Source organism: Pongo abelii, chromosome 6, assembly GCF_028885655.2.
Source record: "Pongo abelii isolate AG06213 chromosome 6, NHGRI_mPonAbe1-v2.0_pri, whole genome shotgun sequence".
Classification (NCBI taxonomy): Eukaryota; Metazoa; Chordata; class Mammalia; order Primates; family Hominidae; genus Pongo; species Pongo abelii.
This window is the reverse complement of record NC_071991.2, coordinates 8,537,806-8,826,163: the sequence shown is the minus strand read 5'-3', so window position 1 is coordinate 8,826,163 and position 288,358 is coordinate 8,537,806. Positions and strand designations below refer to the sequence as shown.

General features: G+C 45.7%; 3 protein-coding genes, 1 long non-coding RNA gene, 2 other non-coding genes and 1 pseudogene across 25 annotated transcripts in view; 4 read left to right on the top strand and 3 right to left on the bottom strand.

Moving 5' to 3' along the window:
- The window catches only part of SMURF1 (SMAD specific E3 ubiquitin protein ligase 1), a 116,471-nt gene extending 19,953 nt beyond the window's left edge, over positions 1-96,518 (top strand). For 2 of the 5 annotated variants that reach the window (XM_024250421.3, XM_063725642.1), the window contains exons 2-18: positions 62,443-62,481; positions 63,577-63,685; positions 66,387-66,520; positions 66,668-66,733; positions 69,080-69,155; positions 71,500-71,741; positions 72,512-72,596; positions 74,247-74,393; positions 76,091-76,289; positions 78,140-78,243; positions 81,737-81,851; positions 83,419-83,597; positions 85,437-85,574; positions 86,759-86,879; positions 88,226-88,427; positions 90,841-90,925; positions 93,266-96,518. In XM_024250421.3, the coding sequence (XP_024106189.1) occupies positions 62,443-62,481; positions 63,577-63,685; positions 66,387-66,520; positions 66,668-66,733; positions 69,080-69,155; positions 71,500-71,741; positions 72,512-72,596; positions 74,247-74,393; positions 76,091-76,289; positions 78,140-78,243; positions 81,737-81,851; positions 83,419-83,597; positions 85,437-85,574; positions 86,759-86,879; positions 88,226-88,427; positions 90,841-90,925; positions 93,266-93,365 (2,141 nt within the window). In that variant the 3' untranslated portion in view covers positions 93,366-96,518. Of the gene's footprint in view, positions 1-62,442; positions 62,482-63,576; positions 63,686-66,386; positions 66,521-66,667; positions 66,734-69,079; positions 69,156-71,499; positions 71,742-72,511; positions 72,597-72,961; positions 73,040-74,246; positions 74,394-76,090; positions 76,290-78,139; positions 78,244-81,736; positions 81,852-83,418; positions 83,598-85,436; positions 85,575-86,758; positions 86,880-88,225; positions 88,428-90,840; positions 90,926-93,265 lie in introns of all 5 variants that reach the window. The other 3 variants (XM_054560191.2, XM_054560192.2, XM_024250422.3) reach the window with 3 other exon arrangements.
- LOC134761672 (uncharacterized) lies at positions 78,122-93,177 on the bottom strand. The gene is made up of 2 exons (XR_010140644.1): positions 90,923-93,177; positions 78,122-78,402 (listed from the first exon to the last, which is right to left on the bottom strand). It is a non-coding gene; the product is annotated as an uncharacterized LOC134761672 (long non-coding RNA).
- Positions 96,519-110,772: 14,254 nt separating the features above from the next.
- On the bottom strand, positions 110,773-246,111 carry TRRAP (transformation/transcription domain associated protein). Of its 15 annotated transcripts, none has more exons than XM_054560183.2 (73): positions 245,980-246,111; positions 243,384-243,544; positions 242,604-242,653; positions 234,395-234,505; positions 232,343-232,447; positions 230,998-231,081; positions 229,104-229,160; positions 227,042-227,167; positions 225,403-225,480; positions 225,135-225,223; positions 224,182-224,278; positions 221,311-221,449; positions 218,567-218,645; positions 215,834-216,068; positions 214,372-214,735; positions 214,184-214,281; positions 213,521-213,715; positions 212,584-212,775; positions 208,916-209,081; positions 207,125-207,381; positions 202,664-202,864; positions 199,376-199,527; positions 197,279-197,478; positions 194,409-194,626; positions 193,786-193,983; positions 192,952-193,212; positions 191,220-191,381; positions 188,946-189,042; positions 187,340-187,461; positions 186,813-186,983; positions 181,588-181,656; positions 178,823-178,876; positions 178,673-178,693; positions 176,201-176,320; positions 175,850-175,969; positions 174,981-175,145; positions 174,721-174,902; positions 174,300-174,498; positions 173,551-173,679; positions 171,114-171,380; positions 169,034-169,240; positions 168,032-168,190; positions 167,803-167,937; positions 166,230-166,340; positions 164,829-164,975; positions 163,020-163,233; positions 162,077-162,202; positions 159,723-159,869; positions 158,603-158,802; positions 157,325-157,446; positions 156,789-157,002; positions 154,246-154,425; positions 152,681-152,827; positions 148,391-148,510; positions 147,885-148,172; positions 147,577-147,714; positions 146,331-146,443; positions 145,750-145,885; positions 142,706-142,897; positions 141,176-141,404; positions 140,317-140,582; positions 139,648-139,748; positions 135,712-135,913; positions 134,067-134,231; positions 132,457-132,547; positions 130,940-131,139; positions 129,852-130,113; positions 119,796-120,021; positions 118,868-119,085; positions 115,665-115,849; positions 112,758-112,961; positions 112,478-112,672; positions 110,773-111,942 (listed from the first exon to the last, which is right to left on the bottom strand). In XM_054560183.2, exons 2-73 carry the CDS (start codon positions 243,481-243,483, stop codon positions 111,658-111,660), a joined length of 11,655 nt encoding a protein of 3,884 aa, XP_054416158.1. In that variant the 5' UTR covers positions 243,484-243,544; positions 245,980-246,111; the 3' UTR covers positions 110,773-111,657. The 15 variants fall into 15 exon arrangements, with proteins under 15 accessions (XP_054416158.1, XP_054416163.1, XP_054416162.1 ...); XM_054560188.2 differs by having other exon boundaries at positions 130,940-131,085; XM_054560187.2 differs by having other exon boundaries at positions 141,209-141,404.
- LOC100455890 (E3 ubiquitin-protein ligase RNF14-like) lies at positions 124,308-125,817 on the top strand (annotated as a pseudogene).
- LOC112134505 (small nucleolar RNA U13) lies at positions 239,542-239,645 on the top strand. Its single transcript, XR_002915922.1, has one exon. It is a non-coding gene; the product is annotated as a small nucleolar RNA U13 (small nucleolar RNA).
- Positions 242,740-242,935, bottom strand: LOC129060762 (small nucleolar RNA ZL1). The gene has a single exon (XR_008527642.1). It is a non-coding gene; the product is annotated as a small nucleolar RNA ZL1 (small nucleolar RNA).
- Positions 246,112-254,288: 8,177 nt separating the features above from the next.
- On the top strand, positions 254,289-277,014 carry TMEM130 (transmembrane protein 130). 2 transcript variants are annotated; one of them, NM_001133084.1, is given in 8 exon segments: positions 254,289-254,553; positions 260,171-260,476; positions 263,220-263,379; positions 267,315-267,481; positions 268,174-268,258; positions 271,886-272,088; positions 274,831-274,943; positions 275,318-277,014. In NM_001133084.1, coding segments are annotated over 8 exon segments (1,272 nt in total). In that variant the 5' UTR covers positions 254,289-254,468; the 3' UTR covers positions 275,471-277,014.
- Positions 277,015-288,358: the final 11,344 nt, after the last annotated feature.

The following is a 288,358-nucleotide window of genomic DNA, read 5'->3' as shown; positions in this document are numbered from 1 at the left end:
TTGTCAATTATTGAAACTCTTTACTATTTGCCAGGCAGCAATGATGCCTGGCACTTTTCATGAGTTGTATTTCCTCCTCTTGCACTCAAGCACTTTTCATGAGTTGTATCTCCTCCTCTTGACAAACTCACAAGATAGGTCCTATTCTTGTCCCTATTTTTGAGACAGTGAAATGCAATGGAGTCAGCCAACCCAGTTCCACCACATACCAGTAGCCTTGGCCAAATCATGTGCTTCATCTTTAAGCCTTAGACAAGACCTACCCCATCAGGTTGTTGCAAGGAACAAGTGAAGTAACCTGGCACCCAGCTGTTGCCCCGCACATGTTAGGGGCTGACTTGCCTAAGGCTTCACTGAGAGTATTTTGCAAGTGCACTAAAGTTGAACTGCTTTGGGAAGATATTTGGCTTCTTACTTTGTAAGTTGGAGGAAAGATTGTTTCTAAATCTAGTTCTTTTCCTTTTTGTCTCCAGATTAAACTCTTACTGTCATTCAGTTAGGAGCTCTCATGTTTAGCCAACGTTCTCAGAAAGTGATCAGTTCAAGGGCTGTGGCATGGAGGGGAAATGATGCAAGCTTTATTATGATACAGATGAGTAACCATATAAAATGGAAAATCATATTTGTTCTCCCCACATTCCCATCCCCTCTTACCAACCTAATATTTATCTATCTGTCTATTTTGAAATATCTGAGGCAGGATCTCTCTCTGTCACCCAGGCTAGAGTGCAGCGGTGCAATCGTAGCTCACTGCAGCCTCAACCTCCTGGGCTCAAGCAGATCCTCCCACCTTGGCCTCCTGAGTAGCTAGGACTACAGGTGTGCACTACCATGCCCGGCTAATTATTTAATTTTCTGTAGAGACACGGTCTCACAATGTTGCCCAGGCTGGTCTCGAACTCCTGGTCTCTAGTGATCCTCAGCCTCCCGAAGTGCTGGAATTACAGGTGTAAGCCACCACTCCCTGGCCATAATATTTATTTTTTTATTGCCGTTTATAACTTGGCTTACACTGCTACTGGCTATTTACTAAAAATCAGAGCAAACTTTGCCTTCTTATTATGTATTGCATATATATTTTTGAAAGGTCACTCTGTGATTGCAGTTTTACTAAAAAAAAATAAATCAAAGTTTCAGTGACTTCTGGAAGTTTGGGAATTCTTGGTTTAGGCTAGCCCTGTCCTATGTTTCTATTTGGCTCTGTCCTCAGGCCTTGCCACCATTTTCTCTCGGTGAAAGAACTTGGCTTCACATTCTGTTCAGTTTCATGAACCTGCCTGTCACTTTGAGACAGCATTTGGGATTCTGCTTCATTAGCCTTTGAACTCATGAACCAAGTTGAGAGGGTTTGCTACTATAGACAATTGTCGGATCTTCGAGATATTTTGAACAGTTCCCAAGTACAACACCAGTGGTTGTCCAAAAGACACAGAGAAGTGATGTGAAATTATGATTATGTAAAAAAAAAAAAAAAAAAAAAGAAAGAAAAAAGCCCTGTGGTATGGCTGACGTCAGTGCTATGGAGTGAGCCTTTTAGTAGTGCGGTCAAGGACACTATTTTTTTTTTTTTTTTGAGAAGGAATCTCACTCCGTCACCCAGGCTGGAGTGCAATGGTGCCATCTTGGCTCACTGCAACATCTGCCTCCCAGGTTCAAGCGATTCTCCTGCCTCAGCCTCCCAAGTAGCTGGGATTACAGGCGCCCACCACCACACCTGGCTAATTTTGTATTTTTTAGTAGAGATGAGGTTTCACCATGTTGGCCAGGCTGGTCTTGAACTCCTGACCTCGGGTGATCCACCTGCTTTGGCCTCCCAAAGTGCTGAGATTACAGGTGTGAGCCACCGCGCCCAGCCTTTTTTTTTTTTTTTTTTCTTTTTTTTTTTTGAGACAGAGTCTCACTCTACTGTCCAGGTTGGAGTGCAGTGGCCCGATCTTGGCTCACTGCAACCTCTGCCTCCCGGGTTCAAGCGATTCTCCTGCCTCAGCCTCCTGAGTAGCTGGGATCATAGGCCACCATGCCCGGCTAATTTTGTATTTTTAGTAGAGACGGGGCTTCACCATGTTGCCCAGGCTGGTCTTGAACTCTTGACCTCAGATGATCCACCAGCCTCAGCCTCCCAAAGTGCTGGGATTACAGGCGTGAGCCACCTGCCCGGCCTAACATTTCAAAATGCTAAAAACAGGTTCTTGTAGTCTTTTCCTCGGGTCCAGCATCGTTTGTTGTTGACGATACCAAGCACCTACCAAGATGGCACAGTGAAGGTGATGCGCAGTGGAGACTCTGTTCCCCTCGCCGCTCCCTGGTTCCTGCAGAGAGTCCTGTTGGGAGCTCGTTGGAACAATGGTTTTCCCCTGGAGTTTGAGGAGCTTGTCTTGGGTGTGGTGCGTCCCTGCACCATGTGTGCGGTTTCCAGACTGCTATGATTTTCTCTCAGCAATGCGCCAAGAGGTTTTAGTGAAAATTTAAAAACCGCCAAATCGCCTATCAAACCGAGTTTGAAAAGAGACCTCTTGGGAAAGGACAAGCTAAGTATTCTAAGTGGTCTACGATCCAAAGCATTTCCTGGGCTGAGTGTTTATCAAAGCTGAGCTTTACTTCCAAACTAAGCTTGGGAAGGATCTGGGAGTGTTTCCCAGCTGACTGGGGGCGGGGAGAAGAGGAGGATGCGAGTCTTAAAGAACAGAGAAAATATCACTCTCTTTTCTTTTACACAGTTATCTGCTGAAATCTGTCTGTAGATATGGCTTGCAAACTAGGTGTTGTTTTGGAGGAGAGAGAGGATAGGTCTGCTAAGTGTTAATTTAGAAATTATATATAATATCTTAATTTTATTTTGGGAATGGAACATTGGGTAAGATTAGCTTTTAAATGGATCAGCTTTACTCTTCAAGGTTAGAAAAATGCATAGAAAATAGCATTATTTCCCTGTTAATTGTCATTAATCTCAACCCACACTAGTTTTTTTTTTTTTTTTTTTTTTTTGCTTTGACTCTTACCATCTCAGAATTCAAGGTCTAAATTGACATATTTGGGAAGAGTAGGGTGTTGGGGAAACAGAACTGGTAAGTAGATGGTTTTCCTCTGCCATCTGACTCAGTGTTAGAGAACTCTGTTGGAGACAGTGTTAATTTCAATATCTTGATGCCCGATTTTATCGTTACAGACATCCTGGTATACAGAATAGCTTATTTGCTCTCTTAATAGAAATCTTGTAAAGAAAATCCATCTTCCTTATTTCACTGTTTCTTTCCCTAAAAGTTTTTGTATACCACCCCTTTATCAAGAATTAAGATGTTGGGGGAAAAAAAGCAAATCTCTTTGGGCTAAATAATGCCAGCTTCACTTCCCTCAATGATGACACATTTATCTGTATTTTAAAGTTGTTTTTTTTTTTTTCCCCTTTCCCACTACACTGCTCTGCATGTGGGTTCCCTAGCTGAGAAGCTGCCATTGATGGTGAAAGACTTTAATCTAAATTTAGATTCTCTTCAGAGGTTTCGTGGAATGCTTCCTTAAATTAAGCCACAGACTGCAAAAGCTGCTGCTGAGTGGGGCTTCCAGGTTTGTTATTTTTTTTTCAGCTCTAGAAATAAAGAAGACAGGGCAGGAAGGACTGGCTCTCACTCCCGGCTTCTTTGGGAGATTCTGCCATTGTAGACAGAATCAGTAGCAGCTTCTGTCATGAATTTAAAACTCGGGAGAGAGGATTTGGTGGTAATCTGATGGAAGTGGAAAACAATCACGACTCTGAGGGAGTGTGGGTGAAACAAGTTGCTTTGTTTAGGTTGTGTTGCAGATTGTACGTAGTAATAGACAATGATAGGACATCTTTTTGTCTGATGCCTGTAAGTGTACCTGGAGACTTTGAAGCCATACTTGTTAGTTCATTCTTGCATTACTATAAAGAAATACCTGAGACTGAGTAATTTACAAAGAAAAGAGGTTTGATTGGCTCACGGTCCTGCAGGCTGTACACGAAGCATGGTGTTGGCATCTGCTCAGCTTCTGGGGAAGCCTCAGGAAGTTTCCAATCATAGTGGAAGACAAAGAGAGAGCAGGCATCACATGGTGAGGGAAGGTGTGCGGTGCCAGGCTCCTTAAACAACCAGATCTCATGTGAATTACCAGAGCAAGAACTCACTCATTACCATGGGGATGGCACCAACCCATTCGTGAGGGGTCCGCCCCCATGACCCAATATCTCCCAGTAGGCCCCCGCTCCAGCACTGGAGGTCACATTTCAATATGAGATTTGGAGAGGACACATATCCAAACCATATCACCATGAGTTAAACCAATACATCGAATTTTTAGGGACAGTTGGAAGATCTTCAGAGTCAAGACAAAAGAGTTGAAAATGGGGTGTTGGTCTATAACCATGGGTATTTTATACAATCTCTCTTTCTCCTTGAATCATAGAAATGGTGTTTGAAAGCTCCTTTCAATATAGAGAACCCCCTTACCTGTCAGTGCCCAAAGGCCCCCAAGTGGGGAGATCTGAAGTGGGAGGAGGAAGGTGCCCAGGTTTTCCTGTCCCTGGAGAGCCATGGGTCCTGAGGATTGGAGCTTATCATTGAGCAGGCTGTTGTCACATACACAGCCTTCCAGCTTCTATTATGACGAGTTGTACTGTTTATATAATCTTGTATTTGGGAAATGCCTAATTATATTTTTTAAAATTACTCCAATATCTGTCACTGTTAGATAAACACTTCTAGAATCTCATTCCCAGTGTTTTTTTTTCTCCCGGCATGGGTCAACAACCTTCCTGTGAGCATATTTTCATTATATAATGGCCCCTTTATTTACATATTTACTCTTTTTAAAAGGTTAATTTCTTTGTGGGGAGGGAAGGTGATACATACACAGTGTAACATTTAAACTGTACAAGATGGCTTATTTGGAAAGGAAATCTCTTCACGCCTGGCCTTTGCCTTCAAGTTCTTTTTCCCAGAGGCAATCCACTGGTAACAATTCCTTGTATATTTTAGCAAAGATACGCTAGATAAAAATACTTGTACATATATTCTTTCTCTACCTCCCCATCCCCCTTTAAGAAGAAGCATACTATACACTGTTCTTTACTTTGCTTTTTTCCTCAATGTATCTTGGAGATCAGGAATTCAAGACCAGGCTGGGCAAAATAGCGAGACCCCTTCTCTACCAAAAAAAAAAAAAAAAAAAAAAAAGAAAAATTGGCATGTTAGCTACTCAGGAGGCTGAGATGGGGCGATCGCTTGAGCCCAGGAGGTTGAGGCTGCAGTGAGCTGTCATTGCGTCACGTACTGCAGCCTGGGTGACAGGGCAAGACCCTGTCTAAAAATAACAATACAGAAATAAATAGGAACTATCTTAGAGATCCTCCCATATCAGTATAATATAGAGCTGTCTTTAAAAAAAAAAATTGAGGTAAAATTCATGCAACATAAAATTTACTGTGTATAATTAAGTGGCTCTTAGTACATTCCCAGTGTTGTACAACCATCACCACTATCTAACTCTAGAACATTTTCATCACCCCCAAAAGAAACCCAATACTCATTAAGCAGTCACTTTCCGTTCCCCCAGCCCTAGCCTTTGCAACTACTAATCCGCTTCTGTCCCTATGAATTTGCCTGTTCTAGATGTTTCATGAAAATGAAATCATATGTGTGTGGCCTTTCGTGTCGGTTTCTTTCACTTGGCATAACGTTTTCAAGGTTCAATCCTGTCGTAACTTGTATCAATACTTCACTCCTTTTTCTTGCTAAGTAATATTTGATTGCATGGATAGACCACATTCTTTTAATTGATTGACATTTGGATTGTTTCTGCTTTTTGGCTATTGGGAATCATGCTGCTATGAACATTTGTGGGCAAGTTTTTGTGTGAACATATGCATATGTTTTTATTCTTGGATATGTACCTAAGAATGGAAATGCTGGGTCATATGGAATTCTGTATTTAAATTTTGAGGGACTGCCAAACCGTTTTCCACAGCCACTGCATCATTTTACCATCCCATCAGTGGTGTTCAAGGGTTTCAGTTTCTCCACATCCTAGTTTACACTTGTTATTTTCCATCATCGTTTTGTTTTTTGCTGTTTAGTTATTATTACAGGCATCCTAAAGGTAGGAAGTAGTATCTTATTATGGTTTTGATTTGCATTTCCCTAATGACTAATGAGGATGAGGGTATTTTCACGTGCTTATTGACCACTTATATATCTTCCTTAGAGAAATGTCCACTATTTATCCATTATTTGTATATCTTCCTTAGAGAAATGTTCAATAATTTTTTTATTTTTAGTAGAGACAGATATCAGCATGTTGGTCAGGCTGGTCTTGAACTCCTGACCTCAGGTGGTCTGCCCGCCTTGGCCTCCCAAAGTGCTGGGATTACAGGTGTGAGCCACCATGCCCAGCCTATGTATTCTTGATATTAGACTCATCAGATATATGATTTCCAAATATTTTCTCCCATTTTATGGATTATCTTTTTACTTTCTTAATAGTGTTCTTTGCTGCACAAAAGTTTTAAATGATGGAGTTCTTTATTTTTAAATTTTGTTGTGGCCAGGCGCAGTGGCTCATGCCTGTAATCCCAGCACTCTGGGAGGCCGAGGTGGGTGGATCACCTGAGGTCAGGAGTTTGAGACCAGCCTGGCCAACATGGTGAAACCCCATCTCTACTAAAAATACAAAAAAATTAGCCGAGTGTGGTGGTGGGTGCCTGTAATTCCAGCTACTCTGGAGGCTGAGACAGGAGAATCACTTGAACCCAGGAGGCGGAGGTTGCAGTGAGCTGAGATCGTGCCGTCGTACTGAAGCCTGGGTGACAGAGTGAGACTCTGTCTCAAGAAAAAAAAAAAAAAAAAAAAAAGCATTGTTTGTGCTTTTGGTATCATATTGAAGAAATCATTACCTAATCCAAAGTCATAACTAATTTACCTCTATGTTTTATTCTAAGAGTTTTAATATTTTAGCTCTTACATTTAGATCTTTGTTCTATTCTGAATTAATCTTTATATATAGTGTGACATAGGGGGGTCCAGATTTATCCTTTTGCTAGTAGATATCCAGTTGTTCCTGCACCATTTGTTGAAAAGACTGTTGAAAAAGACTTTTCCCCCATTGAATGGTATTGGCACCCTCTTGGAAAAAAAAAATTGACTTTAAATATATGGCTTTATTTCTGGACTCTCAATTGTATCCTGTTGCTCTATAATGTCTCTCCTTATGCCAGTACCACACTGTTTTGATTACTATTGCTTTGTAGTAAGTTTTAAAATAGGAAGTATGAGTCCCTCAGCTTTATTCTTTTTCCAGATCATTTTTGCTATTTGGGCTCCCTTGTAGTTTTATATGAATTTTAGGATGAGCGTATCCATTTCTATAAAAATGGCACTTGGGGCTTTGATAGAAATTGCTTTGAATCTGTAGGTTAATTTTGGGAATACTGTCATCTAATATTATGTCTTCATATTATTAAGTCTGTGAACACAGGATGTCTTTCTGTTTAAGTCTTCAGTTTCTTTCAATAATGTAATTTTCAGTGTATGAGTCTTGTATTTTTTTGGTTAAGTTTATTTCTAAGTATTTTACTCTTTTTGATGCTAATGTAAATGGAATTCTCTTCTGAATTTCATTTTTGGATTGTCATTGCTGGTATATTGAAATACAGCTGATTTTAGTATGTTGATCTTGTATTTTGCAGTTCTGCAGAGCTTATTCATTAGCACTAACAGCTTTTGTGTGGATTCTTTAGGGTTTTCTATATATAAGATTATGTCATTTTTCAATAGAGATAGTTCTACTTCTTCCATTTCAATCCAGATACCTTATTTGTCAAGTGCAGTCTACTCTTGTTCCTGTTATTAGTGGGGAAGCCATTTGGTCTTTCACCAGTAAATATGATGTTAAGCTGTGGGTTTTTCATATATGTCCTTTATCTAGTTGAGGGAGTTTCTATTCCAAGGATGTTGAATATTTTTATCATGAATGTTGGAATCTGTCAAAAAAATTTTCTGCATCAATTTGGATGATTTTGTGGTTTTCCCCCTTTATCCTGTTAACATGGCATATTACACTGATTGATTTCGTATGTTGAACCCTTGCATTCCTGGGATAAATCCCTCGATCATGGTGTAGAATCCTTTTAATATGCGCTATGTTAAATTTGTGCATATTTCACTGAGGATTATTTGCATCTGTACTCATAAAGGATATTGGTCTGTAACATCTTTGTCTGACTTTGGTATCTGGGTGATACTGCCCTCACAGAATGAGTTAGGAAATGCTTCCTCTACTTTTATTTTTGGAAGAATTTATGAAGGGGTTTTGTTAATTAAAAAAAAATGTTTATGGTAAAGCTCACCAGTGAAGCCACCTGGTCTTAGAGTTTTTCTTTTTGGAAGCTCTTTTGGTTATTGAATTCATCTGTTTGTTATAGGTCTATTCATTTTTCTCTTTCTTCTTGAGTCTTTAAAAAATTTTTAATTTTTGTGTCGAGTCAGTTTTTGTAGTATGCATATTTCTAAGAATTTGTCCATTTCATCTAGGTTACCTAATTTGTTGGCATACAATTGTTCATAGTATTTTTTTTAAGTTGAGTAGTAATGTCCCTAGTTTCTCTTTCTCTCTCTCTCTCTTTCTTTCAAGACAGGGTCTCACTCTGTCAGTAGTATGATCTCGGCTCACTGCAGCTTTAGCCACCCAGGCTCAAGTGATCCCTGCACCTCAGCCTCCCAAGTAGCTGGGATTACAGGTGTGTGCCACCATACCCAGCTAATTTTTGTCTTTTTCGTAGAGACAGGGTTTCACTATGTTGTCAGGCTAGTCTCAAAAATCCTGGGTTCAGTTGATCCACTCGCTTCAGCCTCACAAAGTGCTGGGATTACAGGCATGAGCCACTGCGCTGGCCCATGTCCCCACTTTCATTTTTTTATTTCTAGCGATTGAAATCTTCTCTCCTTTTTCCTTGGTCAGTCTATCTAAAGATTTGTCAGTTTTATTGATCTTTTCAAAGAACCAACTTTTGATTTTCTTAATTCTCTGTATTGCTGTTTTATTCTCTATTTCACTTATCTGTGCTCTAATCTTTAATATTTCCTTTCTTCTGCTTGCTTTGGGTTGAATTTGCTGTTCTTTTTCTAATTCCTTGAGATGGAAGTTTAGGTATTGATTTCAGGTCTTCCTATTTCAATATACGCATTTATAGCTATGAATTTTGTTGTCTTCACTGCTTTTGTTGTATGCCACACATTTTGATATGTTGTATTTTCATTCTCATTCTTCTCAAAGTATTTTCTAATTTCTCTTGTCATTTTTTTCTTGACCTATTGATAAACATTGTATAATTTCACATTTTTGTGAATTCCAAATTTCCTTCTGTTATTGATTTCTAATTTTATTCCAGTATGGATGCAGAAGATACTGTGTATGACTTCATTCTTTTAAAATTTATTAAGACTTGTTTTGTGGCCTGATATGTATCCTAAAGAATGTTCCACATGTGTTTGAGAAGAATACGTTTTCTGCTACTGTTGGGTAAACTGTCCTGTATATGTCTGTTAGGTATAGTTGCTTTGTAGTATTTTTTAAGTCTTCTGTTTTCTTGTTGATCTTCTGTTTAGTTGTTCTGTTGTTATAGAAAATGGAGTATTGCTGTCTCCAACAATTATTGTAGAGCTATTTCTCCCTCAATTTTGTTAGTTTTTTTCCTCATATATTTGGGGATCTATTGTTAGTTCATATATGCTTATAACTGTTACATCTTCTTGATGGTTTGACTCTTTTATCATTATATAAGGTTTTTCTTTGTCCCTTATAACAATTTTTGTCTTAAAGTCTATTTTATCTGATATTAATATAACCACTGCAGTTGGTTACTATTTGCATGGGTTATCCTTTTCTATCCTTCTATTTTCAACCTATTTGTGTAATTGGATCTAAAAATAATCTCTTGTTTATGTTAAGTAAATATTTTCTAGTGTATTATTTTAATTCCCTTTAGTACAAATTTAAATAGTATTTTCTTAGTGGTTGCCCTGTGGTTTACAATTAACATCTTAATTTATAACAATCCAGTTTAACTTAATACCAATTTAGTTTCAATGGTATATAAAAACTTTGCTCTTATATGGTTATATCCACCACTTTATCTTGTTATTGTCACAGATTATATCTTTATACATTATGTGCTCATCAGTGTGTATTTGTAATAATTTTTATGCAGCCATCTGTTAAATCATATTTTAAAAAGAAGAGTTACAAGCCAAAAATAACATTACTATTCATTTTTAAAATTTACCTATATATTTTCCTTTTTTTTTTTTTTGAGATGGAGTCTCACTCTGTCACCCAGGCTGGAGTGCAGTGGCGCGATCTGGGCTCACTGCAAGCTCTGCCTCCCGGGTTCACACCATTCTCCTGCCTCAGCCTCCTAAGTAGCTGGGACCACAGGCCCCGCCACCACGCCCAGCTACTTTTTTGTATTTTTAGTAGTGACGGTTTCACCGTGTTAGCCAGGATGGTCTTGATCTCCTGACCTCGTGATCTGCCCGCCTCGGCCTCCCAAAGTGCTGGGATTACAGATGTGAGACACCGTGCCCTATCGTCTAATGTTCTTTTGTTTCAGCTTGAAAGACTCCCCTCAGCGTTTCTTGTAGAGCAGGTTTACTATCTACAAACTTTCTTGGTTTTTAGCTTTGTAATGTCTTCATTTCTCCTTTGTATTTGAAGGATAGTTCTGGCACATATAGAATTTTTGGTTGACAATGTTTTTCTTTTAGTAATTTGAATATATAATTCCATTGCCTTTGGCTCTATGGTTTCTGATGCGATGTCAGATGTGACTTTTATTGAGGATCCCTTCTACATGATTAGTTGTTTCTTGCTGTTTTCAGGATTCTCTCTTTGTCTTTGTCATATAACAATTTGATTATAATGTGTTCCTGTGTGGATCCCTTTGAGTTTATCTTACTTAAAAGTTTGTTTAGCTTCTTGAATGTGTAGATTCATGTTTTTCATCAAGTTTGGGACACTTGCAGTCATTATTTTAAAAAATAATTTTCCTGCTCCTTTGTCTTCTCTCATTCTGGGATTCCCATTATGCTTATGTTATGCCAGATGGTATTCCACAGACTTCTTAGACTCTCTATTTTAAAAAAAGTTATTTTTTATTTTTTATTTTTTATTTTTTATTTCTGTTCATCAAGCCAGAAAACCTCAAGTTACCTATTCTCAGGTATATCTATTCTCATGACCTCGTTTTCTACCCATTCAAATCTGCTGTTGAGCCTCTCTTGTGAATTTTTAATTTACATTATTGTACTTTTCAAATCCAGAATTTTTATTTGATTGCTTTTTTATAATTTTTGTCACTTTGTTGATATTCTGTATTTGTTCAGACACTGTTCTCATGGTTTCCATTAGTTCTTTAGACCTGGCTTTTGTTTTTGTTTTTAGCTCTTCAAGCCTATTTAGGACCATTGATTTAAATAGTCTTTGTCTAGTAAGTCCACTGACTAGGCTTCCTGAGGGGCAATTTCTGTTAATTTCTTTTTTCTGTGTACAGGCCATAGTTTTTTGTTTATGTCTTGTAATTTTTTTGTTCCAAACTGGATTTTTTGTATATTATAATGTGGTAACTCAGGAAATGAGATGCTCCCCCTTCCTGTGTATTGTTGCTTCTTGTTATAGCTATGCTTTGTTCATTTAGGACTTTTCTGAACTAATTTTGTGAAGTCTGTATCCTTTGTCATGTGTGGCCACAGAGGCCTCTCTTCCACTAGCTTAGTGGTCAGCTAATGAATCACTAGAGATTTATTTACACGTCTGGAATGACAACAACAACAGAAACCTCTCAGTCTTTGCGAATGGGCTGGGTGTATGTTGTGAGGCACCTTCAAGGTGCAGCCAGGCATTTTACAACTCTGCCTTAGTTTTTACTTCCTGCTTGCAAAGATCCTGAAAGTCAGCCAGAGGTAGGAGCTTAGGGCCCTCTTAGGTCTTTTTTCAGCATGCACCCAGTTGTGGCATGCATGTGACTTTCTTGATTCACAAAAATATGTAGGAGCTCTTCAAATGAAGCCCATATTCCCCAAAGTATCTCATTCCTTAGCCTTTCCTCCCAAGTGTTTACATTAGTCCATTGTTTGTCCCTTGCCCCAGGTAATAGCAATGAGTACATTAAATGTTTTCAACAAATGCATACCCCTACACCCCACCTCTCCTCCCCTGTAGACCTCCACCACTCCCACACTTCTACTTGATATCTACCTTAGCCCTGGGAGAGTTCTGAGTTAGGCAAAAGACAGGCATACCCTTTGAGCCAGTTCTTCAGGGAGCCACTAGACAGGTCGAATCAATCAACCACAATTCTTTAAGAATAAGATATGTTCTGCTCCCTGTGGTACTAGGTACCTGTACTGGAATGTTAACTGTTGCCTTCAAGGCTGCTGCTGAACTGGGGAGCGGATGGGACCAGGGTAAATTAAAATTCCATGACTCTCTCTTAGCTGTTTATTTTGTATGAGGTGTTCCCTTGCTTGTAGTAAGCTTTTGATTATTTCCCAGTGTTCTGAAACAGTTGATTCTGACAGTTTTTGCCAGTTATTGATTGTTTTTAATAGAGTGACAGACTTGGTGTTCTCTCCTGTCTTAGTCCGTTGTCTGGTGCTATAACAAATACCACAGACTGGGTAGTTTATAAAGAAAAGAAATTTATTTAAAATTAATTTAAATTTAAATTTGCTAAATAGCTCTTCATAGAGATTATTTTAATTTATATGCCCTACCAGCAATGTCTGAGAGTGGCTGTTTCTCTATACCGTCATCAACACTACTTAGTATCAAATTTGTTGATCTTCACAAATTGATAGATACATGCCGTCTCTTTTTGGTTTATTGGCTTTTCTCTTATGATTTTGGATAAACATCTTTTTAGGTGTCATTCGTATTTGTTTTTCCACTGAACTGCCTTTTTGTATCATTGACCTTTATTCCATTATTCTTGGCCTTTAAAATTTATTTATTAGTTATTACACTACCTCTTGACTAGGGTAATATATTGAACTGGTTCAAAAATCAAAGTGCTATAAAAAGGAGTACTCAATAAGTCCTGCACCTGCAGTTGGTAGCTATTTTATTAGTTTCTTGTTGATCCTTCCATGGTTCTCAACGTGCAAATACAAGCAAATGCTAAAGTACTTGTTAACTCCCTTTTTACACAAAAGGCGGCACCCTGTGTCTACCACTTGCGTATTGTTTTTGTCACGTACTATTTTCCTGGGGACCTCTCTCATCCATTTTCATGGCTGTGTATTTACCAGAATTTACTCAATCAGTCCTGTGTTGCTGGATCACTTGGGCTTTTTCCAGGCCTTTGTTCCTTAGTGATGTGCTAAGTAGCCCCATGCATGTCATTTCTTTACATGTGCCAGTTGGTCTATGGATGACATTCCCAGAGTAAGATTGCTGAGTTAAACGGCACATGCATTTAAACAGATATGATAGATGTGGCTGGACTTCCCTACGTAGGTGTTGTAACATTTTGCATTTGTTCTAGTCTGTTTCTGCATCATCTTTTCAATAGATTATCAAACTTGGATTTTTGCCAGCCTGATAGGTGAGAGATGGCATCTTATTGTAGGTTTAATCTGCATCTCTCTTGAGTGAGGTTGAGGGTCCTTTCATATATTCACGGGCTGTTTATTTCCTGTGAGCTAGCTCTTGATATCTAGTTCCCTGATTCTTCCCCAAGAAAAATTCCATAAATATTTTCACAGGATTGCATTAAATTCCTAGATTAATTAATTTGGAAAGAACTGATTTTATGTTGCATCTTTTTATCCAAGAACTTGTTATGTTTTTCCATTTGTTCAACCCTTCATATATAAAACTTTCTTCATATGGTTTTATTTCTAAAGTTTATTTCTAGGAATTTTATCTTTTTTCACTATTGCTTTAAATGAGATCTTTATCACATCTGTGAACTAAGATTGGCTGTAGATACAAAGGTTGTTGTTTTCAGTATTCTAATTGTGTTCACGGTTATCTCACTGAATTATTCTTATTCCTTATAATAGTTTTTCAGTATATTTTCCTGATAAATAATTATATCCTTGAACGATGTTTCAGGAGCTCATTTTTTATTTCTAGCTCTTTTTCTTATTCTGTTGCGTCATTAATGCATCCCAACACTATTCTACAGTACAAAGGAGTCTGTGCACTATGTACTATGTGTTGGTGGTTCGAGGGATGTCTTTGTTTGCTCTTGGCTTTGATGGAAATGTGTCTTAATGTTTCTCCATGAAGCGACATATTAGCTTTTGAATTGAAATATGTATATTTTATCATGTGGAGAAAATATTTATATCTTTTTCTTGTATTAAGTTTAAAAAAATCATACTTGGATGTCGAATTTTATCAAATGCTTTTTCATTACCTTTGGTGACTCACTCAGAGTCCAGTCAGAAAAACAAACTACTGCAGGCATTTCAGATGGAAGAGATTGAATATGGGGATTGGGTTACATATGAGTTCAAAGGCTGACAAAACACGAAGGAAATGGGGTACTAGGATAGTGCAGACACTATCACTTCCAGGGCTGGGGAAAAATAAGAGATGGTGTTACCACAGCTTTGGAGCTTGGTGCAGGGCTCCTGTGGGGCTGGTCTCCAGGCCTCCGAGAGAGGCACTGCAGAACTGCTATACAGATGTTTGAGGGTGTGGGTGCAGCTCAGTGAGTGTTTGAACTCCTAGGGAGGGTTTGTGACCTGGTGGGTGCCAAGTCAACTGAGAGGGCTCCCATCTGGTCAGTGTTTGGAGAGCCAGCCGGTGAGGGAGTGAACACAGTATAGCCTGAGGACAACCTAGGGCTAAGCCCTGCGGCTTGCCGGTGTCTGTGAGGGGGTGTGGCGAGGCTGGCACTAAGAGTGACAACGGAAGGTGGGGGCTGGAACCACCATCTGCTGCTGCTGGTAGCATACTGACAGAAATAGGAAACTAGGAAGTAATTCCCTTTTTCTCTCCTGTCATCTTCCATCCTCTCTCTAGGAGTTCCTGTTGGCAGAAGTTAACAGGGAGTCAGCCAACAGGGGGTCTGGAAAACCTAGGTGAGTTGGTGAAACCCTAGCCCCAGCGTTGTAGAGAGAGTATAGCAGAGTAGGCTTGGAGAGGAAAGAACATGGGAAAATAACTGCACATCAGGAATCATGCTATTCCCTTAACATGTCACTTCTGGGTGTGCAGAATGACTTTCAACATGATGCATTAGCTTAATATCATATTAGGAAAACTCAACCTCTTCCAGATTTCAGGTCACACCACAAATTTGTTACTCTTGTCAATACTGAATTCCATTCTGTTATGCTCAGAAGATTACTAAGAGCCTTCTTACTAAACTTCTTCCTTGATTTAAAGTGTGCATATTACTTTAGGCTCGCAGCTGTGTCTCTAGTGACGGAATTGAAGAAATGGCTCTGGAAAATGCTCTGCATCTAATGGGCAATGCTGCTGTGTCCTTTTATTTTTTTCTTTTTTCTTTCTTTCTTTTTTTTTTTTTTTTTTTGAGACAGAGTCTCTCCCTGTTGCCCAGGCTGGACTGCAGTGGTGTGATCTCGGCTCACTGCAACCTTCACTTCCCGGGTTCAAGCGATTCTCCTGCCTCAGCCTCCCCAGTAGCTGGGATTACAGGCATGCACCACCACGCTCAGCTAATGTTTTTGTATTTTTAGTAGAGACGGGGTTTCACCATATTTGTCAGGCTGAGCTTGAACCCCTGACCTCAGGTGATCTGCCCGCCTCGGCCTCCCAGAGTGCTGGGATTACAAGCGTGAGCCACCGTGCCTGGCTGAGAATCGCTTGAACCCAGGTGGCGGAGGTTGCAGTGAGCCAAGATCACGCCACTGCACTCCAGCCTGGGCGACAGAGCGAGACTCCATCTCAAAAAAAAAAAAAAAAAAAAAAAAAAATTGCAAGCCTTTAGCGCAAGGGCGTAACAGGGAATGCCTGGTATGGACCAGTTGTTAAGGTTCTGCACAGCAACAATGGCCAAGTGTTCTTTAGGCTGTGAGTAGGTTGTGAATTTCATTACAGTGTGATGAGGTTTGTTCTGTTCGTGGTTTTTGCATACTTTCAAGGGATTTTCTTAAATTTGTGAGTTAGTTCAGAGATGTCTGTTATGAATGAGATTTTAAGAAGAATGACTTTTGAAAGGGTTCTCACATAGGCAAATTAGGTCAGCAACTTCACTTTCCATGCTTTTCACACTTTTGGGATACTTGTCACCTAGTTTCTGGGTCAGGTGTGTATATATGCCAATAGGCTGGCTGTTTAGGTAAACAATAAGATGTCTCCATACGCTGGTGTTGTTACTAATACTCAAAAGATCCATCACGTGTGAGGTTTCATTAAGGGCAACTTCTTTTCTCCGGGAATGTCACTTAATACCACTCTGGGACTGGCTCCGAGAAGGCTGGGAGGAGCTTAATATTTCTTGCTTCCTGTAACTGTATGCTGTTTGGTGCAGGGTAACCCTGCAAATGGTACAGAAAGATCGTTTGCAGTGAGAATGGCTGGAGGTTGATGCTCAACTTTCTCTGTGTTCAAGAATGGTTGCTTCCCATTTGTCAGTTGTGTTAGGTCCGAGGGATTTCTAGGAGCTCCTCATGAGTCTGGATCTTAAGGAATCAATGAAGCCCAATCAGAAATATCTTAATGTCAGTGTCTTTTTTGTTTGTTTGCTTTTGGTGACAATTAAAAAAATTTTATTATCTTTTAAAATTTTTGTGTGTACATAGTAGGTGTATATATTTATGAGGTACTTGAGATGTTTTGATACAGGCAGGCAATGTGAAATAAGCACATTGTGGAAAATTGGAGTATCCATCCCCTGAAGCCTTTATCCTTTGAGTTACAAATAATCCACTTATATTCTTTAAGTTATTTTGAAATATACAAAGTTTTCCAGAAAAGAATGCTTTCTATAAGAGGCTCCCCATGGTGAGGGTCCTTTGCAGTGGCAGAAGAATTAATGAGGGTAGATTTCAATTTCACACCCTTGCTACAGAGGTGATGGGAACTCTCTATGTCTGCTATACAGGTGCTGAGGGCAGTGAGTCATCTTTGTTCAATCTTGTTCCTTCTGGTGACACATGAATGTACTTTTACCAAAAACATCACAGAATCTACGATGCGTTATTTCCATTTGGTTAATAATTATAATTACCTTTGGATTTCTTCCTACATCTTTCCACACTACTTGGGGAAAATGCAAAAGGAATATTTCATCTTCACCATAGTAGTGCCTGTGATTAATGCAGTCATCAGCTGGTAACGAAACAAGCAAAGAGCTGCTTAGCTTTGATTCAATCCTTAAATCACTTGGGAAAAACCAACTGAAGGGGAAAAAAAGAGGTTGGAGAAGGCACTGGAATTCTCTTTTCTGTTTTTTCAAGAGACAAGGTCTCACTATATTGCCCAGGCTGGATTTGAACTCCCAGGCTCAAGCGATCCTGCCTCTGCCTCCTGAGCGGTTGGGATTACAGGCATACACCACTGCTCCTGGCAACAATGGAATTGTTAAAGACAGAGGCTGGCCACCTGTCTGACTTGCTTGCAGTTAGCACCCACGCTGCTTATGAAAGTACTAGCGAGTTTCAGGCCTTTTCCTTGTGGTTCATGTGACCTTGTGTTCCCAGTATTTACCAAATATTTTAAATAGTTTCCCAAAAAATTTCCTCCTTCATTTCGCACAGTGTGCACATTCAGACCATAAAAAGACCTACTGGAATAAATGCTGACGTTTCACAAACCACAGTGTATCTTAATGATAGGTTTTTAGATATGGGTTTACAGGGGGGCTTATAGTAGTTTCACGATAGGGTGAATTTTTCTCAATCTTTGGTATTTTCCAGTTTGCCTCCTTGGGATTGCATTTTGGCAGAGAAGTCTTTAACACCCCAATGTTCTTAACTTCAGTAGTTGTTAATTGAACAACTACTTTTGGCAATAACCTTTTTCTATACCATAGAGGATATCAAATAAAAAGGGAGAACTGACCAGATGTAGTCCCTGCTTTGTAGAATTTTACATTGGGAAGGGAAGGATGGAAAGGTGAAGATAATCACAGAAGTATGGAGAGAGGCAGATTGATTGCAGCTGGAGGGATTTGAGGAAGGTTTGTGTAGGATGTGGCATTTGAACTTGGCCTGGCATGATTGGTTGGAAATAGGCAAAGGGATGACGGATTGGGAGGGCATTTTAAGTAATGTAAATAGATTGAGCAAAGACTTGGAAGTAGAATAGCACTTGGCAAAATTTGTTGGGAGAAAGGGAATGATAGTCACTCTGTGGACTGGAATTGTAGTCTTAGTGGGATAGGCAATATAGAGGGTCTTCATCCAACTGTGTGGTAAATATCCTCTGGCCATTTAGGCCCCATCTGTGACACACACAGCCAAAATTTAATATATGATTAGAATGCAAAAATCTGTCATTATAAGACAAAAATCAAGAAACAGTGTATATGGTGGTAAAGAACACAGATTTGAAGCTAGATTGCCTGGGTTCAAATCTTTAATAGCTGTGTTATCTTGGGCAAAGCTACTCGGTCTCTCTGATGCCTCAGTTTTCTCACCTATAACACGGGATAAGACTAGTCCCTATGATAGATTAATTGCAAGAATTAGATTAGATGATTAACATGAAGAGGTTTACAACAGTACCTGGCATATAGTATAGAGTAGTGTGTAATTGTTAGTAATTAGTAGCAGTGGTTGTTGTTTTAGTATTTGTATTTGAGTATAATGTGTAATTTATTTATTTTTTCCTTCGAGAAAGATTAGATTAGCCTTTCTGTAGCTTATGTATTCTATATAATTTTGCATTAGTGAAAGTATAGCATCTCAAGCTCATAAGCTCATGAAGACTCTCATGGTGGAATTTTCGTTGTGATAAAAATGTCTTTCTTTCAGAGAGAATTTGTGCTTTGCATCGTAGCTGTCTAGTTTCACTGGGTGCTTCTTGGGATGTGGCAGATTGTGAAGGTTAGTTGGTTGTGTACCTTATTCACGTGCGTGTGCATGTGTACACCTGTGTGTGTATCACAGGTTCTCATTGAGTCCATTTTGAAATTAATGGGATATATATAGAAGAGAATGATTATCTTTTCTATCAGGAAGGTGTTTTGGTTACAGGCAACAGAAACTGACTTTGGCTCATTTAGGCTTAAGAAAATTAATTGGAAGGCTGCTAGGAGCGCCTAGAAGAGCCAGCGGCTGGGCACCAAACTTGGGAAAAAGCAAGAAGCGAGGTACCTTGGGTGACCAGGAAACCAGCATCCTGGTCATAGGCAAACAGCCTGGTCTGCGTGAAGCCCCTATTGCTGTCATTGCCACTGTAATGTGGGATCCCCAGCTTCCAATCATTCCTACTCTCCTCATATAACTGCTTGTTGTATAATATCGAAAAATTGGAAGCAGTTTAAATGCCTAGCAGTAGGGATCTTAATACATTATGGAACACCCATGTAGCAGAATAATTGCAGCCCTTAAACATTTTATGTAAGAATATCTAATGACATGGAAACCATTCACACATTCTATTAAGTGAAAGTGGCAGGTAGCAAAACCGTATGGTCAGGATAATTACATTAAAAATCCGATGAAGTAGGTATTACTACTATTCCTATTTTACAGATGATGCATGGAGATTTTGACTCTTTTGCCCAAGATCACGTGGGCTAGTAAGTGGAAGAGGGGGGTTTCAACCTGGGAGTGAGGCTCCAGAACCAGGCACTTAGCCATTTCACTGTCCTTTCCCTGATAAAGACAGAAAGGCTATAGAGGAAAAAGTAGTAATAGCAGTTATAGCTGGGTAGTGAGATCATGTATACTTTTATTATTATTTATTTATTCTGATTTCTATGAGCATATGTTACCTCTATAGTGACCAAAATTATTCTTAAGTTATTGTAAAAATATAACGTTTTAGAATACTTTTCTTCCAGTTGAAAAGTTATGTGTCCCGGTGGGGCATGATGGTTCATGCCCATAATCCCAGCACTTTGGGAGGCCGAGGCAGGCGGATCACTTGAGGTCAGGAGTTCTAGACCAGCCTGGCCAACATTGTGAAACTAAAAATACAAAAATTACCCAGGCGTGGTGACGCACGCATGTAATCCCTTGGGAGGCTGAGGCACGAGAATTGCTTGAACCTGGGAGGCAGAGGCTGCAGTGAGCCGAGATCGCACCACTGCATTCTAGCCTGGGTGACAGACTGAGACTCCATCTCCAAAAAAAAAAAAAAAAAAGAGTTGTGGTCCAGAGATATCCATCACAAATTTCTTTTCATATATGACAAGAAAATTTCAAAAATTGTCTCCATCAATATATGAATTTTCTCTTTGAAATTTTGTGTCCTACTGTGTGTGTTTATTGTAGACAGGACAAGCAATTTCCGTCATTGAAACCAGAAAACATCTTTGGAATTTTAAACTCCGTGTTGCTGTATTTTGGGGATTACATAAAAGCATTGATAAAATAGGTTGTGCTTTAAATGGAAGTTTTAAATCTGTGAAGCTTTTTAAGATTGTGTTTGTCACGTCTTGGCACACATTTCTTGTTTGTAGAGTCTGGTTATGAAAAGACTCTGGTTTCCATATGTATATTTAAAATACTCTGAGTCATGGATTCAAATGAGTAATTGACATAATATGTCCATCAGATTCCTGCTTTGTCATACCGTCATATAAGGGGAGTACATTTATTTTAGTAATTGTAATAGCAAACATATTTAATTAGCAAAATGGTATTCATTTTAAATACCTTTCCCCAGTGTCTTTTATAACTTTCCAGAAATCGCTTTATTGGAATGAAAATGTGTTTGATTTCACAGGAGGCTTAGGAAAAGGGCCACATGTGTATGAACACAGGCGTATGTATACGGTGCTGGGAGTGGTGTACATAGGTGTTTAGAGATTAGAAGCTCCATGTCTCCATTTCTTCCCCCTTTTTGCTAAGTCTCAACTCAGAATCTGAAACCACATTGATTGTAAGATGTACAATTACATGTGCCACCAAAAATGAAAAAAATGTGATTGTAACTGGGTGTGGTGGCTCATACCTGTAATCCCAGTACTTTGGGAGGCTGAGGTGGGTGGATCGCTTGACTCAGAAGTTTGAGACCAGCCTGGGCAACACAGTGAGACCCTATTTCACCTAAAGATACAAAAATAAGCCAGGCATGATGGCACGCACCTGTGGTCTCAGCTACTTGGGAGGCCGAGGTGGAAGGATCGCTTGAGCCCAGGAGACGCACTGCTGTACTCCAGCCTGGGCGACAGAGTGAGACCTTGTCTCAAAAAGAAAAAACCAAAAAAACCAAAAAAATGCAGTTGTAAGATTTACAATTACATGCACCACCAAAAGAGAAAAAATGCTATGAATTAAATAATGTTGATGCTTTCTGATTATCTATAACCTTTACTTATAACATTGAAAGAGCCACTTATTTAAGTATAGATTTTTTGCATGTGTTATTCTTGTATATACATAATTTAAAAGTATAAGAAAAATAGATTAAGGAATTCTTAACATTTCTTCACCGTCAGTGTCCATCTCTTCTGAATTATCCGTTTGACACAGAATCAACAATATTTGTATTTTCACATAATGAGTAATCAAAGTGTTGACAAGGCAGCTTTTCTGGAAGAGGGCTCTGTAAGTTTTTTTAAACAGCTATATTAAGATAGAATTCACATACCATATAATTTGCCCCTTTAAAGTGTAAATATCCGTGGTTTTGGGTATATTCAGTTATTCATTTTGTAAATTTGGTAAAATATACATTATAAAATTTGCCATTTTAACCATTTTAACTATTGAGTGGATAAGTTGTCTTTCAAAACTCTTTAGAGACATAGGATATTAATATGTACAAAGAACAACAAAATATTGAAATAATTTCATCATAATGTTAGGGAGATTTTAGAATGTATAAAAATATAAAAATTCCATGTAATAGGATCCTATTTTACCTATCTTTTATATATAGTGCAAATTTAAGTGGAATCAAAATGTGTAATCCTAGTATGCCCATATAAAAGGGAAGCCAATATACAATGCCTTGTCTTTGAAAATTTCAAATGTGCATCATAATATCACATTAAAAGTCTTTGAACGTGCCTAGACATGGAAATGCAAAATAAGAAAAATTAAATTATCCCTATTTTTGTATGTATCTTTTCTTTTTTTTTTTTTTGAGACGCAGTGGTGCTCTGTCGCCCAGGCTGGCGTGCAATGGCACAATCTTGGCTCACTGCAACCTCCGCCTCCCTGTTCAAGTGATTCTCCTGCCTCAGCCTTCCCAATAGCTTGTAGGCGCACACCACCACGCCTGGCTAATTTTTGCGTTTTCAGTAGAGATGAGGTTTCACTACAGTGGCCAGGCTGGTTTCCAACTCCTGACCTCAGGTGATCTGCCCGCCTCGGCCTCCTGAAGTGCTGGGATTACAGGCGTGAGCCACCATGCCCGGCCGTTTGTATCATTTTTTTCCCTTTAGGGTGAGATTAAAAAGTCTAGACCTTTAGATGTGGAATTCCCACCTCCATTTACAAAAAGTGATTACACATTGGGCAATAAGTTAAATCTATTTATTGTGTTTCAGTGTGAAATTTAATTGTGCATGTCTCTGGTAGAGTATTTTTTTGCTGTTTAAATCTCTGCTCCAAATACGAGCCAGGAACACTGTAGCTCAGTTTTAAAATTAGTAGAAACTGCATGTTACGTGAATGGAACATTCTTTTTTTTTGTTGTTCTTTTTGAGACAGGGCCTTGTTCTGTCACCCATGCTGGAGTGCAGTGGTGCAATCATAGCTCACTGCAGCCTCGATCTCCTGGGCTCAAGGGATCCTCCCACCTCAGCCTCCTGAGTAGCTGGGACTACAGGCGTACACCACTGCACCCAGCTAATTTCTGTATTTTTTTTGTAGAGATGGGATTTTGCCATGTTGCCCAGGCCGGGGATGGGACATTCCTTTCACTATTCCCTACCCCCCATATTTCTTCAAAACTTAATATAGCTTTGTTCCTTATCAAGAACCAAGTTCATTGGTAGCCTCCCAGAAAACTGGATTCAGTTCTAAAATGAAGAGATGGCTGGAAAACTTATCGAATGCATTTAAAAATTGGTCACCTTTTCCTCCATTTAAGAAAAGTCTCAAAATCACTTCATTATGTATAGTGTTCTTTTCTCCACCTTGCTTATCTCTGAAACACTCTTTCTTGGCTTTGGATTTAAAATTTGGTAAGAATTATTGTATCTCTCTTTGACTCTGAATATTCTTGTTGCTTCGTAAGATGTATATGTCTAAATTTCATCTCTTCACTTTACATCATGAAATTTTCCTTCTCTAGTCTTCTGTTTTAAGTCTCAGTTTGGTTATTGATAGAATGTTTCTAGTATTAACTTACAAGCTATGACTATGAGTTGATAACTGTTGTTTTAACAAAGATACAAAATTTATTCAAATAAATCTGCTTTAGTCTCCTGGGAAAGCTGGATATATATTTCTGTGATGTTGGGCTGAGAATTCTGAACTGCATTTTTATTTTGGTTTTTTATTTTTGTTTATTTTTCAAGATGGAGTTTCGCTCTGTTGCCCAGGCTGGAATGAAGTGGCACGATCTTGGCTCACTGCAACCTCTGTCCCCAGGTTAAAGCGATTCTCCTGCCTCAGCCTTCCGAGTAGCTGGGATTATAGGCGCCCGCCACCATGCCCAGCTAATTTTTGTATTTTTAATAGAGACGGGGTTTCACCATGTTGGCCAGGCTGGTCTCTAATTCCTGACCTCAGGAAATCCACCCTGCTCGGCCTCCAAAGTACTAGCATTACAGGTGTGAGCCACCGGGCAGGGCCGGAATGGCGTTTTTAAATTGAAATTAACTGCTGGATGCGTTCTTACTTTCTTACTAGGTAGAGTACAACATCTTTCCCTTTGCTTAGTTTATATTATTAAAAGTATATATTTGGCATTCTGGGGTCAGAGCATTTTGCTTTGCAGTTTTTTTTTTTTTTTAACTTTTCCCACTAAAGGTTTTAAGATTACTGTAAATGTGATAAGATGAACACACACAAAAAACCTGTGAGAACCAGGATTCTCCAGGGATTTGACTGTATATTTGGAATGCTGTGAAAGGCACTGGTGGCTGTCCTAGTTCGTTTAGAGTTGCTGTATCAGAATACCTGAAACTGGATAGTTTATAAAGTAAAGAGGTTTACTTAGCGCATGATTCTGGGGGTTGGAAAGTTCAGGACTGAGCATTTGCATCTGGGGAGGGCCTTAGACTGTTTTAACTCATGTTGGAAAACAGAAGTGGAAATGATGTGTGCAAGGAAACCACATGGCAAGAGAGAGAAACCAAGGAAGCTAGACTCTTCTAAACAACCCACTCTCTTGGGAACTAATCCATTCCGTGAGAGTGAGAACTCACCCCCGTGGGAAGGCATTAATCTATTCATGAGAGATCCACCCCCACGACCCAGACACCTCCCAGTAGGCCCATAGGCCCCACCTCCCACCGCTGCCAAATTTCAACATGAGTTTTGGTGGGGACAGACCAAACCACAGCAGTGGTCCTGCCAGCGTGTACATGATAATGGCATTTCCCCCCCTATCCTGGGAAAGGAATTACTGCACAGACCTTAGAAAGCAGATAAACCACTCTATAAGAAATTAGGTATTTTCTTCTTAGAATCAATTCAGTTCAGTGTTACTGTTCTCTTTTTTGTGTTAGGCCCTGTGTTAGATACTGTGGAGTGACAGCAAAGCAATATAAAACCTCCCTCGACTATTGAAACAGCCACCAAAGAGGTCAACTTCCTGCCTCCTGCCTCTCTCCATTCCTTCTCATTTTCTACTCCAGTGCCAGAGTTTATAGCTTTCCAAAAAAAAAAAAAAAAAAAAAAATTAGTAATGTTTGGCTCCTCATTGCCTCCAGGGCAAAGTCCAAATTCCTTAACATTACATAGAAGACCTTTTCTCATCGGGCTCTAGTCTCCTCTTGTTCCTGAACCAAACCTTCCATGTATACACATTTCCCTGAATGCATTCTGCCTCTCAAACATGTCTTTACACATGTTCTTTCTGTAGAATGATCTACTCCCTAGTTACTCCTTCTTGTCTTCCCATCACAGTGTCTTCATAACCCTATTCACATTATTTATTTCCTTGTCTTTGCTGCTGCCAAAGATGAAAGGAGGGATCTCAATCATTTCCATTCCAGGGCCTGGCACAAAGCACTTATTAAATGTTGTTTTCAGTGAATGATGCAGAGTAACCTCCTTAAAGGATCTTATAATTTAATGAGGAGGGAAGATGATCAGAGGGCCGAAAGTCACTAACATGTGGCTGAATGGAAATCGTGTATTATTCAGCTAAATTCTGCAGTTTACCTTGACCAAACATAGAACAAATATAAATGTGTCCAGTTTTAGTTGCCCCATAGCTTAGTGTTTGGTGACATTTCTCAGTGCACTGTAGTGCTATTTTGTATGCTGCTGTTCTTTGTCAATGAAGCTCCAAGCAGAGGGCTTGTGAATACGGAGCTGATGTTTGTTGCAATGGGGAAGAAATATGAGTCAATTAGTGATGAAAATGAGAAAATGCACTGTTCGACATCATAGGCATGATCTTGTCAAATTGAAAAAAGTTCGCTTTACACTGTGAGACCATTCTGTCTTTTGTTATTATATACATACCTCTCTCTCTTTGATTAGAGTCATTTTTTTTCCCCTTCCAGCCAGTTAACATGTTCATAAACAGAGGTCCTTCTAACTCAGTGACCTTTTGTAATGCCCATAGGAAAATGCTCATTTTGGGGTTAAAATCTTATAGTCTCCCCTGCTTCCATCTCAGTTTCTTTACCTTACCAGAAAATTAGGTAATTATCTGTTAGATTTAAAATGTGAGGATCAGATTTAACTCCTGAAATAAGGAGAAGGATGTAGATGATTTTGTTTATTCTTATACCAAATTTAGCTGTATTGTATAATTACTTTATAATATTTTACTAATTGTGATTTTTTTTCTCCGTTTTGTGTGTTTTCAATAAAAGCAGTTCTTGATGTTGACAATGAAAATTTTGCTGGTGGCTAACTTGGGTTTTGTCTGTTGAAAAAGATCTTCATTTTTCTCTTGATTCTTAAAAGCTATTTTTGCTGGGTAGAGAATTCTAGGTTAGCAGTTATTTTCTTGAAGATATTTCTGTCTTCAAATCTTCACTGTGGCGTTTCAGAAGTTGGTCGCTAGTACTTGGAAAGTAATCTTTCCTTTTTCTGTGGCTGCATTCAATATTTTTATCTTTGTAATTCACTTTCTGCAGTTTTACTGTGAAGTAACCAGGTGTGTATTTATCCTGTTTGGGCTTTTTGAAGCCTATTACTGTCTTTGAAGCCATTCATTACTGTCTTTGTTTTGTGTTGCTATAACAGAATACCACAGGCTGGGTAACTTAGAAATAAAAGAAGTTTATTTCTTACAGTACTTGAGGCTGGGTAGTCCAATATCAGGGTGCTAGCATCTGGCAAGGGCCTTCTTGTGGTGTCATTCCATAGTGAAAGATGCGAAGGGCAAGAGAACATGTGTGTGAGAGAGTGAGCAAGAGATTGAACTCACAGCCTCAAGCCCTTTTTTAATGTCGTCAATCCATTCATGCGAATAGAGCCTTCATGACCTAAATATCTCCCATTAGGTCCACCTCCCAGCACAGTTGCATTGAAGATGAAGTTTCCAACATTTACTCTTTGGGGCGCACATTCAAGCCATTGCAATCACTTGTTGAAAATTCGGAGCCGTGATCTCTTTCACTGTTGTTTTTGCCTCATTCCCTCTCTCCCCTCTTTTTGGTACTCCGTGAAGCTCTAGTTAGAGTTTATGATTGCAATGGTTCATTTTGCTTTCCTTTTAAAATTTCTTAAGGTAGAAGCTTAGATGCCTGATTTGCGACTTTTTTCTTTTCTAATAAAAACATTTAATCCTATAAATTTCATTCTAAGTTTAGCTGAATCTCACAAACTTTTTTTTTTTTCATTTTCTTTCAGTTCAAAATATTCTCTAATTTCCTTTGAGACCTTCCCTGTCACTCATGGATTATTTAGAAGCGTGATGTCTACTATCCAAGTGTTTGAAGATTTTCCTGTTATTTTTTCATATTGCTTTCTAGTTTAATTCCATTATGGTCAGGAACATACATCGTATGACTCTAGTCCCTTTCAGTTTGCTAAGATTTCTATTATAAATGTTCCATTTTGTACTTGAAAAGAATATGTATACTGTTGTGGTTGAATGGAGTATTCTATAAATGTCAATTTGATCCCGTTAGTTAATGGTGTTCAGTTCTTCTATATATATCCTTGCTGACTCTGTCTACTAGCTCTGTCAATTGCTGATTAGAGTTTTTATGTCTCCAGCTGTAATTTTAGATTTGCCTATCTCTTTCAATTCTGTCAGTTTTTGCTTTATGTATTTTGATGCTCTATTGTTAGGTACAAACACATATAGGATTGTTATATCATCTTGGTCAATTGACCCTTTTATTATTATGTACTGTCCTTCTTTATCTCCCACATTTTTCTTTCTCTGAAGTTGAATATTAATATAGCCATTCAGGCTTTCTTATGATTAGTGTTTGCATGGTGTATCTTTTCCTCTCATGTGAGTTGCAATTTCGCTGGTTCTTTATATGCTGAGTAATTTTGGATTTTATCCTTGACATTTTGGTTATTATGTTCTGAGACTCTGTGTCTTGTGTAAATACTGTGGAGCATATTGACGCATTTGTTTAGCAGGCATTGACCTAGTTGAGCTCAGGGCATGTGTTCTGTTCTAACTAGCCTTTTGCGGGTTGTGGTTTCAATGTCACCTCTGTTTTCAAAACCTTTGCAGTGCTATTTGTTACCTGTCTATATTTTACCAGGTGGCCACCTGGAGCCTAGTTGGTGGTTTTACCCCATGATTTAGGCGTCCTGGTCATTTGTAGGTGAAAGTTGTTCACAGTAGACCAAGGTTTGAGATTTTCTTGGTTACTCAGCTGAGGTGAAGCTGGGCTGCTGTCAGAACTTGTACCCTCAAGGTGCTGCCCCTTTGAAGCTTAGCCGACACTGATAGGTAATGCCCCAGGACCCCATTCTTGGAGGTTAAAGGACTCCAGCCCTCATCCTCCAGACCCTAAAAGGACTCCTTTCAGCAAATGTGACCCTAGGGCCAAAGCAGCTGGACATCTGGGTTTTCTCCAGGCTCAGGCACTGATCTCAGGCTTCTAGCCTTCAGAACTGTGAGACGATACATTTCTGTTGTTTAAGCCACTGAGCAGATGGTACTTTGTTATGGCAGCCCTAGCAAACTAATGCTAAGCGCACAATTCTCATCTCCCCCAGGCCCCCATGGCTAAGTTGAGATCTTTAAGAAAACATATTCTTTTAGGTCCTTAAATTTAACTTTGAGTACCTAGTCCATTGCCTGTACATAGGAAGTAGGCACTTGATAAATACTCACTGGTGTTTCTGCTATGATGGAAAATTTATGTCCCTGAAAAACCATACATTCTGTACAACAATACACTAAAAATAATAAGTGTTTTGTGGGAAAGGTAAAATTATAGCTGGTTTCTCAAAAATCATTGCAACTTGGTAACTACTAGCAAAAACCATAATTGCTACCTTAAGAGATTATCTGGACCACCCAAGCAGGCATCTCAGTGTGGCTGGATGTTGCTAAAATGGATACTAAAATATACAAAAAACAGGCCGCCTGCGGTGGCTCACGCCTGTAATCCCAGCACTTTAGGAGGCCGAGGCGGGTGGATCACCTGAGGTCAGGAGTTTGAGACCAGCCTGGCCAACATGTTGAAACCCCGTCTCTACTAAAAATACAAAAATTAGCCGGACATGGTGGCACATGCCTGTAATCACAGCTACTTGGGAGGCTGAGGCAGGAGAATCTCTTGAACCTGGGAGGCGGAGGTTGCAGTGAGCCGAGATCGCGCCATTGCACTCCAGCCTGGGTGACAGAGACTCCATCTCAAAAGTAAAATAAAATAAAATAAAATAAAAACAGCAACATGGAAAACTGGCAATGCTTGAATTAGTACATGGGCGGTGGGTGTTGAGACAATGCACATAGAAGTGGAACTCTGAGCCCTGGGCCTCCTGTGATAGTGGCCATTGATGGAGCCAGTGCAGGTAGCCAAACTGAGGGAGCCTCTGGCTGGCTGTGGGTGCGCTGTCTGGGGAGTGGGACCCAGCTGTAGGCTCTTTGACAGCGTGGCATAAAATAATTTTTTGCATGAAACTTTTAGTCATGAAACTGCAAAACTGCTTGGGACTTGGGTGCCATTTCTAAAGGGCTCTGACAATTTGGCAATGATTTAATGTCATTATAGGGTGGTTGCTTTGTTCTTAAAATACAGCTTCTTGCTAAGGCCAAGTTAGGTGACGGTTTTTTTTTTTTTTTTCCTTTTCTTGCCTAAGATTTTCATTTCACTCCCTCCACTTTTTTGCTTAGGAAACTCTCAAAGGAATCAGTGTGACTTCCATGTTATAAGATGTCACTGCCACTTACCAATCAAATATGAGCTCATCTGTGTTACAGAAGCAGAACAGAACAGATGGTATTTGAATTAAGTTGAATTCCCTTTTGTACTCCTTATATTCATTTGTTAGTCTCCTGGGCTTATGATAAATTCAAGTGACTTCAGATGTATTGAGTTAGCCAGAGCTGTATATTTAAAATTACCTGTGGAGTTATTTAAAAATTAAGTTGATATATATTGCCCTAAACTTGTTCAAAATTTGAATTAATTCATTGAAACATTCAAAAATTGAGTGTTTTCAATTAATAGAGACATTCTCTTTGTGATATAGAAAGCTATTCCTTGTTCTTGTTGATTTTCTTTCTTATAAAAGAGGTTGTTTATAAATTTTTAGTGTGATCCTAATTGTATTTCTAATATTTTTGGTTTGGTTCCCTAAAATAGTTAAGGTCACTTTTAGGTAACAATTAGCGGACTTTAATTTTGACCATATATAGATACACACACATCTCACACACACACACAAATACAGTTTCAAATAATTTCTTTTAATTGATTTCAGTCTTGTTAATCTTGTGCGTAAATTTCAACTGCGCTATTAATGACACCTACAATTGACTTTCATTATTTGTTAGTTTTGAAAATTCAAATTAATATATTACAACATAGAAAGTCTATCAAATCTTGAACATGTAGATTGTAAAGCTTTTTGTTTTAGCAAATTTACTTATGATCAATTTATAATTGAATTGGCTTCTAATCTCATATATAGTTTTTTAAAATTGAAATTATATATATATATAGAAAAGTGCATATATAGAGTGCCATACTTTGTCATAGGTTAAGTTTTCTAAATAAGGAAAGTATCTTAAAGAGAAACTCTTTATACAAGGAGGAAAGTAGTCATAAACTATTCTTAGTTTGGCATAAAATGATTTTTTTTTTTGCATGGAAATTATAGGCATAAAACTGCAAAAATTGCTTAGGACTTGGGTGCATTTCTATAGGACTCTGGCAATTTGGCAATAATGTAATGTCATTATAGAGTGGTTGCTTTGCTGCATTTTATTGACTTTTTAGTGATAAATTCCAGGAGAATCTTTATTTTCCAGGATAAAACTCAATGTGGTGGTAATCCTTTCGATTTTCTCACCTCCTTTCTGTAGCTAGAGCTGAAAGCAGAGTAGGAGAGTGGCTTTGAAAAGGAAGGAAAATAAATTTGACAATGATCAAAAATGCCAGGCCGAAGGCAGCTTTTAATGTGATTAACCAGTTTGTAATTCATTTTTGGGAAACATTTCCAGAATATAACAATTTCAGAGAACACAAAACCTTCTTATAATTCTGGAAGTGGGAAGGAGAGAGGAACAGTGTGTGTTTTTGTGTGTGGCTTGCATTCTCTCCTCTGTTTTTGGAACAGCGTGAGATTATTGCAATGTTACATTTCCTCCCTCTGCGCCCTCCTACCCCATCAACGTGTCTCATGGGTGGTGTGATATAGGCTATGGGAGTGAAGACCGCTGGTGTTAGTCTGTGTATAGTTCCTGGGGTGTGGCGAGTACCAGCTCTGACAGCGGAAGAGAACTATACTGTTGATTCCCATTATTCTCAGTAGGTGTGTTCTATAAAATTGCTGCGAACACCAAATTAGCGAATCCTGAACCATCGTTCCCAGAGGAATAGGGGGTTAGGGTCCTGTGATCCTCAAGTTGCAACATTCTCTTCGACTGATTAATATGTAACCTTGTTTTATATGTGCTTGTGTTTAAAGATACCTTACTCACTATATATCCTGGATTCATTAACATTGAACTCATGGCGAACAGCACTGCCACTCGTGCCTGAACAAAATTTCCCTAATCCATGCATTTTCTTTGCAAGGCACACTGGATAGCACTTCACCACTCTGCTTGGGGACCATTCTAAACAGCACAGTCACCAACACAAAGCACAGACATGTGAAAAACACGGCACTAAATAGACCATGAAAAGACCATTTGTTGACAGTACAAGGCTGAAACAAGAAGGCACATCGTTGCCTGGTTTGACCTCAGCTGGGAATATGCACGTTCGATGACTCAATTTTTTTTGTTGTTGCTGTTGCTCTGCAAACATCTGTGAATGACCAGGGAAGTGCCACGAGTATTGATTTTGGGGGTTACAAATACATTTTAGCAAGTAGGTGAATTCACAAATACAGAATCCAGAAATAATGAGAATCAGCCATACTTGAGAGACTGGAATTGGAGTCTGTCTCAATTTCCATATTTATAAAATGGGTATAAATATGACACACACTAGAAGTTTGTGAATATCAATATGGAAAGGTTAAATGAGTAAAGTTTTCATTGCATTGCCAGACATTTGAGTCCTCGATAGGTGATAGTGGTGTTAGTAGTAATTATTAAGACAAGTTAAAAATAATAGCAGCTATCTTTATTCGGTACCTATACCATTGCTCGCAATAACCCTGAAAAGTAGGAAGTATTATCTGTATGGCACAGATGAGAACATTAAGGACCAGAGAGGTTGAGTAATTTGGCTCATCCATCACCCGTCTGGGAAATAGCCAAACTGGACTTTGAACCCAGGACTTGATGACTTCAAAATCCACATCTTTTGGTCTGGTGCAGTGAACAAAGATTATTTCTGGCTTCAGGTCCCAGATGATGAAGTTGGGATTGATATTAGGCTGGTGCAAAAGTAATTGCACCTAATACATCCAGGTGAGGGCAGAAAGTAGTTAGGGCAAGAGGAAAGTCATGTGGGGAAGGTTAGACTTGCTGCCCAGAGCTGGAGACATTAGGGCAGAGTAATCCAACTGGCTAATCTCGGGATGAAAAGACGTTTAAAAAAAAAGTTATAAGACTAGGGTAGAAGCCAGAGGGGGCTAGAATGAGAATAAAGGCTTTAGCTAGGAACCATCTGGAAAGAGGGTCTGGGTAAGGAGCATTTTGTATGTGAGGGAGGTGGTGAATTTGAGGCTCCTTGGTTTCAGATACTCCCGTCCACCATCTTTCTAGCTGTCCAGACCTTCCCTTTTCCCCTCCTAATTGTTGTGTAGAGATATTCTGAGCTAAGGCAGAGCAGTCTTGTGAATACCCAAAGCCTGAGAGAGACATGGAAGTTTCCTATCATTTTTCTATTTGTTATTCTGCAAATATTTGTTGGTAGACTACAACATAGCAATTTCAGAGGAATGCTTCATGGTGTTCTTGTGGAATGATTATTTCTTACATCTGGTTCAGGTTTCACGGGTATGCATTGCTTGAATTTTACCAAATTGTGTGTGTGTGTTTCAGATCTGCGTAAATAAATAAGTAGTCAAAAGTAAGGATAGCGTTTTTGGGAATATATTTTTCTTGCTTTTGTGGGTCCCCAAGAAGTTAGTCCACTGATTTTATGTATATATGCACTCACTACTACTGTACATCTGGAGTAGAGGCTGGCAAGCTTCTGAAATGCTCAGATAGGAAATATTTTATGCTTTGTGGGCCATGTGGCCTCTATTACAACTACTCAACTCTGCTGTTGTTGTAGCCATGGATACTGAGTAAACTGATTAGCGTGGCTGTGTTCCAATAAAACTTTATTTACAAACACAGGCAGTAGCTTGCCAACCCCCTAACTAGAGCATAGCTGTCACTTTGAGACCTGAGTAACTTCTTTGTAGGGTTACACCCTTGCAAGAATTCTGCCCGCAGCATTTCCGAGTTTGCATTATAACCTTGTGGGCAGGGCAGTCAAAGTAATGTTATATAGGAAAGTTACCATCTCCTAGGAATTTTGTTTTAAGAAAAAGGTTCTAATACTAAAGTATGACATTTGTTGAATATTTTTTATTGGCAGTAGGAAAGGAAAATTGAAATTACATACAGGAACTCCAAAAGCTTGCTCGTGCTCATTTTTCTTCTATTACAGATTGAACATTCAATGATAAATGTGGGTGGGGGGATTTAATATTTCAGAACAGAAGGCAGAGATTAATTTTATTTTGCCCCCTAAAATGTAATACATTTTCTCTCTCTTCTTGTCCCCCTGCCCTGCCCTTTCCCACTCCTCCTCTCTGTCCCTTTGCTGGGATAGGGAAATTGACTGTAAGGGGATGTGGGTCTATGTGGGAGGGAGAGACAAGAGGGTCTCAGCAAAATGCCACCTTCCAACCCTGCTATCACTGTAAGCAGTAGGGAAGGGAAGGGGTAGGTTTATAGCTCCCAACCCATGATCAGCTAGTTCCACCTCCCTGATTGTTTGATCATGGTCAATGTGTAGAGGACCCATTTCTGAAGAGCTTTGTTTAAAACAGCCCCTTCTCTAAACACCTTAAAGTTTTGCACCCAGCGCCCCGGATCACCTGCTGGAGGCCACAGAGGACAGACGCTAGTTGCAGTGTTTGTGAGCCGCCTTTGCTGAACAGTAGTGCGCGGTTATCCACCTGTTTCTCACCATCCCTTTCCACCTGTTTCTCACCATCCCTTTCCAATCTGACTTTTACTCATTCATGGCCATGGAGATATGTTTGCCAGTCTTTGTCAATTCATCAGCTTTTTTCCAGGAAGTCCTTTTCTTTTAAATGCTATCAGATGAAGGCTGCCCTTGCTTTAAGCATTTCTGATTATTCTTATTAAAATGAAGAATGAGCCCCTTCCTTCTCTCCTACCCCACACTCCTTGGAGGTTTAAGTGAGCAGAAAATGGTAGTACGAAAAAAGATCCATGTAGGTGGGTTTGCAGAAAAGTTAATCCAAGATAAGTAACAGATTGAAAACGTAGGCTTCTGACTATGCTACTGCAAACCGAGTTAAGTGGATCGATTAGAGTTTACTTTCCAATATAATTTTGATGAATAGTGTAACATTGTGAAAGGCTTTTTGAAGACAAAACCACTAACCCATTGTATTTTTTTGTTTTGTTTTGTTTTGTTTTAAGAGACAGGGTCTCGCCCTGTTGCCCAGGCTGGAGGGCAATGGTATGATCATGGCTCACTGCAGCCTGGAACTCCTGGGCTCCAAGTGATTCTCCCACCTCAGCCTCCTGAGTAGCTGGGATTACAGGCGCACACCACCACACCCAGCTAATTTTTGTATTTTTTTTTTTTTTGTAGAGATGAGGTTTCACCATGTTTCCCAGGCTGATCTCGAACTCCTGGGCCCAAACGATCCTCCTGCCTCGGCCTCCCAAAGTGCTGGGATTACAGGTGTGAGCCACTGTATTTTAAAATACAGTTTTTAAAATAAAAACACTGTATTTTAAAGATTCAATTAGTATTTGTGTTTAGATCCATGCTAAGGCTTGCAAACAATTGACACACGGACCCTGGGATATACAGTGTCCTGTCTGATTGATTGATTGATTGATGGATTGATTGATTTCTTTTTTTTTTTTTTTTTTTTTGACAGTCTCACTAGGTCGCCAGGCTGGAGTGCAGTGGCGTTATCTTGGCTCACTGCAACCTCCGCCTCCCAGGTTCAAGCGATTCTCCTGCCTCAGCCTCCTGAGTAGCTGGGATTACAGATGCACACCACCACGCCTGGCTAATTTTTGTATTTTTGGTAGAGGTGGGGTTTCACCATGTTGGCCAGGATGGTCTCAATCTCTTGACCTTGTGATCTGCCCACCTCAGCCTCCCATAGTGCTAGGATTACAGGCGTGAGCCACTGCACCCAGCCTTTGTGTGTGTGTGTGTTTTTAGTAGAGATAGGGTTTCACCATGTTGGCCAGGCTGATCTCAAACTCCTGACCTCAGGTGATCCACCCACCTCAGCCTCCCAAAGTGCTGGGATTACAGGCATGAGCCTGATTTACAGGCACTGATTTCTGACAATACATCCTTACTATATATCCAAAACTTACCTGTCCTTTGAAACCCAGCCTGTCTCACCTCTACAAAAACAAACAAACAACCTTCCTAACCATTCCTACAATACTATTCTATTTCTCTGAATTCTTAAAATCTGCTTGAACAGCCCATTTTGACATTTGATTCTCTGTGTCAGTGTTTATTGTCTTAGATTAACCCCGTGCATGGATACTACTTTTAGTGAGTTTGAAATCTGTTTGGAGAGCTATATAAGTACCAATGGAAAAAAAAAAAAGGAGTAGGTAACTCTACAGGACAGTAAAGGACAGATTGAAGAAGGGGGACGGGGGACTTGAACTAGGCCTGGAAGCACAGGGGTAAAGGAGGTGGAGCATGTTGGTTGCCAGGGGACCCTGAGCAAAGGACCACTTAAAAAAATGCACGAGGGGAAAGGTCATCAGTGACGTCAGTAGTTCAATCCAAGGGGAGTTTGTACTCTTTTTAATTTTTTTTTTTTTTTTTTTTTTTGAGACAGTCTTGCTCTGTTGCCCAGGCTGGAGTGCAGTGGCGCGATCTCAGCTCACTGCAACCTCCACCTACCAAGTTCAAGCGATTCTCCTGCCTCAGCCTCCCGAGTAGCTGGGATTACAGGTGCCTGCCACCATGCTTGGCTAATTTTTTGTATTTTTAGTTGAGATGGGGTTTTGCTATGTTGGCCAGGCTGGTCTCGAACTCCTGACCTCAGGTGATCCACCCGCCTCGGCCTCCCAAAGTGCTGGGATTACAGATGTGAGCCACTGCTCCCGGCCAAATACTTTTTTTTTAAAGAAATTTTCATTTAGTAAATGATGTTGAGTTCAGAGGTTTATGTGTAGGAGAGTTATACAATGAAAATGTTTTATTCATTTATCCAACAAATAATTATTTCATGATTAAAATGAATTAGAGAAAAGAGATGCCAGAGCCTATTGTAATCATCCAGACATGAGAGAAGAGTTGCCTGGACTTGAGCAGTGGCAGCGGGGCTGGAAAGAATGGACCTAAAAGATAGCACAAAAGATGGATTGATAGTGCTGGAGGAGTCATTTAATGTGCGCGGCAAAAGCAATCAGCCTTGCACTATCGTCGCTTTTCTTGCTGATGCATTTTTGTCTATCTAGCTAAACTCTCTAAACTCTTATACCCAGACACTACCTTTTATACTCCTTTTACAATAGGTGCCATTGTCGTTTTATTCTTGTTTAAATAATTTATTTAAAATGTATTGTTCCGCACAGCATGGTATTTTAAACACCAACTTAACATCCTCTGCTAAGATAATGCTAAGACTTATAAGAAGCAAATGCCACTTCTGTAAGTCTTCAAATTACTCTTGTGTTTAATTTTTTTTTTTTAAAGACAGGATCTTGCTCTGTTGCCCAGGCTGGAGAGCAGTGGTGCACTCATAGCTTATTGAAGCTTTGACCTCCTGGGCTCAAACAATCCTCCCACCTCAGCCTCCCAAGTAGCTGGGACCATAGGCATATGGCACCATGCCTGGCTAATTTTTTTTAAAAGGAAAAAATTTTTTTCTGTAGATATGGGGTCTTGCTATGTTGCCCAGGCTGGTCTCAAACTCCTGCGCTCAAGTGATTCTTCCATCTTGACCTCCCAAAGCGTTGGGATTATAGGCATGAGCCACTGCACCCAGTACATTTAATTTTTGTTGAGATGAAATCGTAATACCATAAACTTAACCCTTCAAAGTGCATAATTTGGTATTTTCCGTATACTCACAGAATTGTACACCATCACCCTCTAATTTCAGACTAGTTTCATCACCTGAAAAAGAAACCCCACATATTTCAGCAGTCACTCCCTATTCCCCTTATTCTCAGTCCTTGGCAACCACTGATCTACTTTCTTTATATATAGATTTGCCTGTTCTGGACATTTCCGATAAATGGAATTGTGCATATGTGGTCCTTTGTATGTGACTTCTTTAATTTAGCACATTATGTTCCAGTTGCAGTTATGTTGGAGTATGGATCAATACTTCATTCCTTTTCATGGCTGAATAATACTCCATTGTGTGGATTTGCCGTGGTTTGTTTATCCATTCATCAGATGATGGACGTTTGGGTTGTTTCTGCATTTTTGCTATTGTGAATAATGCTGCTATAAGCATTCACGTATAAGATTTTGTGTGGCCATATGTTGTCACTTTTCTTTGGTATTTTATATAGGGGTGGAATTGCTGGATTGTATGGTAACTCCATGTTCAACATTTTGAACAACTGCCAACCTGTTTTCCAAAGTGGCGGCACCATTTTACATTGCCACCATCAATGTAGGAGTGTTCCAGTTTCTCCATATCCTTGCCCCTCTGTATTTATCCTATTTTTTTTTTTAAATTTTACCTATCTTAGGTGGGAAGTGATATTTAATTTTTTTTTTTTTTTTTTGAGACAGAGTCACTCTGTTGCCCAGACAATGGTATGATCTTGGCTCAGTGCAACCTCCGTCTCCCAGGTTGAAGTGATTCTCCCACCTCAGCCTCCCGAATAGCTGGGATTACAGGTGTGCACCACTCTGCCGGGCTCATTTTTGTATTTTTAGTAGAGATGGAGTTTCACCATGTTGGCCAGGCTGGTCTCGAACTCCTAACCTCAGGTGATCCACCCACCTCGGCCTCCCAAAGTGCTGGGAATACAGGTGTGAACCACCATGCCTGGCTGTGGAAAGTGATATTTCATAGTAGTCTTGATTTGCATCTACCTGATGGCTAATGATGTTGAACATCTTTTATGAGCTTTATTGACCATTTGTTTATCTTCTTGGGAGAAATGTCTGGTCAGATACTTTGCCTATATTTTAATTGGCTTATTTTGTCTTTTTATTGCTGATTTGTAAGAATTGTAAGTGAAAGAAGTCAATCTGAAAAGGATATATACTATATGATTCCAACTATGTGACATTCTGGAAAAGGCAAAAGTGTAGAGACAGTTAAAAGATGAGAAGTTGCCAAGGGGAGGGGGAGAATAATGGGTAGAGTACAGAGGATTTTTTAGGGCAGTGAAACTATTCCGTATGATACTATAAGGGTGGCTACATGTCATTCTACATTTGTCAAAACCTGTAGAATGTACTGCACCACGAGTGAACCCTAATGTAAACTATGGACTCTGTATGATGATGTGTTCACATAGGTTCATTGATTATAATAAATGCAGTGCTCTGGTATAAGATATTGATAGTGGGTGTATTAATCTGTTCTTGCACTGCTCTAAAGAAATACCTGAGACTGGGTGATTCATAAAGAAGAGAGGTTTAATTGGCTCATGGTTCCACAGGCTGTACAGGAAGCACGACGGCTTCTGAGGAGGTCCCTCCCAGGAGACTTTCTTTTTCTTTTCTTTTCTTTTCTTTTTTTTTTTTGAGATGGAGTTTCCCTCTTGTCGCCCAGCCTGGAGTACAATGGTGCGATCTCGACTCATTGCACTCTCCACCTCCTGGGTTCAAGTGATTCTCCTGCCCTAGCCTCCTGAGTAGCTGGGATTACAGGCACCCACCACCACGCCCAGCTAATTTTTTTGTATTTTTAGTAGAGACGGGGTTTCGCCATGTTGGCCAGGCTGGTCTCAAACTCCTGACATCAGGTGATCCACCTGCCTCGGCCTCCCAAAGTGCTGGGATTACAGGCGCGAGCCACCGTGCCCGGCCACCAGGAAACTTTCAGTCATGGTGGAAGGTGAAGGAGAAGCAGGCACGTCTTACATGGCCAGAGCAGGGGGAAGAGAGAGAACGAGGAGGATGCTAGTTGCTACACACTTTGAAACAACCAGATCTTCTGAGAACTCACTATATAGTACCAAAGGGGGTGGTGTTAAACCATTCATGAGAACCCCACCCCCATGATCGAATCACCTCTCACCAGGCCCACTTCCAACACTGGGAATTACAATTCGACATGAGATTTGCGGGAGGACCCAGATCCAAACCATATCAGTAAGGGTAGCTGTGCATTTGGTCGGGGAGGGAGTATATAGGATTTCTGTGTACCTTTTGCTCGATTTTGTTGTACTAAAGCTGCTCTAAAAAATAAAGTCAGCTGGGTGCGGTGGCTCACACCTGTAATCCCAGCACTTTGGGAGGCGGAGGTGGGCGGATCACGAGGCCAAAAGATCGAGACCATCCTGGCCATATATTCACGGGCTATTGATGTTTATTTTCTGTGAGCTAGTTCTTGATACCTAGTTCCCTGCTTCTTCCCCAAGAAAAATTCTGTAAATATTTTAACAGGATTGCATTAAATTTCTAGATTAATTTGGAAAGAACTGATGTTTATATTGCATCTTTTTATCCAAGAACTTGTTATGTTTTTCCATTTGTTCATCTGTCGGGCGGATCACGAGGTCAAGAGTTGGAGGTTGCAGTGAGCTGAGATTGCGCCACTGCACTCCAGCCTGGCGACACAGCGAGACTCCACCTCAAAAATAAATAAATAACAATCAATAAATAAAAAGTCTACTTAAAGAAATAATTCAAGGTAATATAGATTTATGTGTCAAAGGCAGGAAGTACTTAAGCAGTGTAGAGAAAGGAGAATCATTGTTGGCCCTAGAGATTCGAAAGGAGATAAGATTTGAGCAGTAACCTGAAGAATGACTAGGATTTCAGTCACTGGACAGTGGTTCAACGTGTGCAGCCTTGGACAAGTAATCTGTTAGACTGATAGTTTCTTCACACAGTTTGTGGAGGAAATACAGGAGATAATGTAGGGGAAGTGCTTAACACAGAGTCAGGCATACAATAGCAAGTGGCGCTCGTCAGCAAATATGGATCAAGTGCCTACTATGTGCTGTGCACTCCTGTTGAGCCCACATTCTAGCTGAAATACTGGCTGGATGTTATCGAAAGGAGGGCAACCAACATGCAACACAAAGACCCAGAGGTAAACGTTTCTATATCCTGGTCTGTGAACCATTAAACAAACCATATTTGAATGATAAGGTTGCTAAAGTACATCAAGAGAAACTGCATTTTGTGGGGGTTTGAACTCCAAAGAATGCAGTTTGTAGGCAGTGGAGATCTTTGAAAAATCAAGATGGATTTTAATAATGTATTAAGAATAAATTGGATTTGAATCAACATAGGAAACAGGATTTTAGTTAGAGACTATTTCAGTAATTTTGAAATCATTGCCCAAGATTGTAGTTGGTTTGTTTATAATGGGTAGGTTATTTATTTGTGAATCCCAAATGTACTCTATCAACATTCCATTGAATAATTTACAAAAGCAAACAGCAGGGGTTTATGTTTTCTCTTCTCCTAGTTTAATATTGTGGCAGTCATATCATACTTTGTTTTAGACTAATTTAACAGGAGTTAATGCTTCCAAGTAAATCATTATTATCTAAACAGTGACTTTTTGACATTGGCCTGAGGATGTGGAACTTTTTTCCTACTGAGGTAAATGAAACAGAGTACAAAATGCTAAGAGTTTGTTTTATCTAGTTAAGAAGGTTCTCTCTTTCGTTTGGTAACATTTTTATTGAGATAGCTCACATACTATAAAAGTCACCATTTTAAATGTACCATTCTGTGGTTTTTAGTGTAGTCAGAGTTGTGCAACCATCACTACAATCAATTATAGAACATTTTCTTTACTCCCAAAAGAAACCATGTATCCCTTAGCTGTTATGCCCAGGTCCCCTTATTTCCTGTCCCTGCTCCACCATCCTATGCAAACCCTAATCTACTGAAAATAAAAAGATTTAAAAAATCTATTTTAAAATAGTGTAAAAAAGCATTAATAGGAGTAAATTCAACGAAAGAAGTATAAGACCTGTACACTAAAAACTCTAAAATATCGTGGAAAGAAATGAAAGAGGACCTAACTAAATGGAAAGACAGCCATGTTCATGGATTGAAGGACTTGCTCTTGACAAGATGGGAGTCCTCCCTAACCAGATCTGCAGATGTAGCACTGTACCTATTAACATCCCAGGAGGCGTTTTCTTGTTGTTTTTTGTTTTGCAGAATTTGACAAGCTGATTAAAATTTATATGGAAATGTAAGAGATCTAGAATAGCTCAAACAGTCCTGAAAAAACAAGAACAAAGTTGGAGACTAGCACTTCTCAATTTCAAAACTTACTACAAAGCTAAAGTAATTACGACAGAATGGTACTGACAATAGCATAGATATAGAGGTCAATAGAATAGACTTCAGAATCCAGAAATAAGTCCTCATATTTATGGTCAGTTGATTTTCAACAGTGATGACAAGATAATTTGACAGGGGAAATAATAGTCTTTTCAACAAATGGTCCTGGAATAAGTGGATATACACATGTAAAAGAATGAAATTGGGCTCCTACCTCAAGAACTCGTAGGAGAAAACAGGAATAAATCTTCAATATTTTGGTCTAGACATGGAATCTTAGATATGACAAACAAAGCACAGGCAACAAAAGGAAAACAGATTAATTGGATTTCATCAAAATTCAAAGCTTCTGTGCTTCAAAGGACTCTTGAAGAAAAAGAAAACTCACAGCATGGGAGAAAATGTTTGCAAATTATGTTTGAAAAGGGTCTTGTCTCTAGAATATATAAAGAACCCTTACAACTCCACAACGAAAAACAAATAACTCAGTTTAATACATGGGTAAAGGATCTGAACAGACATTTCTCTGAAGAAGGCTACCAACATGGCCAATAACCACTTGAAAATATGCTCAGCATCAAAGTCATCAGAGACATGCCAATCAAAACCATGGTGAGATACCCCGTAGACTCACTAGATGGCTAAAATTAAAAAATGAGATCAGGCCAGGTGTGGTGGCTCATGCCTGTAATCCCAGCACTTTGGGAGGCCAAGGCAGGAGGATCACCTGAGGTTAGGAGTTCGAGACCAGCCTGGCCAACATGGCAAAACCCCATCTCTACTAAAAATACAAAAATTAGCTGCGTGTGGTGGCAGTCGCCTATAATCCCAGCTACTCGGGAGGCTGAGGCAGGAGAATCGCTTAAACCTGGGAGGCAGAGATCACGGTGAGCCTAGATTGCACCACTGCACTCCAGCCTGGGCGACAGAGCAAGACTCTGTCTCCAAAAAGAACAAAAACAGAAGTGAGATCATAATAAGCGGTAGCTAGAATGTGGTGAAATTGGAACTTTTATGTATTGCTGTTGGGAATGTAAAATTGTGCAGCTACTTTGGAAAACACTTTGACAGTTCCCCAGAATGTTGGACATAGAGGTCCTGTCTGATGCGGCAGTTCTATCTCCAGGCAGAATCCTCAAGAGAATTAAATATATGTCTACACAAACCCTTGTTACATGAATGTTCATTAGTGACATCCCTGCTTCAGCCTCTCAAGGAGCTGAAACTAACAGATGTGTGTCACCATGCCCAGCTAACTTAAAACAGTATTTTTGGTAGAGATGGAATCTTGCTATGTTGCCTGGGCTGGTCTCAAACTCTTGGCTTCAAGCGATCTTCCTGCCTCGGTCTCCCAAACTGTTGCGATTATAGACGTGAACCACTGTACCTGACCCAAGATTTATTTTTAATTAAGAAGCAATGTATAAATGCATTCTCTTTGTGGAAAGACAAAAATGCTAGGCTAAAGGCCTCCTCGTCCTCCTCTTCCAAGCCTGGTATCCTCCCTGCGCCATCCCTCTCCACTCCCGGACCCTTGCCCTAGGTAACTATGATTTAATTTTTGCCCATGTTCATTGTGAGTTGGGGGTCAGGGGGAGCTGTTTTCCACCCAGTCATTCAGATATCGAGGCTGATAGGAGTTCGGTGGCTTCGGGCTTCACTGAGGCTTGGAGATCTCTTACCTGCTCTTCTGTACTGTGGTCCAGAAGTGACACACAGCACTTTTGCTAGAAGCACTCCAGTCACGTGATCCCTTGCAGGGAGCTGGTAAATGCAGACTTCTGTTTTCCTGGAAGGAAAGGAAAAGGAGATGTTGGGAGCATTGGAGGAATCTACCATCGCCTGTAATTTTGCTTGCTTTTGTTGTAGTTTCCTGGTTTCAGTGTCGGTCTCATCAACTCAGTTGGGGTGGCTTCTTTTATTATTTATTATTATTTTGTTAGAAGGTGGGAACAGTTTTTATAAGGTGAGAATTATCTGTACCTTGAAATCTTGATAGAGTTTTCCTGTAAAACTAGCTAGGTTTGGCCGGGCGCAGTGGCTCATACCTGTAATCCCAGCAGTTTGGGAGGCCAAGGTGGGCTGATCACCTGAGGTTGGGAGTTCAAGACCAGCCTGACCAACATGGAGAAACCCCATCTCTACTAAAAATACAAAGTTAGCCGGGCGTAGTGGCGCATGCTTGTAATCCCAGCTACTCGGGAGGCCGAGGCAGGGGAATCACTTGAACCTGAGAGGCAGAGGTTGCAGTGAGCCGAGATCGTGCCACTGCACTCCAGCCTCCGCAACAAGAGCGAAACTCCGTCTCAAAAACAAAACAAAGCAAAACAAAAAACTTATCTAGGTTTAGTGCCTTGTTTCTTTGGGTAGATTTTCGATTACTGTTTCGACTTACAGCCATTGGTCAGGGTTTCACTACTCTTTGGCCATATTTGGGCAATTTATATGTTCTTAGAAAATGTTTCATTCTAGCTATTGGTTTAAAATTGGGCCTCTGTGGTGCACTGTTATGATTTATAAAATTGTTCCTTGTGGTTTTATTTTCTCCTTTTGTCTTTATTTGGGGGTATCTGTGCCTTTTTTCTTTTTCTTGAGCTTACTTAAAAGGTTCGTTCTTTTATTTTTTTTAAACTAATCTTTTAAAAGAACCGGCTTCTGGTTTGACTGACAGTTGTTTCCCCTTTCATTAACCTGCACTATTATCTTTATTAATTCCTTCTTTCTGCTTTATTTATTCATCCTTGAGTTGAAAGTGTAGGTTATTCATTTTCAGTCTTTCTGGGTTTCTAGTGAATGAATAAGTCTGCATTTTAATATAGAGTATTTTTTATTTTCATTTGATTCAAATAGTTTCTCATTTCTACTTTGACTTTCTCTTTAATCCAAGAGTTATTTAAAACTGTTTTAAAATTTCCAGATGTGTGGATTTATTTAGGACGTATATTTAGTGCGGATTTTTTTTTGGGGTTACATTTAGTGAATGAATGCAGACTGTTTATCAATTTGGGAGATTTGTTAAAGTCTCTTTTGTAGCTTAGTATGTAGTCAGCTTTTCTAAATTCCATGTGTGTTTGAAACGAGTATGTAGTCTCTGTTTTACGAGGAAACACTTTTATTGAGTTAATTTCTTTCTTTCATGAGGTGACTTCCTGTAAATGTTGGATGGTTCTTGGTTCTGTGTTCATTCTTGCAGCTGGGATTTCCTGCTTCTCTGTCGAGCTGTGGGGAGGAGCTGGGGATGAGCTGCAGGAGGGACTCTTATGCTGTGCACTGGACATGCTGTGTTCTTCAGTCACCTGCCAGCCTGCCCAGAACATGGCCCTGTGTCCCAGAGCCAGGCTTCCATACTCTGTCTTGCAGATGGAGAACGAGCCTGGCCCCAGGTCATTACCTCCACTCGGGGGTGGGCATGGCCAAGCAATGAGGAGCCCAAGTGCAGCTGCTGTGGCAGCTCACATGCCCTGCTCGAGGCATCACTCTAGTGGCCTCTTCTGGGCTTCAGCTTCCCGGTTTCCCACCTGGGCATCCTCCAAGGGTTGGTCCTGCCTCCTGTAGTGGCAGTTGCCTGAGTGTGGCTGTGTCATCTGTAAATAGCGAAGATTTCCCTGTGCTCCTTTGCTTTCCATCTTTTAGGGCAGTGATCCCCAGCCTTTTTTGGCACCAGGGACCAGTTTCATGGAAGACAGTTTTTCCATGGACAGGGGTGGGGGAGATGGTTTTGGGATGATTTAAGCGCATTCCATTTATAGTGCACTTTATTTCTATTATTATTACATTGCAATGTATAATGAAATAATTCTACAACTCACCATGCAGAGTCAGTGGGAGCCCTGAGCTTGTTTTCCCGCAACTAGACAGTCCCATCTGGGGGCGATGGGAGACAGTGACAGATCATCAGGCATTAGATTCTCATAAGAGGGTGCAACCTAGACCCCTCACATGTGCAGTTCACAATAGGGTTCATGCTCCTATGAGAATCAAATGCTGCATGGCTGATGTGAGAGGAGGCAGAGCTAAGGCAGTAATGCCAGTTGATCAGGAGTGGCTGTAAACACAGATTAAGCTTCGCTTGCTTGCTGGTTGCTCAACTCCTGCTGTGTAGCCTGGGGGATGAGGAGGAGGGTGCAGGGGAGGGGGGGTTGAGGACCCCTGTTTTGAGGATTCCTTTTGTGAGCAGAGCTGTGTATATGTTTATCTTAAATATCTATTCTGTCATTCCTATTGGTATAGCAAGGAAGAGGCAGTCCACAGCATGTGTTCAGTCTGTCGGTCTCAAAACCTAATTATCTGTCAATTTTATTCAAGTTGGAAGCGTGAAATTAAGCTCTCAATTTGGTGCCACTTTTTTTTTTTTCGCCTGGGCTGGAGTGCACTGGCATGATCTCAGCTCATTGCGACCTCTGCCTCCCAGGTTCAAGTGATTCTCCTGCCTCAGCCTCCTGGGTAGCTGGGATTATAGGCACCCACCACCACGCCCGGCTAATTTTTTTGTATTTCTAGTAGAGGCGCGGTTTCACCATGTTTGGCCAGGCTGGTCTTGAACTCCTGACCTCAGGTGATCCACCTGCCTCGGCCTCCCAAAGTGCTGGGATTATAGGAGTGAGTGACTGTGCCCGGCCCTGGTGCCACAATTTTTTTTTAAATAAAGACATGAAAAGCCACAAGATTTCAGATAACAAAACAATTAACCGAGTAATAGAATGAGCCCTTTCAGGACTCTGTAAAAGCTATTTTATTTGTGAATTAATTTTTGAAAAATTTTACCCCGAGTCTTCAAAACTTTGTATTTTTCTGTGGTTACTGACATTAGTGACATTTCTTTTTTATTTGACCCTGTCTTCTGTAACATATTTATATTATACATCAACCTGGAAAAATTTCATGTTCAGCCCTTTAGAGTTGCCTGATGGTGAAAATCACAAATGACATATTAGTAATCTGAACAAAGAATAGAAAGTGAACCAGACATAGCACCAGTGAATGTGCTTAGAAATGGATTAAAAGGCCAGGCGCAGTGGCTCACGCCTGTAATCCCAGCACTTTGGGAGGCTGAGGCAGGTGGATCATGAGGTCAAGAGATCGAGACCATCCTGGCCAACATGTTGAAACCCCATCTCTACTAAAAATACAAAAAGTTAGCTGGGTGTGGTGGTGGGCACCTGTAGTCCCAGCTATTTGAGAGGCTGAGGCAGGAGAATAACTTGAACCCGGGAGGCAGAGGTTGCATTGAGCTGAGATTGTGCCACTGTACTCCAGCCTGGCAACAGAGCGAGACTCCATCTCAAAAAAAAAAAAAAAAAAAAGAAGTGGATTAAGAATCCTAGCTACTGTCAGTTTAATCCTTTTTTTTAAGTCACTAATATTTTAATATAAAAAGTAAGCTTTTACTTTTCCTCATAAATGTTTTTCATATCATCATTCTTTGCAGAAAATTTAAAGATTACAACCAGGTGAAAAGAAGAGAAATAAATTATACCATAATTTATTATGAAAAAAAGACAATTATACTGTATTAGTTGACATCATTCCAGACTCTTAAATACACATTTATCCACATACACATAATTTTACCAAAAAGAGTTTACCTCGTCACTGTTTTGTAACCTTTTTTTTGTTTTTTTTATTATAGATATTATTTTTTAGAACAATTTTAGACTTATGGAATTATTGCCAAGGTAGGACAGACAGTTCCCATGTTACCCCTTCCGCCCCACACGCACACACACATGCACACACACGCAGGCACACACACACACACATGCACACACATACACACATGTACACACACATACACACATGTCCACATTCCCCAATTAACAATAGCTAACATGACTGCAGTACATTTGTTGCAATTAATGAACCAATTTTAATACACTGTTACTAACTGAAGTCCATGCTTTCACTGTCTTATTTTTTACCTATTGACATGTTCTGTTTCAGGATCCCATCCAGGATATGACATCACATTTAGTTGTCATATTTCCTTAGGCTGCTCTTGGCTGTGACAGTTTCTTAGACTTTCCTTGTTTTTGATAATCTTGACAGCTTTGAGAAGCACTGGTCAGGTATTTGTAGAATGTTCCTCCATTGGAATTGTCTGATGTTTGTGTCACGATTAGATTGGGGTTATGCATTTTGGGGACGAAGACCACAGAAGTGAAGTACCGTTCTCATCACATCCTATCAAAATTACATGCTCTTAATATCAGTGTGACTTGTCACTGTTGATGTTGACCTTGATCACCTGGCTGAGGTGGTGTTCGTCAGGTTTCTCCACTGTAAAGTTACTTTTTTTTCCCTCTTTCCATACTGGACTCTTTGGAAGGAAGTCACTATACACAGCCCACACTTAAGGAGCAGGGGTTGGGTGTGGGTGCCCACGCCTGTAATCCTAGCACTTGGGTAGGCTGTGGCTGGAGGATCACTTGAGCCCAGGATTTGAGACCAGCCAGGGCAACATTGTGAGACCCCATCACTATAAAAAATAAAAAATTAGCCAGGATAAGGTAATGACCTGAAGGATGCATGAAGAAGGTGACTAGGGAACTGGCCATGCTCTATGTCCTGACCTGGGTGCTAATTATACACGTGTGTTCAGTTTGTGAGAATTCAGTGAGCTGTACACTCAAATATTTAGAAATCAGTCATAAACATCAATAGACAAAGTCCAAATATAGACCCATCTCAACTGATGTTCATCAAAGGTGCCAAGACAATTCGATGATGAGGAAAAAAAGATAGCCTTGTCTAGACTGGAAAATAGGAAATCCAGCCAGAATGAATGGGATATCCTTATGAAAAATGAATAATAATAGGTCTCAACCCTTACCTCACATCATACACAAAAATTGACCCGTGTGTGATACTCTGAGCTGTTGTTACACATGACACTGATGACACCTAATGTGTGTGTGTGTGTTTTTTTTTTCCACATCAATCCCAGTTCTGATGCTAACTGGCTATTCTACAGTTTGATTCAATCCCAACGCTTAACTTCCCAGAATTAGCAAAGACCCCACAGGTTAAGGGCTCAGTCCCACAAGACTACTCCTACCTTATCCATGAGTTGCAAATCAAAGGTTGTCACCTCTATTTCTGACTAATAAATACATTGGGGGTTCCCTTTGCAGGTTCAGTAATTTGCTAGAGGCCTGTAATCCTGTAATCCCAGCACTTTGGGAGGCTGAGGCAGGCAGATCACTTGAGGCCAGGAGTTCAAGCCCAGCCTGAGCAACAGACCAAGACCCCATCTCTACAAAAAATTAAACAAAATTAGCCAGGCTTGGTGGCGCGTGCCTGTAATCCCAGCTACTTGGGGAGGCTGAGGTGGGAGGATCGCTTGAACCTGGGAGGTTGAAAGTGAGCTGTGATTGTGCCACTGTACTCCAGCCTGGGTGACAGAGTGTAGACCCTGTCTCAAAATAATAATGATTTGCTAGAATGGCTCCAGGAGTCAGGAAAACACTACTTACTACTGCTACCTCCACCTCCTTGCCAGCACTTAGTATTGTCAGTCTTTTTAATTTTAGCAGTTCTAGTAGGTATGTGGTGGTACCTTACTGTGGTTTTCATGTGCATTGTGCATTGTGCCAATGATTATTGACACTGAGCATGTTTTTCTGTGCTTATTGGCCATGCGATGTTTCTTTGGTAAGGTGTCTATTTAAAAGTTAATTTTAAAATTTTTTATAGAGATAGGGTCTCTGTTTTGCCCAGGCTGGTCTTGAACACCTGGACACAAGTCATCCTCCCACCTCGGCTTCCCAGTGTTGGGATTACACGTGTGAGCTGCTGTGCTCAGCCAAATGTCAAGTTTTTAATTGGATTGGGTTTTTTTTTTTTTTTTTAATTGAGTTGTAGAGTTCTTTATTCTAGATGCAGGTCTTTTGCTGGTCATATGGATTGTTAATATTTTCTCCCAGTCTGTCTCTTGCCCTTTCATTTTCCTAATGGTATGTAGTTTTTATGTTATTGTATTTAATTTTTATGTTTCTGCTCCGTTTGAGGTCAATTTTTGTGTATGATGTGAGGGAAGGGTTGAGACCTATTATTATTCTTTTTTCATAAGGATATCCCATTCATTCTGGCTGGATTTCCTATTTTCCAGTCTAGACAAGGCTATCTTTTTTTCTTCATCATCGAATTGTCTTGGTACCTTTGAGGAACATCAGTTGAGATGGGTCTATATTTGGACTTTCTATTCTGTCTATTGATGTTTATGATTGATTTCTAAATATTTGAGTGTACAGCTCACTGAATTCTCACAAACTGAACACACGTGTATAATTAGCACCCAGGTCAGGACATAGAGCGTGGCCAGTTCCCCAGTCACCTTCTTCATGCATCCTTCACGTCGTTACCTTATCCTGCTAAAGGATAATCACTGGCCTAACTTTAACAGCACATATTAGTTCTGTCTGCTTTTGTACTTTATATAAGTGGCATTGTATGAAATGTATTGTCTTGTGGCTTTCATTGAATATTATGTTTGTGAGATTCATTCATAAATGTGTGTGTCGTTAGGATCTGCCATTCTCATTGCTGTATAGTATTCCATTTTGTGTTGACCACAACTTTTTTATTGTTTGTTTTGTTGATGGACATCTCAATGGTTCTCAGTTCCAAAACTGAGTACAATCAAACAGTACAATCAATAAAGGAACTATTAGGAACTGTGCTACTATTATTTATTATCCTTTTGCTACATGGCGAGCATGTGTCTGTGCATTTGCATTGAGGACATACCTAAGGGTGAAATTGCTGGGTCATGATCAATTTTTTTATTATTTTTGAGATGGAGTCTCACTCTGTCACCCAGGCTGGAGTGCAGTGGCATGATCTTGGCTCACTGCAACCTCTGCCCCCTGGGTTCAAGCGATTGTCCTGCCTCAGCCTCCCGAGTAGCTGGGATTATAGGTGCATGCCACTATACCCAGCTCATTCTTTATATTTTTGGTAGAGATGGGGTTTCACCACGTTGGCCAGGCTGGTCTCAAACTCCTGACCTCAAGTGATCCACCCGCCTTGGCCTCCCAAAGTGCTGGGATTACAGGCGTGAGCCACCGCGTCTGGTTGATTTTTTTTTTTTTTTTAAAGTTTTAAATGATCTTATGAATCTATTGTTAGCTACATCGACTGGAAACGTTTAATGTTGTGACACATTTTTTCTTTTTTTTTTTTTGTTTTGAGACGGAGTTTCACTCTGTTGCCCAGGCTGGAGTGCAGTTGCGTGATCTGGACTCATTGCAACCCACGCCTCCCAGGTTCAAGCAATTCTCCTGCCTCAGTCTCCCCAGTAGCTGGGATTACAGGTGCCCAACACCAGGCCCAGCTAACTTTTTTTGTATTTTTAATAGAGACGGGGTTTCACCATTTTGGCCAGGCTGGTCTCGAACTCCTGACCTTGTGATCCGCCCGCCTCGGCCTCCCAAAGTGCTGGGATTACAGGCGTGAGCCACTGAAATGTTTTCATTCTTAATGCTCAGTTGTCTTGATGAAGTAGCGTGAGTCAGTGAATGCTGTGGTTTTCACTGAGGAGATGGATCAGTTCTTATCTCCGTCACTAACTTTGCCAGGTCACCTTGAGCTGTTGCTTAATCTCTCTGATCTTCTATTTTCCTTCTATGCTCAATCAAATTGTGCATAATTATTTTACCCTGATTTATACTGTGATGTGAATAATGATTAGCCAAATAGTTATAATGGCTTTTATGATAAAACCAGGCAAAATAATACCGTTAAATACTTCAGTGTTATGGAAGTAGCACTATAAAATGATAAATAGGAAAGAAATTATAAGGCACTTTGTTTTAGAAGATTGTGTGTATTTCCTGGGGTTTTCATAATAGCCATTTGTGGGGTTTTTGCAGTGTATTACCTTGCTAAACTTCATCCTCACCTTTGGATTTTCTTTTCTTTTCTTTTTTTGAGATAGAATTTCGCTCTGTCTCCAGGCTGGAGTCCAATGGCAGAATCTTGGCTCACTGCAGGCCTCGCCTCCCAGGTTCAAGTGATTCTTCTGCCTCAACATCCCCAGTAGCTGGGATTACAGGCTTGTGCCACCATGCCTGGCTAATTTTGTATTTTTAGTAGTGATGGGGTTTCACTGTGTTGGTCAGGCTGGTCTCAAACTCCTGACCTCAGGTGATCCACCTGCCTTGGCCTCCCAAAGTGCTGGTGAGCCACCACGCCTGGCCGCCTTTGGATTTTCTGTTGATCTTTCTATGTGTCGAATTAATACTGCCTCGGTTGGACATGTTGACTCACACCTGCAATTCCAGCACTCCGGGAGGCTGAGGCAGAAGGATTGCTGAGACCAAGAGTTTGAGACCAGCCTGGGCAACACAGCAAGATCCTATCTCTATAAAATAATAATACTGCCTCATTTGGTAGAACACAGAGAGAGAGAATGCTGACATTGCTTTCTCTTGCAATTACTTATGATTACTTTTTTTTTTCCTTTCTTCTTCTTATTTATTTATTCTTTTAAAGAGACGGCATCTCACTCTGTTGCCCAGGCTGGAGTGCAGTGGTGCAATCATAGCTTATCGCAGCCTTGAACTCTTGAGTTCAAGCAGTTCTCCTCCCTCAGCCTCCTGCATAGCTGGTGCTGAGTAGTGGTGCAAACCACTGAACTGGCTCAGTGCTCCTGAGTAGCTGGTGCTGAGTAGTGGTGCAAACCACTGAACTCCCTCAGCCTCCTGAGTAGCTGGTGCTGAGTAGTGATGCAAACCACTGAACTGGCTAATTTTTATTTATTTATTTTTTTAAGATACAGTGTCTTGTTCCGTTGCTCAGGGGTGGCCTCAAACTCCTGGGCTCAAGGAATCTTCCTGCCTCAGCCTCCCAAAGTGCTGGGATTACAGGCATGAGCCACTGAGTCTGGCCTTGCCCTTGTTCTGCTGTAAAACATTCCACTGGGTTTATTTAAGACAGAAACATTATCTGGAGATAGAAATTGTCCTATATAGATAGACTTTAATGAGACACTTTTCTTACCTTCCAAAGCAAAGGTGTTAGCCTATAATACTTCAGAAAAAACCAAACGAAAGAAAACAATAGCTTTGGCAATCGCTTCCTGTGTGGAACCTGTCTTCTTTCTCCATCCAGGAAGAGCTCCTACTTCAGGGGCTGTAGATTCTGTGAGGGTGTTGGAAAAAATAACATTTTAATGTTAAAAAATAGAGAGTGATCCCCAGTTATCGGTTTTCTTGGAATGTGATGGTGTAACAAATCCTTGAAGATCATCCCTTAAGACTTAAAAATGACGGTTCCTTCATGAGAGCTTTGTTCAAATAAAAAGTTCCGCGTCCTGTTTTTGGCTGGGCGTGGTGGCTCACGCCTGTAATCCCAGCACTTTGTGAGGCCGAAGCGGGTGGATCACCTGAGGTCAGGAGTTTGAGACCAGCCTGACCAACATGGCGAAACCTCGTCTCTACTAAAAATACAAAAATTAGCCAGGCATGGTGGCACATGCCTGTAATCCCAGCTACTAGCGGGGCTGAGGCAGGAGGATCGCTTGAACCTGGGAGGTGGAGGTTGCAACGAGCCAAGATCGTGCCACTGCACTCCAGCCTGGGCCACAGAGCAAGACTCCATCTCAAAAAAAAAAAAAAAAAAAAAAAAGTTCCAAATGCCCTCTGGACTTTAGTACTTGTTTTTTGACATGTACTTTATTACTTTATTTCTCCCTCATGATAATAATACTTCTGCTTTGAACCTGCAGAAAATATATATATATATATATATTTTATTTCCGAAGAACCAGATCTGCCAGGCAGTAGTGTGCAAAGCTTCCAGGCTCTCGACTCCTTGTGGAACATGGCACAGGAGTCAGACACATCACACTGTGGCGCTTGCAAAACAGTTGTTTTCATACATTCATTCAAGCAGGCAATTATTCATTGATTTCAACAAACATTGATCAAGCGCTAATTTCTGCCAGGCCCTGTGTTTCCGTGCTAGGAATGTAACAGTTGAGAAGGCAGCCTCTGCCTTCTTGATGCTTACATTCTAGTGGGTTAATTACACAGTAAAAAAAAAAAAAAAAAAAGTCATTGCCTAATACCATTTCACAAATATGTTTAAAGTCAACTGCGTGTGCCAGGCACTGTTTCAGCCTCTGGGGAGACAGTGGTTAATAATAAAAGACACAGTGCTTGCTTCAGTGGAGCTAGGCATTAAGAAGAATGCAAATAAAGAAAGGGTTTAATTTCAGGCTCTGCAAAGAGCTATGATGATGCCGCATTAATGTAGAGTGGGATGGGGGTGCAGCAGAGATGCCTTCACCCGTGAATCAGGAAAGAATCCATCTGCCTGTGTGTCCATGTCCCTTATCCTGTGAGAATAAGAAGAGAATAGTGTATATAGAAGAGCTTTCTGGAGTAGAAAGGATCACACAGATAGTATTAGTGTTTGGTGCTGGCAGGGAACCTGTGGGGACAGGCAGCAGGTGGCACATCCCCACCTCATCCTTGGGGCTCAGTTGTGCCTCATAGGAGAGACAGTTTCTGCCACAACAGCTCTGCCTAACCCTGCCACGTTTGGGGGTATTGATCTGAATTCTGTCACACTTCTGATGGCAAATAGTTCACATGATTTTGTCATTCATTTTTAATTTAGTGCAATTGTAGAAGATGAACTGTAACATCCATATTTTAAGCAAACAGGTGTTTTGAAAACTTACCTCAGGACTGTCACTTTACCAGAGATCTGTTCCCACCTCCAAAGCCAGTAGGCATGGCTGGTGGGTGCTGAAGTGTGTTTTGTTAACTTAGACAGTTTTCCCCGCAGGAAGAAATCATTTGATCATTTAATGGTGTCTGAATAGTGGAAACGTGTATGTGTCTTGTATATGCATAAACTTACTGAGCAAGATTGGAAAGAAGTGTTTGTTTCAGTCGCAGATAATGGAATGGAGTTCAGTTCTCCTGTATGGGCTTAACATTTTTGGCATTTGAATCTGTTGATATAACTGAAATGTGATTTTTTTTTTCCTTCAATGCAAATTTGAAGATATCCTAAATTTGTATCAGAATTGACAGATCAGTGGCTCTGGTACAGTGACCTTGGAAGTGGCACAGCACTTTGGGAGGCTGAGGCAGGAGGATCACTTAAGCTCAGTTTGAGACCAGCCTGGGCAACATAGTGAGACCTTGTCCCTACAAGAAATTAAAAAATTAGTCAGGGATGGTGGTGCATGCCCTGTAGTCCCAGGTACTCAGGAGGCTGTGGTGGGAGCATCACTGGAGCCCAGGAGTTCGAGACTGCAGTGAGCTGTGTTTGTGCCACTGCATTCTAGCCTGGGCGACAGAGCGAAACCCTGGCCCAGAAAATAAATGAATGAATGAATGGATGGATGGATGCTTCCTCCCTCAGAGGGGCCTAACTTAGCTGGGGAACAAAGCCACCTGTATGGGAAGTAATTGAATACTAAACTATATGATTCTCAAAGTAAATAGGATTAAAAAGAGGGAGCCGATCACTGATGGTTAGAGTTGTAATTCCCAGAGCAGTCAAAACATTTATGTACATGTGGGGATCAGTATAATATTGCCCAGTTTTTACTTTGCCAAGTCACTGCTCTGTCACCATTTTTTGTTACCTCTTTCATTAAAGAAAGGACATTTTTAACATGAAAAAAGCAGGAAAGACATAACATCAGAACAAAGAACAGCCACTTAAAATTAGTTTCGTTTTATGAAAACCCCGCTTACATTGTCCTTATTTTTTTGGTTTTGGCACTAGTGAAAATGTCATCACAGACTGACGTTTGGGAAACACTGGCTTGAGTGAAGCTTCACTGACAAAATACCTAGCCTGGACCCTGAATGTAGGGCCCAGCAAAGAGAGAGGGATTGTCTGATGGGTTAAGAAGCAAGAATAAACTCTTGGAGGTAGCTGGGGTGGGTAAAAGGGGCTAATCCAAGCTATACCTTGAGGAATAATGGGGAATAAATGTGTTGTTAGGGAATGGGAAATCTTAATACCCAGGGAGAAACTCAGATTCACAGTAAAATATAATACAGAGTCATTAGAGATTTTTTTGTTGTTGTTTGTTATTGTTGTTGATGTTTTTGCCTAAGAACATGAAAATGGCATTCAAAAGATTGATCCAGGCCGGGCACGGTGGCTCAAGCCCGTAATCTCAGCACTTGGGGAGGCTGAGGCAGGAGGATCACTCGAGGCCAGGTGTTTGAGAGCAGCCTGGGCAACATACTGAGACCTTGTTTCTACAGAAATTTTTTAAAAATAGGAAAATTAGCTGAGCATAGTGGTGCATGCCTATAGTCGCAGCTACTCAGGAGGCCACGGTGGGAGGATCACTTGAGCCCAGGAGTTTTGAGGCTGCAGTCAGCCATGATTGTACCCCTGCACTCTAGACTGCGCAAAGAGTGAGATCTTGCCTCTACAGATACAAAAAAGATTGATGTAGTGGCTAAATGTCTTGTGGACCAGGGAGGCTTCCATCAGGGAGGGCGCAGTTGTGTGTGGGTGATGCCAAGAAGAAGAGAGTGGGTATAAAAATACGGAACAGACAAATTCAAGAGACATTCAGAAGAAGACAGTGATAGGACTTGGAGACACAGAAATATAAGAAGAAGAGAGGAATAACAACATTGCAGTGAAAGTTTCTAGCCACAGGCTAGAGAAACAGTAGTACTGAGACAAATTAGAAACTTTCTCAAGATTGAATAAAGTACTAAATTTTTGCTGTAGTTCATTGTTGGAGTGGGTGAAACCACAAGTAGTATTTTTTTGGTGGGAGGGATAGTCTCGCTCTGTTGCCCAGGCTGGAGTGCAGTGGCGTGATCTTGGCTCACTGCAACCTCCACCTCCCAGATTCAAGCAATTTTCCTGCCTCAGTCTCCCGACTAGCTAGGATTACAGGCACCCACCACTATGCCCGGCTCATTGTTTTGTATTTTTAGTAGAGACGGGGTTTCACCATGCTGGCCAGGCTGGTCTGTAACTCCTGGCCTCATATGATCCACCCGCCTCGGCCTCCCAAAGTGCTGGGATTACAGGCGTGAGCCACCGCACCCGACCTCAAGTAGTATTTTTGTAACCCTGTCTTTTGCCAGGTAAAAGAAGCTTGTTTTACTAACTGCATGTACCTCATGTTAGCAAAACACTTCCTTTCCATGTATTCAAGTGCTTCGTGAACATTATGTAATTTGCTTTGACCATATTCCCAACATTAGGAAAACTATGGGATGTGATTAGGAAATTATGGGAGGTAAGAGGAATGATCTGGCTAAGGTAGAGGGGTGCTTCAGGGTTGGAACTGAAGAAACCATGCATTGGTCCACACTGAAAAATAAACTCAGTTTTCTGGAAATGTGTCTTTTGTTAATTGATATATCCCCAGAACCTCACCGTATTGGTACATAAATGTATTTTTAAAAAAATAATAGATCTAAGGCCGGGCCCGGCCTGTAATCCCGGGCTCACACCTGTAATCCTAGCACTCTGGGAGGCCGAGGCGGGTGGATCATGAGGTCAAAAGTTTGAGACCAGCCTGACCAATTGGTGAAACCCCACCTCTACTAAAAATAAAATAATTAGCCAGGCATGGTGGTGTGCGCCTGTAATCCCGGCTACTCAGGAAGCTGAGGCAGGAGAATCACTTGAACCCAGGAGGTGGAGGTTGCAGTGAGCCGAGATCACGCCACTGCACTCCAGCCTGGGTGACAGAGCGAGACTCCGTCTCAAAAAAAAAAATCTAAATAGAATGAGATTTTATAATGTCTAATGAATTACCTTTTATTCATATGTCTCTAGAATGGACCAAATTCCATGTCCTGATCAAAAAGCTATTTTAGTAGGAGAAATCATATACCATTAACTTAACCACATTCAGAATGACCCTAAATGATCCTTATAGAGAATTGAAGCAAATTTCTTCTTTCCTTTTTTTTTTTTTCTTTTTGAGACAGAGTCTCACTCTGTCACCCAGGCTGGAGTGCAGTGGTGTGGTCATAGCTCACTGCAGTCTCAACCTCCCCCCAGGCTCAGGTGAGCCTCCCATCTCTGCCTTCCAAGTAGCTGGGACTACAGTCGCCTACCAATTTTTGTATTTTTTGCCTGGCTAATTTTTGTATTTTTTGTAGAGATCTTGCCATGTTGCCCAGGCTGGTCTCGAACTCCTGAGCTCAAGCGATCCCACCTTCCTCAGTCTCCCAGAGTGCTGGGATTACAGGCATGAGCCATTGTGTCTGGCCAAAGCAAAATTTTCTTTGTGCTAACACTGCTGAGACCTTTCTCCACTTCATGATGTAACCAAATTCCACTGGAATGAGCCTTAAACTCAAACATTGTATGAGCAAAGATTAATATTTGTGAGACATGTGACCAGGATTATTCTATTCAGAAGCAATCCAGCACCAGCACCTCCGAAAACCAGGGCCCAGAATTGGTGGCTAATATTTGAGACTGCACAGGGAGGTGGGGAGGGATCGGAGGCTCACAAGGCTAGAGTTTTTGCAAGGGGAAGCCACTGGAGAATTTTAAAAGGAAGACGGACATGAGATTTAAGTCTCGAAACGGTCATTTCATCATAGCTTGTGTTGGGAGCTTGGACAAAGGTGGAGATGCTAAGAAGGTAACCTATTTGAGATTGAGAGGAAAGAAGGAGAACATGTAGTCTTCTCACTTGTGCCTTTTTTTTTTTTTTTTTTTTTGACGGAATCTCGCTCTGTCACTAGGCTGGAGTGCAGTGGTGCGATCTCAGCTCACTGCAACCTCCGCCTCCCAGGTTCATGTGATTCTCCTGCCTCAACCTCCCGAATAGCTGGGACTACAGGCACACGCCTCCACGCCCAGCTAATTTTTGTATTTTTAGTAGAGACGGGGTTTCACCATGTTGGCCAGGATGGTCTCAATCTCTTCACCTTGTGATCCGCCCCCCTCAGCCTCCCAAAATGCTGGGATTACAGGCGTGAGCCACCACGGCTGGCCTCGTTTATGCCTTTGATGGGGGCTGCTAAGGTCTCTGAACCGATGGATCCTGGGAGAGGACCAGGTTTCTAGTCAGATTGGGAAGAACTTCAGTCTTGGACACTTTGAATTTTATATGAGAGCTGTTAAGATATTCCAAGCTTTGGAAAAGAAGAGGAAAACTGAAGCAAACAGAACATTATAGGCCCATGTGAAGAGAGCCCAAACAGATGGGTGATTTCAAATTAATGTGAGAAAACTAATAGCTCGTCTATATCCAAATAACAATGAGAAAATGCAACAAAAGGAATGATTCCATTCACAATAGTAACAAAAAATACCCGAATAAGCCACCCAAATAGAAATGTGCAAGACTTTTATGAAATACTTTAAAATCTCAGCTGGATACAGTGGCTTACATCTGTAATCCCAGCATTTTGGGAGGCCGAGGCTGGTGGATTGCTTGAACCCAGGAGTTTCAGACCAGCCTGGGCAACATACTGAGACCCCGTCTCTACAAAAAAATTATCCAAGTGTGCTGGTGTTTATCTGTGGTCCCAGCTCCTTGGGAGGCTGTGGTGGGAGGCTCACCTGAGTCTGGGAAGCTCGAGGCTGCAGTGAGCTGTGATCGCACCACTGCACTCCAGCCTGGGCAACAGAGACTGTCTCAAAAAAGAAAAAAACCAACCCAACTCACTTAAGGGCATCAAAAAACTTAATAAAGGGATAAATATGCTACATTCAAGAATGAGAATACTTAATATTTGTAAACAGGTAAAAAATTTCCTCATTTACTTATGAAGTCATTTTTTAAAAACTTGCTCAAAATGATTCTAAATGTTAATGGGAAAAATAAGCACATGAGACTAGCTAGGCAAATGCTGGACAAACAGTAATGATGAGGTTTTGGGGCTGTGGATTTTCTATTTTACACATTTCCATATTTTCAAGTATGTATTACTTTTGTAATTAGAGTAACAAGAAATGAAACATCAGCAGGAGGTGTAATTAATAGTGATCTATCCACTAAAAAGACTGAGGTGGAAAGGAAGGATATACAGATTACATTACTCTGAAGAAGAAATATTACTATTGACTATACAGAAATACTATCAAGGAATACTGATTATCAAGGAATACTACGAACAAGTGTATGCCAACAATTTGATAACATGGGTGAAATCAACAAACATCTACAAAGACACAAACTACTAAGGCTGAAGAAGAAATGGAAAAATCTGAATAGACTTATAAAAAGTGACGAGATCAACAAACTTCTGGAAATTCACAAACTACCAGGGCTGATTGAAGAAGAAATGGAAAAATCTGACTAGATCTATAAAAAGTAAAGAGATTGGATTAGTAATTTAAAACACTTCTCACAAAGAAAATGAAAAGCCCAGGCCTAGAGGCCGTCACTGGTGAACTCTACCCAACATTAAAGAAGAATTAATACCAATTCTTCACAAATTCTTCCAAAACAAAACAAAAAGACGACGAGGAGGAGGGAATATTTCCCAGCTCATTTTATGAGGCTGGTATCACTCTGATACCAAAACTAGATAGTCTATCAAGGAAAGGAAAATACAAACCAATATCCCTTATGAATACAGATGTGAAATTCCTCAACAAAATACTAGCAAACTGAATATAGCGACATATTAAAAGGATTGTGTACCGTGACCAAGTTGAGTTTAATCTCACAATGCAGGGTTGGTTTAACAACTTAAAATCAATTAATGTCACACACCGTATCAATAGACAAAGGCCAAACACCAAAACAGCATCTCAACACATGTAGAAAAAGCATTTGACAAAATCTAACACCACTTCATGATGTGAAGTAATCCGCCCACCTCGGCCTCCCAGAGTGTGCTGGGTGGCGTGTGCCTGTAATCCTAGCTACCGGGGAGGCTGAGGCAGGAGGATTGCTTGATCCCAGGAGTTCGAGGCTGCAGTGAGCTATGATCATGCCACTGCACTCCAGCCTGGGCAACAGAGCAAGACCCTGTCTCTGAAAAAAAAAAAAAAAGTATATTGATAAACCCATCATAATGTGTTTAAGATTGTTAGTTTAAACTGGGTATGGCCTTTCTTTTTGGGATGATAAAAATGTTCTAAAATTGATTGTAATGACAGTTGTCCCACTCATGAGTACACTAAAAATCACTGTATTGCACACTTTAAATGGGTGAATTGTGTGGTATATAAATTATATCTTGGTTGGGCATGGTGGCCTATGCCTGTAATCCCAGCACTTTGGGAGGCGAAGTTGGGAGGATTGCTTGAGGCCAGGAGCTTGGGACCAGCCTGGGCAACATAGTGAGAGCCTGTCTCTTTAAAAAAAGAAGTTAGCTGGGTGTGGTGGTGTGTGCCTGTAGTCCCAGCAACTCGAGAGGCTGAGGCTGGAGGATCCCTAGAGCCCAAGGGTTTGAGGCTACAGTGAGCCACGATTGTGCCACTGTACTCCAGCCTGGGGTGACTGAGTGAGACCCTGTCTCTTTATATATATATAAATCTTTATATATATATGTAAATCTTTATATATATATAAATATATATATCTTATATATATATAAAAATCTTATATATATATCTTGATTATACATCTATATAAATATATATATCTTGATAAAGCTATAGCTTATCACTTATGACATTATTCACTTAGTTTTATAAAATGAAGTGAAACTTGGCAGAACAGTATTATGTGAGCACATTTTTGTAAAATACAAGTTCTTAATAAAACATAATATTCTTAAAATTGAGGACAATTTGTGAAGCAGTACAAAAGACAAAAGCACCTCAGTGTCTCCCTGACACAGTCACTTTCATTGTGTAGCAAGCAGGTCTGGTGACAAACTGTCTTAACAGTAATTGATACTACCTCATTACTCATTAATAAAATAATAAGAGCCTTAATTGCATTTTTTCTATACATCAACACTGTGCTTAGTTCTTTTTTTTGGAGACAGAGTCTCGCTCTGTCGCCCAGGCTAGAGTGCAGTGGTGTGATCTCGGCTCACGGCAACCTCTGCCTCCCAGGTTCAAGTGATTCTCCTGCCTCAGCCTCTGGAGTAGCTGGGATTACAGGCATGCGCTACCACACCCAGCTAATTTTTGTATTTTAGTAGAGATAGAGTTTCTCCATCTTGGCCAGGCTGGTCTTGAACTCCTGACCTCAGGTGATCCACCCACCTCAGCCTCCCAAAGTACTGGGATTACAGGCGTGAGCCGCCACGCCCAGCCTGTGCTAAGTTCTTAACGTGCATTTTGTCATTTTTTGTTCACATCGCCCTGATGATGCCCCCATATTTTTTTTTACCACCTTCCCCTTGCTTACTATTTTCCAACATATCAAAGTTGACATTTACAAAATTGTATTATTTATCAGAATAAAAAACTGCATAGCTTCTTCTGTCATTAGCGGTACCTGAAAGGATAAATACTTCAGGTCTTTATTTGAGTTGGTTTTTATGTCATCGTATGCAGTATAAGAGAATATCGGTAGGCTGGGTGCAGTGGCCCTATCTCTACAAAAATAAGAAAATTTAGCCAGGCATGGTGGCGTGTGCCTATAATCCTAGCTACTGGGAGGGCTAAGGCAAGAGGATTGCTTGATCCCAGGAGTTCGAGGCTGCAGTGAGCTATGATTATGCCACTGCACTCCAGCCTGGGCAACAGAGCAAGACCTTATCTCTTAAAAAAAAAAAAAAAAAAGTATATTGATAAACCCATCTGAATGTGTTTAAGATTTTTAGTTTAAAGCATTTTGTATTTGTTATAGCTGATCTTCAGTTTGAGGAGAAAACACTTTTTAGATGGTTGTCCATTTTTTGTTTCATATGATACTAGATTTGAAAGTCAAATCTTTGGCAAAGCTAATTTTTAGAGTGTTTTTGTTCGGGTGTAAATATAGATTAGCTAGTATGGAAATCTCGTCTTTAATGCTAAACTGAATAATTTTTCTTTGTTTTTAGTGTTATGTGCCAAGAACCTTGCAAAGAAAGACTTCTTCAGTAAGTAAACACTTATTTTTTCCCTCTTATAATGTTATGCATGTATTTCTGAAATTTTAAACTTTAAAAAAAGATTGAGTGTATTCTCTTCAAAGTTTTGCCCTTTACTTAATAGAAATCCATGGTTCTTCAAACTTTATTTCCCGGTTGACTACAACATGAGTGGTTCCTTAGCTGAAAGATACAGAACTTACAAATCATACCCCAAAACCTGTCTTTCATTTCCTATTCTGGTCACACCCAATTTTTTCTGCCTCTCTACCTATTAGAATATTGCTTTCTGCTGGATGATGTATTCTCAGCTCTAATACGAATGAAATACTTTTGTATAAAACAGCTGGATTTGCATACAATTGTTAATCAGATTTTATAAATTAAATCACATTTACAACACCCTATAATTAAAGGAATTGCAAAAATAAGAGACTCCTTTTCTAAAGGAAGAAATGACTCCTTAAGAAAGTCAACTAGTATCTGGTCAGTGCCTGCAGCATTAAATTCTTCACACACTTTCTGATCCTCACAGGACATCTTTCAGTTCTTGAGTGGTATTATTCGTGCTTTCAAGATGAAGAAACTTAGGCTCAAAGGCTTTCTCCAGGTAGCCAGGAAGCTCCAGCGTGGCGGCTCGTGTCCATCTCTATCTCTGACAACTGTCCACTTTGCCACCTGTATGATCTAATAAACCTGTCTGATTCATTCTCTAGCATTTAGGAACTACCGAATTAAGGCCTGGTGAATACTTGCTTCCATAGATAAGATAGGCAAAGATCAGTAAACAAATTTCGGGGCATTATGAATTTTTAGAAAGTCTAAATACAATTACTTTCAGACACTTTTCCCTCCACTTAATTAGCCCCACTTTAATAGAAATTTGAATGTAAGCCTTTTTTTTTTTTTTTTTTAGTCACTTTCTTTTCTGCCCTCTAAAAATCTGAGTATGGAGGCATACTAGGCTCTCTTAGAAAGCTCAATAGACATAACTTATTTTGCTGATTGAAATTATTCTGAAATTAGAGAACACGAATTGTGTGTTCTGTGTCACATGGATGGATGTGAGGTCTCATCTAGGTGTGGGTCTCCTCTCTCCTCTAGGGCTCCCCGACCCTTTTGCAAAGATTGTCGTGGATGGGTCTGGGCAGTGCCACTCAACCGACACTGTGAAAAACACATTGGACCCAAAGTGGAACCAGCACTATGATCTGTGAGTTGAATGTTCTGTAAGCCCCATGTGGAGCGGCAGGAAAGCAGGTGTCTAGCTTTTACGAGAAACACCTAAGAGAAAAAAAAAAAAGATGACTTTTTATTGATAACAAAAGCGGATGGCCAAATGAATGTCTACGTTGCCTAATTTTAGAATTCATGTACTTGGAAGTTCTTGCATTTTGTTACTTTCTTTTTTCTTTCTTTTTGAGACGGAGTCTCACTCTGTCACCCAGGCTAGAGTGCAGTGGCGCGATCTCGGCTCACTGCAACCTCCGCCTCCCGGGTACAAGTAGTTCTCCTACCTCAGCCTCCCAAGTGGCTGGGATTATGGACATACACCACCACGGCCAGCTAATTTTTGTATTTTTTAGTAGAGATGGGGTTTCACCATGTTGGCCAGGCTGGTCTTGAACTCCTGACCTCAAGTGATCTGCCCACCTTAGCCTCCCAAAGTGTTGGGATTACAGGCGTGAGCCACTGCGCCCGACTGCATTTGGCATTTTCATAGATTTTTATGGTTTGGTTTTGTACATGTGATCCTCAAACTTTTCAATCTCCTGGCCATTTTAGCAGAAAAAAAGGCCATAGTTTGTGAACTCCACGTGCTACTGTTTTTCAGCAAAACCCTAAACCTAGTTGTAGTTTCTACCTAAAAAATGCATTTTTTTTTTTTTTTTTTTTTTTGAGATGGAGTCTTGCTTTGTCGCCCAGGCTAGAGTGTGCAGTGGCGCGATCTCGGCTCACTGCGACCTCCACCTGCTGGATTCAAGTGATTCTCCTGCCTCAGCCTCCCAAGTAGCTGGGATTACAGGCACCCGCCAGCATGCCCAACTAATTTTTGTATTTTTAGTAGAGACGGGGTTTCCCCATCTTGGCTAGGCTGGTCTCGAACTCCTGACCTCATGATCCACCCGCCTCGGCCTCCCAAAGTGCTGGGATTACAGGCGTGAGCCACTGTACCAGGCCTAAAAAATGCATTATTATGACTGTATGTTTCTGTTGACTTTGGAAATTTTTGCTTTCTAGTACATATATATTTTCTGCAAGAGAAAATATAGTTTTATGTGATCAAAGCCATCAGACAATTTCTTATATTCATTCAAAAACTGGATTGTACTTTGAAGACCACTATTTTATTTTATTTTTAAATTAAATTAAATTTTTTTTTTCAAACAGAGTCTCGCTCTGTTGCCCAGGCTGGAGCGCAGTGGCGCAATCTTGGCTCACTGCAACCTCCTCCTCCTGGGTTCAAGTGATTCTCGTTCTTCAGCCTCCCGAGTAGCTGGGATTACAGGTACCCGCCACCATGCCTGGCTAATTTTTATATTTTTAGTAGAGATGGGTTTCACCATGTTGGCCAGGCTGGTCTTGACCTTCTGACCTCAGGTGATCCACCTTGGCCCCCAGAAGTGCTGGGGTAACAGGCGTGAGCCACCGCCCCCCTCTGTGAAGACCACTATTTTATATGCACCCATGTTTTCATGTTCCTACTAAGATATTTTCATCAAAGTAATCCTGAAAGATTATTGTCTTTTAATTAATACAAATTATACTGTATTTGGGTGGGATTTTTGAGAATTATATTCTAAGATTCAGTTTCAGTGACACTGAGGCTGTGTAAGTGGGTTGAGTTCCTCTCTCCGTTGACTTGCAGTGACAGTAAATGGAGGTTTAATGTCTTAGTGTCCTCTTGTGTACTTTGAATAGATCCGTAGGTTTGTAAGTAGTCCCTTGTCACAAACCAGTATTCTATATCAAACCTAATTGGTGAGAATTTATGAATCATGTTACTGTCCTATGCGACTATTAAAATATAGTAAATTTGCTGGGTGCAGTGGCTCACACCTGTAATCCAAGCACTTTGGGAGGCCGAGACAGGCAGATCACCTGACGTCAGGAGGTTGAGACCAGCCTGGCCAACATGGTGAAACCCCATCTCTACTAAAAATACAAAAATTAGCCAGGTGTGGTGGCAGGTGCCTGTAATCTCAGCTGCTGGGGAGGCTGAGGCAGGAGAATTCCTTGAACCCAGGAGACAGGTTGCAGTGAGCTGAGACTGCGCCATTGCACTCCGGCCTGGGTGACAAGAGCAAAATTCTGTCTCAAAAAAAATAAATACATAAAAATAAATAAAATATAGTAAGTCTGTTACAAGATTATTATTATCATGTGGTTATCTACATTTGCCCCTTCCATAAGGAGCAAGGTAGTTCTTCTTCCCAGCTTGTTGAAATTAATGGATACGTATTTATTAAATGCCTGTTACATGTGTAATACAGAGGCAACATTATTTTATAAAGTTTCTTAAAGACAAAATCTCAATGAGATATCATAATTCAGAAATACAATTAAAAGCTGGGCATGGTAGCTCATACCTGTAATCCCAGCACTTTGGGAGGCCAAGGCAGGCAGATCACCTGAGGTTAGGAGTTCAAGACCAACCTGGCCACATGGCGAAACCCCATCTCTACTAAAAATACAAAAATTAGCCAGGCATGGTGATGCACGCCTGCAGTCCCAGCTACTCGGGAGGCTGAGGCAGAAGAATCACTTGAACTTGGGAGGCAGAAGTTGCAGTGAGCTGAGATCACGCAACTGTGCTCCAGTCTGGGGGCAACAGAGCAGGGTTCTATCTCAAAAAAAAAAAAAAACAAAAAACAAAAACACAATTAAAAATGAGTTTTGCACTTTCTTTCCAGATATGTTGGGAAAACGGATTCGATAACAATTAGCGTGTGGAACCACAAGAAAATTCACAAGAAACAGGGAGCTGGCTTCCTGGGCTGTGTGCGGCTGCTCTCCAATGCCATCAGCAGATTAAAAGATACCGGATGTAAGAACCAAACACTTTCCTGCCTCTTAATGCAACCAAAGAAAGCTTAGGAGGCATCGTTTTCTGTTCTGATCGCTGAATACTGAATTCCTGCCTTCCTCCCTAGTTCACGTTCCTTGGGTTAAGTTTTGAATTGTTTGTTTACAGACCAGCGTTTGGATCTATGCAAACTAAACCCCTCAGATACTGATGCAGTTCGTGGCCAGATAGTGGGTAAGAACTTTCTTGTCTGTGTAAAGAGATGCTTTTCCAGAACTTACATTCAATCCTTCATCGCTGAGAACTCACATACAGGCACTGACGATGCTGACGGGCCTCAGAGGACAGACCACGTATGGGACCTTCTCTTCAGTACTAGGAAGTTTTGTCTTGTGTAGTTTTTATTATTTTATCTAATTCCCTTCTCCTGGCTTTTTTTTTTTTTTTCTGTTTTTTCTTTTTTTTGAGATGGAGTGCAGTGGTGAGATCTCAGCTCACTGCAACCTCCGCCTCCCAGGTTCCAGCGATTCTCCTGCCTCAGCCTCCCGAGTACTTGGGACCACAGGTGTGCGCCACCATGGCTGGCTAATTTTTGTATTTTTAGTAGAGACGGAGTTTCACCATGTTGGCCAGGCTGGTCTCAATCTCCTGACCTCGAGTGATCTGCCCGCCTCAGCCTCCCAAAGTGCTGGGCTTACGGGCGTGAGCCACCATGCCCGGCCCCCTTCTCTTGGCTTTTAAAGTTGAGTTAAAATGACTTGGGTACAGAAAAATTTAGGGTTAGAATTTTAAATGTAATTTTAATCATCACATTTATGGACAATACATTTTTGACCGTATTATCCAAGGGTAGATAATAAGAATGGTGGCCACACATACAGGAGTTGGGAAATAGTTTCTTCTGGAAGCCCCATCATATATGTAAAAAGCAAAGAGTTGTGAAGAATTCCATGTAATATGATTTGTACAGTCAGGAGATTGCATTATTTAGAATGAAAAATTAAAGTGTGCTAATGTTACAAAGTGTTGGCTAGAGGCAGTCTGTTGGAAGTGATTTAGCTGTTAAATAACTCATCCTATTATCCACCCACTTGTATTAGTGTTTTAGGGTAACTCAGATATTGACGTGTAAGCACTGCTGCATGGAATGAAAAAAAAAAGGTCTCTCTGCAGCACACTGGAGTGATTCTCACTCTAAATCTTTTAGGTATTGTCCTGTGTAGACCTGACCCAAGATAAATGAATAGTGCAGACATACACCCTGAAATCTACCATCATGAAAAAGTTCTCACCGAATGCTTTCCTGCGTGTAATTTCTTTTTTTCTTTGTGGTGGGATGTGCCAGGGAGAAAAATGAGTAACTGAAAATAACTTTATAAAAGTCTTGTTCATAGTAAAGATAGAGAATAAATATTTAGATTCACTTAGACTTTGCAGATACTAAAAGTACTCTCTGTGTCTTTATTCATTTATTTTTTTGAGACGGAGTCTTGCTCTGTCACCCAGGCTGGAGTGCAGTGGCATGATCTCAGCTCACTGCAACCTCTGCCTCCCGTGTTTAAGCGATTCTCCTGCCTCAGCCTCCCGAGTAGCTGGAGTTACAGCTGCTTGCCACCACGCCTGGGTAATTTTTTGTATTTTTAGTAGAGACGGGGTTTTGCCATGTTGGCCAGACTGGTCTGGAACTCTCAGCTTCGGGTGATCCGCCCGCCTTGGCCTCCCAAAGTGCTGGTATTACAGGTTTGAGCCACCGTGCCTGGCCTCTCTGTGTCTTTATTAAACTTAAGTCAGAATGTTCTTAAGAAATAAAAACTGGGCTCAGTGGCACATGCCTGTAGTCTAGCTACTCTGAGGCTGAGGCGGGAGGATTGCTCAAGCCCAGGAGTTTGAGGCCAGCCTGGGCAACACAGTGAGACTTAATCCCCCCCAAAAAAACTTCTTATTTTTATTATTTTTTTTGAATTTTCAATTTTTTTTGGAGACAGAGTCTCACTCTGTCACCCCTGCTGCAGTGCAGTGGCGCGATCTTAGCTCACTGTAACCTCCGCCTCCTGGGTTCAAGCAATTCTCCTGCCTCAGCCTCCCGAGTAGCTGGGACTACAAGTGTGTGCCACCATGCCCGGCTAATTTTTGTATTTTTAGTAGAGACGGGGTTTTGCCATGTTGCCCAGGCTGGTCTCAAACTCCTGAGCTCAGGCGATCCTCCCGTCTTGGCCTCCCAAAGTGCTGGGATTACAGGCATGAGCCACCGTGCCCGGCCCAAAAAAAGTCTTCTTAAAAAATAAATCTTCTTGAAAATAACTTAGAGGGACTGAATATTGCATTGTTATTTTTATGGAGACCGGGAGAAACATAGCACCCTTCTCTTTGCCACATTTACAAGGAATATTCCAAGTAGCACGCAGCTACTGGAGTAAAATCCTTCGTATTTGAAAGCATAGGAATATATGTGTGTATGCATACACATATGCCTCGTTTTCTATGATATTGTACATAAATTCTAAATTAGCAATGACTCACTGTATTATAATTATGTAAACCCCGCTGGGTTTTAACACAAATCGTTCTTTTCTCTTTTAGTCAGTTTACAGACACGAGACAGAATAGGAAGCGGCGGCTCGGTGGTGGACTGCAGAGGACTGTTAGAAAATGAAGGGTGCGTATAACCACAGTGAGAGGCGGGCCGAGTTCTCTGCTGCCTTCACCTTTTGGCCTATAGGAAAGCGCCCTTCCCTCCTGAAGTCACTCTGCAGAATGCTTGAGATGCATAAAGGATGTTGGGATAAAACTGTGAACCAGTTTACTTGTCTATAAAGGAAGCTGTAAAAACAACTGGGGTTGGCTGGGCGTGGTGGCTCACGCCTATAATCCCAGCAGTTTGGGAGGCCGAGGTGGGCGGATCACGAGGTCAGGAGATCGAGACCATCCTGGCTAATACGGTGAAACCCCATCTCTACTAAAAATACAAAAAATTAGCCGGGTGTGGTGGCGGGCGCCTGTAGTCCCAGCTACTGGGGAGGCTGAGGCAGGAGAATTGCTTGAACCCGGGAGGAGGGGGTTGCAGTGAGCCAAGATCATGCCACTGCACTCCAGCCTGGGTGACAGAGTGAGACTCTGTCTCAAAAACAAACAAACAAACAACTGGGGTTGTGGCTGAAAGACTCAGAAGCCAGTGAAAGAGGCTCCCATGGGCCAAAGATGGGTGAGTTTGAGCATCAATAAGAATTATAACTGCCTGTAATCCCAGCACTTTGGGAGGCCAAGGTGGCCAGAGACTTTGGTCTCAAGTTTGAGACCAGCCAAGGGCAACATAGCGAGACTTTGCCTCTACCAAAAAATAAAAAATAACAAATTAGCTGGGCACGGTGGCACACACCTATAGTCCCAGCTGCTAGGGAAGCTGAGGTGGGAGGATTGCTTTGAGTCCAGGAGTTTGAAGTTGCAGTGAACCCTGATCACACTGCTGCGCTCCACCTTGGGTGACACAGCAAGACCCTGGCTCAAAGAAAAGAAAAGAATTATAACTGCCATGAATTTGGAACATATCAAATATATTAAAAATCCTTGGGTTCATAATGACGGGGGAAATAACACACTAAAAAATAAAACAAACTGCCGAACAGTCATTGGTCACTGTCACCATTTTGCAGTCCCCCATGAATTAATGGACCTGGCCAACAAGCAGTAATTGCTAACAACATCACAAAAGAGAGATGATCCAACATTAACACACCTCTTGGAAACACAGGGGACCAGGAATGTGTCTCACAGCCCCAAGGGAATATAATCAACAAACATCCAGAATGGGGCCCTCTGTAGGACAGAAAACCCAGGGTCTTCAACAAATAGACTGCAAGAAAAGCAAAGATAGGGAAGGAGAACCTGTCAACAATTCATATAAAAACAAACTTGAGACATAGCGACACATGCAAGGTGTGGACTTTGGATCCTGATTTATGAGACAATTAGAGAAATCTGAATACCAGTATTTGATTTTTTAAAAAAGTTAATGAACATTTTTTAGTTGTGATAATGGAAATATTTAAGGATGAAGTCATAAAATGTTGGGGTTGGTGGGGAGGGATTGGAAGAGTGGACATTGGATGATGGTTAGCTGGGAGGGGTGGACACGGGGTTCACTCTACTGGTCTCTCATTTTTTATACATATTTGAAATTTTTCAATCTAAGATTTTAAAAAAGTATTTGCTTCTAAGGGACAGTAGCCTATTAAGGTAAATTGTCTTCAAAATTGCTCAGGGGGTGAATATTGATGTTTAAAAAGTACCTAAAGGCATTTTGGCATTTTATGTAACCGGCAGTTTCACTATAGAGTAAAATAACAAGTAAAATGGAGTATTTGGATATGATTTTATTTTATTTTCGAGATGGAGTCTTGCTCTGTCACCCAGGCTGGAGTACAATGGCGCAATCTCGGCTCACTGCAACCTCTGCCTCTTGGGTTCAAGCAATTCTTATGCCTCAGCCTCCCGAGTAGCTGAGACCACAGGCGTGTGCCACCACACCCAGCTAATTTTTGTATTTTTAGTAGAGATGCGGTTTCACCATGTTGGCCAGGCTGGTCTTGAACTCCTGACCTCAAGTGATCTGCCTACCTCGGCGTCCCAAAGTTGGGATTACAGGCGTGAGCCACCGCATCTGGCCTGGATGTGATTTTAAATCAAGAAAAATGAGATCTCATTTCACGAACTCCTCATAGTCTAAGGCTGGTTTCTCCTAATCATTCCAGTCTACCCTATGGTGAAATTGTACAGTTGGCCTTGGGGACACTCTGGCCGCCTGTTCCTCTTAGAAGAGTCTGTCTTTCTGTTTGAGTGGCACATGGTGAATTTTACAAAACTAGGCCCTTGGAACACTGGACATTATTAAAGGAAAGCAAATGAATGTATGTGATGGTGTCCCCTAGGACACTAGCCCTAAGGCGCTGGTCTTGTGACTCCTCCATGGTGACACCATGCCTGCCTGCTCTCGTCCCTTTCAGAACGGTGTATGAAGACTCGGGGCCTGGGAGGCCGCTCAGCTGCTTCATGGAGGAACCAGCCCCTTACACAGATAGCACCGGTGCTGCTGCTGGAGGAGGGAACTGCAGGTTCGTGGAGTCCCCAAGTCAAGATCAAAGACTTCAGGCACAGCGGCTTCGAAACCCTGATGTGCGAGGTTCACTACAGACGCCCCAGAACCGACCACACGGCCACCAGTCCCCGGAACTGCCCGAAGGCTACGGTGAGAGAATGTATCCTGCTGTGGCCAGTGCCATCTGCCCTGTTTCCATGAGTTGACCTTTTTTTTTTTTTTTTTGAGACAAGGTCTCGCTGTCACCCATGCTGGAGTGCAGTGGCATGATCATGGCTCATGGCAGCCTTGACCTCCCTAGCTCAAGTGATCCTCCCGAGTAGCTGGGATTATAGGCATACACCATCATGCCCGGCTAATTTTTGTATTTTTTGTAGAGAATAGGTCTCGCCATGTTGCCCAGGCTGGTCTCAAACTCCTGGGCTCAAGTGATCCACTTGCCTCAGCCGCCCAAGTGCTGGGATTACAGGCGTGAGCCACTGCGTCCGGCCTTTAACCCTTTTTGAGTAGCCTGTTTGTGCCAAAAGTGCAGATGTTTGCATGGCTATGCCATTTGATAATTGTGGCAGTGTAAAGACAACTGGAAGACAATGGTCCTAAATCTAGCTAATCATGAATTTTCAACAATTGCTCCAAATCTCCCAGTTTAGAAATCAAGTGAAAATCTTAGGCAAACGAAGACCAAAGCAAACCAAGGTAACACGTAGGCTAGTTGAGGGTGTCTGTAGTGCTCTGGAAAGGAGAGCATGGGGCGAGATGGAGAAGAGGGGATTATTCGGCCACCTCAGAGAGAAGAACTGGGATAAGAGGGGAGTGTTATCTAGATTTAGATAATACCAGACGTGAGGGCATCGAGGGTTGGTTACAAACTCTCCCTGGAATTGAACTTGTCTAATTTGGATCCCTAATTTCTTGTGTAGAACAAAGAACAACAGTCCAGGGCCAAGTTTACTTTTTGCACACACAGACTGGAGTTAGCACATGGCACGACCCCAGGATACCAAGGTAAGCCTCCTGAAATGCACACCCGCCCAGCTGTCTTTCCAGCAGTTGACTTGAAAAGCCAATACCTTCCAGATGTGTTGCTCTTGTTTTAAACTAAAAATAGGGATGAATGAGATGATATTGATGTCTGGGATTTGCTTCAGATAAGTTGGGGTGGGGGGAGTAGACAGGGGTACATTTGAAACGTAAGTCATTGTTGACCTTTGAAACAAGGTTGACCATGATCATTGTTGAAGTTGGTTACACAGCGATTCCTTATGATCACTAATTTTTTTATATGCTTAAAATTTTCCATCACAAGTCAAGGAAATATAAAGACTCTGTTACCCTTTCTCTCTTCTACTTTACTGTCCCCATTGCCTCAGTCCCTCGGGGACCATTCCTGGGGGAGATGCAGCTTTTCTATACGAATTCCTTCTACAAGGCCATACATCTGAGCCCAGGTTAGAGAGACCCCCCCACCCCATAACAGAGTTAAGTTTCTTTTTTTCCTTTTCTTTGCTTTTTATTTCCTTTTAGAATAGCATTACTACCTAATATGATTTTTGGTAATACTTAGTTCCTTTTTATTCATAATTTGTTTCATCTGAGAATAAACTTCCTGTCTGATTTTCCAAGACTATGTTTAATGTATGACTCAGTACCTATAATGAGACTGGAAATATATTACCTGCAAATGAATGAGGTGTCTCTTTTGTACCCCCTGTTAGAAATGACAGGCTTTTGTGTTAATTAGAAACACATCTTGGTCAGTAAAGCTGTGCTCCCTTCTGACTGTAGATTGTGTTGAAATTATTAATCAGGAGAATAATTAATCATTCTTAGAGTGGAAAATACTTGTTGAACAAAAAGCCCATTTGAAAATGAGAATGCCTCGTCCTGCTGCAACTGTTTAGAATCGCGAGTTTCTGAATGCATGTTCCTGTATCTCCCTTAGCCCTGAAAAGCTTGGTGCTGTCTGGGAACTTTCCAATGAAGAAACCCTTCTGGCCTGGAACATTTAATGACACTTGTGAATTCAGATAGTTTTCTGACAGCACTAAGATACTTCCTACTATTAGGGCCTTCTTTTGTATAAGAAATGATATTCCGTGGGGAGCCCGTTCCTTATCATGGTTATAAGCTCTGAAACTTCCTTTTTTTTTTTTTTTGGAGATGGAATTTCACTCTTGTCGCCCAGGCTGGAGTGCAATGGTGTGATCTCGGCTCACTGCAACCTCTGCCTCCCAGGTTCAAGCAATTCTCCTGTCTCAGCCTCCCGAGTAGCTGAGATTACAGGCACTCACCACCACACCCAACTAATTTTTGTATTATTAGTAGAGACAGGGTTTCATCATGTTGGCCAGGCTGGTCTCGAATTCCTGACCTCAGGTGATCCACCTGTCTCCCAGAGTACTGGGATTACAGGCGTGAGCCACCACGCCCAGCCTGCAAGTTTGGTTTTAAATCTCTCGGATGTTGCTGCTGTTTGCAGCAAAGAGGCCTGGACTGAGTGGAGGTTTGGCGTAAGTAGCACCACGAAGGTCCATCTTAGCAGAGCTGGGACACAGACACCTTGATAAGGAATCTTTGTGGCTTCTGTTGCTGACTTTTGGTCTCATTCTTCCATACTCAGTTGGACAAACCTCTCTGTATCTTCCATTTTGGTAGAGACCTTAACAGTGTGAATTGTGATGAACTTGGACCACTGCCGCCAGGCTGGGAAGTCAGAAGTACAGTTTCTGGGAGGATATATTTTGTAGATCATAATAACCGAACAACCCAGTTTACAGACCCAAGGTTACACCACATCATGAAGTAAGACTTTAAAAATATTTTTTTGCTGACCTCTTTCATTGATAATTGAATGCTTTCTTGGACTGGTATTTTTGTGAATGTATCGACTGCCTTGCTGGTTGGATAATAAGCATGGTCAAAATGATGTTAAATATCTGGTGGATAATTGCATATTTTAAACTCTTAAATTAGCTGTGAAGAGCACTGAAGCCCTATGTTGTTGCTACCCTTTTCTTACTTGCAGCCTAAATAAAATTTACCGAGATGGCAGTGGTAGGTAGCTTCATGAAGGAAGCTTCTGCACGGCGCGCTCTCATGAGACACGTGGCCCCTAGGTTGAGAAGTAGAGATAGGTGATACCTCCCTAGTGCCTGCACGGTGGGGAACTGGATACCTTGGAACTGAGAATTATCTTGGATCCCATATTTAGTGTTCCAGGCCTGTCGTGTTCTCAGAGCCAAACATTCCACATAGCTCTTTTTTGTTTGTTTGTTTTTTGTTTTTGAGATAGAGTCCCACTCTGTCGCCCAGGCTGGAGTGCAGTGGTGCGATCTCGGCTCACTGCAACCTCCGTCTCCCTGGTTCAAGAGATTCTCCTGCCTCAGCCTCCTGAGTAGCTGGGATTACAGGCGCGTGCCACCACACCTGGCTAATTATTGTATTTTTAGTAGAGACGGGATTTTGCCATGTTGGCCAGGCTGGTCCCAAATTCCTGACTTTGGGTGATCTGCCTGCCTCGGCCTCCCAAAGTGCTGGGATTATAGGCATGAGCGACTGCACCTGCACCCGACATAGCTCTTTTAACCGACAGCTCTGTGTCTCAGTGGCAAAACTTGAACAGGATAAATGCCACTTTGTCACCGTACTAATCCTACTCCTTTTACTGAAATTTTGCTCTCAATGAGCACGTGTAGAAATCTCTCAGTAGTAAAAATGAGGGATGGTTTTCATTAGATTTCACTTGAGCAGTCTGCTGTTGTGCCTATCATGAGATTTCATTTGAGCTCTCCACTGTTACCTCCTTTAAAATTTTTTCCCATCATCTCCATTTCATTCTAACTGCCAAGGTGCATCTGATGATGCTTTGGTCCATCTCATGGGTGCGTAATAGATGCGTAATAAATGACAGCCATTTTCCATTTTTATTTGTGGTAGTAATGTGCGAGATAAGTGGTTGCTTGGAATTGGGGTACCTCCTTTTTATTTTTGAAAAAGACAGAGTCTGGCTCTGTCACCCGGGCTGGAGGGCTGTGGTGCAATCTCAGCTCACTGCAACCTCTGCCTCCCAGGTTCAAGCGATTTTCCTGTCTCAGCCTCCTGAGTAGCTGGGATTATAGGTGCCCACCACCACACCTGGCTAATTTTTTGTATTTTTAGTAGAGACCAGGTTTCACCATGTTGTCCAGGCTGGTCTCGAACTCCTGACCTCAGGTGATCCACCTGCCTCGGCCTCCCAAAGTGCTGGGATTATAGGCTTCAGCCACCACGCCTGGCCTGGGGTACCTCCTTTATTGTACTGTAGACCTATATTTAGGCTAATGTGGCCATCAGCAACTTTGACACAGCTAGCTAGGTACATGGTTATGTCATCAGGGAAACAAATTCTCCCTGAAGCTGCATGCAGCTAGCTCTCTCCTCCGACCCTGTCGCGTACGTGGGTGCTTGCAGCTCCCCTGGCCGGGGCTTCGGAGTGACTTTCTGCGTCTCTTCTTCTCAAGTCACCAGTGCCAACTCAAGGAGCCCAGCCAGCCGCTGCCACTGCCCAGCGAGGGCTCTCTGGAGGACGAGGAGCTTCCTGCCCAGAGATACGAAAGAGATCTAGTCCAGAAGCTGAAAGTCCTCAGACACGAACTGTCGCTTCAGCAGCCCCAAGCTGGTCATTGCCGCATCGAAGTGTCCAGAGAAGAAATCTTCGAGGTAGAGAGTTCAGGGCCACTGGCCAGACCCTGTTCAGAAACAAATAAGGCAATTCAGACAAAGGAATCTCAAATGCGTTTGTTTTCAAGGGCTGCTTTAAATGAACTGCTTTGTGGGTGATGTCTGCGTTTCAGGGAACCCTTCTTTCCATTTGGTATTTCAGGTATTGATTTTATTACTAGGGGAAGTGCAGAGTTTGTCAGGACCACAGCCTGTGTAGAGGGAGGGAATGGGAGCCATTTCCTCTTATGGTAAAAATGAAAAAACTGTATACACCTAGAGGTGTATACAGAAACTAGCACTAAAAAACAGTGGGAACCGCCTTGTCTGCATGATGCGGGTTAAATATTCCTGCAATTTGCAATCTGCATTTTCCCCAGAGCCAGTCAGTCTCCCTCCTCTCTTCTTGTGTGAGATGTCATCTGAGGGCTGTCCTTCTCAGGGCAGCTCAGGGGCTGGGGGCCATCCTGCTTCTCCGGTGGAAATTGGCAAGAAGCAGGTGGCTCTTGGGACAGGCTCTGTCCCTTACGCAGCTTCCTGCAGAAGCAGGTCCCTAAACAGAACAGGCTCTTTTCCCAAGAAAGCCGACCATACGGGAAAATCTCTATGGCATTTGGGCCATTTCCTGCCCTCCTTTGTGGAGACACTGTCAGAAATGATCAAAGGAGACTGAGCACAGATTCTCCCCGGGTGACAGTGCTAAGGGAGCACTGAGGGGCGAGGGAGCTGAGCGCCTTCCCTACCGCGAGGGCTGGGCCTGGGTGTTGGATGGGCAGCTTGGCCAGAGCGCCCAGCCCTGCCTGCTGCATGTCTGCCCTTGTTGCAGGGCTAGGAAAGCGCTGAAGTACTGACTTCACTACTAGATCGTTTCCTCTTTCCCTCTCGGGTTGCCAGAGTTTGTTTGTTTGTTTGAGATGGAGTCTCGCACTGTTGCCCAGGCTGGAGTGCAGTGGCGTGATCTCGGCTCACTGCAAGCTCCACCTCCCAGGTTCAAGCGATTCTCCCACCTCAGCCTCCCGAGTAGCTGGGATTACAGGCGCCCGCCACCACGCCCAGCTAATTTTTTGGTATTTTTAGTAGAGATGGGGGTTTCACCATGTTGGCCAGGCTGGTCTTGAACTCCTGACCTCAAGTGATCTGCCCACTTTGGCCTCCCAAAGTACTGGGATTACAGGCGTAAGCCACTGTGCCCGGCTGGGTTGCTGGAGTTTGAATTGTGTTAAATTTAAAGCATGAAAAAATTCTTAAGTGCCTTGTTACTGAGTCTACATCTACAAACATGTAGCGACTTCTGCTTCAAGTGCTGAGTCTGAGGGAATAGCAGGCTGATCACATGTGTTCTGTGCTGTGCTTAAGCCACCTTATGTCTTACTTAAAAACTTAAAATCTTTTTGCTTTTTGACTTAGTGGGAAATCAAATGTGATTTTTCACTTTAGATATAAAAACAGGCTCAGAACTCTCTTAGCATTCAGACTTTCTAATGTCTTGATTTTGGTTGCAATGCACAAGTTGTTTATAGTGTGCACTGAAATTAATTTATACAGAGAAGAATCAACCCTAGTGAGATTTGTCCTTAAGTCCTTGGTGATTCACTGAAAACAGACATGTGTTTCCCTGAAGGTTAGTGTTTCCTGGCATTGTGTTTGTTTTGTTGTTGTCTCAGAGGGAGAAACTGAGAAAAAAGATGATGGAATATACTGGATGCCGAAGAAGCATTCTGATTAGGAGCCAGATAAAACTTGAATTGGAATGGATGCGTATTCTTAACCAGGCTCCATTATCAATAACCTTTTATAACTTTAAGAATAAGAAATGTTCTTCTCTCTGAAACTGTGATGTTGCTATTCAGGAGTCTTACCGCCAGATAATGAAGATGCGACCGAAAGACTTGAAAAAACGGCTGATGGTGAAATTCCGTGGGGAAGAAGGTTTGGATTACGGTGGTGTGGCCAGGTGAGTTGCTAGTTCATTCACCTTCTCTGCTGCCTGGATCTCAGTCTTTTCAAGAGAAGTCATTTGCCCTTCTCCAGTGCTCATCACCAAGCACTCCTGGGCAGGGCTGATGTCTCCTTGGAGCAGTCGGGCCATCATGCGCTGGCTTCAGCCACCCTGCTGAGAATAGGAATTCCTCTGAGCATGCTCGTGCCAGCCTCTTGCCATAACCTACCAGAATATCTGTGACCGTCACCACTAACTGACTTGTTGTAAAGCTAGAATTAAACTTTTAAATTCACTCCCTTCTTTTGAAACATGAGGGGCATGCTCCTGAAATTAACACAGGAGGCGGCCTTGCTCTCCTCTGTAGAGGATTTGCTGCAGGGAGCAGGGCAGGGATTACATTTGTGCATGTAAATTGCATTTGTGTCAAAGGAATTTTGTAAAATGTTGAAATTTTGGTCAAAATAATTCAAGAAAATGATATAAAAAAACAGAATCGAATGATGAAAAGCTGCTATTTCATGTCCTGCTTCTTTTCAGCTTCAAGACAATTGTTGTTTTTTGTTTTTTGTCTTTTTTTGAGATGGGGTCTTGCTCTGTTGCCCAGGCTGGAGTGCAGTGGCATAGTCATAGCTCACTGCAGCCTCGACCTCCTGGGCTCAAGCAAGCCTCCCACCTCAGCCTCCCAAGTAGCTGGAACCACAGGTATGTGCCACTATGCCTGGCTAATTTTTAAAAAGTTTTTTGTAGAGATGAGGTCTTACTCTGTTGCCCAGGCTGGTCTCAAACTCCTGGGCTCAAGCCATCCTCCCATCTTGGCCTCCCAAAGTGCTGAGATTGCAGGTGTGAGCCACTGTGCTTGGCTAAGACAACTGCTTCTTAACTCTTTTAGCTCTTTCTTTGGATTAGGTATCTTCTTATTTCCAGATTTAATGATTTATGGGCATATACGTAAGATAGACTGACTCCAGTTACTCTCATGTTCAATTTAGTAATATGGATCTTTTTGTTCTTCCGTCATTTGTAACTTTATGTCCTGTGCTTTCACCTTTATTTTTTGATTTATCAACTAGAGACATGATCTCTGGACCTCTCATTTGCATAAGAACAAGATATTCATACTTATAACTTTCTCTTCAGCATTCCTTCTGCCTCTTAAATTCTGTCATCTGTAATATTACTTTTATGTTGTCAAGGTTAAGATTTACATTCTCTTCTGTAACCAAAATTTGGTCAGTGTCCTATGCTTGTCTACCAGTTATCTGTAAAGGGATCAAAGTTTATATGGTTTATATTATTATGAATGAAAATATTGTCCATTAAGGGGTTAAATAGTATTCTAGAATTTAACTTTTTGGAACAAAATTCTAATTTTTCCAAGAATTTCTTCTTCCCTTTTTTTCCTGGAGACAGCGTCTCACTCTATGGCCCAGGCTGGAGTCCACTGGCTGGATCTCGGCTCACTGCGACCTCCACCTCCCAGGTTCAAGTGATTCTCATGCCTCAGCCCCCTGAGTAGCTGGGATTACAGGTGCGAGTCACCATGTCCAGCTAATTTTTGTATTTTTAGTAGAGACAGGGTTTCACCATGGTGGCCGGGTGGGTGTTGAACTACTGACCTCAGGTGATCCTCCCGCCTTGGCTTCCCTCCCCAGTAGCTTTCATTGTCTCTACTGCCCCTTGAACTTCAAGTCCTCCAGGATGGTGCACATCACACCTTTTGACAGCCCCCGTGTCTCCTGCAAGGCCTCTGTGCAGTCTCATGGCGATTCTCTCGCTCCTCTGTGCTGCGGTCGTCCTGAGACTTCACTGCTTCCCTGGGTGAGGTCCACTGTCCTGGGTGTCCCATAGCTTCCCCTTTCTTGGCGTCCTCCCTTGTCATGCTGTGACCACTGCATGGTTGTGTGGTGTGATGTTTCTCTTTCTTGTCTGCATCTTCCAAGAGAGTCAGACTGCACGCAGTCAGGAACTTGTCTTGTTCACAGCTGATCCCCGGTTCCTAGAACAGCACCTAACACACAACGAACACTTGTCTCCGTAAATATGTGCCAAATGAATGAATTCTACTTTTTGTTAATTTCTTCGCACATTTTCTTTCTTTGGTCGTTCTGAAATGCCTGTTACTCAGCTGTCGGACTCCCTGGTTTGGTCTGGTAGGAGTTACATTCCTTCTGCGTTTTCCATAGTCGTCCAGTCTTCTGCGTGGAGATGGGTCTTTGTGAATTTCCCTTGACTGACATGATGCTGTAGTGGAAAGAGTTGGGAATCTCTGCTCTGCCACCTCCAGTTTGGTCTTGTAGTGTTATTTCACCACTGGAGTCTTCCTCCTAATGGGATGATACTTATCTCAGAGAGCTGTGGAGAGATTTCAGTTGCATGTGTGTTACACATGTGCAGGTGTGTGTTCATTATCCAATCTGTGGGAGTCAGGCTACACTTATCTCCCCAGTATTTAGTCCTGAAGTCCTTTCTGTAGCCTCTCTTTTTGGCCTGTTTAGTTATTGCTTCCCTTACCACTTCCAGAACAGAGCTGATTGTATCTTTATGCTGTCCGTGGCTGGGTCGGAATGTTTGCTTGTATTTTAATCATTTCCTGTCTAGACAATTGGAGGTCTTTGTGTTTTTCAAAAAAGGTACTTCCTAAATCGAAACTCCAAAACTTGGGATGAATTCAAATTCAGCAATGTTGCCTTTGTAGTAAAGAGACTTTATAGGATTCGGAGTCTCATCTCTTCTGGCAGTTCCTTTCTGTTCTTTTGAGTACAATGAAGAACTGTTTTTGTTTGATATTTTTTGTGTATTCTCACGATTTTCTTGGACAGATTATTTGCATTTGTGTCTGCCCTTCCCTATTCTCTCTCATTTCTGTTTGAAAAAGTAAGAAATTCCAGAATAAAATTTGGAGCTGCTATCTTAATGCGATCCGTTGAAAAGGAGTTTTGAGTAGAATGAATAAAAGACTCTTTGTAGATCTGCCACAGGTGTTTGTCTAAGGGCCTCCCGACTAGCTGGGCTTAATGCAACCTGAGTGTAGCCACTGAACCATACAATTTCTATTTAAAGTGCCTTTTTTTTTTTTTTGGCTTGACTGTTTTTAACTTTGGGGTTTTTAAAATAATAAAATGATGCAAACATTAAAGAAATTCAGAAAATAGTAAGTTAGGCTGGGCGTGGTGGCTCACGCCCGTAATCCTGGCACTTTGGGAGGCTGAGGTGGGTGGATCATTTGAGGTCAGGAGTTCGAGGCCACCCTGGCCAACATGGTGAAACCCTGTCTCTACTAAAAAATCCAGAAAATAGCCGGGCCTGGTGGCACATGCCTGTAGTGCCAGCTCAGCTACTTGGGAGGCAAGAAAATCGCTTGGACCCGGAAGGCAGAGGTTGCAGTGAGCCAAGATCGTGCCACTGCACTCCAGCCTGAGCGACAGAGCGAGACTCCATCTCAGGAAAAAAAAAAAATGTAGAAATTTTAGCGCGTCTCAAATGCATTTTTGTTGTTTGCTCCCAGGGAGTGGCTTTACTTGCTGTGCCATGAAATGCTGAATCCTTATTACGGGCTCTTCCAGTATTCTACGGACAATATTTACATGTTGCAAATAAATCCGGATTCTTCAATCAACCCCGTAAGTATGAATGAACAAAGAGGTGGGGAATTGAGTTGGAGAAGTTTTGAGATGGATTTTCAGTTTCATTCTCAGTTCTTGGTCTATTTGTTGTAGACTTAATCAAAGACAGCGGTAAGCAAAACGTGGAGAGGTAAAGTGAAAACTGAATTAAGATGGATGATTTCAATCCTGTATTTTCAGAGATTGTGATCACTGGGTGTGCTGTGTTGAAGGAGATGAAGGGTGAAACTGAGCTGTTCATACACTCACACTTTATGATCATTGGAGGGAACTCTGGTATGATGATCGTATGTGTTAACGGTGTCATTCTAAGGAGTAGGTTCCGAAGTCCAGCCTCCTCCCGGTCAAAACTGGAATCTTTCCAGAACTAGCTTTTTAAGCCACAAATGCTGCCACCCTTAGCGTGCTGGTTTTAGAGATGAGGAAGTCAGTGCAGTGTTTGCACACCCAGCCCGAGGGTGGGCAGCCGGCCAGCAGGGGACTCCTCCTGTGGCGCCACGGCCTTCACCAGCATCCTGCATAGGCCACTGAGGCGAAGTCGGGATAAGGCTCCGCTTGTGCATTCAAATGTGGAAAAACCTTTTACCAACATGGAAGCAGAGTTTTGATTCATTTTTTGAGGTGAACATAATTCAAACCTGAAAGTAGAGATGTGTGGTTCCTGAGTTAAGACCAGAACGGCTCTGGTTCTAGAATGGTTCTTTTTTTCTTTTTTTTGAGAGAGAGTGTCGCTGTGTCCCCCAGGCTGGAGTGCAGTGGCATGATCTCTGCTCACTGCAACCTCTGCCTCCCAGGTTCAAGCGATTCTCCCGCCTCAGCCTCCCGAGTAGCTGGGATTACAGACCCCTGCCACCACGCCCAGCTAGTTTTTGTATTTTTAGTAGAGATGGGGTTTCGCCATGTTGGCCAGGCTGGTCTCGAACTCCTGACCTCAGGTGATCTGCCTGCCTCAGCCTCCCAAAGTGTTGAGATTACAGGCATGAGCAACCATGCCCGGCCTAGAATTGTTATTTGACTTGGCTTATTCATACATATTTTCCTGTGGTCTTTTCTCCCCCCTTAGCATTTCTTCCCTCCCTCCCTCTCTTTCCCTCTCTTCCTTTCGTTCTGGATCGAGGGAGTGGTGGTGGAGGAGAAAGGGAACTTGCCCTTTTCTTTCCTGTGCAGTGGGAGGGAGCGCAGGGCTGGCTTCCTGGGTACGCATCCAGCATGGTGCCGAGGCCCTGCCAGTGTCGAGGCCCTGGGCTTGGTTCGATTCTCTGTTGTCACGAAGGTGAAATTCTCAGTCATTGCTGAACACGGGGCTCCTCTGCCAGTTATATGGCCGTTCTGAGGAGGTGTTGGCCCTGAGAGCATACAAAACGCTGTCCAGCGAATCTAGGCAAATTTCTGCTACACAAGCAGCCTTCTTTCACTTGTTCAGGAGCGGGGCCTGTGAGTCCCTGAGTCAGTAGGTCTGGTTGCCTCTGGAACACTTTTCCCCAAGAAGCTTGTGGACAGCACGAGATTCCCACATTGGCCGGCATCATGCTGACAAATTCGTGTTCTCTGGTGCCCCCTACAGGACCACTTGTCTTATTTCCACTTTGTGGGGCGGATCATGGGGCTGGCTGTGTTCCATGGACACTACATCAACGGGGGCTTCACAGTGCCCTTCTATAAGCAGCTGCTGGGGAAGCCCATCCAGCTCTCAGATCTGGAATCTGTGGACCCGGAGCTGCATAAGAGCTTGGTGTGGATCCTGTAAGTATTGACTGACGGCCGGTCACCTGGCTTAGGGCCCACCACCACGTCTATTGTATGTATGTGCGTGTGCGCGCGAGTGTGTGTGTGTGTGTGTGTGTGTGTATTTTGGGGATGGGTGTGAAGCCATTGTATTATAACCTGAAACAAAAAAGGAGATTCTTTGGGAGGATGAGGCGGGCAGATCACTTCAGTCCAGGAGTTCGAGACCAGCCTGGGCAACACAGTGAGACCCCCGTTACTGCAAAAAAAACCAAAAAAACCTACCAGATATAGCAAAAAAGTACTCAGTTGACTTATTTTCCTCATGATATTGGGCAGGTTTCTCTTCCTGGACTAGTTTCTTTTGTTTCCTTGAATGAAGAAGGTGCGATCACAGACGTTAATAGGCCACTCCCCAGGCCCGTTGTGGGGTGTGTGTGACACTCAGGGTGTCTCCAGTTAACCTACACAGGGGCCAAGCAAGTATCAAAACGAAATGAACATTTAGTTACCTCTGCTTTAGAATTACTCTAAACACTCTGTTAAGAGCAGCAGGCAGTGACAAGATGAACCGTGACTGTCACAGGTCCTTACAGATTTCACGGGGACAAAAGATCAGGCTCCGGCAGATGGAGGGAATGTGGGTGAGTCGGAGTCAGGGCTCCTGGTTGTGTCCCATGTGTCACATGTTCCAACTTGAACAGGGGACTCGGGATTGGGTGGAAAATCTTCCACTCAGCTGGGTGCAGTGGCTCAGGCCTATTATCCCAGCACTTTGGGAGGCTGAGGTGGGCGGATCACTTGCTCTTTTCACTTGAGGTCAAAGGTTGGAGTTTGAGACCAACCTGGCCAACATGGTGAAATCCTGTCCCTACTAAAATTAAAAATATTTTAAAAAGCCAGGTGTGGCACGTGCCTGTAATCCCAGCTACTCGGGAGGCTGAGGCAGGAAAATTGCTTCAACCCAGGAGGCAGAGGTTGCAGTGAGCTGAGACCACACCACTGCACTCCAGCCTGGATGACAGAGTGAGTCTCTGTCTCAAAAAAAAAAAAAATCTTCCACTCTGCCTAGGCTCAAGAACGATGGCAGATTCAAGAGCTAGTTTTCACTTTCGAGACTTTTGTGTTTGAACTGATGCGTTTGGAAAGGCTGCCTCTAAGGGAGGAACAGTATTTATTATTTTTTTTTGAGACAGAGTCTTGCTCTGTCACCCAGGCTTGAGTGCAGTGGCTCGATTATCGGCTCAATGCAACCTCCACCTCCCAGGTTCAAGCGATTCTCCTGCCTCAGCATCCCGAGTAGCTGGGACTACAAGCGCCTGCCACCACACCTGGCTAATTTTTTGTACTTTTAGTAGAGATGGGGTTTCACCATGTTGACCAGACTGGTCTCAATCTCCTGACCTCGTAATCCGCCCGCCTCGGCCTCCCAAAGTCCTGGGATTACAGGTGTAAGCTGCTGCACCCGGCCGGGCACAGTATTTTCTTGGCGTGGCTTCACCTCCAGGTCAATTTCCCTTTGACCCTGGTACCTCTTCACGTTCCTGCCTTTTGACTCCCACACTGCTTACAAAGCAGCTGGGTTGTGGGTCTCCCGAAATCACAGGATGGTACAGCAACCTGCTGTGCGCCTTCTATGACTGTGGAAGCCAGGAGCCGGGACATCTGGAAACAGAGCTGTGGTCTCAGAGTCCTCCAGCACCTGTTGCTGTGCCACCCCCACGCAGGTTCTGTGTCTGCCCAAGGCTGTCCTCTCTTGCAGCCCCGGGTCTGGCAGTTGTAAATGTTTTCTGTCTATCCGATGGCCCCGCGTGGTGGCAGAGCTCTAACCTACATCCTTCTGTCTTATTTCAACAGAGAGAACGACATCACGCCTGTACTGGACCACACCTTCTGCGTGGAACACAACGCCTTCGGGCGGATCCTGCAGCATGAACTGAAACCCAATGGCAGAAATGTGCCAGTCACGGAGGAGAACAAGAAAGAATACGTCCGGTAATGCCACCTGTGGGGGACGGCCGGGTGCCTGGGGCGCGGCTGAGCCTGCATTTAGTTGCTGTAGCTCCTTCGCTGTGTGAGGCCTGCGTATCCCTGATGGCTGGCGCTTGTGATCAGATCACATGAACAGAGGCGACTTTCAGAAACCGACAGTTCAGCAGCAGCGTCAGGGATCTGCTTGGAGGGGCCCTGATGGGGCCAGGCCTGGCCTGAGGGACAAAGCCCATGTGGGGAAGGACTTTTCAGTGACCACTTAATTCTGGGTGCAAAGGTGGGGGGCAAAGGAGAGAGCAGCAGCTTGGAGGGTCTCTCGTGCTCAGTCCGAGGAAGCCACCCTCTCAGATTTTTTCCACCCCTAACTTGAGGCAAATCTGTGTTCAGGCCTAGGCACTTGCAGCTGAGAACTATGTGGGCACGTCTGTGTGCCACACTGTCCTGTGCTGTACTTTCAAATGTACTTTAACACATTTAAAAAAATTTTAAATTTTTACAGGGTCTTGCTATGTTGCCAGGCTGGTCTCGAACCCCTGGCCTCAAGCAATCCTCTTGCCTCTGCCTCCTAAGGGGCTGGGATTGCAGGCGTGAGCCACCATGCCTGGCCAGAACATGCTTTCAAATTGCAGCAATTGATATGACAGATCAGGTTCAATCCTCCTGTTTTCACGAGCGAATCCGAATGAATCAGGGCACGTGCTGAGTCATTTTTAACGTGATGCCAAGGTTTGGTACTACTAGCTGGTGGTGTGTTTGTCTGTCTTGCAGAGATCTGGCGGGGGGGGGCCCAGTGTGTTCCCATGTTTGTCAGACTGTGATATCAGAACCTGCTCGTGGGTCAGGCTTGGTGGCTCACGCCTGTAATCCCAACACTTTGCGAGACCGAGGTGGGCGGATCACCTGAGGTCAGGAGCTCGAGACCAGCCTGGCCAACATGGTGAAACCCCATCTCTACTAAAAATACAAAAATTAGCCAGGTGTGGTGGTGGGTGCCTGTAATCCTAGCTACTGGGGAGGGTGAGGCAGAAGAATTGCTTGAACCCAGGAGGCTGAGGTTGCAGTGAGCCGAGATTGAGCCATTGCACTCCAGCCTGGGTGACAGAGTGAGACCCTGTCTCCAAAACAAAGCTGCCCATGGCGGAAAACCCACTTGGTGTTGCATTCCAACTTCCGAGTTTTTCTTCCAGGTTGTACGTAAACTGGAGGTTTATGAGAGGAATTGAAGCCCAGTTCTTAGCTCTGCAGAAGGGGTTCAATGAGCTCATCCCTCAACATCTGCTGAAGCCTTTTGACCAGAAGGAACTGGAGGTATGTGCCTACCGTGCGGAGTCGACCCAGGGTGTCCCTGTGGCTGGCATCTGCCTGTTTTCAATCCTTGCTGCAGGGGGCAGCGTGTGCCGTTTTCCAGTAAGCCTAGGAGCTGCTGGGGTTCCCAGACTACAGCCAGGGTTGGAGCAAGAGTGGGAGTAGAGGGTGTTCATGCCAGTTGGTAACTGGCGAGATGTCTGCTTGGCGGTAGGAAATCTGACTAACTCCCAGGAAACTGTTCAAGGTGGCTGTGGCTTCCCTTGTTTTCAAGATCTCTAGCAGGGGAGATTGCATAGCCCTCTCCTGTCTTGGGAGAACCAGGTTCTCCCACAACAGCATCTTACTGCTTTTTATTCTGGCTGTTCCTAGACTAGGAACAAGGGGCTACTGTCTTCTCTAGTCATACTGCATGCACTTGAACACGGTGATTCATTCAGCCCTTATGCATCTCTGGTGCCAAATAGCTCAAGCCTTGTAGATTGTTCTCCAAGTCTTTCTGCTGCCAGTGAGGACAGCTTGGGAGCCAAGAGCTTGGATGGAGCAGTAGTTCTGGGGTGAACTTTTGTGTTTTTTTTTGAGACAGAGTCTCGCTCTGTTGCTCAGGCTGGAGTGCAGTGGTGCAATCATGGCTCACTGCAGCCTCGACCTCCCAGGCTGAAGCCATCCTCCCACCTCAGCCTCCCGAATAGCTGAGGCTACAGGTGCATGTCATCATGCCTGGCTAATTTTTGTATTTGTTGTAGAGACGGGGTTTCGCCATGTTGCCCAGGCTGGCCTTGAACTCCTGGGCTCAAGTGATCTGCCCAACTTCGGGCCCCACAAAGTGCTGGGACTACAGGCGTGAGCCACTGCACCCAGCAGGGGGTGAACTTTTTAAGCCAATTGCGGAAACAGGCCCCATCGGCCCCAGCCCCACATAACTCTTGCTGAATTCTCCTCTCTTCAGACTTGAAACTCCACATGTCCTTGAGTGTCCTGGAGAGACCCTGGGACGTGCCCTTATTCACGGTTAGCTCTGTACAGTGTCACCGGTTGGTTCTTTGATACTCCTCACCGATGCAGAGCAAAAACCCTGCTTTGGTTATAAGAAAACGTCCCATCAATAGCTGTGCACCATGGTCCTTGGGGCTGGAGACCTGCCTGGAGGAGGCGGACAGAAGCATGTGCCACAGGCCTCCTGTTGGTAGCTTTCTTCTGTCTCAACGTCTGCCTAGTTTATTTAGACACAGCCGCTGCTTTGCTTGGGAATTGACTTTTCACTGTTGTGTGTGTCGGGTACCTAGGAGGCACGTCCTGATGTGGGTTTATACATTTTGGAAGTAACTCACCTTTCTGCACCTCCTCAGCTGATCATAGGCGGCCTGGATAAAATAGACTTGAACGACTGGAAGTCGAACACGCGGCTGAAGCACTGTGTGGCCGACAGCAACATCGTGCGGTGGTTCTGGCAAGCAGTGGAGACGTTCGATGAAGAAAGGAGGGCCAGGCTCCTGCAGTTTGTGACTGGGTCCACGCGAGTCCCGCTCCAAGGCTTCAAGGCTTTGCAAGGTGACTGACGTGGAGGCGGGGCTATTCGATGACGCGTCTATGTGGGCTGTGGGCAGGATAAGCTGGAAGGTGGCTGGGATGTTTTTCTGAGATGTGTGCTAGAAAATGGCATAAGGAATGTTCTCCAGTAGCTAATGCTCTGCCCTGCAGAGGTGGTTACCTGGCAGGGTCCGTGTGTGAGCAGGTGTGGGGCCCTGCTGAGCAAAGACTGTGGAGCCACTCCAGGGCACGTGGATTCCCCCTCCTCACTGCTTCCAAAAAGCCAAGAGGGTCTGGCCAGCAGGGGCCTTCAGAGTGTCTGTGAGGCCAGCTTAGTCAAGATCCCAGGGAGGGAGCTATGGGGGAACCGCCCCCAGTCTCAGTGGCTCCAAAGCTTGGAGCTGCACATGAACCCGTTTAGCCACAAACCACACCCAAAGATGATGTCCTGCTCACTCTGTTTAAGCCACTGAGGTCGCTGGAAGTGGGGTGGGATTCTGTGCGAAAGGTGCCCATCTGCCTGTAGGGCAGGCGGCCTAATGTCTCATCTTTTACACTTAGGGTTTGGAGGGGACGTTGCTGGAAGGAGTGAAGTGAAGGGTGTCACCGTACTGAAATTTAGCTGATTGGACTGTAAATGCTGATAGACACACAGACACATTGTGAACACAGAATATTCCCTCTGCCTCGCTGAGTAAAAGGAGGTTAATTCCATTGCAGTCGGCTTTGGCCATCAGGGCACCTGCATCTTTTTCCATTGTGACCTCTGCCTATGGATTTGCTGCTGGGGGCCCAGCATGGATAAAAAGGGGTTTGAGGCTGAGCCCCGCTCGTATCTGGGAGTCTCTGTCTGCTTGACCAGCCTGACCATGACAGCCGCTCCCAGAGCTTGCTGGTGCCTGTCATTTACAAAGCCTTTCTCATTCAGTTCTCCCAACAACCCAGAGAGCCTGGCTGACGGGGATTATTAGCCCCATTCCATAGATGAGGAAGCCGAGACTCACTGAGGTCATGGGATTTATTATCCCCCCGAGGAAAAAAAAAAACAGGAGGTGTGAGTAGTGAGGCAGGGCAGGAATCCAGGCTTCCTGACCAAGTTGCTTTTCTCATGGCACCATTGTCTTGCCCACAGCAGGTCCGCATGCTAAACGTTCCTGCTTAGAGATAGTCCCTGTCGTCGTAAGGGTCTCATTAGTCCTCCAATAATTGGATAGACTTTAGTCCAGTGTCCCCCAAGTGTCTAGAAGGTGGGTCAGAGGTGACCAGGGTCACAGTCCAGAACAGGGAGTGCTGGTGCTGTGGGAGGGGACTGAATGGTGGCAGCACCAGGCAGAGTGGCCAGGGCCCTGCAGGAGGTCTCTGAAGGCCCTCACCTGGCCCAGCCTGTCCTGACTCCCCAGGAGGCTGGGGCTTGGAGGGTGTGGCCTGCGAGGGGGAGGAGCCAGCTTCCTGTCCCAGGTCCCCAGGAACCAGGGGCTACACACTGAGACCCTCTGCCCAACATAAAGCTGGTGTCTCTGCTGGTCCTCATTGCTCCTGGATTCCTGTCCTGCCGCTGACCTTGGTCCAGCTTGAAAGGAGTATCTGTGAATACACAAGAGCAAGGGGCAGCAGAGCCGAGGCCCGTGCCCTGTGCACCCTCCTTTCCCAGCACCTGGCAGCCCTGTCGGCTAGCCGTCTTCGCAGCAGCAGCGGTGGCTGCTGGCCAGCCTGATGCTCACTTGGGGCTGAGTTTGGAAAGACCTGAGCAAGAAGGGGCCTGGTGCCTCTCCCTGCCCTACAGAACTGGTGGGCAAGTCGTCTATTCCAGAGGGTGGGTACAAATAGCTTTGACCCTCAGGGAGTCTGTGTGGAGCAGGCTCATGGTCAGGGTGCACTTTAGGCGGGGCCTGAGCAGTCCTTGCTCTGCCCCCTGCAATAGTCTAAAATGTTGGAATCTTGGCTGGGTGTGGTGGCTCACGCCTGTAATCCCAGCACTTTGGGAGGCCGAGGCGGGTGGATCACCTGAGGCGATCCAGGAGTTCCAGACCAGCCTGGGAAACATGGCAAAACCCCGTCTCTACTAAAAATACAACAATTAGCCAGGCGTGGTGGCGTGTACCTGTAATCCCAGCTACTCGGGAGGCTGAGGCAGGAGAATTGCTTGAACCTGGCAGTCAGATGTTGCAGGGAGCCAAGACTGCCCCACTGCATTCCAGCCTGAGCAACAGAGTGAGACCCTGTCTCAAAAAAGTGTCTGAATTTTGTCACTTTGATAGCCATTGCAGGCATGTCCTAAAACCAGGCCTGGGAACCTCATGGCCCTCTCCCAGGACACCCTGCCTGGGTGTGGGGGTGGGAATGTGGTCAGGGCCCTGGCTCCTGGGGGCCGTGTGGCCGGGAAGCGCCACGGCTGTAACTCTGAAGTACATTAACTAGAATGTTGTCTTGTAAGGTTCTACAGGCGCGGCAGGGCCCCGGCTGTTCACCATCCACCTGATAGACGCGAACACAGACAACCTTCCGAAGGCCCATACCTGGTAAGCACCGCGGCCAGGAAGTCACGGCGTCCTGGGAGCCCCAGAGGATGCCGACGTTCACGTTTTTTTTTTTGTTTTTTTTTTCTGAGATGGAGTCTCTGCCAAAATATTTTTGTCGTCATCAGAACTCAAAAGCCACAGCACCTGAGACAGAAGGAGAAATTCTAGAGTTGAATGACAATTCTGAAGCCCTCAAGCAAGAGACTTTCCCCCCGACATTACAACACTGTATAGAGCGGCTTTACTGGCCATGTAAAAAAAAAATATGTAAGAGGGCCAACATTATTGCTAAACTTAAGATAAATCTTACTATATATAACCTAAAATTTAAACATAGATTTTCTCTTGATTTAGTTTTTTGTTTTTGAGACAGTCTTGCTTTGTCACCCAGGATGGAGTGCAGTGGCACGATCTCGGCTCACTGCAACCTCTGCCTCCTGGGTTCAAGCAATTCTCGTGCCTCAGCCTCCCGAGTAGCTGGGATTACAGGTGCACGCCACCACGCCTGGCTAATTTTTGTATTTTTAGTAGAGACGGGGTTTCGCCATGTTGGCCAGGCTAGTCTGGAACTCCTGGCCTCAGGTGATCCGCCCGCCTCGGCCTCCCAAAGTGCTGAGATTACAGGCGTGAGCCACCAAGCCTGGCCTCATGTTATTTTTTAAAGCTGTTTTCCGATTTGTAGGACTCTGTTCCATTTATGCCAAGTCTCAATGACTGGCAGTAGTGCTTGTGTCAGATGGGACAAGTACTTTGCAGCGTGCCACACACAGGCTGTCAGAGTCTCTTATGAAACTAATTTTATGAGCCATGTAACTAATTAATATTGGTGTTTCAGTGGAGTGTGGCTACCACTCCAGCAGGCTCAAGTCTTCCTCTCTGCCAGGTCTTATGTACACACACCTGTTGGTAAGGAAAATTGTATAGTTTTTAGTTTGGATGTATTGTTCTTCACTTTATCTAATATTTCTGGGTCCCCATCTTCTTGGAATCCTGCTTATGACACACGCACCTTGTCTATTGCAAATGTTTTCTTCCTAAATTTTAACTTAAAAACGAGTCTCCATATAGTAGGTTATTTCCTATATGGTTTAAAAATACAATCACTTGCGCACACTTTGTCCTGGAACCATCCATTGAGACGAGTAGCCACGTTTCCTTGGGGGAACCAGTTCTAGATGCTGCTGAGATGCCCTGTGAGATGATGGAAGGTTCCTGTCTTGGAACCCAAGGATGCGGGGTCAAATGCTAGCTGTGACACCCTCTGACATGTGATTTGGGGCAAGTGACTTCATATTCTAACTTGGTTTTCCACACCTGTGAAATGGGGTAATGCAGCTGGTCCTGGACCATGGTGGGCGCCAAGGTCCTGCTCCAAGCATGGCTGTGGCGTCCATTACGGGAACGTGCCATGTTGGCTGCACACCTACTCACAAGGCTTCTGTCCTTTAGTAGTTTAGTGCTTGGAGTTAGATGGATGTGGAAAGTATGCTCTGAAGCTCCAGAAAAAAGAGTGCCCGCCCTGGAACCCGGCTCTGTAGACAGAAACCGTCCTTAATTGGTTACCCTAGAAAGCCAGAAGTCACCGTACATCCTCTGGGTCACAATTTTGTATTTTTTGGTTTGCTACGATAGCTTCTTAAAGGATGTCTTTTTCTTTGCACAAATACTGGAAATGAGCTTCCCCCTGGAAATATCGAGTCAAAAGTTGAATATTCATTTCATCTTTTAAGGATCTGTCATCTTACTAGTTTTGAGATCTATTTTGTTTTTGCAGGGAATTTTCCAGACTGCCCCGTTTTGGTCTCAGATCAAGTCCCAGAGGAACAGACAGACACGCAGTACATCGTTAGTGGTGACGTGGCCTGGCAGCCAGTCTGGGTTACAGGGGCTGCCAAAGAGGCATTCCCAGCACAGAGAATTTCTCCCACAGACAGACAAACAGAAAACAAGTGGAGAGCTTTGTCCTGATAGAAGCAGTAAATAGTAACTTGGTTATGTTTTGGTTGTGAAGGCCCAAGACTTACTTTACTGTGTGTTGATTGGGCACAGTGGCTCCCAGCACGTTGAGAGGGCAAGGCAGGAGGTTCACTTGAGGCCAGGAGTTTGAGAGCAGCCTGGGCAACCTAGCGAGACCTGTCTCTACCAAAAAGCAAAAACAAATTACAAATCTTTGTATTAGAAGCAGAAAAACACAGGGGACATGGAGAACTCATCACCAACCCTGCCCCACCCCCCATTCCTCTCCCCTCCCACACACACTTCTCGCTGCCTGTCCTTGGCCTTGAGGTTGGTCCTAGGGCTGGACTGCCCACACGGTGACTCTCTTTTGTCCTTTTTCAGCTTTAACCGGATCGACATTCCACCATATGAGTCCTATGAGAAGCTCTACGAGAAGCTGCTGACAGCCGTGGAGGAGACCTGCGGGTTTGCTGTGGAGTGAAAAGCAACCAAAGGCAACAGAGTCTAGCTCATGGCCACCAGACCAAAAGCATCCAGCTTCTGTGCACCTCCTGCAAAGCTGGCAGAGGCCCTGGAATTCCGGATCACCTGAGGGGAAAGGGTTGTCTCTCTCCTTTCTGTTGGGGGAGGGGGATGGGGGACTTTTGTTGGTGGCTCCCACCCATATATCCCTCCTTTATCATAGTACTCCCGCCCACTTCCATCACCCATCCAATAAAATGCAGCCAGGTTTAGCCTTTGGCTTTGGTCACACAGGATATTCTGCTGTGGTTGCAACCCATGTGGTGATAAGGCTCACGGCCCTGAGCTCTTTACTGGAGCATCAACTCACAGTTAGGGGACTGGGCGTGGATGATTGAGGGTTTGGAACTGGTGGCTATCCCAGCTATCCCATCTCAAAACAGCCTTGAGGCCCCTTTTCAATTTGAGCAGCTGCTAGGAATCTTACCAGAGCTCAGATTCCAGATTTCACATCCCAGCAGCCGGTTCTGGGTAGCAGATCAATTTCCAACTGAAAAATAACTATATAATGTATGCTTATTGGAATTCTGCCACAGCAGGAAGCTTGAGTCAAAATGTATTTCCCCTTTGAAAGGAGAAGGAATTGGAGCAGCTTTTCCTGGAGGCCCAGGATATTTCTTTTCTGGGTATCTTGGCTGAAAATTTTGTTTTACATAGAGAAAAACGATCTTTTAAGGGTCCCTTTTGCTGCATTATCTGTCCAGTTTGACTTTTTTTTTCAGTGAAAACACCATGTCACGGAGTGTAGAAAAGAGCAGACCAAAATCAGCCCTAGAGCCAACCAGTCAGTCCCAAAGCTGTGACCTCTGTGCCACTGTTATCCATAGAAGAGCATCGACTGTGTCATTTAAAATATTAGTAAACCATGATGCGGCAACTGCTAAGAGCTAAACTAACAAAATTGTGTTATCATAGCTGCTGGCTTGGTGTGAACTCGCTTAAAAGCACTGGTGAAAGGATAACCTCGATGATGTAAATCCACCCAAAGATACTGTTCTACAAAAAGTAGGGTGTGGACGCAAACCTGTGACCGCAGAGGGGGACGACTCCACACTGCCTCATGTGGCCCCTTTCCCAGTGGCAGCTGATGACACTAATGATTGCTACTCGGTTCACTTGCCCAGATGTCTTCGTATGATGAGCAAGGCCAGAAGCAAGCCTAGATTCGAAGTTTCTAACACCATTTCCAGTTTGCACAAAAGTCAAACAGTATTTTATCTTAAAGTGGCTTGATTTTCAATAGCTGAACTTGGGCAGAGAACAGCAGCAGCAGCAGCCAGTGTTCCTATGTGGTTTCTTTGTTGTTGTTTTTGTTTGGGGTAGGGGCAAGTACAGGGTAATTCATGAGCAAGACATTTCACTGCTGTCGAAGTCTCTGGGATCCCGCTGTGGGCCTGAGATGGCCTGGGAAGGACCTTGTGGACGACAGTTTTATCTGTTCTTTTTGTCACTGTTAACTTCTGGGCTGCTGAGGTTCTAGAATGGAAGGGCTGCCAAATGAGGTTTGCTGCAGGAGGAAAGTTTAATCCCCCATTCCAAAAGTCCAGGCCAGATGGTGGACTTAGCCTCTTTGAAAAGTTCTGCCTTGCCCCCCCAGGTGGGCGCATCCTGTGTCTCATTCACCATGATGCTTCCTGAGGGTGTTCTAGAAGCCTGTTCCCCAGTGGCTGTATCCAGCCTTTCATCTTCCTCTTGAAGGTGAGGAAGTGAAAACTACAGACCTCTCCCAGACAGCCCATTCTCTATCACGAGCCTAACCCGCAGGAGGCAGAAGAGACATCCATCCGAGAACTGAAGCAGCCTCCAGGATGAGGTCAGAGGCCCCACCTGATTTGCCTGGTGGTGGTATCCAAAATCTGCAGTAACTAGGAAGGAAACCAGGGTCTCATGGTTTAAAAGACTTTGAAGCAGGAATGTTGCATTTGACGCCTTTAAAACTACCTTTTTGCTGTTGGGAGGAGTCGGGGGCGAGCCTTAGCAGCTGCACCGCCAGCCCCATGGTGGTCGGTACTGCCCTGCCTCTCGTGCCGGGTGTTGCTTCAGCCCAGAGCCAGAGGGCTGGGTCCCGGGTCCTCCAGAGGTGGCCCTGGTGGACACACGCGTTCCCGTCCCGGCCTCCGTCTCTGCTTTTCCACTTCTACCTGCGTGTGGGTTTGCCGCCTTGTCATCGGTTGTGTGAGTGTCGTAGACCTTTCCAGAGCTCCGGTTCACTCTTTCCAAACAGGCCTCCCTGTCGGTGGCACTGCACTTCTAGAACCTTCAGTTTCTACGATGGTTTGTTTGGTCCTTTTGAACCACCCCAAAGAACTCAACATGGCAAAGCAAATGGTAAAAGCTTCCCAACTGTTCTACTTTGGGTCTGCGCGAAGCCCACTCACGTGTGATCTCTGTGTTGCCTCTCTCGGTGGTCCCAGGCGATCCAGCCATGCCCCCTGCCCCTCTGCCCAGATGCTTCAGGGGCCCGGCTTTTCAGGCTTGCCCTCACCAGCGGCCGTCAGCCGACACTCAGGGATGTAGCTAACACCACTCTGCCAGTGCTTTCGGTAGGAAGAGCTGAGGCTGCCTGGGAGGCCCGGGGCGACCGGAAAAGGGCTCTCTCAAGTTCTGAAAAGAGAATCTGCCACCAGATCGAATTTCGACCCCTGAGCTTGTTCAGACGTATGGTCTGAATTCAGATTAAGGTGGTCACCCAAACCGAGACGTCAGGAAGGGCCTTCTGCAGAGAAAATGTCCCCCCACCCGCCATCTGCAGCCAGGTGTGTGCCGCACGGCAGCCTTCCCGAAACATAGTATGGATTTTAAAAATGTGTTTATTTTTGTTTCTCAACCACTTTATAATGTATTTTTTAATTTATTTTGTAATGTCTTGTTTTGAAGTATTGCTGCTATCCTTGTTATCCTTCCCACTGTTTTTATCGCTGATTTATTTTGTGAAAATTGTACACTAATGTTCTGTTTTATGTCAAAATCAAAAGTATTTAAGGAAATACTAGTTCTATTTAATGTGGTTATGGAACCAGCTAGAAACACAAAACAAACAGTGATTGTACAGCAGGCTGGGCCCAGGAGGTCAGGTTCATTTTGTTACATATGCAATAAACTCACGACTTTACATTTTTGACGCCTGTTATTTTGGTGTGGAAACGAGATTCCAGTGTCTTTGCAAACCCACAAGAAAGGAAGCGTGTAGGCGGCAGGAATACTGGCAAGGGCCTTCCAGGGAAGGAGGACAGAGTTAAGGATAGAATTGTAAGGGAAACTAATGGCAATATGGTAGTGGGTTGAAAGTGCTCTATCGGGCAAAAACATGGGATTGAGAAAATTTAGAATTTCTTTGCGCACTGGTTATCTTTTCGTTTTTTCCTTTTATTTTATTTTTTTATTTTTTTGAGATGGAGTTTTGCTCTTGTTGCCCAGGCTGGAGTGCAGTGGCGCAATCTCGGCTCACTGCAACCTCCACCTCCCAGGTTCAAGCAATTCTCCTGCCTCAGCCTCCCGAGTAGCTGGGATTACAGGCTTGCGCCACCACGCCCGGCTAATTTTGTATTTTTAGTAGATATGGGGTTTCTCCATGTTGGTCAAGCTGGTCTCAAACTCCCAACCTCAGGTGATCTGCCCGCTTCGGCCTCCCAAAGTGCCGGGATTACAGGCGTGAGCTACTGTGCCCGGCCCTTACTTTTTTTAAAAGTTGTAGTAAAAATACTGTCAGCCCTACATACCAGTGGGTTCCACATATATGGATTCAACTGGGGATCAAAAATATTTTTTTGGCTGGGCGCGGTCAGGAGCTAGAGACCAGTCCCAGCTTCTTGGGAGGCTGAGGCATGAGAATTGCTTGAACCTGGGAGGTGGAGTTTGCAGTGAGCCGAGATCACGCTACTGCACTCCAGCCTAGGCAACACAGCAAGACTGTCTCCAAAAAAAAAAAAAAAAAAAAAAAAAAATCTTTTTTTTAAATGGATGGTTGCATCAGAACATGAATAGATTTTTTTTTTCTTTTCATTATTCCCTAAACCATACAGAATAAAAACTACTTACATGGCATTTATATTGTATTAGAAATTATAAACAGTCTAGAGATGATTTAAAGTATATAGGAGGATGACTTTTTTTTTTTTTAAAAAAGACAGAGTCTCACTCTGTCACCCAGGTTAGAGTGCAGTGACACAATCTTGGCTCACTGCAACCTTCGCCTCCCGGGTTCAAGCGATTCTCCCGCCTCAGCTTCCCTAGTAGCTGGGACTACAGGAATGCGCCACCATGCCCGGCTAATTTTTGTATTTTCAGTAGAGATCGGGTTTTACCATGTTGCCCAGGCTGGTCTCAAACTCCTCCATCCACCTCGACCTTCCAAAGTGCTGGGATTACAGGCATGAGCCACTGCACCTGGCATTACTGACATCTTAACAAAGTTAATCTATGAACATGGGATGTCTTTTCAATTTACTTAGGTTTTCTTTAACTTCTTTATACATATTTTGTTTTCGGCAGACAATTGGCAAGTCTTGCACCTCCTTGGTTAGCTTTATTCTTTTAGATGCTAATTGCTTTTTTAAGCTCTTTTGTGGACATTCATTGCTAGTATATAGAAACATAACTGCATTTGTGTGTCAATCTTGTACCCTAAAACTGCAAAAATTCGTTTCCTAGCTCTAGTGGCTTTCTTGTGAATTCTTTGCAATTTTCTATCTGTAGGAGATAGCTTTACCTGTTCCTTCCAACTTGGATGCCTTTTATTTCTTATCTATTAGCTCTGGCTTATACTTTCCAGTACAATGTTGAATAGCTGTGGTAAAAGTGGGAATTTTTTTCTTGTTCCTGATCTCAGAGGGAATGTTTATAAGTAAAATGCCCTTCTGTATCAGTTGAGATGTACATGTTTTTTTCCCTGTGTTCTATTAATGTGATGTGTTACATTGATTGATTTTGCTTATGTTGGGCCACCCTTCCCTTCCTGGGATAAATTCCACTTGGTTGTGGTGAATAATTCTTTTAATATGGTCTTGGCGCCGGGCGTTGTGGCTCATGCCTGTAACTCCAGCACTTTGGGAGGCCGAGGTGGGTGGATCACAAGGTCAGGAGTTCGAGACCAGCCTGGCCAACACAGTGAAACCTTGTCTGTGCTAAAAATACAAAAATTAGCCGGGTGTGGTGGCACACGACCGTAGTCCCAGCTACTCAGGAGGCTGAGGCAGGAGAATCGCTTGAACCTGGGAGGTGGAAGTTGCAGTGAGCCAAGACTGTGGCATTGTACTCCAGCCTGGGTGACAGAGCAAGACTCTGTCTCCAAAAAAAAAAAAAAAAAAAAAATGCTGTTGGATTCAATTTGCTAATATTTTGTTGAGGATTTTTACATCTATATTCATAACAGATATTGGTCTATAGTTTTCTTGTAGTGTTTTTGTCTGGCTTTCAAATCACAGTAATGCTAGCCTCACAGAATAAGTTAGGAAGCATTCTTTCCTTTTCAACTATTTGGAGGAGTTTGAGAAAGACTGGTATTAATTCTTCTTTAAATGTTTGATAGAATTCACCAGTGAAGCCATCTGGTCTTGAGCTTTTCTTTGTTGGGATGTTTTTGATTTTTGATTCAATCTTCTTACTAGTTATCAGTCTATTCAGATTTTCTGTTTCTTCGTGATTCGGTCTTGGTAGGTTGTAGAGTTCTAGGAATCCATTTCATCTAGGTTATTCAATTTGTTGGCATACAGTTGTTCGTAATACTCTTATGATCCTTTATATTTCTGTAAAATTGGTAATAATGTCCCCTCTTTTCTTTTAGTTGATTCTTCCTTCTTAATCATCTAAAGTTTTGTCAATCTTGTTGATCTTTTTGAAGAACCAACTCTTAGCTTCACTGATTTTTGTCATTTGTCTATCTTTTATTTCCTCTGCTATAGTATTTATTTTCTGACTTCTGTTAGCTTTGGGTTTAGTTTAGTTTTTTCCTAATTCCTTCAGGTATAACGTAGGTTGTTCATTTTTAACCTTCTTTTTAATATAAAGATTTACAGCCATAAGTTTCCTTGGTCATGGTGAATAATCCTTCTTAGCACTGCTTTCGCTGCATTCCATAAGTTTTGGTATGTTGTGTTTTCATTTGTCTCAAGATATTTTCTAATTTCCCTTGTGATTTATTCTTTGACCCACTGGTTGTTTGAAAGCATCTTGTTTCATTTCCACATATTTGTGAATTCCCCAGTTTCCTTCTGTTACTGATTTTTAGCTTCATTCTGTTGTGGTCAGAGAAAATACTTTGTGTGACTTCAGTCTTCTTAAAATTATTGAGACTTGTTTTATGACCTCTTTGGAGACAGTCTATTCTGGAGAATGTTCCATGTGCATTTGAGAAGAATGTGTACTCTGCTGTTGGGTGGACTGTTCTGTGTATGTCTGTTAGGTCCAGTTGGTCTATAGTGTTGTTCAAGTCCTATATTTCCTTATTCATCCTCTGTCTAGTTGTTCTATTAATAATTTATTGAAAGTGGGGTACTGGGCTGTGCGCAGTGGCTCATGCCTGTAATCCCAGCACTTTGGGAGGCTGAGGCAGGCGTTCACTTGAGGTCAGGAGTTCGAGACCAGCGAAACCCCATCTCTAATAAAAATACAAAAATTAGCTGAGTGTGGTGGCACATGCCTGCAATCCCAACTACTCTGGAGGCTGAGGCAGGAGAATCACTTGAACCTGGGAGGCAGAGGTTGTAGTGAGCCGAGATTGCACCACTGCACTCCAGCCTGGGTGACAGAGCAAGACTCTATCTCAAAAAAAAAAAAAAAAAGTGGGGTACTGAAGCTTCCTACTATTATAATGGAGCTATTTCACCCTTCACCTTTGCTGTGACTCTCTCTGGGTTTATCCTAGTTGAAATTTGTCGAGCTTCCTAAATTTGTATGTCCATTTCTTTCTTCCAGTTTGGGAAAGTTTTGTCCATTATTTTTTCAAATAAGCTCTGTCCTCTTCCTGTCTCTCTTCTCTTTCTGGAATTTCCTAAATTGGACCTGTCCTAAGTTGGACACCTTGATGTGTCCCATAAATCCCTTGGGCTCTCTTCGTTTTTTCTCTTTGCTCCTCCAATTCAGTGATTTCAAATGATTAGTTTTCTAAGGTCTCTGATTCTTTCTTTTGCCTGTTTGATTCTGGTGTTGAACCACTGTATTGAATACTTCGGTTCATTTATTGTACTTTTCAGTGCCAGAATTTGGTTCTTTTAGATAATTTGTATTTTTGGTTGATATTCTCATTTTGTTCATACATCACTATCCTGACCTCTTTTAGGCGTTTGTCATGTTCTCCCATAGATCTCTGAGCATATTCAAGACAACTATTTTAAAGTCTTTTCTAACAAGTCTGATGCCTTTGTTTCTTCAGGGATGGTTTCCAGAGATATACTTTGTTCCTTTGATTGGGACATGTTTTCCTGTTTCTTTGTATTCCTTTTTTTTTTTTTTTTAACTGGGCATTTGCAAAAGCAGTCATCTCTTCCAGTCTTTGAAGAGTGGTGGGGAAAAGCTTCACTAATTCAGAGGGTATATCCTAATACTTGGTATCAGCCTGAGGTGACGGCTTAAGGTCATCTCAGGTCTTTTAGGGGCCTCTGTTTTTCTTTGGCTTATACCATATACATGGCTGCTTTTAAAAGTCTTAATTTTTGGCCGGGCGCGGTGGCTCACACCTGTAATCCCAGCACTTTGGGAGGCTGAGGCGGGCAGATCACGAGGTCAGGAGATCGAGACCATCCTGGCTAACACAGTGAAACCCCGTCTCTACTAAAAATACAAAAAATTAACTGGTTGTGGTGGCGGGTTCCTGTAGTCCCAGCTACTTGGGAGGCTGAAGCAGGAGAATGGCGTGAACCCGGGAGGTGGAGCTTGCAGTGAGCCAAGATCACACCACTGCACTCCGGCCTGGGCAAAAGAGCGAGACTCCGTATCAAAAAAAAAAAAAAAAAAGTCTTAATTTTTAAAAGGGTCTTAACCCAGCTGCTTCTTAGGAATAAGATGTTCTCTTATATTTTCTGCCCATAATCTCTTGCCCCAGGTATCCACTGCGGTCCCCCGACAGCTTTTACATGCCGTGCCTGCCACTGCCTTCCATGGGTCTTGCCAGCCTGAGATCTGAACTGTGCCACCTTCCCTGTTTCACCTCTGAGTCAGATGACATAGAAACCAGTCCTTCAGGCAGCCCAAAGACAGGGCAGAACACTGCCAATCAGTTCTGCTCTGCTCCCTCCGGTGCAAGGGAAGACACTGGAAACTGGGCTGCTTCCTCCCAAACACACGGTTGTACCAGGGAGGGATGGGGGAAGGGCAAATAAAAATGACATAAAAACTATTTTGAATGTGGCTTTTTCTTGATTGGGTGTTCACCTGCTTGCTATAGACCTTTGGCTGGTTTCCAGAGCTCCTAGTGAGTGCCTAGTTGTTGTTTTTTCCCCTCAATGTTTCCTCGGGGAAATGTGGGCCTGGAGCTTCCTGGTCTGCCATCTCCAATCTCTCTTGATTGAAGAATTCAATCCATTTTACATTTAAAGTACTTACTGATAAGAAGGGACTTTGCCATCTAAACTTTTTTTTTTTTTTTTTTTTTGGTTCCTCATTTCCTCCATTACTGCCTTTTGTGTTTAGTTCATTTTTTATAGTGACACGGGGATTACACTTGACATCCTAACATTACAACAACCTAAATTGAATTTATATCAACCTAATTTGAGTAACATACAGAACTCTGCTCCTGTACTGCTCTGTCTCCCTTACTGTTACTGACTTCACAAATTACATCCCTATACATTGTGCACCCAATATTAGCAGTTGTTAATGGATCTGTCTTTTTAATCATGTAGAAAATAAAAAGAGTTACAAACCATCGTTAGAATATACTAGATTTTATAACTGTCCATGTATTTACCTTTACTGGAGATCTCTATTTCTTCTTACAACTTCAAGTTGTAAGATGCTTAGTGTTCTTTTAAAGAAGTTTAGTGTTCAGCGTTTCAACCTGAAAGACTCCTTCTAGTATTTCTTGCAAAGAATGATAATGAACTCCCTCAGCTTTTATCTGGGAAAGTATTAATTTCTTCCTCATTTCTAAAGGACAGTTGTTAGATACAGAATTCTAACAGGTTTTCTTTCTTTCAGCAGTTTTCATATATGAGCCCATTCTCTTCTGATTCCGAAAGTTTCTGATGAAAAATATGCTGATAATCTTGAGAATCTCTTGTATGTGATAACTTACTTCTCTCTCGCTGCTTTCAAGGTTTTCTTTTGTCTTCAATGAAGTGTCTTGGTGTGTGTTTCCTTGAGCTTATCCTATCTGGAGTTTGTTATGCTAATTGGGTTTGTAGATACATGTTTTTTTAATCAAATATGAGCAGTTTTCTGTTGAACTTTCTTTAAATATACTTTCTGCCCTTGCCTCTCTACTTCTGGTCTCATTTATGATGTTCCATAGGTAGGTTCCTTAGGTTTTCATTTACTTTCTCCATTTTTTTTTCTTTTGATTCCCCAGATTCAATAGTTTCAATTGCCCTATCTTCAAGCTCATTGAGTGGTTCTTCTACCTGCTTAAATATTTTGAACCCTTTAGGGAATTTTTCATTTCAGTTATTGTACTTTTTAGTTCCAGAATTTGTTTCCTTTTTAAAATTTCTATTTCTTTATTGATATTCTCATTTTGTTCATATACTGTTCTCCTATCTTTGTTTTCCTTAGCTCCTTCAGCATCTTTCAAACAGTTGTTTTAAAGTTACTGTCTAGTAAGTCTGCTGTCAGCGCTTCCTCAGTGATGGTTTCTGTTGATTTGTTTCTTTGAACGTGCCATACTTTTCTATTTCTTTGAGGGTCTTGTGATTGTTTCTTGTTCAAAACTGGACATTTGAATCTTATAACTGTGGAAATCAGATTTTTTTTTTTTTTTTTTTTTAACCCCCCAGCATTTACTCTTGTCTCCCCACATCAACTGTTGAGGGTAACCTGGCATCAGCTTGAGGTGAAAGCTTAAAGTCTTCCCAGGTCTCTTCTGAGCCTGCGTATTTCTCTAGGTATGTAGAGTGGCTTTCTAAATTGCCCTGTATACACATTTATTTCACAGATGATTTGAATGCCCTGCTCAGGGACTCACAAGGCTGCGCTCAAGGTGTCAGCCAGACTGTATTCTCATCTCTCGGCTCAACCAGGGAGAATCTTCTTGCAGGCTCCTCCAGGTTGTTGGCAGAATTCATTTTCATGTGCTTTGTGACGGAGGGACCTGCCATCTTACTGGCTGTTGGCAGGAGGCCCAAGTAAGTTGTCCACGCACGTGCTTTCCAATATCCTCATCCTTGAGTCTGGCTCCCCAAACGGAAAAACAGGTAAGAAGAAAAACAATAGCTCAGGCTGTTCCTTTAAATCCTCTGGAAGCCACTTCAGCCAGTGGGGAATGCAACAATGGCTGCCCACCTCTATGTCTGCACTTCTGCAATCAAAACACTGAACCTTGATACGTGGAGGCCAGATCCTTACTTTCCACCCTGGCTCCAGGAAATCATGCCAGGAACACGGGCATGGCTGCCTACCACAAGACTCAGGCTGGGGAGATGCTAATATCCTAAAGGCTGAAATTGACCGAAATTAACTGCAAATTACCAGCCAAGATTTTCCTTGGAAGTTGCAAGCATTCAAATTAGACTCCAGAGTTCCAAAACAGTTACCTCAGACAGATTCTGCCACTCCAATTTTTGTCTCGGTGCGGAGGGAGATTCCTTCCTCTTCTGTCCCCTTGCTGGATGTCACTCTTACGTCTGTTTTTATTTCCCACCCTGGCACAGTCACTAGAACGCAGTGTGTGTCTGTGAGCTCAGCCAGCAGACACAGTTCTGCGTTCTGATGTCTGTGAGAGGTTGCAGCACTCTAGGTTAGGGAACGTGTGTCTGGCTTGTTGGGGCATTTTCTACTGTCCAAAGCCGGAATATTTTCAGGTTTTGATCTCAGTGCCATCACTAGGTAGTTGGGGCTTTAAACAAGTTGGTAAGCCTGTCTGTGTGCCCACATCTACCGTGTCTACTATCTTGATCACTTTTTTTTTTTTGAGACAGAGTTTTGTTCTTGTCGCCCAGGCTGCAGTGCAAATGACATGGTCTTGGCTCACTGCAACCTCCGCCTCCCGGGTTCAATTGATTCTCCTGCCTCAGCCTCCTGAGTAGCTGGGACTACAGGCGCCTGCCACGATGCTTGGCTAATTTTTGTATTTTTAGTAGAGAGGGAGTTTCACCATGGTTGGCCAGGCTGGTCTCGAACTCCTGACCTCAGGTGATCTGCCCGCCTTGGCCTCCGAAAGTGCTGGGATTACAGGCATGGGCCACCGCATCCGGCCAATGACTTTTTTAAAACATGAGCTTTTGAAACTTTTCCGTTTGTTCTTTCAACTTCCCTTCCACCACCATAAGCACTGCAGCTCCATCAGGTAGCCATAGCATCCTTGTCTTCTGATTTTTACCTGATTATCATATACAGATATATATGTATACATATTTTTTGTGTGTGCCAATTTTTTTTCCATGTCTATGCTCTCAAGAGGCAGGATGACTCTGTTGAGAGCAGAGCTAGGATGTAGGATCAAGACTTTATAACATGACCTTGAATATTACCCTGATACCAAAGCCAGGCACCAAGAGAAAACTACAAACTAATGGCCCCTATGAATACTGATGCAAAGATTTTCAACAAAATACTAGCAAACCAGATCCAACAGCATATTAAAAGGAGTATATATACCATGACAAATTGGGATTTATTCCTGGGATGTGCAAGGATGATTCAACAAATGAACAGGATAAAGAGGAAAAACCACAAAATCATTTTAACTGATACAGAAAAGCTTTTGACAAGATTTATCACCTTTTCAGATAAAAACTTCCAGCAAACTAGAAATAGAAGGAAAACACCTCAACATAATAGAGGCCATTATGCAAAACCTACAACTAAGATCATACTCAATGGTGAAAGACTGACAGGGCTTCCTCTAAGATAAGGAATGAGACAAAGGTGACCGTTTTTTGCCACTTGTACTCAACACGGTAGTGGAAATTCCAGCCAGAACAATTAGGCAAATGGGGAAAAAAAATCCAAATTGGAAAGGAAGAGGTAAAATTATCTGTTTACAGATGACATGATTATAGAAAAGTCTAACGAAAACAAACTATTAGAATAAACATATTCAGCAAAATTGTAGGATACAAAAATCAACATACAAAAATCAGCTGTGTTTCCATACACTAACAATAAATAATCCAAAGAGGAACTTAAGAAAACAATTCAATTTACAGCGACATTAAAAAGAATAAACAGGTACACACTTAACCAACAAAGTCAAATACTTGTATACTGAAAACCGTAAATCATTCATTAAAGAAATTATAGAAGACAGGCTGGGTGGGGTAGCTCATGCCTATAATCCCAGCACTTTGGGAGGCCAAGGTGGGTGGATCATGAGGTCAGGAGATCCAGACCATCCTGGCTAACACGGTGAAACCCCATCTCTACTAAAAATACAAAAAATTAGCCAGGCATGGTGGCGGGTGCCTGTGGTCCCAGCTACTCAGGAGGCTGAGGCAGGAGAATGGTGTGAACCCGGGAGGCGGAGCTTGCAGTGAGCCGAGATCACGCCACTGCAGTCCAGCCTGGGTGACAGAGCAAGACTCTATCTCAAAAAAAAAAAAAAAAAAAAAAAAAGAAATTATAGAAGACAAATAGACATTCCAAGCTTATGGAATAAAAGACATACTATATTTTTAATTTTTCATTTTTTTTTAGATGCTCTCCCATCCAGGCTGGAGTACAGTGCTACAATCATAGCTCACTGCAGCCTCCAACTTCTGGGCTCAAGAGAGCCTCCTGGCTCAGCCTACCACGTAGCTGCAACAACAAGCACACACCAACACACCCAGCTAATTTTTATATTTTTAGTAGAGATGAGGTCTCGCTATGTTGCCCAGGCTGGTCTCAAGCTCCTGGCCTCAAGCAATCCTCCTGCCTCAGCCACCCAAAGTGCTGAGATTATAGGTGTGAGCCAACACACCTGGCCAAAATATTAAGATGTCATTACTACTCAAACTGATCTATAGATGCAATACAATCACTATCAAAATCCCAACACTGGGATGGGCGCAGTGGCTCACACCTGCAATCCCAGCACTTTGGGAGGCCAAAGCGGGTGGATCACCTGAGGTCAGGAGTTCGAGACCAGCCTGGCCAACGTGGTGAAACTCCATCTCTACTAAAAATACAAAAACTAGCTGGGCATGGTGGCGGGCGCCTGTAATTCCAGCTACTTGGGAGGCTGAGGCAGGAGAATCGCTTGAACCCCAGAGGTGGAGGTTGCACTGAGCCGAGATAGTGCCACTACACTCCAGCCTGGGTGAAAGAGCAAGACTCCATCTCCAAATAAAAAAAAAAAAGAAAGAAAGAAAAAATCCCAACATTTTAGCAGAAACAGAAAAATACATCCTCAAATTTGTATGAAATTGCAGGGGACCCCAAATCTAAAACAATCTTGAAAAAGAAGCACAAACTCAGAGAATTTATACTTCCTGGTTTCAAACCTTACTAAAAAGCTACAGTAAGCAAAATACTGTAGTGGTGGCATAAAGACAGAGAGAGACCAACTGAACAGAACAGACAGCCCAGAAATCAACTCTCCACACTGTATGCGTCAACTGATTTTGGGATGCCAGCACCCTTTCCAACAGGATCATCTTCTCAACAAAATTATGTTGGGAAAACCGGATATCCACAAGCAAAAGAATTCAGTTAGGCCCTTAGCTTATAGCATATACACAAATTAACTTCAAAGTGGACCAAAGATCTAAAGTAAGTGTTAAAACTATAAAACTCTTAGAAGACTAGACTACATAGGGGAAAAGCTTCATGAGATTAGATTTGGCAATGATTTTTTGACATTACATGAAAGGCAAAGGCGACAAAAGGAAAAATGAACTGCATCAAAATTAAAAACTTTTGTGCATCAAATGACACTACGGACAGAGTGAAAAGGCAACTCACACAATATGAGAAATTATTTGTAAACCATCTATCTCCAAAGGATTACTATCCAGACTATATAAAGAACTGTAACAACAAAAACAACTCAATTGAAAAACGGGTAACGGACTAGAATTGACACATCTCCAAAGAAGATATATGACTGGCTCACAAGCATATGAAAAGCTGCTCAACTTCACCCATCACTAGGGAAATGCAAATCAAAACCACAGTGAAGTACCACTTCATGCCCATTAAGATGGATGTCATAAAAACAAACAAACAAACAAAAAAAAATGGCCGGGCGCGGTGGCTCACACCTGTAATCCCAGCACTTTGCGAGGCTGAGGTGGGTGGATCACACAAGGTCAGGAGATCGAGACCATCCTGGCTAACAAGGTGAAACCCTGTCGCTACTAAAAATACAAAAAATTAGCCACGCGTGGTGGCGGGTGCCTGTAGTCCCAGCTACTCGGGAGGCTGAAGCAGGAGAATGGCGTGAACCCGGGAGGCGGAGCTTGCAGTGAGCTGAGATCGCGTCACCGCACTCCAGCCTGGGTGACAGAGCGAGACTCCATCTCAAAACAACAACAACAACCACCAAACAAAAAAACAGAACATTGCAAGTGTTGGCAAGAATGTGAAGACATAGAAAACCTTACCTATTGCTGGTGGGAACGAAAATGATACAGCTGCTATGGAAAACAGCATGGCAGTTCCTCAAATAATTAAAGATAGAATTCCTATATGATCCAGCAAGCCTACTTCTGGGTAGATAATCAAAGAACTAAAAGTAGGAAATTGAACAAATATTTGTATGCCTATGTTCAGAGGAGCATTATTCATAGTAGACAAAAGAGAGAGAAGCCAAGTACCCATCAGCAGATGAACAAACAAACAAAATGTCTACACAGGCAACGCAACACAATTCAGCCTTAAAAAAGGAAGGAGAGTCTGACACGCTGCAACATGGATGAACCTTGAGGTCATTACGCTAAGCGAAATAAAACAGTCACAAAAGGCTGAGTGCCGCGGCTCATGCCTGTAATCCCAACACTTTGGGAGGCCGAAGTGGGTGGATCGCCTGAGGTCAGTAGTTTGAGACCAGCCTGGCCAACATGGTGAAACCCCATCTCTACTAAAAAAACAAAAATTAGCCAGGTGTGGTGGTGGGTGCCTGTAATCCCAGCTACTCGGGAGGCTGAGGTAGGAGAGTCACTTGAACCCGGGAGGCAGGAGGTTGCGGTGAGCCGAGATCGTGCCATTGCACTCTAGCCTGGGCAACAACAGTGAAACTCCGTCTCAAAACAAAAACAAACAAAAAACAGTCAGAAAAGGACAAATATTGCATGATTCCACTTATATGAGGTCCCTAGAGTCATCAATTTCACAGACACAGAAAGTAGAATGGTAGTTGGCAGGGGCGGAGGAGAGGGCTGATGGGGAGTGAGTGTTTAATGAGGACAGATTTTTCCAGATGGGAAGATGTAAAAGTTCTGGAGATGGATGCTGGTGATTGCTGCACAACAACGAAGGTGCATAATGCCACTCAACTGTGCACTTAAAATTCATCAAAATGGTAAATTTGATGTTATACATATCTTACCACAAGAATAAAAAGAAGTCTGATCATAGCACTTACCTTGAAATGGTGTTTGGAGAAAAAGGGCATATTGTCTGTGTGGTCTGGACCCTCCTCACTCTGGAGCCGGCAGCTCCTGGGTCCAGCTCCCAGCAACGCTGCACTGGGGTGGACAGAGCTGAGGTTCTTGGTCATTGAGTTGCTGCCTGAAGGGCTCCAGACTCCAGATCCTTGATCTTTCCACGTGGAGCTCACGCAATGCTGGATCTTCACCGGGGAGGTGCTATCTCCTGCCTTGGCCATTCCAAGGTTGGTTTTCCCAACAACCAGGGGGAAGGCGTGGGCGAACCTGGCAGCAGGCCGGGCCTCTTCCTCACCAGTAGCACCAGCTCCAGACTCCCATTCTCCAGTGTGAAAGACAAATGTCCCCCAACCCTAACGCCACCCACACATCTGCACAGACACCAGGCTTCAGGGAGCGCAAGACGACTCACACAGTGGCCCAGGCCTTGTCACGCGCAGTGAGGACAATCAGAGGAGCACGGTCACCGCTCAGGCCTGACACCAGCAGGACACCCACCAGCTGCCAGATGAGCACGCAATCACTCCTCATTTGCAAAGCACGGCTCCCATCATTCCAGAACTCAAGACACCGTCTCACAAAGACAGCTCTCTGCAAGGAACTGGGAAGTAACTTGAGTCCAGTCAGACTGGCAACAACCAGCCCCTCGGCCTTGACCTGTGAGCAGCATGAGGGCTTGGAATCAGGCTGGACGGGATTCCCTCCCAGTTTCTCCACAACTGCTCCAGGCCTTGGACAAGCTTCTCACCTTCTCTGAGCTGGAAACCCCCTCTCTATAAAGTGGGGAACCGCCCCTCTGGGCTGAGGGCTGAAGCCCAGCACAGAGACCTTGATGGCAGCTGCCAGTACCGCCCACTGCAAACCAGCCTGCACCCAGGCCAAAACCCAGCAACACAACTGCGATCTCAAGCTGCCAAGGGACAGCTTGTCAAGGCCCTTTCATTTGACCCTGAGGTGGGATTTGGTTAAACTCAGCTGTAATCATCATTCCGTGGTAGCCTAGAACAATGGAGGGTAAATGAAAGGCAAGGAGAGTCAAGGGCTGGAGAAGGTTCTGTGGCCTGGGGCAGAGGCCCAGAGAGGGCTCCGTGCTGCCCCCATCCCCTGGGGCCTGTAAAGGGCCATCTTCTTCGAAGAAGATGTTTCTGACATCATGGCGTGTGCTCCTTGGGGACTGTCCCCCCCACACGAGGGCAGGCCTGGCCCATGGTACACACTGGATGAAGGACAATGAGGAGGTAGAGCTGGGCACAGAGTGCTTCATGCTAAGCCTCCGGGAATGCTTCGGGCATACTCTGCACACGCTCCACACACACACGTTACATGGCAGCAGTCCTGAAACACATGAACACAGCTGAGGGCTCCGAGAGTCTGGCACGCCGACCCGCTGCTGAGGTTGGGCCGCCATTCTGAGAGTCCTGCACGCCGACCTGCTGCTGAGGTTGGGCCGCCATCCCTCATCGCCCTGACTGAATATGCTCTGAGCTGGCTTCCCACGTGCCAAGTCACGGCCTCCCCTGTGATCACAGCAGCACTGTGCCTGTCCAGGCAGCGCATGCTGTCACCAAGAGGCTACACTGAGGATCCCACACTGTCTCTGGGGCCTCTGGTTCCCAAGGGGCTGAGGGACATTGAGGGAAGAAATCCCTCATGGAAACGAGCATTTTAACATAAACAAGGGACAATAAACCCTTTTATAAAATATTTATTCTAAAAAAAAAATCACACTGTACAAATTTAGATAGAACATTCTCAATGCTCAGATTTATAAAAATGTGAACAGAAAGACTAAAGCTAGCGAAGGAACATACATTTCTGTTTTGTCTTTTTAAATTAGGAAGGTAAAAGTGATTTTTTCTTCAGATGCAATGATAGTAAATGTCTAGAAGACATCCGAAGAGCCAGAAATAAAAAGCACAGGAGCCGCCTGCAGACTCTCAGAGTTCTGTCTTCACCCGCTGAATCCCAAGTGGATGCGTGTGGCACTCCCGCAGGGTAACCTGGCCCCGTGGATCCACGCCTAACGCTCAACGAGATTCCCAAGGCTGGCTGTGTACAGCCTAAAACTTTGTGCTCAGAGAAAAACCAGCATGATGGGTTCATCGTCTCCTGTTTCTCAAACAAAATGAGTTTTCTGTACACATGTTACAAAGGTCTGTACAAAAGCACGAAGCTGCTGTGAGGTGTTATTTCCGAAAGAGTTAAAAATGGATGGTAGGGAGCTGTTCGTACAGTTCCGCCTGTACATTCACAGAGGGAGGACACCATAAAAAAGGGACTCACCCAGAAATTCCAGACCAGAGAATCCTGGATTCTTAAAAGATTATTTTGAAAGCTTGGAATAAGTTTCAGCTCTGCCATTTCCAACCGCCTCGCCCAGCGTCGTCATAGTTCAGCTTCCTCTAAAACTATATTCTCCCTCTCTTACACACAAACTACCAGGAAAATAACTGCAACCCAGTGAAACTATGGGGCTTCTGTGAATATAAGGAACGAGGCAGGGAGAAGTCGTAAAAGCCGCGGGCTCAGAGCCCGGGGCGCCCTTCACATTCCGGGTGGCCATGGCGGCCGCAGTCACAGCCAGGGGTGCCAGGCGGGGTCCATGCGGCACAGATTGTCCAGGCTGTTTGCCGCAGCCACCAGGGTGTTCACCTTGCTTTCCCCGCCTTCGAACTGGGCGAGGTTGTGCAGGCGGGTCATGATGGCGGTGACGGCTTTCTGAACCAGGGACACCAGTTGCTGGCTGTCCATGTTCTCTGGCTGCCCGGCGGCCGAGAGAGGAGAGGACGTGTCCTCCTGCGTTTTTTTGTGCCAAGCAATGATCTCATCCCGGAGAACCGTTTTCAGAATGCCATCCACCTGCGTGCAGGGGAGAACGAGACGACTTGTGTTTAACCAAGAACAGCCCAGAGGGTCAGCTTCCTAACAAGGTGGGACTCAACCACAGCGGCCACCCAGGGCCACCGAGGGCCAGTCGAGCCTCAGCACCAGGCCAGGCCGTGTGTCCTCAGGACGGGCTGGGGAAGCCGCTGGGGTACAAACCCCTTCCTCCACTTGGAGCAGCAGCCAGAAGGCCTCAGTGTTGGGCAGCGCGGACCTGGATGACAAAGGTGGCCATGCTGCAACTGAGGCCCAATCTGTTTATTTGTTCACTTGATGCCTTCCGGCGTCTGCCGAGTGTCAGGCAGGCCCGTTCCAAGCACTACAGATAAGAATGAACCAAAGAGAAAACCATCCCTTGCCCTCACAGCAAAAGACATAACAGGCAGGGGTGCTGGCCGCTGTGGAGAACGCAGAGCCCATGAGGCAGATCAGTAGCTCCTGCAAGGCCGTGACACGCAGGCATCTGAGTGGTGCTAGCCTGCGCCTGTGACAGGACGACGCGGAGACCCACCTTAAAGTTTGGCTGGGCGAAGCACCGGGCGACCGCAATCATGGATGCTGTCAACGGGCCGGAGACCCCGATGGTGGTCAGAAACTCAGAAATGTTGGGCGTGAGTCGAAATGGGACAGGACGGTTGGCATCCAGGTCTCCAGTCGCGTCGTTTATGTCAAATCGAAAGTAGGCAACATTCAGTTTGCCAGTGTCCTAAATTTCAGAAGGAGACACTTTAGGAACTTCAGCAGAAAGGCAATGTCATGAGGAGAGGATCTGGCTGTTCAAACCAGGTTACCTGAGCAATCTGTAACATCTCGGGGTTGAGTCTATTTAAATGCAGGACGAATTCCGCGAAGCCTATCAGAGCCAGCTGGATGGTGAACATCTTCCGGAATGTCCAGTAGTCCGTGGCGTTGGGGAAGGTGTGCAGCGCCCACTCCTTGAGCATGCTGCGCGGCACCATGTTACTCTGAACCTCCTTGAGGATGTCGCGGAGGACCTGAAACACAGTGCTCTGTGACACTCCCATCTCATTCACTGATTTTTTTTGGAAAAGAAAAACTCTCAAACTACAATTCCTCTTTAACTTAGCACCAAGAGTAAATTCTGTAAATTCTGGTGACAGATTTAACGCACGCATTATTAGGAGACTGAATGAAAGGAGGCACAAGATGGCTGTTTCCCTCCAGGGTTTGCCGCCGTCTGCTCTAAAGCACCAAGCACCAATGCGGCTGGTCTGCGTCAAAGCTGCAGTTACCTGATACGCGATACCTGACAAGAATGCAGGTAAATATCTGAACACTTCCACCCTTGCTGACTACAGAATTTATCAGGCCAATTAATAGAACACAACAGCTGGACAACAGCAGCACCACTTTCAACCAAGACTTTACACTAATGACAAATGTTTCACAAACTGAAGGAGCTGGTCTAACCACACACACCACACGAGAGACTGAACTGTGTACTAGAGACTCAAAGACTATTGCAGACATCACCAACTCAGTAAGAGTTCACTGAGTTAATGGAGTTCCTGTTCGACCTGGTACAGGCCATCTACGGGGTCTTTTCCCGGCTTAGTCCTACCCACGTGCTCCATGAGAATGGCTGTGAGAAAGCAGGCCCTTCTGCCGGCAAGAACAAGGCAGGCCCCCGGCGACACATGCAGTTTGTTTGTTTCCTTATCCGTCAAATGGGAAGAAGCACTTCTGAGACTGCAAAGGATTTCCAAAATCTGCTCCTTAAGCAGTGAGAATGCTGGCAAAACCATCAAAATCCACTTTGTCAGAACTCTAGAAATTAAAGGCTTGCAACAGTCTTGAGGAGCTATTTATTTAAAAAAAAAAAAAAAAAAAAAAAAAAAAAAAAGGCTGGGCTGGGCGCGGTGGCTCACGCCTGTAATCCCAGCACTTTGGGAGGCCGAGGTGGGTGGATCATGAGGTCAGGAGTTCGAGACCAGCCTGGCCAACATGGTGAAACCCCCGTCTCTCCTGAAAATACAAAAATTAGCCAGGCATGGTGGCAGGCGCCTATAATCCCAGCTACTCAGGAGGCTGAGGCAGAAGAATCGCTTGAACCCAGGAGGTGGAGGTTGTGGTGAGCCAAGATCATGCCATTGCACTCCAGCCTGGGCAACAAGAGTGAAATTCCATCTAAAAAAAAAAAAAAAAAAAAAAAAAGGAGAGAGAAGAATGAAGGAGTAGAATAAATAACAAAATAAAATAAACAAGAGGAGGAAGTGGCTCTGAAACTGGATTTGTCTGTGCTGTGGGCATCTCCCTCTGCCTACAGGCCCTGGCAGCTGCTAAGCTGGAACAAACTGCCTAGTCGGTCACTCACGCTGTTTAGAAACAGGATGACTCTGAGGTCAGCACGTATTTGTCACTGGCTTCCACGCTGTGGAAAGTTAATGTCGCCCTAGGAATATAATCCATTCCTCTCTTGCAAATACCTCAGAACTGCCCATCGTCCACAGAATGACCAGGCCGTGGCCTGTGCCACAAAAAAGCCCTGGCGTCAATTCCCAAGAGAGGCCATGAACTCTGTCAACACAGGCTGATCAGAAACAGGGATCCATGCCTCTGCCTGCACAGAGCTGGAGGCTGCACCTGATGCTGCAGCCTGGAACACCTCGGGCCCTGCCGTGCCCTAGGCCACAGAGTACACCATGGGCTCAACCTTCCTCAACCAAACTAAGTCCTCCAGGAGCCAGGAGAACTGGAACGAGTCCCTGGGTGACTCGGGACAAGGTCACAGCAACCACCTCTGTGGTCTCTCCTTCTTGGGACCCATAGAAAGGACCATGGGGCACCCAGGGAGAGGCCAAAACAGCTGCCCCTGGGTGCTCCACACAATCCCCCAAAAATCTCCCCACCCAAAGCCCATACCTGCCCTGCCTCCTACCAATGGCAAAAATGTGCAGGTGAATGAGGGGCCTCTGCACCTCCGAGGGGCTGCAGGCCAGGGCCACCCAAGACTCCTGCGGGCACCACGCTCCAGGCTCAGGCAACCGAAACAGCTGGGCCCCATGCACTCCAGAGTCTGTCGCTTTTTGTATTTTAGAAAACAGCACACATGCTGCACATCACCTAACACCCCCAGCAGCCGACCAGGTGAACGGGAACATGAAGTGGATGAATGAAGACTGTAAACAGCCTCCCATCACCTCAGATCAGGTGTGGCTGCCAAGTGAGACCGCCAGAAACTTACTTTAAAATTCTAATTTCGGCGCTTCTTTGTAAGTGCAGGCAGAGGACAAGGGGCCTCTCTTAAAGCCCTCCTATTTATATGCTCTGGGTCCATCATTCATAACCTCAACAATGAGCAAGACATCCGAAAAATAGGAGGACTGCTCAAAACCATACCCCTGACCTCGACCTCCCTCACCATTAGCAGCCTGGCCCTCGCAGGAACACCTTTCCTCTCAGGCTTCTACTCCAAAGATCTCATTATCGAAACCGCAAGCAAGGTCGAGGACTGACCCGTGTCTGGTCATAACAAACCGTCCACGACAAGTGTCCTCTCACCAAGGTCAACAGCTGTCTCATTTCCACCATCTCATGAGTCTAATAAAGTTACTTTAAATGACAGAGGTGGCCCCCAACAAATGCCTGTTGGTCTCCTAAACACCCGTCTCCAGGCACCACCCCACACAGGAGGGCTGCAGGCGGCAGCTCGGCCCCTGGCCCAGCCCCGCTGCTACCTGGTGGCTGGCTTGGGTTCCCCGCGCCTGCACCGTAGCCAGCCGGTCGTAGTAACGGGAGATGGGGTTGTCGTGCTCGATGCCCTTCTTGGCGCAGCGCTGCTTGTATATCTCCACAAGGGAAAGTGAAGAGGGGTTGTCCTCCACGAGGCGCATCTGTGGGGAAACCGCCACAACCCGGGGCACTGGGGAGAAAGGAAGAGAAACGGGACAGGCTGAGGGTGACCGCGGGCCAGTGCTCAGCTCCACTGTTAGAGTGCCACTGGGAGCAGAGCTGACCCGGCTCTGTATGCCTAGGGGGGGTTGGCTGGAAGAAGCCGGTGGTCATGCGCCATCCATTTACTCAACAGATGGCACGAGGCTCTGACGGCACGAGCTGATCGTCACCCTGTGTCCACAAACAGAAATGCTTCAGAAGGCAATCTTAAAAAGACGTCTTGGCCGGACACCGTGGCTCACGCCTGTAATCCCAGCACTTTGGGAGGCTGGGGTGGGCGGATCACAAGGTCAGGAGATCGAGACCATCCTGGCCAACATGGTGAAACCTTGTCTGTACTAAAAACACAAAAATTAGCTGGGAGTGGTGGCAGGTGCCTATAATCCCAACTACTCAGGAGGCTGAGGCAGGAGAATTGCCTGAACCAGGGAGTCAGAGGTTGCAGTGAACCGAGATCACGCCACAGCACTCCAGCCTGGCGACAGAGCGAGACTCCATCTCAAAGAAAAAAAAAAAGACATCTTAAAAAAACAAAAAATAAAGGATAGCCTATAGTCCCAGCTACTCGGGAGGCTGAGGTGGGAGAATTGCTTGAGCCCAGGGGTTGGAGGCTGCAGTGAGCTGTGACTGCGCCACTGCACTCCAGTCTGGGTGACAGAGCAGGACCCTGTCTAAAAAATAAGAATAAACATGACTGGCCATGGTGGCTCACGCCTGTAATCCCAGCACTTTGCGAGGCCAAGGCGGGTGGATCACATGAGGTCAGGAGTTTGAGACCAGCCTGGCCGACATGGCAAAACTCCATCTCTACTAAAAATACAAAAATTAGCCGGCCGTGGTGGTGCACACCTGTAGTCCCAGCTACTCAGGAGGCTGAGGCAGGAGAATTGCTTGAACCCAGGAGGTGGAGGTGGCAGTGAACTAAGATTGCACCACTGCACTCCAGCCCAAATGACAGAGTGAGACTCCGTCTCAAAAAAAAAGAATAAACAGACTACCAAATGCTCACTCTTAGAGGCTTTCCTTAATCAGAGTCTATGGGAAAAGTCCGGCCTTCCTGCTCTGAGACAGCTGCTGTCTAATGATGCAAACTTGTCTTTCAGCACCTAGGATGGCTGTACCCCATCTTTGGAGGAGGAAAATCATCCCTCAGGTCATCTGCTGTGTTCTGTCCATATAAGGAAAGCAACCAGCATCAACCTGATCATCCAGCCGCATTAATGTATAAATCCCTGTCCACACATGGTGACCAGCACTTTGTTCCCAATCACCATTTGGTATCGGAGATGCAGTTAATCTACGACCTGCCCAACAGGATGCTAACCTACACCGAAACCACTGTGGTCTGAGTCAGCTGGAGGTGGCAGAAGCGCTGGGCGACCACTCCAGAGCCTGTCTCCCCAGTGATGTCACCTTGGGGAGCAGCACCAGACTTGTGTGCAGTTTCTCTTCCGAAAGTGGGATAATAGTACCTACCCCATAGGGTTGTTTGTGGATTAAATGAGATAATACTTTATGAAGATACTAGGTTCAGGGAATATTCAGATATCTTGTTGCAATAAAGTTGGACGGAGCTGAAAGATTTCCAGAAGATGTCAGATTAAGCCTGCCTGGTGAGGGTCCCAGTGGTAGCTGTGTCCCAGCCACTGTAACCCCTGACGTGGAGTGAGCGGCGCGTGAAGTGCACACAGATGATTCTGACTTCTGTGAACCAAGTGGCTGATTCTGTCTTAAGCCACAGCTGATGGCTTGCTGTCCTGGCATCTACCCATAAAGAAATCCCCAAATGACTCCAGGACACACATTAGGACCACCATTCCGCGCTGACCAAGCGTTTGGAAGCAGAGAAATCAATAACCCACAGCTGGAATCAACACTACAGGTCATGTTACATACATGTTAAAACACACACAGCTTTCTGTGATGCATTTTGAGCTTTCTTTAGGCTTTTTAAAAAATCTTATTTTGAGATATAAAAAACTTAAGGGTCAGAGATTTCAGGTCAAAAGGGGCTGATCACAGCTTAGGTGGCAAAAGAAAGTTCCATAATGGACTACATAACATACATTGCAGCGGGCTCCCGACTTCAGGGATTACATGCTAAAAAGTCATCAAAGTGCCTCTCTTCTCTGGATAACATTATAAGCATCTCATCTACGTGCCTTTACAATCAGGCCACTCATGATAACTCAGTGACAAAGACTTCACTCAGAGGTTGCTTCTTATCAGCTATTTGTGTCCCCCTGGCAATTTCTGTGGCCTTAACAGGGCAGTTAGACTTTCCCGAGTCCTGCGTTTCACCCAAGAAGGAAACTCAGGGAGGGCCCAGAGTACAGTGTGTGAAGCAGCTCGAGGTGCGCTGGAAACCTGATGCATGCTGCTGCCCCGCTGGCGCCCAGGCTCGGCTGGGCTGGTTTTGCTTCTCCTCCCGGCAGCCTGGGTTCCCAGGAGGAGAAGCAAAACCGGCAGCACGCACTGGCAGGCGCCAGCTCTCCCAAGGGCCCACTCCTTAAGAGTGCAAAAGGCCTTAGAACAGGGGTGTCCAATCTTTTGGCTTCCCTGGGCCACATTGGAAGAATTGTCTTGGGCCACACATAAAATACACTGACACTAACGACAGGTGATGAGCTAAAAAAGAAAAAAAAAAAAAAGCAAAAGAAATCTCATAATGTTCTAAGAAAGTTGGCAAATTTGTGTCAAACCACATTCAAAGGCATCGTGGGCCGCATGGAGCCCGCAGGTTGGACAAGTTCGCCTTAGAGGAAAGGTGGACACAGCTCTCATCTCTCAGTGAGAGGCCTGAAGGCCCGGAGCTGCTCCTCTTCTTGAGGCCTTCCCTGGTCGGCACAGACTAGAACATTCTCTGCTGACACAGCTGGACCCTCAAAGGCTAATGTGAGCTGCCTGTGCACCCCACGAGGTATGGCTCTCATCCCTACCTGTGAAGCTGCCTGTGCACCCCGCGAGGTGTCGCTCTCATCTCTACCTGTGAAAAACAAGTGCCTCTTGGTGGTCTCCTTTCTCTTCTCCAAACAGGGGTTCAGCAGACGCAGCAGCTGCAACACACGCTCCTCTCGCCGTGACTCCGTGAGGCAGGCGTCATTCATGACGAGGTACGGGTAGATTTTGCCGTTGTGTCCCCGGATGTACAGCCGCCGGGCTGCGGTGTTGTGCTTCTGCACAATCTCCACCCGGGGCATGAACCTGCCAGAGCGAGAAGCCATGAGGACATGCCCTGCATCTCTGCTACCAGTCCTGGTCTTGAGAAGAAGCTAAGAATGTCCGAACTGTCACGGGAAAACGGACTGCGTAGGCCAGTGGTTGTTTATCAACTTATTTGTACCCTGCCTCACCCTGATGCGGTGGAAATGAGTCACAATATTTTCAATTCAGCAGCCATGGGCGGAAGTCAAGGAGGAGGGACAGCTGGCCAGGACAGGAGCCAGATTTGGAGGAAAGGGCAGTTAAACTCTGGACGTATGGAAAAGCAGAGCTGTGTCTGGTTCAGAAATAAAGACGAAACACACTTTTTGTTAAGAGAAACCTCTTCAAAGCCCTTTCTGCATTTCAAATGAGATGCAGCACGCTCTAGGAAATGCTACAATCGTCTGATTCTGCCTGAATACTGTGCTTCGAGGATTTACAAAAGAGTGGGACACACACTGTTTTGTCAAGTTCTATGATGACTCAGAAGAAGGTCTGCTGAATGCAAACCCAGACTGCACTCAGGACAGCTAACCGGTCAGTGCGGGCAGAACTTCTAAAGTGCCTGAACACTTACATTCCAGAATCATCTTCTCCCATGTCAGGGAATCTGCGTCCGAAATTCCACATGGTCCACCCTGGAGCTCCCATGGTGCTCCATGTCCATGGGTGCCGTGGGTTAGTTCCACCCGCCAGGCTGGCCCACTCACCGCGCAATCTTGATGTAATAATGTGTCGGCTTTGGCATCAGAAACTCCCCGGGAATTTCCACTTCAGCTGTCTGTGCCGAGAAATTGCTCAAGAACCGGCACTTTTCCTCTATGAGGAAGAATTTGGGGAGTTGCTTGGTCTTGGCCTCCAAGATTTTGATCCACTTTTTCAACTTAGAAATAAGATTATGAAGCTTCATGGATCCTGGAACGCTGAAGTCAAAATCTTAAAAATAAAACATGAATTAAAACATTTTTAGTCATCTGGGCCAGTTCTAATTCACTGCAAAAAACATGCTCAAGCCCCTACCAGCTACGAATTACACGTTTTGTTTGTTTTGAGATGAAGTTTCACTCTTGTCGCCCTGGCTGGAGTGCAGTGGTGCAATCTTGGCTCACTGCAACCTCCGCCTACTGGGTTTCAGTGATTCTCCTGCCTCAGCCTCCCGAGTAGCTGGGATTACAGGCACCCGCCACCAGGCTTGGCCAGTATTTTTTTTTTTTGTATTTTTAGTAGAAACAGGGTTTCTCCATGTTGGCCAGGCTGGTCTCGAACTCCTGACCCCAGATGATCCGCCCACCTCAGCCTCCCAAAGTGCTGGGATTACAGGCGTGAACCACTATGCCCGGCTGAATTACACGTTTTACACATGGTGTGGAGCAAAATATTTTATGTCCCTTGCTCCCCAAGAGGCTGACAGAACAAGAGAAGCCCCATAAGGGACCTCCCACCGCGTGGAGAGGAAGAGGAAGAGAGGAACCACCAGCCTGAAACCCCATCCCCAACCCCACAGGCCCTTCCGGAAACAATGCCGTTGAGGCAACGTCTACCTCAGTGTGTGAGGCTGGGGCCCTGGGAGACACAGGAGCCCGAGGGCGGCCTGTAAAACCCAACAACCAGGAGCCCGTGTCACCAGGGCCTGAAGACCAGCATCCAACGGCAACCCCAACTCTGAGCACAAGTGTCACACGGAGCCCTAAGGTCTCCTGTCAAAGCTGATATTGTAATCAAAGTGAGCCTGAGGCAACGGAAATGACCACCCAGGAGACAGACTCTAAATGAGCCAAGAGAAGGAACGAATGCAGGATACCAAAATGGCAAAAGCCAAAAACATTTTTCACTGAAGCAATTCAAAAATCCCTGGTTAATGTATTTCTCAGGTCACTCATATTAAAATGTCTTTCTGTAAAACGCCCTGACTTCCTCCCAGACGAGCGCCAGTGCTGGAAGGAGCCTCGTCACCCTAACTCACCAGGGCAACTGGAGGTCAGGATGAACCCAACCGCTTCTGCAGCAAAGCAGGGGCCCTGGGGGAGCCACAAGGAGGCACCGTCCCCAGGGCTGGCGTCCTGAGCCCAAATGGAACGCTGGCTGAGTCGTGGCGGGAGACATGCCAGCTTAGAGCTTGGAGCACGCTGCTGAACCTCTCAGGTTCTCACTTTTCTAACCTGTCGTACAGGAATGGGAATAATTTAACACCTGCCCCGTAAGGACGAAATTAAACAAGGCAGCGCACATGAGGCGCTGGGCCTAACACCCAGCTATTCGAGTGGCCTGACCATCCCTGCCCTCGCGTGATAACACCCAGCTATACGAGTGGCCTATTCCTGCCCACGTCTGAACTTGGCTGTCCACAAATGTCATCAGTTTCATGAAAGCCAATGCATTTTGTGTGTGTGTGTGTGTTTTTCATACCACTTGTCTGGTTTCCCTTTCATTTTAAGCTCTGTGGCACCTCCCTCCTCTGCATTCCTCACAGTGCCAGGACGCCACACGGGCAGGTGGCTGGAGAGGCTGCTGTGCACCAAGGTGAAATCCCCCAGCAGAGCTGCGAGAGACAGAGGCCACCGCCAAGGACGCAGGCCACCTCACTGTTCCCTCTCCACACTGGACCAAGAAGGTGCCGCCAAGCTCATGCCTGATCTCTTTTTAACTTTTATTCTGAAATTCCTAGAGATTCACAATAGGATGCAAACAAAATATACAGGAAGTCCCATGTACTCCTAACCCTCTTCCTCCCACACCAGCGTCCTATGCAACCCAGTGCGATGCCAACACCAAAAAGTGACATTGGCACAGTCCAAAGAGCTGAAGAGCTGATTCAGACTTCACCAGTTACGTGTGCAAGTGTGTGTGTACATGTGTGTGTACGCAGGTGTGTGTGCACGTGTGCGTGTGTGTGCACGTGTGTGTATGCATGCGTACACCTCTGGTCATGTCACTGTGTGGCCTCGCAGAGCCACCAGCACAATCAGTTGCTGAGCTGCACCATCAGCATGGGATGCCCTTGGCTGCCCTTCACAGCCACCCCCGCCTCTCGCCTGCATCCTGAACACCTGGCCAGCACGAATCCCTTCTCCGTCTCCACTGTGGTATTTCACAAATAAGAATCCCACAGTACATATCCAAGCTGGCTTTTTGCACTCAGCATGATTTCCTGGAGGTTCACCCACGTTACTGTGTATCAGTAATTAACTCCTCATTGCTGAGGTTTTTCTAATGTATTCAATACCTTCTGAAAGGGCATCTGCATGGTTTCCAGTTTTAAGCTATCACAAATAAAATAACAAAGGCTCTGAATATTTGTGTACCAGTTCCCACATGAATGGAAGTCTTCGTTTCTGTGGGATAAATGGAGTGGGCCATTTCTGAGCTTTCTTCCACCTCTTTACAGACATGTGCTTGGTAGCCCACACACACAGCTCTGCTAGAGAACTGGACTGCATTCCATGAACGAAACACAGACAAAGAAAGAGACAGAAACAGCCTCCCCTGTGTACAGGAGAGTGGAAGGTGGATGAGCTCTGGCTGCGTGTGTCTGAGACCCGCCGCACTTTGAGATGAGTCAGGAGCCTCATGCTTTTTCCAGTTTTGGTTTTGTGACTTTTTTTTTTTTTTTTTTTTTTTTTTTAATATCAAAAGCCAGAAGATCTATCCCATTTCTGATTCTCTACTTTTTTGATTTAATAATGTGGATATTTTAAGATAAAAGCATGCTGAATACCACCATTTCTTTTAAGTAAAATATGATTTCCATAAAACTTTCATCTCAGACTCTTCCGTTCTCAGAAGGGTGAAAGACCACACATCACACACACTTCGTGATAAGCCTGAGGAGATGAAAGCGCTTCATGTATAGACAGGGAGGACCGGGCTCGCCTTTCACTTTTCAAAGAGCACCTCCCTCAGCTGTGGGTTCACCTAAGGCAGGCCCAACCCACACATCACGAAAGGGGAGCCGCACCCCCAGACTGCCTGGAGCAACTGCAGGGCACACGCCACACTTCAGCTGGATGCAACCTCGATGCAACCCTGGTCACGGCTATGGCTGTTGAGTGTCCTTTCCGATTAAGGAGACAAAGATTTTCTTTTATGTGACTTAATAATATTAACTGTGTCATCTAGGACACAATGAGTCTTTAGGAGATTCTTTAAATATCACAAATGTGAACCACTTACTCTATGATTTAACCCATCAGTGAAGAAAGAATGTGGCAAAGATCATTACAAAAGCGCTAAGTCGGGCACTGCCGGGCGGCTGGAAGGTATGGTAGGGACCACACTCTGGGCATGCAAGGCAGAGAAGGGGGCCAGGCCAGGACTGCTCAGTGGGCTTCGGTCCCCCAAACTCGAGACAGGGTGCCCCCAGCCCAGCCTAGCCAGGACCCTTCAGGGCACTGATGAGGAAGGGAAAGGTGTGGGGCCCTGCTCCTTCAGGACACCCCAAGCTGGCCCATGGCTCACAGGCCCACATAGCGCCCTCTGATCCCAGCGCTGGGGCACAGAGCTAGGCTGGGGCCTGCCCCACTTGTTGGTCAGCTGCCCAAGTGACGACGGGTGGCGAGCGCAGGAGACGGTGGCAGTGGCATGCTGAACCCAGGCTGAACCAAGGCTGGAGTGCGCACGGTGTGGCCTGAAAGAATGAAAAGGAGTTTCCCAGGCTGGAGGGAAACACTGTGGAGGAGGGGCTTCCCTCACTGAAGGAGCGGTTTCTGGTTTGCCCCAAATGGCAGGATTTCCATAGTATATGTAGTATGAGTTCCACATCTTGGCCTGTTATCCAGCTTTGGCAGTCTCATCTCCACCACCTGGAGAATAAATGGGATCTGCAGGAACTCCACTCTAAACTGAAATACATGGCCGGGCAGTGGCTCACACCTGTAATCCCAGCACTTTGGGAGGTCGAAGTGGGTGGATCATTTGAGGTCAGGAGTTCAAAACCAGCCTGGCCAACATAGTAAAACCCCACCTCTACTAAAAATCAAAAATTAGCCAGGTGTGGCGGCATGTGCACCTGTAATCCCAGCTACTTGGGAGGCTGAGGCAGGAGAATCACTTGAACCTGGAAGGCAGAGGTGGCGGTGAGCTGAGATCACGCCATTGCACTCCAGCCTGGGCAACAGAGCAAAACTCCACCTTAAAATAAATAAATAAATAAATAAACTGAAATACAGACTGCAGTGCTGATATCCTTTTTTCTGATTGTTATTAACAATTCCTCATAAAATTAAATGTTGTCAGAAGACTGAGAAGCTCAGGAGGTGAACTGCTGGCCCTGGCGAGTATTATCATGGAGATGAATTCAGAAAAGCAGAGCCTGTCCGAGGTGGAGAAATCAGGATCGATTTGGATTTGCCACAGAACTTCAAGATATTTGTGAGCGGCAGTTCAGATGAGTGCCCCCAGAAGAGTGGCTTTGAGTATACATTTGCTTTCTCCCTCCAGTGGTGCTGAACTCTGAGCTGCCACCAGAATATCCATCCTCCTTCCCACCTTCATTCACACTCAGTGGCAAATTGCTGCCACCAACTCAGCTCTCTGCTCTATGTAAGTACTTAGACAACCTATGGGAAGGACACAGTGGCAGCGGGATCCTGTCTGCTGGATGCAGTTTCTTAAGCAAGAGGCCCTGGTGCATCCGAATATTGTCTCTCCCACTGAGCTCAAGATGGGTTCTCAGGAAGAAGTGCTGAGAAGGACAGCTCAAGCCTCTCCCATCACAGAGCTAGATTTTGGAGGAGCTGCTGGATCTCATGTAGACCAAGAGGAAACTGTGGGTGATAGAGCTGTGCAGGATGTGGAAGTAGAATCACTGTCAAGTCTGATCCAGGAAATCTTGGACTTTGATCAAGCTCAGCAGATAAAATGCTTTAATAGTAGATTGTTCCTGTACGACATCTGTTTCTTTGAGAAGCTGGGCAGTGAATGCATGTACTTCTTGGAGTGAGGCCTGTGTACTGCAAAGCCTGTCTGAAGGACTGCTTTGAAATCCAGATCAGAGATGGCCAGGTTCAATGCCTCAACTGCTCAGAACCAAAGTGCCCTTCGGTGGCCACTCCTGGCCAGGTCAAAGAGCCAGTGGAAGCAGAGTTATCTGCCCGTCATGGCTGCCTTCTCCTCCCATCCACCTTGGAGCTGGTGGCAGATGTGGTGTGCTGCCCCCGCCTGTGGGGGCCTGCAGGGCCTAGCTGTACCATGGGCATCTGCTCCAGCTGCAACTTTGCCTTCTGTACCTTGTGCAGACTGACCTACCATGGGGCCTCTCCATGTAAGGTGATGGCAGAGAAATTAACAGACTTACAAAACGAATACCTGCAAGCAGATGAGGCCAAGACAAGATTTCTGGAACAGACTGACCTACCATGGGGCCTCTCCATGTAAGGTGATGGCAGAGAAATTAACAGACTTACAAAACGAATACCTGCAAGCAGATGAGGCCAAGACAAGATTTCTGGAACAGAGGTAAGGTAAGAGGGTGACTCAGAAGGCACTGGAAGAGATGGAAAGTAAGGAGAGGCTACAAGAGAACTCGAAGAGATGCCCATGCTGTGGAATTCACATAGAGAAGTGAAGTGGATGCCATGTACTGGCTGCAGACACTATTTCTATTGGGTTGGCATGGGTTCTCTCTCTAGCAACCCCTTACAAACATTTCGCCAACCCTACTTCACCGTGTTGTAACCAGCTGTTTCATGCTTGGATGTGAATGTAGACATTTGGGAAGATGAGATTGAAGACTAGTTAACTACTCTTTGAGCTATGGAAGTGGATTGGTTTTCCCTAATCTTTGTCAAGTACATAAAGTAACCTTGCAGGATATTTACAGTACTATTCATTCACTCTTCCTGTGTAGAAGAGATGGAAGAACATGGCTTATATTTTCATCTGGTGAAGGAGCATTCATACATTTTTTTTAATGTAAGTTGAGAAAAAAATTCTAAGCCAGAGGTTCAGAAAAGGAAACTACAGAATATTAAATATTATAATGTGCCCAAAGGTCTGAAAAGTTAAAAATTAAATATTTATTTTCTTCCCCAAGCTTTAGGTAAGGAGAAGAGGGGTCAAGAGTTAAACTTAGAGCCCTTTTGTCTCCAGGAAGCACCCCTGTAAGACACTGTGTTGGAGCTCCCTCAGTACTTCTCCCTACAACTGGGGTGGGTAGAAAAGCCTTATGGAAATTATACTGAGAGCCTGATGTACTTCATATTACTCACATTCCTTCCAGCCTAGGTTTCTGGCAAGTCAGTTCTCTTTGGAGGGAGCTGTTTACTTTGTAACCGACTGCATGGTCCAGTGTCATTTTGATCTACTGCTTTTCAGAATAGAAACTTGTAATAATTACAAAAAAATTTAATACCACAAACACTGTGGGTCACTTGATATTTATTAGTGGTGTATGTGGTCCACTGGTTTCAGGCCAAATCTAGAATTTAGTGATACTGACTCAGGAAGAATTTAAGTTCGATTCAATTTTCCTGGGCAGCAGAGCCTAGACTTAAGGTAACTTGTCTTTGCTACGTTTCTTCCACATTCTCTTTCTTTACCTTCTGCGTGTGGAGACAATTTTAATATTAATTCCAGCAACACATGATTTTATTTCCTCTGCTGGACTAGGAGAAAGCCTAATATATTTCCAAGCTGAATGTTCCTGAATTATCTGCATTTTGAGCCTGTCTATACTACCGTAGTTCCACTCTTAACTTTCTGAATTCTTTTTAAAGATCTTCTCTAACAAGCTATGGGAATTTGGCTTCCTACTCTAATTTTTAATTTTTTTTGTAACAGCAGTGTTTTGGGTGATAATTTTGGACTGATACCCACTCCTTTTTCTGGACTTTGTTGCCTTTTTGAAAAACTGTCTTTCCTTATAGTTAGGTGAATGGCTTGGTAGTAAAGTAAGATTTTTTTGGAAAAGGGGACAGAAAAACTGAACTGCAGCTTGAGAACATATTCTTTTTTGAGACAGAGTCTCACTCTGTTGCCCAGGCTGGAGTGCAGTGGTGCGATTTGGGTTCACTGCAACCTCCGTCTCCCAGGTTCAAGCGATCCTCCCATCTAAGCCTCCTGAGTAGCTGGGATTACAGGCACGCGCCACCATGACAGGCTAATTTTTGTATTTTTAGTAGAGATGGGGTTTCACCATGTTGGTCAGGCTGGTCTCAATCTCCTGACCTCAAGTGACCTGCCCACCCACCTCGGCCTCCCACAGTGCTGGGATTACAGACGTGAGCCACCGTGCCCACCAAGAACATACTCTTTTTTTGTACTTTGTCATTGAAAATTGAGGAATCCCTTTAACTGTTTTAGGTGTGTGTCCAAAGAGTCAGTAAAGACTATGTTTCTGGATTGTCAAAGAGGATGCTTAATCTTAAAAATAAAATTTAAAATAATCTTATAATTAGAACAGAGCTGCTGCTATTTATTCTGTCACCAAGGCAACTAATCCCATTTTTAAACTGTTCGGCATATAACATATTATTAAGAGGAAAAAGGTCACAGGATAGCATCTCTTCTTTTTAGCTGGGCTAGTGACTGAGCTTAGGTTTGAGGCCCATATTTTGTTTTAACCAGATAGTTTCAAGCACTTCCATTCAGGACATTTTGTATAAAAATTGAAGTTAATTTAAAGAATAAGTTGAAGACAAGAAATGAAAATTAAAATGATTAGTTCTACAATTTTAAAAATGCAGTAATTAAGCTTTTAAATGTGAATGATTCATGTTTCTTTCATCTCTGGGAAACTGTACCAGACAAATCTTGTTTTCACACAACAATCACTTATGTGCTGACACTCGAGAGATGAAGGCTTGGGGAAGTTACTTAGGCAGCTGGAGCCACATCCTGGGACCAGGAGCTCTCAGTGAGAGCCTGGCAAGAGAGCCCACCACGCGCTTCTCTGCTGGGGTGCCCGCAGGTCAGTGGGATGGAGGCTGAATGAGGAGCAAGAAGCAACGTGTTCCAGACAGCACGAGAAGCCAGCACGAGAAGCACCTGTGCCTGTGTGCACAGCGGTGGACGCAGGTGTGTACAATGGGATGCGGGTGCGCAGATGTGATGTGGGTGTGTAGATGGGACAAAGTGCGTACGTGGGGACACGCGTGTGTAAATGGGATGTGGGTGTGTATGATGGGACGGGGGTGTGAGGATGGGACGGGGGTGTGAGCATGGGACGGGGGTGTGAGCATGGGACGGGGATGCGAGGATGGATGGGGATGCGAGGATGGATGGGGATGCGAGGATGGGACGGGGATGCGAGGATGGGACGGGGATGCGAGGATGGGACGGGGATGTGAGGATGGGACGGGGATGTGAGGATGGGACGGGGGTGTGAGGATGGGACGGGGGTGTGAGGATGGGATGGGGGTGTGAGGATGGGATGGGGATGCGAGGATGGGACGGGGATGCGAGGATGGGACGGGAGTGTGAGGATGGGATGGGGATGTGAGGATGGGACGGGAGTGTGAGGATGGAACGGGGATGCAAGGATGGGATGTGGGTGTGTAGATGGGACAGGGGTACGTACAATGGGACACGCGTGTGTAAATGGGATGTACGTGTGTACGATGGGACAAGGGTAAGTAGATGGGACATGGGTGTGCAGATGGGACATGGGGGTGATGGATGCAGGTGAAAGGATACAGGTGAGTGGACGGGGTGCACGGACAGGACGTGGGTGAGTAGATGGGACGTGTGTGTATGATGGAACCGGGGTACATGGATGGGACGGGGGTGCAAGGATGGAACAGAGGTGTGTAGATGGTGGGGGTGGGATACCGTGGGGTGAGGCTCCCTATTTGACAGAGGAAGAAACCTGGGCTGAAGGAAACTGGACTCCTTTCCCTCACATCACAACGTAAGAGGCAGAGCCAGGAGTTAAGCTGTCAGTCTAGGAAAACACATTAACCTGAACTACAGACAAGCACTGAAAATACATCTCCCTATCACAATGCCCAGAATCCACAGTGAGCTTGCACTTAGCTCGTCACTGCAGGCCCTGCCCCTATAAATCCTACTGGCTCACCTGGCGCCATCTCCCACCAGCTCACCCAGACCCAGTCTTCCATGGGCCCACCGGACCCTGTCTCCCACCGGCACGCCAGACGCTGTCTCCTACTGGCTCACTAACACCGTCTCCCACCATCCCACCTGGTGCCGTCTCCTACCGGCTCACCCGGCCCCATCTCCCACCGGCTCACCCGACCCCATCTCCATCGGCTCACCCGGCCCCATCTCCACCGGCTCACCCAACCCCATCTCTACCGGCTCACCCGACACCGTCTCCCACCGGCTCACCCGGCACCGTCTCCCATCGGCTCACCCGGCCCCGTCTCCCACCGGCTCACCTGGCCCCATCTCCCACCGGCTCACCCGGCACCGTCTCCCACAGGCTCACCAGGACTCTGTCTCCTACCGGCTCACACTAACACTGTCTCCCACCACCCCACCTTACACTGTTTCCCACCAAAAGCAAGTAAAGGAAGGGTCTCAGGAAGGCAGGAAGGCAGGAGGGCAGGAGGGCAGTGTGGCCTGAAACCATGCATTTTCTGCCCCGTCGTGGATCCTGGCAGCTCCTGCTCCAAACCTTGACCCCTCGCTGGGAGAAAAACATGTGGTCTCAGCTATGCACTCTGATGTCTGCACTGTAAACAGAGTGTAACCAGTGTGCCCCATGCAGTCATCAGAAAATCAATGATCCAATCAGCTTCGACACTAAAGCTGGAGAAAATCAGCGTGTCCAATTCTCCCTACAGAAGGGAAGGAAAATGGAGACTCACCCGTCGTGAACTGGCCTTTCAGCTTCTGAAAGACAGGGTCTTGTGCAGTGGCCTGCGCCCGCCGGGCCAGAGACTCAGAGGCTGCGCTGGAGAACATGGTCGAGACGTTGGACACATTCTCCAGGCCCACCCCAAACGTGCTCACCAACTTCTTCACAAAATTGAGAGTGTGGGGGGTGATTTTAGCATCGGACACCGCTCCGCTTTTCTCAAACGCCACGGAGTAACATTTCGCCAGGCCCTGTTGGAGCTGCCTGAGAACCTGGTAGAAAAGAGCCAGAGACAACTGACAAACACAGCCCTCCACTCCAGAACCAGCAGCCAAAAGCGCCTGTTGAGTGCGGCCCTCCCAGCCCAGGGTCATCTCTGCACTCCCCGGCAGGACCCACACACAGCAGGCATGAAATCAGCGTGTGCAAGAAACGGGAGCAGGTGCTTTTGACCTTGGGGAGTAAGGGCCCTGAACATTCAAAAAGCAAAAACAGAAAAGCCCCACTTTTTTGGATCATACACCCGTCTGCGATTAGCCACAAAACCCCTGCATTTTCAGGCAGCTGTACTGTTCCCACCGCGTGTCTGCGTGCACCGTGCACACACGAGACTTCACAGCAGTAAGGAGCTGGCCCTGGGGCTCAACCAGGTAAGCATCTCGGCATGAGGCGTGGACTATTTTGTCATCAGCTTAAGCCAACGTTATTAAGGAAGTGGTCTGACTGCTGAAAAGACCCCACATCCCTACAATTCCCCATCTATGGAAATTATAACCCTGTTACTCACGCCACTGCTCCTGCTCACACCTGGTTAACAGTGGCACTCAGGTCACTGAGCTCAGGGACGTGAGCACGGCCAGCATTTTAACAGCAAGAAGCGGCTTCCTCAATTCCACCCTCTTTCATGTCTTCTGCTTCGAATCTTTAAGGCTGTACTAGTGTGCAGAGATAGCTATTTGCCTGGTCCATGGTTAAGTTCAACAACAAATATATAAAAGGACTGGCAACTACAGCTCAAGGGAAGAGAGCCACAGAAGCACACAGAATGCCACGTCCCCTCGACAAGGAGCCACCATTTGCAAGATCAGAGCCAAATACCTCTTCATGCCAATTTTCTCTGAACCAGACCATCTGATCGACGATGCCTTCCAGGGAAGACAGAAGGGTGGGGTGGAGCTCTCGCTGCATGTGCATGATTCGGCTGCAGCGCCACATGGGTGCTGTTGCTCTTATGGGCCCTGGATCTGATGCAGAATGGGACTGGTTACCCACTGAACTTGGCTGCTGCTGTCCAGAATCTGAGAGCAACACACACAACGCCAGTGTCAGCGCAAAACCGACAGACGCCAGGGCTCGGAGCGCTGCAGGACCCATGGGCCAAAGGAGCGCTGGTTCCTGCCGGCGTGTGAATCCTTACAAGACCGCTTCCCCAGGGACTGCATGGGAGAAGGCCCTGGTTCTAGGCGCAGGTGCGCTGAGGGACGCGGGGAGGGACAGCGCAGTTGTCTACAATGCGGCTTCAATCCATTCCATTAAATAAACCCGTGTATGTGTTTCAGGAGAATGCAGATGTGACAACACGCCACCTGGTGAGTCCAGGTGAGGGCGCACAAGGGTTCCCTGAGCACTCCTTTTAACGTTTCTGTTATGTCTGATCATCCTAAACATAAATGTTTGGAAAAATATCTCACAATATGTTACACGTTCCTTGCTACTATAAACTCAGAGAATCTAAAAGCAGTTAATAGGAAACTGGTTTGGAAAGCCAAGCCAATTGCAAAATACTGCTTTTGAAAAATACGGTCATTTTTCCCTGTGAGATACACTGCAGAGCCCTTAATGACCATTTTTTCTGAATTTACCTCTCTACACTTAGTCTTAAAACTAAAAAACCTTAATTTTCAAATGACCAAGACATGAAGCCACCTAGGGAGACTGACTCCCCAGAGGTTAGAGCTGAAATGTGCCACGCAGCCCGCATCCACCGCCTCTCACCAACCACGCACGGTCCCCGGCCCTTAGGAGACTCAGCATTGAAAACAAGGGTCAGTAAACAGTCCTCTCATTATTTAAAGCACCATGCCTAGTGGGTAACTAAAGCCATCAAATCAGTTGTTGCTTTGCATATAAGGGCTATTCAATATAGATTAAAAGTCTTACACTGTGAGTGAAATTTCACCAACATCTGGTAAGACTGACTTCAATACTGATTTCTTCTCACAGCTGAAGATACTCCTCATAACTTACACACACACACACACACACACACACACACACACGGCACCTGGCATTTGTGCTGTGTATTGGGATGCACTTACTACTAAGGAGGAAGGTAAACTTTACAATATTCTGAAGCTGAAAATTTCATATATTTTCTCTACCTATAGATCAAATCACTCAGATAAATGAACGCCTATTACATCCTGGCAAAAGAGAGACTGTACTCAAATCAGGCTTTGCTTCCTGCCCTACAGTGCTGCCCACTGAGGAGAGATTGGCCACGGCTAGGAGTGAGCTGCAGGGCAGGGGGTGGCTGTGGTGGTCTGTCTGGATGTGGGGCACCCCCTGGAACGAGCCCTTCCTGGCCTGGCCTGCCGGCCCCACCCGAGACGTACCGCTCTTGTAGCGTTCCCGCTGTTCTATTTTCAGGGTCAGGTACAGGGTCCGGATGGGAAAGTAGACTGCTTGGGGATACACGCGTCCAACCTGCTCAGAGACAAGACGTTATAAACAGCGCTGCTCTCTGCTGAGCTCTGGATAAAGATAATTTGTACTGAAAATAACCAGTGTCAGGTCAGAAACAGGTGTCTGATCTGCCTTTGGACCAAGGAAGCAAATACTGCAGCACTGATCTGACGCACAAGGCCAGGTTCAACAGCAGGCAAAATATTTGATTCACTTTAAAAGAGCCAAGACACATCAACACATGCATTTCATCAACTCCACCCAGGAACTGTGAGTGACAGGGAAACCATGCTTTCCTTCCAGGCAGTAAATCTGAGGAAGGCAAAACACATGTGTCCCCAGGAAGGCAAAACACTGAAGCAAATAAAAAAACATACAAATACCAGCTAATCTGTCAGGCACAATTCACTGTGGATTTGAACTAATTCCATTATCAAATAACTTTATTCTGCCTAACTGCAGCTGGGAGGAGAGGGAGGGATGTCCGTTTCAGTTAAGAAACTCCCATTTTATTGAACTGGAGTTCTGTGGCTGACAGGATAATACCATGTCACTTGAATCTTTCAGAATGTGCCCATGAAAGGAAGAAAGGAATAACATCTAAGCCGTCACAGGCAGAGGCGGCTGCTCTTGAACCTGAGATGCTCCACAAGTGATGAGACCAAGTAGGTTGGATCTGCATCCTGAGGATAAGCGCTACACAGAATGCTGGGACTCAAAAACACAGCTGCCTCCTCAAGGAAAACCAGGGCATTGCTCAGGGCCCACACAGCACAGGTGCTGCATGCAGGAAGGAGCCAGAGGAATGGGTGGGCGGAGTGCGCGGACCCAGCTCCTTCCTGAAGACCTTCACGGACTCCTGCGGCGCTTCATGATTTTACAAAAGCAACCACGAAGGTGCCGTGTCCCAAACCTCACTGTAGCCACACTTTGCCATTTCTAGTCCTTCCTCTATGCCTGGGTCTTTTCATGGGAGAGGGACATCCTGGAATCATTCTCAAGAGATGGTTACGAGAGCCTTTCCATAGGGCCCTGGGCTATCCGCTTCCCCAGCCCTGCCCCACTGCCCTCGAGAACCATGGGTTCCTTACAATGCAGCTCAACTGTCAAAAGGGTGACAGCCACAATCGGGCATGTTTTAGTTTAAGGGTAGCTCCGAAGAGCTCCCAGCATATGACAAAAAATCAGATGAAAACTACCAATCAGATTCAGGGCTCCCTGTCATTCTCAGAGTACCCACTGGCAACTGTACATTTTAGTACAAGTTTATTTTACTTGCATTACAGATGGGAAAATGTTTAAGAAATTAGAATTTTAACACTGAACTGCTTTATTAGCTATTTCACTTCAAATCATATATTCTTCAATAACTTTTAATTATGCTTTATATTAAATAATACCTAGATGATTATATCTTCCCATCTCTTTAACTTATTTTTAATACTTTGAGCACTCAAATTTACTTTCTGGGAAAAAAGAGAACGCAAAATGAAGACACAATGTTTTGTGCATGTGAACAAGGTCACCCTGCTCTTCCCACCTGGCTAATGAGGTTCAAGAGCAGCTTTCCCTCCGAGCCAACCAGGCAGGTGAGCAGCTGTGGGATCCAGGCCAGCCACTGGATGGGTGGCACACCAATGCAGTACTTGTCGACAGCATCTGCCAAAGTGTTTTTGTCATCATCAAAACTCAAAAGCCACAGCACCTGAGACAGAAGGAGAAATTCTAGAGTTGAATAACAATTCTGTAGCCCTCAAGCAAGAGACTTTCCCCAACATTACAACATTGTATAGAGCGGCTTTACTGGCCATGTAAAAAAAAAATCTATAAGCAGGTCAACATTATTGCTAAACTTACAGTAAATCTTACAGTATATATAACCTAAAATTTAAATATAGATTTTCTCTTTAGTCTTTTTTTGTTTTGTTTTTGAAACAGCCTTGCTTTGTCACCCAGGACTGGAGTGCCGTGGTGCGATTTTGGCTCATTGCAACCTCCACCTCCTGGGTTCAAGCGATTCTCCTGCCTCAGCCTCCCCAGTAGCTGGGACTACAGGCACACACCACCACGCCTGGCTAATTTTTGTATTTTTAGTAGAGATGGGGTTTTGCCACGTTGGCCAGGCTGGTCTTGAACTCCTGACATCAAGTGATCCACCTACCTCGGCCTCCCAAAGTGCTGGGTTTACAAGCGTGAGCCACCAACGCCCGGCCTTTTTAGTTTTAATGACAATTACTCGCTGATCTAATCCACTGGCTAGCAGTGACCAGTGACCGACTGCAAGACAGCAACAGGAAGATGCCTGGGGCCTGCCCACCTGTTAACTTACACTCATGATCTCATCCAAACAAAATGAACTTTTGCTAAAACTCTCAGATGCTCATCACCCCGGCATCAGGTAGGCCACAGGCTGGTAGCCAGGTGTCCACGGACGACTGAAACAATTACATATGGGTGTAAGCAACCCAGAACCAAGCCCTGAGGCAGTGCGTGTAGCTGTCTCTGTAGTCGGCTTTAACTGCCATGTGCTGGTGTACATTCCAAATTTTTACGTTAAATCAAGGAATTCTAAAAAATCCAAACCTTTAATGGACAAAATAGGAAAGGGAACAATTTATTCTTGGGTTTCCTGCTGGAATTAATTCGGGGTTTTATTTGTCTGCTTCTTGGGGGAAGACAGGAAGCCACATGAAGGAGGAACCTGAATGTCAAGTGCACGTCTTTCAGTGAGCATGTGGGTGACACCCATCCTGAGCTCAGGGCTGCTGGGGGGCACCGTGCAGAGAGAAACCCACAACCATCCCAGCACGCCGGCTCTGTGGCTGTGCTGACAGCAGCCCTGCAGGGGAGGGATGACAACCTAACGGGCGTCTAGGAGGGAAGTTCTAGCTCCATATCCCCTCCTCAGCCCTCTGTTCGGTGTGAGCTCCCACAGGCAGTGCTAGACTTGGGCTCTATGTGAGGCTTTGCCACTTGGAAGTTCTGGGGCCCTAAGAGTGTCCAGGCCTCAGTTTTCTCAGCTTTGAAATGGAACTGTGAAAGATGCTTCGAAAGATGAGGATTAAGAGTTAAGGCATGAAATCATGCCTCACACCCGGCATGGGTGAGTAAACTGTAGCTAAATTTCTGTCCAAATCTGAAGGCGACCGATGGCCTCTGGTCAAAGCTCGTTTTTTCGGTCTCACCTTGGCTAAGTATTTCCTCGATTTGCTCTCGTTCTGATGCCGGCAGGCGTGCAGGTAGCAGGTGATGGCAGACACGCCCAGGTGCAGCTGCCGCTCCTTCACGAAGATGTTCTCCAGGTAGTCGCCCCACATGGCCCAGGCTTTCACCAGCACATCGTGCATCTGCACAGCTGCAGAGAAGGCTTTGTTTGCCTCCTCGGACCTGTGAGGAGACAGAAAACCAAAACGTGTATGGTTTTCAATTGAAGTGAGCTTCACGTAACCTGAAATTAACCATTATAAAATGAACACTGCAGGGCATTTGGTCCATTCACAATGTTGTGCAACCGCCCCATAAGCAGTCGCTCTGAACCCCTCCCACCTCCAGCCCCTGGGAACCTGCAGTCTGCCTTCTGTCTCTGTGGACTGACTGGTTCTGTACATTTCATATAAATTGAATCATACACCATGTGATCTTTTCAATCTGGCTTCTTTCACCTAGCACAGTGTTTTCGAGGTTTATCCATGTTGAAGCCTGTGTCGGTGCTTCATTCTCTTTAACAAATGAATAACATTCCATTGCACATATAGAACATAAACATTTTGTTTATCTGTTCCATTTGTGTTGTTTCCACATCTTGGTTATTGCAAATAGTCCTGCTACAAACATTCCTGAACAGGTATCTGTTTGTTTCAACACTTCTGGGTGTATACCAGGAGTGGAAATGCTGGTCACGTGGAAACTCTACGCTTACTTTTTGTGGAACCGTCAAACTGTTTCCACAGCAGTTATACCGCTTCACTATTACACCAGCAATGTACCAGACATAGCAAGTGAACTTCAGACCCAGGTGCTTTATGATACAGATGCAAACATCCTCGACAAAAATGAGCAACCCAACTCCGGCAGCAGATTAAAAGGATTATCCATCATGACCAAGTGGGATTTATCCCAGCAATAAGGGTGGTTCAACACAGAAAACAAAAAAGTCAATATAAATAAAACCAATCAATGTGATATACCACATTAAAAGAATGAAGGAAAAAAACCACAATCATCTCAGAGGACACAGAAAAAGCCATTTGAAAAAAATCCAACAACATCTCATGATAAAAATACCCAGCAAACTTAGAACAGAAGGGAAGTTCCTCAAGCTTATAAAAGACATCTACAGAACACCCACAGCTAACATCATACTCAAGGCTGAAAGACTGAATGGCTTTCCCCAAGATCAAGAAAAAGACAAGGATCTCGTCTCTTTAATTCAGCACTGTACTTGAGGTTCTAGTCAGGGCAATTGGGAAGAAAAATAAATAAAAGGCATCTTTATTGGAACAGAAGATGTCAGTCCATCTCTACCTGCAGTTGACAAGATCTTATACACAGAAAAGAAGAATCCCCAAAAAGCTATTAGAGCAAATACACTCAGCAAGGTTGAGAAATCTAAGATCAATATACAAAATCCTGGTATTTCCAAATGTTAGCAATGAGCAATGTGAAAATGAAGAAAACGGCTCCATTCACGTGACAATATTGAGGAATAAATTTAAAGTAAGTGCAAGACTTGTATACTAAAAACTATAAAACATTGTTGAATTAAACTAAAGAAGACCTAAACTAGTGGAAAGACATCTCGTGTTCACAAACTAGAAAACCTGCTTCAGATGGCAAAATGCTCACAAACTGGTCTACAGATTCAATGCAATCTCTGTCATAATTCCAACTGTTTTGGCAGAAATACATGAAAATAACCTAAAATTCATATGGAAATATGAGACTCTACATAGCAGATCAATGGAATAGAAGTGAGAGTCCAGAAATAAGCCCACAAAAAATGGTCAACTGATTTTTGTTTTTTGGGTTTTGGAAATGGGGGTCTCCACTATATTGTCCAGGTTGGTCTCAAACTCCTGGGCTCAAGTGATCCTCCCACCTCAGCCTCCCAAAGTGCTAGGATTACAGGTGTGAGCCACTGGGCCTGGCCTCAACTGATTTTTGATGAGGGTGTCAAGACCATTCAATGGAGAAAGACTAGACTTTTCAGCAAATGGTGCTGGGACAACCGTATATCCACGTGCAGCATAATAAATATAGACCCCTACCTCACACCACATAAAAAAATTATTCAAAATGGATCAGAGACCCAAATGTAAGAGCTAAATCTATAAAACGCTTAGAAGAAAACATAAGAATAAATGCTTCTGATCCTGGATTAGGGTACAGTTTCTTAGAAGATGTGAAAAGTATGAGCAACAAAAGAAAAAAATACATGAATTGGACTTCATCAAAATTAAAAACTTGAACATTAAAGGACACTATCAAAAAAGTGAAAAGACAGCCCACAGAATGTGACAAAATACTTGGAAATCATATATCTGCAAGAGACTTTTATCCAGACATATAAAGAATTACAAACTAACAATAAAAACCAAGAAAAGCAGCTCAGCATCAACAGTCATTAGGAAAATGCAATTCAAAACCACAATGAAATATATTTTATACTCATTAGGATGGCTATAATCAGATAAATAATAAGAAAATAACAAGTGCTGGTGAGGATGTGGAGAAATTAGAAACCTTAAACATTGCTGGTGGGAATGCAAAAATGGTACAGCCAACTGTGGAAGACTGACAACGTCTCAAAAAGATAAACAGAGAAGTACAATATGACCCAGATATTCTGTCCCCAGGTATATAACCAAGAGAACTCAAACATGCTCACACAAAGACACGTATTCAGTGTTTACACCAGCATTACTCATGCAGCTAAAAAGTAGGAACAACCCACATGTCCATCAACTGCTGAATGGATAAACAAAATGTATGGATATCCAATGGATATCAGTATGTATTCAGCCACGAAAAGGGACAGGTTACTGATACATGACAGCACATGGATGAAGCTTGAAAACATCCTGCTAAGTGAAAGAAGACAGTCACAGAAGGCCACATAGTGTATGCTTCTATTTATATGAATGTTCAGAATAAGCAAATCCATAGAGGCAGAAAGTAGATTAGTAGTTGTCAAGAGAAAGGGGGAGGGGAGGGAGGGGAGAAAGGAGAGTAACTACTAACAGATACAGGGTTTACTTTGGGGATGATGGAAATATTCTAGAATTAGCTAGTGGTAATGGTTGTGTAACACTGTAAATATACTAAAACCCACTAAATTGTACACTTTGGAATGGTTGTGTCTGTCATATGAATTTAAAACATTACACAAAAAGATAAAACCTTTTTATGTTGACAAAACTGCTTCCTAATTTAAAAATAAGCTAAACATGCAAGCCCTGTAGACCGAAGATGTGAAAAGCAGGCACTGGAGCCTATACAAGGCAACAGGCAGCATCTTGTGAGTCTACCTCATTTGCATGATACTTACAAAATCTCCTCTGACGTTTACTTCTCTAAACCAGGGTTTGGCAACCTTTCCTGTGATGGGCTAGACAGTGAATGGTTTAGGCTCTGCAGACCATACAATTCCTATCACAACTCCTCAACTCTGCAGTAAGGCAAAAGCAGTCACAGGCAACATTGGTGGGGAGGGATGTGTTCCAATACCACTTCATTGACAAAAACAGGGCAGTGGCTGGATGTGGGCCCCCAGGCCATCCTTTACTGACCCCTGGTCTAAAGCAGGAATCATCTCCACAAAACGAACCAGCTCTGTAAATGGCGGACTGAGGAAATGGGGAAATGAATCCATGTTATCAGCAGTTCTGTGATCCAGTAGCTCATTTGAGAAAAGCTTTTAAAATACTATACATCAAGCAGGCTTATCAATTTGTCACAAGTTACTCTTTCTGCAGAGGTGCAATACCTAAAAAATCCTATCTAATGACTGTCACCAAATCATACCCATTTCTAGCTTGAGCTTCACATTGGCTTCAGGTTATAAATAACTTTAAATAAACTGATGCATTTTTTCTATTATCCTTTCAATATAACATACATACTTGTTGATCTGAGCCAAGAACATTCCCTTCAGTGCATAAAATTCGGCTGTCATCTCTTTTGTGAAGTATTTTAAATTTGTAGATTCAATAACTTCAAGGCCCTGTTCAAAAAAAATGAGCAGAAAAAAAGTTATTGAAATTTCTAAACAATATGAAAACTTCATAAAATACTAATCTAGGCAGTAAGTCCTATGAGTCATTGACCAATGTACTTTAAATTGACAAAAGATTTGCCTACCATGAATATTTATTGATTGACGTTCAGAATTTAAACTGAATTACTAAAGCTAACTCTAAGTATTTAATCCTAAATACTTAGGGGTCTTATTTTCTCCAAAGCTTTATAGGTCTAGTCGGTTTTATTGTTCTTATTAAGATTCCTCTGAAAATAGTCAAAATCTATCTTAGATCCTCATAATTCTGTACTGTGTAATTTTTTTCTTTCCTTAAACACATTAACTAAGTATATAGTAGGACAGAGACCACAAGAGACTGTAATTCACAGTCAAGAAGCTTCCTTTCCCTTTCCTGTTTTGGAAGGACTGTTTCCCCCTTACTGAGGCTGTATTTGTAGGAAGTTCGAATCCGCCTTCCTTATATTCTGAACCAGGAGTCCCCACATGGCCTCATTCTCCACCTGGCCTCATTCTTCAAGCGTCCTGTCCGCACCTGCATGCACTCATTTTTGCCCATGACGCCTGCCAGCTGGAGGTAGCATTTAACTTGCTGTCGAATCTTCTGGAAGCAATCCACGATAGGAACAGTTGGAATAGTATGAATCCGACTTAATATATCCAGAGCTACATTGACCAGTCCTTGTTTCCGGGCGATTTTTCCATACTGGATGATCGCTGAAGCTGATGCATGAACCCCAAGCATAGCGTTATTTGAACTGGGATCATGCTGAGAGCTATTCTCATAGGCAGTTACAATCGCTAGGGGGCAAAGAAAGGAATCATCAGCCCACACCAATCCTCTTTCAAAGCACTTCACAACAAGGCTTAAATAAAAAATGAAACACACACACACACGGCTTATGAAAATGGGCAGCTCTGTGATAAACCCTCGTTACTTTGTATTTTATACCATAAGCAACTTTTAAAAGGTGCTAATTCTTGAGTGGAGTGTTACCATCTTGGCTAACCAAATCATAAAATGACAAAGGCTGCTCTAAACACGTGGATGCCTGACAGGTTTAGGGGATAAGAGGGGGACCAGGAAAACCAGAAAAGGCCACGCAGAGCCACCTGAGCACAGCTTGTCCTGGGACGGGACCTTCAACGCAGAGTGCCATGGCTCAGAGCGTTGACCCCCCGGCCTGTACGATTCTGCCCCAACTAGAAAAATGTAACAGGTACAGAAATAAAAAACAAAACTTTACTTCTTCTACCACCTTCATCTTTCCCTGCACCATTACCACCCCGACCTGTCATCCCTATCCCAAAATAGAAAACCTGGGGGTAAAAAAAACCAAACCAAACCAAAACACAGAGACGAAACCAGAACCGTGGGGCGTCTGGAAAATTACATGATGAATGCATGCCGGACCAGGTCGGTTTACCCTGGTAATGATGCTGCCTCCACATGAAGATGCTGCTCCAGTGGGACAAGTCGTCAGACACGATGGGCAGTCGGTTCCTCCAGGTCTTCACCACCGTCTTCATGTCGTGCAGGCTGTTGTTCCTTCCCAGGTTGGTCGGCTGTAAGCCTGCGTTGATCTGTGCAGCTTCCTGGAGTTCGATGATTTGCTGGGCTGCCTGATGGGACCAGCATAAAAGACTCCGCGGTAAATATCAGTAAAGATCAAACGAGAAAAACACACCAGAGTCCATCGGGGACCTGATTATCGCAAAGATCTTATGGTGCAATTACCAAAGGAAGCACTCTCATTTACACACAGACACCTGAGATCCCACATTTCACTTACTGTTCACCCCAAACGCTACTTTCCTTATGGTGTCTACAATTTTAAAACCTCAGCCTGTGGCTCCTGAGACAGGAGACTGGGAGAACGATGGTACAGACACCAAACCTTGCTAATCGGCAGTCCTCAAAACTCCTCTTCCTGCTGTCCATGCCCTTTGCCACCCTCCCTGCCCGGCTCTTTGTCCAGCAATGCCTAAGGTCGGGACAGCGTGGCATCCCTGCTGCAGGCGTGCCTTTTCCCAACGTGCCTGCTAAACCCCACAGCCATACTAAGCACCTGCAAACGTGGTTCTCGTGACCTCTTTGGACCCATAAAATGTAAACACATTTTGAGTCACCATCCTATGAGCCTGGGAGGTAGACTACCCTTAAATTCCAGATGCGCTGTTGGCACCAAACTTCTGATACAACCTTTTCACCTGGAAGGCCCTGGCCACAATCCTTAGCCTATCCAAATTCTGTCCTTGGCTTCTATGGCGCACATGATATCTCCCTTCTCTCGATCCTTGTTATCCTGATTTTCTGTCTGATCAGCATGGCTCTGAATCACAGTATCCCCCCCAACTGTAAATTTGCTTCTATGGCTATGCCCGCTGTCTCAGGTTCAATGCTCCTTTGAGGCAGAATCTATTGTTTTAAAATGTTTTTTAATCTCCTAAACATAACACTTAGTTCAGTACTCTGTATCTTGGTTGACAGTAATTTTTTAACTTGCCTGGAAGAATCTGTGCTTTCTGTTTACATCTGAAATTTAACTCATTACATTCAGATTTCGGAAAACATTTCCTAACCCTGTCCCTCCAGCTCCCGCCAAAAGCTTACTGAAAACAGAGCGATGGGCTCTGTAACTGAGGGTGGCACAGTGGACACTGAAAACAATCCCTCAGGCAAAATTCAAAACCAGAATCACTGTGAGGATGTCTTCAATTCCGCAGAAATGCCGACATGTTTTTCTCAACGTTTTAACTGTGGCCTTCCTTTCCTGAGGACGAGTGTTAAGTGGGAGAGGACAAGACAAGCAGAAGGAGTTTCATCTCTGCCGTCCAGCGCAGTCTGCAGACCTAAGCCTGGACACTGGCACTTGTCTGCGACAGGCCACAGGCCCGTGCTCGCGTGGGGGCACCGCACGCACCTGTAGGAGAGGCGTGTGCACGTGGGACACCACGTGGGGCAGCCGCCGCCACTCGCGGATGGCTAGGCTGCTGGCCATCTCCACCAGGCGCTCGATGAAGCTGAGCTGCTGCTCCTCGGGGTGGCAGATGGCCAGGTATCCGCGGTACATGTTCACCTTCCAGGCCATCTCCTTTGGACAGCTCACTTCCACCTGGCAGTGAAAGAACGCGACACAGGACGTGAGGGGCCTTCTTTCCCTCAGTGTAAAGTGTCAAACAGGAAAACGATCACTTTTTTTGGTCACTAGGTATGCAAGGCAATACACAGAAATTAGGCTATAGGAATGTATTTTCTTTAGAGAAGTCATGCGTTTACACAGTCTTTTCTGGATACTCTCCTTTTCTAAATTCCAGTGAGCGGCCAATCTCTCTAGCTATGAAAGCATACCACAGGATCCTGGCTTTAACATCAGTTCTTCCAAAGAAAAGAGACTGATCAATGCTGTTATGACAGATCAGATGAAAAATCACACAGTCTGCTACAAAGTCAGCTGGCATTATTATTATTATTATTTTTGAGACGGAATCTTGCTCTGTTGCCCAGACTGGAGAGCAGTGGTGCGATCTTGGCTCACTGCAACCTCTGCCTCCCAGGTTCAAGCTATTCTCCTGCCTCAGCCTCCTGAGCAGCTGGGATTACAGGCGTGCGCCACCATGCCCAGATAATTTTTTGTGTTTTTAGTAGAGATGGGTTTCACCATGTTGGTCAGGCTGGTCTTGAACTCCTGACCTCAGGTGATCTGCCTGCCTCAGCCTCCCAAAGTGCTGGGATTATAGGCATGAGACACTGTGCCTGGCCAATAAGCACATTTTAAGCTGTTAAATATATATTAATCTCCAGTATGATAAATGTCAGTGTAATTTTTTTTTTTGAGACAGGGTCCCACTCTGTCGTCCAAGCTAGACTGCAATGTCATGCTCATAGCACACTACAGCCCCTCCAGGGCTCAAGTGATCCTCCCACCTCAGTGTCCCAAGCAGCTGGAACTACAGGCATGTACCCCACACCAGGCTAATTTTTGTTTATTTTTTGTAGAAACGGGGGTCTTGCTGTTACCCACGCTGGTCTCAAACTCCTGGGCTCAAGTGATCTGCCTACCTTGGCCTCCCAAAGTGTTGGGGTCACAGGCGTGAGCCACCACGCCCGGCCACATGGGTGTAATTTTGAATTACTTCCAACTCATATTGTTATCCTGGGAAATTAAACCGTTCAGGTGTTAACTCAGGTTTACATGAACATGAGGGAACATGTGCAAATTTTCCTGTCATTTTAAAGCCACACTTTCTCGTTCACTATAAAATGTCCCCCAGATTTCCCGCACTCCAGCGTCAGTTCCATGGAGCAGCGGATGAGCCTGGGCCAACCGCTCCTCAGCCAGGTGGAGACCACGTGTGTTCCTTTCTGCTCCAAAAGGCCTTTTTTGCCCATTACCTTCTGAAGAAAGCACTGGAATGCCTCACATTTTGTTAATCTCATTTAAAAATATTAAAAAATTTTTTTTCATGAAAGTTTTCAAACATAATATCTTTGTGATTAGAAAGATGGAAGGACATCTCTATGATGGGAAGTTTACAGGAATTGCTGTAGTAAGATCAATAAACATTCCCCTTTGGAAAACAATAAGTAACAATAAAAGCGACACACGTTAGTGCCATGATGGTATCTGTCCCAAGGACTGCATGCAATAATGGTAATAATGACACCACCCCACAAATTATATGACACTGCGGCTTGTTTTTGACATCTTACTCTTCCAAAGCACATTCATGGTACCTCTTAGTTCTCGATAACCCACTGAAGAAGAAATTCAGGAAGGCAAACAAGACTACAGCAGCTTCCAACATTACCCTCCACGTTGGCACCAATGTCACAGGGTCTGGACTCCAACACTAGTTGAGATAGATTTTTGCCAATTACAACACCTACCCTCCGTTACACTAAGAACAACGGCGTGTCTTCTATTTTCCCTACTGAAAAAAAGCTAACCTACTTTCTAAATCAAACCAAGAAACTACCCTAGGAAGCACAGAAACAGACAAAAGTAATTTGCTGAATCCTTTTCAAGAATATTTGAAATTAATTTAGTGCAGATTACCCAGGATGTTTACTCACATATTTGAGTTTTTTTCTAAGCAGTGAGTAATTTACAAGTTTTATAAAATGATCAAGAATCTATGAAAGAAGAAATGCATCTGTGAGACCTCGGGACCGCGTGACGCTGCATATATCCAGCTAAGGGAAACTTTGGGAAGGAGAAAGAAGGGAACATTAAGGTGAGCTACAAATACTTATTCAGTTTTATGTTTTGTCAGAATAAAGAAGGAATAAGCAATCGTAAATGCATCCTGACTGGTCCTCCATCTGTGTGGATTCGACCAACTGTGGATAGAAAATATTCGGAGAAAAAAAAACTGCATCTGTACTAAGCATGTACAGAGCTTTTTCTTGTCATTCCCTAAAAACTACAGTGTAACAAAACAACTGTGTAAGTAGCAATTACACCGTATTAGGTACCGTAAGTAACCTAGACAGGATTTAAAGAACCCAGGCGGCTGTGCAGAGATTACATGCAAATACTACAGCGTTTTATATCAGGGACTTGAGTGTCTGTGGATTTTGGTATCACTGGGGGGTCCTGGATACTGAGGGAAGAATGTATTTTTACTGATATAAATGACTGGTTATTTCTCTAAGGAACACAAACTCCCTGCATCCAATGAGTCATTTCCCAGGTCCCAAACCAGAAGTCAACACCTGGCCTCGATTCCATCCTCTAGTTAATAGTTTGTGACTATTTCTAATCTTCAATTTCTCATTTAGTAAAAAAGTGTCATTACTCAAATTCAGGAAAGGTGTTAGAGACAATCAAACGGAACCTTTCCTTCCCAAAAGCTATCTTTCCACTGCCAAAATGCTTGTTCTAAGGGAAATCTCCCAAGAGACACCTGCAGCTTCAGGAAAAGGGACCCAGGCAGCCGCAGGGATGCCCCCGGGGCGTCTCACCTGCACCAGCGCCTCCTTCATGGCAGTCCAGTTGGACACCCGCCAGGCGCACTCCAGGACGAGGTAGGGGTTGATGTGGCCTTTGGACTGGCCGTACTCCGTCAGGGCTTCCCACTGGTTCAATTCCTTGGAGCATCTACAAGACCACAGATCCGAGAGCAAAAGCTCAGTCACCAGCGCACTCATGAATTCACAAAGGCGGGGACAGGGTTTTAGGGAGCAAATTTCCATTCTACAGAAGAACAACACAGTAAGAGTGGCCTTCTGCGGGACACGGAGGTGTGCTCCATTGCGGGGTGAGCCCCCTGCCCACCCTGGACACCACAAACCACCTGCTATTCAGCAGACAGCCCAGAGCACTGGAGCCAGGGGAAATGGAGGGATAGTTTACTGCTTCTCCAGTCGACTTATTTAATTACTCAAGGCTTTAAATGCTGGTTTTGGGTTTCTGTTTGTTCTTTATGTGGCCATAAAGTAGCAAACCTCTCTTTAAAAAACACTCATTACAAGAAAAGGTCAGAGATTTTTCCCTGATTCCCTTAACTGATTCATGCACACGTCAAGCACCGTGTTCGGCTTACCGAATCCAGTGGTCTTCCCAGAGCTGGTATTCGGGGAAAATAGCAGGGGAGGCGTTACTCCTCTCATGTTCTTTTTTGGCTTTATCCATTGCCTTTTCATAGGATTCTTGTGCCTAAAAAAAGTTAATGCTTTTAAATCACTGTTTAACTAGAAACACACCTTTTCTTACTTTTTAAATTTAAAACTTAGAACTAAGTTTTTTGAGATGAGGTTTTGCTATGTTGCCAAAGCTGGACTCAAACTCCTAATTCCTAGGCTCAAGGCACCCTCCTGCCTCAGACCCCCTGAGTAGCTAGGCTACAGGTGCCTGCCTGCACCTGGCTAAGAAACACAGCCATTTCACTGCCATGGCCCAGTTGTCTACAGCAGGCTGAATCACAGACCTGGGAGCACATGGAGCTCTTCTCCAGGAGCACTAAACGCCCGCAGCTCTCTGTTCAGAGACAGAAGACAGTGGGATTCCCTGAACAGAATGGAAGGAGGGGAGGCTGTCCAGATGTGGGATTACTTTCTCCATCCTTTAGTAATCGGAGCAGGAGCCGCAAGGCCACATCTGCTTCTGGAGGTTCTGTGGCACAGCACCCTACACAGTGCTAGGAATTGCACCCTGAAATGGTGGCCTGCGCCACACTGAAGGGCAGACACGGGGAGTAAAACGTAAGCAAAAACAAAACCTATCGCTTCCAACAGGACCAACAACGGGAGGGAAAAAGCATCCACGTTGGCATCTAATGCAAAGGACTTATTAGGACTGTGCTTTAGCTCACGTCATATACGTAGGTGTCTCTTAAATGCAGACTTCAGTCATAGGGCCTTTACGTGAGGGACTGAAATGCTTTAAACGTATTTAAATGTGAACCCTGGGCCAGGCACAGTGGCTCATACCTGTAATCCTAGCACTTTGGGAGGCCGAGGTGGGCGGATCTTAGGTCAGGAGTTCGAGACCAGCACGGCCAACATGGCGAAACCCCGTCTCTACTAAAAATACAAAAATTAGCTGGGCATGGTGTTGGGCACCTGTAATCCCAGCTACTTGGCAGGCTGAGGCAGGAGAATCGCTTGAACCTGGGAGGTGGAGGTTGCAGTGAGCCGAGATTGTGCCACTGCACTCCAGCCTGGGTGACAGAGCAAGACTCCATTTCAAAAAAAGAGAACGTGAACTCCGACTTGAGGACATTTTATTAAAGAACCATTATAAATGACCTCTCATTACGCACCCAAGCCCATCAGTGGTCTGAGGTTTACCTGCTCAAAGAACCCGTGCTGCTCGTAAGCAATTGCAGTCGCCGTCTCCGAGTACTTGCACCGCTTCTGCCACAGACCAGCCCACATATCTTCCTCTTGTAACAGGGAGTAAAGCTCCGCAAGGGAATCCAGTATCTCCTGAAAACATGAAGTAAGGTTCCTGAGTGCTCGAGACAGAGACTTTTTTTTCCCCCTAAAAATACAGTTTCACTGTGCTGTCATTTGAAATCATTTGGGAGCAGTATTTATTTAAAGTGTGAAGTCACTGGCAGGGAAGAGGTAATTAACAAACTGAGGCACACCCTCACCTGCTGCGGCGGGGTGATGCTCTCCTGCTCATAGAACTCCGTTGTTTGCTTCGGCTTAATCTGAAGACTCAGACCCTTTTCAAAAGCCTGGTGCTCCAGCATCAGCGTGGACCGGAACCAGAGGTTGTGTGTTTTCCCCAGGTACTTCAGGACGCAGGGTCGGATGGGGATCGGCGGCACGCACTGGGACATGGCTTCCACAAAGCAGTTCAGTGCGCTGGGCTGGCAGTCTCGCTGCACCTGGTGACTGCCGCTGCACAGGAACGGACTTATCTCGCCCGCCAGTGCCTGAAACCAAAGCACATGTCATTTACACCTTCATTCAAAAATCGGCAAGTCTTGCTGTCTCTCTCGATGCATCTAAGAATACCTTTCCTAATTCGCTCGAGTGACAGCCAGTGGTTCTCTCATTCTCTGAAACTTGTTAAAGACTCTGTTCTTTTATGAATACTTACCAAAAGCTAAAACTACAATTTTCCAAAACAGGATTTTAAAGATACACTCACATGCTGCTGTCTGTCAGAGAGGATCTTCCACAATCTGGGGAAAAGCTGGACCCACGTCTTCTCTGCCAGCGTCGTGGAAATGTGGCACAGCTGAACGAAAGCGCTGAGCAGCGCTCCAGTCTATGAACAGAAAGACAACAGGCTGAGATGGCCACGGGCTGGGGGTGCCTCGCACAGCCATGCTCAGAAGACACCCATGATCTGTCTCACACATTATCGATGCTCCTTCACTTTCAAAGTTTCAAAGATCTGAGAAAATGCCATGTTGGAGTAAAAGCCCATGGATCCTGAGTGGTGGGAAGCCATGGTGCACTTAGCAGCCAAGCCCAGGCATCCCGAGGGGCTCAGCAATGGCACCTGCATTTGCACTTAGTTTTTAAGGGGGTTTCCTAACACTACTGATCCCACCATATCCAAGAAGGACAAAAACACGACAAGACTGAAAGAGTAACTTAGAGAGACACAGACGTCACCGAGGCCCAGGCCACTGAAAATAGTAAAGTGAAAACACACCGTATATGACATAAACTATTTGCCAACAGGTATTATTCTGAAGAACAAATCAAGAACTGAAAGTTCAGTCTCTGCAATCTGCAGTGTACAAGAGGCAGGAGAAAATGACCGAGACGGACTGGAACAGAACACCTGGACGACTAGAGCCTGAAGTCGAAACTGAGGGCCCGGAGGGCACAGTACATCCACAGTTGTGTTTATCTCGTCCTAGCCCTCTTGTTTTTGAAGATCTGATCTGAATTAGCTGCCAACATTCCTTATTAACAGCCAGGTTTCTAGTCTGCCTGAGGCTGCTCTAGCCCACAGGAGACACCCTACATGGCATCAGGCAGTGGCGCCAGGGGGCTGGGGAACATGCTGACAGCCACACTGTCCCTGCTGCCCTGGCGTGGTGGCAGAGTGCCAGGGACATGACTACGCTTTCATCTCTCCTGCAGCAAACCCAAGAGGGGAAAGCACGAGCACATTCACGTTTCCACTAAAAACAGACACCAAGGATACAAATCTTTCAAGGAAAATGGGTGAAAACATTTAGGTAAACAACGCTCCTAAGTATCTGTCATCAGGCTGCCCTGTGAGGAGGACTGTGATGAAGTAGGCACAGTTCCCCTCACATGGCCACACACTTCACCCTGACCAGCCCATCGGGGGCTCTCAGCTCCACGTCAGTTTAGCGGAGGCCAAGAGCTGGGGAGAAATGAAGAGCCCAGCGAGGTCACTGACCTGCTAATAAAGCTGCTCAACTCCAACCGTGGGGGTTTGGATCAGAATCCCAAAAGACACAATCCCATACGTCCTAACCCCAAGTGTTGAAATCCTCAAAGATCAGAATCCCTGAAAATCATCATCACAGCTGCATCAGGTTAGAAACTATTCCCTGTCACTGTCTGCGTGGTTTAAGGAGATGCCTATGGGTGCCATGTTTACAGCATCAACTTGACTGGACTACGGAATACCTGGAAACCTACCTAGTAAAGTATTATTTGGGGTGTGTCTGTGTATGTTTTAAAGAATTTTTAAATTGTTTTTTCCAGCATTATATTTTCGGGATTTGAGAGATTAGAAATTTTGATCTTTAGGGATTTCAACATCCGGGATTACGATGTTCAGGGTTTTGTGTCTCAGGATTACAGTCTGCTCCTGCTCCCCAAGTCCATGGCTTGTTCTGATGTACACACTGTCCCAAAGAGGTGCAGGGGTTAGGGCCCCGTGGTGGACCCACAGCGTCAAAAGAGCCTAGCGAGGGCTTGCTGCCTCCACAGACTTCCCACAGGGAACAATGGCCAGACCTGAGAAATGAGGTGAAGGAGAAAGAGCCTGTGTGCCTGGGGTGAGGACCGCCCTCTCCGGATTTAGAATCCAAGAGTCTAAGAAGAGCTGGTGGCACCTGACCACTTCACGGGGTAGAGGAGCTCCAGGAAGGAAAACGTCAGGGTGGAAACAACAAACACAATGATTTGTAACCCCATCTTGCTCCATGAAAAATCTCAACTCCCATAAATACACAGAAGATGAAATAACACGACACCACCCTCTCCAACCCCACCAGCCCTGGCTGCTTTACCCCAGCACCCATCTCGCCTCCTGAGGAATTAGCACTTCTTTCTGTTCATTATTTCCCCTCACTAGAACGTACACCCTGCTGAGGACCAGCTACCACTGTGTTTCCAGCGTCCAGAACATCACCTGACACAGAGCAGGCTCTCAGTAAAAAGATGCTGAAATGATGAAATGAGATCAAATGTAAAAGGTGAACGAGGAAAATGGGACACAAAAGAACCCAAGGAGAAGGGAAGAATTAAATCACACCCAAGTACCCTGAGAACCACACCATGCTAAGAGGTGGGCACAGGTCTGCCAGAGTGGCCCAAGGATATGCAGCAAGTAGGCGGCACACCAGGCTCAGGGGCGATGGTGTGCCCACCTGTGCTGGGCACTGAGTTAGAGGGTCTCCTTTGTGACACACATATGGCTGACGACGTCTGCAGCTCCAGCCTGAGCAATCCTCTTATAAAGGGTGACACAGATGGGCCCTGAGACTCAGGCTATGAAGCCTCAGATCAAGAGAAGACCATGGGGACATTCGTGGGCAAAATTCTCTGTGAGATTTGCCGAGATTTTCAGCCACATCTGGTCTAACCCAGCTGCCATCCAGAGAGCAGCCACGGCCCCACAGAGGACGTGGAGGTGTACAGCTGTGACCAATTCAGCCAAGACAAAAATCTTAATGAATAAAACCAAATATCCTGACCCCTCGCACAACATACTGCTAGAAATTCCTCTCCTGATGGCACTCCCACCAGGAGCTGAGGATAAAACTGAGGCACAGGCACCTGATGATGTGGTGATGTGTCATGGTGACCATCAGCCAAAGGCCTCTGGGCTTCAGGACATGGACTTACAGCCCTTTTTCCTGGTGGTGGTGGCAGTAGGGACAGGGGTCTATTAAGATGCCTGTGATCCCAGCACTTTGGGAGGCCGAGGCAGGCAGATCACCTGAGGTCAGGAGTTCAAGATCAGCCTGGCCAACATGGTGAAACCCTGTCTCTATTAAAAATACAAAAATTGGCCGGGTGTGGTGGTGTGTGCCTGTAATCCCAGCTACTCAGGAGGCTGAGGCAGGAGAATCGCTAGAACCTGGGAGATGGAGGTTGCTGTGAGCCGAGATCGTACCACTATACTCCAGCCTGAGCAACAGAGTGAGACCCTATCTCAAACAAACAAACAAACCAACAAACAAAAGAAATGCCTGGCCCATGACATGAGAGCTATCACTCACATGTATCAGGCTGCTCTGCTTCCCGCTCCATCCCACAGAAAAGCATTTTATCCTTATCCAAGATGACAATGGTGTCACTTGGGTATAAGTTCAAAGACTGATCCAGTGCACAAGTTCAACATAGGTCACCAAAAGATTTTAATGTAAAAATCACTTGTGAGAAGTAGTTCATGCTTTTTTCCCACCTAGCTCCTGATATGAACAGAATAATCAGAATCATCACCCAGCTCCTGAAAGAACAGAAAAATACCTCCTCGTCAAAAGTAACCTGGTACATGGAGCTTCAACCAGTCTTTCAAGGTCATGACATAAAAAACAATCAGACTTATAATTTACCTGAGAGTTTGCAGAAGCCAGAGAGTTTCTACCTGGCTAGATTTCAAACATAAATGCACCTGGAGGCCCCCAGCTCCACAAAGTGGGCTTGATTTAGCAAATTAACTCATTTCTCATTTTCTCCTTTTTTAGTGCACTTGAAAAATAATCCAACATTATTATGTCTCCTCACACATTTTTTGTACACAGTTTTACCGTTTCTTTCAAGAGATGGTGGTGGAGAAATTAACTTTTTTCCTATTTTCTCCTATAAGACACTGTGACACTCCCAAATCTCTGCTTCACGCCTGTAATCCCAGCACTTTGGGAGGCCAAGGTGGGTGGATCACTTGAGTCCAGGAATCCAAGACCAGTCTGAGCAACATATCAAGACCCTGTATCTACTAAAAAATTAACAAATTCGCTGGGCGTGGCAGCTCATGTCTGTGGTCCCAGCTACCTGGGAGGCTGAGGTGGGAGGATCACTTGGCCCAGGAGACTGAGGCCGCAGTGAGGTGCAACTGCGCCACTACACTCCAGGCTGGGTGACAAAGCAACATCTTATCTCAAAAAGAAAAAGGAAAGAAACAGAAAAAGTTACACTGCTGTGGAATGATCCTGATTTAGGCTTTGAACTGTCCATGGGAGGAAAGCAACAAATCCTTTCCAAGCTGCATACAGACCTTCACCTCTCGGAGGGTGTCCAGAAACTTGTCGTGCCTGTTGGTTAGCATGTGCAGCTGGTTTCCAATGTCCTTTTCTGAAAGTTCTTTGGTTTTGGGCGTGCTGGTCTGATCCCCAGGAGCTAGTTCGATGTCTATCTCTACATCCTAAGAAACAAAGCAGCAGGCAAAACCAAAATGTCAAAGGCTTCAAGAAAACCCAACAAACACACCTCCTGTAGGCTTCTTGTTACAATTTTGGTAAAATTCGTGTTTGTTTCCTGGAAGTGTGTAAGTATTTAAATAATCTTCAATCCTAAAATAAACAAAACCCGGATTAACTAGACCAGATCTCTCTCTTTTTAAAAATGACTATAAAGAAGCCACCAGTGTGCTTTCACATTGGGTTTTTTGTCAAAAGCACAATTTAAAATAAACTTCAAACAGTAAAAATAAAGATTAATGGAATCATAGTCTATCATTTCTCAAAATGCAATACAGTCGCCCAGCTGCCTGGCTTGCTCAACCTGAGAATCCCCTCAGGGCCACGGCGGAGCATGTTGCTGGTGCAATGTTTTATATGACCACTCCCAAAGAGGAATACACCTTATTTCTGTCTGAAGGTTTGGAGAAGTCAGTCAACAATTAAACTACTCCTTGAAGTCAGGTATCGACAATTTGGTGTGTGCCCTTGAAAATGAAGAACTTCAGACTTGGCAATTTATTTCACACAGGAAGATTATAGAAAGAAAAGACCAAATGACCTGGTAATCTAGTGTTTCAGCAACAGTAAAAAAAAGAAAAAAATTTTAATTCGAAATTATTAATGAGTAGACATCCTGCACATGGAAGAGGGGACGCACCACCCCTTTTAGAGCAAAGAGGGTGCCGTGCCCGCCTGCAGCACGGGTTGACTGTCTCCTAAGACGCAACGCTCCACAAAGGCTGAGCCTCCAAAAACCAACGATCTTAAGGAGACACAGCCTACAAAAATCCCTGCCAGGAACAGCGGCAGCCACTTCTTCATGGAGGACAGAAAGCCACCAAGACTAAGCCATCAACCTTGGTACAGGTTCTTGGAGGAGCAAAGGCTCCCTGCTGCCCATCCCGGGACTAGGCAGAGACATGGGTTCTGAGCAGGCTGCTGGAGGAACCAACTAGAGCCCCAGCCCCTGTGTGGCAGGCAGCATTCCCCCAGGCAGCGCTTTCTGTAGTGAACACGGGCTTTTCTCACCAGGAGAGAAAAATCACGGCACAGGGAAATGTTCTGTTCTCAGCAGTACTAGCTCATGGTAACGTGATCCATCTCAAAACCGAATGGGAGTGCAAGATGCTTCTCAATTCTAACTAAAAAAAAAAAAAATCCAGCTGAACTTAGGTACCACATTCAGAGCTTTCAGGTAGACAGGTTTTTATACCTTGTTCATGCCCGAAACAAATCTAAAGCTGATACAATAACTTCTTCTGCAGGACCGAGGATTCTGCCCGTGGGGCACAGGGCCTCACCTCCTCTCTGGGATTCTGCCCGTGGGGCGCGGGGCCTCACCTCCTCTCTGGGATTCTGCCCGTGGGGTGCAGGGCCTCACCTCCTCTTTGGACTCGCTGTTCTCCCGCTCCCGGGGCTCCTGCTTGACGTGCGTGACCATGGCGAAGGCGGCACGGTCGTGGCTATCGGCCAGGTTGATGACGTTGGTGATGGACGGGAGCATGGCTCCTTGGCAGCTGGTGCCAATGGGGGTGCTCTTCTCACACACGGCCAGAAGCAGCTGCAAGGGGTGTGGAAAGGAGACAGACCCAAGGCATGCGCATGGACTTTTCTCCCAGATGCCCCTCACTCGGGCACCTCTGACTCTGCAGGTCCAAGTATGAGCTCAGCACCTTTTCCCACCTCTCCCCGACCGGACGGGCTTCCTCTCCTCTATCCCCTCCAAGGCATCGTCCACACACAGAAGACCTCTGCTTCACTCATAGCACACACCAGGCCCTGCCACTCTTAACTCCTCAACACCTAGGCGGTTCCTGCTCCCACCTGGGTGGAACCTCCCACCTCACCCCCAGACTCGTCCTCCTGAACCCATCTCTTTCCACACAGTGGCCCTTTATCCCGGCCCACCCACCCACGGCTTCCCGCAGCCTCAGCCGACAGTGCACAGGCTTCCCCGTGTGAGTCGTGAGCCCCTCCGTGATGTACTGAAGCCCCTGCCTGCCTCTGCAGTCGGGCCACTCCCCACCCCACCGTGCTTCCCCACGGGCAGTGCGCACACTGCCTGGCCACGCCACTCTTGCCGTCTTGGGCGAATATTCCCTGAGCACCCACTGGGTGCCATGGAGGCCCTGCAGACTCATCTGCTGCCTGCACAGAGATGGTGTCCCCTGCCTCAAGGAGCTGAAGTGTCAGAGGGAAGGACACAGCCAGGCACGTGCTCACTGTGGTAACGTGGCCAGGAAACAGGGTGGACTGACAGAATTAAAGGGAGCTGCACATTAGCCTGAGTGGCAAGAGTGAGGCAAGTTCAAGAACACGGAAGGCCAGCACCCTGGAGACTGATACTGGAGGGAGAGGGAGATGGGGATGCAGAGACAGACGGGGGGCCAGTCACCTGAGGACCATAGCCTGGAGGCTGGATTTTATGCCACGCACAATGGAAAGAGTATTGTTATCTGCTTTATTAAGAATAATTTTGTAACGACAGAGAAAACTTATCAGTAGGAGGGGAGGTGGTTGAACATTAAGGAAATGGTTCCCATTGTCCTAATGAGAGATGGTGGTGGCCACTCAGGGGCAAAGGAAGGAGGGAGTCGAGGACTCTTGGCTTGTGCCCTTCCCCTGACCGATTCACATGGACCTGCCACAGCCAGTATCTCATCTGTTTTTGTAATTTTAGCACCCAACCCAGTGCCTGGCAACTAACCAGCAGTCGGAAGGTCTCCTGAACGAGTGATGGAAGAGCAGGGAACTCTGCCCAGGTGTGGCCATAGGCAAAAATTCCAAACACACGCTGCACACGCGTCAAGAGAACGCCCGCCCATCCGGCACAAACGGGAAACATGCTAGCAGGCTCCCCTGAGAACCAGCACCACAACTCACTCCCTTCTTCTCATCAAAGAGAACTCATCCACCTTTTGTTCCAGCTGTCTCAGGAGACATAGTATGTGGTGACCTGGTTTCATTCACTCCAGGTAAATGGACGAGAACTACCTGCACAGCACTGGTAACCTGCCACAGCAAACCCAAGCTGATGAGTGAGCCACAGGCCGAAACTCTAGCAAGCTAGAAGCTTGCCACAATCCTGCTGGAAACTCAAAGAACATCTGACTTGCCTTCCATGAAAAGTCAATCCTACTCTAGGTCTGGATCTCGCTTTCATCATATAACACTGAGCATGTTAAACACACCTGTGTTGCCAGCACCCGACTCCTCACACTAAGGAACCAAAACCGACAGTGTGGTCAGGCCCTGGCCCGGCTGCTCCATCTTCCTGCTTAAGGAATGATGGGGGCTAGGCATGGTGCCTCATGCCTGTAATCACAGCGTTTTGGGAGGCCGAGGCAGTCAGATCACTTGAGCTTGTGAGTTTGCGACCAGCCTGGGCAACACGGTGAAACCCCATCTCTACTAAAAACACAAAAATCAGCCAGGTGTGGTTACATGGGCCTGTAATCCCAGCTACCGGGGAGGCTGGGGCACAAGAATTGCTTAAACCTGGAAGGCGGAGGTTGCAGTGGGCTGAGATCATAGCACTTCACTCCAGCCTGGGCAACAGAGCAAGACTCTGTCTCAAAAAAAAAAAATAAAAATAAAAGAACAATGGGAGTTGACAAGTCCACAGTTTTATTTTCTAGGGCACGCAGACAGAATTCAAACTTTTTTATATTTGAAGAAAAAATGAATCTTCACCTACAAAAATATACTATTCAACTTTCTGACACAGGATTTTAAATCAGCCCAAAAACGCTTTAGATGAACGCTTGCCCTGAAGTCTTTACTTTCTTCCTGGAGATCAGAAGCAGGTTTGTGCTGGAGATTTCTGATTCATCTCAGTGTGTGTGAACACCTCCTGGCTTTGAAGCCCCCACTCAGAAGACTCACAGCTGCCCCCGGCCGCAGATGTGAGCCGAGTCTTCCTACCTCAATGCACTGCTTGATCCAGAAGTGGTTCCCCATGGCTTCCCAGTTCTGCGAGCAGGTCACATACAGCAGGCGCTCGTACACACGACGTTTCATGGAGTTGTCAAAAACCTCGAAAAACTTTGCCCTGATGAGTGGCTGGGCACAGCGCAGCCCAGAGAGAAAGGCAGGCTCAAGTTTCGCCGTCAGCTCGCTGCCAGAGAGGGTCTCATCCCTGTAACACCAAGTCAGAGACAGGCAAGACGATGGACTCCCCAAGCCATATGCAAACAAGCAGAAACAGGTGGACGTGGATGTGAACTTGCTGAAATGCCACTACGAAAACCAAGAGTATGTTATAAATCGTGGCAGCCTCATGCAGCATTACAACACAAGGTCCTTTAATGACACCAAAGTAGGTCACACAATTTAGCATTTAAATGAATATTTTAAACTTAGGTATGAGTCAAAGATTAAAGTCATTGCTGCATGGCTGGCTGGCTGGGGAGCACATTAAGGGCCAATGTATGTAGTACTTGATTAATTCCTGTAATTACCTGTAGACATAGTTAACAAGATCTAAAAACTGGGCATTTAATTCAAGGTCTTCCGGAAAGCGTTTTTCTATGTAGGTCATCATCTTCACAAGCAAAATGGACTTCTCCCGGAGTGTAGGTGTCTGTATGAAATTTGAGAAAAGACGCAGTTAAAAGTATTTCAACCATCTGCTCTAGTATTTTTTAAGCTCCTACAATTTTATCAAGCACAATAAGACAAGGTCATTCCTAAACAGTAAGGCAAAGATGGCTTTATCTTTGGATGCTTAAAATCAAGACATGCCAATGTAATTTTCGTAGGGGCTACAACTCATTTTAGAGAGAAAGCAACTGTAAATTATAAAACAAATCAGAAGTTTGTAAGCATCTAAGTGAAATGATAGTCTCTATTATTACTTTTACTTTTAGTATTATTTGTCTTATCTTTATCGCCATAAAAAGGTTAACAAGGTTCATTTAACAACTTTTTTTTTTTCCCTAAGACAGTCTCTCGCCATGATGCCCAGGCTGGAGTACAGTGGTGTGATCTTGGCTCACTGCAACCTCTGCCTCCTGGATTCAAGCGATTCTCCAGCCTCAGCCTCCTGAGCAGCTGGGATTACAGGCATGCGCCACCACACCTGACTAATTTTTGTATTTTTAGTAGAGACGGGGTTTCACCATGTTGGCCAGGCTGGTCTCAAACTCCTGACCTCAAGTGATCCACCTGCCTTGGCCTCCCAAAGTGCTGGGATGACAGGAGTGAGTCTTCATTTAACCTTTTAAGAGGAGCAAAGCCACATTAAGATGAGCAACTCAGTTTCTATTTAACATCTGTTAAGTGCACTGAAAAAAATCCATCTTTCTTTTTTTTTTTTTTCTCCCCCCAAGATGCAGTCTTGCTCTGTCGCCCAGGCTGGAGTGCAATGGCGTGATCTCAGCTCACTGCAAGCTCCACCTCCTGGGTTCACGCCATTCTCCTGCCTCAGCCTCCCGAGTAGCTTGGGACTGCAGACGCCCGCCACCATGCCTGGCTAATTTTTTGTATTTTTAGTAGAGACGGGGTTTCACCGTGTTAGCCAGGATGGTCTCAATCTCCTGACCTTGTGATCTGTCCGCCTCAGCCTCCCAAAGTGCTGAGATTACAGGCAAAAATCCATCTTAATTAAGAAAAGATGCTGTGAGTGTAATTACAGCAGAAAAAAATGTTTTGCTTCAAGTTTCAGAAAGACCGAGATGTTGAGGCTTGAATTTTCTTTTATTGAAAGCGAGATCACATGGCACACCGTCCCAGCTCACCTGATTGGCTGCCATCGGGGAGTTATTCTTGACCCATTCTTCCACGATTTTGACCACAGCCCGGAGGATTTTGGCATCTGGTGATTTTTCGATGAGGGATGTCAGGATGGCCTGGATGAAGTTCTTCCGCATCTCCATGCTCATCACTGCCAGGCGCGTCTTCACTAGCTCCAGACTCAGCATCACCAGCTCGCTTGTACCTGCTCGCCCCAAGAAAGAACAAACCCACGGGTCTCTACACATTGATTTAAACAGGCAGCCACTCAGCCTTGCCTGGCATGCTGGGTTCTGCCCATTTTCCCCCTCAGTGTTTTTTCCTGCATCTAGAGCTCTGGGATTTGAAGCACTCGTATGTTCTTACGTGCATCTTGGAAGTGTAGCCCTCTCTGCAGGGAGAGGGATGAGGGAGCTGACGGACCAGTGCAGGTGGCTCCGGCCTCTCCACACCCAGCTCTGAAGTCCTAATCATGGCCCCTGTACTCTGAGGTGCACCCAGAAGCCGTGCCCACCACAGCCCCTGCCAGGCAGCCCCACACCTCCACATAGCATCCAGATTCCAGGAGCCCACTGCTCAGCTCTGGAGCCTGTGACTTAACTCTTCAGAAACAGCAACTCTGATTAAGCAGTCTCTGTTTCACAGTAAGCACTGGTAACTCTCAGTGGTGAATGCAGCATCTAAAGTCCAACTATTTTAAAATTTCTGCATTCTTACACTCACAGACTTTAAAAGCAGGTGTGTGTGTGTGTGTGTGCACACGCACGCACGCACACATGAAAGAGAGTCTCAATCTGTTGCAGACTGAGTGCAGTGGCTATTCACAGGCGTGATCACAGCTCACAGCAGCCTCCAATTCTGGGCCTCAAGCAATCCTCTTGCCTCAGCCCGCTGAGGAGCTGGGACCACAGGCGTGCCACCGTACCCAGCTTAATAACAGTCAATTTTTAACAATGAGTTGTTTTTTAAACCCCTACATTGAAGAGCAAATGGTAACGAATTATGACCAAACAACAGGACTTGGTGAATGCACATTCCCTTTAGAGTTCAGCCCCAGCCTGCACAACAGAGTCTGTTCTCTGTTCAGCAGAGTCTGAGGAAAGGCCCCGGTGGCCAGCACATCACCTGAGGTGGCTTCGGTGCTTCCCGACGCTGCCTGAGGGTTTAAATGCTCCCGGACCATCTTCTGCAGGGAGCGCATAAAGACGGAGATCAGCCGGTCTATGTAGCTGGGGTTGTTGCTGCAGGCAGACTTGAGGATCATAAGCGTCCCTAAAATGTAGAAATTGCCAGGTGTTTTACAGAAAAGTAACAACCATGAAAAACGGAGTGAAAGCAACACATTATTTAAAACAACCTATTCTGACAAAAGCATAGTTAATCCCACTGTCAACACTGTGAGCTTTTACATGGCTCATGCTACATTCTGAATGAAACACTGTATTTTCACTCCTAATTCTCAACTAGATCAAATCATCATGAATGAGAACTGATTTTTGTGCTTCAGTAGAAACAACGTTCTTACCTTCAGTTCTGGATTTTATTTTTGGATGACAGCAAATTACCCTAAGTTTTTAGTCCTATAATAGGTTTGGGAAAAATAAGAAAAAGAGGAAGAAAAATCTAGCCTATCTAAAGGACATGCCAAATATCTTCGAATTCAATTTGCACTTCATTCTGAAAAACGGCCTAAGATCAATAAAAATCAGCAAAGCCAATATTAGAACAGAAACACTGAGTGTATGGAAGAATTATCTTTCATAATTGGCATTGTGAGACTCACCTTGATTTCAACCTACACATTAAACTTTTTTTTTTTTTTTTTAATGTCGAGTGTTGCTCTGTCGCCCAGGCTGGAGTGCAGTGGCGTAATCTCGGCTCACTGCAACCTCTGCCTCCAGGATTCAAGCAATTCTCCGGCCTCAGCCTCCCGAGTAGGTGGGATTACAGGCACCTGCCACCACGCCCGGCTAATTTTTGTATTTTTAGTAGAGACGGGGTTTCACCATGTTGGCCAGGCTGGTCTCAAACTCCTGACCTCAAGTAATCCGCCTGCCTCAGCCTCCCAAAGTGCTGGGATTATAGGCGTGAGCTACTGCACCCGGCCCTAATCATTAAATTTTAAATCTGTATTCACGGATCAACCAAAGAGTGTTTGCCAGTTACGAGGTGATTTCAGGCTAGCTTTGTTAAAAGACCAATTCTTAACAGAGCAGTCAATATAAGACCAGTCTGGTTGTAACCCAGGCAACCCATGACACTTGATGACAGTGATGGAAACAGGGTGTGCTCTGTGGTTCCCGAGTGCTGTGCTCTCCCCTATGGAGCAGACGGCTGAGACTACACCCCAGATCCGGCATGGGGACGATGGTGTGGCCAACTCCCCAGGCCCACCTCACCCAGAGGCTACCCCTGGCCTTTGACACCCCACAGAGGAAGCAGGCAGGGCCCATGAGGTCAGCCCTTCTCAACAAGAGTCCTCCAGAGAATGAGCAGCGGGAGGAGAGACTTGTGCTGCCCTGTGATGGAAGCTGGGATCTTCTGCAGGGTGACCCCACTTAAAAAAAGACCCAGAAGCACTCCTCACTCTCTGCACCCGGCTGCTGCCTGAAGAGAGACAGCAAGCTAAGAGAGCAAGGGACACCATATTAACCAAATTCTCCTAGCTCCTGGCAAGTTTGGAGAGCAAGGAACTCATCCAAATATATTTAGTTGGCAAATTCAGAAAAGCGTTTGCCTGACAAGGGCTATCTATTGTAGGTATTTGTATACATGTGTATAGAACATGATAATCACTCTAAAATACTGGGACTGATTGCTATTGGGAGGAGAGCCTGACAGGTGACTTCTACTTAGTATTCCTTCATTTGTATTTTCAAAGTTTCACCCAATGAATATGTAATAAAGGAGAAAATAAATTTTGAGGCACTGACACAAAGTCTAGGATCAAAGACATGTGTCTGCCACAAACCTGAGGGCACATCTATAAATCTGACTCCTGCATACCTGGGGCCAGAGTGACCCAGCTGCCCTGATCATCTAAGGAGGGAGGCAGTTTCTGTCTCACCTGGGCCAGCCAGAGCCTCAGCAATGAGACGGGACAAGTTCTCATCTTGTGAGTGGCTGACTCACAGGTGGGCTGGTGGTGAAAGGCAGAGTTCAGACATTGTCATGTAGCTCTTGTAGTGCCTGTTTAGTGTGACACTGGGGTGGCAGGACACATGCACCCTGGCAACATCCCTCACACCAAAGCCTGTGCTGGAAGCTAAGGAGGGAGCACAGAGCAAGCATCGGCGAATGGGGGTACAGTCTACAGGAGACGGCGGCTTGAGGGCTCCAGGCAAGAGACACCTGAACAATGCAGCGGCTCAAAGCTCTGCCCAACAACCGGAGCCCTTTCCCAAAGGGAAGCACGTCCAGTGTGCAGGGAAAGAGGCCAAACTGAGCCACCACGAACACCAGGACAGACGCACACTCACCAAAGAGCTGGGAGGGATTGGCGTTGGTGGCCTTCTCATAGTTGGTGAGCCCTTCGTAGATGACCTTTCCGACGGCTGCGTAGAGGCACTCCAGCTCTTCATACTTGGAGGCCACACTGGAAGTACCTACAGGGCGGGGACCCAGGCACTGTGGTTACGGCTCTTGGGCCCACCAGTGCTGATGCCAGGGACTGAGTGCTGGCTGCTTGGGTATCAGGAGGGATTGGCACGGGCACTTCTCTCCCTGCAGGACAGTGTGGGCCTCACCTCTGGGCTGGTTCCTGTTCTACACAGCTATGTGCAGAATACTCAAAAAACCTAACAGAATCTCCTTGAAATACACTTATACATAACATGCTAAAATTTGATCCTGCCAAATGTTCAACATTTGAATACTTTTAATACTTCTCTTTAGTAGCTTAAAAAAAGATTCAACCGATGAAGAACTGAATTTCCAAAGGAGACAACATTCAGTGAGAGCTGCCATTCTATGCTTTTTTTGAGACGGAGTTTTGCTCTTGTTGCCCAGGCTGGAGTGCAATGGCGCAATCTCGGCTCACCGCAACCTCCGGCCTCCAGGGTTCAAGCGATTCTCCTGCCTCAGCCTCCCAAGTAGCTGGGATTACAGGCACGCGCCACCACGCCCGGCGAAATTTGTATTTTTAGTAGAGATGGGATTTCTCCATGTTGGTCAGGCTGGTCTCAAACTCCTGACCTCAGGTGATCCACCCGCCTCAGCCTCCCAAAGTGCTGCGATTATAGGCGTGAGCCACCACGCCTGGCCCATTCTATGTTTCTATGTCAGTTTTTAAAAGAAAGTTTGTGAGTAGAAAGGAAAGCGATAACAAAGCGCTCGACACAGTAACTGGAGGACGAGCGCTCTCATAGCAAGCTCCGCACCCACCGTCCACTCTGAAAAACACCGGTGGGAGAGGTCACATACTCGGCTCTGTTGGGAAAATGCTCATCAGGCGAGAGAGAAGGCTGTGGACGGCTCGCAACACCTTGGTGTTTCCACATGTCATGCAGGCGGCAATTCCACGCTGCAGAGGTTTGAAGCTACTGAGGATAGCTGGGGACTGGAGGACAGTTAGCAGGAAGCTCAGCACTTCTAGGCCCGTGCAGATATTCCCATAGTTCACTTGGTTTGGCTGCTCCTGGAATGGAGAACACAGGCCACTCACAGAGGAAACAAACACTGAATGACAACAAATTCTAGAAACAAGAGTCTGGCAAAATCTGGCACTGGATTAATTATTTGGAGACTAAGTAAAAAAAACCACTAGAGAATGACAACCGGATTTCATAAGAATGATTCCTTTATAAAATCGCTTTAAATAACTACTCAAACTCTTTTAAAAAGGCTTATTAAAATATTAATATTCGATAATAAACAATATTAATATTTTGAAATTGGTAAAATTCTAAAAAAGTTCCTGCAATGAATTTTGCTTTTCTCTTCCCATTTTCTTAAGATACAAAAATACAAATATCCTTCCAGGCTGGGCGCAGTGGCTCATGCCTATAATCCCAGCACTTTGGGAGGCTGAAGTGGATGGATCACTTGAGGCCAGGAATTTGAGGCTGGCCTGGTCAACATGGCGAAACCCCGTCTCTGCTAAAAAAAAAAAAAAAAAAAAAAAGCCAGGCATGGTGGCATATGCCTGTAGTCTCAGCTACTTGGGAGGCTGAAGCATGACAATCACTTGAACCCGGGAGGTGGAGGCTGCAGTGAGCTGAGACTGTGCCACTGCAATAAAGCCTGGGCGACAGACTGAGACTGTCTCAAAAAGACGAAAACAAAAACAAAAAACAAATATCCTTCCAAAGAGAAGTATCTTTCAAACTATGTATCATGGAATCAACTAACAGATGATGGCAGCACTAAAAACTAATAAAAACAAACCAAAGAAACAGAATAAAATAGAAGACAGAGTTCGTGGTTCACAGCAGAGGTCAAATAGAAGCAACATGGTCTTTGCAGTCCAGAATAACAAGTGCTTGCAATAATAGGTTTTATAATCTCAATAGTAAAAGTTTCCAAATCCTATCAAGAACTAGAAAAACCAAATCTGAATAAGGCAAGAAAATAGCTTTTGCTGCCACCAGAAAAGTACAGGATCATGGTTTTTATAAGCAAAAAAACAGCCACCAAAAAATAAAATAATTAGCATTTTGGGACTAGCTCCTTGTTACCTAAGTGCTACATGGTAACTTGATAACAAATTATAGCTCCATCATTAAATCTGTTTTAAAAATCCAAAGCTCATCTTAAAGGTTGTTGCAACAGTCAACTACAAATGCTTATCCCAAGCCAACTGGTAGGCAAGTTTTAGAAACGAGTCCACAAAATGCAAGAGAACTGTATTAAGATTAAACATTCCTACATATAGTTGGGGCCAGCGTGAGAGCTCAAGTCCCAAAGCCATTCATAGCTCACTGCAGCCTCAACCTCCCAGCTTCAGCCAACCCTCCTGCTTTAGCCTCTTCTGAGTAGCTGGGACTACAAGCTCACACCATCAGGCCCGGCTAATTTTCTCTTCTCTTTTGTAGAATTGGGATCTCACTATGCTGCCCAGACTGGTCTCAAACTCCTAAAGCCTCAAGAGCATAGTCATTATCAATTAGTCAAACTCTAGGGCTTAGGCGTCAGGGTCAGAGTGATCCACAAACGTCCAGTCCCTGCCCAGGTGACAGTATCTGCTAGTGGCCTTGGTGGCCCTGCCCTGGCCCTTCAGACACTTGCACTCACCACAGTCATCAGCAGCTTGTCAAACCACTGCAGCTTGAGTTCAGACTTGGGCCACATGTCTGGCCGCAACGCAGTCTTCAGAAGGTTCACACACCGGCGAGACAGCACCTCCCCAGGGGACCCCGCCGTGTTGGTGTTGTCATTAACCTAGGAATTCATCCGAGTTACAGCTGGCATTTCACTGCATCCAAGTTCACAGTCATTCTAGTGACAGCACGTCTCAACTGTGCCCTGGCCCTTGCACCTGGCTGTCTCAGATCTTCACCTCATGGCCACCCCTCTTCCGCCGGACCTCCACACAGCTGGACACCTTCCCCGACCAGCCTGACTCGTGACCCCCTCACAGCCCCCTCCTCTGCAGCGCATCCGTGGTGACCTGCAATGGCTTGTGGGCCCTACTGGCTCCCCACAGGACCTCCCTGCACACTGCAGGGAGGCAAGGAATTATCTACTGGTTAGGTACTTAGCAGATCCTTTTCAGTACTTGGAAATTCTCAATAGAACTGTAAGATATACTATTTTGTTTAACAAGAATAAGAACTTAAAATTTAGGAAAATTTCATTTACAATGGTTTTTTGAAATATAAAGTTTCAGAAATGAATTTCCAAAAATTCTATTAAGATATAGATTGATATGAATGATAAATAAACCCAAGTTATCAAAGCATTAAAACTGCTAAATGTCCCTTCTTTCCGTAGGTTGGATCATCTCACCCTTTACTGAGCTGTGTACCGTTCCCATCTTAAGGATGCAAAAAGAACACCTGGAAGTTAAATGATCAGCCGAGATCATGGCCCACCATAGTCCACCAATGCTAACATGCAGTCAATTAGAAGGCACATCATTACTTTGCTACCACTGAAAGAGTGAAATGCTTTTTAAAAAAATCCTATCAGGCTGGGCACGGTGGCTCATGCCTGCAATCCCAGCACTCTGGGAGGCCAAGGTGGGTGGAGCACTTGAGGTCAGGAGCTCGAGACGAGCCTGGCCAACATGGTGAAATCCCATCTCTACCAAAAATACAAAAATTAGCTGGGCATGGTGGCATGCACCTGTAATCCCAGCAACTCAGGAGGCTGAGGAACGAGAATCGCTTGAACCTGAGTCGAAGCTGCAGTGAGCCAAGATCGCACCACTGCACTCCAGCCTGGGAGACAAAGCGAGACTCCATCTTAAAAAAAACCAAAAAAATTATATCAATTATAAGACACAGGTAGATTTTGGAAATGTTAACCTGCCACAAAATCAAGTGCAGTTGGTATGAAAATGACAGAACCAGCTCGCAGACCTTGGTTTGTCTGTATCTTTTTTGATGAAACTGTCACAGATAACCTCCTGGGGTGTTAGTCAGTAGCCTCTGGTCTGCAGAAGCCCTAACGCAAGGCACTTGGATCCCGTACCTGACAAGCCACGCGGATGAGGAAGTTCACCACAGTGTCTGTGTGCTGCTTGTCGATGGGCTTGGCGAGGAGAGAGTCCGCTCCAGGTAGTGACTGGCTCCTCCCAAAGACCTGGAAAACGACCTCCTTTCAGGCAGGAAGAGAATCGCAACACGAATTTCCAACCCAGGCTTGACTTTTCACCTAGCTAATGGGTATGTGGTACCTCCTGGGGACAGAGGCAGCTCTGGGTGCTGGGGATACCAAAGACAGATGTGGTCTCTGCCCTGGTGAAGTTGACACAGCCAGCAGGAGGGCAGATGGCCAGTCAACAGAGCAGCCATGCAAAATAGTGGCTCATGTGATGGGGAACAAAAGTGCGAGGCCCAAGACGACATCAAGGGAGGTCTTTAGGTTGAGACGAAGCTGGCCATGAGAAAAAGGAAGAGAGACAGCTCCCAGTGGAGGGAAAAGGCCAGGGGACGCATCCTGAGTGAGCACAGGGCCAGAACCAGAGGTGCATTTAGAGCAGAGGGATGGCCCGCATGGCCGAGCACCCAGACGGTGCTGGGGGCCAAGAGCCATCATCAGCAGGGCCTGGTCACCCGGGCCCTGCAGGCCAGAGCCAAGGGGAGGGCTCGAGCAAGGGGAATGGCAACCTGACTTGATTCAACTTTTTACTTCCAAAAGATTGTAAGATCCACAAGAGATTTTTACAAAAACACTGCGGAGGTCTCACGTACCCTTCACCCAGCTTCCCCTGATTCAAGTTGCGAAAGAAAACTTTTGTGGAAGTCTGACTGCTTTGTGAATAATCAAGAGGGAATAAAAGTGGAGGTGGAGAGAGGAACAGCGAAAGAGAGAACAGGGAGGCAGTTGAGCAGCTCCCATCTGGTTACTGCGAGGGGTGACAGAGGCTGGGACCACGGTGTGAAGGCAGGGATGGGTTATTTGTGGCAGAGTGAGACTTGCTCTGGACCAGATGTGTGCAGAGAGGCCAATGGACAAAGTGCAGATGGTGCCAGGTTTCTAATAGAAGCCGAGGGCAGACATGGCTGCCACATAAGATGGGGGATGGTGCGGGTGGGAGAAGAGCTCAGCCTCAGGCCTACGAAGCTGGGAAGTGGGGTGGCCAGGCCTGCGTCCACAAGCGAGCAGGTCCATGACACCAGCTGAGGTCAGACTCAGGGCTCCTAGAGCCACCACTCCACAAGGGAAATACCCAGGACCCTCTTGGTGGCTGCCTCGTGAAACAGAACACACGTCCTTTTCAGAAACTGCTCTCAGTACGGGCACATGTTCTTAATCAACTCCTTACTTCAAAGAGTTTCTCTAGATGCCTTTCTGCAAGTAATCAACCATCATCAACAGAACTTTAATGGTATGAACTGAACGCAGAGGCAAGCATGTCTGGTGACCCGGGAACCCCTTGCATGAGTGACATGTCCTGGAGTTTCAATCTGGTGACCATGGCTGTTCCCAGCTGCCTCTCCTGAATGCAGCTGGGCACTGAGCTCACATTCTAAATACAGGGAACAAACGAACCAACTCCCAGCAGAATGCGCAGCACCCATCCAGAGACACATGATCTTACTGCACTGATGGCTCCGGTGGCCGTCCTAAAGCGTTTCACTTCCTGGGCAGAATCCACGGACAGGCCTCTCTTAATGGAGGATGAGACAGAATTGACTCCTTCTCCGCTGGAATTTGGGTCCATATCTGAATCCGGCTTAAAAACACATAGGTGCTTGGCTTTACTGACTGATTTCTAGGGAGAAGTCAAAGGAAGACAATCGGGGCACCCCTGAGGCTGACACCCCTACCTGCTGGTCCTTGATCCTCTGCAGCTCCCACTTGATGACGACTTCAGACAGGTCCACGGCCAGCCGCCTCTGCTCAATGGTGACACTGGGCGTGAAGCCCAGCCTCTGCATGGCGCTCACCATGTGCTGCACCAAGTGGTGCCGTACCGGGTAGTACACCTGCGGACACAGGGCCGGCATCACGCCGGGAACATGGGACCTTGGTCCCACAGCGCATGCACGTGTGCGCACGTGCACACACACACCCCCCGACATGCCTCTCAGCCCCAACATACACACACAGCCCAACTTGATGCTCAAGAATTCTGAATCCTAACCTGACTGAGGAAATTCTCACTGCCTTATGTATGTGTTTATCACCCTCCCCCACCCCAACTACATCCCATTACATCCCATTACAATAGTATACTTCAGTCTTGAAAATTCAAATTCTCTTCAGACAGGAAGGTGAGTCTAATCACATGTATCAAACTTCAGAACTTGACATTGTAAAAGTTTAAGACATACCCAAAAGCAAAGTTCCTCTAAGAGGTGGCTATAAAAGAATTTGCTTTCAACTCAATCCTTTCTCCTCTACCCCAAATCTACAAGAAACATTTACATATAAATAAATCCCACAAAAGAGGTAATTTGGCCAGAGAAGGAGGTGTCAGCAACATGAATAACTTTCCAAGGCAGGTGATGGAAATCTAGAGTCAATGAGGACTATCTCTCACCTTAAGGTGCAAACTTAGCAGCATACAAGGGTTAACTGAGCACAGTACTTACGACAGAAATGTAGCCTTAGACGCAAAGACACACACACCTGCAACATATTCTCTATATTACAGCAATTTCTATGCTGATAAAGCCATACACATATACACAAACTAATCAATGCACCAGAAGTAGCCTTACTAAAAGATGAACGACCACCTGATTATTGCAGAACAAGACAAGGTAAAGGTTCAAAGCGAATGCCTGAAGACGCACGCCCCGCAGCCCACCGTCCCTCCTACACACCTTGAAGTGTTGCACTATCAGGTGCAGAATGTGGACCAGCTGCGGGACGGTATGCCCCTCCTCCACGATGATCTTCCGGGTCCAGTGGGTCAGCATCTGGTGCCCGTCCTCCATCCTGGCCGGCACTGCCGGGGTCAGAATGGCCATCGCCTGTCTGACGATCGCTCGAGCTTCCATTGCATGAGCCTTGAGGAGACTATGAAAAACCTAAAACAGGGAAGAGATGCTTATGGAGGATGAGAAGGAAGGCTTTAAGAAACAAGAAGACAGTCCCTTGGTATCAAGACATGATACTTTTCCAAAACAATTTTTTAAACATTTCTTAGGACTTTCTTATTAGGAAACAACTTAGCTGCTTTCTGTTTTGTTAAGTTTTGACCAATGAATACATTCATTCTACTATTTATAATGCACCTACTACGTGCCCATGCTGAACTAGGCCAGGGCATGCAGACAGGTAAGACCAAGCTCCCTGCAGGGATCCCATGTCCCGCCTAACCAGCAGCAAGTTAGGGAGGTACACGGCTCATCTCCCTCCAACTGCAGGATGGGAAATAAAGTGAACAGGGCCAATAGGAAAGGCGTGAGAAGCGGCAGCTGTAGTCACTCAAGTGAGAGGTGAGGCCCCGATGTGAGGTCATGGAACACAGAGAAGACCAGTTCCAAGGGTGGAGGGGACAGGGTGGGTGTTAGGAGCTGCAGAACCTGCTGGTGCCTGGGCAGTGGGGAAGAGCAGAGAAGGTCACAGAGTTCTCGAGTGTTTGTCTCTGAGACAACTCGGGGAGGGCAGGGCAGCCCCGAGGCTGGAGTTCTAGCTCAAGGGCCCATGGGAGGGGATGTGAGAGACCTCTGGCTTGATTGGGGTGCAGAGTTCAACACCACAGAGGTTCACAAGAGAAAGACGTCAGGGGAAAGCCATCAAAGATAGTCTCACAGAAGAACTATCAGTGATGAAATAATGCTGCACGCTCGAGTGGAGTATTACATTTAATTCTCACACAGAGACAGTTAACTTGCCAAAGGGCACGGACCGTGTGAGCGGAAGAAACAATACTCAAACCCGGGGTGCTCAACCTCAGAGCCCAAACCACTGAGAGACTCCAGGAAGAAGCGCTCAATACCAGCCTCAAACCCGCGGTGCCCAACCTCATAGCCCAAACCACCGAGGGACTCCGGGAAGAGGCGCTCAATACCAGCTGCACAGCAACAAGCTCATGAGATACGGATCCAAAAGTACCTACTGTCTTTGGCTAAGAGAAGTGGGCTGGGGCCCTTGAATATTCTAACATCTGCCATGGAATGTCAAGAGTCAGAAGCCAGAATGCAATGGACAGAGAAGCCTGAGATGGAAAAGGGTGACCTTTCCTTTTAAAAGCAAAGCTGTTGAGGAACGAGAGAGCAGAGTGGGAGTGGGGGTGGGGGTGGGGGTGGGGATGGGGGTGGGGTTGGGGGTGGGAGTGGGGGGTGGGGGTGGGGGTGGGGATGGGGGTGGGGGTGGGGATGGGGGTGGGGGTGGGGATGGGGGTGGGAGTGGGGGGTGGGGGTGGGGGTGGGGGATGGGGGTGAGGGTGGGAGTGGGGGGTGGGGGTGGGGGTGGGGGGGTGGGGGTGGGAGTGGGGGAGAAGGGAGAGCATGGACAGTCATGGGAGGGCCCACAGTGTGGGGTGTTTTCCCCACAAATTTCCTTCGATTGTGGTAAAGCACACATAACACAGAATGTACCATCTAACCCATTTTTGGGTGCACAGCCCAGTGGCGCTCAGCACCTTCACACTGTGTGCAGCTATGAGCCCCATCATCTCCGGAATGTTTGCATCTTCCCAGGCTGAAACTCTGCACCATTCAGTACTCGCTCCCCACCCCCTCTCCCCGACCCCCGCAATCTCTGTTCTACTTTCTGTCTCTCTGAATTTGAGTGCCCTAGGGTCTTCTAAGTGGAATCATACAGTGTCTGTGTCTTCATGGTTTTTATTGGCATTGGGAAAAGACAACAGGAGAGGCTGAGACTGCACTAGGGAGCCAAGTGCACCACGTGGGATTCACGCAGATGTCGGCGGACAGGAGGGGGCTTGCAAAATACCTGCAGGACGATCTTCTTGTGTATGGCAAATTTGGCGATAATGTGCGCCAGGAGCAAGTGTCCGCTGTACTTGCAGGCCGGGTCCACGCAGGCCTTGGAGAGCAGGCAGGGCCAGGCGAAGGTCATGAGGCGGCGCAGCTTGCTGTTGCGGTTCTTGTTGTTGTCATGGATGTGGTGGGGGGCGTGCTCCACCAGCAGCGTGGCGTACTGCAGCAGGTAGATCCGTAGCGAGTCCAGCATGTCTGCCTGCTTCTCAGGGTCCAGGACCTGCGCAGGGACAGCAGGAAGGACTCATTTCCAGTTGTGAACTGGGTTACTGACCGAGGGTCATACAACAGGTTTAAGCCTTAAAAATACACACACACACACACACACACACACACACACACACACACAGTATGTAACATGAAGTTTTACAAGGAGGTTATCAATAACATCCTATCCATTTTCCTTCATATATATGTGAAAGGAGAAAAACAACCCCAGGACCCCAATTTGCTCTGCCCAATGGAAAAAATTAAGCTGAAAGCTGTGTCATGCAAGAAACTGGCTCCTTTCGTTCCTAAGGAGAGCTACAGATGAAAGGTTAACGATCTCCACAGGTGACGGCCCCACATTCACCTTATCTTACATAAAGTGCTGACTTACTGAGCGTGAGATGAACACAGAACTGACTCTTCCCCTACCTGCTCCCCTTCTTTGGCAACGTGTGGATGACCACACCCTCCCCCTTTCCCCTTCAAATACTGAAGCCCTCAAAACCATTTTTAGAGAAAGGCACAAACGTCTCTCCCGGACACATACTTAACTTTGGCAAAATAAATTTCTAAATTGATTGAGATCAGTCTCAGATACTTTTTGGTTTACGTATGGATTAGAAATTCACCAAATTCATTTCAACATTTAAAACAGGGCAGGCTTAAGAGTCAGGATGCAGGGGCTGGAGGAGGGTGAGGTGGAAAAGAAGACCTCTTTGATTCAAGGTGATTTAGGACTGAGTTTCTTAATTTCCAAGTAGTTGAGATGTTTTTTTCCTGGTCAACTTTTGTCTACTCCTCATTTTTCTGCATTATGATCAGAAAATGTGACCCGGAAAAATGTCTACTTTCAAAAAATTGTTGCAGTTTTGAAAGCATCTGACAGATTTTTTAAGTGTTTCATGGACATAAGAAAAAAATGTGCCTTCTTTGAGGAATATTCTACACATCTCTATTAAATCAAGTATAATGGTGGCATCATTCAATTCAACTAAGTATCCTAACCACTGTGTGTCTACCAGGTCTTAATAATTCTGAAAAACAGACAGACTGAAGTCTTCACTATAATCATGTTTTTATCAAGGTCTCTTTTAGCCCCAAGGTCCTCTCTTCCCCAGATGTACTGCTTCTTGGCAGGCCCACACCTGCATCCACAGCCTCTAGCCTGCCAGCTCCTTTTCTCCTCATCCTGACGTTCAAAATCCCCATAGCAGCATCTGACCCAGGAGACACAGCCTGGAGAAGGTAATAAAGGGGAAGGGGTCCTGTCTGGACCCCATCTCCCTACACTTGCCCAGAATAAGGCAAATATCAGTACGGGGACCAAGAATAAACCCTTGGGCTCACTCTGATCATGCGGTGGAATGACAGCACTGCAGGAAGGAGGCCCGTCTGAAAGGACAAAGACTATGTAAGGTCCAAGAATCTGCCAATGGAAACAACAGTCCCCTCTGCCTTGATCTCAGGACAAAATGGATAAGAAAACCAGCAATCTGTATTTCTGATGAGGAACACCATCACTCAGCATTCCAACAAACACTCAATGTGAGAATCTCAGGGCAAACACAGCCTTTAATAGTGAAGATCAATACAGTAAGCCTTGGGGAAATAACACGATGCAGGCATTTAATTCAAAAAACCCTCTCTAACACAAACTGTAAAGCACAGAGATGTTAAAACTGAGCTCATTTCAGACTGGACTACGGCCACCACAGGGTTTCATTCACTGGACAAGGAGGTTACGGCCACCACAGGGTTTCATTCACTGGACAAGGAGGAGTGACAGCAGCTACTGCAGGCAGTCTTATATGCTCACTGGCTGTTAAGAGAGTCTTCTGTAAAACTGAAGATGAAAATAGAACACAGAAACTCTGCTGACCGGCAACAGGGGTTTTCACAAAATAACTGCTATATGAATTTTCATTGAGATCTATTCCGTTTCTTACTAGAATCTATTAATGTGGGAAAGTTAATTCATTCCAAAGTAAGGCTGCCTTCAAAAACTCACTAACAAGAATTGTAAGGTGACGGTCTGCTAAAAACTAACTCAATCATGAAAAATAAACGTGTTGGGGGAACAAACATTTCAATGAACCTCCTTAACACACACACACACACACACACAGACGTTCATCCACATGCCAGGTTACTTCTCACGCCCATGCACATAGTGATGCCACCTTGGTAATAAACACACTGGTGATGCTTTCTGGGTTATCGCCTTCTGGATTGGGAGGTCCCAAGAGCTGCTCTCCTTCCCCCTTCTCAAAGCTGTACAAGAAAGCAGGATTCAATACATGCTGCAGAACCTACAAAAAAAAATTTAAATAAAGAAGGAGAAAAACAAAGCCATGCTGTTTGTTTCTTGAGTAAGACGGGAAGAACAGCCAGTCTCGGCTATACCACACCATCAAGTTGAAACTCAACCCCGGGTGTGACTACCAACCTTGACTCCTACGCAAAGGGCAACTAGAAAGGTAGGTTAAAAACTTGTGGAAAAGAGATGTCAGCCTGGTTTATTCTTTTCACGTGAAACAAGCCATTTTCTAAAAACAAGGCAATTAACAAACCACCCTTCAACGCTGGGTCACTCCTGCATGCACCTGACGTTCCTCAGCAACGGCACTTTCTCACCTACAGCCCAGCCCACTAATTTTATTTTTTTCTTGAGACAAAGAGTCTCATTGTGTCACCCACGCTGGGATGCAGTGGTGTGATTATAGCTCGGTGCAGCCTCCAACTCCTGAGCTCAAGCAATCCTCCCGCCGTGGCCTCCTGAGTACCTGGGATTACAGGCACGTGCCACAGCACCTGGCTCACTCTACTATTTATTCAAGGGTGACACAGCAAAAAAAGAAAAGGGCCCAAAGTTCCCTAGAAAACCAGACCAAATACCCGTACCCTTCTACAGCATAAGAATGGGACTCACTTTAGCTTTTAATTCATCTCCGAAGTTGGGGTCGTTGAAGTCTACAAAGCGAAAAAACAGGGCACGTTTCTGAGCGATGCTGTAATTTTTGGGAATCTCTTCCTCCATATACTCTTTTAAGAATGTCATGTTGCAGAGAAAACGACCAGTAAAGGCTCGGAGCAGCTGGAACAGCAATTCTATATCTCCGTAATTCCTTCTGGAGGGTCAAAAGAAGAACACAGGTTAACTTAGAGCAAATGTCATTAACAATTACGCCTCTGACTTGCCTTTAAACAGCTCAGAGACATAGCCCATTCTCCACAACCAATCTGACTGCACGTATCCAATGACCGCAGCCTTGTACAGAGTAGGAGGCGGCTCCGGCTGAGCTTTTGGGACAGAGCCGGTCCCGCGGGGCAGGGCGGGAGGAGGCACCCACTTGCAGTAGTTCAGCAGGCAGTACGCCAGCAGCTTGGGCTCCTTCCAGTTGGTGGCTGCCATGTTCTCCTTGCGGTGCCTCTCTTGGAAGTTCTCACTCACCCACACACGTCGCAACTGGCTCACCAGAGAGTGCTGGCTGGCCAGCCAGGAGTCATCGTTTTTCACTATAATGCTTATGATCTGTCAAAGAAGAGATAATTAGGGAACCGCATCTCGATTAAACCTCTGGGCACTGGGGGCTGGAGGAAGGGGTGCTACCTTGATGGCCTGGAACTGGAGGTCCAGGCGCATGGTGCTGGTGCTGGGTGAGCCGGGGCGCACGGCCGTCTGGGCACCCCCCGGCAGCAGTAGGGTGATGAACCTGTTGGGGTTGGCAGCCAGCACATCCCGCAGAGGTCTGGCGTCTTTGTGTTTTAAAAAACTCTGAAAGCAAAACAAATAGAAAAGCCATTTTAAGCTAATCAAAGTCACAGAAAATTAGAGGATATGAATTTTAAATCTTTCTAAATCTCTCAAAGAAGGCTTACCAAAAAAGCACCACACGCGTGCTTTTTAAAAAGATGCTTTTTTTTGATTTTTAAAAAGAGACAGAGTCTTGGGTCTGTTGCCCAGGCTGAAGTGCAGTGGTAAAATCATAGCTCACTGCAGCCTCCAACTCCTGAACTCAAGCAATCCTCCCAGCTCAAGCTCCTGAGGAGCTGGGACTACAGGCATGTGCCACCGTGCCCGGCTACTTTTCATATTTTTTGTAAAGACAAGGTCTCACTCTGTTGCCCATGCTGGTCTCAAACTCCTGGGCTCAAGTAAACCATCTGCCTCAGTTTCCCAAAGTGCTGGGATTGCAGGTGTGGGCCCTTAGAAAATACTTTTAAATAATCATACTTTATGATTTTATAATCCTGGCAGAACATTTGTTTGCTACCACCACCAAAGTCCTACAAAGAGTGGTTCCTAGACCTGCACGTTTCACAGACACAACCAAACAGCAATGCTGTTTCCAATATTCAAATGGATCCGAGAAAAAAGCAGCCAAGACACTGAACAGTGAAATATGAACTGAACATTTCAGAGCACAACAGCTTACAAGCATTTGCAGGGACCCGATTCCAGCTGCTCATAGCTCTTACCATAAACATTCTGCTCCACTGGGGATCGTTCAGTGTGGCTTCCATCATGAACAGCTCCACTGTCTGTGAGGGATGTCGAGTCAGGAACTTGATCAGGGGCTCTCGGAACGGACTCCCCGCCTGCAAAACATGTGGGAATGCTGCATCTCACATCTTCCTCTTCTCAGAGCTTGAGGCTCAGTCTACCTAACAAGGTCCCTTGTTACTGGAGCGCACGAACACCCACAAGCAAATGTTGACATCGAACGTCTTTATGCTGTTCCATCTGTCCATTGAAAATACGATCAAGTGAGGACGCTATAAGCACCGGAGGGTGGCAGAGCGAGAAGCAGCCTTCAGTGTGGCCCTTACCTCGATTAGCATGGCCCGCTCCGTTTTCATGACAACCTCTAGCAAAGGCTTCACCAGTGTCTGAGGAGCCGCCGGGATCAGATGAAAAAGGTTTATAATTGCTGAGCAAATCTTCATTTCCTGATCAAGCAAACCAGAAATTATAAATGGGTCAATTAATTCTGCAAGTGACAGAGGTCAACGTCACTACAGACCCTACTATAGTCTAACTATGTTGGCAAGGCTAGGCAGTGAAGCAAAGGGTTCACATGTAAAAGCCACAACTTACCAGCCTTAGGTTCTAACTGTGCTGTGTCCTAAGGAAACTGACTGCCTGTGGCCTTCAGCATTCCTGTCCATTGTAGGGGGTGTGGAGGGGCCAACTGTGTACACCTAATGTGATCGTGCTGTTTGCTGTCATGCGTACTCACAAGTGGTAAAGGTGACCTTACCAGGCTGCCATAATAGTCCCCTCACAGAAGCAGGGATGATTCCACCTGGGGCCAGAGCAGTGTGAGGATGCCCTACTTCACCAAGGTATCACAAGGTCCTCTCAACACACTAAGTTCTAAGGGCACAGATGTCTTTTGCCCTCAAAACCTAGCAGAGGCCAGTGTGGTAGCTCATGCCTGTAATCCCAGCACTTTGGGAGGCTAAGGCGGGTGGATCACCTGAGGTCAGGAATTCGAGACCAGCCTGGCCAACATGGCGAAACCCCGTCTCTACTAAAAATACAAAAATCAGCCGAGCGTGGTGGCAGGGGCCTGTAGTCCCAGCTACTCCAGAGGCTGAGGCAGGAGAACTGCTTGAACCCAGGAGGCAGAGGTGACAGTGAGCTGAGATTGTGCCACTGCACTCTAGCCTGGGCAACAGAATGAGACCCGGTCTCAAAAAAAAAAAAAAAAAAAAAAGAAAAGAAAAGAAAACAAACAAACAAACAAACAAAAAACCCTAGCAGAGAAAGTTCTTCAAAAAATTAACTATTTACCCTGGAAATTAAATATCAATGTATATAAACAACTGATCCTGGTACTAAGTATTTGTCAACCAGGCCTAAAAATAAAGCTGACAAACTGCTCCACTGAATTAAATCAAAGATGTGTGAAATGCTAAGGGTGCTGCATGTTCTACTGTCTCACAGCTCGGGGGTGGGCTGCTGCTGCTCCAGCTTTCCCTTCTCACTTTCCAGCTTTGCTCCTGTCATTCAAAGGAATCCTCCATGGCCACAAGGGAGGGACACGTTCCAATGTGCCGTGCTGCGCTGTGTGCGCTGCGATCCTCGGGGTAAGATGGGGATGACAGCACGGGTCAGGAAGGGCCTCACTCCCAGCAGCACCTGAGAGACTTTTCAGAATTTCTCTTTACACCAAAAGGCAAAGCAGGAGATGGAGACAAAATGAGGAAAATGGGCTCAAGGCCAGCTCCGTGCCCCCTACAATTCTCTTCCCCAGAATCTGCAAGACTTAGGAAGAGTAAGTTCTATCCTGAAATTATAATGTTCTAAAATGGTACTTTTACAATCTGCTTTTTCATTTTCAAAGCACTGTCACAGAAACCACTTCTTTGGGTCTTTGCAACACCGCTGGGAGGCAGGAGTAATAGATGCCATCATCCCCATTTTACACGAGAGGGAAAGCTCGGGGTGTGTGCAACGCTGCACAATGTTGTGAGTGCATCAGTGTGAGTGCATGTGTGTTGTGTGTGCATGTGTCTTGTGTGTGCATGTGTGTTGTTTGTGCGTGTGTGGTGTGTGTGCGTGTGTGGTGTGTGTGCATGTGTGGTGTGTGTGCATGTGTGTTGTGAGTGCATGTGTGTGCATGTGTGTTGTGTGTGCATGTGTCTTGTGTGTGCATGTGGGTTGTTTGTGCGTGTGTGGTGTGTGTGCGTGTGTGGTGTGTGTGCGTGTGTGTTGTGAGTGCATGTGTGTTGTGAGTGCACTGGTGTGTGTGCATGTGTGGTGTGAGTGCATGTGTGGTCTGTGTGCACACGTGTTGTGAGTGCATCGGTGTGTGTGCATGTGTGGTGTGTGTGCACGCAAGAGGGAGATGAAAGGGACTGGGTGGGTGAGTGGGACAAGCTGTAAGGTTTTAAATTCAGGGCAGTCAGTAGTGTGAAAGAACATGTAATTCCTCCCACTTGTAGCAGGTACAATATACTCTGTGTGAGTTTCCTCTCAGGAGGTTGCTAGCTATGTGTATTCAGATAGAGGTTACGAACACAAAATCTAATTCAATCTTAAATATAATTGAGACATTGCAATTCTCACATGAACTTAAGAGTCTTGCTTAAAACATCCTAATAGAAAACATGCTTGGCATTGGACAGTTCACAGCAATGATACTGATACAACTCTGCCACAGACAGACAATACAGGTCACTGCACTCAAGGGCACAACGCACTCTGTCCAGTACAGAACCACGACACAGCTAACGAGTCACAGCAAAACCAGCAACGACAACAACCCCCTCCTGTAGCTCCGCTCAAGTTCTCACCTCTACCCCTTCCACGGCAGGCTGAACCAAAACAAAAATTACAGCATGAAAAAAGGCAACAGAAAGGTAAAAAGAAAAGAAAAGAAAAGAAAAGGTAAACTGTTCTTCACATTGCAAGTCAGAAACTGACTGTTAATAGGTTGTTCTCACCTCAAACTGACAGAATGGAGACAAGGGACATCTCCCGCACTCGGAAATGCTTTCCTGAGGATGGGGAGGAAAATCATCTTTTTTCTATTTATGTTATTTACATAAAAACTTCCCATATACTCAAACACAGTAAGGGTTATTGGGGTTAACAAGACAGTAAAGACACAAATTATCAGAAAGCACACAGTAATTAACAAATGCTCAACAGCAAAAAGCACACCTTCACCTTCGATGTCAAAACACGGCCCTTCTGACAGAGAGTGTCTAACAGTGGAATTCTTCCCTACAGCACGTTTTCAAATAGGGTTTCAGGATTCTTGTGAAACGGGAGAAACTGGGAGACCTTGTTGTATGCAAGTACATTTTTAAAAAGTCTTTTGTAGAGTGAACAAATTTTATATGAAGGGCTAAGATAATAAAAAATAACAAAAACCTCTTTCCCGGCTACAGTCAGAAGAGGTCCAGGTGGTTTAGGCCATGACCGTACCCAATGGACAGCTGGGTTATCGTGTAAAGTAAGCAGTCTTCCTAAACCAGCTCTATGTGTGTGTGTGTGTGCATGCATGTATGTGTGCACACGCAGAGAACAGGCATAACAGGTGGTCACGCGTTCTCCCCTGCAAGCTCACGGTTAAAAAGGGAAGCTTCCTAAACACAATGATGTGGCAGAGCTCTGATCACAGGGGTATCCAAAGCTTCAGGGCAGGCTGGGTACAGTCGCTCACGCCTGCAATCCCAGCACTTTGGGAGGCCAAAGCAGGTGGATCGCCTGAGGTCAGGAGTTCAAGACCAGCCTGGCCAACAAAGTGAAACCCCGTCTCTACTAAAAATACAAAAATGAGCTGGATGTGGTGTCAGGCGCCTGTAATCCCAGCTACTTGGGAGGCTGAGGCAGGAGAATCGCTTGAACCCAGGAGGCGGAGGCTCCAGTGAGCTAAGACTGTGCTATTGCACTCCAGCCTGGGTGACAGAGGCTCCGTGTCAAAAAACAAAAAAAGCTCGAGGGCAGCTTTGACTTATTTCTTTAGTCAATGATCTAGCATATCTTCAATTATAGTGTCTCAACAGAACACTGTCATTTGGGGATTCTACCAAACAGGAACGAACTACTTTCCAAGATTAAAATATGGTCAGAGTTCAAGAGCTGAATGGTGGCCTGGCCCCGGGCTTAGGTGATGAAGCCACGGCCGTGTTGGTTGTCTCCGGGCCCCCAAACACCATGGCCTCTGAGATTCAGACAAGCGGCCCACCTCACGGAGCAAGACCCTCCCCGGATGGTCAGGTAATACAATCACAGGATAAAAGTGTTCCAGGAGGAGCTCAAGGACTTCCCAGTATCCACGACTCCATTCCCTATACAACTGGACCCCCAGCTCCGAATAATCTGCTGTAAACTTTTAAGAAATCTTTTATTTTTTTTACTAAGCCATGTTAAGGACTTTATATTAAATCTTTTTGATTCAAATGAGGTTGTTCATCTACCCACTAGGTTTTTTTAAATGTTTATTCTAGAACTGACTGAGTCCCAGAAAATTAGTAGCTTACTATAAAAACAAATATAAAATGTAAAGCAAAAGTACCTAACAGATGAGAGAGGGAGAGCAGCACAGAGACACCTGCACCTCATCCCAGGAGCCTGGGCTCATTAATATACTCTGCTCTCCTCCACGAAGAGTTCCTGATTCTCTTCTGCGTATATAAATAGCAAACCTTTAACAGGGTCATGCGCGGCATATCACTTCTTTAAAAAAATCCTGGTTTAGTTTTGCTTACTTGGCTCTTTAGAAGCAGTAGGAAACAAGACTTACATAAACAAAACACCTTGACACACAATGGTCAAAACAAAGCATAATAAAGCCAGAAAAGAAAAATCCAAGTTAGGATGGAACACATCCAGCAAAGGCACACGAGGACAAAAAGCCACGTTAATTATGCCTCTGAAGAACTATGGGGAAGTCCCTAACAGGAATACTGTTGTCATGTTTCACTGGGGATTATGAAACTCATGGAAAAGGCAATTCCACTGCGAGGACATCAAGTTAAAAACAAAAACTGTAAAAATAAACATATACAAATAATATTAGATTTAAAACAGCAGAAAGCATGCATTCTTAAGAGACAAAGTCTTTAATGACCCACATCAGACACTTTAAAAGATTTAGCTGAAGCGGTTTTCCTTTAAAACCATACAAATGTGCTTTGAAGGGCCAGTCATATAACTGGGCAAACAATTGGGGTGGATGACGCAGACCTTGAAAACACACATGCCGGTATTTACGAGATTCCTTTTTACATTCCCCGCAAGGCTTTCAGTCCCAAAAAATCTCCAGTTGGTTTTATCAGGCAATAATGATTAAACACATTTGCCGACCACCCCGTGATGGGAAGCAATGGAAACAATAGCTGAGGAACGCACCACCATGTAAACAGCAGCTGCCAAGGACAGGCTAGAAAATACACTGTTTAAAGCAGAGCTGGTAAAATTGAAATACTAACATTCAAGCCCCCCAGAATTCTCAACAGAAGAGTCATATTAAAGTGAACCAAAGGGGAGATTTTAAAGAAACATAAAAAGGAATGTTTAGCAATTAAGAGAAAAGATAGGCAAAACAGAATACCAATCGAATGTGTTTAACAATTTACAAGGACTACAGTCACGTCAAACTAGGTTTCTGACCGGCATTTTAATGAAAGCACTGTCCCGGCATTAGCACCGACCCAGCATGGCGGCTGGTGCCCTTCCCAGAAACAAACAAGTCACTCACGTTTCCGTCGCTCCTCTGGCCCCCTTTGTGGGTGATCACCACCACTTCCATCCACTTGCGCAGATGTTGCTGTTGGAAAAACACATCCTGAGACACAACTTCTTCACAGTAGGTGCATTCCACTGGTGGAAACTCCTATGTCATCATTCATTTCCATCGTGTTTAGTGTGAGAACTGCAGTGTTTCCATTATTAAAACAGCGCAACCATCTAACTAGTGATGAAAATAACTGGCATTTGTTCATGTTTCAAAATAAAAAGGCTGCCTTGCTCTGACACAGAAGGAAACGCCCTGACTCCCGGGTGCTCCAATACCAGGCCCCGCCATTTTACTTCCTGCTAACTTGTTTCCTAGCTGTTCACTGAGTGCTTGGAAGTGTCGGCTCCACACGGGTGTCACGGTAGAGACGTGAATGGCCGACATCATCCCTGTCCTGATGTCCCTCTCCTTGCGGAGCCTGTGGTCTGAGGGGGAAAAAGGTAAACATAAAGGTGCCTGCTGTGTGTAGCTACAACTACGGTGTTGTAAGAGGAAGACAGGAACCAGCTCTGGATGAGAGAGGAGGGGGTCGGGGTCCTCCTGCTGAGGATGGGACTAGAGAAGGCAGGAATGCCAGAAGTAGAAGGGCAGAGAGAAGAGGAGGGCAAAGGCCCTGACAGCACAGAAGGAATGGCGGCCATAGCGGCTGGGGAGCAGTGGACACAATGGGGACCCTAGGGAAGGGGCTGGTGAGATAGATATGGACCCCATTTGGTCAGAGACTGTGCAAGTGAGTGCCATAGGGCCGCAATTCCCTCTGCAGAATGAAGGCCATGCTTCAGCAAGAGACTCTGCATTTAAGTGTACGGGAAGAGACCCCCAACTTCAGCTTAACCCAGGCACCTGGTAGCCAGGCTCCAGCCTCTGTGTCCAGCAAAACTAGGCAGACAAATGCCCAGGCCTTAAAGCTAAAACCACAACCAGAGAATTCAATAACAGTTGCATATTTATTACCCTGCATCGTTCAAACCTGCCCTTCAGAACACCGATGTCCTACAGGAAGTTAGCAAGTTGCTTTAAAAAGGTTTCTATGGTAAAACAGGAATGGGGAACAATGGTTTGGACACCTAAAAACTCTTCTCTAAGACAAGCCTTCTCTGAGCCTTTAATGTCCTTACAGTCCATGTCAAACTTTGAGAGGCCGCATTTCCCAACCTTACGTAGCCAATGAACTGGTCTTCATGAAACACCGACATCATGCGGAGTCAGTGTTCCAGGGAACACTGGCATTGAGAAATGCATACAATAATACACATTTCTTCAAAGCACTCAACATTCTACCAACAACATTCCCTGAAAGATATTAATCACCACAACAGAAATTCATGAACCCTACTCCTTACCAGAACGGCTCCTTACACAAAGATGTAAATGAGAGTAACAGAATTAAAGGGGTAGACAACAGCCAGCCACATCACCATTCTTTTTTTCCCAAAGGAATAAAATGACACTAATGGGTATATAAAATTCATCTTTAGTTTGATGAGGAAATATTCAAGCCAACCAAGCACATGGCCAGGCGCGGTAGCTCACTCCTGTAATCCCAGCACTTTGGGAGGTGTGCAGATCAACTGAGGCCAGAAGTTTTAGATCAGCCAGGCCAACATGGTGTGACCCAGTCTCTATTAAAAATGCAAAAACTAGCTGGGCATGGTGGTGCATGCCTGTAATCTCAGCTGCTGAGGAGGCTGAGGTGGGAGGATTGCTTGAACCCAGGAGGTGGAGGTTGCAGTGAGCTATGATCACGCCACTGCACTCCAGCCTGGGAGACAGAGCAAGGCCCTGTCTCAAACAAACAAACAGAAAAACCAACTAACCACATAAAAGACTTAATAATCATATGTCAGGTAACTCAATCTTAAGGAAACTGATTATCATATGCAAAAGAATGAAGTTGGACCCTTATCTAATGCCATATACAAAAATGAACTCAAAATGGGCCAAAGACCTAAATGTAAGAGCTAAAACTCTAAAACTCTTAAAGGTAAATTTTCAGGGTTGTTTTCATGAATGCCCACCCTAAAAGTAAGGTGCCTTGGCTCTTAAAATACTGCTGATGGCTTCAGCTATTAAACTCGAAGGCTTATGAGGGAAAACAAGAGCTCCAGCAGTGACTGAACTTGGTTCTGAAGAACATGATTAAGTAGGGACGAGTGTGTCCCTTACCACTGCCTCTGGCAGAGCACAGCAGGCAGGTGTAATTCAGGAAGACCTCTGCCACTAAGTGCAAAGGCACCGTCAACGTTAAGTCCAGGTTGGACTCAGTCCAGGTGGATGCTGGATGAAAACGTCTGGATGGAAACTCCTCCAGTTTGAACCACTCAGAGAGCAGAAAAGGGAGGAAAAAATTCACCTAAATGAACCATTAACACAAAACCCATGTGATTCATTTTAGGCAGAAAGACCACTGGCCTTGGTCAGAAACCACAGATGTTAAGGCAGCTGTCTTCATACTGCACTAAAAAAAAATCTGGGTAACAATGTTCACTGAATGAATTCCCAGCTCACAGCAGGTCTGAAGGGTTAGACTGGGGATTAAAAATAAACAGGCTGGGCCAGGCGCAGTGATTCACACGAGGTCAGGAGTTTTAAGACCAGCCTGGCCAACATGACGAAGCCCCATATCTCTACTAAAAATACAAAAAATTAGCTGGGCGTGGTGGCAGATGCCTGTAATCCCAGCTACTTGGGAGGCTGAGGCAGGAGAATCACTTGAGCCCAGGTGGCAGAGGTTCCAGTGAGCTGAGATCGTGCCACTGTACTCCAGTCTGGGTGACAGAGTGAGACTCTGTCTCATAAATAAACAAACAAACAGGCCAGGCGCAATGGCTCACATCTGTAATCCTCACACTTTAGGAGGTCGAGGCAGGTGGATCGCTTGAGGTCAGGAGTTCAACACCAGCCTGGCCAACACGGTGAAAACCCAGTCTCTATTAAAAATACAAAAAATTAGCTGGGTGTGGTGGCAGGCACCTGTAATCCCAGTTGCTCGGGAGGCTGAGGCAGGAGAATCACTTGAACCCGGGAGGCAGAGGTAGCAATGAGACGAGATCACACCACTGCACTCCAGCCTGGGCAACAGAGCCATACTCTGTCTCAAAAATAAAAATAAAAATAAAAATAAACAAACCAAAGCTGCTTCAGGCAAGCATACAAAGGCAGCAAAAAATGACAAAGGACTTTTCAAGAGGAGACATACACAAAAGCAGTAGGACATTTGGACACATGCATACAGCTCATGGGCCTCATGTGTGAAAGCACCTCAGCCGTAATACAGGATGTAAGATAAAGTGTTTATTGGATGTGCTCTGATTAGGAAGTGATGTAACTTTATGTATTTATTTTAGCCATTCTTGTGAATATATGGAATACATGGAAACTGATAGGTGTGTATGTGTATTACATATTATTTGGAAGCTTAAGGCGAAAGTCTCCAATTTGGAAAATTCACTTCCATATTATACTTTGTTTTTCAATTATAATGTATTATTAGGGCAAAACTTACAATTTTAGTATTTAGGTCATTATTCATTATTTAGGTACTTGTAGATATGAAGAAACTAGCATATAGATGAGGTAAAAAGCTAGTGTCTTTCATATATGAGAGATTTCTCTACATTCCCTGTGTAGATAAATACAATGTATCTGTGCACTGTGATACACTGTATCACACACAATGTATCCATACCTGCAATCTCTCTCTCTACATAATGCAATCTCTACCTTAACTGTCTATCAGTAGATACAAACTCCTGTTTATAGCTGGGGGAAAGGTATACCAAAAATAAAAAAGTAGCTCTCGTATCTTAAAATGTCAAATGGTCAAAGGCTACTCAGGAAACATAAGCATGAAAAATACATTCACGTTTGCAGTGGTGGACCATGAAATCCTGTTTATTATTTATAAATCCATTTACCAGAAGCAAAATTGAATGCAAAAGAAAGCTAACAGATGAAATCCTCCATCCGCTTACACTTCAATTTTAAACACTGTCAAATGGGTTTTTTTTTCCTGCATAATTATTTCTCTGGTAGTTCTAAAAACCCAAAGGACTTCCAATGTTCTTACCCAAGACTGTATGAAAGAAGGCACACTTATCTATTTTGTAGGAGTGTATATTGGCAAAAATTTCTTTGGAGAGCAATTTGACAAGGTGTTGAAAGATTAAAATGCATACATTCTTTTGATCCAGAAATTCTACAACTAGAAATGTACACCACAGATAAAAGCATGTGAAATTATGAATAAGTTTTTCAGTGCATCATGGTATATAATGAAAAGGCTGGGAACAATCTAAATGTTCACCAGTGAGGCCATGGTTAAATAAATTATGGCAAGTCCATGTCATGAGGTATTATGCAGCCGTAAAGCAGAATGAAGTACTTCAGGTACTGATATGAAATGATGGCTGTTAAATGGGAAAAGCAAGCACTGTGTATATATATATTGTACCTCCTTTTATAGGAAAAAATATATATGCATATGTCCTCTTACATATATAAAACATCTCTAAAAGGATACACAACAAAGTCTTAACCCTGGCTGACTCAGGGAGGGGACTGGGTAGCTGGAGGACAGAGTGGGAGGGAGGCTTTCTGCAGTACAGCCTTTTATACCTTTTCAATTTTAAGCCATCTGAATGCATTATTTTTATTTATTTATTTTTTGAGGCAGCGTCTTGCTCTGTCACCCAGACTGGGGTGCAGTGATGCCATCTCGGCTCACTGCAGCCTTTGCCTCCCAATGCTCAGGTGATCCTCCCACCTCAGCCTCCAAGCCAAGAAGCTGGGACCACAGGCACATGCCACCAGGCCTGGCTAATTTTCTTTTTTTGAGATGGAGTTTCACTCGTTGCCTAGGCTGGAGTGCAGTGGCACAATCTTGGCTCACTGCGACCTCTGTCTCCCAGATGCAAGTGATTCTCCTGCCTCAGCCTCCCTAGTAGCTGGGATTACAGATGTGCGCTGCCACACCAGGCTAATTTGTGTATTTTTAGTAGAGAGGGGTTTCACCATGTTGGCCAGTCTGGTCTTGAACTCCCAACTGCAAGCAATCCACCCACCTCGGCCTCCCAAAGTGCTGGGATTACAGGCGTGAGCAACTGTGCCCAGCTGCATTATTTATTTTTAAAATAATTTAATTTTTTTTAAGTTTATTATAGAGCGTTTAAATGCATTTGGCTTACCATCATCTGATCACAAAATTTATCATTGAAGGAATTTGGGAAGAGCCTCGTGACTGAAGTCAGGCGATTCACAACATTCAGCGTCAAGCTCCGGTAATCTCCCAGCATCATCAGCAAAGGTCGCATATGTGTGTGGATTTGATCGACTTCTATGGTAGCACCTTCTAAAAACTATTAAAAAAGAAAAGTTGTAAAGAAAAATAGACAACTGAGGACACTTTATAACAGAACAGAACTCATCTTCAACCTTAGTTACAAGTTTCTGTTCTCCCTTAGGAAGATGGAATATTAATCATATACTATTTCAGAAACTGATGACGAAATGACGAAGACTTATCTTTACTGTTTAATATTTTTAAAAACTCAGTATGACTATGAAACAGGTATATTCTTATTACAGTTTAGTGTGTAATAACCACATGCATAAAGCATTTTAGGCATACACTGTTTACACAGCAATAAACAGGAAGAACTCTTAATGCAGAGTACACACACGCGTGCACATACACGCACACACACACACTCACCTTTCTCATACAGGCTTCTCCGGCCTCTTGGAGCTCACTATTGGTGGAATTCAGGGCTTTGAAGAGTGCAGCGATGATTTTCTCCCTGGACTGAGGAAGGTAATTACAGGCAGCAAGTGCATCTTCAGGGAGAGAAATCAAGACAATTCCATTATTAACTGGAAAGATGCCCAAATAATTTTCTTCTCTGTATTTATTTATTTATTATTATTATTTGGTAGAGAAGGTGTCTTGCTATGTTGCCCAGGTTCATCTCCAACTCCTGGCCTCAAGGGATTCTCCTGCCCTGGTCTCCCCAAGTGCTAGGATTACAGCTGTGAGCCACTGCCCCTGGCTGAATTTTCTTTCCTAAAGGCTCCTACCAACCAGCAAAAAATATGAACCACGAGCCCTCTTTCCTAGTGTTTGGCCCTGAGAAAGACAAAAGTACACATGGTCTTCCATCCACATGTTGAGTATAATCTAAGAGTGAAGTCCAGCCTGCCAGAAAAGCCATGATAAATCTTACATCTCCAGATGAGAAGAAGAAGGCTTGAGGGGGAAGAAGAGAGACCCCACTGACATCCCTATCCCAGGACACCTTCATAGGGTGATGGGGTGGCTGGATCCAGGGCAGTCCCATCTGAACAAGGCTGATGGCACGGTCTCTGGCCCTCCAGTGACAGGCAATGCAGGGGACAGACACACACAGCCCAGCCTTTCTTCACTACCCAGTTTTGAGGGTGAAAGGCTTTAAGACTTTCAAAAGGCAAATATTCTTAAGGAAGGAGACACACCTCAAAATTCTATGTCAGGTGACAGGTAACATTCATTCTAGCAAAAGTAGCACCCACAATGGCTAACGGGAAGGAGGCACAGGAGAGTTCCCCAAAGAAGGGACCCCAAGAGAAGAAGAAAGCTGCCAGTCACCCCTGGTCCCCCTGTTGGCTTTGGCTTGCACTGTCTGGAACACTCCACCCCATCTTCTAGCTCAGGTATTATGGTCTGCCTCTCAGCTCTCCACCTCTAACTCAAGAAAGGTTCTGGAAATATGTTATTAAGAGCATAAAAATCAACAAAGCAAGAGAGAGTCAACTAAAAAAGTTTGTATTGGGTGTTTACATTCACTCCCCACTAGAGAGAAAATGACTGTTTCTATGTCAGTCAATACAGATCTAGTCTATTTTCCTACACTTTGCATCATTCCTGCGCTTGACAATGATAACGGAGGTTTCCAAGTGAAAACCCAGAGATTGCAGGATTAACAAATGCTTGAGTCACTAAAAAGCTTCTAAGGCTGTCATGTCCCTTACTATATATACACTCTGATTCTGGCACCATATGAATGATACGACAATCCTTTTAAACCAGAAGGTCTGATTCATAAAACAACAACAGACTTTACTATAAAGCACAAAATTACTTCAATCCTAACAACACATGTAATTTTATGGCATCTCATTACACAGTTTGATAAACATACAAAAATAATTTTTTGATCCCATCTTAAAAAGACTACAAAAAGTCATAAAAATTAGACAACAACAAAAGGCCACTTTTTTTTCTATAGACCTCCTGTGGTCAGTCTCCTTTCACTTTTATACCCCGTAGATTTTCATTAACTTACTTAATGCCGCAATTCGTAAAGGTACGAGCGATGGAAGGCTTTTATAACAGGGCAGCTTTGTTAAAGCTGAATCTTCAGCTTCACACAAATTCAACAGCTGCAAAAGATAAAACAATTTCATTTAGCCCACTCTTCCTGTGAAGACATAATAACCGTGCAAATAACAGAACACAGCAATCTTCCACACACACTTCAACACAATTAACAACTGACAAACTAAGCTCAAATTCTAAAGATTTTAGGTATCAAAGTATGACTGAGCCTCTTTAAGGCAAAACTCAGTTTACCTCATTAGTGGAAAAGAATTCTTAGACACTTTCTCAACCACTCTGATACCATCATGTTTTTTTCTCACCCACTCTGATACCACGTTTTTTTTTCTCAAAACAGGGGGTTACTTTATCTAACTGCAAATCCCATGACGGCAGGTCTGTCTCCTCCTGGTTCAGATCAGCCTCCCCAGGGCCTCAGACAAAGTGTTCAAGAAACAGATGGGCTATAATTCAAATATTTAAGTGAACACACTTTTTTTTTCAAGTACAGAAAAGCATAAAGTAGGAAGCTGAACATCACTGGGAATTCCAGTGGCTATCCTTCCAGACATTTTACCACACAAGTAGATATTTCTCTATCTGTTATCTAAATAACAGATATCGTGCTCTATCACTATTTCCCCCTTCTCTTCATTCACATCTTGGAAAACTAGTATAGGTTTTTATCATTCTTCCCCCTTAAAAGAGTCCAACCTGGTAAAAGATTTAAAACAGCAGAAAAGGATACATAGTGAAAAGCACTTCAAGCCACCCACCCCATTCCACTGCCCAGAGGAAACCATTGTTGCTAGGGCCTTGTATGACCTTCAAAAATACTCTCCTCACATATAAGGGCGTGCGTGTATATATGCGTGCAGGTATGGAGAGAGAGAAGTCAACTACAAAACAAAACCCCAACACAGCCACACAGCATCACCTGGGAAGCTTTCAGACAGTGCATTCCCAGGTCTCACCCAAATCTACTGAACCTGAATCTCCAAGGAAAGGATTTGAGTCCATGCTTTTCAAAAGATCCGCACGTGTTCTGATGCAGCCAGTCACTGACAGACATCTGGAAAACCAGTTTCATGCCCTCAATACTGCCAGGCTCTAGTCTTAAGTGCAGTGAGGAGTTTTCCATGCAGGTTAAAATACATCTGTCTCTAGATCAGCCAAGGGAAGTTATGCATTTCCTAAAGGTCTTGACCTTCTGTCAAGCCTTACAAATGATAAGGTATAAAGATCAGAGCCAGATCATATGATCCTATAACCATATGTCCAAGCAAAAACAGGATCTTAAAACGTCAAGAGGTAAATTTTCATAATCAGAATTTCGAAATCAGTATGGACCTGGAAGAATTTGCTTTCTTCTGATTTTTGCCGCGGTACACTCTGACAATGCCTCTGCAAGTATGATTCATATGTCCCATAAAAATTTTAAATTTTATCTGATCACCAGACCATTACTGTATTCTAAGGACGTTGCTTATAATTTGGCGACATCCACAGTTTCATTACTGTTTGTCAGACTAATAGCACCCCACATTGGAATGTTTACAGTGACAAATACTCGTAAGATGCCATCTGCCAGGGTCCGTGTTTGGGTCAAGGTGCAAATCAAGTCCACTAAAAAAAAATAAGAACTCGGCTGGACAGTGCAGTGATTAGGAACCATGCTCTAAATAACAGTCCTGGCTTAAATTCAAGCTCTCCAGCTCACCTGCCCTGTGGCTTTGGGTAATCAGCAAACTCTAAGCCTCAGTTTCCACACCTTCAAAGTGAGAATAAACAGCTCAACCCTACACTTCAGGGGGTGCTGTCAGAACTTAGGGCATTCGTGTGATGTTCTCAACAGCGCATGGCAGGTTTCAGTAATTAATGAATGCAATAAATTGGCACTTGCACCGGGCCAGCTGATCTAAGAGTGATTAAAGCAACTGGGTGCAGCTTCATCTTTAAAATACAACCTTGAGGCCCCAAATTCAAGCAAAAATTCCTGTTGGGGCTAACAGAGTTCTGAGAACTCACAAGACATCAGCGTCTCTGCTGGCCATACCTCCCTTCCGCCCGAGCCCAGACGCAACATACCTGCTCAGGTTGCTGTGCCAGGTGTCAGTGGGTTACCTGCGGGTCCCCGCCCGAGCCTTCTCTGAACGCTGCCTGACCAGTCTTCGCGTACAAAGACAGGCTAGCAGACACACGTCATCACCATCCACACCACTCCGCACCACCACCCCCCTACCTCTGTGTAGAACACCTTATGCTCCACCACGTTAAGGTCCATTGTGAAGAGCCTGGGCTGCAACGTGGTACAGAACGTGTTCCCCTCCATCAGGCCGATCTGCGCGTTGGCAGGCTGGTGTCGGAGCAGGTGCTTCTTAGGGGGGACCATATCCTGCAGGACCTGGGGAAGCCAAGGAGGAGGCACCACTCACCAGCTGCCCCTTGAGACACAAACACTTTTTAAAAATGTGAAAACCATGTGTGAGATCCAAAGTTATTACAGATATCTTCTCATTAGGGAAGGGGAGATACATTTCATGTGCAAAACCTCGGTCGTGGAGAGGCATGTAAGATATGTTAGTTCCTAAAGGTACAGGGGAACCTCTCTCTCTTTAAAAATTAAAAAAAAAATCCAAAACAAAAGACAAAAACCACAACAAAACAAGAATAAAACTACCAGACTGTGCTATAGCCTCAGGAACGCTGCCTTCTACTCTCTTGAAGTACACTGTTTTTTGCAAATCTCAAGTCATAAAGAGCAGGCACAATGGTAGAGCTAGCCCTCTATGTCTGTGGTTCTGCATCCTCAGATGCTACCAAGCAAGGAGAAAACATACTTGAGGAAAAAATAAAAAATAATGTGAAAAGAAAAAACAAATAAACTATTAAAGTGTAACTACTTACATAGCATTTACATTGCATTAGGTATTATAAGTAATCTAGAACTAATTTAAAGTATATGGGAGATTATACAAATTTTTATGTACCCATAAAAATTTAAGGATAGGCACGGTGGCTCATGCCTGTAATCCCAACACTTTGGGAAGCTGAAATGGGAGGACTGCTCGACCCCAGGAGTTCAAGGCCAGACTGGGCAACATAGTAAGAGCCAATCTTTATAAAAAAATAGCTGGAAAAAAATTTTTTAATTAAAAAGAAGAAAATGACATTTTGGGCTGTATGATAATTTCCTTAAAGAAAAAAAATAATTTAAAAAGTTAAAAAAAATAGGCTGGGCGCAGTGGCTCATGCCTGTAATCCCAGCACTTTGGGAGGCCAAAGCGGGCAGATCATGAGGTCAGAAGATCGAGACCATCCTGGCTAACACTGTGAAACCCTATCTCTACTAAAAATACAAAAAATTAGCCAGGTGTGGTGGCAGGCCCCTGTAGTCCCAGCTACTCGGGAGGCTGAGGCAGGAGAATGGCGTGAACCTGGGAGGCAGAGCTTGCAGTGAGCCAAGATCACGCCACTGCACTCCAGCCTGGGCGACAGCAAGACTCTGTCTCAAAAAAAAAAAAAAAAGTTAACAAAAATAAAAAATAAACTAGCCAGGCGTGGTGGTGTGCATCTGTAGTCCCAGCTACTTAGGAGGCTGAGGCAGGAGGATCACTTGAGCCCAGGAGTTCGAGGCTGCAGTGAGCTAGGATTGCACTCCAGCCTGGGCAACAGAGTGAGACTGTCTCAAAAAAAATAAATAAATGAAAATAAAAAAGCATTAAAAAAGAAAAAATAAATCAATAAATAAAGTACACGGAATACGTGCATAAGATATATACAAATATCACACCATTTTACATCAGATATTTGAGCATCTCAGATTTTCGTACACACACAGGGTCCTGGAACCAAGGCCCCACAGATACCAAGACACAAAATTATAAACGGAGTATCACCTCAACTCAAATTAAAAAAAAAAAGTCTCAAAAGTTTTGTTGAAATTATCTTGGTTCTGGTGACAGAAATCTCACCTCTTTGTGGGGTTCCATGATCACCGTCACACTCTTCCCAGTGACCTGGGCCAACACCTGCAGCGAATGCATGGCCTGCTTCCTCACAGTGGAATTTGGAGAGGTGACTTCTCGAACCAAGTCGTGTGTCACATGGTGGAAAGACTTTTCCTGGGCGGCCACGATCTCTTCGGCTCTCTCCTCGTCTTTTAAAGGCGTTGCGCACCGCATCAGAAGCTGCTCCAGGGTGGTCTTTGCCATGGCGACTGCCCCATTGGAAACCTGCAAGTCAGGGACGCCTTAGAATGAAAGCAGGGCGATGCCACCCACTGCGCCCACCGTCTCCTGCACACCTGTCTGCCATAAAGACTGTTACTGGGGGTCCATGCCCCTCTCACCAGCTGCTTTAATGAGGTGACTTCACAGCACTCACTTGGTGCTTTAGTCCCCAAGTCACCTGCTCAGAAAACGTGGATCCAAATGTGACCCCTGCATTCACCAGATAAGCTGGCAATGCACATCATGTTCTACTGGTGTGAGTCGTATCTGCATAGGTTTAAGAATGCAGCTCCTCTGGAAACAGCACATGAGAAGCGGAATTCCCCTTCTCAGATGCACTGGTAAATACTGTGGCCTGTAACTGTTCCTTATCAAAGCAAACAGGTATTTAGATACCCACAGAAGGCCTATGGGAGCTCTGGGCTGCCCTTTTAGTGAAGATGCTGAAATGAAATCTGAGTATCAAAGTCTCCACGCTGCTAGGAGAGCATACTTGCAGAAGGATCTTATAGTATTCTTCAGGAAACCACCATTTCAAAAACAGCATGGTTAGGTTTGGGGCCGCCCGTCACCTACCTCTCCAGTTAAGTCCATCATGACAAAGAGAAGTGCTTTCAGGAATGTCTGCTGGTTCTGGAGAACCCAAGTGAGAGGCAGCCGCTCCATGAGAAACTTAATAGACACCACACCCCCCAGCTTTGCATACCATGCCTGTTCATAACAACATGCACACAGGCGCTCTACGATGTAAGAAAACAGGGGCAGCTGGCAGGCCTGGAGAGGAAAATGAACAAACCACAACATGTTACTGCAATTCTTGTTTTTTTTGAGACAGAGTTTCACTCTTATTGCCCAGGCTGGAGTGCAATGGTGTGATCTCGGCTCACCGCAACCTCCACCTCCCAGGTTCAAGTGATTCTCCTGCCTTAGTCTCCTGAGTAGCTGGGATTACAGGCATGCGCCACCAAGCCTGGCTAATTTTTTTATTTTTAGTAGAGACGGGGTTTCTCCATGTTGGTCAGGCTGGTCTCGAACTCCCAACCTCAGGTGATCCGCCCGCCGTGGCCTCTCGAAGTGCTGGGATTACAGGTGTGAGCCACTGCGTCCGGCCGCAATTCTTAAACTATCAGTTTCTAGAAGGACCACCCTCAGGTACAGACACCCTCCAAATCAGAAGACACTCCTCAGCCCTTCCTTACCCTCTCCTTGGAGCCCAGGATGATACTTGCAACATCAAATATCACAGCTAGGGCCACCTCCCCGATTTTGCAAAGCTCCTTTTCTTCATATGCCATACAAATAGCTATTGCGTCAATGAGAACCAAAGGATCCATTCCTTTCGAGCCATTTTCTTCACTGTGAAACATGGCTGTGCTGGGTTGGCTGCCCACCTGGTAGCAAGGCAGCAAGAAAGGGCCTAAAAGGAGAGAAGGGAAGGCACGTGAGAGTTCATTTACGAGAACAGTCTTGTCCCTCAAACTGCAGAACTCCCCGATGTTTTCTTTGAAGTTAGAAACTCCATAAAAAGCAGGGCACGGCAGCTCACACCTGTAACCCAGCACTCTGGGAGGCTGAGGCAGGAGGATCACTTGACATCGGAAGTTTGAGACCAGCCTAGTCCAACATGGTGAAACCCCATCTCTACTAAAAATACAAAAATTAGCCGGGCATGGTGGCAGGCACCTGTAATCCCAGCTACTCAGGAGGCTGAGGCGGGAGAATCACTTGAACCCAGGAGACGTAGGTTGCAGATCACGCCACTGTACTCCAGCCTGGCCGACAGAGTGAGACTCCGTCTCAAAAAAAAAAAAACTCCGTAAAAAGCCAGCACTGAGATTTTAAGCCAACTTCTGTTAAACTGCAATTATGTGTAAATTAAGTGGTCTGATATGCCTTTAGGCTGTATTTTTCCGAATGTTTTCTATGATACACTGTGTTATTTTCATGTATTTCTCAATCATAACTCAAAAATATATTAGTTCAAAATAAGAACCACAGGGGTCAGGCACAGTGGCTCATGCCACTTTGCCACTTTCATAATCTTTTACAATTAAATAAGCCCAGTACTTTGGGAAGCCAAGGCAGGAGAATCACTTGAGGCCAGGAGTTCAAGACCAGCCTGAGCAACATAATGAGATGCATCTCCATAAAAAATTTTTTAAAAATTAGCTGGGCGTGGGCTGGGCATGGTGGCTCACACCTGTAATCTCAGCATTTGGGAGGCCGAGGCAGGTGGATCATGAGGTCAGGAGTACGAGACCAGCCTGACCAATGTGGTGAAACTCTGTCTCTACTAAAAATACAAAAAAAATTACCCGGGCGTCATGGCGGGCGCCTGTAATCCCAGCTACTCAGGAAGGGTGAGGCAGGAGAATCACTTCAACCCGGGAGGTAGAGGTTGCAGTGAGCTGAGATCGCACCACTGCACTCCAGCCTGGGCGACAGAGCAAGACTCCGTCTTAAAAAAAAAAAAATTAGCCGGGCACGGTGTTACACGCCTGTAGTCCCAGCTACTCAAGAGGATGAGGCAGGAGGATCACTTGAGCTCAGCAGGTAGAGGCTGCAGTGAGCCATGACCATGCCACTGCACTCCAGCCTGGGCAACAAAGTGAGACTCTGTATCTAAAAAGCAAAACAAAACTAAAATTAAAAAAAATAAAGAAAGAAAACCACAATGGGGTAACATTTTTAAAAAAAATTATTAAATAGGCCAAGGGGCAGAATATGGGAATGACCATGGGTTATGCTCCAGATATTCCTAACATACAACAACAAAAAGCAACAGCATCCAGCTATGGCAGAGAACAGTCGGCCACAGCATTATTAGGTAATGCTATTAGGTAACGCCTCGGAGGTACCCAGGTCCAAGGTGGAAGTTACTGAGAAGCTTAGTTTTGCCAGAAAGACAATGTTAACATAGAACAAACACTGAGAAACAATCACAGTGCTAAACTGTACAGTATTGACCGGTCAGGCCAAGAAAAGTTAAAGGGGAAAATTCTATGTGCTCTGCTGGTTGATCTTAAGGGTGAGGGGCTTTGAGGACACCAACTGGGCAGTGCTACTCCAATGCGGTCTGCAGACCAACTGTGACTGGTCTGGGAGGAGATGCTGAAATTGACAGTAAGTTTTCAGAAACTTATGTAGCAACTGGCAGCGGCATGACATTTTTATTGTCTTTTTTATTTTCTTTTTGAGACGGAGTTTTGCTCTTGTTGCCCAGGCTGGAGCAATAATGGCACGATCTCTGCTCACCGCAACCTCCGCCTCCCAGGTTCAAGCGATTCTCCTGCCTCAGCCTCCCGAGTAGCTGGGATTACAGGCATGCACCACCATACCCAGCTAATTTTGTATTTTTAGTAGAGACGGAGTTTCTCCATGTTGGTCAGGCTGGTTTCGAACTCCCGACCTCAGGTGATCCGCCCACCTCGGCCTCCCAAAGCGCTGGGATTATAGGCGTGAGCCACTGTGCCTGGCCATTTTTATTGTCTTTTACAAAGACATCACCTGCAATGGATTAGAAATAAAAGTGAACAAATACAAGTGGCCCTTCACCACCAAGAACATGAGAGCCACTGAAACAGAGGTGAGCAGCCGTTCCAGGCAGGAGGAACGGCAGAATGAGGATTCTGGGAGCAGAAACGGGCATCGCAGGGGAGACTGCGAGGCATGGGTTGGAGAGCAGGGAGCAGGTGATGGAGAAGTTTCTGGAGGGCAAGACTGGCCTTGGAAAACACAGCCAGGCAGAGGAAGGTGAGCAGTGAGTATGACCACAAACTGTCTGTTTCACAGGCAGCTTGTCCCAAAGCACTTGGACACAGAAGTATTATTAAATTGGGTCTATTTTACAAACAAAACTTGGTAGGTAGTAACTTTCAAGCTGATATAGCGCCCACCACTGAAATACCAATTATCAAATGTAGTAAATGGAAAATTAGAAAATAAAAGCCGAAAATCAATCAGCCAAACTCAGCTTTTTCTAGAACAACAAAATGTCCTGAGCAAGTTTTTAAAGCACCTATAGAAGTCAAAGAACAAATCCCGTGCCCCACCGTGCCCCTGTGCTCACCACACTGCTGGGCAACTGCCACCATCGTATAGTGGCGGATCAAGCTGGCGACGAAGGGCAGGGCGCTGGGCCGCAGGTCCTTAATGACGGCAGACATGAAGGCACCTGTCAGGGCCTGCTCAAAAGTCTTCCGGGCTGGAGTGTCCTGGGCTTTGTAGCGATGTGAGATGATGACATTGGGGATGGTCTTTTCTGTAAAGCTGAAAGGCAAAATCAGATCCGGCGTCACGACACCCAACTCCTGAGCTGATGACTCCACCAGGACTTCCTTTTAAATTTTTAATCTGCTTGCTTCCCTCTTACTCAGACAGGCCTGGGTAATTTATCTGCTTTAATTTCAGCAACACCTGGATGGAGTCTCGCTCTGTCACCCAGGCTGGAGTGCAATGGCGCGATCTTGGCTCACTGCAACCTCTGCCTCCCAGGTTCATGCGATTCTCCTGCCTCAGCCTCCCAAGTAGCTGGGATTACAGGTGCCCACCACCACGCCCAGCTAATTCTTTTTGTATTTTTAGTAGAGACGGGATTTCACCATGTTGGCCAGGCTGGTCTCGATGGTCTTGAACTCCTGACCTCAGGTGACCCACCCCTGCCTCGGCCTCCCAAAGTGCTGGAATTACAGCACGTTTTTTCAGGCTGTAAGTTTCCCTCTGAGTGTCACTTTAGCGGCATCCCATTTACATTTGGTCACGAATTATCATTTTCTTGGCTCTTTTTCCTTCCCCCATCCTCAGTCTTCCATGGAGGAACTCTCTGTCTGAATGAACATCCTTTAGAATGTTCTTTGCTGAAGATGTGCTGGTGGCAGATTTCTGTTTTTATCCGAAAACATCTTTATTTCATCCTTATTCATGGGTCATACTGCACCAGATATATGACTCTAAGTTGGCAATTCTTTTTTCAAACTAAAGGTTTATTCCACAATTCAGTGGCTTTCACAGCTTCCAACTGATCATTCATTTGAATGTCATCTTTCTGTTCTGCCATCTTTTAAGATTTTCCCTTTGTCTGTGATTTGTAGTTGTTTCACTATAGTTTGTCTCTGTGGATTTCTTTTTATTTATCCTGCTTTGGATTCACTCAACATCTTGGATCTGCACACTGTTTAATTTTTTCATCAGTTCTGGGAAATTCTCAGTCATTATGGTCTCTCTGCTCTTTTTGAGGGGTTAAAAGTAAATGATGCTACTTCCCTCTACTCTTCATGTCTCTTTCTCTTGAATTTTCCATCTTTTCTCTCTCTGTATGTGTTCTGGATAAGTATTCGACAACTTCTTAAAGGTTCTCTCTCTTTAACTTTTTGGGCAATTTTTATAGGCTTCTGTTTCTTGGAGGTATTTTCAAGTTTGTCTTTTATTAATTTAAACATTCTAAGCATAGTTACAACCTATTTCTGATAATCCTAACACCTGAAGCCTGTATGGGTCTATTTCTGCCTTCCATTGATTCTGCTGGCTCTTACTCATGTTGCTTTACTTCCTTGTGCATTTGGTTACCTTGACTCCTCTCTCTCTTCAAGGTCCTTTAAACAACTGAGCACCTACTATATACTCAGCATCACTTCTGATGCTGTGAAGAATGTGAAAATATATAAGAAAAATCCATCCCCTGAAACTTATAATGCAGAAAAATGGTATGCGTGTGTTACCTCAAAAGATCATTGCATTAAGATCATGCACAGTCTCAAGAGGTAAGAGCAAGATCACATGAGAAATATCTGGAGAAAGATCACTGTGAACTGAAAATGCAGAGGGTCCACTGCATGCCTTTCAGGTGCCAGCTGCTGTGGACAGAATGGTGAGACAAAGGGAAGAGAAGGGACATGACCCTTGATTTCTTCACACTTACAAACTAACGGAGAAGGTGACAAGACACAATAAAGGCAGGCGACAACTGTGATCCCTTCTAATTCTCAAGCACCCAGTTCTCCTTTCCATTTTCTCTAAGGCCCCAAGAAGAAGGAGTAGGTAGATAATACGGCATCTGCTGGACTTCAAGGAGCCTGCTCCTAGCACCAGGAAACCTGGGAGGCACTCTGCAGCCCCAATTCCTAAAACAGGATCCACCCAACCGCACAGAAGGAAGCAGCCGACATACTTGGGGTGTGCCAGGAGCTGGTAGAGTGCGTGCTTGTTGTCCTCCAGGCTCATCATGGCCACCAGGAAGCATTTGATCACTTCCCACGCCTGCCTCCGGTAGTAGGGCTCAGTGTTGGCGCTTTTCAGGCAGTCCAGAGCAGTTTCAATGGCCTACGACCAAGACACAAAGAAACTACAGTTTGTGCTGAAATTACATGATTGTGAAAAGCTTTCACTGAAAGCATCTGCAGCACCCAGAAGAATCTTTTTTTTTTTTTTTTGAGACGGAGTCTCGCTCTGTCGCCCAGGCTGGAGTGCAGTGGCGCGTATCTCGGGTCACTGCAAGCTCCGCCTCCCGGGTTCACGCCATTCTCCTGCTTCAGCCTCCCGAGTAGCTGGGACTACAGGTGCCCACCACCACGCCTGGCTAAGTTTTTTGTATTTTTAGTAGAGTCAGGGTTTCACCGTGTTAGCCAGGATGGTCTTGATCTCCTGACCTTGTGATCTGCCCGCCTCAGCCTCCCAAAGTGCTGGGATAACAGGCGTGAGCCACCACACCCAGCAGAATCTTTTTTTTTTTTTTTGAGACGGAATCTCGCTCTGTCACCCAGGCTGGAGTGCAGTGGTGCCATCTCTGCTCACTGCAAGCTCCGCCTCCTGGGTTCACGCCATTCTCCTGCCTCAGCCTCCCGAGTAGCTGGGACCACAGGCACCAGCCACCACGCCCGGCTAATTTTTTTGGTATTTTTAGTAGAGACGGGGTTTCACCATGTTAGCCAGCATGGTCTTGACCACCCAGAAGAATCTTAATTCACGTTTCTAGACAGGTGCCTTAACCAACTAAGCCATGGCACCAGTCTCATGCATATTTTCTTTTGAAGAGAGCACAGTGGGCCAATACAGCTTAATAGGTATTCACCTGGTGAAGCTTCTAAAAGAGGCGGTGGAAGTATTATGAAACAAGGAATTGCACAGTTCAAATTAAAATGCCAAGATGGAGTTTAACAATTTCATGTTCAAATAGCCGATGGCAGATTATAGGAACTAAGTGAGCTCGGAGAGCCTCTTGTGGTAGATTTGCTGGGTTAAACCAGATTCTGCCTCACCTACACGCTCTTCAAGGTCCTAACAAGAATGATAATGAACTTTCTGCAAAGCAGACTTTCCTGTGCCTAGGTTCAAAACTGAAAGATGGCTTTCTTAAGCTTTTACTAAACTCATTCTTTAAGAAAGAAAAAGGTTGACATCATTTTTTTCAGAAAGCCTACATAGCTACGTGCACACATTTTTATTCTATTCATTCCAATGGGGTTGACTGAGATAGTGGCGAAGACACAACCACACACAAAAGTCATCTGAAGCCTTTAACAGCCAAGACATTCACCTTAACAATAATTACGTACATATAAATCAAATAACTAATCTTTGTTAAAAATTTACCCAGGCCCTGTGTGAAGAACCAGGAGAGGGTGACGACAGGGACAGAGGCCCTCCCCTCCAGCCCCTGCCAGGCTTAGAGACACAAAGTGCACACAAGCATGACAACAGCTCCTCCCCAGATGAACCCCAGCTTGAGTGTCTGTGCTCTTCGGGGGTATTGCAGAACTGCATGTGATCTGATCAGTAACAATTATAAATGGTGGTACTTTCTAAAACTTTATTTTTCAGAATCAATATAACATATGAGCCAATTACCTGCCAAAAAGAATCAAGGACTGCCAAGTGCGCCAAAAGCAAAATGGTTTAATGGAAACTCACTGGCGCTTGGCTTAGCCATGCTCATCTTTCCCTTTACCTCATGGGCTCCTTAGCTATGCCAGGTGTGCAGCAGCCGATGCCGGCAGGATGGCATCCTGCTCAGAAAGAATGCCTTGACAGGCACCATGGTGAGCCTCTGTAAGGGGGCCCAGACCTTTACAATCCTATCTCTGCAAAACCTGATTTCTTCCAGACTTCAGCTGCTTTGGGGCAAAACTACTTCTAAAGGGAATTTTTTGGGGGTGGGGGGAGCTCTTTGTCTATACAGAGTCAAATAAAATACGCAAAAGACAGTATTTTAGCCATCCAATTCTCTTAGGAGAGTAGCATTCATTTGGAAAGTATGTGGATGAAGGTTTGGGTTAGAAGCTGAGACTGCACCCACCCTGAGGCTGGAAAGGGAACAGTGCTTCATAAGGCAGGAGTTGGGGAGGGCTGGGGATGAGGCACAGGCTTGAGGAAGTTGCGGGGAACAGGCTGACTGAGATGATGACAGAAAACAACTCCAGAGTGACACTTATCTGTATCAGCTTCTCCCTCCCCCATGTTTACTCATGGACACAGAAGCCACTACATGGGCACACGTCTTCCACAAAGGTAAACACACCCGGTACTACACAATGATGCAACAGGGCAGAGAGGAGTTAGCCAGAGCAAAGGGAGGGCCTGGAGCAGTTCCAGGCCACGCAATGCTGGCTGAAGATCAGATCTGCAAGAGGCTCAGGACCCCAGCAGGCAGCCAGCTTACTGAAATGCTCAACTCACGTGGATCCACTCAAACACTACGATAATATCCTTAAAAAAATACCCAATACACAACAGCTAGATGATGTCCTGCAAAGACATGGAAACAAGTGCTGCCACCATGTGGGGAAGGACTGGTGACAGAGTCGGGGAAGGACTGGTGACAGAGTCAGGGAAAAGCCAATGTGACGATGGGATGATGCTGACACAGAACTAGGACAGGGAGCAGAAAAGTCAGCAGGGCAGGGAGGAGAGACGGTGGGTGTTCAACACAGACAGGGCAAAGGCAGCAGGCAGGACACTCCAGCAGGGTGCGGGGCCACTGTCTGCTTTTTACACAGTAAAAACGAGGATCTCTAAAGGGCCTAACAGAGACCCAGGAGCTGTCGGCAGTGGGATGAGAGCCAGGAATGAGACAGCGCGAGCTGCGTTTGGATAGAGAATGGGAGAAAGCGAGGCACTGCGTGTGGCTGCGAAGACAGACAGGCATGGACTCTACTCAGGTTCTCAGTAAGCCTGCTAGGCATCAGAATGGAAGGAGTTCACGGAGGGATGGGCTGGCATCTCCTCCTGATCACCAGGAGAGGGGGCTGCTCCGGAGTCCCAAGTTCTCAGGTGACACACCTCCACTGGTTTCCTGGCGTTAGGAAAGCCCCTGTGCCAACCACGCTGATCACCTGATACATCTGGTTCTACTCAGAGACTGCCTAAGGCACAGGTCTAACTAACATTTCACATAGACTCAAACATAGTATCTTCACAAGGCTTAAAACGAAACAACATTGTCACAGAGCTCCAAGCTTACCTTCTCCATGGGGAGCTGGAGAGAGGCTTTGCAGTCGGAAAACTCCACAGTGATGCTGGGGCCCTGAACCTCAGTCACAACGTAGTGCAGCTTCTGCGACTCCTTCAGCATCTTCCTGTTACTGCCGCCAAACTTACCGAGCACACGGTAGGCCACGTGGGAGATGCTGTCAGCAGGGTTGCGTAAGGTGCGCCACAGAGCCTGAAAATCAGCGTGCTTTCATTAAGGTCCTCTTAAGGTAATGCATTCACGAGGTTCGGATCAAAACTCAAAGGCCAGGCGTAGTGGCTCATGCCTGTAATCCCAGAACTTTGGGAGGCTGAGGCAGGTGGATCACCTGAGGTCAGGAGTTCGAGACCATCCTGGTCAATAGGGCAAAACCCCACCTCTACTAAATATACAAAAATTAGCCAGGCGTGGTGGCAGGCTGTTGTAATCCCAGCTATTTGGGACGCTGAGGTGGGAGAATCACTTGAACCCAGAAGGCGAAGGTTGTAGTGAGCTGAGATTACACCACCGCACTCCAGCCTGGATGACAGAGCGAGACTCCATGTCAAAAAAAACCCTCAAAGTGATGGAACACTGCTTGGCGACAATCCTTCCTCCCACCTCTGTTACCCAAACACACCGTTATCCCTTCTTTGGAGAAACCAACGTTATTAGTCTTGCATGTTCTTCCAAGGACGTTTTATGTCTTTATAAAGAAAGTACCTGTGTAAACATAAATGTTCATCCATGCTCCTGGAATATAAATAGCAGCATATTATAAGTGCCGCAGAGCTCCAAAGCAAGAAAACTAAGCAGTATCTTGTTTAGGCACATGCTGCTCACGCCTGTAATCCCAGCACTTCGGGAGGCTGAGGTGGGCATATCACCTGAAGTCGGTAGTTCGAGACCAGCCTGACCAACATGGAGAAACGCCGTCTACTAAAAATACAAAATTAGCTGGGCGTGGTGGCACATGCCTGTAATCCCAGCTACTGGGGAGGCTGAGGCAGAAGAATCGCTTGAACCCAGGAGGTGGAGGTTTTGGTGAGCCGAGATTGCACCACTGCACTCCAACCTGGGCAACAAGAGCGAAACTCCAACTCAAAAAAAAAAAAAAAAAAAAAAGGGTGGGGAGGAGCACACAGGTGGATGCAACTTAGCAGTGAGGTTCTAGTCCTGGGTGGGATGGCAACTTCTCAGGTTTTTAAGTCTATTTATTAGGCTTTATAACTTACAAACATGACATAAATTGTCTCATACACTTCAAATCTTACATTAGAAAGGGTGGCAAAGGAAAAACACAGATCAGGAAGGCACCTGCCATTATAGGACTACGGAAAAGAAGTTAATGTGGACTCTGCAGTGGACTCAGCATCCGCACTCAACTGTCGCAAAACACCGTAAATTTTCCCCCATTTTTTGTCTGAATTATCAGAGGTCCTAAAAATTACTACAGGTCACTATGTAAGTCTATTTTCTTTTTTTTCTTTTCTTTTCTTTTTTTTTTTAGAGACGGAGTCTCGCTCTGTCAACCAGGCTGGAGTGCAGTGGTGCAATCTCGGCTCACTGCAACCACTACCTCCCAGGTCCAAGCAAGCAATCCTCCCACCTCAGCCTCCTGAGCAGCTAAGATTACAGGCATGTACCACCATGCCCAGCTAATTTTTTTTAGTGCAGATAGGGTTTCACCTTGTTGGCCAGGCTGGTCTTGAACTCCTGACCTCAAGTGATCCACCCGCCTCAGCCTCCCAAAGTGCTGGGATTACAGCTGTGAGCCACCGCACCCAGCCATAAGTCTATTTTCTTAAATCACCTTCCATTTAACAATGCCAAATATTCACGTCTAGCAATACTCCTTGACATAAAATCTTGGTACTTTTCTCTAAACCAAGCAAAATTCCAATTTCTCTTACGTTCCTGTAGATTCAAACAGGCTTCTTAATAATTGTCAGAAAAGTTGTCTAAGACCTCTCACCTCATCTACCCTCCTCCCGGCCCACCTAACCCTTGGGTGTCCTCAGGAGGGGGCAGCCCTGGGAACAAGTATGCCCTCCTGCTGTGCTCGAATGGCCTTAGCTGGCTGATGGGATTGGGAGAGGCTGATCCCGTGCCGTTCATCTGGAGGCCTGTGGTGGTTCCTGTGGCCTTGGCCCTGTGTGTGTCTCTTTTGGGCTATCTGCCTCATGGATGGTGAGAAGGCCTAAGAACCACCTCCTCCATCTCTCCCACAAGCTGCCCCTGTGTGTGTCTCTTTTGGGCTATCTGCCTCATGGATGGTGAGAAGGCCTAAGAACCACCTCCTCCGTCTCTCCCACAAGCCGCCCCTGTGTGTGTCTCTTTTGGGCTATCTGCCTCATGGATGGTGAGAAGGCCTAAGAACCACCTCCTCCGTCTCTCCCACAAGCTGCTCATGCACCCTGGGTCAGGCGCAGGGTTTGCCTTGTAGAACCAATCCTACTGTTCTAAAGGCAGGCTCTCATCAATCCTCCAGGTGACCAGTAGGGACTCTGACCCACGCCCTATGCCATCTTTATCTTTTGGTTTTTTTTGAAACAGGGTCTTGTTCTGTCACTCAGGTTGGAGTGCAGTGGTTCAATCATGGCTCACTGTAGCCTCAACCTCTTGAGTTCAACTGATTCTTCCACTTCAAACTCATGAGTAGCTGGGACTACAGGCATGTACCACCACACCCAGCTAATTTTCTGTATTTTTAGTAGAATGGGATTTCACCACATTGCCCAGGCTGATCTGGAACTCCTAGGCTCAAGCAATGCTCCTGCCTCGGCCTCCCAAAGTGCTGGGATTACAGGTGTGAGCCACCACACCTGGCCCCTATGCCATCTTCTTCCAGCCTAGATGAAGCCCAAGATCTAAATCTCAGGACAGGGAGGGAAAATCTCCCAACCTCAAACTCAGTCCTAGCTGCAGTCTCCAATCTAATTTGTCCAGAGACTCCTAGGAGTAACTGAGCCTCCATCATCTAAAGCTCATACTCTGACTCCTATCTGGGGCCAAATACCTGCTACTAAAGGGGCAGATGCTTTGAGACACACACCCTAACCCTCCAACAATTACCACCCAGATCACAAATCAGTAACAACAGCAAAATATGTAGGAAAAACTAACTTTAACATATCAACTTTTCTTTTTTTTTTTATTTTTGAGACAGTTCAAGCGATTCTCCTGCTCAGCCGCCCGAGAAGCTGGGATTACAGGGGCTTGCTACCATGCCCGGCTAATTTTTGTATTTTTAGTAGAGACAGGGTTTTGTCATGTTGGCCAGGCTGGTTTTGAACTCCAGGACACAAGTGATCTGCCTGCCTCAGCCTCTCCCAAAGTGCTGGGATTACAGGCGTGAGCCACAGTGCCTGGCCAACATATGAACTTTAATAAACAAATATACAAGTGTTTTCAAAACAACCTCCTTTATTATCTGCTTCTTTTTCCCCTTTGGGTAGGGTGGAGCAAACACCTATATCTTTCCTTTAGAGTCAATATCCCTTTACTATGCAACTGAAGATCTTTCCTGGACAGAGAGGTTCTCATTGGAAGCAATGGTGGCCGTATAGTAACCATAACACCTGCCTTAATCAGTCATCAACTTATTAAGAATATAACCCTCGCCAGGCACGGTGGCTCGCGGCTGTAATCCCAGCACTTCGGGAGGCTGAGGTGGGAGGATCATGAGGTCAGGAGTTTGAGACCAGCCTGGCCAATATGGTAAAACCCCATCTCTACTAAAATACAAAAATTAGCCAGGCGTGGTGGTACGTGCCTGTAGTCCCAGCTACTCAGGAGGCTGAGACAGAAGAATTGCTTGAACCTGGGAGGCAGAGGTTGCAGTGGAGGTTGCAGTGGAGATCACGCCACTGCACTCCAGCCTGGAAGACAGAGCAAGGCTCTATCACAAAAAAAAAAAAAAAAAAAAAAAAAAACCCTCATGAAAGCTCTCTGAAAAACAGGCAATGCTGCAAAATAATGTCCATTCAGTACCAACAGTATTTCTTTACACACTTCCTTTTTTTTTCTTGAGGCAGGGTCTGATTTTGTCACCCAGGCTGGAGTGCAGCAGTGTGATCATGCCTCGCTGCAGCCTCGACCTCCCTGGGCTCAGGTGATCCCTCTGCCTCAGCCCCAAGTAGCTGGGATTACGGGTGTGGGCCACCATGCTTGGCTAATTTTTGTATTTTTTGTAGAGACGGGTTTTCACCATGTTGCCCAGGCTGGTCTCCAACTCCTGGGCTCAAGCGATCCACCCTCCTAGGCCTCCCAAAGTGCTGGGATTACAGTCAGGAGACACCATGCCCGGCCTTCTTTACATATTTCAATCCACCAGAAGACTCACGAAGATGAAGTAAGCAGAGAGCTGCACCGGTCCATCTTGCAGAGAGCCCACTCTTGAGTATAGAGAGCCCAATGACGGCCCACTGCTTCCAGGGAAGCAGCCAGCTAACAACCTCACTAAAATCTTACCTGCATGAGCTCTGCGCGCACCGGCTGGATGTGGTCGTAGAGGAAGTCAGGCTGCAGGTTGTCCACACACAGCTCCAGCGTCCTGAGGCCTTGGCTGACCAATGTCTGAGACCCATTGAGTGCAGACACCAAGGGATCCATAAGCATGGGCAGGTACGGCAAGAGCGAGCTCAGCCGCACGGGGACGGTGAGACACAGCTCCACAAAGAGGTCCTTCATGTGCTGCTTGTGCAGGCCACTCTGAAGCATGTTCAGCCCTAGGGAAAGGGGTGCAGCCGTCAGAGAGGGAAGATGCTCCCCGGACTCGGGCCCAGGTGAAACATGCAGAAGAACTGTCCCTCCTTCTCTCGTGCACGTCAGCACAACTGCAGGGAGACCTCTGTGCCCTTAGAATCCACCCTGTTACATCTGTCCCATAATTGCACTCATGACCCCTTCTGAGTGGCAACAGCAGGCCGTATGTAATTGTTATAAATTATAATTTAAATTATAATCATAGTACTATATCCTTTTAATATCATAAATTATTTTTTAATTATGTTGTACTATCAGACTTTCAGTAAACCACAGTTGAGGTCTATTCTCTAAACAGTTTTTAAAACTAATTTTTGTGTATTATAAATGGCAAGGAGCCTCTTTCTGATAAAGTCCACCTCCCCACCACTCACGAGGATAGTTAAAGATTTACTGACCCCATTCCTGAGACAGTGCCACTGAGAGCCGAGACTGGCTAGAAAGAGAAAGGCGTGTGGCAGTGGACCCAAGAAAAGGCACGTCCTGTGCGGCACAGGCAGGCAGAATGAAGGACGAGAACTCAGGGAGAAGAGGAGCCATCAGGGATGGCCTCACGGAGCAGCACAACCAGGTCCCAAATCCAAAGGATGAGGAGGATAGAGGAGGGCAAGGGGCTGAGTTCCCAGCACAGGGTCAGCTTGAATGAGACCGGGAGGGAGGAACACCCTTGGGGACAGCTGAGAGCCCAGGAGGAAATCAGACTGTGCGAACAGGGGCTCGGGCAGGGATCAACTAGAGACAGGGTTAAATCCGGACATGGAGCCAGGTTATGGGCCACTCCCATGGCGGATTCATCGCCATTTCAGTCAACAGTAAAGGATGTTCCTGCTACCTCCTGGGTAGCCTATGTCACTTCTCTAGGAAGTTAAGGATATACATGAGAAGGGTCAATCCCTTGCCAAAAGCTCACCATACCAAGAAGTGTAATGAATTCCTGGGACAGTGTTTCCAATCAGCACACACCCCATAAGCATTCAATGAACCCAGATCCCTGTTAACTATGTACCTTGAGAGCATTCCTAATTATACAGGAATTACAGGATTCTGGCTATGCAAATCAGAAGCTAAATGAAAATATAAACTAACTGTAAGTCAACTTTGTCTCAACTTTGTCACCTGGTTTTTCTTTTTTTGTTCTGATTCTCTTTCAGTCTAGGGACCTCTGATCTTACTAAACCACTAGAAATCATTTTCTAGACTTGCTTACCAAACACTATAAAAATGCAACCAAGCCCTAGCCAGGACAACTAAAACCTAAATCCCACTCAATGCTGAGGAGGGAAGGGAAGGGCCCATCCCTGAAGGCAGCGCCCTTCAAAGTCCCAGTGGAGGACGGAGCTGGGGGAGTGGGGCAGGGGGGCGGCGGATGTGCCACATCCCATCCCACCAACCATGACCCTCACCAGTTACAGAGGATGAAACCCAGCGATCAGGGTGGCTACACACATGACTACATGACACACAAGACTAAAAGGCAACCAAAGTCACTGCTCTGACCTTGCAGGAGGTTTGGAAGGAGAGGCAAGAACTCCTGATACAAGAGATCGTGGCTACCTCCACCAATAGAGCGAAACAGCGCCCGTAGCAGCAAGAAGTAGTTGTAGGGTTCCTTGGCAGTCTGTGCGAGCTCCATAGAGCTGTTCACAATCTTGTGCAAGTGAGGCTGCAGGGTGGAGAAGACGCAGATTAGTGGCATCTAAATGAGGAAGTTCTATACCCTCCTGACTCTAAAGTGTCACTGCAATCCGACAGCAATGGGAGGCAATTCTGATGTGTTTACTCCAAAGGGAAAAAACCAAACAAGCACATTCCAATCTTTATTTAACTCAAAATAGTTTATCTTAAAGTATATGTTGGTATCTGTAACAAATGAAATGCAAAAAGTAACCTACAGGGGCCAGGCAAGGTGGCTGTGGCCTGTAATTCCAGCACTTTGGGAGGCCAAGGCAGGCAGATTACCTGAGGTCAGGAGTACGAGATCAGCCTGGCCAACATAGTGACACCCCGTCTCTACTAAAAATACAAAATTAGCCGGCTGTGGTGGCGCACGCCTGTAATCCCAGCTACTAGGGAGGCTGAGGCAAAAGAATTGCTTGAGCCCAGGAGGCAGAGGTTGCGGTGAGCCGAGATGGCACCATCACACTCCAGCCTGGACAACAAGAGTGAAACTCTGTCTCAAAAAATAAAGTAACCTACAGGAACTGAAATTGTACTACCAATCAAATAAGATGTATGCAAAGTGTAAAAAAATCTCAAAAGACATTGAAGATTATAGTGTTTTGGAAGACTTAATTGGAAAATATTTTTGTATAAATCTTTCTTTTAAAAAACCACTCTACTAGATCATACTAGCTTTAATCAAAATTTTAAACCATATTAACTTTTTATTTTGTCAAATCCTGGTTTTGACATGTCACATGCTAAGTTTAACATGAAAATTTTTTGCATGTGTATTTAAGTAATCATAAATTCTTGGTATAGTTATTTGGTATATAAATATATACCAAATTTATTATGGTATATGGCAGAATATATTTATTTTACAAAACTATACGTATTATTCTGGACAAAAAGTTCTATGTTCCTCGAATACTTTCCTTAAACATTCCAACATTCTTTTTCTTTCTTTCTTTTTTTTTTTTTTTGAGACAGGGTCTCACTCTGTCTCCCAGGCTGGAGTATAGTCAGTGGCACAATCTTGGCTCACTGCAACTTCCGCCTCCCAGGTTCAAGCAATTCTCCTGTCTCAGCCTCCTGACCTGAGTAGCTGGGATTACAGGCACGAGCCACTATGCCCAGCCACATTCCAACATTCGATTTGTCCCAATAGGTTTTATTCTGGGCTTTTTTGTTGTTGTTCTGCATAGTCATATCTAATGCCGGCAAAAAATGAATTATTTGAGGATAATGAATTATGAGGACACAGATTATAATTATTTTATATCTTTAAATTTAAAAATAAGCATTTTCCCTTTTCTTTTGGAGACAGGATCTCACTCTGTCACCCAAGCTGAAGTGCACTGCAGCCTCAACCTCCTGGGCTCATTCAAACAATCCTCTCTCTCTTCGGCTTCCTGAGTAGCTGGGACTATAGGTGCACACCACCACATCCAGCTAATTTTTTTTTAAATTAATTTTGTAGAGATAGGGTCTCACTATGCTGCCCAGGCTGGTCTTGAACTCTTGGGCTCAAGCAATCCTCCTGCCTCAGCCTCCCAAAGTGCTAGAATTATAAGATTATAGGTGTAAGCTACCACATCTGACCAGTACTCTCCTATATTAACACAAAATTAAGGTTGTTGATAAGTAATTACCATAGAACTGTGAAAAGAAAACAAGCACAGGTTACTGGAGCTCTGTGTCACCATCTGTGCAATTACTCCAAATGAACAGATCTTATTTACATCTTCAAATTTTCCCAAGAAAGCATCTCTTTTAACATATTCAATTTTCTATAGAAATTAAGATATTTTGCCACAAGAGGGAGTGCATTTTTATAAGGTTTTTATTCTACCACCTGCTGCTCTTAGTGATATAACTACGGATGGGTTTTACCCATTTGCTAGACTCAAATAACAGATGAGATCCAATTACATAGGATTAGTCATCTATAAAAATGTATGATGGGACATCTTCTCTAAGATGTTCTTAATAAAGAAGCACAGACTGATCAGAATTTTTTATTTAAAGGGGAAAAAGAAAGAAATAGTCCTGAAATGTGTCATTTACATATTGCCAAGACCTGTTAACACAGAGAAAACACAAAACCTGAGTGAAGGCCGGGCGCAGTGGCTCACACCTGGAATCCCAGCACTTTGAGAGGCCAAGGCGGGCGGATCACCTGAGGTCAGGAGTTTGAGACCAGCTTGGCCAACATGGTGAAACCCCATCTCCACTAAAAATACAAAAATTAGCCAAACGTGGTGGCATGCACCTATAATCCCAGTTACTGGGGAAGCTGAGGCAGGAGAATTGCTTGACCTGGGAGGCAGAGGTTGGAGTGAGCCAAGATCACTCCACTGCACTCCAGCCTGGGTGACAGACTCAAAAAAAAAAAAACCCAAAAAAAACAAAAAAAGCAAAAACAAAACCTGAGTGAAGTGGACAACTGTTGATGTAACTGTAACCACAGAACCAGTTCAAACTGGTTCAGCTTCATCTGAGTTGATTTGAGTTACAACAGACCGCAAGGCTGCAAGTCGCAAGCATGCGCAGGTGAACCAGGCACACAGGATTAGTGACTCTGGGGCGGGCTAGAAGGAAAAGTTAACCACAGATGGAACCCAAGTACCTGGATCAAGCAACTAGGACCAAATTAAGAACAAGGGAGCCCTGTTTTGTTGCAATAGGAACTTAAGAGCAAAAGGCCCAGCACTGCCTCACTGCAGAGCTCAATCAAATCATGCCTCACTGCATTTTTCCGTCTCCCTCACAGTTACTCTTCCTATAAAACCCACCCCGAGACCCCAGCTCCGGGAGAACAGGGTCTCCTGTCTCCTTGTCAAACAACCTGGCAATAAAGATGTTTTTTTCCTGAAAAGCTGGTACCATCGTATTGGCTTCAATGTGCATCCAGGAGTGAGACCACTGCTTGGTAACATAATCGGAACTGTCACACCATATTTGAGAGGTAGGTGAAGACATTTTTTTCCTTCTAATAAGTTCATTTGCATCACTGAGATTTTTAAAAATAGAACCATCTGCTCCTATTTGTGTAATCCAAAAAAAAAAAATAGGTTTAAAAAAGAAAATCAGTGGTGTCAATACTAATACCACCACCACACTTGCTTGCCATAAGAGTTCTGGATTTTTCATTTTAAGTTACTAGATAAACAAATTAGTTACTGCTTAGACATACACGGAATGATTTTCACACTTGGCCCTTATTTGTTGCAAATATTTACTATTTCAAAGAGTACTTTATAAATACAGAGAGTCACTATAGTTTTTGTTTAAAAGTGAAAATAAGAATTAAAAAAAAAAAAAAAAAGCCAGGCACACTCACAGTGGTGAGTGCCTGTAGTCCCAAAAACTGGGGAGATTAAGGCAGGTGGATTGCTTGAGTTCAGAAGGCTGACCAGCCTGGGCACCACCATGAGGCCCTGTCTCTAACAACAATAACAAAACCCTGAACAGAAGCACTACTTAGATTAAATGGACTTTACCTTCAGCATTTGTTCATTTTCAGCTGCAAAGAGGGAGACAGAGCCAAAGACCAGCTTAAACAGCTTGAGGTACAGGTTGGAGAGCTCCACGTTGGAGCCCATTTCTGGCAGGCGATCAAGAAGATATTCCACCAGAATCGTAGCAAACAGAGCAGAGGTAGTAGGATTTGCCAAGAAGGAATTGGCAACAATCTGTCAAAACAAGAAACACATGTGAAAAATTAATCCCTTCTCCAAAGCAGTTTTAAGACAAAGTAGTAAGCTTTCAAAAAACATAAAACCAAGCCTGTATCACACACTCCAAGAAATTTAATTATCCACCAAAGGAAAAAAATGAAACAGGTTTACTGAGCAGGGCAGTTCACTTCAATGATGTAATCTGTTATTTCATCCTCATCATCAAATACATTTAATGCCTTTTTTTTTTTTTTTTTTGAGATTTTGAGATGGGGGTCTCGCTCTGTCACCCAGGCTGGAGTGCAGTGGTGCGATCTCAGCTCACTGCAGCCTCAACCTCCTGGGCTCAAACAATCCTCCTGCCTCAACCTCCTGAGTAACTAAGACTACAGGTGTGTGCCACCACACCCAGCTAATTTTTGTATTTTTGTAGAGATGGGTTTCACCATTGTTGCCCAGGCTGATCTCAAACTCCTGGGCTCAAGCAATCCTCAGCCTCCTAAAGTGCTGGGATTACAGGCATGAGCCATCGCACCTGGCTCACATATTTATTTCTACTAATGAAAGGAACTGATCCAAAGCATTTGAATCTTTTAAGAATTGTTTCAAGACATTATGGCCTAATATTTCTTTAAATTTTGAGCTATAAGCACATTCTTGGCTACATTATTTTTAAAATCCCTGAAATAAATGAAAAAGTATTTAAGACATAAACAAAGAATTGTAATGTTCAAACAACATAAAAAAAGGAGTTTTATACCTGAAGAGCATAATTTTTTGAGATTCTCTCCACCATATAAGGGACCGTAGTTTGGAAGATTTCTTTGAACGTTAAAGGGTTCATCATTGTGAACACACCAGCGAAATGCTCCAATACCTCCTTCTCCTCTTTCATTCTCACAGTCTGGCAGTTGGCCACGCGGATGTATGTCTGTCCATTTCCTGCTATCTGGACCTAATACAGGGGAAAAACGCCGCCCACGAGCATTAAAACTGAACCTCTCTGAATATGTTTCATTACGTAACCAGATCAGCTGCATACTTAAAATGGAGCACTTAAATTACATAACAAATGTCCCCCTCCAAAACCTTTTAAATTCTCCTTTCTCACCTTAATTTTGGCAAAAAATTAAAAAAAAAAAAACCTCTAGGTGTTCAGACCATGAAAAAAATTAGTAAACTTAAGTCTTATATTTTTATTGCATTCCGTTTACACTATCTGCCCCACAAAAATGCACATAGACTCTTATAAGAATTCCCACATAAACGCAGTGCTATGTTGTGGAACAAAGCACATCTGGGTATACAAATACTGTGGACCATCCAAATACTAACAGCTCTCACTGCCACCCCACCACTAGCACCTCTAATACTAAGAGGTACTTTCCATATGCGAAAGCCTGGCTGGAGGGCACTTCCTTACCTGATAAATATCTAAAGCTTGCATTGCATATTTCACAAGCTTGATGTAAATCTGTGTCTCTTTGGGTTGTAACTGCTTGTTGGGAATGAACTGAGCTTCTGGAAAAGAGAAAGTATATTAAGTTAACCTGAATAAAACTCACTTTATGAAAAGTATTGTTTGTCTACATAACTGAAGAGCAGAATTACCACCAGGTGCTTTGCATGATGTTATGCCCCACGTGATTGTCTTGACACCACACACCAAGGTTTTGACCAAACTTCGACAGTCTGTGACTTGGAATGTCTGCTTGTCTTCCTTGTCCTTTTCTCCTTGCTTCTCGAAGGGAGGCACGGGGGCCGGGGTCACGGGGGTGGCAGGCGGGGGTGGGGGCGGGGGTGGAGGTGGGGCAGGGACGGGGGCTGGGGAGGGAGCAGGGCCAGGAGCTGCAGGGGCAGTGGGCACCCCGGGCAGAGCTGCTTCCACGGCTCCGAGTTCTGACTGAGGCTTACACTTCTTAAAAATGGCAGAGAGCTGGTACCGAGCAATTGTGTGGAATTTGAGAACGAAAACCTAACGGGAAGAGAAATTCAAGAGGGAAGACAGAATTATTCCTCTTCGACAGGCCAAATACTGCTCAGATCACAGTAAAATAAGATGGGACTGACACCAGCTGCTCAAGTCATGCTGCTTTTCTATGAGGTTGGTGTCAAAGGAATTGCAGTTTTTGCCATTACTTCTGATGAAACTGCAGTTACTTTCGCACCAACCCAACAAAACTGGTGGAAGGCTGGTAACATCTGGGCACCTCCTTTGTGCCAGGTGTAAAGGAAAAGAAAGGTGCCGATTTACTCCCAACACCATCTCCGTTTTGCATGTGCAGAGTCTGGCTCAGGAAGGCTAAGTGACTGGCCTGACAAGCAGGGCCTGGATTTCATCCAGGACTACAGGCCTCAACCCACCAGGGCCCCGCCACCACCCCCGGGGCTCAGGAATCACATCCCTCACACTCAGGTGTCTCCCCAGAGATGTCCACAGCCAGTCTAGCACTTGGGTACTATGCCCCCAGAAAATAACTCTCCTAATTACTTGCCAGGAAGTGTGCTAAGAGCTTTCAAGCGCTGCCTGATTGAACTCCCACAGTGATCCTATGAGGCAAATATCATCACCCCAAGTGAAAAGATGAAAAAACTGGTGCACAGAAGTGAAGCATCTGCGGAGCCTGGGTCTAAACCTAGGTGGTCTAACTCCTGGAATCGAGCCTAGCGATCGAGCCGCCCCTATAGCACTGGTTCAAGTTTAGCCACAAGTCCGGCATGGTGGCTCATGCCTGTAATCCCAGCACTCTGGGAGGCTGAGGCAAGAGGATCACTTGAGGCCAGGAGTTCGAGACCAGCCTGGCCAACATGGGAAAACCCTGCCTCTACTAAAATACAAAATGTTAGTTGGGCATGATGGTGCATGCCTATAATACCAGCTACTTGGGAGGCTGAGGCATGAGAATCACTTGAACCCAGGAGGCAGAGGTTGCAGTGAGCTGAGATCATGCCACTGCACTCCAGCCTAGACAACAGAGCCATGATCTGTCTCAAAAAAAAAAAAAAAAAAAAAAAGTTTAGCCACAAATAGGATAGAGTGCAGGATGGATGATACTCTCAGAAGAGCTGGTACCTCCAGCATCCGCATCAGGACGTCTCTCCCATTGCCGCTCTCCTGCTCGCTCTTGGAACGGATGCAGTCCACCAGGTTCAGCAGGAGCTTGCAGGACATGGTCTGGATGCTGCTGGGCAGGGACTCGTCGTCGATGTTCTTGGCAAAGAGCTGGACGGCGAGGGAGAGGTCGCTGAGGGGCAGGTGCTGGCGGACATGGTGCACGAGGTCGGCCAGCGTGCTGTAGGCGAGGGGCCTGTGGGCAGAGACCTCCACTAGTGCTCCTTCCCACGTGGCCATGCCTGCTGCAGCAGGCCACCAGGGGTATCACCATCTGCCCCAGGAACACCACCCCTGGGACGGCACAGTTACATGGCCCATTTTCACCACATTACTCTCTCCCAGATACATGACGGAAGAGGGCTCAAGTTTTGTACTGATACCTCCATCTTTACCTTCCAAGTTAAAAGGGTAACTTTGTGCATGTCATAAAGTTGCTAACAGATGCTGGCACATACAGCTAAGCCGAGGAGGAATACTACCAGCTTGATCATGCACTGAATGGGTTTTGTTGCTCAAAAATAAATAGGACGGGTCAATCAATCTTTATATATGATGACCACTTTACAGAGATACAGTAAGAATTTTCAGGCTACTAGTTTTTTCCCTCACTAAACACATGGACACCTGCCATGTGCCAGATCCTGGGCCTGCCAGGGACACCTCAGTGACCCAAGTAGAGCCCCTGTCCTCAGGAAGCTTACTTACAGCAGAGAACACACAAGTAAACAAGCTACACAAGTTAGTAAGTGCTGGGGGAGATGTGAAAAGGGCACGTGAGAAAGATCAGTGGGGGGAGCTATTCTTAAACAGGGTTCCAGGGACAGTTCCTCTGACGTGGCACTGAAGTTGAGATCTTAAGGACAAAAACGGGCCATAAGGCAAAAATCCAGGGAAATTTCCAGATGGAAGAAACAGGAAAGATAAAGGCCCAGAGATGGTAACTGCCTGAAGTAGCCAAGAAGCTATAGGGGCCAGTGTGGCTGCAGCACATCAGGGAGGGCAGCTGTAGGGGCCAACATGACTACAGCAGGTCAGAGAGGGGAGCTAAGGGGCCAGCATGGCTGAAGCAGGTCAAGGAGGGGAGCTGTAGGGGCCAGCATGGCTGAAGCAGGTCAGGGAGGGGAACTGTAGGGGCCAGCATGGCTGAAGCAGGTCAGGGAGCGGGGCTGTAGGGGGCAGCGTGCTGCAAAAGTTTGGAGAAGGGAGCTGCAGGGGCCAGTGTGGCTGCAGCAAGTCAGAGAGGAAGGACCAACACAAGACGTAGAACAGGTGGACAGAGCCAAATCACGCAGAGACTCAAATGCTATGGTCAAGAGTTTGGGTTTTCTCTAAGAACTACAGAAAGCCACTGGAGGGCTTTGAGCAGGAGTAACGTAATCTAAAGTCCAATTCTAGGCAGGTTCAATCCCAAGTTACAAAAAATGTCTTAATATTTTATAACATTATCTATAGAAAACAGTGAGAAAACTGTATCATATTCAAAGGATCCTAAACATTTTTCAAAAGATCCATCACGCCTTCCTTATTAGAAGTAAAATATGACAAATATTGATTTATTTTATAATGTAAAGATGATTAAATGTTAATTTTCTGCTTTAGAAACAGTAACCATTATCACTTTTTTTTTTGAGACAGAGTTTCACTCTTATTGCCCAGGCCGGATTGCAATGGCATGATCTTGGCTCATTGCAACCTCCACCTCCTGGGTTCAAGCGATTCCCCTGCCTCAGCCTCCCGACAAGCTGGGATTACAGGCATGCGCCACCACACCTGGCTAATTTTGTATTTTTAGTAGAGACGGGGTTTCTTTATGTTGGTCAGGCTGGTCTCGAACCCCCGACCTCAGGTGATCTGCCCACCTCGGCCTCCCAAAGTGCTGGGATTACAGGTGTGAGCCACCGTGTCCGGCCACAACTACTTTTTTTTTCTTAAGTGTAACAAACAAAGATTATACAGACATACATTAAGATATTAGCAACATTACTCCATCTCCCTGTGCAGGACCAAAAGGTTTTCTTCCCTTCTATATCTTCCTGGTAGGTTATAAAAAAAAAAATTTCTTTTTAACAAAAAAAGATGCGTTATACAAAAAGCAAAAAACAATAATAAAGTCAGATAAAGTTTTACCTAAAATTTAAATCAAGATGATTACTCTGATTTCTTCCTTTAAGCTAAAGCACAAAAAGTAATCTAAGGGCTTTCCAAAAATCCTGCAATTCTTGGCTGGGCACAGTGGCTCACGCCTGTAATCCCAGCACTTTGGGAGGCTGAGGCGGGCAGATCACCTGAGGTCAGGAGTTCAAGACCAGCCTGGCCAACATGGCGAAACCCCATCTCTACTAAAAATACAAAAATTAGCCAGGCATGGTGGTAGGCACCTGTAATCCCAGCTACTTGGGCAGCTGAGGCAGGGAGAATTGCTTGAACCCAGGAGGCAGAGTTGCAGTGAGCCGAGATTGCGCCACTATACTCCAGCCTGGGTGACAGAGTAGAGACTCAGCCTCAAAATAAATAAATAAATAAATAAATAAATAAATAAATAAAACAAAAACAAAAATCCTGCAATTGTTAACCTAACAGGTGTGTCAAGGCCCAATAGCCAGTGTTCATTGAAACACTTGTAACATGAAGAGCTGGTAACTGATGCTCCTGGCATTTAACCAACCAGATATCACTGGTTTAATCTCATACCTTAGAGTCTCTCTGGCAGTATATCCTGAGCCAATTAGTATGGATTCATCAAACAGCTTGTCCATGCAAGGAATGAACTCTAGAAGACAAACATCCAATGCACAGATCACTAACAAAACCAATCACACATTAAATTACTTTACAGTGCTTTCGAAGTAGCCAGCCCGCAGTCTGATGTGCAACCCAGGCCTGAAAAGGGACAGAGAGGAGACCAGAAAGGCACAAGTGCTATTTCAGTCTCACATAGCGGCTCTGCTGGGCCACACCAGCCACCTGCTGTCAAAGATGCAGTCAGGGTCACGTTCAGGGTCAGAGCTCAAATTAAGAATAAATCAGGTTGGTGTCCCCCGGCAGAGATCCCACCTCTAATACTTAATTAGAGTGGGCACATCCCACCATCCTTAAACATTGTCACCACCCTCCCAACCAGTTTGGAGAAGGGAACGGGATCTCCTAAATGCCCCTTTACTACCCTGAAGCATATTGAGAAGACCTAAGGATGTTTCTCTATGTAAATTACAAAGGTCCAGGCATTTTTACAATGTTCTCACAGGCATGAGTCCCAGGTTACGGTTCCTGATTCCCTGGATGATGCTCATCAGAATCCCCACAGGGGTTGCTCTCTTGCTGTATTCCTGCAGGTGGAACCACCCCTAAACTTATTCTCTGCACCCTTGCAGGCCTGAACCTAACCAGGGTTCTATAGAAACAACCAGTCACCACTCAGGGACAATTCAGGCTTCTGAGGATGTGCAGATGGGGCAGCGACAGCATGTCCACTCTTCCCCTGGGGAGCTCTATTAATACAATCATACCGAAGGATGTTCAGGTTCTGGAATAAGCCTGACATAAAGCCAGCTGCAGTAAGTCAAATAAAGTACATTTACCACCAGCTCATAGCTATTGAGGGTCAAAGGCATAAAAGAAATGCAGACACTGAAATGTGCAAGATGCACATCTCTAGGTAACTGCACAGCCAGGCAGCACACGGAGGAGCAGCCAAATGGAAACAGCGACAAGCAGGCCCCTCTGAGGTCAGAGGATGCAATGGGCCAGGCAGGCTGCAGTGAAGTGGCCAAGACGAAGGAGGCACAGAGGGGTGCAAAGGGCTCAGCCATGACGTGGAGAACTGGCTGGGGAGGTGGGAGCACCTCCAGCAGAGGGAGGAGTGATAGGAGATGAAATTGCATGACCACTACTTTCCAGATCCTCTCCATGACCCAGAATCGGAATCTCTAGGAAAATGCTGAACTTGTTACAATGGCAGGTTTTCTCAAACCACTGGCTCTTCAGAATGAGTGAAAATGAGTTACCAGCTGATAACGTTGCAGGTGCCAAAAAAGTAAGGTGAAGAGAAAATGTTGGTTGAAGTGGACGTTTTAACTGTAACACACAGTTAACATTTAACATGATTCTCTAAATGTTTCTTTCCACCAAAACTTTGAGATGTGATGCTAACGTCTATTTAAGTCTCACGAACTACTAAAAGGCTTCAAAATAAAGCGTCCTATAATATCTTGTTAAAAAAAAATCAAGCCAACTAGTAAATGGAGTTTAAAAAAAGGGAAAACTAAAAGCTGAACCCCAAAAGTCTAATGTGATCAACCCCTGGAGAGCAGCAGCTTGGGAAGCCAGCAATCCTGGCTAGCAGCTGTGAACACTGATTAAAACCAAGCTTTATGCCCTCAGAAGGGGCCAGCTTGTACAGCAATGGGAAGGAGGTGACATGGTAAGCATGAAAAGGATGATTTTTTTTTTTTTTTTTTGAGACAGAGTCTTGCTCTGTTGCCCAGGCTAGAGTGCAGTGGCGCAATCTCGGCTCACTGCAAACTCCGCCTTCGCGGGTTCACACCATTCTCCTGCCTCAGCCTCCCGAGTAGCTCGGACTACAGGCGCCCACCACCACACCTGGCTAATTTTTTGTATTTTTAGTAGAGACGGGGTTTTACTGTGTTAGCCAGGATGGTCTCGATCTCCTGACCTCGTGATCTGCCTGCCTCGGCCTCCCAAAGTGCTGGGATTACAGATGTGAGCCACCGCGCCGGGCTGAAAAGGATTTTTAATCTGTTAGCAGATCTACAAGAATCCTCGTGCTACAAAGGTCCCCAACACACCTCCAAAATTCTTACTCATGGCAGGAGTATTGGAAAGAGGTCGGGTGCAGTGGCTCACACCCATAGTCCCACCACTTTGGAAGGCTGAGGTGGGCACATCACTTAAGGTCAGGAGTTCGAGACCAGCCTGGGCAACATGGTGAAATCTCCTCTCTACTAAAAATTAAAAAATTAACCGGGCGTGGGGGCGGGTGCCTGTAATTCCAGCTACTTGGGAGGCTGAGGCACGAGAACCGTGCCCGGCTGAGATCTGATGGTTTTAAAAAGGGGAGTTTCCCTGCACAAGCTCTATCTTTGCCTGCCACCATCCACGTAAGATGTGACTTGCTCCTCCTTGCCTTCTGCCATGACTGTGAGGCCTCCCCAGCCATATGGAATTTTAAGTCCATAAAATCTCTTTTTTTTGTAAATTGCCCAGTCTCGGGTATGTCTTTATAAGCAGCGTGAAAACAGACTAACACAGGGAGGCAAAGAGGGAGAGAAAAGAGGGGAAAGAATGAACCCAAGACAGCAATGAAGGAAGCAAGGATACGTGGAAACCTCGCAGCACAACTATGCAATATCAGCTGAGTCCCCAAAGATGGCCACAGGACTAGCATCAGCATTCAAGACAAGACAGGCCGGACGTACGGTTTCTCAGCTCTGTGGTGAGGATGTGTTTGGCAGCAATCAGAAGCTCCTTTCTGAGGTGTGCAGTCTCTGCTGGACAATTTGAAAGTAACTGCAGCATTCCTTTCACCATCTGCTGAGAATACTTAGTCACCAACTCCTGTAAGAACAGAGTGAGATGACACAGTTACACGGACAGGAGAGTGTTAAGAAAAATTCAAATGTTATCAGCTTCTTAAAAATTCAGTAAGACCTTTGGGAGGCCGAGGTGGGTGGGTCACATGAGGTCAGGAGTTCGAGACCAGCCTGGCCAACGTGGCAAAACCCCATCTCTACTAAAAATACAAAAATTAGCTGGATGTGGTGACACACACCTGTAATCCCAGCTACTTGGGAGGCTGAGGCATAAGAATCGCTTGAACCCGGGAGGAGAAGGTTGCAGTAAGGCAAGATCAAGCCACTGCACTCCAGCCTGAAAGAGTGAGACTCTTGTCTCCAAAAAAAAAAAAAAAAATCAGTAAGACTAAGCTTGACTCAAGTGACCCTCGACTTCCTGGGCTCACGCCATCCTCCCACCTCAGTAGCTGGGACTAAGGGTGCATACCACCATGCCTAATTTTCAATTTTCTTTTTAGAGATGAGGATCTCGCTGTGTTGCCCGGGCTGGCCTCCAACTCCTGGGCTCAAGCAATCCTCCCACCTTGGCCTCCCAGACTGCTGGGATTATAGGCGTGAGCCACCATGCCAGGCTTGTAAGATTTTTTAAAAGTAATTACTTGTTTACTTAGTTATCCCATTAATGTAAGTTGTGAACAACAGTGGAGCCAACTTGAGCCAACTCAGAACAGGCTCTAATCACAATCTTCTTTTGCGGGGTCAGCAGAAGGCCACTCACCAAGATAACGCAAGCTGACTAAAATGTCAAGGGGTACCTAATTTAGACTTTTTACACCAAATGTTCCATTTTCTTCATGTAAGCTATCATTATCTAGTCATATACATTAAAATTAAGGGGGAAAAGGTTACAAATGCTTTCAAAAGTAGTTTTTATTCTAAACAACTCAGCTCTTTAATTTTTATTTTTCTGAAATAAAAGCCTTACAAAAAGCATAAACTATAACCCAATTCCATTGATAGATATTAGTACTGAATTTATTCCATACCATAGAACAATCATGTAAGAATTCTTTTCAAAAACACTAAAAGGAGATAAGGTATTTTTTCCTTCAAGTTCTTATGATTTAAATAAGAACACAACTATGCACGAAAAAATGAAACAAAAATCCACCATACAGGCTCCTCAGAAAAGCACCCAGAACTTCATCGGTTTTACTGATAATGCTCCACCACACAGGCTCCTCAAAAAAGCACCCAAAACTTCTTTATCAGTTTTACTGATAACGCCTTTTAAATTCCAATCTCTCTCACACCTAGCTGCCACAACACACAACTTCTAACAGCAGCAAGAGTCAATGAACCAAATATGTCCATACAAAAATCTGCATGTAAATGTGTATAGCTCCTTTATTAATAATGGCCAAAAATGAAACAGGCAAATCCATGAAGACAGAAAGTACATTCGTGGTTGCCAAGAGCACGCAGTCAAGGAAGGCTGCTGATGGGACAGAGTTTCGTTTTGGGGTGATGACATTATTCTAAAATTGGATGGTGGTAATGGTACAAATCTGTGGCTAAACTAAAAACCACTTAATTGTACACTTAAAGAGGGGGAACTTTATGATACATAAACTATATCTCAATAAAGCTGTTTTTAGGCCTGACTCATGCCTGTAATCCCAGCACTGTGGGGGGGCTGAGGTGGGCACATCACTTGAGGCCAGGGGTTCAAGACCAGCCTGGGCAACATGGCCAAACCTCACCTCTACAAAAAATACAAAAATTAGCCAGTCATGGTAGTGCACGCCAGTAATCCTAGCTACTCAAGTGGCTGAGGCACAAGAATAGCTTGAACCAGTGAGGCAGAGGCTACAGTGAGTTGAGATTGTGCCACTGCACTCTAGCCTGGGCAACAAGAGTGAGATTCTATCTCAAAAAATAGTAAGTAAATAATAAAGCTGTTTTTAAAAACATCAGAAATAATCTAAATACTCATCAATTGGTGAATGGATAAACACACACCATGATACATCCACACAACGGGATTCTACTGCTGTGGATTGAGCTGCATCCCCTTAAAATTCCCATGTGAAAGCCCTAACTGCAAATGTGACTGTATCTGGACACAAAGTCTTCATGAGGGGATGAAAGCTCAGTGAGGTCATGGGGCTGCAGCCATTATCCAGCAGGAATGTGGCCGTGTAAGAGGAGAGAACTCTCCCTCTCTGTTCGCCATTGGGAGGACACAGCAGAAGGCAGCTGTCTGCAAGGCAGGAAGAAAGCCCTCACCAGAAACCAGAACCTTGATCTCAGACTTCCAGCCTCCAGAACTGTGAGACAACTGCTGCTGTGTAAGCAACCTAGCCTATGGGATTTTTGTTAAGGCTGCCAAGCAAAGACAACTACACAGCAATAAAGAGTAATCAGTAAAACAAGGTCCTATCTCCACATTATTGCTAAGTGAAAGAAGCCAGACTCAAAAGGTTGCAGAGACTAGACACTGGACATTTCCACTTAGATGACATTCTAGAAAGGATAAAACTATGGGGACCAAATAAATCGGCGTGTATGCCAAGGAATAGAGGTGGTGGGATGAAACTGACAACAAATATATAACAATGGAATTCTGGAGGTTGATGGAAATGTACGGTATTTCGATGTGTCAGTAATGATTACCAACATTTGTCAATTCCTAGAACTGTACACCCACAAAAGGTGAATTTTATTGTATGTAAACTATCTCAATAAACCTGACATAAAAGTCAATGACCTTACCTGGTAAATCCTGATGATGTAAGCTAAAAATGACAATGTTTTAATCTGAGCAGCAATGAAGTCAGCATACAACTCCTTGTTGTAAAGCTTATGTTGCCTGAATAAGAAGAGAACAAAAATATTACCTCTCAATTTTGAGTAATGTTAGTATTAATTAAAAGCCTGTAACCATTACTAAACCCAAAAGATTGATTTCCACACAGACCCAAACAACACAGCAACAATAGCAAAGGTGTCTACACTTTTCGTGCAATTCCAAATAACATAAAAGTTTTAAGGGAACACACCAACCAGTTCTCCAGCCCATTCCACAGCAGTTACAATGTGAATCCCACAAAGCCAGTGCCAGGCCGGTCTACTCAATCCGCAGAAAGAATTCGTGTAACATCTGCTCAGCGCAAGACCCCAACTAGGGCCGTGGCGATGGCCAAAGAGGATTCCTCCTCAGATCCTGCCCTCAAATGACACAGCCAGACAGGCTCCAAGTCAGGAGGGTGCATGAAGACAGTCTCAGGAGGAACGTCCTTAGGTTTGAGAAAAGGCTTCACCAAGAGGCTTCAAAGGATGAACACAGCCTATCTGGAGATGAAGGCTGATGGGGAACTGAGGGTGTAAAGAACATTCTAGCACTCAAGCTGAACAATCAGCAAGAATAAAGGCTTGAAGGTGAGCAAGGCTTGGACATGCCATAGCTGTCATTGAGCACGGTAATGCCTGATGACGTTTTTAATTTACAACACACCAGAATATGAGCTATTATCTCATCTTTCCAAATTAAGAACGAAAATAGCTACAACTGTCATCCCTGAAACACAGGTGCAGAAAGTCAACAGTGCATATAATTTTACCAAAATTTTATCACTCATAATTTTCATGCCTTAAGAATGACAACAGCAAGTGTATTTTTACTTGGAATCCAGGCACTGTGGCAGCCGGCTACAGTGACGCCTCACCTGGCTTGTGCAGACACCTGAATGGCAATGGTGTTCATGATCAAGGGCACAAACTCAGCAACAACATTGTGGATGTTCAGTTTGTAGAGCTAAAAGCAAACATACCAGATTTTCATACATCGACACTTTGCTATGGCAACAAAATTTGGCATACCGAAGAATCATCACGTTATTTAACATGTGTGTATTATACACATCTTTTTGCCCCAGATGTCAGTTTTGTTATAAGAAGCCCAAAACCCAAGAGACTAATGAGCAATACACATACCTGATACATTAAAACCACAATAATGGGCAATTCTGCCAATACTTTCAGAGAAAGTGAGCCCCTCGGAATGATGGAATGCTGGAAGACAGAAATGGGTAGGACCCAGGTTACCATTGTGGCATTTAAAATAGCCCCCCACCAGTGCCCATTGAGCATCACCCACTGAAAGAGAGAGAACGGAAAACAGTGACACCTCTCTGTAAATATTTGTGATGAAAGATCCAAACTACGTTGAAAACAAAGTATGCAGCACTATCATTTAATACAATTCAATATGAAAGTTTTCTTTTTTTTTTTTTTTTTTTTTTGAGGTGGAGTCTTGCTCTTGTAACCAGGCTGGAATGCAGTGGTGCGATCTTGGCTGACTACAGCGTCCCCCTCCTGGGTTCAAGTGATTCTCCTGCCTCAGCCTCCCGAGTAGCTGGGATTACAGGCATGAACCACCATGCCCAGCTAATTTTTGTGTTTTTTAGTAGAGATGTGGTTTTGCCATGTTGGCCAGGCTGGTCTCAAACTCCTGACCTCAGGTGATCTGCCCACCTCGGTCTCCCGAAGTGCTGGGATTACAGGTGTGTGCCACCGTGCCCGGCCTAAAGGTTTTTCTACATAATCATTTGTAAAAACTTCAGGAAACTATGTCCAAACTTGGAGATTCAAATCACCTGAGAAATTTTTAAAATGAATACCTATGATCATACTTATTTAAAAGAACAGCACAAAGTACAATTTACCCAGCAGTTTTATTCAAAGATATTTATAAACAGAAAATGCTTACAATATAGAAAAGTTCAACAGTCCTAATATATAAGGACTCATGGAACAAGGAAAATGTCAGGCTCAAAATACAGATGAGCAATGCATACGAACAGACAAGGAAAAAAGAAAATACAAAGGAATGATACTCAGAAAACAAATTTCTAATTAAGAACAACGAAAGGAGGAAAGCTTTACTCAAAGTTTCTTGTTCATCCTAGCACAACTGAAACACTCTGCACAACCATTTCAGAAAAACAAACATGGATAATATTAATTCAATCACAAAAATTGTCATAGTAAGTGCTCAAAACATGTTACCTATGTGGCAGACACCACAAATATACGATACATTACCTGCGGACCATGCCAGCATTACCTTCACAAAGTCCGTGAGACAGGTTTTTCAGATAACGAGAGGAAAAATAAGGTCAGAACGCAGGTTCATTAACTTTCCTGGAGTCAGAAAACCCCAGTGGGGCCGGGACATTGTACTGGAGCTCTCTATCCTAGAGCCCACACTCTCAGTCACTGAGCTATATACTTTTATCTATAGTTTAAGAGACTTTATTAATGTCAAAAGACTCAAAGCTAAGGGACAGAACAGACATCCCACACCTGGTCTGCTGCTCTTCCCAGCAGGGTGATCCTGGGTTTCAACAACAACCTTATCTTTCTAGCCTGGCATCAATGACACCCGACAGGTCACTTTCACCCCTCCCAGACTGCAGAGAAGGACCAGTGATGCTTTGCCAGGCACACACATTTGTCTTAAATGCCTCCACGTATTTAAGAGAAAAAAAAAAGAAAAAAAATGGTTTAACAGGCCAGTATCTGAAACTACAAGAGCCACTGGTAGAAATAACTCAGTTAGCAAAACACTTACTGTTCGAGTCTCACTGTCTTCACGCTCCGGGTTGACTTTCACAGCAATCGTTGTTATCATACCAACCATTTCTGGGGGAGGCACTGTGTTCTCGGGGATCACTTGAGGGTTCTCAAAGTAGCGGTTCTACATAAAAGTCATAAAAATATTTTTTCCTAAAGTCAAACCCAATATTCATTCCAAAAAAAAAAAAAAGCAAAAAAACACTTGACTTTTTGGTGGAAAAGAACAGCGTGTTCTACATTTTTATGCTGCACCAACTCCACAGTATTTGGGCTCAGCCATTCATTTTCCAATGCCCATTAAAGCCTAAACCAACACACACTAGATATTTACTTTTCCCATAGGACCATAAAGATAACACGACAGGGACCATGTTCTCCATCTTCAACAACAGAAGACAAAAGCTTGCCTAAAAGTATTTTCTACTCTTTTTTTCCCTGGCTAATAAATGATTAAATACAAACCATATTACCTTCCTACCACAGTGAGGCAGGAAAGAAAGCACTCCATTCCTCTTGGGAAGAAACTACGAGCTGGCAGTCCCCACTGATTAATTTTTCACTCTCTAAATAGAGATCAAAGAGGGAACAAGCAAAACACAGGACATTTTTTTTTTCTTGAGACAGTCTCTCGCTCTGTCGCCCAGGCTGGAATGCAGTGGTATGATCTTGGCTCACAGCAACTTTCCACCTCCTGGGTTCAAATGATTCTCCCGCCTTAGCCTCCCAAGTAGCTGGGATTACAGGTACGCACCACCATGCTTGGCTAATTTTTGTATTTTTAGTAGAGACTGGATTTCACCATGTTGGCCAAACTGGTCTCAAACTCTCAGCATCAGGTGATCCACCCACCTAGGCCTCCCAAAGTACTGGGATTGCAGGGGTGAGCCACTGCACCTGGCCAAAACACAGGACATTTTAAAAAGCCAGGACCTCACTGCCAACCTTTGCTCCCAGTGGATTTGGGGGTTCACGTTCAACAAGGCAGCTGCCTATGAAAAGCAGCGCTCGGGCTTTGACAGCAGGGCAGGTGGCAGGACTTGACACCTCAAAGTCACTAATTTTAAGTTTTATACATTCTCCCCAGACTGAAATCCTTTAAATGCCAAAAAGAGTCAATTTTATCCTATATCAATTTAAAAATTTTTTAAAGATTAAAAAAGAAATCTTTAGGCTGGGTGCAGTGGCTCACGCCTGTAATCCCAGCACTCTGGGGGGCTGAGGTGGGTGGATCATCTGAGGTCAGGAGTTCAAGACCAGCCTGACCAACATGGTGAAACCCCGTCTCTACTAAAAATACAAAATTAGCTGGGTGGGGTGCCGCACGCCTGTAATCCCAGCTACTTGGGAGGCTGAGGCAGGAGAACTGCTTGAACTCAGAAGGTGGAGGCTGCAGTGAGCAGAGATTGTGCCACTATACTCCAGCCTGGGCAGACAGAGACCCTGTCCCCCCAGCACCCCCAGCCAAAAAAAAAAAAAAGAATTATGATTCCCAGAAGAACAGTCTGGAAGAAGCTATTCCAAACTGGCAAGAGTGTTTACTTCTAAAAGGAAGGAGATGAGGAGATTTTCCTCCTCTACTCCACAAACCTGTATATTCTGGCACTGCTTATAAAGAGTTCTTAATGAGATCGAAAAAAAGTTAGTAAAATTTAAAAAAAAACTGAAAATATACACCACCTCCCCAAAAAGTCTTCAAGCCTGTAAACTCAACCGTCTTTAAAATGCACAAAGTAAAAACCAAAAGCAAAACCTCCATGTCAATGGTTGCTTACAAGTAAATGAATTATGACAATTATTTTTTTTCCAAAATTTCTACAATAAAAATATATTGCCTTTATGTATAAAAAAAGTACTTAAGTGAAACACAGAAACTAAAAAAGCTATTTTTTTGAATGGCTGACTTATCAACCTAGCTTTTAACCATTACTAAACATTCCCCATTCTAAAATAGTAACCCTTCCCCACACACTATTTCTCCAACCCAACTGTTCTAAAGTCTTTTTGGAATAAGGAAGTATAAACAAATGTCACTAATTAAAACCAAAGTAAAAACATACCACTACTTTTGGAAGCTCCTTGTAAATCTGTTTCACAAAATCCAGAAAATGATGAATCTAAAAAAAGCAGACAGTTTCATTATAGGAAGATATTCATAAACAGAGAATACCTATAATAAATAAGAAAAGTTGTAATTGTCTTACTACATAAGAACTCATAAGAGAGGTAAGAAAAATGGTGGGCTCAAGATACAAATAGGCAATGGATGTGAACAAACAAAAAAATAAGTAAATATAAAGGACTGATAAACAGAAAAGTTTCTGATTTAGGAAGAGCAAAGAGTTGAAAATTAAAATAAATGCCAGTTTTTGCCTTTCAAAAAATAGTAATACACAATGCCTGATAAGATGGAATGAGAGAAAGACTCTCATATACTGTGGGGCCATAAACTACTGAAACCTTCCTAGAAATCAGTTTAACACAGGGGCATTAAAACTTTAATGCCTTTGCCTTGGTAATTCTCCTACAAAGCTAGTCTATGAAATAATTTCAACCGTAAACAAAGGTATTCCATAATAACCATTAAAATAAGAAATTTGAAATACCTTCAATATCCAAAAATAAGGACACCCATAAGAAAGAATACTATGTACCCATTAAAAAATAATTGTGGATGGACACAGTGGCTCATGCCTACAATCCTGACGCTTTGGGAGGCCGAGACTAGAGGATCACTTGAGGCCAGGAGTTTTGAGACCAGCCTGGGCAACACAGACAGACTCTGTCTCTACAAAAATTTTTTAAAAAATCGTATACAGAATTTTTATGACTGTGAAAATGCTTACACTTAACATGATCAAGCTATAAGATGTTACATACAGTATTACCACAATTATGTAGAAAATATACAAAAACATTAAGGTGAGAAAAAGGAAAGAAAAGGCCGGGCACAGCAGTTCATGCCTGTAATCCCAGCACTTTGGGAGGCTGAGGCGGGCGGATCACACGAGGTCAGGAGTTATAGACCAGCCTGGCAACATGGTGAAACCCCATCTCTACTAAAAATACAAAAAAAAAAAAAAAAAAATTAGCTGGGTGTGGTGGCATAAGCCTGTAGTCCCAGCTACTCGGGGAGGCTGAGACAGGAGAATTGCTTGAATCCGGGAGGCGGAGGTTGCAGTGAGCCGAGATTGCACCACTGCACTCCAGCCTGAGCGACAGAGGAAGACTCATCTAAAAAAAAAAAAAAAAAAAAAAAAAAAAGAAAAGGAAAGAAAATCACCAAGACATAAAATCCTGTTTTTGAGATGGTAGGAATCTATTTCATCTTTATGCTTTTAATTTCTAAGTAATTTAATTCAATAAATAATTTTTAATTTTAATAAATAATTTAACAGGCACTTATTTAGGTTATCATCAGAGAAGATATAATTATGGTAAATGTATACTTGCTGCTTACTGTATAGATAGATGCCAATCACTATGCTAAGAACTTTAAACTTTATGTCTAATTCCTCAAATGACATTTTAAGGACATACTATGATTATTGTCATTTTACAGAAAAATCTCCGAAAGGTTACAAACTTAACCAATGTCACACAGCTACTGAATTGCAGAGGTGAGATTCAAACCCGGCTCTGGCTTCAGAGCCCACATCTTAATCTCTGTACAACATACAATGACTTGTACATCATACGCGTAAATACCAGAACAGCCCAAATAACCTGTCAGTTTCGTCATTTAATACACTTCAACTACTGAACCAATTTAGCAAAGTATTGATACAAACATTTTTTTAAGTCACTGTTAAACTCATAAAGAATTGCCCCAAACTTAGGCTGTATTTCTACACTTGAAAACAGTATGTGTTCAGCCAACTTTGAGCAAAAAATTTCACAGAAGGAACATGCTGACACACTTCATAAATGCTATAAGGATTTTAAACAACTTACTTCTTGTGTGATCGGTGGCCTGAACTGTTTGTGTAGCTCAATAATTATCCTTAGACAAATAAGAACATTTTCTTCATTTTCTGTCTAAAAAAAAAGCATTTAAAGAAAGTTATACTTCTGACGACTCGCTTTAAAGGCTAATTTTCTAAGCAGTTTCTGCACACACACTTTCCATCAACCAACTATCGGATTTGCCGAAAATTCATCAGTTCACAGAACACAGTTGTCCCAGACAGAAAGCTTCAGTGTGCCACCAGAAGGGAATCCCACCAGCCAGCTCTGCATGAGTAACCTGGACAGGGGCTTCACTGGCCTTCGTGGCAAGTGGCACCAGGAGCTAAGGACTTCATGGCCCAAATGACACTTTCCATTGTTAGACAATATTGTGAAAAGACCAGTAAAGAATTATTGAGCAAGTGCCAAGGACTGGACCCTGTGCTAAGCACCTTACAAATGCTCTGTGAGGACGGGGTTCCATCTACATTTGACCTGTGAGGGAGCGAAATCTCAGGGGTTAAGCAATGTGGCTGACATGACACAGCAACAAAGCGCTCCAGCCAAGACTGAATCCAAGCTCATCTTTCCAGGGGGCCCAGAAACACGACTGAAATCTAACTGCATCAAGATTAAGAGGGCCGGGCGAGGTGGCTCACGCCTGTAATCCGAGCACTCTGGGAGGCCAAAGCGGGTGGATCACGAGGTCAGGAGTTCAAGACAAGCCTGACCAACATGGGGAAACCCAGTCTCTACTAAAAATACAAAAATCAGCTAGGCATGGTGGCACGGGCCTGTAATCCCAGCTACTTGGGAGGTTGAGGCAAGAGAATCCCTTGAACCCGGGAGGTGGAGGATGCAGTGAGCCAAGATCACACCACTGCACTCCAGACTGGGCCAAGACTTCATCTCAAAAAAAAAGAAAAACTAAGAGAAGCAAGAAAACAGTTTTGGAGGTACCAGATGGATTCACCCCAAGGATGTGAGATACTCTTTATGAGCATGTACTAGGTGGGATGCGCCACACTGGAGATACACACAGAAAGAACAATGCAAGTGAGCCACTCACTGGGCATCTGTGGGCCAGCACCCAGCTCACCGTCCGCAACCATTTCAAAGGTACCTACTACGTCTGGCCAATTCCTCATAACTCAAACAATGATTTTTAATTAAGTAATCTTTCTGAGTGGAGGAAATGGGGGAAAAGGGACATTAAGAAAAATTTTTACTCATGTGACTTGGAATTTGGGCGAAAGATAAAACAGTTGTATAATGCTGAAATTTACCATAAGAAAAATCAGTGAAAGTTTTACATATGGCTATACGACAAGAATTAATTCTCAAAGCTTACCTCTAAAAAGCGAAACATCACAGACAAAACATTTTTTGTGTGAGGACGAAGATGTTCGTTGGTTGGTATTCTATGAATTATTTCAAGTACTAGCTTCCGCAGTTGCTGGCAAGAAAAAATAAATAAATGTAAGGATAAAAATACTTCCAAGGGCTCCAAATTAATTATCTCACACTCTGCAAGTGTCACACAGCTGTTTACACCCAGCACTAGGAATGAACCACCATCCTACAAAATGGACTCAATTTTTGAACAAGTCCTAGAAACTACTTAAATGTAACCCAAAATAAGTACTGCAGATGATCATTTTCAGTATTTCTAAAACTCTGTACCAAATCGACTAAGCCAATTTCTCCTCTTCCACGGCTTATCAGTAAGTTCAACAGACGGACGCTGGTGTACGAACATGGAGTCCATTGAAGATAAAAGAGCAAAACACAAACTGAACATAGTTTGGGATCTCCTCTTACCATCTCGCATTAGCTCGCATAATGCCAACTACCTTGGGCCCAAGGACTAGTTACCACATGAGCTGTACTAAGCTTCTGTGATTCTGTCTGTGGAGCTAACAACTAAAGGTCAAATATGTAAGGTCTTGCACTGGTATGATATAAAAATACTTTATTTACTAATAAGCTGGTATTATGGGAATGTTTTTTAAAAGTTATATTTAAGAGCTACATGCTGGGCCGGGCACGGTGGCCCATGCCTGTAATCCCAGCACTTTGGGAGGACGAGGTGGGCAGATCATGAGGTCAGGAGATCGAGACCATCCTGGCTAACACGGTGAAACCCTGTCTCTACTAAAAAAAAGTACAAAAAATTAGCTGGGCATGGTGGCAGGTGCCTGTAGTCTCAGCTACTTGGGAGGCGGAGCTTGCAGTGAGCCAAGATTGCGCCACTTCACTTCAGCCTGGGCAACAGAGTGAAACTCCATCTCAAAAAAAAAAAAAAAAAGAGCTACATGCTGAAATATTTATAGAAAAAGTGGTAGGCCGGGCACAGTGGCTCACGCCTGTAGTCTCAGCACTTTGGGAGGCCGAGGTGGGCGGATCACCTGAGGTCAGGAGTTCGAGACCAGCCTGGCCAACATGGTCTCTACTAAAATACAAAAACTAGCCAGGCATGGTGGCATGCGCCTGTAATCCCAGCTGCTTGGGAGGCTGAGGCAGCAGAATTGTTTGAACCTGGGAGGCAGAGCTTGCAGTGAGCTGAGTTCGTGCCACTGCACTCCAGCCTGGGTGACAGAGCGAGACTTCGTCTCCCAAAAAAAAAAAAAAAAAAAAAAAAAAAAATATATATATATATACATGGACTATTTCTAAATGATCAAGGTAGGGAGGTATGAACAGTGTGTTGGGGGCGTGTCAATAAAACAAAATTGACCGTGAGCTATAAGAACTGACATTAGGCTAGGCGTAGTGGCTCACACCTGTAATATCAGAATTTTGGGAGGCTGAGGAAGGAGGATCTATTGAGCTCAGGAGTTCAAGACCAGCCTGGGCAACATAGCAAGACCCCCATTCTCTACAGAAAATTTTTTAAAAATTAGCCAGGCATTGTGGCGCACACCAGTAGTCCCAGCTACTGGGGGAGACTGAGGTGGGAGGATCACCTGAGCCCAAGAAGTCAAGGCTGCAGTGAGCTATGATGGCACCACTGCACTCCAGACTGGGTGACAGAGTGAGACCTTGTCTTTAAAAAAAAAAAAAAAAAAAAGAACTGACATTAATAAGACAATAAGATTGGAGTTAGGCAATAGGTATGGGGGGGTCATTCCTTCTTCTGTATACATTTGCACTGGTCTATAGTAAACAGTGTACACACATACGTCATCAGTTGGCAAATGTGAATAATTTAAATTATAAAAGAGACGTCCCAGACAAAAATCAAACCAAGACATGTAACTGAGGCAGCGGTCTTGAACAAAGTTATCCTTATATGACAAAACCTCTTTCATTTTTAAGTGGAACCGTAAGTTTTCTGAGTTAAATCGTAACTGGTCACAATCCCACAGCACCCTTGTCTTCTCATGGTATTTTTTTACATTACCTGTGCTGGCTTCTCCTGAAGAAACTGAACTTCTCCATCTTGAAGAAATGTAAGGAATCGAGGGATGATATGTTCTAGGAATGTAGAATACTGAGGAGATGACGTGACATTCTAATTGTGCAAAAATAAAAGACCCCATTCAGTTATGTGTATGTATTTTCATTTCAAATTCACACATTATAATAACTGCAAAGGAATATAAAACATTTTAGCCAAAAGCAAATTTGTACTACTTGTATTATTTAGTAATAACATAATTTTAAATTAGGATGATTGTATTTCTGAAATCCAATTCAGGAGAACTAAGTGCTAACTTTTCCTATTAAAATTAGAAATACCAATCCTTTGGAAAATGCTGAACCTGGAACCCGTACTAGCTTGTCTCTGCCACGATCTAAGTATGAAACCTCTATGAAGTTATTTAGCTTCTAGGTCTCAGTTTCTTGATCTGGAAAATGAAGAGCCTGAGCAAACCAATGTATTAGTTAGATGTATATTCATTATGTACTAATTAGATGTATACTAATTACATTATAATCTAATCTAATCCATTACTGATCCTAGTACTGATTTCAAAAGAATAGGAAGGGCCGGGCACTGTAGCTCATGCCTGTAATCCCACCACTTCAGGAGGCTGAGGCAGGAGGATCCCTTGAGCCCAGAAGTTCAAGACCAGCCTGGGCAACAGAGCAAGACTCCATCTCTACAAAAAAATTTTTTAAAAAAGCTGGGCATTGTGGCACGTGCCTGTGCTGTGGTCTTAGCTACTCAGAGGGCTGAAATAAAAGGATCACTTCAGACTGGGAGTTCAAGGCAGCAGTGAGCTATGATGGTGCCATTGCACTCCAGCCTGGGCAACAGCATGAGATCCTGTCTCTATTTAAAAAAAAAAAAAAAAAAAAAAAGGAGAATAGGAAATAAAACTATAGCATGAAGATACTAGGGCAGTTTCTGGGTCCCACTTAGGAAGTAGAAACTTTGGACAGTTACCCAAACTCTCTGGGGATATTATTTCCCGCCTTCCTTATAGGACTATTGTGAAGACTGCATGAGTTAATATATGCAAAGTTTATGAAGTTTCTAACCCTGCCTACAGGAAATGCTCGGAAGTGTTGTGTTGTTATTTACAGAGCGCTTACACGTCAAATACTGTGTTGTGTGCCTTTTAGTCTTTCTCATTTAGTCTGAGATGGGTATTATCTCTAAGATAGGTATTACCTCCATTTCACAGATAAGGAAAGAGGATCTAAGAGGTTAAGTTTTGAAAATGGGCACACTGGCTGGTCTGTAGTCCCAGCTACTCAGGAGGCTGAAGTGGGAGGATCACTGGAGCCCAGGAATTGGAGGCCAGCCTGGGCAATATAGCAAGACCTCATATCAAAAAAAAAAAAAAAAAAAAGGTAAAGTTTTGGAAGTGGATTCAAATCAAGTATATCTAACACCCAAATCCTTTTTCTTGTTTAATGCTTCACTTATTCATTCAACAAATATTTACTAAACTCCTATCATGTGCTCAAAAGGGATAAAATAATGAACAGAACACATAATATTCATGCCCTCAGAGATGGGGGAGGCAGCAGCAGAAGGGAGACAGATATCAAACAAAAAGACTAAGGATACAGAACCATGAGGGGGGATATGCTAACAACTAAGGGAACATATAACTGTGAGACATCATTTACTAAATGTAACCAAGGGCGGAGGACACCTCCCTGAAGAAGTGACATTTACACTAAAACTTGAAAGGCAAGTAAGGGCTACCCATGAAAAGGTAGAAAAGAAGATTCTAAGAAAATCACATGCAAAGCCACGAAATCAAGAGAAAGCACGTGTAAAAGGCATATCAACAGAGTTCAGCATGATGGAGAAGGAAGCATAAAACAAAGGAGTTCAACTTTTAAGTTTTTTTTTGAGACGGAGTCTTACTCTGTCCCCCAGGCTGGAGTGCAATGGCGTGATCTTGGCTCACTGCAAACTCTGCCTCCAGGATCCAAGTGATTCTCCTGCCTCAGCCTCTCGAGTAGCTGGGACTACAGGCATGCGCCACCACACCTGGCTAACTTTTTTTTTTTTTAAGTGGAGATAGGGTTTCACCATGTTGGTCAGGCTGGTCTTGAACTCCTCATCTCAGGTGATCCACCTGCCTTGGCCTCCCAAAGTGCTGGAATTACAGGCATGAGCCACCACACCTGGCCTGGAGTTCAACCTTTTTTTTTTTTTTTTTTGAGACGGAGTCTCGCTCTGTCACCCAGGCTGGAGTACAGTGGCGTGATCTCGGCTCACTGCAAGCTCTGCCTCCTGGGTTCACGCCATTCTCCTGCCTCAGCCTCCCGAGTAGCTGGGACTACAGGCGCCCACCACCACGCCTGGCTAATTTTTTGTATTTTTGGTAGAGATGGGGTTTCACCGTGTTAGCCAAGATGGTCTCGATCTCCTGACCTCGTGATCTGCCGCCTCAGCCTCCCAAAGTGTTGGGATTACAGGCGTGAGCCACCGCACCTGTCCTGGAGTTCAACTGTTACTATCAGGAGTCTGACAAGCTGCTGAGACCAGACACCTGGGCAGTTAAATGTGAGGCTGAAGAGAAAGATCTGGAGTTGTCTATCATATAATGTAATTTCAGAAGAGGTGTCTATAAAGGAAGGACAGTGAAACAGTCAAAAATCAGAAAGCAGTATGGAGCAAGGAAAGAAAACCACTACGGTGTTTTTGTTTTTTTTTTGTTTTTTTTTTTTTTTTGAGATGGAGTTTCACTCTTGTCACCAGGCTGGAGTGCAATGGCACAATCTCGGCTCACTGCAACCTCCGCCTCCAGGTTCAAGTGATTCTCCTGCCTCAGCCTCCGGAGTAGCTGGGATTACAGAGCCCACCACCACGCCCAGCTAACACACCTGAGCACCTGTCTCCTGGGTCAACTCGGTGCAGATTTCTGGGGCCTCCACTCACACAGAACACTGTATGGGAGGCGGCCCCAGAAGCTGTGCAGGAATCAAATAGCTTCTCTTCAAGCAGACAGTGCATTTGTCGGGCAGAGGAACTGTGTTTGGCACCTTTCACCCCTAAAGGTTAAGACTTTTTATGAAACACCCACAATCAAGGATTCAAGGAAAAGAGGGAGAAGATTCATGCTGGAACACTGAACTAACTGCCAGGTTATCAAGAAGTCAAACATATTTGCCTGTAAGTCCATATTAACTACTAATTATACAGCTTTCAAATATCTGCATTTCAAATGTCTCTAGTAGGGCTGGGCACAGTGACTCACACCTGTAATCCTAGCACTTTATTTAGGAGGACAAGGTGGGACTATTGCTTGGGCCCAGGAGTTCAAGACCAGCTGGGGCAACATAACAAGACCATGTCTAAAAAAAAAAGAGAATTTCTCCAGTTAGAAAGATTCACTCAAGCTGGGCATGGTGGTGCACGCCTGTAGTCCCTGCTACTCGGGCTGAAGCAGGAACATCATTTGAGGCCAGGAGTTCAATGCTGTGGTATGCTATGATGGTGCCTGTGAATAGGTACTATACTCCATAGCGAGACGCTGTCTCTAAAAAAAATTTTTTATAATTAAAAAAAGATTCATTCAACAAGCTGCCTGGTTATTCTGCAAGTATCTCAACTCAGCCACCAGCTTTTTGATCCAGATAAATTGTTCATGTGATTCTTAACCTGAGGGTTTATTTTGTCTTGAAAGATGGCCCATTTAATAATGAACCTGTAAGACTCCTGAAATCACTGGGAGTTTTTAAATGTCACTCACTTCATGTAGACATTTTTCTGCACAGTAGCAATTTAGAGAACTGCTTCTTGATGGTCATTCTAGTATTTAATTCTTTGAAGAATTCAGTCATCTGAATTTCACTTAAGGTAAATGTTGATATACAGATTGCAAAAGTCATTACTTGGAAAAGCCCTAACTATACTGCCTCGCATAGATACATATACATGGATATATATAGATATATATACTGTTGCCCAGGCTGGAGTGCAGTGGCATGATCTCCACTCATTGCAACCTCTACCTCCCAGGTTCAAGTGATTCTCTGCCTCAGCCTTCCGAGTAGCTGGGACTACAGGCCAGGCATGTGCCACCATGCTCAGCTAGATTTTTGTATTTGGAGTAGAGACAGAGTTTCACCATGTTGGCCAGGTTGGTCTTGAACTCCTGGCCTCAAGTGATCCACCCGCCTCGGCCTCCCAAAGTGCTGGGATTACAGGCATCAGCCACCACATCCAGACTTGCCCCACTAACTTTTAGTTGTTAATCAATGCATCTGAGACCAAAAGCCAGGAAGGAGGTAACCTGCTAACTGCAAATACTAAAAAGAAGAATAAAGTCTCAAAACCTCAGAAGGGTCAGATATTTACAGATATTTAATCCAGATAGCCGTATGTCCATAGTCGGTGCCCTGACTCACCGGCTTGTTCCTGCAGGTTCACAGACTGTCTATGATTTCAGCCTCTCCAACAAACCTGCCAGAACTATGGTTCTCTCAGATCAGTTCTTCCAATAAAATGCAGAATGCAGGCATATCCTCTTCTGCCTCTCACCTCTTTATATATATATATTTTAAACAGCTCGTTTTAGCAGCTTGGGCAGAAAAGCAAGCTCTTTAGCTAGATCTCTAAACATTTCGTTTTTTTTTCTAGCTCAGCTCAAGGCAACAAGTCCTTAAAAATGTCTATTAAAAAGCTAAAATACTATCCATTACTACAAATAGTAGGGTATTTAATTCAACCCCACTAGCATGTATTTAATGTTTATTAATACAAAAGACCTTACAGAAGATAGGGAATATTTTCTCTATTGTTCTTTGATTATTATTCTCATATTAAAAAAAAGAAATGTTGGCTGGGCGCAGTGGGTTACACCTGTAATACCAGCACCTTGGGAAGCCAAAGCAGGAGGATCGCTTGAGCCCAGAGTTCGACCAGACTGGGCAACATAGCAAGACCCTGTCTCTAAAAAAAAAAAAAGAAAAATTAGCCAAGCATAGTGTCTCGCACCTGTAATATCAACTACACAGGAGGACCACTTGAGCCCAGGAGTTCAAGGCTGCAGTGAGCTGTGACTGCACCACTGTACAACAAGACCCTGTCTCTTAAAATTTTTTTTAATCAAATAAACAATAGAAATCGGAAACGTGATCCTTTTGTAGTTTGTAAGTGTGATGATTGGGGTTTCAAGCTCATGTGTGAGACGTGCCTCCCTCAAACCTTGTTATGATATCAGCACATTACTCATCTGATGTGACAAAAATAAGTAACAAATGTGACTTTCTCATCTGTCTATGAGACTAACTGGTACCCAGGTGAACCAAAAAGTTGGGCAAAATACGAGATAACTTTTTTCAGGTATTGGATTAGGGCCAGTAACAGAGCATGACTTCCAAGAGAAGAGAAATTTACATGCTGAGCCCCATGACCACCATGGCTCTCTGCCTAGGTACAATTTTCCAACTGGGGTTCAGCAAGCTGGGTCCAAGCAGGGGTCAGGGCCTGCTGAGCTGAGGAGTAAAATCCTCAGTGTTCAGGAGAGCTAAAGTGGCTGGAATCTGCAGGGCACAGCACCAGAGAAAAGCAAACCACAGAGCAGGGGAATGGGGAGTGTCTCCAGTGAGGCTAGCTGAGGGCTGGACTGCACACACACAGGGTGACACTGCCTGAAGCTCACCACAGTGTACCTGCTGTAAGACTGAGAGATGCGGCTGGGCGTGGTGGCTCACGTTTGTAATCCTAGCATTTTGGGAGGCTGAGTGGGTGGATCGCTTGAGGTCAGGAGTTCGTGACCAGCCTGGGCAACATGGCAAAACCCCATCTCTACTAAAAATACAAAAATTAGTGGGGCATGGTGGTGCACATCTGTGGTCCCAGCTACTCCAGAGGCTGAGGTGGGCCCAGGAAGTTGAGACTGCAGTGAGCTATGACCACACCACTGTACTCCAGCCTGGGTGACAGAGGGAGACCCTCAAAAAAAAAAAAAAAAAAATTGCAAGATGAATGAAGATACCATACATCTAGCAATGTTAGAGGATGCTGGATTTCAAGCCTAGCCAGAATGCAAAGACCTACTTAACATCTTAATAACATCCCAGACCTCACACATCCAGCTAGACCATGTCCTAGAATAAGGCCTATTCTAGACCAACCCCAACAAAGCCTAAAATCAACCTCTGATGAGATCCACAGGCAGAATTTGGAGGTTGAATCCCACCAAGTTAGAGACCTGAGAAATACCCTGGGCTATCCACAGATCCTCCCCAAAACATAAAACCAAGCCTATGCAAATTCAGTGGGATCAACTGGTAACTGAACTGCCTACTACGACAAAACGTCGACATTCTTCAGAGAGAGATAACAGGATCTAGAGTCCCTACGATGTCTCACAAGTAATGTCCACTGTACAATAAAAAAATTACTAGACGGTTGGGCACAGTGGCTCACATCCATAATCCCAGCACTTTGGGAGGCTGAGGCAGGTGGATTGTTTGAGTCCAGGAGTTTGAGACCAGCCTGGGCAACGTGGTGAAACCTCATCTCTACAAAATATACAAAAATTAGCCAGGCGTGGTAGTACATGCTTGTAGTCCCAGCTACTTAAGAGGCTGAGTGGAAGGCTCACCTGAGCCCAAGAGGTTGAGGTTGCTGTGAGCTGAAATTGTACCACTGCACTCCAGCCTGGATGACAGTAAGACCTTGTCTCCAAATATATAAATTACTAGACAAAGAAACAGGATAACGTGGCCCACAGCCAATAGAAATTGACCTTCACATAGCCCAAATATTGGCTTCAATACTCGAAGACTTTAAAGCAGCCCTCATACAGTAAATATGTTCAAAACATAAAAGAAGAATATGGTCTTAATAAACGAAGATGGGGAATCTGCAGATAAATGAAATCTATGAAGAACCAAATGGAAATTCTAGAACTGAAACCACAATAACTCAAATTTAAAACAATACAAAAAATAAACTGAAATTCTAAGAAAACCCCAGCAGGTTGGAGATAACAAAAAAATTCTCAGAAGATCAGAAATTATCCAATCTAAAGGACAAAAAGAAAAAAGAATGAAGAAAAACAAAAAGTGTCTGAGGGACATGCAGGACAATATAAAATTGCGGGACGTGAGGTCCACAAGAGAGAAAGTTCTTTCTTGATCAAGGTCACAGATGTTCTAATTAGCAGAACCAGAAATGACATCCAGATCTCATTGCATAAGAATACACCATCAAACTACCTGAACATAACAAATTCACAACATAAATCTGAGTGCATCTCGGCCGGGCACAGTGGCTCATGCCTGTAATCCCAGCACTTTGGGAGGCCAAGGCAGGAGGATCACCTGAGGTCGGAGTTCAAGGAAAGGCTGGCCAACATGGTGAAACCCCGTCTCTACTAAAAATAAAAAAAATCAGCCGGGTGTGGTGCACACCTGTAATCCCAACTACTTGGGAGGCTAAGGCAGGAGAATCGCTTGAACCCGGGAGGCGGAGGTTGCAGTGAGCCAAGATCATGCCACTGCACTCCAGCCTGGGCGACACAGCCAGACTCCGCCTCAAAAAAGACAATAAACAGGCCAGGTGAGGTGGCTCACGCCTATAATGCCAGCACCTTGAGAGGCTGAGGCAGGTAGATCACCTGAGGTCAGGAGTTCAAGGCCAGCCTGACCAACATGGTGAAACTCCGTCTCTACTAAAAATACAAAAATTACCCGGGCATGGTGGAAGGCACCTATAATCTCAGCTACTCTGGAGGCTGAGTCAGGAGAATCGCTTGAACCCGGAAGGCAGAGGCTGCAGCGAGCCAAGATCACGCCACTGTACCCCAGCCTGGGCGACAAGAGCGAAACTCCGTCTCAAAAAAAAAAAAAAAAAAAAGAAAGAAAGAAAAATACAAGAATAAATCTGAGTGCATCCCAACAGGCATGGTAGCCTATAAGAGCTACCATATTTTAAAATGAAAAAATGTTGTTAAACCAACCAAAACAAAACTGACAATCCTCAACATGGTACGGGGTTCGCTATCACTAGCGCGAAGATGGAAAACACTGTGTACAAAGTTTCAGATTTCAGTTTCGAAATATAATAAATTACTTGAACAAAGACAATGATCTTTGAGTTGCTAGTAAAAAGACTGACAAAGCAGGAACAGGAAAGTGCGTAAGAATATTCACCTCAAAATGAAATATACAAAATATAATGCTCATACCTCAAAATTTTCACTAACTTCTTGCATCATTTTCAACTTTGTTTCATCAGCTGTGAACAGCAAAACAAGCATCAGGTAATTGAAATTATGTTAAGGAAATTATGTTAATGCAAAACTTGGATTTAGTAATTTAAGAGAAGCAATCAGATCTTATCAGTTTGACTGTCATGGCCTAATAGAAGGCACATAGCTAGTTCCCTACAACCAGTCGCACACATTTGTACTCCCAGGCATACACGTGCATGCGCTGACAAGCATATACACACACACACAAACACACACACGTGCCTCTTTGGGGCTCCAGCTAGTATTACTCATCACTTTGCTTCTCTACAAGGTAGAGAAAAGGAAAACGAGAATAAAAGTTAATGTTACGATTAATCTCAAAGTGCACAACATTTGAGCTGAGATAAATGTGTCATATTTATGCATTTCTTTTTTTTCTTTTCTTTTTTTTTTGAGAGGGAGTCTCGCTCTGTCACCCAGGCTGGAGTGCAGTGGTGTGATCTCAGCTCACTGCAACCTCTGCCTTCCGGGTTCAAGCGATCCTCCTGCCTTAGCCTCCCAAGTAGCTGGGACTACAGGCGTGAGCCACCACGCCTGGCTAATTTTTGTATTTTAGTAGAGACGTGGTTTCACCACGTTGGCCAGGCTAGTCTGAAACTCCTGATATCAGGTGATCCACCCGCCTCGGCCTCCCAAAGTGCTGGGATTGCAGACGTGAGGCACCGCATCCAGCCTTATTTACACATTTCTTAATGACAAAAAGGATCAACTCACGTGTATTCACATCTGTGAGAGCTGCTACGAACTGAAGGTACTTTTTCATCAAAGTGGTCTGGTCAACGACCGTGGCCCCCTGTGTTGCAACAAACGCCATTTTTCTTTTGGGCTGGTTTGCTTCTCAAGAGAAAAGTATCAGGTCCATGAGTTCAGCCAGCCTATGAAAAGAAGCATAGAGTTGGTCAACTTACGGAGGCCACAGGATCACAATCTCTGTGAAAATCTTACCTAAATGCCTATATAATCGATATGCTTTCATCTTAATCCAGAATCTAACACTATTTCTTCTGGTTTTTTTAATATGAAGTTTACCCAACTCCATTTTGTCTATTAATTTTGAAACATGATTTTTGTAAGCAGATACTGTTCTTTCCTACGGTATTTTCTCTTTCTCTGAGTCAGGGGTTGGCAAACATTTTCTGTAAAGAGCCACATAGTAGATATTTTAATCTTTGTGGCCACGCAGTCTGTCACAACTACTCAGCTTTGCTATAACCAGAAAGCAGTCACAGACAGACAACATGTAAATAAATGAGTGAGGCTGTGTTCCAATAAAACTTTATTTATGGACACTGAAATCTGAATTTCATGTAACTCTCATTTACCATGAAATATCCTTCCTCTTTTCCCCAGCCATTTAAAAATATAAAACCATTCTTAGTTCATGGGCGGTATAAAAACATGCAGCAGGCCAGGCGCAGTGGCTCACGCCTGGAATCCCAGCACTTAGGAAGGCGAAGGCAGGGAGATCACGAGGTCAGGAGTTCCAGACCAGCGTAGCAAACATGAGGAAACCCCATCTCTACTAAAAATACAAAAATTAGCCAGGCGTGGTAGCCGGCACCTGTAATCCCAGCTACTCAGGAGGCTGAAGCAGAATCACTTGAACCCGGGAGGTGGAGATTGCAGTGAGCCAAGATTGTGCCACTGCACTCCATCCTGGACAATAGAGCAAGATTCAGTCTCGGGGGAAAAAAAAAAAAAAACGCAGGCAGCAGGCTGGATTGGGGCAACCTTGGTCGTACGTGTGACTGGTTCCCAAACTTCAGCGGACATCAAAATCCCCAAGTGCCAAAGGTGGGCTCCCAAGCAGCACCCCTCCAGACTGTGGTTATGTGAGGGGCACGGGAAACCATAAATTCTGTTTGTAGCTGCCAGGCAGTAGGCACTCAACGGCTGCTCCCAGCTGACACACAGATGGAGACTTGGTTTCTATTTTAACAGGTGTCACAAAGTATCCCGAGAAGCTGGTGAAATAAGTTGCTTTCACCCCTCCTCCTTCCATAATCCCGCTTTGCACTAACAGGTGGTTTCACGGCTTCGTTTTCCTTCAACAGACACATCAGGACCTCCTTTGCTGGCCTACCGGATACACTGCTTTGCAGCTGACACAGGTGACACTAGAGAGCTCCTTCCGGCCACTCTCTCCTAGACACCAAAAACCCTTCTTCCATACAGAGAGCATGCCCACAGGTGTCCCACAACAAGCCCACCAGAAGCCCCAGCCCGCTGGCTCCGGGTAGGAAAAGCCACGAAGGAAACCAAGGCGGGGGAGTCTGTCATGCCCTGCTAGAAGACCTGGCAACTGCCTGTTTCAGATGACACCCTCTTCCCCAACTCCATCGGCCCAAAGCATGGGGGTCACGGCCTCTCCCTACCCATCCCCATCCGAGGGGACCCAGGACTCGGGATCACGGTCTCTCCCTACCCATCCCCATCCGAGGGGACCCAGGACTCGGAATCACGGTCTCTCCCTACCCATCCCCATCCGAGGGGACCCAAGACTCGGAAGTCACGGCCTCTCCCTGCCCATCCCCATCCCAGGGGACCCAAGACTCGGGGTCACGGCCTCTCCCTGCCTAAGAACCTCCCTAGTCCTGTCCAAACTTCCCCCTTCCCACGGAAGTCGTCAACTCTTCCACTTCCCGGGGTCCCGCGGAGCCTGGGGGCCCTGGCCGGGGGAAAACGCCCCCATTCAGCGTGTCTGAGGGAAAGCAACTTCACCACGCCGGACGCCGAAGGCCCAGGCCGGGCCGGCGCCGCGCCCGCTCCTACTCCCGGGGACAAACTGCCCCGCCGCCCCCAGACCCCGCCGAGCCCTGCCTGAGGCGGCGCCGCCGGGCCAGAGGGGGCGCTGTGGTCGCCGCTACCTTCGCTCCCCGCGCCGGGCCTAACGAGTCCAGTGCCTGCGTAGAGGCCCGGAGGTGCCAGGTTGGCCGGGGGGGCGCCTCCGGAGGGACAGGCCCCCAACGTCCCACCCGACCTCTCAGCTCACAAACGGCCCTTCGGTTCCCTCCTTTTGTCGCCGTCCCCGGCGCTCCGCGACCGCGTCCCAGGCGAAGCTACGGCGAGCGCCGAGCGCCAATTCCCGCGCCCGCGAGCGCTGCGCCTCCCACAGCTTCCTCTCAGCTCGGCCGCAAACGCCATCGGCCCGCAGCCCCGGGTGGGCTCTGGCTGGGGCCTAGCGGATCCCGAGGCGCTCAGAGCCCCCCGCTCCATCCCTCCGCGGAGCCGCCGCGCCGCAGAGGCCTCCCCGCGCCTGGGGGCCGCGCGCACCTCCCGGGGCCGTTCGGACGCCCGCCGGCCAACTTACCCCGACCTCGGCGGCCCGGCTCCTGCAGGCCCGGCCCGCGACCCCTGCGACCCCCAGCCGAGCCCTCGTCGCAGCCGCTCAGCCGCGCGCAGTCCCGCCCCCGCTTAAAGCGGCAGCGCCAGCCGACCGAGCACCAGGCCCCGGCGCGCCGCCCCCAAGTGGGTGCGGCCTGCGCGGGCACGGGGAGGGGCGTCCGCCGTCCGGGTGGGCCCCGGCCCTTTAAACCACCGACAGCCATGACTGGGCCGGGCCGGCGCCCAGGTTCTAGGGGCTCCTTTTTCCCTGAGTCTCTTCCCAGGAGCCAGGCCTCGGGGAATGCCCGGGGACCCTGGGGGCGGTGGGCACCTGTGGGGGGGGGGGTCTTCCCGAGTTGGCAGCGATGGGGCCCAGGTATTGTCCACCACTGAACTGAAGGTGGCAGGCAGGGTAGGGTTTGCCACCCCTACTGCTCGCTCCCGGTCCCCGCTGCCCTCCTGGGGTTCTTCTCGGGCCGCAGAATGGAGAGGAGGCCAGGAGGGTCTTTGGGACGGCTGGAGATGGACCGAGACCCTGTTAGTAAAAGAAAGTCCGGGTGGGCTTTCTGGAAGTGGCCGCCCAGGTGCAGAAAGGCCCCATTGATTCTGCAGCTGCTTTACCTCCGAGGCTGGATCCACATGGCAGGCAGTGCTACCTCCAACAAAACTGGACGGAGAGAGGCCTCAGGCCAGGCCAGAGCAATGAAGGGATAGAGTGGGGATGGAGCCAGGGGAGGTGGCATGGGCCAGACCAAAAGGTGTCTCCAAGGGAAAGGTACAGTCAGGCGCCATGGTTACCATGTTACAGGGACAGAGTGTGGAAGCATGACGTGAACTTGGCCACCTCCAGGCCCTGGTTCCACCTCCTACACCTTCCTTCACCTACCCCCCACCCTCACCCCATTTATCACTAACCCACCAAGATCATTATGTTTCCTTCCTAGACACATCTCACACCCTACAATAAATAAATGTTTCAGTCCCCGTGGATACCCTGGAGGGGAGGTGCTCTTTTCTGAAACAAGCTCCTTGCTCGTTTAATGTTGCCACACGCGAACAAGGCCACAGCTGAAATGTTGGGATTGTGAATGGATGTTTTTAGTACCAGTTAATTCTGCCCCAGGAGAAACAAAATGGCTCAGAATAGCCCTTCCATCACGGAAGAGGTTGCCTGTTTGCAAGCAAAATCTGCTATTGTCTTACCTCCGCTGCCCCCAAAAAAGTGGGATGTCCAAGACGGCTGTGGTGGCTCATGCCTGTAATCCCAGCATTTCAGGAGGCCAAGGTGGGAGGACTGTTTGAGTTCAGGAGTTCATGACCAGCCGGGGCAACATAGCGAGACCTCGTCTTTGCAAAAAATACAAAAATTAGTCGGGCTTAGTGGCAGGCACCTGTGGTCCCAGCTACTGGGGAGGCTGAGGTGGGAGTGAGACTTTGTCTCAGAAAATAAAAATAAAAAAAGAATAAGATCTCCAAAGTTGAAGACTGAAATATTTGAGGGCTGAAATTAGTGTGCTAAACAATTGTTTAATATTGTTTTTTGAGGGGAGTTAGGAAAACAGCTGTAGAAGCTTTTTTAAAATAAGTTTTGGCTCAATTGCATATGATAAAGACCTACAGTCAAGCCTGGCCCTAACACTGGCAAAAATCCCTGCACTTTCAGGTGGCCTAAGTGTCTATCAAAGTAGTCATTCACACTTTCATGATTTTTGCCTGTTTTCTTGTCTGTCTCCTGAATTAGAGGTGAGGGACAGTGTCAACTTCATCCTGATCAGGTAAATTAGATCGCATTCACTCCTCTGCCTAAAATCCTTCAGGATTTTTGGAGATTTTTTCGGAATCCCAGCTATTCAGGAGGCTGAGGTGGGAGGATTGCTTCAGGCAAGAAATTTGAGACCAGCTTGGGCAACATAGTGAGACCCCATCTCTAAAAAATATTTTAAAAATTATCAGGGCATGGTGGCATGCACCTGAAGTCCCAGCTACTCGGGAGGCTAAGGCAGGAGGATCGCTTAAGCCCAGGAGTTCAAGTCTGCAGTTAGCTGTGATCACGCTACTGCACTCCAGCCTAGGCAACAGAGAGAGGCCCTATCTCTAAAAAACAAAGGAATAGGCCAGGTTCGGTGGCTCACACCTGTAATCCCAACACTTTGGGAGGCTGAGGCGGGTGGATCACTTGAGGCCAGGAGTTTGAGACCAGCCTGGCCAACATGGTGAAACCCCATCTCTACTAAAAATACAAAAATTAGCCAGGCGTGGTGGTGGGTGCCTGTAATCCCAGCTATTTGGGAGGCTGAGGCAGGAGAATCGCTTGAACCCAGGAGGCGGAGGTTGCAGTGAGCCAAGATGGCACCACTGCACTCCAGCCTGGGTGACAGAGCAAGACTCTGTCTCAAAAAAAAAAAAAGGATATCCCTGAACTCATTTTGTCCCCTCCAAGCTACCCCAGGATTTAGCCCCAAATGCGTCTCCCAGGAGCTGATTCCGAGTCATTGTTACCTGCCCAGCGGCCCCACACCTCCCATAGTTAATTTCCAATGCAGGACAATGAGGATGTGTGGTGGGGATACGGACCCAAGGGCTGTTGCCCTCGAATGACCAAAGAAGATTTGATTATAACACCTTGCTAGGGCCAACAGACCAACTAACACTAACTTGCTTTAGAAAGACTTTCATCAACAAGAATTGACACCAAAGAAGTGTGAACTTTTCATTACCCAGAAAAATTTAATTAACCAAAACAGCCACCGTCCATCCCCCATCGCCCCCCCCTCCCCGCCCAGAGCCAGGCGAATGAGGTCTGACTGTTCACAGCATCTGATCTGTCCCCAGGTCCCAGACCGTTACCTGTGGCTGCTGTTCTGGACGTTTGGCCCCAGGCATTGCCTGTTAAGTTTGCCCTCGGTGTCTGTTCTGACCGATGCTCATCTCACCAGGGGAGAGAATGTCCCCTCTGTGTTGCTTTGTGATCATATGAGATGGTGTCTGCGAAAGCAGTCCAAGGTCAGTCCGGGGGAGGCACGGACAAATGGTTTCCAACACCGAATCATGTTCAAGGCTTTGGGGGCGTTATCAAGGGGAGGCCTCATCTTATTCTTTCAGCCATTCCACAAGCATCTACTTTGCACCAAACTACATGCTAAGTACCAGGCACCCAGACACATGGCATAGGCGAGGATGCTGGGAGGAGGGTCAAAGTCACCCTGGTAAGAGGTATCTGTGGCCCCTATAGGCTAGACTGGGAGAATTTGTGGAAAAAAAAAATGACTCTTGAGGCCGAGCACGGTGGCTTATGCTTGTAATTCCAGTATTTTGGGAGGCTGAGGCAGGAGGATCACTTGAGACTAGGAGCTCGAGACCAGCCTGGGCAACATAGTGAGACCCCCATCTCTACCAAAAATCTGAAAAATTAGCTGGGCATGGTAGTGCATGCCTGTAGTCTCAGCTACTTGGGAGGCTGAGGTGGGAGGATCACTTAAGCCCAAGGGTTAGAGGGTGCAGTGACCTATGAGTCACAATTGTGCCACTGCACTCCAGACTGGGCAACAGGGAGAGAACCTGTCTCAAAAAAAAAAGGAGGATGACCAAGAAGACTCTTGGGATGGTCAGACGCATTTGTACCCAGACAACTTAGTGCTGTGCTTTCCACTTCAGTAGCCACTAGCCCCATGTGCAGTGTGGCCCATCTGAATAGAGACAAAATTGCAGCATAAAATGCACACGAGATGGTGAACCCTTACGACAAAAAAAAAAAAAAAAAAAGGCTAGAATGTAGTGGCGCAATCTTGGCTCACTGCAACCTCTGCCCCTCAGGTTGAAGAGATTCCTGTACCTCAGCCTCCAGAGTAGCTGGGATTACAGCACCTGCCACCAGGTTTCCCCATGTTGGCCAGGCTGATCTCGAGCTCCTGGCCTCAAGAGATTCCCTGCCTCGGCCTCCCACAGTGTTGAGATTATAGGCATGAGCTGCTGCTCCCTGGTTATTGATCATTTTTACGTTGATTATATGTTGAGATGATATTTTGAATATGTTGAGTTTTGTAACAGCATTAAAATTGATTTCACTTATTTCTTTTTCTTTTTTGAATTGTGGCTACTTGAAAATTTAAAATTACATACATGGCTCCAATTCTGTTTCTAGCCAACAACATTAATTTAGGAAAGCCAAGATGCACTTGGTGGTGCACACCTGTAATCCTTGCTACTCTGGAGGCTGAGGTGGAAGGATCGCTTGCGGTCAGGAGTCTGAGACTAACCTGGGCAACGTAAAGAGACCCCTCTCTGAAAGAAAAGAAAAGAAAAAATAAAAGAAAATCTAGCTCTCTGGACTGGGCATGGTGGCTCACGCCTGTAATCCTAGCACTTTGGGAGGCAGAGGCAGGCAGATCACTTGAGGCCAGGAGTTCGAGACCAGCCTGGCCAAAATGGTGAAACCCCGTCTCTACTAAGAAATACAAAAATTAGCTGGGCATGGTGGTGCATGCCTGTAATCCCAGCTACTCAGGAGGCTGAAGCAGGAGAGTTGCTTGAATCCAGGAGGCGGAGGTTGCAGTGAGCCAAGATCATGCCACTGCACTCCAGCCTAGGCAACATTTTTGAGACTCCATCTCAAAAAATAAAAGAAAAAGAAAAAAGTAAAAAGGAAACCTAGCCTTCTGAGAGGATTTCCTGCCCCTCCCTTATCAGATACTCCCTGGAAGAGTGAAGCTTCCCAGCCTGCTATGGGATGGAGCAGAGATGGGTACTGTGAGGGTGGTGGTGGTGGTGATGGGGTAAGAGTAATGCCTATGGAAAATCCTGGCCGGGCGCAGTGGCTCATGCCTGTAATCCCAGCGCTTTGAGAGGCCGAGGCGGGTGGATCACCTGAAGTCAGGAGTTCAAGACCAGCTTGGCCAACATGGTGAAACCCCATCTCTACTAAAAAAAAAAAAAAAAAAAAAAAAATTAGCCAGGCATGGTGGCAGGCATGTGTAATCCCAGTTGCTTGGGAGTCTGAGGCAGAAGAATTGTTTGAACCTGGGAGCCAGAGGTTGCAGTGAGCCGAGATCACACCACTGTGCTCTAGCCTGGGTGACAGAGCAAGACTCCGTCTCAAAAAAAAAAAAAAAAGAAAAGAAAAGAAAATCCTGGGTGGCAAACAAGAATCAGCCAAAGGGTGGCATCAGCATCAATTTCAGGGTTGCCTTGAAGGTGGCTTCCGTAACACTGTGGCTACTGTAAAATTGTTACTCAGTGAAATAAAGTTACACATTTTAGAAACAATACATCTTATGCTATTTGGTACATTTTTAAAAAGCAGGAACAACCTGACCTTCCAATTATGTTAAACCGTCTTAAAGATTTGCAACTCTGCAACCTTGACTGTTTTCTTCTCAAGTGCTTCAAAGACCTGCTGAACAAGCCAATTCCTTCCAAGTCCTTCAGCAATTCCCATTTGACACCCAACACTGATTGAACCCTTTACTATGTCCTAAGCTGTGTTCTACGTGTTAATTCCTTTTATCCTTATAGTAGTCTCATAGTGTTGGGACTATTATTATGCCCATTTTAAAGAAAAAGGGGGCCTGACATGGTGGCTCATGCCTGTAGTCCCAGCTAATCTGGAGGCTGAAGCAGGAGGATTGCTTGAGCTCAGGAGTTTGAGACCAGTCTGAGCAACCTAGCAAGATCCCATCTCTGTAAAAAATAATTTTTAAAACATTAGCAGAGAGAAAAATGACTTCTCCAAGGTCCTGTAACTCTCAGGGAGAACCCAAAGTCCCCTTGTTCCTAGGCCTGGTATTTATCACCACCGTGGCAGTTGATGCCACTAGGGGGTGACATCTGTCTAGCACTTTTTTTTTTTTGAGATGGAGTCTCGTACCGTTGCCCAGGCTGGAGTGCAGTGGTGCAATCTCAGCTCACTGCAAGCTTTGCCTCCTGGGTTCACACCATACTCCTGCCTCAGCCTCCCGAGTAGCTGGGACTACAGATGCCTGCCACCACGCCCGGCTAATTTTTTGTATTTTTTTTAAGTAGAGACAGGGTTTCACCGTGTTAGCCAGGATGGTCTCGATCTCCTGACCTCGTGATCTGCCCGCCTTGGCCTCCCAAAGTGCTGGGATTACAGGCGTGAGCCACCGCAACCGACCCACCCCCCAACTTTTTTTTTTTTTTTGAGACGGAGTCTTGCTCTGTCACCCAGGCTGGAGTACAGAGGTGCAATCTTGGCTCACTGCAAACTCCGCCTCCGGGTTCAAGCGATTCTCCTTCCTCAGCCTCCCACGTAGCTGGGATTACAGGCGCCTGCCACTGGGTCGGGCTAATTTGTGTATTTTTAGTAGAGACGGGGTTTCACCATCTTGGTTAGGCTGGTCTCGAACTCCTGACCTCGTGATCCACCCGCCTCGGCCTCCCAAAGTGCTGGGATTACAGGTGTGAGTCACCGTGCCCTGCCCTGTCTAGCCCTTTTAACTTTTCATAGGGGCTCACTCAAATCTATTCTCCCTCCATTCCCTGAACACAGCAGTGGGGCCAGTGGGGCCAGTGGGGCCCATTCTTAGGGAAGCTCACAGCTGTCCCAGAGCCAGAGGCCCTTTAGACCAGTAGTCCCCAACCTTTTTGGCACCAAAGACAATGTTTCCACTAATGAGGGGTTGGAGGGATGGTTTCGGGATGATTCAAGTGCATTACTTTTATTGTATACTTTATTTCTATTATGATTACATACTCACCATCATGTAGAATCAGTGGGAGCCCTGAGCTTGTTTTCCTGCAACTAGATGGTCCCATCTGGGGATGATGGGAAACAGTGACAGAACATCAGGCATTAGATTCTCATAAGGAGCACGCAACCTTGATCCCTCACGTGAGCAGTTCACAGTAGGGTTTGCGCTCCTATGAGAATCGAATGCCCTGCTGATCTGCCAGGAGGTGGAGCTCAGCATGGCTCACAGGCCCTGCTCCCCTCCTGCTGTGCAGCCAGTTCCTAACAGGCTATGGACTGGTACTGGTGGCCAGGGGCTTGGAGACCCGGGCTTTAGACGCCTTGATGTCAATGCACTGGGTGGTGCCGTGATGGTCCATCCGTGCTCCACGAGCCAGAGAGGAGGTCAAAGGCCTTCACTGTGTGGAAGGATCCCTTGCCCAGGTGCCTGTAGCAAAGCAGAAGCATAGCTGGGACCAGAACCCACCGGGCTTCCAGCGTTTAAGGCCAGCCAGGCCCCTCCAGCTTCTAGGAGAGCCCAGCCCTGCTCCTCTAAGGCAAATGGCAGTAACTATGTAGGCTGGTCACCCCTCACCGCAGTTGCCTGACTCCCACAAGGCCCTCAGTGACAAAGAAGTGGCCCTGGGCCCAGATACGAGCAGGAGCCCCATCTTACAGCAGCTGTGAGAGGGTAAATCGGGGGATGACATCAAGCCCAGCGCAGGGGCCAGGTGCTCAGGCCCCTCTGTCAAAAAGGGGCAAAAGGCTGGGCACAGTGGCTTACACCTGTAATCCCAACATTTTGGGAGGCTGAGGCGAGAGGATCACTTGAAGCCAGGAGTTTCAGACCAACCTGGCCAACATGGTGAAACCCCGTCTCTACTAAATATACAAAAATTAGCCAGGCCTGGTGGCGGGCACCTGTAATCCCAGCTTACTTGGGAGGCTGAGGCAGGAGAATCGCTTGAACCCGGTAGGCGGAGGTTGCAGTGAGCCGAGATCGCGCCATTCTGGGACAGAGCGAGACTCTGTCTCAAGATTAAAAAAGAAAGAAAGAAAGAAAAGAGGAAGCAGCAGCAGCAAGAGGAATTTCGAGGCCTTTCGCCCAGCGCCTGCCGCACCTTAAGCTCTCAACAGTTCTTGAATGAGGAGTAGCATCTCGGAGCCACGAGCGTGCAGAGAGAAGGCACCTGGAGGAGAGCCCCAAGGGACCTGCAGGCGGCTTGCGGCGCAGCGCACGCCCCTGGGGACGCTGAGTCAGAGCCGGCGGCATCGGATCCAGGGCAGGGAGGGGCTCGGGGGAAGGGAAAAATGCGGGTGCGGGGGGCGTGGTTTCGGGTAGTGGAGGGGAAGGATGCGGCCGAGGGTGGATTTGGGGTGGGGAGGGATGCGGGGAGGAGCCAGGGCGCAGGAAGGGAGCTCTGGAACCCCTAGAGGGGAGGCAAGCTGGGAGGGGCAATCGTGGACTCCAGGAGGGCAGGGGGCGCGGCCGTGGGAAGAGACGCGGGGAGGGAGGACGCGGCCGTGGAGAGGGACGCGGGAGCAAGGGGCGGCGAGAGGAGAAGGAGGGCGCGCGGCGCGGCTGACGTGGGCCGGGGTCGCGCAGCGGGCTGTGGGCGGCGGCGGCGCGCAGCGACAGAGCGTCCCCCGGCGAGGACGAGCGAGCACGGCGCCCTCATCTCCCCGCAACTCTCGCGCTGCGCGTCCCGAGGAGCGACCGCCGCCGTTCTCGAGCTCCAGCTGCATTCCCTCCGCGTCCGCCCCACGCTTCTCCCGCTCCTGGCCCCGCCATGGCCCAGGCAGTGTGGTCGCGCCTCGGCCGCATCCTCTGGCTCTCCTGCCTCCTGCCCTGGGCCCCGGCAGGGGTGGCCGCAGGTAAGGCGCTGGGCAACCCGGCCTCCCTGCAGCCGCAGCCCGCCCGGGGCCTGGAACCGTCTCCACTGGCGGGTGGGCCCGGGAGCGGGGATTGCGGAGGTGGCACCGTGCGCGCTGCGCGCATCTCCTCGGCTGAGGCCACTGCAGCGCCCTTTTCCCTCTCCTTTCACCCTTGTTCCCCAAAGTCGCCTGGGCACTGGAGGGGGCTCCACGCACCCCCTGGATTCCTGCTTCCACCCCACAGGCTGGCCCTGCCCTGGAAACCGCGCGGGGGTGGCCGGCGCATCGGTCGATGCCTGGGGACCATGCACCCGCTAAGGGAGGGGAGGACGAGGCAGGGAGGCGGGGATGCGCCAGGGTCCGTCATCGCGCCACAATTCCCCAGTCCCCCAGGGAGCACGAGAAGGGCAACGTTTTTACCTTAAAATGTCGCCTCATCTAGAAGGGCTTCCCACCCTGTTGGTGCTAGCTTTGGGGAGACGCGATTTTAGAGCCCAGGAGGCCAAGCTGCCATTTCCTCTCTGGTGGTGATTTCCAAAATGGACCCGGAGCTGACAGGTTCCTGGGGTGTGTGTGTGGGTGGGGGAGTGGAGGGAGCAGGGTCGTGTGTCTACTGCCCCCGCCTCCCCACCGCTGGAAGGTCAGCACCCACCTCTCTGCCACGTTTTGGGAACCATAAAAGGACCCAGATTGAAGACTATTCGAGGGACAGGTGGGACGTGGGCAGCTAAGAAGGTTGAATACTATCCAACACTTTTCACCCCCCTCCCCCTTCATAAAAGAGCGGTAGAGAGAGAGAGAGAGCAAGGGATCTAATGAAAATTTGTGAAAGAAAAACCATGAGGTCAAAGAAAACCTGCACCTCAGGGATGAATTAGACGAATTTTATGGGAATTGCATTTGGACAAGATTACCTATTTCCTCCTGGAAATACAGAAAAGGGGTCTTTTGTCCATCAGGTTTATTTGTGTCAGAGATTTTCAATGTGTCCTAAATTGCGAAAGAAAAAGAAAAAAAGAAAATAACAAAAGTGAATTAATTATTTGGAAATCATGTGTGGTTCCCATTCTAGCCAATTGCACCCGTGATGTGGTCAAAATCACAGTGACTGAGAGCAGAGTTGGGAAACATATCTTCTCCCTCACCCGTGGGGGAGACTTTTCTACCCTTCCCCTTTCTGGAGTCCGTGAATTAGGAATTTGTAAGTCAGAAGTCCATGTACTGGACTATTAATTAATTCCGGGTTGTGTTATCCAGACTTTAGAGGTACTCTTTGGAAGTGTCTTGGGTAGTCTGCATATTCTGTGTGAAAGGACTGGTGTAGCCATTTTCTAGAATGTTCAGGGCCGCACATGCTGTGTTGCTGGAAAAGGTAGGTGTTTCTTCCATGGGCCAAGCTTTGGGGTGATTGCCCCATCTCTTTTTGCTTTTGCCCCTTCAGCTCTGGGTGACTTGGGGGGCCCGTGGAGTCCCCTAAACTTCTGCCTTGGCTGCTCCATACCCCAAGTCCATGTCACATGGACTCCCAAACATGGAAAGATGAATTTTTTTGTTTGTTTGTTTGAGATGCAGTCTTTCTCTGTCACCCAGGCTGGAGTGCAGTGGCACAATCTTGGCTCACTGCAACCTCCACCTTCTGGGTTCAAGCAATTCTCCTGCCTCAGCCTCCCAAGTAGCTGGGATTACAGGCGCCTGCCACCACACCTGGCTAATTTTTGTATTTTTAGTAGAGATGGGGCTTCGCCATGTTGGCCAGGCTGGTCTCAAACCTCTGGCCTCAGGTGATCCACCTGCCTCAGCCTCCCAAAGTGCTGGGATTACAGGCGTGAGCCACCACGCCAGCCTGGAAAGATGAATTTGATGGGTAGAGCACCAGGCCCTGTGATTGGTTCCTTCAGCCACATTTGGCAAAGGCTTCCTGGTCCATTTCCACCTTGGATGTCCTGGCCTTCCCTGAGACCCCTGAGGAACAGGGGCAGTATCACCCAGGGGCTGTGACACACCTGATTTTGAAAAAACAGACGGAGAAAAAGTGTCCTTGGAGCCAGGTGGTGGGGGGGTCGGCGGGCTCCCATGAGCTGGGCCAGTGTCTGCGGCAACGTCTGCCGCAGACACAGCCCCTCCCCGCCCCCCCATCCCCCCTCCCAGTCCCAGCCGGCTGCCCTCCTGATCCATTCCCCTGGCAACCGATCTGCGTGATAACATGCGCCTGTCTCACTGCAGATGCTGTTTGGCCATTAGCATGCAGCCGAATGTCCCTGCCACCTGCCAGCCTCGCTCAGGCCCACGCTTCTCAGCTGGGGTGGCAGGGAGGGGATGGGGAGGAGAGGGGTGCCAGGAGTTAGGGGGATAAGGGAGGAGGTGGTCTCTCATCCACGCACCTCTCTGTCCACAGCCTGGCCAAATGCTGCATCCCAGCCAAAGTGGGGAGGGAGAGCAAAGCCCAACCACGGTGGTACAGACTGGTTGGGTGGCCTCAGGCAGCAGCAGTGACCCATGCGGGCTTCAGGTCCCTCAATATCATATACCCACTCTATTTGCGTGGAAAAGCTCCCATCACAGCTTCTGGAATTTCCTCTTTGGGGTTAAGACACTGCAGGTCCCCTTTTCAATGCCAGCATTCCCTCGGAAGTGGCCAGCTCTCGTCATCTTAATTCAAATGACTTGATTTTTATTTATTTATTTTTGTAGAAAGGGTCTCTCACTTTGTTGCCCAGGCTGAAGGGCAGGGGCACCATCATAGCTCACTGCAACTTCAAACTCCTGGGCTCAAGAGATCTTCCTGTCTCAGCCTTCCAAGTAGCTGGGGCAACAGGTGCACGCTACCATGCCTGGCTAATTTTTAAAATTATTTTTTTGTAGAGAATGGGTGTCGCTGTGTTGCTCAGGCTGATCTCAAACTCCTGGGCTCAAGTGACCCTCTGGCCTCAAAGTGCTGTGATTACAGGTGTGAGCTGACTGGGCCCGGCCTCAAATGCCTTTATAATTTAAGAAATGGCCCTGACAATCATTAAAAAGTCAGGAAACAACAGGTGCTGGAGAGGATGTGGAGAAATAGGAACACTTTTACACTGTTGGTGGGACTGTAAACTAGTTCAACCCTTGTGGAAGTCAGTGTGGCGATTCCTCAGGGATCTAGAACTAGAAATTCCATTCGACCCAGCCATCCCATTACTGGGTATATACCCGAAGGACTATAAATCATGCTGCTATAAAGACACATGCACACATATGTTTATTGCCGCATTATTCACAATAGCAAAGACTTGGAACCAACCCAAATGTCCAACAATGATAGACTGGATTAAGAAAATGTGGCACATATACACCATGGAATACTATGCAGCCATAAAAAATGATGAGTTCATGTCCTTTGTAGGGACATGGATGAAATTGGAAATCATCATTCTCAGTAAACTATCGCAAGAACAAAAAACCAAACACCGCATATTCTCACTCATAGGTGGGAATTGAACAATGAGAACACATGGACACGGGAAGGGGAACATCACACTTCGGGGACTGTTGTGGGTTGGGGGGATGGGGGAGGGATAGCATTGGGAGATATACCTAATGCTAGATGACGAGTTGGTGGGTGCAGCGCACCAGCATGGCACATGTATACATATGTAACTTACCTGCACATTGGGCACATGTACCATAAAACCTAAAGTATTATAATAATAATAATAATAATAATAAAAGAAAAAAAAAAAAAAAAGAAATGGCCCTGAAAAAAAAAGAAATGTGTGATGTGGGCCAAAGCAGCGAATGTGTGAGGTGGGCTTGAGGAAATGTCGGAGCTGGAGTCCCCCCCTCAGGGACAGGTGATGTTGCTTTGAAGTGAATGAGATGCAGCTGAAAAAAGTAATCTCAGAGTTGCCTGGGCACTAGAAGGGGCTTCCCTTATCCCCTCGATTCCTGCTTCTACTCCCTGGGCTGGCCCTGCCCTGGAAACCACACGAGGGTGGCCCACGCATCCGTCAGATGTCTGGGGACCATGTACCTGCTAAGGGAGGGGAGGATGAGGCAGGGACTCGGGGATGTATCAGGGTCAGTCATTGTGCTACAATCCCCAGCCCCCAGGGAACACGGGATGGGCAGCATTTTTGCTTTAAAATGTTGCCTCATCTAGAGGGGTTTTCCACCATGTTGGTGCTGGCCTTGGGGAGATGTGATTTTACTTTATTTATTTATTTATTTATTTATTTGAGGTGGAGTTTCGCTCCTGAGTAGATGGGATTACAGTCGTGCACCACCACACTCAGCTAATTTTTTGTATTTTTAGTGGAGACGGGGTTTCACCATGTTGGCCAGGCTGGTCTCAAACTTCTGACTTCAAGTAATCTGCTTACCTCGGCCTCCCAAAGTGCTGGGATTACAGGCATGAGCCATGATGCCTGGCCGACAGCTGGATCCTTTAACCCTGACAGAGAGAGAGGAGTGAGGAGCGGAGGAATCCAGAGGCATGAGACCAGCACTGTCCAGTAGATCTTTGGACAATGGTTGAGGATGCTGGCTCATGCCTGTAATCCCAGCACTTTGGGAGGCTAAGGCAGGAGGAGTGGTTGAAGCCAGGAGTTCAAGACCAGGCTGGGCAACATAGTGAGATCCTGTCTCTACAAAAAAAAAAAAAAAAAAAAAAAAATTAAAAAATCAGCCAAGCGTGGTGACTTGGACCTACAAGTCACAGCTACTCGGGAGGCTGAGGTGGGAGGATCACTTGAGCCCAGGAGTTTGAGGCTGCAGTGAGCTATGTTCATGCCACTGCACCCCAGCCTGGATGACAGAGGGAGACCTCATCTCAAAACAAAACCAAAAGAATTCTGGGGAACGGTAGAAATGTTCTCTGTGTGGCCTGTCCAGAAGAGTAGCCACTAACCAAGGCCCTGCCCGGCTGGCATGAAAAGAAAATATAATTTAGGCAGCCTGGGCAACATAGACCCCCATCTCTACAAAAAATAAAAAATTAGCTGGGTGTTGTGGTGTGTGCCTATAGTTTCAGTTATTCGGGAGGCTGAGGCAGGAGGATCTCTTGATCCTAGAAGGTGGAGGCTGCAGTGAACTGTGATGATTGTACTCCAGTCTGGGTGACAGAGTGAGATCCAGAGAAAGAAAGGGAGAGAGAGAGAGAGGAAGAAAGAGAGAAAGAAGAAAGAAAAGGAAGGAAGGAAGGGAGAAAAAAAGAAAAAGAAAGAAAGAAGAAAGAGGAGGGACAGAGAGGAAGGAAGGAAGGAGAGAGAAAGAAAAGAAAAAAAGGAAGGAAAGGAAAGAAAAAACAGGAAGGAAGAAAAGAAAGAAGAGAGGCAGGGAGGGATGAAGGAAGGAGGGAGGGAGGAAGGAGGGAGGGAGGAAGGAGAGAGGGAGGGAGGGAAGGAAGGAAGGAAGGAAAGGGAAATAACACTGAAAAGACTGTGATTTGGAGTCAGTGGGACCCAGGTTTGAACCTCAGTTTGATGTTGAATTGGCTGAGTGACCCTTGGGCAAGTCACTTGAGCTGCCTGAGCCTCAGTTTCTCCACCTGGGAAATAGAATAGTTGATGCCAGCCCAGAGGTGGCTGTGGGGCTCCTTGCCACATACCATTCTGAAACACAGTCTTTGTTTCTGGGCTCCTAGGCCTGTATGAACTCAATCTCACCACTGATAGCCCTGCCACCACGGGAGCGGAGGTGACCATCTCGGCCAGCCTGGTGGCCAAAGACAACGGTAGCCTGGCCCTGCCCGCCGACGCCCACCTCTACCGCTTCCACTGGATCCACACCCCGCTGGTGCTCACTGGCAAGACGGAGAAGGGTCTCAGCTCCACCATCCGTGTGGTCGGCCACGTGCCCGGGGAATTCCCGGTCTCCGTCTGGGTCACTGCCTCTGACTGCTGGATGTGCCAGCCTGTGGCCAGGGGCTTCGTGGTCCTCCCCATCACAGGTGAGGGTCGCTCCCGTTTGCTAGTTTGCCTTCAAACCCTTGATGCAGAGAAAAACATCCAGCTTTGCTAGGAATCAGATCAATGCAGATTAGGCTGGTAAATTCCTTCCCCGGGTCAGTTGAGTTAAAAAGGATCTGAAAATGGCAGTGATTCCCCCCAGCAGGTATTGTGCTAAAATGGACACCTATTGCTGCTGGGGGTATACATTAATACAAACCTGTGGAGAGCGGCTGGTCAATAGGTACTGTTGGTTAGAAATTATTGTAGTCTCAGCTGGGCATGGTGGCTCACGCCTGTAATCCCAGCACTTCAGGAGGCCGAGGCAGGTGGATCGCCTAAGATCAGGAGTTTGAGAGCCATCTGGCCAGCATGACAAAACCCCATCTCCACTAAAAATACAAAAATTAGTGGGGGCATGATGGTGGGCACCTATAATCCCAGCTGTATAAGAGGCTGAAGCAGGAGAATCGCTTGAACCTGGCAGGCAGAGGTTGCAGTGAGCCGAGAACGTGCCGCTGCACTCCAGCCTGGGGGACAGGGTGAGACTACATCTCAAAAAAAAAAAAAAAAAAGAAATTATTATAGTCTTGGGGCCAATCATTCACTGGTTCTTTCTCCCCTCTTTCTCCCCTTTCTTTTCTGTCTGTCTCTCTCTGTCCTTCTCTCTGTTCTCTCTATCTCTGTCTCTGTCTCTGTCTTTGTCTCTCTGTCCCTTCTCTGTTTTCCCTTTCTGTCTTGCTCTTTCTGTTCTCTTTGTCTCTGTCTCTTTGTCTCTGTCTGTCTCTTTATCTCTGTCTCTATGTCTCTTTGTCTCTCTCTCTTTCTCTCTCTCATTCCAAGAGAAGATGCCCCTTTGCCCCTTTAGACTTTCCAGTCTAATAATGAATTTATCTTCAGGAAATAAACCTGCATTTGGGTCATGCCTTATGCATTAAGATGTTCATTGCAATAGTGTTTATAGTAGCAAAAGAAGAGATAAACAAGCTAAGTGAGCAACCGTGAGGAGACTGGCTAAATATAATGAAATCATTTATACCACTATTAACAGTGACCCTTACAATGAGTTTGTGAGGCCATGGGTAAATACACATGCATGTAAAATTGCATATTAAAAAAGCAAAGCACAGAATTGTCTAACTAACCCAATAATCTATATTTAATGTATGTGTATATTAAACACACAAGCAAATACTTTGTCATACTTCAAAATGGCAACAGTTGTTGAGTTGAATGATAGCTTCTTTTCTTCTTATTTTATGTTTAACATTTTCCAAATGAGCTCTATTGAGCATGCCTTTTTCTTTCCACTTTTACTAATTTTAATTAATTTATTATTATTATTTTTGAGTCAGAATCTCCTTCTGTTGCCCAGGCTGGAGTGGTGGTGTGATCTTGGCTCACTGCAACCTCCACCTCCTGGTTCAAGCGATTCTCGTGCCTCGGCCTCCCAAGTAGCTGGGACTACAGGTGCTGGCCACCACACCCGGCTAATTTTTGTATTTTTAGTAGAGACAGGGTTTCGCCATGTTGGCCAGGCTGGTCTCAAACTCCTGGCCTCAAGTGATCTGCCTCTTAGGCTCCCAAAGTGCTGGGATTACAGGTGTGAGCCACCGTGCCCCACCAGTTTTTTTTTTCTTTTTAGAGAAGTAGACACAGGACAGTGGTCCCAGCGTGCGAAGCTGTGATCAGTGGAACTGCTAATTTTGCTTTTTGGTTTTTTTTTTTTTTTTTTTTGAGACGGAGTCTTGCTCTGTCGCCCAGGCTGGAGTGCAGTGGCGCGATCTCGGCTCACTGCAAGCTCTGCCTCCCGGGTTCACGCCATTCTCCCACCTCGGCCTCCCAAGTAGCTGGGACTACAGGCGCCCGCCACCATGCCTGGCTAATTTTGTTTTTGTATTTTTAATAGAGACAGGGTTTCCCCGTGTTAGTCAGGTTGGTCTTGATCTCCTGACCTCGTGATCTGCCCGCCTTGGCCTCCCAAAGTGTTGGGATTATAGGTGTCAGCCACCATGCCTGGCCATTGGAACTGCTAATTTCTCTAGGGTCACCTGACATTCTGAAATATTTCTCAAAAGTTCCTTTCAAAGCTTATGCATTTCCTTCTTTTTTTTTTTTTTTTTTTTTTTTTTTTTTAAGACAGAGTCTTGCTCTGTCACCCAGGCTGGAATGCAGTGGTGCGATCTTGGCTCACTGCAACCTCCGCCTCCCAGGTTCAAGCGATTCTCCTCCCTCAGCCTCCCGAATAGCTGTGACTACAGGTGTGTGCCACCACACCTGGCTAATTTTTGTATTTTTAGTAGAGACGGGGTTTCACCATCTTGGCCACGCTGGTCTTGAATTCCTGACCTTGTGATCCACCCACCTTGGCCTCCCAAAGTGCTGGGATTACAGGCGTGAGCCACTGCACCCGGCCATGCATTTCCTTCTGACCTTGGGCGTCTTTTGTGCCAGAAAGTTCAGGGTCCTGGTGAGAGGGGACAGGAGAGAAAACAGTGAATGTGACATAGTCCTCCAGTGTTCAGCAGTGTTCATGAAGCAGGGGGAGGTTGCGGATGCCTCTGTGTTTGGGGGTCTTTGGGGGGTGGGGCGGTCCCCTTTCCCTGCCTAGCTCTGACAGCCAGAAGGTCCGGACAGGGAAGCGGTGGCTTTGACAGCTGCCCGTGAAGTCTCTACCTGGTTCCCTGATCCCTGAATCTCCAAGACTCACCCTCCTGTGTGTGTCTCTCTCTCTCTCTCTCCCAGAGTTCCTCGTGGGGGACCTTGTTGTCACCCAGAACACTTCCCTGCCCTGGCCCAGCTCCTATCTCACTAAGACTGTTCTGAAAGTCTCCTTCCTCCTGCACGACCCGAGCGACTTCCTCAAGACCGCCTTGTTTCTCTACAGCTGGGACTTCGGCGACGGGTAGGTCCTTACCCCTCTGCAGGCCCTACAGCTGTCACCTGTACCCCACTGTACCGTGCACTGTGCAGGGTGCTCTGAATCTCTTCACCTTTAATTTTTTATTTTTTTTTTTTTTTGAGATGCAGTCTTGCTCTGTCATCCAGGCTGGAGTGCAGTAGCGCCATCTTGGCTCACTGCAACCTCTGCCTCCTGGGTTCAAGTGATTCTCCTGCCTCAGCCTCCCCAGTAGCTGGAACTACAGGCTTGCACCACCACGCCTGGCTAATTTTTGTATTTTTTTTTTTTTTAGTAGAGATGGGGTTTCACCATGTTGGCCAGGCTAGTCTCAAACTCCTGGCCTCAAGTGATGTGCCTGTCTTGGCCTCCCAAAGTGCTGGGATTACAGGTGTGAGCCACCATGCCTGGCTAATTTTTGTATTAAATTAAATTAATTAATTTATTTATTTATATTTTTTAATAGAGACTGGGTTTCACCGTGTTGGCCAGGCTGGTCTTGAACTCCTGACCTCAAGTGATCCTCCCACCTCGGCCTCCCAAAGTGCTGGGATTACAGGTGTGAGCCACTGCACCCACCTGAAGCTCCTCTCCTTTCCCTGCTCACTCTGTCTCCCTTCAAACATCCTTCAAGCACCTCCTCTCTGCCACGCCTGGGGGTCCTGGAGAACACTGGTGAATCAGTCACTAGCCCTGCCTTTGTGGTGTCTTCACCTAATAGAGGAGGCCATTGGTGCCCAAAACAGCCATTTAAGGAAGGTAAAGGTACATGGGATTTTTTTTCCCATTTGACCTCGAAGGGTACCCAGCCAACCCTTGGTAGACACGAGGTAGAACCCAGGTACTCTGGCTTCATTTCTCTTTATTCCTCCTTTTTAACTTTTTGTCTTTTTTCCCCTTTTTGGTGGAGGAGAACAGGGTCTTGCTATGTTGCCAAGGCTGGTCTTGAACTCCTGGGCTCAAGTGATCCTCCTGCCTCTGCCTCCCTAAGTGCTGGGGTTACAAGTGGGAGCCACCGTGCTTGGCCCTACTCCCTTCCTCCCTCCCTCCCTCCCTCCCTCCCTTCCTTCCCTCCCTCCCTCCCTTCCTTTCTTTCTTCCTTCCTTTCTTTTTCTTCCTTTCCTTTCTTTCCTTTCCTTTTTCTTTTTCCTTCCTTCCTTCCTTCCTCCCTTCCTCTCCCTTTCCTCTCCTCTCCCCTCCCTCCCTCTCTCCCTCCCTCTCTTCCTTCCTTCCTCCCCGCCCCTCCCCTTCCCTCCCTCCCTCCCTTGCTTCCTTCCTCCTCCCAAAGTGTTGGATTACAGGGGTGAGCCACTGTGCCCAGCAAAACTCAGAATGTGGATTTCCTAACTCTTGGTGACAAAAGCAACCTGTGGTCAGACACTCAGGCTAGAGTACAGTGGCGTGATTATAGATCACTGCCGCCTTGACCCCCCAGCCTCAAGCAATCATCCCAGCTCTGCCTCCTGAGTGGCTGGGATTACAGGCATGCACCACTACGCCCAGCTAATTTTAAAATTTTTTTGTAGAGACAGGGTCTTACTATGTTGCCCAAGCTGGTCTCGACCTCCTGGGCTCAAGAGATCCTCCCATTTCAGCTTCTCAAAGCATTGGGATTACAGGTGTGAGCCACTGTGCTTGACTTTCCTCCCCCCCCCTCCTTTTTTAGAGACAAGCTCTTGCTCTGTCACCCAGGCTAGAGTGCAGTGGCACAAATCTGACTCACTGCAGCCTCAATCTCCCATATTCAAGGAATCCTCTTGCCTTGACCTCTCGAGTAGCTGGGACCACAGGCATGTACCACCACACCTGACTATTTTTTAAAATGTTTTGTAGAGATGGGGTCTTGCTATGTTGGCCAGGCTGGTCTTGAGCTCCTGGCCTCAAGCCATCCTCCCTCCTCAGCCTCCCAAAGCACTGGGATGACAGGTGTGAGCCAGCGTGCCTGGCCAGTTCATCTCTTTAGATGCCAAAAAAGTGTTAGTATGAACAGAAATGAACATTCAATGTAATATCAATAAACTAGAAAAAGAAGTTGCTGGAACTAACAACTAACATTATACTGAGTGGAGAACTTAGAATATGTTTTTGTTTTTGGCCGAGCACAGTAGCTCACTTCTGTAATCCCAGCACTTTGGGAGGCTGAGGTTGATGGATCACTTGAGGTCAGGAGTTTGAGACCAGCCTGGCCAACATGGCAAAACCCCATCTCTACTAAAAATACAAAAAATAAAAATTAAAAAAATTAGCTGGGCATGGTGGTACGCACCTGTATGCCCAGCTACTTGGGAGGCTGAGGCAGGAGAATCGTTTGAACCGGGGAGGAGGAGGTTGCAGTGAGCTGAGATTGTGCCACTGCACTTCAGCCTGGGTGACAGAGCAAGACTCCATCTCGAAAAAAAAAGGATGTGTTTTTGTTTTTGTTTTTGAGACAGGGTCTCGCTCTGTTGCCCAGGCTGGAGTGCAGTAGCGTGATCACGGCTCACTGCAACCTCCGCCTCCTGGCCTCAAGTGATCCTCCCACCTCAGCCTCTTGAATAGCTGGGACCACAGGCCTGTAACATTACAGCTGGCTAATTTTTGTATTTTTTGTAGAGACAGGGTTTTGCCAAGTTGCCCAGGCTGGTCTTGAACTTCTGGGCTCAAGCAGTTCTCCCACCTTGGCTTCCCAAAGTGTTGGTATTACAGGGGTGAGCCATCGTGCCTGGCAAAATGTGGAATGTGGATTCTCTAACTCTTGGTGACAAAAGTGACCTGTGGTCAAATGCCTTCGGGGAATCATTGCATTGAGATGCTGGGGGAACCTGGCTCTAGATGCAGGAATAAGACAAGGGTGCTCCTTATCAGGGTCCATCAATATTATCCTGAAAGTTCTAACTTACTCAGGAAAATCAAGAAAATAAGTGCAGGCCTATGGTGGCTCACACCTGTCATTCCAGTGCTTTGAGAGGCCAAGAGGGTGGGGGAAAGCTTGAGCCCAGGAATTCGAGACTAGGGTGGGTAACATAGTGAGACCTCGTCTCTACAAAGAATACAAAAATTAGCCACGGATGGTGGCACGTGCCTGTAGTCCCAGCTACTCGGGAGGCTGAGGTGGGAGAACTGCTTGAGCCTAAGAGTTCAGAGACTGCAGTGAGCTATGATTGCACCACAGCACTCCAGCCAGGGCAACAGAGCAGAACCTTATCTCTAAAAAGGAAAGAAAAAGAAAAAGAGAGAGAGAGAGAGAGATAAAAAGTACAGTATAAATATTGGAAAGCAGACAATTTGCAGAAAAGACCATTTACTTGAAAAATCTGGATGGCAGCTTTGTCCAACAGAACCCTCGGCTTGGCTGGCCACAGTGGCTCTTGCCTGTAATCCCAGCACTTTGGGAGGCTGAGGTCAGAAGATCACTTGAGCATAGGAGTTCAAGACCAGCCTGGGCAACATAGTGAGACCTTGTCTCTACAGAAAATCATATATTAGCCGGACACAGTGGTACACGCCTGTGATCCCTGCTACTTGGGAGGCTGACACGGGTGGATTGCTCAAGCCCAGGAATTCAAGGCTGCAGTGAGCCATGATTGTGCCACTGGGTGACAGAGTGAGACCCTGTCTCAAAAAACAAAAACAACAAAAACAAACAATTTTTGCCAAAAAATTATTCTGTCTTCACCGTGTGGGGCTGTTGAGCCCTTGAACTTTGGCTAATGTGAGAATTTGTAATTTTCCTGAATTTTAGGCCCTCTCTGGCCTTGGTTTGCTCATCTGGGAAATGGGCCAGCTGACGTGGAGCCCTGGCTGGCTCTAGGCTGTGATGACAGGTGTGCTCACTGGTAGCTGGGAGTATCGCTGTACAGCCTCCGCTGACTCTGACAAGTCCCATGAATCACTTCTGAGTTACAGGAAGGGGAAGCAACCATCTGCTGTCTTCCTCCTCTCTCCTCCCTGTCTCCTAACAGGACCCAGATGGTGACTGAAGACTCCGTGGTCTATTATAACTATTCCATCATCGGGACCTTCACCGTGAAGCTCAAAGTGGTGGCGGAGTGGGAAGAGGTGAAGCCGGATGCCACGAAGGCTGTGATGCAGAAGACCGGGGACTTCTCCGCCTCACTGAAGCTGCAGGGTGGGTGTCCAGGCAGGCTGATGCAGTCTGAGCATTCCAGAGTGGGGTCACCGTATGCACAGATCGCAGTGGCTCTGGGCTGGACTCACAGTATGTCTTCTGGAGCCCCACAGACCTCTGAGGAGCGTCTATCATTACCCCTGCTTCAGACAGGGCGCTGCAGGCCACGGATGGGATCATGTGGCTGTGCAGTGGCTGAGCGGCCCTTGTGCCCCGGGCTGCCTGCTCCCAGAGCCTGAGCTGGTGACCAGGTATCTGCCGTGAATTGGCCAGTCCATGCCATTCCTTGTTCCCCGGCCCCATCGGCCTCCCACCGAGGCACACCCTGGGGTGGGATGGTCTCCATCTCTGCCTGGCTTTGGTGAGAGGGAGCCCTTGGGCAGCTGCAGAAGATGTCTTGGTTCTTGCTGACGGGATGGTGCGCTTCTGTATGACACGGACGATGACTTGGCAATGGGCGGGACGGTCGTCTGTTTGCCTGCCTTTTCCACATTCCTCCCTCTGAGCTGGCTTCAGCACCTGCCACTGATAGGAGAGGGCATGACCCAGAGGAACCCTGCACAGACCTGTGACCTGCTCTTAGGAGAGGGACAGGGGGGAAGACAGGGTGGCGGTCGCACCACCCTGTGCCCTGGGAGCCTTGACAGCAATCTGTAGCCACTAGGTCTAACGGGGTTCTCTCTGCCTTACAGAAACCCTTCGAGGCATCCAAGTCTTGGGGCCCACCCTAATTCAGACCTTCCAAAAGATGACCGTGACCTTGAACTTCCTAGGGAGGTAAGTGAGCTCCAGAGTGCACTGGGGCTGCCCTGTGGGCTCTGCACATCCCCTTTCACAGTGACCCCAAGTCTGTTCTGCTCTGTGACGGGCCCCAGGTCTGGGACCTCGTGGAAGGGCAGTGCCACTCTGTCTTGAGTCTGGGCCATGGCGAGAGCATGGGCTCAGCTCCAGTCTTCATTTTATTTTATTTTATTTTATTTATTTATTTGAGACGGAGTCTCGCTCTTTCGCCCAGGCTGGAGTGCAGTGGCGCAATCTTGGCTCACTGCAACCTCTGCCTCCCTGGTTTAAGCAATTCTCCTGCCTCAGCCTCCTGACTAGCTGGGATTACAGGTGTACTCCACGATGCCTGGCTAATTTTTGTATTTTTAGTAGAGATGGGGTTTCACCATATTGGCCAGGCTGGTCTCCAACTCCTGACCTCAAGTGATCCACCTGCCTTGGCCTCCTGAAGTGCTGAGATTACAGGCATGAGCCACTGCGTCCGGCCTTTATTTGTATTTTTTAGAGACAGAGTTTTGCCCTGTCACCCAGGTTGGAGTGCAGTGGCACCATTATAGCTCAATGTAGCCTTGACCTCCCAGGCTTAAATGATTCTCCCGCCTCAGCCTCCCGGGTGGCTGGAACTAAAGGTGGGCACCACCATGCCTGGCCAATTTTTAATTTTTGTAGAGATGGGGTCTCACTATGTTGCCCAGGCTGGTCTCAGTCTCCTGAGGTCAAGCGATCCTCCCAGCTTGGCCTCCCCAAGTGCTGGGATTACAGGCATGAGCCACCACACCTAGCCCTCAGCTCAATTCTTGAGGTCCCAGGGAGGGAGGACTTGCCTTTTGGGGCTGTATTCACCATGGGTATGGAGACAGAGGTTGGGAGGGATCCCTCCTATTGAGAAGCCCTCTGTGTATGACGTGGCCTATTTTCCAGCCCCCAGATCTTTGCCCATGCGGTTCTTTCAGGGTTCTCTTCTCTCCCTTCACATGTCCAGATGTTTCTTATTCTTCTAAGCCCCTTGGAATGCCTGCCTTCAAAAGCCTTTTCTGAGGCCGGGTGCTGTGACTCATGCCTGTAATCCCAGCTACTCGGGAGGCTGAGGCAGGGGAATTGCTTGAACCTGGGAGATGGAGGTTGCAGTGAGCCAAGATCCCGCCATTGCACTCCAGCCTGGGCAACAGAGCAAGACTCTGTCCAGAAAAAAAAAACAAAAACATAAAACCAAATCTGTTCTGCTCTCCAGTCTGCACAGGGGAGCTTGCACCAGCAGGCAAAAGTTGCTTGAGCATCTGCTTTGGACAAGATGCTATTCTGGAAGCTTCTAGACCAGAGTAGACAAGATTTCCAAGGGTTCTGTGTGCAGGGTGGGGCACCCCACATGACACGGAAGCAGATCATTCCAGGGGATTCTCATCAGTCAGTCTAATCAAGGCAGCCTGGCCCAGGCTCATGGCAAGAACAGCATCAGGCTGAGTGTTTAGTAGGTGAGGAGACACAGATGCCGAGTGCATTCTGTCCATGAGGGTGCCCCTTCCTGGGGCCACTGGGATGGATAGAGCAGCAGACGTCAGTGGTCAGGGCCCAGGCCTTAAAGGACTCTTTTTTTTTTTTTTTTTTTTTTCCAGACAGAGACTCGCTTTGTTGCCCAGGCTGGAGTGCAGTGGCGCAATCTCAGCTCACTGCAACCTCCGCCTCCCGGGTTCAAGCGATTCTTCTGCCTCAGCCTCCTGAGTAGCTGGGATTACAGGTGCGTGCCACCACGCTGGGCTAATTTTTGTATTTTTTTGTAAAGACAGGGTTTCATCATGTCGGCCAGGCTGGTTTCAAACTCCTGACCTCAAGTGATCCGCTCACCTCGGCCTCCCAAAGTGCTGGGATTACAGGCATGAGCCACCGTGCCCAACCCGCCCTTGAAGGACTCTTGTGCCCACACAGAGACACATGAGAGGGATGCTAGGCCAGACAGAGAGTGGGCAATGGAGCCCAGGGGAAGAGGAAGATGAGCTGTGAATAATTTAGGGGTTGGAGGTAGTTTTCACGGGGCTTTGGAGGCAGGAGCTTAGCATGGGGAGAATGGGAAGCCCCGTGGGTTTAGCAGCCCTGATCTTTGAGGTGGCATGAGTGCGTGGCTGTTCCTGCGGACCTAGTGTTGTGTGGAATTGGAATGCTTATTTCACATTCCTTGGATGGACCTGCATTTTCCAGCTTCTGAGCCTATGCTTGTGGAATGTGGATAACTTGGAATGCCCTTATTCTTTCTCACCCATCAAAGGTTCATTTGTCCTTTCAGATCTGCTCAAATGCCACCTCCTCCAGGAAGCCTTCTCTGGCTACCTCATTAAGAATGCTCTCATGGTCAGGGACGGTAGCTCATGTCTGCAATCCCAGCACTTTCAGAGGCTGAGGTGGGTGGATCACTTGAGGTCAGGAGTTAAAGATTAGCCTGGCCAACATGGTGAAACCCCATCTCTACCAAAAAATACAAAAATTAGCCAGGTGCGGTGGTGCATGCCTGCAATCCCAACTACTTGGGAGGCTGAGGTGGAAGAATCACTTGAACCCAGGAGGCAAAGGTTGCAGTGAGCCGAGATCGCACCACTGCACTCCAGCCTGGGTGACAGAGTGAGACTCTGTCAAAAAAAAAACAAAAAACCCACAAAAACAAAAACAAGACAAACAAACAAAAACAACTCTCTCATGCTGGGTGCAGTGGCTCATGTCTGTAATCCCAGCACTTCAGGAGGCTGAGGCAGGAGAATACTTGAGGCTAGGAGTTGGAGACCACCCTGGGCAATATAGTCCCGTCGTTATAAAAAAATTAAAAAATTGGCCGGGCGCAGTGGCTCACGCCTGTAATACCAGCACTTTGGAAAGCCGAGGCAGGCGGGTCACCTGAGGTCAGAAGTTTGAGACCAGCCTGGCCCACATGGTGAAACCCTGTCTCTACTAAAAATACAAAAATTAGCCAGGCATGGTTGTGAGTGCCTGTAGTCCCAGTTACTTGGAAGGCTGAGGCTTGAACTCGGGAGGTGAAGGTTGCAGTGAGCCAAGATCACGCCATTGCATTCCAGCCTGGGCAACAGAGTGAGACTCCATCTCTAAATAAATAATCAATAAAAAATTAAATTAAATTAAATTAAAAAATTAGTTGGGCATGGTGGCTGGTGCCTGTAGCCCCAGCTACTCAGGAGGCTGAGGCAGGAAAATCGCTTGAGCTCAGGAGTTGGAGGCTGCAGTGAGCTATGATTGAGCCACTGCACTTCAGCCTGGGTGATAGAGTGAGTCTCTGTCTCATCAAATGCAAAAAACAAAAAAGGGGATGTGCTTATTATTCCCCGGGCTTCTATGGTACACCATGTGTGCCATCGGACCGCTCATCCTGCCTCCAGTGAGCAGTCTGTGCGTATCTCTGTTGGCCTCATTCACTTGGAATTCTCTTGGGGGTCCGGGACCATCTCTTCTGCACCATAGTGTCCCCTGGTCTGGAATGCATGATGCTGAATCCAGGACAGCTCGATGTCCTGTCCTGGAAAGGACACTGAAGTTCCTGCACACCTGGCCTGTCTTGGACTTGGTCTGTGCTGACATGCTTTGCTGAGCCTTTTCTTAAAAACCGCCCCCATTTCCCTGCAGCCCTCCTCTGACCGTGTGCTGGCGTCTCAAGCCTGAGTGCCTCCCGCTGGAGGAAGGGGAGTGCCACCCTGTGTCTGTAGCCAGCACAGCGTACAACCTGACACACACCTTCAGGGACCCTGGGGACTACTGCTTCAGCATCCGGGCCGAGAATATCATCAGCAAGACGCATCAGTACCACAGGATCCAGGTGTGGCCCTCCAGTAAGTGACACCTTGCCTTCTGCTCCAGTGACACATGGGCAGCACAAGCCTGTCCACCCTGCCACCACCACCAATACGCTCCTACCAGCCAGCCTTACCAAGGTCCTCAGCAACGAAGCCCGCCAGCATCTGCGCCATCCATAATGCCACTGGCTCCAGTCATGGCCAACATCAGCGTTGGCCAACTGCCAATACCACCACTACCAAACTCTCCAATCCCACCAGCAAACAACTCTGCCAACCCCAATACAGCACCCATCGATTCTACCAGCACCACCATCAACACCAGCACCACTAACAACTGTAACCAACTCAGCCACCACCATTACCATATGCTTTCCTGACAACTCTTCCAGGACCACCATTGCCACCACTAACGACTCTATCAGCATTCTCACCAAGTCACCTCAATGACCCCCTGACCCTACCCACATCTATAAGCCCATGCCACCACCTGCCCCAGTGCCACCTTCGTGGACCAAAAGCAACCATGCCAATGTCTTCTCCCACATATTTCCAAGACCACACATGTCCCCAGCGCAAACACTTTTGCACCAAATGAGCCACCATGATTGCAATGTTCTCTCCCTCATCACCATCACCCCTGCCCCAGCAGTTGCCACCGCTAAAACCAGCATCTCCAACAGTAACTCTACTCAACTCACAGTGTTGTAGTGAGTCTTGCAGGGAGAAGGCATTGCATATCGTTAATAAGGATGCCTGGGCTAGGCATGGTGGCTCCCAGGACTCTGGGAGACTGAGGCAGGTGGATTGATTGAACCCAGGAGTCTGAGACCAGCCTGGGCAACGTGGCAAAACTCTGTCTCTACAAAAAATATAAAAATAGGACAGGTGCAGTGGCTTGTGCCTGTAATCGCAGCACTTTGAGAGGCCAAGGTGGGTGGATCACTTGAGGCCAGGAGTTTGAGACCAGCCTGGCCAACATGGCGAAACCCTGTCTCTATTAAAAATACCAAAAAATTAGCTGGGCGTGGTGGTGTGCGTCTGTAATCCCAGCTATGCAGGAGGCGGAGGCACGAGAATCCCTTGAACCTGGGAGGTGGAGGTTGCGGTGAGCTGAGATTGTGCAGCTGCAGTCCAGCCTGGGCCACAGAGAGGCTCTTGTCTCAAAAAAAAACACAAAAAACAAAAAACAAAACAAACAAACAAACAAAAAATATATATATATGAGAGAGAGAGAAAGAGAGAGAGGGATTAAGAGAGAGAGAGAGTGGCGTGTGCCTGTAGGTCTCTGCTATGCTACTCAGGAAGCTGATGTGGTAGATCACTTGAGCCCAGGAGGTTGAGGCTGCAGTGAGCCAAGATCGCACCAAGGCACTCCATCCTGAGCGACAGAGTGAGACCCTGTCTCCAGAAAAATAAATAAATAAAAAATAAAAAAGAAAAGGATGCCCAACCTTCTTTCTTGAAATACCCTTCCAAAACCATCAGTAGGCCCAGCCCCTGGCTTATGGTTGCGGGCTTTGCTGATGACAGCATTGGGTTGTACACTTCATTTTTATGGAGGACTCTGGGAGCCCCAGAGAAGTACTTCCTTACATAGAGTAGGATCTCAGGTCCTGAAGGCACCGACTTTCAGATGCCCAACCTACTCTTACCTTTGATGCTACAAAAGGGGAAACTAACGCACAGGGAGGCAACAAGACTGGATGTCAGCCTGAGCCTGAGCCAGGATTTCAGATTCCTGGTCCCGGGGCAGGAGTTAGTTCTTCCCAGTGCTCCCAAGCTCATGCCAAACCCTGCCAGCTGCACCTGTCTTCAAGGTTGGTCCTATGGATGCACCTGAAGCTGTCACTGTCCCCTCCAGTCTCCCCAGTCCCACTCTGGGCCCCTGAGAGGATGCTACACTCAGTCTTGGCCCTGGCTTACTTTGTGGGCATCATCAGGTCACTTGAGCCCTGCATCTGTCAGCACCCTCTGGGGACCAAGTTCCAATCAGGAACCCCCTGAATTCTGCAGAGAAGACAGCAGTACAGGTAATCAATGACAACTTTTCTTGGGAAACAGACCCTCATGGCAGAGGGTGAAGGAAAAGGGAGAGGGAACCCACACTTCCTGATCACCTACTACATGCCACACACATCAACACCCCTCTTCTTGTTGCATCTCCTTAGCAGTCTTGCAGGTCAGCATTAGCATGAGGTAGCCTGTTCAGAGCTAGGATTTGAACCCAGGACTGTTCAACTTCAGACACTGGACTCTTTCTACCATACCACTTCATAGCAACAGGTTTAGTGGGTGAGCCTGGAGTTGCCAGAGCGTGGGAATCTGAAGCAAAGGACACAGTGCTGACTGGGTGACCTCACAACATGGCTGCCCTTCCCAAAAGTGTCACCCAAGAGAGCAAAGAGGGAGCTGTGGTGTCTTTTATGGCTTAGACTCAGGAGTCATCCACTGTCACTCCTTTCATCTGCTGTACACTAGGAGCTGGTCGTTGAGTCCAGCCCTCACTCAAGGTGTGAGGAATTTAGCTGCCCCTCTTGGAAGTTGCTACCAAGTAACTTGTGGATGTATGCTGAAAGTCCCCCGCCCAGACCCCAGTTTATTTTTTGTGAAGTCCTGGATTTACCTATTGGGGTTGCCCAGTTGGGATGCATGTACATGAGGGTAAAAAAATCACTGGTGGGGCTTGACCATTCCCTCCTTTGTTGTGCTTGCTTCCTGAACCAGCACTGTAGCACCAGCTACCCAGTCCTGTAATGTTACTTCTTTCATTCCCAGGAATCCAGCCGGCTGTCTTTGCTTTCCCATGTGCTACACTTATCACTGTGATGTTGGCCTTCATCATGTACATGACCCTGCGGAATGCCACTCAGCAAAAGGACATGGTGGAGGTGGGTACTCAGTGGGGTGGGGGCTGGACTACTGGGCCTTGCCTAGAGAGGATGTTTAGAGAAGGTATGGGGGCCAGGCCAGGATGCCTGGAGGGGGTCTTGATATTACAGTGAGGCTCTGGAACTTGGGGTGATGTGCCCAAGAGGCATCTGTAGACCAGGAAAAATTGCTAAGTTGGTGTCCCATCTGATTTATCTCCTATGTCCATCTCTTGCATCTGTGTGGTGCCAGAAAGGTGTTTCTGTGCACTCTGCTGCCAGGCAGCTGAGCTCATAAGGCCACCTGATGGGGCTCCTGGTGGGTGGGTGATTGACCCCTGGGATTTTGTTCATCATAGGTGGCTGATTTTGACTTTTCCCCCATGTCTGACAAGAACCCGGAGCCACCCTCTGGGGTCAGGTGCTGCTGCCAGATGTGCTGTGGGCCCTTCTTGCTGGAGACTCCATCTGAGTACCTGGAAATTGTTCGTGAGAACCATGGGCTGCTCCCGCCCCTCTATAAGTCTGTCAAAACTTACACTGTGTGAGCACTCCCCTTCCCCACCCCGTCTCAGTGTTAACTGACTGCTGACTTGGAGTTTCCGGCAGGGTGGTGTGCACCACTGACCAGGAGGGGTTCATTTGCGTGGGGCTGTTGGCCTGGATCATCCATCTGTACAGTTCAGCCACTGCCACAAGCCCCTGCCTCTCTGTCACCCCGCCCCCAGCCATTCACCCATCTGTACAGTCCAGCCACTGATGTAAGCCCCACTCAGTTACCATGCCCTCGACCCCTACCTTTGAAGAGGCTTCGTGTGGACTTTGACGCTTGGGGTGTTCCGTGTTCACTCCCAGGTGGGCCTGGCTGCCCACTGCCCATTCCTCTCATATTGGCACATCTGCTGTCCATTGGGGGTTCTCAGTTTCCTCCCCCAGACAGCCCTGCCTGTGCCAGAGAGCTAGAAAGAAGGTCACAGAGGGTTAAAAATCCATAACTAAAGGTTGTACACATAGATGGGCACACTCACAGAGAGAAGTGTGCATGTACACACACACCACACACACACACACACAGAGATATAAACACACGTGTCACGTGGGCATTTCAGATGATCAGCTCTGTATCTGGTTAAGTCGGTTGCTGGGATGTGCCCTGCACTAGAGTTGAAAGGAAATTTGACCTCCAAGCAGCCCTGACAGGTTCTGGGCCCGGGCCCTCCCTTTGTGCTTTGTCTCTGTGGTTCTTGCACCCTTTATAAGGCCATCCTAGTCCCTGCTTGCTGGCGGGGGGCTGGATAGGGGGCAGGACTAATACTGAGTGAGTGCAGAGTGCTTTATAAATATCACCTTATTTTATCGAAACCCATGTGTGAAACTTTCATTGAGGAAAAGGCATTACAGCGGTAGAAGAGGTTGAATCAGGGCTGGGCGCGGTGGCTCACGCCTGTAATCCCAGCACTTTGGGAGGCCGAGGCGGGTGGATCACGAGGTCAGGAGATCGAGACCATCCTGGCTAACACAGTGAAACCCCGTCTCTACTAAAAAAAATACAAAAAATTAGCCGGGCGTGGTGGCAGGCCCCTGTAGTCCCAGCTACTCGGGAGGCTGAGGCAGGAGAATGGCGCAAACCCGGGAGGCGGAGCTTGCAGTGAGCCCAGATGGCACCACTGCACTCCAGCCTGGGTGACAAGAGCGAGACTCCATCTCAAAAAAAACGAAAGAAGAGTTTGATTCAGTAGGGACTTGGGTTCACCGTGTGTGAGGGGGGCATTCTTGCCGGCCAGCTGCTCCCGAGGTGGCCTTGAGAAGGAAGAAGCAGGATGACACAGCCTGAGCAGTGGAACCAGCCTGCACCCTCCCATCTGGCCCAGCGACCTGGGCTGTGGCTGAGAGAGACAATAATGAGGCCAGAAGTAGCCAGAGCCTGTCGGGAAGGGCAGGGGAGGACTGTGGGGTCTGGGCTCTGTCGCTGTAACCATCTGCTCCCAGGCTATGTGCGGAAAATGGCATTTATGCTATTGTGCAGCTCGTTCTCATGAAATACTGCCATTGTTGCTAAATAAAGCTTGTGTGCTCTGAATATAGCCAAGCATAGACTGTGTGGCCGGAGTCTCTCTTTTGTGCATGGATGTTTTTGCATTGCAGACAGCAACGGCAGTGCTGTGACGCAGCAGGACATCCCACTTGTCCTCTGTGGTGAAGACAACTGCAGGGAGGCAGTTCAGATCCCTGGAGCTGGGGAGAGCTGTCCCCGGGCGACTTGGACGTGCATCCCAGTCTGAAACCTCAGGGGGATTCTAGAGCCAGAGGGGGAACATGGGTCACACCTGGGGTCCTGTTGGAAATGCAGACCCTTGGGCTCGACCTGATACCTGAAGCAGTGCCTGGGGAGGGGGGCAGCCACCTGTTTTCACAAGCCCTCTGCGATTCTGGTGCATATCAGGTGTGAGAACCACTAGTCTCTAGCAGGCTTCTTAAACTTTGAGGTTCATGAGAATTGCTAGAGATCTTGGTAAACAAGAATTTTCATTTTGGAGGTCTGGAGTGGGGCCTGGATTCTGCGTTTCTTTTTTATTATTATTATTTTATTTTATTTTATTTTGAGATGGAGTCTCACTCTGTCACCAGGCTGGAGTGCAGTGGTGTGATCTCAGCTCACTGCAACCTCCGACTCCCTGGTTCAAGCGATTCTCCTGCCTCAGCCTCCCAAGTAGCTGGGATTACAGGCACACGCCACCACACCCGGCTAATTTTTGTATGTTTAGTAGAGACGGGGTTTCACCATCTTTGGCCAGGATGGTCTTGATCTCCTGACCTCGTGATCCACCCACCTTGGCCCCCCAAAGTGCTGGGATTACAGGCATGAGCCACCGCACCTGGCCTTATTTATTTTTATTTATTTATTTTATTTTATGTTTAGACAGAGTCTCTCTCTGTCATCCAGGCTGGAGTGCAGTGGCACCATCATAGCTCACTGCAGCCTCGACCTCCTGGGCTCAAGTGATTCTCCCACCTCAGCCTCCTGAGTAGCTGGGACTGCAGGTGCATGCCACCATCCCTGGCTAATTTTCTGTTTATTTTTTGTAGAGATGAGGTTCCACTATCTTGCCCGGGCTGGTCTCAAACTCCTGAGCTCAAGTGATCCTCCTGCCTCGGCCTCCCAAAGTGCTGTGATTATAGGCGTGACCCACCGTGCCCAGCCCTGAGTTTGTTTGTTTGGTTTTTTTGAGACAGAGTCTTGCTCCCAGGCTGGAGTGCAGTGGCACGATCTCGGCTCTCTACAACCTCTGCCTCCCGGGTTCAAGCGATTCTCCTGCCTCAGCCTCCTGAGTAGCTGAGACTACAGACACCCGCCACCACATCCGGCTAATTTTTGTATTTTTAGTAGAGATGGGGTTTCACCATGTTGGCAAGGCTGGTCTCGAACTCCTGACCTCACGTGATCCACCCACCTCAGCTTCCCAAAGTGCTGAGATTACAGGTGTGAACCACTGTGCCCAGTCCAGTTTCTATTGTTTTAAGCCACCTGGTTTGTGGTACTTTGTTTCAGCAGCCCCAGGAAACAGACTTCCCCACGTCATTTTCGGCAGCTCCGTCTCTCACATTTCATAGCCATCCTATGGGAAATCCTTCAACTGAGATCCAGAATCTGACGGCTGCTCCCTGCTCCCCTGCCGCCACCACCCCGGTCCCGGGCAGAGCTCTCACAATGCCTGGCGGCTCCTGCTCACCCCTCACTGCGCCAGAAGTTTGTCCACAAAACTGCTCCAAGACCACATCTTCCTCTGCCCCAAACCCTTCAGTGTCTCCCTTCTCAGAGCAAACCCCAAATCCTTCCGGTGGCCCCCCAAGTCCCTGTCCAAACTGGCCTGTGACCTTGTCATCCCCAGCCCCTGCTGCTTGTCCAGCTGGGTCTTTCCCGAGTTGTTCCCTTTGCCGGGCAGGACACTGTTTCCTGGACACGTGTGGGGTTCCCTCTCTGCTCCTTCACGGCTGTTCAAACATCACCTTCATCTGTGAGGTCAACTTGGAACTCTCCTCTCCTACCTGCCCTTATACCCATGGTGTATGTCACCTTCTAACATACTATTTTTTTTTTTTTTTGAGATGGAGTCTTGCTCTGTCACCCAGTCTGGAGTGCAGTGGCGCAAACTTGGCTCACTGCAACCTCTGCCTCTCAGAGTCAAGTGATTCTCCTGCCTCAGCCTCCCAAGTGGCTGGAATTACAGGCACCCACCACCAGGCCTGGCTAATTTTTTTGTAATTTTAGTAGAGGAAGGGTTTCGCCATGTTTGCCAGGCTGGTCTCAAGTGATCTGCCCACCTCAGCCTTTTAAAGTGCTGAGATTACAGGCGTGAGCCACCACGCTTTGCCTAACATACTATTAATTTATTTATTTTAAAATTTATTTGTACTTTTTTTTTTTTATAGAGACAGGGTCTTACTCTGTCACCCAGGCTGGAGTGCAGTGGTGTAATCATAGCTCACTGCAGCCCCAGCCTCCCTGGCTCAAGCAATCCTCCCATCTCAGCCTCCCAAGTAGCTGAGACCACAGGAGCACACCCCCATGCCCAGCTAATTTTCAAAAATTTTTCGTAGAGATGGGGTCTTGCTATGTTGCTGAGGCTAGTCTGGAACCCTTGGTCTGCAGGGATCCTCCTACCTCGGCCTCCCAAAGTGCTGGGATTACAGGCATGACCCACTGCAGCTGGCGTTAACTTGTTTATTTAATCTGAGCCTTACATGGTATATAAACTTGAAGAAAGAAAGGATTTTGCCTATTTTGTTCACTGTTTCTACTTCTAACACCCAGAATACTACCCAGCACATAGTAGGTGTTCATTAAATATTGTTGAAAGGAAAGAGGGATGACGTGAGAAAGGGAGAAAGGGTTACTTCCTCACACTTGTATTGTAACCTCACAATGACTGGAATTAGGGGAGGGAACACAAGACTCTAAGGAACAAACTCAAGGTCTGTCCAGACTGCCCAGAAGACCCCATAGGTCAGGACAAATGGCCCGGAAGCCCTCGTGTGAGACGTGGTGATGTCTGGGTGTCAGGAAGCAGGGGCCTTCCTCCCTGAATCCTGGAGAGAGGGACTGTGGTGTGGGCCCCTTCCCGCATGGCGGCATCAGGCAATTATCCATCCTCAGAGCAGAAAGCCACTGGCCTGGCTTCTGAGGGTGGTGCCTTGTTCTGTGTTGAGGAGGGAAGGTCAGAGGCTGGAGGCTGGGAGAGCAGGTGGGCTGTAGACAGTGTGGCAGGGGCTGAGGGAGCGAGCTGAGCTGGGTCCTATGTGGTAGTGGGCCAACGGGCTGAGGAGGCTCCAGGGTCATCAGGCAGGGAATGGGTCAGAGTCTCTTAAACTGAGCTACCCTAATCCCCAAGGGATCCATGGAGAGCATTGAGGTACTTGGATGGGAGAAATTACATCTTTATTTATGTATTTGTTTAGAGACAGGGTCTTGCTCTGTCTCCCAGGCTGGAGTGCAGTAGTGCGATGATAGCTCACTACAAACTCGAACTCCTGGACTCAAGCGATCCTCCCACCTCAGCCTCCCAAGTAGCTGGTACTACAGGTGTCCATCGCCACACCCAGCTGACTTAAATTTTCTGTCGAGACAGGGTCTTGCTATGTTGCCTAGGCTGGTCTCAAACTTTTGGCCTCAAGCAATCCTCTTGTCTTGGCCTCTCAAAGTGCTGGGATTATAGGTGTGAGCCACTACACCTGGCTAATTTTTTAAGAAAGTTTTTGTAGAGATTGGGGTCTTGCTGTGTTGCCCAGACTGGTCTTGAACTCCTGGCCTCAAGTGACCCTCCTGCCTTGGCCTTCCAAAGTGCTAGGATCACAGGTATAAGCCACCACACCTGGCTAATTAAAAAAAAATTTTTTTTTAGAGATGGGGTCTTGCTGTGTTGCCCAGGTTTGTCTTGAACTCCTGGCCTCAGGTGATCCTCTCGCCTCAGCCTCTTGAAGTGCTGGGATTATAGGTGTGAGCCAGTGTGTCCAGCACTATTTTATACTATGCTTTTGAAAACATTATTCTGAGAAGAGGGCTTGACTTGACTTAAAGGGGTTCATGGTGCCAAAAATTTCATCAGTAGGTGTTTTCCTTTTTATTAATTAATTAATTAATTTATTTATTTATTGAGACGGAGTCTTGCTCAGTCCCCCAGGCTGGAGCGCAGTGGCACGATCTCGGCTCACTGCAACCTCCGCCTCCCGGGTTCAAGCAGTTCTCCTGCCTCAACCTCCCATGTAGCTGGGATTACAGGCACCTGCCACCACACTCGGCTAATTTTTATATTTTTAGTAGAGACAGGGTTTCACCGTGTTAGCCAGGCTGGTCTTGAACTCCTGAGCTCAGGGTGATCCGCCCGCCTTGGCCTCCCAAAGTGCTGGGATTACAGGCCTCCCAAAGTGCTGAGATTACACCCTGTAGGTGTTTTCTAGAGAGGCCCACAGAGGCAATGAGGGGCGATGGAGGACACTACTTTCTGGGGGCCTTAGAAGATCTAGGAGATGAAGTGCCGGGCCCCAAGCCATCTGCATGCTGTGCCCAGTGTGTCCAGCAGGTGGCAGTGTCTGCCCGGCTATGCTTTCTGCAGTCTCCCAGCCTCTGCCAGGTGCACCGGGGGGCATGGCGGCAAAGGGGCATGGATGGACAGGGTCCTGGCATTGCAGCACCTGCCGACACACCTGCATGAACACACAGGCACACTGTACACACACACACATACTCACATTCACATCGGTGAAAGAGCCAAGCTGGCAACCAACTTCTAGAACCTTCAGCCCCTTCCAGGACACAAGGCATTCCTGGGACTCTGGCCCTTGAGAAATCTTTTCAGAAGAGGAGGTCACTTTTGCTCTGCCTCTTCTTTTTCTTGCCCAGTAGCTTTTCCCAGGCATCCACAGGTCAGCACGAGTCAACAGCTACAGCCACAAGACAGTCTGACTGTGGGTTGAGGAAATGGAGATCTGTGTTCCAGCCTGGCTCTGTGACCTTGGGCCAGCCACTGAATCTGTCCAAGCTTTTGTTTTTTCATGTTGTACAACATGGATAAAGAGGGAACTCGCTGTAATCTCAGCACTTTGAGAGGCCAAAGTGGGAGGATCGTTTGAGTTCAGGAATTTGAGACCAGCCTGGGCAGCACAGCGACACCCCATCTCTACAAAAAAATAAAATTAAAAAAATTAGCTGGGCATGATGGTGGGTGCCTGTAGTCGCAGCTACTAGGGAGGCTGAGGTAGGAGGATTGCTTGAGCCCAGGAGTTGGAGGCTGCAGTGACCTAGGATCACGCCACCGCACTCCAGCCTAGGTGGCAGAGCAAGACCCTGTGTCTTTAAAAAAAAAAAAAAAAAAAAAAAGAGAGAAAAAAAGAGGGAATGGGTGTGTTGGTGTGTTTTTCTAGGCATTCATTCAGAAAACACTGTGGAGGCATCCACAGCTCGCTGCCCCGGGGACCAAGCAGAGCCTAGATACCTGCCCATTTTTTCCCAGCTTGTTGACCATAGTGAATGACACAACTCAGCAATTGAAAGATAACCCAATTTAAAAAAAAATGGGCAAAGGACTTGAATAGACATCTAGCCAAAGAAAATATACAAATGGCCAATAAGCCCATGAAAAGATGCACCATGTCATTGGTCATTAGGGAAATGCAAATCCAAACCACAGTGAGACACCACTTCACACCTCCTAGGGCTGTTGTCGACTGGGAATGGAAGATTCTATAGGAAGAAGCATGAAGAGAGACTGAGGGAGCTGCCCACCTCCTCCCTGATCCCCTCTCCAGACTGCTGTATTTTCCAGCTTCTCACCGGCTCTACGTGTGACCCACAGCAACCCTTGCCCTATAGTCTCCCGAGCTGAGCTTCTCACTGGGGAGGGGAAGCTCCTAAGCGAACTCCTCCCTCTACGGGCATCTTTCTGACCTGTTTTGTGCTGGGCGTTGGGGACACTGGCTCAGAGGCGTGCAAGCCCTGGCCGCCACTCCCTTCCATCAAATGATGGGGATCAGCTGCCTCAGGGCCCCAGAGCAGGGCTGTGGTGGGGAGATGAAGAAGGGAGGGAGCAGAAGCCACCAGCTGGACCCCTGCATGAGACCCTGGGGAGAGCAGGGAGGCCTTTGGGGATCCAGGGTGCATTAACCACTTGGTGCCACTGTCACCGCCTCGGCTCTGGACAGCTGCTGATTCCAGGGCTGCCACCACTGTGGACAGCGTGATCAGTCCACCTGTTTCTCCTGCTTCTACTATCCCCCTGTGTCTGCTCTTCTCTGTAAACTGCACACTGTGCGTGTATGCATCATGCGTGTGTGCGTGTGTGCATGTGTGCACATGTATGCATCATGCGTGTGTGCATGAGTGTGTGTACATGTGTGGGGGCATCTGAATGATAGGTACTTTCCTTCCTTTCTTCCTTTTCCTGAGAGTCTCACTCCATTGACCAGACTGGAGTGCAGTAGCACCAACATGGCTCACTGCAGCCTCAATCCCATGGGCTCAAGGGATCCTCCCGCCTCAGCCTCCGCAGCAGCTGGAACTATAGGCATGCATGACCATGCCAGCTAATTTTTGTATTTTCATAGAGATGGGGTCTCTCTGTGTTGCCCAGGCTGGTCTCAAACTCCTGAAACCAAGCCATCTCCCCACCGCAGCCTCCCAAAATGCTGGGATTACAGGCATGAGCCACCACACCAGGATCATTTTTGTATTTCTTGTTTTTTTTTTGAGATGGAGTCTCACTCTGTCATCCAGGCTGCAGTCCAGTGGCGTGATCTCAGCTCACTGCAAACTCCGCCTCAAACTCCTGAAACCAAATGATACCCCCAACCACAGCCTCCCAAAGTGCTGGGATCACAGGTGTGAGCCACTGTGCCCGGCTCAATACTGGGTGCATTTTAAAGTCACGAGAGAGTGTGTGTTGAGTTAACATTTTGGAGACCGTGATCAGCAGTCCCCAGCGCAGACACCCTCTCTGGTGGGGTTTGGGTTTTGCCGCCTTTTAATTTTCTTCCAGCTGCCCCCAAAGCCCCTTTGTGCTCCTAGGAGCAAGCACTGGGTGTTGGGGGTGGGGGGCGGTGCTATAAGTTCTTCTGAGAGGAAGCCTCAGGGAGCAAGGTCCCAATGGCCAGGCTTCCCTTTAAGACAAGGTCGTCCTGCTGAAACCAGGTCCTCAACTCCTAGGTCCCCAAAGGGTATTTGACCCGGCGCTGGGCTGCTGCAGGCTTGTTCCTGGGGGAGACTGGGGGTGTGTAGCAGGAACTGCTTCTCTCAAGCAGAGACCACAGCTTGTGTCTCTGGGCCACGCACTGGAGCATTATTTTCCAAACTGCCGCTGGGTCAGCTCACTCTCCCACTCCAAACCCTCAGGGATTCCCCATAACATTGAGACCCAGGTCCAAGCACTTAAGGATTATCATCCCAGCTGCTGCCCTCCAGCTCATTTGCTACATCTTTCACACTTTGCTTGTTTGTTTTGTTTTTGTTTTTGAGACAAGATCTAGCTTTGTTGCCCAGGCTGGAGTGCAGTGGCATGATCATAGCTCACTGCAGCCCCCAACTTCTGAGCTCAAGCGATCCTCCCACCTCAGCCTCCCAAGTAGCTGGGACCACAGGCATGCACGACCACGCCCAGCTAGTTTTAAAATTTCCTGTCGAGATGGGGTCTCACTGTGTTGCCCGGGCTGGTCTCAAACTCCTGGCCTCAAGTCATCCTCCCATCTTGGCCTCCCAAAATGCTGGGCTCACAGGCATGAGTGACGGTGGCATCTGGTCCCCCTGATTCTGCCTTTGTTTATTCCTTTCTATTAAAACAATTTTTTTTTTTTTTTGCTGGGCGCGGTGGCTCACGCCTGTAATCCCAGCACTTTGGGAGGCCGAGGCGGGTGGATCACGAGGTCAGGAGATCAAGACCATCCTGGCTAACACGGTGAAACCCTTTCTGTACTAAAAACACAAAAAATTAGCTGAGTGTGGTGGCGGGTGCCTGTAGTCCCAGCTACTCGGGAGGCTGAGGCAGGAGAATGGCTTGAACCTGGGAGATGGAGCTTGCAGTGAGCCGAGATCGCACCACCGCACTCCAGCCTGGGCGACAGAGCGAGACTCCATCTCAAAAAAAAAAAAAAAAAAAAAATTTTTTTTTTTTTTTGCCTTTTGCCCAACTATTGAGCAGCTTGCAGACTTTAAGGTCAGAGTCTTGTCTCTCTTGCAATAAATGCTTTCCTCCTTTTTAAATTTTTTTTTGAGATGGGATCTTGCTCTGTCACCAGGCTGGAGTACAGTGGCACAAACATAGCCCACTATAGCCTCGACTTGTTAGGCTCAAGGGATCCTCCTGCTTCAGCCTTCCAAGTAGCTAGGACTACAGGCGTGTGCCACCGCACCTGGCTAATTAAACTTTTTTTTTCTTTTTTTTGTAGAGATGGGGGTCGCCCTATGTTGCCCAGGCTGGTCTTGAACTCTTGGGCTCAAGGGGTTCTCCTGTCTTGACCTCCCAAATTACTGGGATTACAGGCATGAGCCACCACTCCCGGCACCTTTTTCTCCTTTGCAATAGCCCTTTTGAAGAAAGTCTCTCCTTACTAAGCCTGGATTTATTTTTATTTGACACTCTTGAGAGATGGTTGTTAGTGACTGGGCTCAAATTTCAGGAAACTCAGCAGGAAGCCTTCCCTCCTGTTCCCTGGGATGTGTGGGCCCTACCAGAGGCTCTAAACAGGGCCCCACAATTGGTGGGGAAAATGCTTTCATGTGCAAAGGAGCAAAACCACACGATTTTAACCCCAAGTCTATTACAACAAAGAGACAGGGTTAGACTCCCCCAGCCACCCTCTCCCCACACAGCCCAGCGTCATCCCCTACTAGTTCAGCATTCACAATAAAAGCCAGGAAACAAAAGATGGTCTCATGCAAAGACCTGGACACCTGATCTCTTCTTGGAACCAGGAAGGGGAAAATGCACCAAGAACAAAACAGAAATTAATCTCTTAGTGATTCCTCCTACCTGAGCACCTCACCGAGGTCACAGAGCTGGGGGCCACAGAGCTGGGATTTGAGGTCCTGGGCTGCTGGATGGATCACCACCCTCCTGGCCATCTCAGCAGGTGCTTCTTAGGCTTTCTGACAGCCGACCTGCCCGAGGCCCACCTATCCCAGAGTGATCAGGTGGAGGTTGGACCAGGAAGATGGGAGCTGAGCCGCAGGAGTTGCTGTGACCACCAGGGGGCGCCCAGACTCCAGAGGAACAGGAAGAGTTTACGGCCCAACTCAGAGGGTTCAAGACCCTGTCTGGCTCAAATCCTTGCAAGGGGCATGATAGAAATACGCAGAAATAAGCTGGCTTTTCTGAGTCTCATTTTCCTTGTCTCAACTGAGGGAAATAATAGCACCCACTTAGGGAACCCTGTGCCATGTGCCGCATAGGGAGGACTTAGAAAATATTAACTACACAACCACTGTCAACCCCAATCTACAGTTGGGAAATTGGAGCCCAGAGAGCTGGGGCTACTTGCACATAAAAACTAGAGAAATGTCCCCACCCAGTTCTTAATAAAAATCCAGTTGAGGCTGGGTGCGGTGGCTCATGCCTGTAATCCCAGCACTTTGGGAGGCTGAGGCGGGCGGATCACTTGAGGCCAGGAGTTCGAGACGTGCCTGGCCAAAATGGTGAAACTCTGTCTCTACTAAAAATACAAAAATTAGCCGGACATGGTGAAGTGCACCTGTAATCCCAGCTACTCGGGAGGCTGAGGCAGGAGAATCGCTTGAACCTGGGAGGTGGAGGCTGCAGTGAGCCGAGAGCGTGCCACTGCACTTCAGCCTGGGAGACAGAGCAAGACTCCATCTCAAAAAAATAAATGAAGTTGGCAGCATGGCTCAGGCATGCCTTCGCACCAGGTTCCAGAATCTTCCAGTGCCCCTGGAGCAGAGATCTTTATTTTTGTTGTTGTTTTTGTTTTTTGAGACAGAGACTGTTCTGTTGTCCAGGCTGGAGTGCAGTGGCATGATCTCGGCTCATTGCAACCTCCACCTCCTGGGTTCAAGTGATTCCCGTGCCTCAGCCTCCTGTGTAGCTGGGATTACAGGCATGTGCCACCACACCTGGCTAATTTTTGTGCTTCTAGTAGAGATGGGGTTTCATCATGTTGGCCAGGCTGGTCTCAACCTCCTGGCCTCAAGTGATCTGCCCGCCTCTGCCTCCCAAAGTGCTGGGATTACAGGCGTGAGCCACTGTGCCCAGCTGTAACATAGATTTGTATTGGAATAGGTAGCTCCCTGCAGTGGATAATGCTGGGACCACCACGGGGACAGAGAGAGACCCAGGTCTGAGCCCCAGCTTGGCCACAGGCAGCCACACTGACCTCTCTGAGCCTCACTTTCACCGGAGATAATGCTTGGAAGTGGTTGGAAATTAGGTGTGGGGATGTTGTGGAAATACTTTGTTTCCAGGAACATTGGCCCCAATTTGGAACCCCTTGAGGGCAGGGTCGGTGGCCAACCATGTCCCGGTGAGGATACCAGGGACGAGGGGACCAAGGCTTAAGGATCACAAAATCTCTCCACCTAAGGGACCGGGCTAGGGCCACTGCAGAGGATGGAGGGACACCAATGTCCTGAGTGTCCTGGGGTAGCCAGGGAAGGAGAGCTTGTCCCAGGAGCCTTGTCCACTGCCTGGGTCTTCTGACTGAGGAATATTTGTCCGCGGGGCACCTCACCAACAATGGATTTTTCCCTCAATGCCCTGACCTTGAGGAGAGCACTCTCTGTGATTTTCCTCACAGCCTAGCCTGCAGCTCCATCTTTAAAAATAGTTGCAGAAAAACCCATTGCTTATTCAATGAGCTCTTTTGTTAAAAAAAAAAAAAATACCCTGCAGCTTCAGTTTGTTTAGTTCCTAAAAAACACACTGCAGTTATCAAAGAGCTGGCTCATTAAAGAAAAATAGGATGATGGGAAGGAAGAAGAGGGGGTAGGGGTGGGGACGCTGTTGGAGCTGGGCTGGGCTGGGCTGGGCTGTGGCTGGAGGGCCAGGCTCAGACGCAAACTTCCAGTCCCTTCTACAAATCTGGGACAATCATTCTACCTCTTTGGGCCTCAGTTTTCTCATCTGTATGTTGGAGATGATGATGATGATGATGATGATGATGATAGGGGCCAGGTGTGTGGTGGCTGTTATCCCAGCACTTTGGGAAGCTGAGGCAGGAGGATTGCTTGCACCCAGGAGGTCAAGACCAGCTTGGGCAACATAGTGAGACCCTCGTCTCTACAAAAAATTTAAATAAAAATTAGCCAGGCATGGTGACACACACCTGTAGTGCCAGCTACTTGGGAGGCTGAGGCAAGAGGACCACTTGAGCCCAGGAGTCGGAGGCTACAGTGAGCTATGATTGCATCACTGTACTTCAGCCTGGATGACAGAGTGAGA

Excerpts from the sequence above, each read along its gene's own strand:
- TRRAP (XM_054560183.2), bottom strand. The coding sequence starts at position 243,483 with ATGGCGTTTGTTGCAACACAGGGGGCCACGGTCGTTGACCAGACCACT. Across the intron at positions 214,282-214,371 it reads ATCATGCAAAGCACCTGGTG|AAGCTCAGTTCATTCCCAAC; the intron begins GTAATTCTGCTC and ends TCTCTTTTCCAG. Across the intron at positions 168,191-169,033 it reads TGATAGTGCAACACTTCAAG|GTGTACTACCCGGTACGGCA; the intron begins GTGTGTAGGAGG and ends CTGTGTCCGCAG.
- TMEM130 (XM_009242548.3), top strand. The coding sequence starts at position 254,469 with ATGGCCCAGGCAGTGTGGTCGCGCCTCGGCCGCATCCTCTGGCTCTCC. Across the intron at positions 260,477-263,219 it reads CGTGGTCCTCCCCATCACAG|AGTTCCTCGTGGGGGACCTT; the intron begins GTGAGGGTCGCT and ends TCTCTCTCCCAG. Across the intron at positions 263,380-267,314 it reads AGCTGGGACTTCGGCGACGG|GACCCAGATGGTGACTGAAG; the intron begins GTAGGTCCTTAC and ends GTCTCCTAACAG.